This window comes from Mus musculus, chromosome 3 (genome assembly GCF_000001635.26).
Source record: "Mus musculus strain C57BL/6J chromosome 3, GRCm38.p6 C57BL/6J".
Taxonomy (NCBI): Eukaryota; Metazoa; Chordata; class Mammalia; order Rodentia; family Muridae; genus Mus; species Mus musculus.
Window position 1 is genome coordinate 63,672,590 of NC_000069.6, and position 288,358 is coordinate 63,960,947.

At 40.7% G+C, this 288,358-nt stretch overlaps 3 protein-coding genes and 1 pseudogene across 31 annotated transcripts in view; 1 reads left to right on the plus strand and 3 right to left on the minus strand.

Annotated features, from left to right (window-relative positions):
* Positions 1–23,609: 23,609 nt before the first annotated feature.
* Positions 23,610–226,914, minus strand: Plch1 (phospholipase C, eta 1). 25 transcript variants are annotated; one of them, XM_030252633.1, is made up of 26 exons: positions 226,638–226,914; positions 213,339–213,424; positions 198,067–198,185; positions 111,402–111,548; positions 108,723–108,966; positions 101,052–101,181; positions 94,868–95,038; positions 82,663–82,756; positions 80,539–80,742; positions 71,890–72,010; positions 68,034–68,205; positions 59,028–59,135; positions 50,161–50,322; positions 48,584–48,655; positions 46,599–46,690; positions 43,395–43,492; positions 38,579–38,758; positions 38,375–38,482; positions 36,932–37,056; positions 35,128–35,212; positions 31,928–32,074; positions 31,545–31,624; positions 29,975–30,034; positions 29,195–29,549; positions 27,191–27,213; positions 23,610–26,891 (listed from the first exon to the last, which is right to left on the minus strand). In XM_030252633.1, exons 3-26 carry the CDS (start codon positions 198,143–198,145, stop codon positions 26,694–26,696), a joined length of 3,255 nt encoding a protein of 1,084 aa, XP_030108493.1. In that variant the 5' UTR covers positions 198,146–198,185; positions 213,339–213,424; positions 226,638–226,914; the 3' UTR covers positions 23,610–26,693. The 25 variants fall into 25 exon arrangements, with proteins under 25 accessions (XP_030108493.1, XP_017175089.1, XP_017175085.1 ...); XM_017319600.2 differs by having other exon boundaries at positions 27,191–27,218; XM_017319596.2 differs by having other exon boundaries at positions 46,599–46,693.
* Positions 226,915–232,838: 5,924 nt separating this feature from the next.
* Positions 232,839–233,170, plus strand: Gm34379 (annotated as a pseudogene).
* Positions 233,171–242,092: 8,922 nt separating this feature from the next.
* Positions 242,093–256,918, minus strand: E130311K13Rik (RIKEN cDNA E130311K13 gene). Of its 3 annotated transcripts, none has more exons than NM_177856.5 (5): positions 256,668–256,883; positions 254,675–254,734; positions 252,745–252,892; positions 247,612–247,772; positions 242,102–243,149 (listed from the first exon to the last, which is right to left on the minus strand). In NM_177856.5, the coding sequence occupies exons 1-5, from the start codon at positions 256,779–256,781 to the stop codon at positions 242,748–242,750; spliced, it is 885 nt and encodes a 294-aa protein (NP_808524.1). In that variant the 5' UTR covers positions 256,782–256,883; the 3' UTR covers positions 242,102–242,747. The 3 variants fall into 3 exon arrangements, with proteins under 3 accessions (XP_030108510.1, NP_808524.1, NP_001344753.1); NM_001357824.1 differs by lacking the exon at positions 256,668–256,883 and adding an exon at positions 255,765–256,209; XM_030252650.1 differs by lacking the exon at positions 252,745–252,892 and having other exon boundaries at positions 242,093–243,149; positions 256,668–256,918.
* A 12,815-nt stretch (positions 256,919–269,733) lies between these two features.
* Slc33a1 (solute carrier family 33 (acetyl-CoA transporter), member 1) overlaps positions 269,734–288,358 on the minus strand; it is a 22,411-nt gene continuing 3,786 nt past the window's right edge. The window contains exons 2-7 of one of the 3 annotated variants that reach the window (NM_001272035.1): positions 281,225–281,415; positions 275,483–275,667; positions 274,980–275,097; positions 271,977–272,192; positions 270,633–270,827; positions 269,734–269,940 (exon numbers count right to left, since the gene is read on the minus strand). In NM_001272035.1, the coding sequence (NP_001258964.1) occupies positions 270,660–270,827; positions 271,977–272,192; positions 274,980–275,097; positions 275,483–275,667; positions 281,225–281,415 (878 nt within the window). In that variant the 3' untranslated portion in view covers positions 269,734–269,940; positions 270,633–270,659. Of the gene's footprint in view, positions 270,828–271,976; positions 272,193–274,979; positions 275,098–275,482; positions 275,668–281,224; positions 281,416–288,358 lie in introns of all 3 variants that reach the window. The other 2 variants (NM_015728.5, NM_001331067.1) reach the window with 2 other exon arrangements.

The window sequence follows — 288,358 nt, forward strand, 5'->3', positions numbered from 1 at the left end:
AGAATTTTATTAAGGATTTTTGCATCGATGTTCATAAGAGAAATTGGTCTGAAGTTCTCTATCTTTGTTGGATCTTTCTGTGGTTTAGGTATCAGAGTAATAGTGGCTTCATAAAATGAGTTGGGTAGAATACCTTCTACTTCTATCTTGTGAAAAAGTTTGTGCAGAACTGGAGTTAGATCTTCTTTGAAGGTCTGATAGAACTCTGCACTAAACCCGTCTGGTCCTGGGCTTTTTTTGGCTGGGAGACTATTAATAACTGCTTCTATTTCTTTAGGGGATATGGGACTGTTTAGAAGGTCAACTTGATCCTGATTCAACTTTGGTACCTGGTATCTGTCCAGAAATTTGTCCATTTCGTCCAGGTTTTCCAGTTTTGTTGAGTATAGCCTTTTGTAGAAGGATCTGACGGTGTTTTGGATTTCTTCAGGATCTGTTGTTATGTCTCCCTTTTCATTTCTGATTTTGTTAATTAGGATTTTGTCCCTGTGCCCTTTAGTGAGTCTAGCTAAGGGTTTATCTATCTTGTTGATTTTCTCAAAGAACCAACTCCTCGTTTGGTTAATTCTTTGAATAGTTCTTCTTGTTTCCACTTGGTTGATTTCACCCCTGAGTTTGATTATTTCCTGCCGTCTACTCCTCTTGGGTGAATTTGCTTCCTTTTTTTCTAGAGCTTTTAGATGTGTTGTCAAGCTGCTAGTATGTGCTCTCTCCCGTTTCTTCATGGAGGCACTCAGAGCTATGAGTTTCCCTCTTAGAAATGCTTTCATTGTGTCCCAAAGGTTTGGGTACGTTGTGGCTTCATTTTCATTAAACTCTAAAAAGTCTTTAATTTCTTTCTTTATTCCTTCCTTGACCAAGGTATCATTGAGAAGAGTGTTGTTCAGTTTCCATGTGAATGTTGGCTTTCTGTTATTTATTTTGTTATTGAAGATCAGCCTTAGTGCATGGTGATCTGATAGGATACATGGGACAATTTCAATATTTTTGAATCTGTTGAGGCCTGATTTGTGACCTATTATGTGGTCAATTTTGGAGAAGGTACCATGAGGTGCTGAGAAGAAGGTATATCCTTTTGTTTTAGGATAAAATGTTCTGTAGATATCTGTCAGATCCATTTGTTTCATCACTTCTGTTAGTTTCAGTGTGTCCCTGTTTAGTTTCTGTTTCCATGATCTGTCCATTGGTGAAAGTGGTGTGTTGAAGTCTCCCACTATTATTGTGTGAGGCGCAATGTGTGCTTTGAGCTTTACTAAAGTTTCTTTAGTGAATGTGGCTGCTCTTGTATTTGGAGCATAGATATTCAGAATTGAGAGTTCCTCTTGGAGGATTTTACCTTTGATGAGAATGAAGTGTCCCTCCTTGTCTTTTTTGATGACTTTGGGTTGGAAGTCAATCTTATCAGATATTAGGATGGCTACTCCTGCTTGTTTCTTCATACCATTTGCTTGGAAAATTGTTTTCCAGCCTTTCATTCTGAGGTAGTGTCTATCTTTTTCTCTGAGATGAGTTTCCTGTAAGCAGCAAAATGTTGGGTCTTGTTTGTGTAGCCAGTTTGTTAGTCTATGTCTTTTTATTGGCGAGTTGAGACCATTGATGTTAAGAGATATTAAGGAAAAGTAATTGTTGCTTCCTGTTATTTTAGTTGTTAAAGGTGGCATTCTGTTCTTGTGGCTGTCTTCTTTTAGGTTTGTTGAGGGATTACCTTCTTGTTTTTTCTAGGGCGTTGTTCCCGTTCTTGTATTGGTTTTTTTCTGTTATTATCCTTTGAAGGGCTGGATTCGTGGAGAGATAATGCGTGAATTTGGTTTTGTCGTGGAATACTTTGGTTTCTCCCTCTATGATAATTGAGAGTTTGGCTGGGTATAGTAGCCTGGGCTGCAGTTTGTGTTCTCTTAGTGTCTGTATAACATCTGTCCAGGCTCTTCTGGCTTTCATAGTCTCTGGTGAAAAATCTGGTGTAATTCTGATAGGCTTGCCTTTATATGTTACTTGACCTTTTTCCCTTACTGCTTTTAGTATTCTATCTTTATTTAGTGCATTTGATGTTCTGATTATTATGTGTCGGGAGGAATTTCTTTTCTGGTCCAGTCTATTTGGAGTTCTGTAGGCTTCTTGTATGTTCATATGCATCTCATTCTTTAGATTTGGGAAGTTTTCTTCAATAATTTTGTTGAAGATGTTTGCTGGACCTTTGAGTTGAAAATCTTCATTCTCATCCACTCCTATTATCCGTACGTTTGGTCTTCTTATTGTGTCCTGGATTTCCTGGATATTTTGAGTTAGGATCTTTTTGCATTTTCCATTTTCTTTGATTGTTGTGCCGATGTTCTCTATGGAATCTTCTGCACCTGAGATTCTCTCTTCCATCTCTTGTATTCTGTTGCTGATGCTCAAATCTATGGTTCCAGATTTCTTTCCTAGGGTTTCTATCTCTAGTGTTGCCTCGCTTTGAGTTTTCTTTATTGTGTCTACTTCCCTTTTTAGGTCTAGTATGGTTTTGTTCATTTCCATCACCTGTTTGTATGTTTTTTCCTCTTTTTCTGTAAGGACTTCTACCTGTTTGATTGTGTTTTCCTGTTTTTCTTTAAGGACTTGTAACTCTTTAGCAGTGTTCTCCTGTATTTCTTTAAGTGATTTATTAAAGTCCTTCTTGATGTCCTCTACCATCATCATGAGATATGCTTTTAAATCTAGGTCTAGGTTCTCAGGTGTGTTGGGGTTCCCTGGACTGGGCGAAGTGGGTGTGCTGGGTTCTGGTGATGGTGAGTGGTCTTGGTTCCTGTTAGTAAGATTCCTCCGTTTACCTTTCGCCATCTGGTAATCTCTGGAGTTAGTAGTTATAGTTGACTCTGTTTAGAGATTGTTCTTCTGGTGATTCTGTTACCGTCTATCAGCAGACCTGGGAGACAGATTCTCTCCTCTGAGTTTCAGTGCTCAGAGCACTCTCTGCTGGCAAGCTCTCTTACAGGGAAGGTGCGCAGATATCTTGTATTTGGGCCTCCTCCTGGCCGAAGAAGAAGGCCCAAAACAGGACCTTTCTCAGACACTGTGTTGCTTTGGCAGTTCCCAGGTGGTACAGACTCTCACCTAAGCAGACTAAATTCCTAAGTTCCTTGGAGTCCCGGGACCAAGATGGCGACCGCTGCTGCTGTGGCTTAGGCCGCCTCCCCAGCCGGGCGGGCACCTGTCCTCCGGTCCGGACGGTGGCCGGCTGTCCCCGGCCCACACAGGGTGCTGCCTCAGCGCCTCTGTGCTTCCGCCTGTTCCAGAAGCTGTCAGGTTCTCTGGCGCACCCTCTCACCTGTTCAGACTAATTTCCTAAGTTCGGCGGGTCCCGGACCAAGATGGCGACCGCTGCTGCTGTGGCTTAGGTCGCCTCCCCAGCCGGGCGGGCACCTGTCCTCTGGTCCGGAAGGTGGCCGGCTGTCCCCGGCCCACACAGGGTGCTGCCTCAGCGCCTCTGTGCTTCTGCCTGTTCCAGAAGCTGTCAGGTTCTCTGGCGCACCCTCTCACCTGTTCAGACTAATTTCCTAAGTTCGGCGGGTCCTGGACCAAGATGGCGACCGCTGCTGCTGTGGCTTAGGCCGCCTCCCCAGCCGGGTGGGCACCTGTCCTCTGGTCCGGAAGGTGGCCGGCTGTCCCCGGCCCACACAGGGTGCTGCCTCAGCGCCTCTGTGCTTCCGCCTGTTCCAGAAGCTGTCAGGTTCTCTGGCGCACCCTCTCACCTGTTCAGACTAATTTCCTAAGTTCGGCGGGTCCCGGACCAAGATGGCGACCGCTGCTGCTGTGGCTTAGGTCGCCTCCCCAGCCGGGCGGGCACCTGTCCTCCGGTCCGGAAGGTGGCCGGCTGTCCCCGGCCCACACAGGGTGCTGCCTCAGCGCCTCTGTGCTTCTGCCTGTTCCAGAAGCTGTCAGGTTCTCTGGCGCACCCTCTCACCTGTTCAGACTAATTTCCTAAGTTCGGCGGGTCTCGGACCAAGATGGCGACCGCTGCTGCTGTGGCTTAGGTCGCCTCCCCAGCCGGGCGGGCACCTGTCCTCCGGTCCGGACGGTGGCTGGCTGTCCCCGGCCCACAAAGGGTGCTGCCTCAGCGCCTCTGTGCTTCCGCCTGTTCCAGAAGCTGTCAGGTTCTCTGGCGCACCCTCTCACCTGTTCAGACTAATTTCCTAAGTTCGGCGGGTCCTGGACCAAGATGGCGACCTCTGCTGCTGTGGCTTAGGCCGCCTCCCCAGCCGGGTGGGCGCCTGTCCTCTGGTCCGGAAGGTGGCCGGCTGTCCCCGGCCCACACAGGGTGCTGCCTCAGCGCCTCTGTGCTTCCGCCTGTTCCAGAAGCTGTCAGGTTCTCTGGCGCACCCTCTCACCTGTTCAGACTAATTTCCTAAGTTCGGCGGGTCCCGGACCGGAAATGAACATTCTTAGGAGTATGATGCCCTGGTACAATACTATTCTACCAGGTATTATAGTTTAGAGTTCCATAAAGCAGAGATTCAGTGCAGCGAGCTTCAGCAATATGGTAGGCACAGCGCATCCTGCTGACTTGACTTGGAGCCCCTCTGCCACCCCTGAAGAGGAAATTTTATATATTTATGTGTGTGTGTGTGTGTATACACATATATGTGTGTGTGTGTGTGTGTGTGTGTGTGTGTGTGTGTGTATCCTTATATAAGCATGTAACAAAATCAAATTACTACTTAAGTTATGATAGTTTAAGAAAAAATTTTGCCTAGAAACTATAGTTATGTAGAAGTTCATGAGTTAAAGTCTAACTTAAGAATGCTGATTTTTGCCTATGTGTTGAAGGGTATATTACCTTTTATCTTGGGAAAGCAAACACTTGCTGTCCTTAAAGAACACATTACTACAGCTCTCTGGACAAAAGGCATACTGGATAACATGTTTGCTAAGAAAATAACCTTTTTATTGCTACCAGCAGAATAAATAAGTAAATAAAAATAAAAATCCTCCAACAAAATGTTTACCCCTGCAATTTCTGTCTCTGTAAACATGCCTGTGACAAAATGCCTTTTGGTGAGCATAAGACTCAGAAAACACCTGTTACCTGACCTATAAAAGCTGCAGGAGATTGTACCAGGCTGCTATAAGTTTGCAAAGAATTAGCTTGGGTTCCTGTGGGTAGGAAATAAAGAGCTGCTCTCCCATCTCTGCAAGAGCATTGATTCTTTGCTGACTGAGATTATCATAACACCCTTACCTCTTTGAAGGTGACAGAACCTTATCTTTCATGAGTGAAAACGAAAATGTCACATCTTTCCATGTGACCCAATCCTGATTAGTGGTGTATAATGGAAAATCTGGTGTGAGACTCAGGGGAGAGGCAGATAAGGGGAGAAACAAATGAGGGAAGAAACAGATGAGGGGAGAGAAGGAAGAGAGAAGGTCAGGGAGAGGAGAAGAAAGTCCTGTGCCACCTGGCAAGAAAACAATGCAACAACAAGACCCCAATCTCCTCTTCTAGATTTTGGATACCGATTTAAGGGAAAGTGACATTAGTCACTTTGTGACAAAAAGATGTTCCTGACAAATCTGAGATGCTAGACTAAAATGACAGAACCGGGTAGAAAGGGGTGAGTCCCTTCTTCCCCATCACGAGGGTAACAGATAAAACTCCTGTAAATAAAAGACAACTTAGCAAGAGAAAATCAAAACACATTCATTTGATTGTAGTGTTATGTGACATGTGGAAAAAATACTTATTTAAGCTTAAGTTCAATGAAACAGGTGCAGTCAACCATGTGGAAATGTGATTGGACAAAAAGAATACAATTTAATGGTAATAGCCCAGCAAGGCCCACCTGTCAAAATTCTTCTGGACCTTTTGAGTGGTAGCAATTATTCTTCTCAGCCATGAGGCAGGATCCCTCAGAGAAAGGATCTTGTGACCTTTTATGATACAATGATGTGCACCATACAAAACATTCATTGTCCACTTGATAGGACCTAGGCAAGGATGGGTGTCGTATATAACCTTCATTGCCAACTTGATGGTATCTATAATCTCCATAGAAATAGGTCTCTGGGCAGGTCTGTGAGGGAGTGTGTAGATAAGTTAGTTATGGTGTGAGATCGACCCTAAAAGTGAGCAGTATAATCCCACAAGCTAGAGAATTGGACGAAACCTAAAGGAGAAAGGGAGCAAAGCGCATGCGTGTACTGCTCTCTGCTTCCTGTCTGTGGCTGCACTGTGGTCAGCTGCTTCAGGCTCTGCCAGAAGGGACTGTACCCTTGAACTATAAACCAAAATAAATCTTTTACCCTTTAAAACACTTCTTGTTCAGTTCTTGGACCACAGCGACATGAAAAGTGATTGATGCAGTGAGTAATTAATTCGGTAAGAAAGTAAGTAATCCAGTAGGCATGTCAGAGAATTTCCTTCTGGCCAGGGCTTAGAATGTTGAAGGATAATTATAATAATTGTGACTGACTTTGGAGAAGGTTGGTTCTGGATTTATAACTGCCTTTGAGAAGAGGAATTTTGGTTTCAGAAAAGGAATACTGCTTCAGAGAAGATTAGAAGCCAAAGATAGAAGGGCAGGAGGGTAGAGAGACCTTCGATCCAAAGCTGCTCTTGAGGTTTCTCAGGCCTCTTAATTCAGAGCACTCAGCCTGGAAGGTTCTGTGCTTTGAAGTGTATTTTCCTGGTCCTCAACTCTAGGGTCCGAGTCTCTAATAACTGCTAAGCCACTGCAACAATGCTAGAAACATGGGTATTTACTACTACCCCCAGCTTAAATATTCAGTTCCCAGATACTCAGAAACAGCATCTCAGTCAATGCAAAGTGTGGCTACATGACTTTCAGCAAACAAAGGCTATGTTCAGCGAGAGTCCTTCATGCTTTCTTTTGAAGTTGTCGGAACTTACTGTAGGAACTTAGGTCGGCTGACTTTCATAAGTGAGAAGGAAGGTTCTGCTATTGTTACTACATAATGTAGCCTGTCAATGCTTGATTGCATCCCTTGGCTTTTAGCTCTTATGGATTGATAGCTCCCTACTTTGTAGCTGAAAGATGCTGATTGATGCAGACCATGACAACTTGACGTGCATGCAAGCAAGCGTTTCTGTCAAATGAGAGTTGCCCTCCTGACGAAATGAGGATCGTCTTTGCCAGCTCAGCCTCCAGTCTCCTTGTTACCTTCTAAGTATTCTCAGGAAAACCTCTACAAGAGTCAGCAAGATGGATTAGCAGGTAAAAGCACTTGCTGCCTAGCCTGATGACTGAGCTGCCTCTAAACACAGGGGCTGCTCGCCCATAACTCCCAAGATTCCCTTATGAAGACCCTTTGTCTGGCTGGGGTAGCACACTGATCTCACACAACCTCAAGTGTCCTGGAGTTAATGGCCCAGAAGTTCTTAACAAAGTTTATGCAGGGATGTAGATGGGAAGCAGAGTAGCTTCCATACCTGTCCAATTTTGATGTATATTCTAGTCTGTCTACACTAAGCACGTTCATCTAGACTGTGAAATGCTCAGGGAACCACATTTATTGGTTGATTTCCCCATCTCTCTTCTCCACTGCCTTACCGAAGTTTTCAGATTGTCTCAGTTAGAATTCTATTCCTGTGAAGAGACACCATGCTCAAGACAACTCTTATAAAGGCAAACATTTAGTTGGGGCTGGCTTACAGTTTCAGAGGTTGAGTCCATTTTCATCACGGCAGGAAGCATGGTATCACTTAGGCAGGCATAGGACTGGAAAAGAAAGTGAGAATTCAACATCTTGATCTGAAGGCAGCCAGAAGACTGTCCCCTGCAGGCAGCCAGGAGGAGGGTCTCTTCTGCACTGGGAGGCACTTCAGCATAGGAGAAGATCTTGAAATCTACCCTCACAGTGACAGGCTTCCTCTAACAAGGCCACATCTCCTTCAATAAGGCCAGACCTCCTAATAGTGCTACTTCCTGTGGGCCAAGCATATTCAAATTTTCACACAGATTTTTCAGTCCTATTTACTCTCTCCTCAGGAAGAAATCCATCTGGTCCTTTTTATTTATTTTATTTTGAGACAGGGTCTTTCTATTTGTCCTAGCCACCCTGGAACTTACTATATAAGCCAAGCTGGCCTTGAACTCATGGAGATCCTCCAGTCTCTGCCTCCTGTATACCTTGATTAAAGGAATGTGACACCATGCTGGGTCATATGATTCTGAATAATTGTTTCAGGAACTAGACACTATACCTAAGGAAAACCTTACTTTTTTTTCTTTTACTTTTTTTCTCTTCTCTTCTCTTTCTTTCTTTCTTTCTTTCTTTTTTTCTTCTTTCTTTCTTTCTTTCTTTCTTCTTTCTTTCTTTCTTCCTTCCTTCCTTCCTTTCCTTCCTTCCTTCCTTCCTTCCTTCCTTCCTTCCTTCCTTCCTTCCTCCTTTCTTTCTTTCTTTCTTTCTTACTTTCTTTCTTTCTTTCTTTCTTTCTTTCTTTCTTACTTTCTTTCTTTCTTTCTTTCTTTCTTTCTTTCTTTCTTTCTTTCTTTCTTTCTAAGGACCTTGCTATGTGTTGGTGTTCCTGCTTGGATGGAAAGGTATCCTGGTACTTATTCTGGGCTGAACCTGAGTGCTACAGAGTAACAGTTCTGCTCTATTGCTCCTCTTGCAGCTCCTAAGCAAGAGTATCCCCAGCTGAGGTGAGGAGCTCAGTGCTGCTCCACTTCTTCACAGCAAGTCTCATAGAAGGGATTTATTGGTGGGAACAAATCCAGAGACAGCTGCCTCTGCTCCTGAGAGAAGACATCACCAAAGTGAACACAGGGCAAGTCTCTCAGCTATTAAAAACCATGACTTCATGAAATTTGCAGGCAAATGGATGGAACTTGAAAATATCATTCTGAGTTAGGTAACCCAATCACAAAAGAACACACATGGTATGTCCTCACTGATACGTGGATATTAGCCTAAAAGTTTAAAATATCCAAGATTCAATTCACAGACCATATGAAGCTCAAAAAGAAGGAACACCAAAATGTGAATGCTTCCATGCTTCTTAGAAGGGTGAGCAAAATACTCAGAGGAGGAAATATGGAAACAAAGTGTGGAGCAGAGACTGAAGGAAAGGCCATCAAGAGACTGCCCCACCTGGGAATCCATCTCATATACAGCCACCAAACCTGGTTGCTATTATGGATGCCAGGAAGTGCTTGCTGACAGAAGCCTTATATGGCTGTCTCCTGAGAGGCTCTGACAGAGCCTGACAAATACAGAGGTGGATGCTCATAGCCATCCTTTGGACTGAGTGTGGGTTCCTGATGGAGGAGTTGAAGAAGGGACTGAAGGAGCTGAGGGGGTTTGCAGCCCCACAGAGGGAGCAACAGTGGCCAGACCCCCTGGAGCTCCAGGGAACTGGAACACCAACCAAAGAATACACATTGAGGTACACATGGCTCAGGCCCCATATGTGGCAGAGGATGGCCTTGTTGGACATCAGTGGGAGGAGAGGCCCATGGGCCTGAGGGTATTGAATGCCCCAGTGTAGGGGAATGCCAGGGAAGGAAAACAGGAGTGGGGGGTGGGGCACAGAGCACCCTCGTAGAGGCAGGGGGATGGGGGATGGGATAGAAGGTTTCTGAAGGGGAGACCTGGAAAGGGGAAAACATTTGAAATGTAAATAAAGAAAATATCCAATAAAAAAACAAAAACAGAAACAAAAAAATAATTCTTGGGGGTGGGGGTGTTGAGCTACTCAAGGTAGCTTGGGATTGGTGGGCTCTTGTGGCAAGCTCAGAGATTGGTGGGGCTTTATTCAGACTTTTCCTCCAAAACTAGTATAATTTGGGGGGCTGGAGATGACATTTTTGACAGACAGAGGCTAGAAATGCTGTTGACAGAGCGGTCTGGGGGGAAGGCTATTGACTCATGTCTCAAGGAGTTTATATAGACTTAAACTCCAAGATAAATTCTGAGGTAAAACAAAACAACTTTCCTCAAATAAACGGTGATTTTATACTGAGGAGCCAGAATCCTGGTCCTGGTTCCTGTCTTACAGTGCCAGACCAGCTAAAACTCTCTTGGGGGAAAGTGGCCAGTTCTGATGTTTGCTTTGGGGCGTGGCTAATTTTGATACTGTTACTACAGAGTTGACTCTGAAACTCACAACTGGTTTGAATTGAATACATCTCTTCCTCTTGAGTCAGGTCATCAGCCATGACAACTGAGGCTTTTGGGTACTGCTGCCTCCTTCTGAGCTTCAGCTTCTTCGTTTCTCCGGGCCGCTGATCTAAGCTGTGAGGGTTCAGCCTTAGCAGCTCTGGAGTCCTGAGGTGTTGCTGTCCCGAGATGTAGAGAGGACAACAGTACAGGCTGAAGTCCCAGAGCCAAAAGTTGAGTGAGGGCACCAGAGGAGGGGGGTGGCACCCAGGGGAGCTGAAGAGGAGGGCGCAGGGTTGGGGAACCTGAGGGGGCACCCAGATGCAAAACTTGAACCTACCTGGCCTGGCAAGGCCAGACACTCTGCAATTAGGTGTGGTGCCAGTGCAGGAGCTGTGGCCAGGTGTCTCTAATTCCACTAGGCAGCTGGAGCCAGGGTCATGGGGGATTAGGAGGGGGTGGTGGTGGGTTGGCTATACCATGTAGTCTTCAGCACTCGCAAAAGAAACTTCTCTTTGAAATAGACGAGATCATTTCAGAAAACCACTACCAATCGAAATATAGAGTCCTCGAGCCTAGTCCCAATGAGTACAGCCTTGTTGGAGGAAGTGCCTCACTGTGGAGGCAGACTTTAAGTTCTCATATGCTTAAAATAAGCCTAGTGTGGCAGTCTCCTTCTGCTGAAATTGGATCTACATGTATAACTCTCAGCTTCTTCTCCAGCACCACGTCTGCCTGCATGCTGCCATGATGATAATGGACTAACGCTCCTAAACTATAAGCCAGTCCCAATGAAATGTTTTTCTTTATAAGTGTTGCCACGGTCATGGTATCTTTTTACAGCAACCAAAACCCTAACTAAGGCATCAACTCAGGAAACTTCTTGTCATACACCAATCATACAGAATGAGCACATTATATTTAGGAATATATATCTATATACATATGTAAAAATTAATGAAGAGAGAGGCAATGAATTTGAAAGAAAGCAAGGAGAGGCAATGGGAGGGGCAATGGGAAGGAAAATGGGGGAAATTATACAATTACATTATATTCTAGAAAAGAAAAGAAAAGAAAAGAAAAGAAAAGAAAAGAAAAGGGGCTGGCTTCAAAATTGCTAGCCTCCTGCTTTAGCTTCCCTACTGCTGAGACTATGAGCATGCATATGTTCATTCTTGGATATATATATATATATATATATATATATATATATATATATCTTTAATCTTTTTTAAACTCCAGCATTTTTATAGCTGTCAATCAAGGTACACTGCTAGCTTTGTCTTTGGTACTTGACTCTTGAATGGATCACACTGAGACTTTTCATAATCTTCTCATTAGCCCTTCCTTTATGGATGGATGCAGCACTTTCTAATGGATACCTGCCTTTTCTGAACCAGATTCTTTAGTTGTTCACCTCATTCTTCGGGTTATCACATATCCATTCCATAAACTCATTTTAGAATGAGAGAGCTAGAGTGGTTTCCTGTGATTTGAAGTAAAAATAAAAGCAATGAATATAGATGAAATATTAATGCCTCTCTCAGCTACCAAGGCTTGGTGATAAAAATGAATGAGTTATTAAAAAAAGGTGAGCATTAAATCTACATATTTGTTATTCATAAAATCAGTCTATACAAATTACTTTAAAATGTCAATATTTTCTATTTTCTTCCTACATTACTTTGAAGCATCTTTTTTCAAAGTGGTGAGAATATCTTCAGAACATGTCAACCCAAAGCCATAGAATCCAAGAGGTTATTGACCTGAAGAACAAAGTAACTTGGTGGTAAGAAAGGGTCACTGTGTGTGTGTGTGTGTGTGTCTGTTATGGCTGTTAAATTATAAATACCCAGGGTAGTACTTTAAGTAAACTTTTTAGAAACAAAATATAAAATATTAAAAGATTTCCATGCAAAGAAAGCTGTAATATTGTAATCATGAAGAAACCTTGCTTATTTATAATAATCTTTACATGACCAAAGTAACTCTTATAAAGGACAACATTTAACTGGGGCTAGCTTACAGGTTCAGAGGTTCAGTCCATTATTTTCACAGCAAGAGCATGGCAGTGTCCAGGCAGGAATGGCACTGGAAGAGCTGAGAATTTTAAGTCTTCATCCAAAAGAAGGTAGGAACAGACTGTCTCCATGAGGCTAGGAGGAAGGGTTCTAAACCCATCCCTGACAGTGATATACTTCCTCCAACAAGGCCACACCTCCTAATAGTACCTACCATTCCCTGAACGAAGCATATTCCAACCAACACAGGTGCACAAAGAGTTTATTAAGCCTTATTTATGGAGTGTTTCTATGGTGTTTTAAAAGGGAATGTCCGCAATAGGATATATATATATTTGCATGGTTAGTCCCCAATTGATGAATTTCTTGGAAAAATTACAATGTATGGATGGGATTATCAGGGAAAATATGGCCTTAAGCAAGGAGACATAGCACTGGGAGGGGTGGGCTTTGAGTTATCAAGAGCTCGTGCCAGGCTCAATGTTGAGTCTCTGCCTGCTGTGTGGCTCAGAGTGTAAAGTCCTCAGCTACTGCTCCAGTGCCATGCTCCCTGCCATAATAACGGACTACCCCATGAGATTGAAAGCAAGACCCCAATTAAATGCTTTCTTTAGAAGAGTTACCTTGGTCATAGTGTTCTTTTACAGCAATAGAAAGACAGTTTGTTGGCAGATTTCTCAATAAGGTTAGCACTTGCATTGACAGAATAAATAAATAAATAAATAAATAAATAAATAAATAAACAAATAAATAAATCCTAACCATGTGGATGGCCTTCTGTCTGTCAAAACCTTAGGTAGAACAAAAGGCTAAGAGAGAATCATGCCTATCTTTGCTGTGGCTACGCTCTTCTCCCGACTTGGCTCAGATTCACACTGGGATTAAGACCATTAACTCACCTCTCTCTTAGGACTTCAGACTCAGGCTAGAGCAGGTACCACCAGCTCCTTGTGTCTACACATAAGTCAATCATTTATAATCTATGTCTGTCTGTCTGTCTGTTTCTCTCTCTCTCTCTCTCTCTCCACACACGCTGCCCACTAACTATGGTTCTCTTAAGAAATGTGGCTAATAACTTTTAACCAAGAATATTTGATTTCAGATGTTTCCTGGATTTTCTTGCCAGTATATTTAAAGAGAATACTGAGAGACTGTGCCATGTTCTGGTCATAGAGATATCATACATGTCTCCACTGCAGAGTCCTAGTCAAGCAGTGTAGGAAGCAAGGACTTGCATGATCACATCTATAATTTTGAACAGTTTTGGAAGGTGATAAATACAGTGAAATTGGTGACTTGTTTCTAATGTCACCAGGTACAGTGGGAAGACAAGGTAAATGATCAGTGACGCAAGCTCCTACCTTGAGTGCTAGATGACTGACCTTCAGTCTGACATGTGTGTCATGGGGCAAAGATTGACAAATATTAATCCAGAATCTGCCATTCCATAATGAGTGCAATTATGAACTTCAAGAGTCATAGAGATGTAACTTAAAAGTTATGTTATTGATGAGGTTGTAACTGGCTTTTTAAAAATCAGAATGGAAACATAGAGGTAAAGGCGAGGATATTGAGCCACTAGAGAAGTCTACCTCTGCCAATGGAAAGCCCTCCCGACTCCCGGTAGACATGACATTGCAGTACATATATGAGATTTTGACCCATGATGCACAGGTTGAATTTGATCATGAAGAAATTACTGGGCAGTAGTTTTCAGAATTATCACAGTCATGAAATGCAAGTAAAAGCTTTTGAATTTTCTCAGAGTAAGGAAGAGCAGGAAGACATATCAATTAAGTACCACATGAAATTCTGGTTTAGAGTCTGGTTTAGACAAAGAGTAGTAGTCGAACAACTGTAAAAGATGAGCAGTAACAAGTGAGTTAACAGGACGATTTGAATCTTAACTTTGTATTTCTGATGACTGTGCTACGATCATGTAGGATGTTAACATTTGGGGAGACAGATGAAGGGTGTGCAGGAAATTTGCTGTGTTTGTTTTAAACCATTTTGCAAATCTGAATTTACTTTTCAATGAAAACATTGAAAGTAAGAAATGAGCTAATAAAACTAATTAAATAAAATTGCACAGGCTACAGGGTTTCAGTAGTATGTAACTGTAATCTGAGCTATACGGGATGCTGAGCCAGGAGAATGGTAAGCTTGAGTCCAGTCCATCTCACAATCAGCATAGCAAGATTCTGTCTTCTGTAACAAAAAGCTAGAAAACACTGTATATTGCACAAACCTGTGATAAAACAGCAACTGAAAGTGGAAGCTACACAGAGGAAATAAATGTGGAAAATATCCAGAATACTGGTTATGTTTTCTCACATTACATTGTGTTCAGAGCAAGTCTTGTTTATTCTGAGAAAACCAAAAATGTAAAGGAAAAGTAAGTTGTAAGAAAATAAACCACAAACCAGCATGAAGAATGGTGTAAAATGACTGCTTATTCAAAAGAACCTCAGGGTAGGGAACTGACTGAAGAAGAGGTTGGAAGTATTAAATAACATATAAAATACCGGGTGTGGTGGTGCACGCCTTTAATCCCAGCACTTGGGAGGCAGAGGCAGGCGGATTTCTGAGTTCGAGGCCAGCCTGGTCTACAAAGTGAGTTCCAGGACGGCCAGGGCTATCCAGAGAAACAAACAAACAAACAAAAAATACAAAAAAAAAAAAAAAAACCCAAAAAAACAAAAAACAAAAAATAAAAACAAAAAAAAAAAAAACATATAAAAGAAAATACAACTTCCCACAAATCAGCCATTTCTTTTCTCTGTTAATTTCTTTTTTTTTTTTTAAGATTTATTTATTTATTATTTAAGTACACTGTTGCTGTCCTCAGAAGAGGGCATCAGATTTTGTTAGGGATGGTTGTGAGCCACCATGTGGTTGCTGGGATTTGAACTTGGAAACTTCGGAAGAGCAGTCGGCACTCTTAACCACTGAGCCATCTCACTCGGCCCCCTCTGTTAATTTCTAACAATAAAGCCATTCTATTTCTTCTAACAACAATTATCTATCTGTAACTTTTAACTAGGGATTTATTTCTTCTCTTACAAACAGGAAAGGGAAAGTAAAGGAAATTGTACATAAGTATCTACAGAAAAATTGAATTGTGCCTCAAAGAAAAGGAAACTTGGTGTATACCAACTACCCAAGAAGCTAGGGCTAGGACATCATTTGAGTGCAAGCAGTCATGGCCAGCTCAGGTAATGGAGTAAGTCTCTTGAAAATCAGAAAGAAACTGGTAACTGGTTACAGAGTAGCTAAATGAAAAGACCCTTCTGTGTATCATAATAGTAATGATGATGGTGTATAGGAGCAGTAGTGATGATGGTGTATAGGAGCAGAATTTGAGCATTCAGTATATGAAAACCACCATTAAGAATTTCACGTGTGAATCTGTGTGTTACTGCATATGAGGTAGTTGGGCTATTTCCTTTGTACAGCTTGTGGGAAATGCAAGTGTTAAAACACAATATGAACACAAGCAATTAAGTGCAGAGGGGAAGCTTTTAACCACAAAGTTACTACTCTGCCTTGAATGTATAAGAAAAGATGATGAAGCAAAATTTTCCCCTTCTCCTGGGAAATGGTCCTTCTAATTTATAGTACTTTCACATCTTCATAAATGTAATGCCTAATGACTGAATGTTCCTGCCATGGCTCTCAGGGAGAAACTGGATATAAAGAAGTCATGTGGAACACTCATGCCCCTTGCCTCCTCGCTGAAACTGAATGCGTCTCCCTGCAAACCAATGCTCTTAAAGACACTGCAGAATGATCCCTTCCTGCCACCCAGACACCACTTTGTCCTTAGGAGGGACTCCTTCATGCAAAATGCTTGAAGAGTGATCTATCAGGTAGAATTTGATTCTCTGCTCCAAATTAGCCACTGGGAAGACATTCTGTGGAAGATGGGGATGCCAATAAATGCTTCAAAGTGTAAAGTTCAGAGACTTTAAAATACCCCTAATTCATAGTTTGTGTTCAGAAAATATGGACACTAGCATTCAAAACTCACTGATATTAACTGAACATGAAAAATAGCATGATGGAAACGTTGGAAAAATTTATCCTGGAGAATGGAATTTGCAAGTGCAAGTTGAATAGAGTTAACTAGAAAGTCTACATCAGCACATGTGAATTAACCCTGAGTCAGGCTGTTGTCATTGGAAGGGTCTTTATTTCCTTATAGTAAGGCCATAGAATGTTCTCTACTTCAACAGAGGCTAGGTTCGGCGCTGTTTGAAAATCATAGGCTACCTTTTATTTCCTAGCCTTGATGGAGAGGTATATGTACAAACAACGGCATCCAATGATGTGACATGATGTCAAATGGCACCCACAAACCCTAAATAAGTAGACAAGAGTGAGAACACTGAAAGCTAGAGCAGGTGCTTAGCAAGTGTCATAGTCATTGTTCTGTTGCTGTGAAGGACACCATAACCATGACAGTTCCTATAAAGAAAAGGATCTAGTTTAGGCTTGTTTATAGGGTCAGAGGTTTAGTCCATTGCCATCATGGTGGAGAGCATGGTAGCATGCAAGCAGACATGGTACTGGAGAAGCAGCTGAGAAGTCTAATCTAGAACTGCAGGCAGCAGGAAGAGTTAGACACTGAGCCAGGTTTGAAAACCTCAAAGCCCCATTCCCAGTGACACACTTTCCTCAAGACCACACCTCCTCATCCTTACAAGTAGTACCATTACTTGGCAACCAAAAGCATTCAATTGAATCTATGGGGTCATTCTCATTCAAACCAGCAAACCATGTGGACAAGACTCTAACCTACTGAAACTAGTTGTTGCCATGAGAATGAGGGCTACACTTCTTTTTTCCATTCATCTGTTGATGGGTATCTAGGCTGGTTATATTTCCTGGCAATTGTGATAATATAGCTAAAACACAGGTATGTGAGTATTTCTGTAGTATGATAGTGTAAAGACTTTTGAGAATATACATGAGAGTGTTATAGTTGGGTCAAATAGTAGTTCCCTATTAAAGTTTTTGTTACTGTTGTTTTGAAGAGTCCCCATGGTGACTCCCATAATTTGTTGCATCAATTTACACTCTCATCAGGATAGATGCACATGAGCCCACCACCTGTGTCGTTTCCCTGGAGGACCCTTCACTAAAAAGGACACCATCAATGAGGATGCAAGCAGCAAAAGGAACTTATTGTTTACTGTCTATTTGAGCCAATGGGTGGTAATAAATTAGCACTGGGCTTCCTAATATTCAGGGGAACATAGGGGTTCTAGCAAAGCAGAAGTCTGTTGGTTATAATCACCACAATGAACAGTCAAGGTGCCTCGTCCCATGCTCATCTCTTAAGATGACTAAAAGACAATGCTTCCCCCAAAGGTTCCACTAAGGTTTGAGACATTGAACCAGAGTTTTGCCTGATTTGAACAGTGAAAAGTAGCATCACTGATGAGGAGACTCCAGTCACTACAGTGAAAAGTGCAACTTCTAGTTACAAGATCTAAAGCAGTTCATAAATCCAGAGCCATTACTTGAATGGGAATCTTGGTTACACAAGCCTGGTATATATTTCTCTACTATTGCTCCACTTGTCACAAAAGTATGCCCTTTAAAGGAACTACCTAGAGTTCGTGTGTTGTGTTTTACTTGCCACACTATACAGTCAGAAGATAATCTTGGATATTGGTCCATGACCCTTTTTTGAAACCCCTTATACATCAGGATGACTGGTCCACAAGATTCTGGACTACTTCTGTCTATAGTTCTCACTTCCCTGTAGGAATGCTGGGATTACAGACACACACCACCACCACCACCATCACCACCACCACCACCACCACATCTAGTTTTTGCATGGGTTCTGGGAATCTGAAGACATATCCTCACACTTACATGGTAAGTGCTTTCCTTGCTGAGCCACCCCCACCCCTAATCACAAGCACCTGTTTGGTTTTTGTACAGAAGATCACTATGTAGCCCAGGCTTGTTGAAAGTCTATAATACTCCTGCCTTAGCCTCCTGAGTTATGTGTTCAAGACCCCTGCCTAATATCTAGAAGTCAGTGAGAATGAGGTCACAGCTGATACAAGTACTAGGGGTCCCAAAGGATCACCATAACCTTCTAACTGGAAATTATCTCTAACATATCCCAGAGCATAACAAAGGTTTAGGCTAAAGTCTATCACATAATGGATCCAATTTATCTAAGGGTCCACCTTGTGATTATTTTTCTCATCTAGTTTTCCATACATAATAGGATAGGCATATTTGTAAGTTGGCTTTTTAATGTTATGATAGAGAAGACTATTGGCCTTTTAAAAAGTAAAGCACTTTCTATCCAGGCCAAGGCAGCAAATCCGAAGCATTACCTCCTCCCCGGATCCTACAAAATTTAGTATCTAGAGGAACTCGAAAGCATCCTATGTCTCCCATATCATTCATTTGTCTAACTTTCCCATATAAAACATATAGCTTATGGTCTGTCTTAGTTAGGGTTTTATTACTGTGAAGAGATTCCATGACCAAGGCAACTCTTACAAAGGCAAGCATTTAATTGAGGCTAGCTTACAGTTTCAGATGTTTAGTCTATTATCTTTGTGGTGGGAAACCTGGTAGCATGCAGGCTGACATGGTGCTGGAGGAACCAAGAGTTCTATGTCTTGATCTGAAGGCAGCAAGCAGACTCTGATTCCATACTGGGTAGAGCTTGAACACTAGACGATCTCAAAGCCCATCCCCACAGTGACATACTTCCTTCTACAAGGCCACACTTCCTAATAATGATACTCTCCATGGGCCAAACATTCAAACACTTGACTCTATAGGGGTCAAACCTGTTTAAGCCACCACATGGTTGTTATCAGTGAACTACTGTGAATGTAACCAGAATCCTCCAACTACAACTTCTGTGCCAGATTAGAGTCTTATTGCAGCAAATCAATCCAACTTCTGTCACTTAGTTTGTGGCTATCAATCTGCCAAATCCTTCTTCCTGGCTCTTATCAGTTGAGAATATCAAGAGCAATGCATCTTTCCATTTAAAAAGCATGAAGTAACCCTCACTACTGTGCTGTCCAGGATTTGTTTATTTTTCTGCTACCTGGAAGAAGACATTTGTAGTGAATGCAGTCATCTTCAAGGTGCACATTAGTTGTGTTCTATATTGACTGACAATTTTTCTAATTGGATTCAATACTGAGGCTATGTTAAGTGGTCTCAAATGCCCAGATAAGTAGTGCCTGGTAATTCATCAGTGACATCAGTGAAACTCAGAGGGGTCTGTGGTCTGTATCATGCAGGAGCATATCCTATAGAGAGAAGCCTATGGCACATCATGTAACTATAGCTGCCCTTGATGAGTATGGAATCAATAGGAAATGGTTAAGAAAGCATAGGGTTTGGCAGCTGGCTCAGCTGAGTAAGCAAAGTGCTTGCTATGCAAGTCTAAAGACCTACATTCTCATTTCAAGGATACGTAGAAAGCTATGCTTTGCTATGTTGTGTACCTATTATCCCAGTGCTGGAAGACAGAAACAGTAGGTTTACTGGGGCTAGCTAGTCAGCCAGTCTGGCTAATGGGTGATCCCTAGGTTCAGTGAGAGACTCTGTGTCAAACAATAATGTGGAGTGTATTAGAAGAAGGCATGTTCTAATGACCAATAGGCCCCACTTCCCAGATGAATTCTACCTTCTTTTAATAATTCCATAGGCTAGGGACCAAGCTTCTAATACACAAGCTTGTAAGAAGCATCCCGGATGTTTATGGTAGAACTCATATATATCAAGGATAAGGGACTGTGTCAAGCCGTCAGAAAACTAACTTAGGGAGGGTAAAGTATTCCATGCAAGTGTGAGAAACCAAATATGTGACAAGAGAAAGACATCATCTATGGCTGTGGACTGGCTGCAGCAGCGAGAATGACAGCAGCTTAATTTGCTAATCTAAAAGGATGAGACTGAGACTGACCACCATACAGTGTAGAAGTACTGGCCATCTACCTCTTTTCTTGAGGTAGTGAAGGTCTCTTGTTCTTATATAAGATCTAGGTCAAGAAAATCCTGGTGAAAAGGTTACTGTAAACCAGACCCAGGTGTGATCACTCTAGCTCTTTTTTACCCCATCCCTCTCAATATCAAGTGTTTGCATGGCTTTTGGCTAGTCAGCTGTTCCCACAGCTGTTGAGGACAGACTATTGCAGCTGAGACTGTCATTGTCATCACTGAGCTGTCCCCATTAGCAACACCAGCTGAGGTCCAGTCCGGTACACCAAAGGGGCTCCAGCTCTGCTGGAGATGCCTGGAGGAGCTGCAAAGCACCAGTTAGAATCATGCAAGTTAATGCCTCATGGGACCTACCGAAAAGTGGATAGAAGGACACATCGACATCAGCTTCTCACCTTCCTTCCCGACTGCAAACTGCTCTCATGTGCAGCCTTTTTATTTTTTATTTTTTTAACCAGTCTGCACTACAGAACAAGATATTACTTCAGAGAGGGGAGGGGAGAGGAGAGGCAAGGGGAAGGGCATAGAGAGGAGAAAGATGTATTTATTGATTTTGTGTATATGAATACACTGTTGCTGTCTTCTGACAACCATCAGATCCCATTACAGATGGTCGTGAGCCACCATGTGGTTGCTGGAAATTGAAATCAGGACCTCTGTAAGAACAGTCAGTGCTCTTAACCACTGAGCCAACTCTCCTAACCTCAGGTGCAGCCTTTATGAGACATCTTTGGAGACATCCTATACCCTCACAGATGGCTGATCTTGTAAAGCTTTGGTTATCTCAGTAACTTATGCCCTTGTATTCTTTTTTCCTTCCCTGCCTAATCCTGTTTTCTCCCTCATACTCACTTCCGGGGGGATGTTTCCTCAGCTCATGGGTTGGCAAGATGGCTTTGAGGGTAAAGGTTTTCTGTCCTGCAAGCCAGGAAAACTCAGCTGGATCCTTGAATTCCACATAAAGGTGGAAGGAGAGAATTAATTACACAAAGTTGTTCTCTAACATCTTCAAAGGCAATGTGGCATGCACACACAAGGCAAAAAATTTAAAACAGTTCTGATTCATACATAAAGAATATATAACTTTTTTTCCTTTATCTTTAACTCCAGTATGTGCTGCCGCTAGTCATATAAACATGAAACAGCACCAGCTCACCTTGTCACCTCAACCAGCTGGGGGCCCCATAAAAACGATCTTTACCCTCATATCAAGAGAGACACCTGCCTAGAGTGGTTCTTAACTACTTCTTGATTAAAGTCTCTTTAAAGGGCAGTGTGTGAAGGGGAAGAAGGCTCATGTGAGAAGAGATGGAATAGTCCTGCTCAGTTTCTCCCTATCCCACTAGGACATTAAGCTAATCACAAATGCCACTCACTTTTCTGAGCCTATGAATGGACATAACATCGTCTCTTCACAAGTCTATTATGACCATATAAGATGATCCCAAAGCAAAACACCCTGGGATGCAGAGTGCTGTGTGATGTCAGCTACCTGACCACAAGCAACTAAGTAGTCGCTAAATTAAAACGGGATTAGAAAGCTGGGCTGGATAGGAACAGGAAAAGTAACTAACATGTAGAAAGATCAATGGTTGTAACCACATGGAACCACTTGGAACAAGGTCTTATGAGAATACAATCGGCAGATATCAGGCGTGCTATTTTCTTTCCCATTTTACTTAAGCTTCTCATTCACCAATTTACTGACTGTACATACATGCTGGGTCCTAGGCTGGGAAAAGGGCACAAGGCATGGTCACTGCCTATGGCTAATGGAGGAAACAGAAGTGTGAATATGCCAACATAATACAGTGGAATCTAAGGTTCTGAAGTACATGGGAGGCTTGATAATTTTAGAAGAATGAGTCAAAGTTCTATGCAAAGTTATAGGACCTTACTTTGTTCATATAAAGGATTTTAAGTGGGAAAGTTCCTTGATGAGATTCACATTAAGCACCATTGCTTCTGTCCTCTGTGTTTGTCTTTACCGTTAAACTCTTCCAGCCACCTCATTGCTTAGACTTGGAACATCAGTGCAGCCTCTAAGGAAAAAGCCTCAAGGAAACCAAAACTCCACAGGGCTTGTCGCAAGTCAGAGTTGCAGAAACTAGCAGCTCCTCACACAGTCAGCACTGCAAAGCCTGCTAGCATCTTGATAGAGACGTCTCTTGTTTGGTTTCCTTGGGACTGACTCAGGCCCGCATCTGTCCTCTGAACAAGAGAAATCTCAATGAGCAGGATCTGAACATCAGATGCTTTTTATTAAAACGAAGCTTTATTGCCTCCTCTTGGTTAATACAGAACTCTCAAATGACTATCGTGAAACTGGTTTCTCTTCTTTTCCTGTGATCTGTCTCTTGGAAGATTGTAGTATGTATATGGCCAAAAACATGGACACTGAAAGAACCCCTGTACTACCTAGCTCCTGTCTGCAAACATTCATCTTATGAATGGATACATGATTTTTCTTTCCTATTTTAACTTTTAGAGTAAAGAGTGCTTAAATCATAAAACACAGCTAAATTCTCTTCATAGCCATGTAGTTTCTAAATCTCTGTGTTAGATCAATGGTTTCTAAAATAAAAATGGTAACAGATGAACTAAGGTCACAAGAGAGAACATTAGAGGTTCAAAGGCCACAAGACAGAAGAAATGCTTCAAGCTCATTAAGAGAATTGAAATGAGTTTTGGTCCCTTTCCCCTTGATATTTCTTCTTCCAACAAATTTCTAGGTTTATGAATGATGACTCCTAGCATGAGAGAAAAGCTAAGAGTTGGGACTGAATGGAGCAGGGACTGACGGCCTAATGGCTTCTCTCCCCATGACAGACAGACAGACAGACAGACAGACAGACAGACACACACACACACACACACACACACACACACACACACACAAGACAAGCAAAGCATCTCCTGAACTTTCCCCATGTTTGTTCCTCCATAGCCACCTATTACAATCTCTGCCACTGGACTAGTTGACAAGAATTATTTTTAAACTTGCAAATCCATACTAAGTGCAGAAAAACAATTCCATTTGATATCTGTTTAAGGACCTTACAAATATACAGGATCTTCAATATAACGATGTCACTGGATAGAAGCTTCAGTGGTTAAGAGCCCTTGTTGCTCTTGCAGACCACCCAGGTTCTGCTCCCAAAACCCACATAGAGCAGCAAAACTGTGTAATTCTAGTTCCAAAAGATCCTCGGCCCTCTTCTGACCACTTCAGGCACTAGGCACATACATGCTATACATACATATAAGCAAAATATGTATGTGCATGTATATGTACATATATATAAAGTATATACAATACTTTAATATATATTTAAAACAAAAAATGAGTATATTATTCAACATAATGAAAAATTTCAGACACATAAACTGCTGCATAAAACCATCCCTGACAATAAAAGACCCCACTTTTGCTACAAACACATAGAAAGGAGGACATATCCTGGTCCCCCATTCAACAGTTATCACACACACTCCAGCTGTGGCTTTGTTTTTGTTTTATAAACAAAATCATCAAGTGTTCAAAAATCTGCTTTAATTATATTTTTATGAGGTCCAGGAAGAACATCATTGTAATTCATGGTACAAAAAGCAAATGACATCTGAACATGCAATAAAAAATGGATCCACAATGAAAATAATATATGTCGGTACTAAAATAGAGTTACTTGGTTCCCTAAAGGGAAAAGGCTTCTTTTAATTATCTATTCACTTGGATTATGAGAAAATACTTTTTTTCTTGATTGCTTTGGGGAAGTGTCTGTTTGTCCTACTTTGGGTTTTAAGTTTAATGTAAGTCTCTCACTATCTTTTCGTTGTTGCTGTTTTAAGACAGGGACTGAGTACATAGCTTTGATTGGCCTGGAGCTTACTATGTAGATCAGGCTGGCCTCAAACTCATCTGCTTCTACTGGGATTAAAGTCGGGAACCACCATCCCCAGCTGAACGTCTCTCATTCGGAAAGCCATTATTTTCAATCTATAATATTACATCATCCAAAAGAATGACAGATAGCTTGGCAACTGGATTCTTGTTACATACAAGGCCATTAGCAAAAATATGTAACAAAATTTCATGCAAAACAAACTAATTTGCCCTTATATACAGAAGTTCGCTTTCTTCCTCATAGTCCATTCTAAAAGGGACTTGGGGTTGGTGAGCTGCTATCCATCTTCATGGAATTCCTACTTTGGGTGGCATGTGGAAATCATAAAGGGCAATGTAACCACTTAAAACATCTCTTTTAAATGGATTATAAAACTGAATCTGAGTCTCTCAATTCAGAAGGAAAATGTAACTTCACATAAAGAATCCATCCCTTTATGGTTTTCAAAGTTTAATCTTAATGAGCTCAACACTTAGTGAGTAACGGTGACAGCCTCTGGGACTGTGATCGGAGGACATGGGGAAACACATTTTTTTGTGTGCAACATATGCACTCTATGACCCAAGCTGCTGAGAAGTTTCACATAAGGGCATGCACACATTTCATACTAACATAGTTTACAACACCTTGGGGGAAAGATCATGGATTCCTGGGAAAGGCCACAGAATCTATATACAAATGCATGAGGCAAAGGGAGACCAAAATACAAGTTTAAAAATACATTTGGAAATCATTTCAAAGCCCAGTATCATATTTCCTGACAATGGAAAAAAATCTAACATCTTCTAGAGTATCATGTAAACAATGAAAATGCAACTTTATATAATTCAAAGCCTCAAAAGAAAATAAATTTCGGGTTTATCTTCGCTGCTTGGCTCAGTCTGCAGAACTGAATTATCTGAACAAAACTGGTCCATGTAGCCATAGCGAAGGGCCGTGCACGCTCCCTCTGGGATGCCTCGACCCTCTAGGCCACCAGCTTTCATGTTCCTCAGGTAGCTTGCAATGTATGAGCCCGTGGAGTGACGGTTCACGGCCAGAGCAGGAGCGGGCGGTTTACTTCTAAGGACCACTCCTCCTCTGGTGCTCTGGGCCATAGCTTTTTGCTTGCCAGCTTCCTGCTTCTCCTTGGCACGGCTAGCAATGTTGCGCACTCTGCTCTGACTTCTAGACGACAACTTTCTGACTAATGCCCTGGGACACTGATTGACATCCTGCTTTGAGTAGAGCACTTGACAGCTGTCTTCTTGGTCAAAGGACACCAGCTTCCGGAGCTGTTCAGTCAGGGCGTCTAAAGGCTCTAATGACTTTGTCTTCATAGTCACGCTCTTGTCCCTAATGCCGTTTGTCACAAAGCTCCTACTAATACATTGATATTTGCTTTCAAAATTGCAGGCAATGTCCTCTGATGTTAAGTCCCCCAGACTTTTGGATTTGCATGGGCTTGGCAGTTTCAAAGCAGCCAAAGGAGCATGTGTTGATGGTGTAGGTGTAGGGGCATGCATATCTGGAGCCCTAGGCTGCTGGGGCTCACAGATTTGGTTCGTTTTTGCATCTGAACTTGAGAAATGGTTATACACAAAGCCAGCACCCTGATAGGTTAGATGAGAAATACTGTGATTTTTGACACCTGGAATATTGTTGAATATTTCAGAAGGGAGGAGAGTCTCTTTACAGTAGCCATTCCTCAAGCCCCTCTGAATGTGTTCCACCATCTCCTGGCTCTGCTGCAGTTTTAGTGGAGAAACAAGTTGACTTGGAGCTTCTTCCCTGTAGTCACAGGTTGTTAGAGATAGGTTTTCAGATTCTCCATCAATTTCCACAAGACTGCTTTCTGCAGAATTTATAGAGAGAGCAGGGTCTGCAATTATATCTTCTATGGCCAACTCCGTGGAGAGAGCAGGGCTGTTCATCACTTGACTATGGTCCTCTCCATGGGTGGGGCTTTTGGGAAATTGACCAGGAGAAGCATCAGGGAACCCAGGCAGGTTGCCTTCAATGACTCTTGTCTTGGCCTTATCTGAAGGGTCATCACCTGGCTTTGGTGTAGAGATGGGAGAACCAATCACTCCACAAGGAACTGCGTTATTTGCCAGTTTGGTGGTCTCAACACTAGAGAGCTTATTCAGCTCAGGAGATGAGCACAAGAAGGAGGCCTTCTGGTTCCCCTGGGAAAGACCATGCTTGAAGGGTGTTTGGAAAGGAGCACTTCCTGATGCCCCACTGGTGCTGAGATGAGAAACCACAGTAACGTTAGCCGGGTGGTTGCTTTCTTCAAACTGGCCAATCAGTGCCGAGATGGAACTTCCCGACTGATTCTCATTTGTTAAAGTCACGTCATCAATGAGATTGGAAATTTCAGTGTCCTGTAGAATGGCAGTTGAATGTAAATCAGGGATGTCAGAACAGAGCGCGGAGACGTCCGAGAGAGAAAAGGAGGTTGCAGCTCTGCCCTTGGCTCTGCTGCCTTCCAGGTTCTCTACCTCCAGAGAACTTTGAGAAAGAACGCTTCCGGACAGCATGCTTTTCTCTCCCAAGAAGCCCTCGGCATGCTCCTTCTCATTGGTTTTCATTCCATGCAGTCTCTCTTGCAGTCCCTTCGTTGCAGGATCCAGAGCCAAATGCTTCCTTGGAGAAAGGAATTTCGGGGGATTGTGGTTTTCCTGGCAATCATTTGTCATATTTGGTTTGATCCTCTCACTCTTTGCACCTCGTCCTCCACACTGTTCTGGGTTTGATACACTGGCAGTTGGCCCTTGGTTGGCATCTTTGTGGAGGAGCGCACTGGAGGAGGAGGATAACTTTTTGTTGAAATTTGAAAAATGTGGGTCTTTTCTAGTTGCGGCTCCCTTTCTTCTGTCATCCTTGTCTCCTGCTAAATAAACCAAACAGCATTTTAGGTCAAGGGTATCACTTTATGTAGGCCCTGGGACAGTCATGTTTGTCTTGACACAGACAAATGGAGAATGTAAATCTGAATTACATTGTGACAGAATATAATTATGGATAAGCAGAAGTTTGCAACACAGTGTCTGTGTGATGGATAAATGGTGAAATATATTTACAGGAACTTGGCTGAGCTTTCTTTTGAATGTCTATTACATCAGCTGAGGATGTAATATTCATTGTCCAGATAATGTCAATGAGTTACTATGCTTTCAAGGTGAGGATTACCTTGCGCTGCTTCCTATTCAGATCTGTACTACACAGAAGCATGGCAACAAAAACAGAACAAGACAGCTCTGTTAAACAGTGCACTGTGGTACCTGTAAACAAGACACTAGCAGCTTTCAAAGTTACACATGTATTAGCAACAGGCAAACCACAGAGGATAGAATTTTAACAAGACATTTTGGAAAACTGTTTACCTAACCAGTTAATTTCTAACACAATTGGAAGGTACAATATGTACACAAAACTATTCATATCTATCGGCTTAAAGTGAAAAGGTAGTCCGTCATCAATTCCAAGTCACTGCTGATATTTAATATTCTCTTGATAATATTTTTTTACTTCAGTACAAAAATATATGTTGCATTCTTCCCCCCTCCCCCTCCAAGGTGGTAGTAAGATGTTAAATAAGGAAAACTGTAAAACATACAATTCACAGCAGTCTAGAATACTGCATCCCTTTTGATGTGTGCTGAGACGATGCTCAGCATTTAATTATTTTTATCTGATTATTTGTCCTTTAACTCTTTCAAAGTTATAGTGTGTGGATAAAGAATTTTTCACAAAAATACTTCTTCACTAAAATTTTATTCATCAGCTAAAAAAAATTAAGTTTCCCAAATTGTAAACCATTAAATATTCCATGACATCATTTTCAGAGGCAGCTACTTTTGTAAAGACAGACTATTAAGAACTTTGTATTCTGATTTCTTCTCAATTGCTTTTTCTGTAATGTATCTGTGATCAGTGCAATGATTACGTATCATTCCATATTTGCTGCAAATTTAATGCATGTGATTAGTCCTTATATCTTTTTAAATGTAGGAAAGAACCATTTTCTTTCTTTTGCTTCCCAGTTCATGTCTTGGCTTAGCATCTTCTGCAGTTAGAAGACTACTTAGTATAGATCTCTACTGAACATAACTTTACTTTGCTGAAGCAGCTTTTTAAAATAAATTTAAAGCCACATATATCCTCTCTTCTCTGACACTATGCTCTACAAAACTTTGAACATTTTCCCAGTGTAGATAGACTCCAGGGCCATGCAAACTAGGAAATTTTCAAGCTTGGTTTCTCCCCTTCTAAAAACGTATTCAAGAACTACCTTTTCTTTTCTCACTAGAACACCTTACAATAAGAACCAATACAAGCAAAACAGCATTTGTGGAAAAACAAGTAGCTGAAGTAATGTTGTTCAGATAAAGTCTAATTTTGCTAAAATGCAAAAACAAGATATTATACTCTTCTTGTTTGAGATAACTCCAGAGCTAGTCAATAGACAAATAGTTTTGGAATAGGAAAAGGAGTCAGTGAAACAAATTAAAGAGCTCTTGGTCACTTTGTAAAGTGGTCAATGCTCATCAGCAACTTGCTCAAATGAGTCCTTCATAGTCCAAGTTAAGGAAAAAAGATGGCTCCTAAGTCCTATACTTGTAGAGCCTACAAGCAAACCATAACCTCCTCCTCTGCCACCATCCAGAGCAGGGAAGTGGGATCACGGTGCCTAAACCACATCCTAAGGAAGAAAAAAAATTCAAGTAGGACAGATGACGACTGGCTTTAACAGCGTCTGTTCAATATTAACACTTCCAACCACAAGAGTTCTTAATAGGGAAAAGTAATGCACCTGTATTCAATGCCAGAAAAGCCCATTCAACCCTGGGACAAACTCAGTACGATACCTCTGTAAACTCCTTGTTCTTGTTCTAACATCCTGCCTCTCCTCTCCCCACAGTATGGAGAAATAACAACCAACACTATTTATATTTTGTCGTTTCCTTCTCCCTCTCAGATTGGCATGCTCTAGGCCATTCTACCTAGTGTTCTCATTCCCCACGCATGGAAATGGCAAGGCTATTTTTCATTCTCTTACCCAAAGATTAAAATCTTCCTGCATAGAATTAACATTATTTTTTTTCAGACACTTTACTTGCACAATGGCAGGCAGCACTGTCATAATGGAAACAGGGACCAAACTGCAGCTTAGAGAATCTGAAAGCACCTTACCCAGACAGTTTTCTTTTCCATCCGTGTCTTTTGCTGCTTCAGATATGGGCAGCGACAAAGCCCCCAGAAGGCTCTTGTCAACAGGCATAGAGACAGGGCGTACTTGCAGACTCCGGGTGGTCCTCCTCAGGACACCATCTTGATCTCTTGAAGCCTCAGAGACAGAATCTTTTATCTCAACCATTTCTTGGAAGCCCACTTTGCTCTTTTTCCTGCCTTTGGCTGGAGCACTAGCTGTACGTCGCAGAATCCTATCTCCAATCGATCGCTTCCGAACATAATGCGAGTTGTTTTCTGAAGAAGCGTGCCTGGGATTCTTATTGAACAGCCCCTTCAGGCCTTGGAGCTGTCTGTTCTGAGGACACAAAAGGACCGACCACAAGTTAAGCACATGCTATCATAAGAAAAACTTGTGTTTGAAATGACAGCTCCATGAAGAATGACTATGCAGTGAAATTTTATCGCCATTGATTGAAGGATGTTCAAAATAAGAAAGCAACGCACAGTGGGTCCATACATGCACACATCTCATCAGCTTTATTATGGGAGGAATGCAGTCTTTCAATTTCATGGCCAACCTTTCCAGAACGTTCCTACTCAGAGATGATAAGATGGTGGAAAAGTTTCCATGGTAACAAACGCATAGGACTTTAGCAGCCTTGAAGCAGCAAATGTGTGTTTCATGGTAAGCAGTGGATGGAAAGATGTGAGGAGGCATGCCATCACAGTCATTTTAAAAGAACACACTATTGAGAGTGCAGGGCCATGCTGAGAAACTACCTTTGTAGCTCCTAGAAAGTGCAATATGGTATAACTGGGGTTGAGGATTAAAGGACTCCACTGCAGGGGAGAAAACAAAAACACAAGAGAACACAGTTTGGGCTCATTCAAATAGGCGGTACCAATAAACATAAAAGAAAAATGTGCATACCTGTATAAACCCTTCCTTCCATTTCTAATAATTTTCTTTTCTGTTCATCCCTTGTTCAACTCAATGCTGTCACTTTATGGTATGAGCATCCTAACTCATACATACGTTGAACATAATAAATGACTCAAAATAGGTCATTTATTTAGGAATGAAACAAAAATTATATAGAATATTTGTATTTTATTTCTTGGCTAAGTTTTAAAGAAATCCTGGTTTTCCGCCACCTTGATGAAAGTTAAAGATATTATATGGTTATACTGGACTTTCTAGAATCCAGGCATTATCTTCAAATCATTTATATATGTCTCTATTTAGGTTAACAGAAAGAGCCCGACAAGCTGTGTAAATTGGAACTCAAGTTTGAAAGGCTTTACCTTCAGCATATTCAGAAATACAAACCATTTGTTCCCTTCTGTTGACTGGGCTACACCTACACTCCCAGCTCAAGTCCCAGGTGGTGGTCACAAAGATACTGACATTAGCCAATGCTATGCCCTTTACTCCAAGGCAGGCAACTTTCAGAGAATAACAAGCTTATTTATGAGGCAGGTACTATTTTTACCTCACAGTTACACATGGAGAGCGAATTCAGAGAGAAGGCCAATACTCTGGAGAAGCTGAAGGCAGCACAGACCACACAGTAACAAGCAGCGTGGGGCAATCTGGGCACTGTTCCATTCTACAATCCCTCCAAGCCACACCTAGTCCTGAAACTCCATAACACTTGCATGACCAGAGGACCACCTGCTGGTGTGCAAAGCACCATCTCCCTCTACAGTGAAAGGAGAAAGAGCTAGCAGAACTAGACACCTGTTTGTGATCCTCTGTCTCCCCTCCCTGTGATTTCACTTTTCTGTTTTCCTCTCCCTCTCTCTCCCCACCTCCCTTATCTTCTTCCTTTCATCTTAACCCCCCTTCTATAGCCCTTTTCTGTTCCTCTCTCAATTTCTTCTGTAGGTACTTTCAAGTCTATTGATACTTTATTCATCGTTTTCAATTTCCAGTTGTTCCATATGAATGCTTCTTGCCTAGACACAGCTAGGATTATAGCTAGATTAACATAGGCCATTCAATAAACCTCTGAGATTCCACATTTCCTTCTGCAGAAAGTGCACCTTTTTTAGAATTACAATAAAACTCAAAATTTAATGGCCTTCATTCTTGCCATCTAAATGATCGTCTGAAAGTGTGACAGGCTTCTGAATTCTATTAAACGTAGAGAGCACCCCTAGGAGGAAGGAACAAACACACCCCTGAGTTGACAGAGGTACGGGTAGACATGGCTGGAAGGGCGCCTGAACTCACTGAGCTCCTGACAGAAAAAAAAATACTTTGTCAAATGTACATTCCTTTTATGGAATCAGTAACTTCCTTGAGGTCCATATTGTTGTTGTATGCCTATGATCTGATCTTTCTCACCTTTCCAAAGATCTCATTGATGGTTATGTGAACGAAAATAGATGCTTCTGTGAGTCCTTCCAGGTAGACATGCCGGTAGCCTGAAAAAGTGAAAAGAAATGGCTCCTTCAATTGAATTTCTATTTGGCTTTCTTTGCAGAAAGGGCAAGAGTATTATCTGTCTTAACTATCATCCTTCACATTTTATATACCATATTACATCACATGTCATATGTCATATAATGAATTTGATGAATGTCCTGTTTGCCCTGGGTCATGTATTAAATCTTCCACAAAGAAAAGCTTAACCTAGGATATGTTAGAACCTAGATACTCCTCCCCCACAGTAGAAAATAAAGAGACAGAACAGCCAATCTAGAGAGAGAAAGCTAGCTTATACTTACCGGGCACGAGGCTACTGAAGGTCACAGTCCTTTGTCCGACAAAGTCTCTTCCAATAGGATCATGATCCCACACAAGGAACCGAACCAAAGCTATTTCTGGCATGTGAACTGTAAAAGTTAGGGTTTCTTCCCACACAGGGTTAAATCCTAAGAGAAGTGGGAAAAAGAAAAATCAGAAAGAGCAAAGGGCTTAGCCGGAAATGATTTAGCAGCAATGTCTGTAGAGCAGACAGTGAAAATTGCCTGCAATGTTTATTAAACTCATGAAAATGCCTGAACCTCTCCAGGATGCCCCGCTGAAATAAAGCCTCTGAGTTTACCCCACTGTTAGAAAATAATTGGTAGAAAAATTGCCTGAAAATTATCACATCAATTCTATTAATCCCCAAAGCCCCATTGTATCAGGAAGCTTCTTAATAGTCATTAAAATGCTTCAATAAGCTTAAAAATTATAGTTGTATTCTAACAGTATTTTAGTAGAAATGTTACAGAAAGTTGCCTCCTGATAGGATTGTCTCTCTCAGCTACCAAAGGGTCTCCTCCTATTCATAAGGTGCCTTATAGCTTTCTATCCTCTGGTGTACATACAGTCCTCTTTAATTCCTACAGAGACACTTTAAGAGCAGCATGTCAAGGGCTTGTGGGTTTCCTTTGGTTTGATTTTTTTGGGGACAGGGTTTCATTCAGTAGTTCAAGTTTGCTTTGAACTCATGATCCTCCTAGCTCTACCTCCCATGCGCTGGGATTAGACAGGAGCCACCACACCTAGCTTGCTTTGTCTAAGTAAGAAAAACATTCATACTTTATCAAGTTTCAAACTAGAGTTTTTCAAATTTGTACAAACAACACATGCTTATACTTTTGAAAGTCCAAAAGTATTTGTAACTCACTATATAGTTTGGAGAATTGTTGCTCAAAGAAGTGTGTCTGACATTATAGAGTGAACAAGAGTCCCAACTTAGACTGTGCGCTACAGTGTAAGTGGCTTTCATGAAGCAAGAACTTTATTTCCACAGGTATTGAAAAATGAAAGAGAAGGCACATTCCTTCATTCAAAGACTGCTATAGTTTGATTGTGGTTTGTCCCCTAGTAATTATAAGTGGCAATCTTCACACCCATTGTGACTCTGTTATGGTGTAGAGCCAAGAGTAAGGCTGTCTTGCCATTGTGGTCCTACGCCAAGGAAACGTTGATGACTCCTTACTGAATGCTGCTGAGTTCTCACTAGAGCTGTTACAAAGCAAGTCTGTCTACCTCCAAGTTCCTCAGGTTTCTGGGTTGCATGTGATCGCTTACACATAGTCTTAACAGGATATCACTGGCCATGATCGGATTCAGTCAAGGCACCCTCACCAAAGGCAGTGCCATGTTGGTTAGACCTCCAGCCTCCAAAACCATGGGCTCTTTTTATAAATCTATTTCCTTCATAATGACTACCCTCAAGTACTACGAACATAAGGGAAAATGCGCAAAGGTTAAATACTACAGGACAAAAGGTATTTACTTCTTAGTAAAATTTTCTCCAGCAAAATAAGTACAAAAACTACTAAAAAGTTTACCACTCTGAAAGGTTCTTTTCTGAAAGAGGAAAATAAGTTCTATCAAACATACACACTCAGGAGGAGTCAACCACTTTCCTCTATAAAAAGCCTCAAGGTCATGAAATAATGGCAGACTGAACATCAGAGAGTCTCCCAGTGAACAAAGGAAACTCTCTTTTCTGTGACTTTGTAATGAGCTCTCAGTGACTTCTGCAACTAAGAAAGTAAGGAATAATTCCTTAAGTCCTGAGAAAATCCAACAGTAGAAGAACTTCTTGAAGAATGTTATATCCTAGGGCTGGAGAGATGGTTCAGAAGTTAAAAGTACTGGCTGTTCTTCCAGAGGTCCGGAGTTCAATTCCCAGTAACCATATAGTGGCTCACAACCATCTGTAATGGGATCTGATGCCCTCTTGTGGTGTGCAGGCATACATGCAGCAGAACTCTGTATACATGATAACTTTCTCTCTCTCTCTCTCTCTTTTTTTAAAGGATGTTATTTCTTCATAGGTTCACAGCACTTTTGAACAACTAACATTTCTTCAAGGTCTCCCTATGAGCCACTGATTTCTCTAATGTTCTGATAACCATGACTTCCAATTATTTTTAGAATATTCATTATTCTAAATAAAGAAAATATGTTTGGGATAATACCTGTCACATATATGACACACAAATATAAGTCTATAAGATTATCCAGAAAAATATGCTAGACTTGGGGAAAGGTGATGCCCTTTTTGCCACTGTTGAAATACTGGCCCCTCACCATATTTAAGAAATGAATGTGTCAGCACATTCAGGCCCAATCTTTAGCTATTTACATGCTCAAAAAGACAAACAATGATGGGAACAAAAGCCAGGAGGAATTAATTAAACACATGGACTTCACAAGCAAAAGCTTTAAGGAGACTTATTTATGAGAACACACACCTCACATAATAAGTAACACACTAGGAAGAATTTCCCTAGGTGAGTTCTGAGCCAAGGTCTTTAAGATGTCATGCACACCTTTCAATAGAAAGACTTAGAAAGAGTCCCAGGAGTCTTGATCACATAACATCATCAAAATAGACAATGTATCAATCCCAGTTCATCAGTTGTTAAGTTCAGTAGCTTTTGTTCTTGTCCATATTTGATTGTTGTTGTTGTTGCTTATTTGAGCATAAAAATAGCTAAAGATTGGGCCAGAATGCCCTGGCACATTCATTTCTTAAATATGGTGAGGGGCCAGTATTTCAGAGGTAGCAAGAAGGCATTACGTTTACCCAGTCTAGCATATTTTTCTGCATAACCTTTCTCTCTTAGTTGCAGACGTTACTGAGAGCTCATTACAAAGTAATCAGAAAAGACAACCTCCTTTGTTCACCAGAAGACTCTGATGTTCAGTCTGCCATTATTTCATGAGCCTAAAGCTTTTTATAGAGCAAAGTGGTTGACTCCTCCTGAGTGCCTATGTGTGTTAGTACTTACTTTCCTTTCTCAGAAAGGAACCAAAAACTTAGAAAGCGACTGACTTTTTATCAATGTGTTTATCATACATTCGGATGGCAGTTACAACTCAGCCGTCTTGCTGTGCTAAACACTACACTTGTCCCTGTCACTGCACACTGCAGCCGCAGCGCACACCCTCAAGGGGTGCACACTGACTGCCACCTTACCGTTGTCATCCACCACACGAGTTTGGTCCTTGCAACAGTCTACTGGCAGCCCAATAATTTCAACTTCAACGAAAGGGTCAATGATCTGTATTAAAAAAAAAAATAGAGGAAGTGCTATTGCCAGTGTTACCTGCGCTCACGTGTTAATTACTCTGAGAGTAAACTAGCCAAATGTTCACATTTCAGCAACACTTGACTTTTACTGCATGCTTAAAAAAAATTATATATATATATAGAAACAGGTGATTTAGATATATGAGTGAAGGATGGCATTAAAACATTAAATTCCCTTTGCTAATGCTACCGAAACTCTCACTCAAAGAACCTACAATTTCAGTTCAGGGAGCATACCCAACTAAAGTGAGAGGGCCACCCATGCTCAAAACCTCAGAGAAGTTGCAATCACAATGGTCAAACACTGGAAGCAACTTAAACGTCTACCATGAGGAGGAGGGCTACATCATGCCAATGCCATAAAATCAATTTGATTTTGGAGAATTATTTTGTATCACAGAAGGCTAAAGAAAAATAGCAAAAAAAGTTGCATGTGATTCAGTTGAAAAAGAAAAAAATAAGACAATTTAAGGATACTATGAAAAAATTGGATTATAGCTGTTATATTAGACAATATTGCATTTTGCTATAGTTTTATAGGAGAATGCCTTTGTTCTTAATCAACAAAGTGCAATAGTCACAAATGACTGCAAAGGAAAGAAAACATATAACCCCCAACATACTTATAAGATATGTATATATGGGGGCATAGCATAGTACGTGTTAAAAAATTTACTGATTGAGTTAGTGAATTGAGGAGAAACATTCATTACTCTTGGAACTTTATAGGGGCTAAAGACTTCTTAAAATGAAAAGCTTTACAGACATAGGAAATGTATGTTCCTTTCTTCAGACATAAAGAAGTAAGCATAAACTTTCTGGCTATACCAATTAACAGTTCCTGCTGTTGAACACTGGGCAGAAGGTCAAAGCAGGAAAGAAAAACAGTGATGAGCCCGTAGAAGGAGGTACAGCAGACATGGAGGCAATGACCCTGTCCGATGCTTTCCTGTCTGAGAAGTAGGGCACTGTGCTATCTGTTAATATGTGCAGAGAGATTGGAGAGAGCCAATATGAAGAATGTGATGAGGCCAGAAAGGTGAAGTGTGTGTATTTTAGTACTACACAGCACAGCACTACATACAGGTCAGATGAAGTATTCACAGTGGTTTGGACATGCAAAGCTGTGTGGTTCCAACCATGAGATCCAGATGTGAATGTAGAGTAGGTGAGAGTGTAGAGAAGGTGAAGCGATGGGTCAGCCCTGAGAGTAGCACATTGAGACACTGCTGACCATGGGGGAAACAAAAGCTACTCTACCCTTCAACAAGGGGACAGAACTGGTGAGAGTGGCATGACATGTGACCACAAAGCATGAAGCAAAAGAGTAGGCAGCAGTGAGGAAGACTGCTGGACATGTGGGATTCGGAAGTATGCTTTTGGCCATGTTTTTGTCACTAATGACCTTAGCCTTTGTTCTTTACATTCTGACGATAGTACTCTTGAACTGTGCACTAGGATCACGCCCTCAAGCCTATAGTAATATATAGAGACAAGAACTCTGTGTGACTGACAGAAAACCAGCTCCAGTCTGATTAGTGGAGGTCAGTGCTCACTAATAAACTCTCCCACCCCCAAACATCTATACACACAACACACAGAGGCACACATACTACTAAAGACACTGAGACGATTGCTTAAACACGAAGAATCTCATACTTAACTAGTTGGGCAGTCGGGCGTAGCTTACCTCGCCTCGGTCTCCAAACATAGAGTCAGGAGGTTTGGGGAGTTGCTGTCCACTGATCACTTTCAGTATGAGCTGTTTTTTGGGGTTGGCAGGAAGTGGGTCACCAGAGAAAGGGTTGAAAGTACCTAGGCCAAGGAAAACAGAGGTCAGTAGCATAGGAACACATATACAATTATACACAGGCATATACATAACCATACAAGTACCCACACTCAGCTTAGGTTTGTCAAACAGAGGACCAAGCATATCAGTTATCACAGGGCTTGATAGAACAAAGAAATTCCCATGTAACCATCAATAACACTTTCTGCAGAAGCAGCAGCAGCAGGTACTTCCAGAGTGTGGTTCCATTATTCTCTCTTTCCAAAAGCCAGGGAATGGGCTACTTTAAAGTAAATGTCTAAGGTGCAATTGTGACTCAGATAAATAATTTATTTGAATGCCTGTGGTATCAAGGAGGACAGTTGTATCAGATTCCAATAATTGGCTAAGCTATCTCGGATCTAGAAAATAATAGAAGGAACATAAAGAAAGAAAACCTGAAATTAAGTGAAGAAGAGAAACTTTATTGAAGTGGAAATTTCTGGTTTCTTTGGAGACTCAGTTGTGTCATGTGATGTTTTTCTGGCAGTCTCATGAGAAGGCATGTGGTCTTTTGCTGAGGTAGACATGTGAGAAGATGTTTTGCTGAAACAGGTGTGTGAGGTGTCATGTGATGTTTTTCTGGAGCTGATGCTTGAGAGGGCCCGTGATATTTGCAAAGAGTATAAATGGAACCCTCTAAACAATGAGAGGATGTGCGTGCATAGTTGGGCATTGCTGGGATTCACGAGCCATGCAATGCTTCACTGGTCTTGGCTGGTCTTCACTTCATAGAGAGAAACGCACCAAAGAACTTCTTGTTCTGGCTGATTCTTGCCACTTCCACTGACTCTTGCCAGTTTGGCAAAGCCTTGCGCCTTCTGCGAGATCAAGCCACTGCTACTGATTTGTGCTTGGTGTTTGCTATTGTGCTGGACGGCTGGTATCCTGATAATGAATAGTGGAATCACCCCAAAGAACTACTTCTAAACAGGTCCACAACCCCCCTTTCCTAGTAACTTTCTTTCTCTTCTACCTCTGATCGGTGCAGTAGACGGGAGGTTGAAGCATTTAAGAACCCTAAATAAAATAGGCTTAGAAAAATCTAAGCCTAAACTTTATTTTCTAACTCAGTGGATAATGTTCTTGCCATGAGTCTGATTACCTAAGCCCATCCCTGGGACCCATAATGGTAGAAGGAGAAAAAAAGACTCCATAAATTTGTCCTCTGACTTCTACTTACATACATATAAACATACATGCCTACATTAATAATGATGATGATAATAATAAATTTAGACATGTACATAGTGGAGTATAATCTGTTGTTTATGACAGATGCAATTAGAAACCAATACTTACCTTTGCACATTTGCTGGGGCTTGAGAATATAGCCACAGTTGCCATTCGCCTTGAATTTTGCTCGATTGATCTGCATCATTCGCCCTTCAGACTGGTAGTTCAGAGCCACTGTGAAAATTGAACGTTTGAGAGGATTAGAAACAACTGACAATTGGCCAGGTGGAGAGAGAAGGCAGAGCACCACTCCTCTCGGGTCATACACACCGAGCTGGCAGCCTGCATTCCAGTAGGGCAGTGGGTTGAAGTTACTGGAATCGATGCGGTAGGCAGAGGGGTAAATCCTTGTGAGCTGTTTTTGGTTGTAGATCATGAACTGCTCTGACTTCTGCTGAACCACTTGATGGGCTCTTGTTTCGCTGAAGGACAACACATTCCCTGTGGTTCCTGACAGACAAAGAAATAGGGAACGTGGTAAATGCATCAAAGCCAACCCTCTCACGACAGGCTGGATAATGCCAGAGCCACCCTTGGCCCAAAGAAGTGAGTCCAATGTGTTAAGTTCAAGACTTTAGACATTACATCCACCAAGACCATTCACAAATTAAACCACCCCAGAACCAGAATGGGTTCAGAGTGACTCACCTACTACGTGGCAAGTTATATGTAGAGCCACAGAAAGAAAGTGACAAGAATGCCGGGCGTGGTGGCGCATGCCTTTAATCCCAGCACTTGGGAGGCAGAGGCAGGCGGATTTCTGAGTTTGAGGCCAGCCTGGTCTACAGAGTGAGTTCCAGGACAGCCAGGGACACAGAGAAACCCTGCCTCAAAAAACAAACAAACAAAAAACCACAACACCCCCCCCCAAAAAAAAAAAAAAAGAAAAGAAGAAAAGAATAGAATAGAAAAGAAAAGAAAAGAAAAGAAAAGAAAAGAAAAAAAAAAGAAAAGAAAAGAAGAAAGTGACAAGAAAAACAGAACTCAGAGGCAACCTGGCTGGTGGCTGACGTATGCTGTCTGAACCCTCGTTGGGACAAGAGCCACTGTAACTGACCGAGACTCGGCTACTTGTTGGAGCAAGAGGGTAGAGCATCTTGGCCTATCACGTTATGCTGCAGCTGGCTAAAGACAGAAACTTTTAGACCAAAGCTAAATTGGTATGAACAAAATTTTAAACAAAATTTTCTATTTAAGAAAGCAGAGTATAACCAACTCCTGACCAAGAAAGACCCCGAGATTCCATTCTCAGGACTCTGTTAACCAATGCAAGGCCATATACGAACTTCATTTGCTAAGGTGGCCCATTGTGAGGTCCCAAATTCTCCCAGAATTCAATTCTTTCATTGATTCATGTCTGGTCAGCAGGAAGAGGCAGGATGAAAAGTCATTTATGCATGAGATAAACAACATCTCTGGCAGAGAAACAGGTGGCAGTGAATAAAGCAACCTGCATATACAACTTACTCCTGACAAATATTAAAGATGCTCATTAAAAACTCACATGCAGGGCTGGGAGCTCTTCCAGTGACTGAGTGCACACCTGCCATGCAACTCTGCGGACCTGAGGGCAGATACCCAGAACCTATATAAATATAATGCTGAGTGGGTGTGGTGGCCTGTCTATAACTCCAGCTCGAGAACGTGGAGACAGAGGATCCCCACAGTAATCTAGCCAGCAAAACCATCCTTACTGGTGGGCCCTCGGTTTGACCGAGAGACCCCACCTCAGCGAATGAAGTAGAAAAGCAAAGGAAGATGCTACCAACATAAACCTCAGGCCGCTCCATCCTTGGGCCTTGGAACTCCCTATGTGTGCCCAGCACTATGTGTATGCTGTACACATACAAACAGCAACACATATGCATGAAAATGAAAAAATATAAAAAGCACGTAAGAAATACATGTACCAGATGACAACATTAGGGGTCTAAGAAAATGAAAGAAAAAGGGCATTTTGATAAAAACAAAAACAAAACAAAAAAAAAAACTTGGATTTTGAAGGTCATTTGATTACTCATGGAACCAATTAAAACCTACTTGGAAGAGGGGCGTAATGCAAACTTTATATGCCTCAGTACAGGGGAACACCAGGGCCAAGAAGTGGGAGTGGGAGGGGAGGTGAGGGGAGAGGGGAGGGGGGACTTTTGGGATAGCATTTGAAATGTAAATGAAGAAAATACCTAATTAAAAAAAAAGAAAACAAAAGAGAGGGAGAGAGAGAGAGAGAGAGAGAGAGAGAGAGAGAGAGAGAGAGAGAGAGAGTCCCTGTGGAATAGGCCTATGATGCCAGCAACTTGGGAGGCCAACTTCAAGGATTTCTTGCACTAGCAAGGGGGTTCAAGCCATGTCAGACAACCTAAATACTGTCCTAAAATCAACATAAGAAAAGATGCATGGACATAATTCACTGGTAGAGCATTTTCTTAACACACACACAAGTCCCTATTCCCAGTCTCTAGTTACTGTTAAATAAATAGATTTCTTTTAAAATAGTGTTTCAGGAACAAAGAAGACTGTTCATACATGCAGGCTTATAACATACTAAAACAGAGAAGAGTAAAAATGCATGGGGCCTGCGCTTGGGTCTCTGCTTGGACTACAAAATATTGCCAATCCAGAATCTACAGATGAGATTATGGCTACAGCTATACGTTCAACCCAGTTAGCCAATCCCTGTATTAATCTGAGAGCCACAGGCAGTCATCATTAGCAACAATAGCTTGCTAATTGAGAGTCTGAAGGCTTCTCTGATTCTCACAGATGGTGTTCATTTAAATTTTATATAACAGCCATTGTTTTAAGAAGGAATCCAAACCCAGGTGGAAGAAAAGCCATGCAGAGTAAAACTTCAAATATCTAACATTCCCCATTTTGTCCCTATCCATCTCTTGAACCATCTCTACAATGCCACTGCTGCTACAATCCTACACACTTTTATAAACCTCATATCCTGGGCTCCAAATGCCTATTCCCATGTCCACTGGACCTATTGCAAAAGGCCATCCAGAATAAAGAGCAGGCTTGCACAGAGCTTGTTCTCATTCAAACAAGGGGAGTGAGTGTCTGAATCCATGGAAACAAGGAATAGAATGTAGGTTGCTGTGCTCAGACCATAAGTCTGCTATGCTTGCTGGCAATATGGTTTGTCAGGTACCTATTGTCCTTGGGGCTACACTCCCTAGGTGTTAAAAGCCAGCCACTGAGTTGGTGGCACTCCACAACTGGAACTTGGATTGGTCAGGGCTCAGAAGGAAATGATAGGAAGACTATAGGTCTTAACCTAGTGATTTGTCCAGTATGGACCCTTTCCTTGAAAATAAGTATTAATATATATTACTGACAGAATACATAAACAGAGTTTACACATCTCCACAAAACTAAAACTTGTTGCATGCCCAAGTTCTGATGGAGAATGCTTTGCATAGTTGGAGAAAATATACTTACCGACAAACCCAGTTCATATGGAGCACCACTGTAATCAATATCTGAGTTATTTTTTTCTGATTTTCCACATAAACAGACGTACTATGCTATCATTAAGATGCGCTTCCTTATTAAGCTCACATTAATTAGTATTTTGATGAGACTGAGTTGTTTTACATAAAGATAAGCAAGGTACTCATTAAGTACTGCTCATTTTGTGTCTTTTTTAAAAAGTAAAAAACAAACCAGGTAAATTTAAGAGGTAAACAGTACTCAATATTATGTTCCCAAAGTTACTAGGCTTGTGATTTCCAAAGGTACTTATTAGTCAACATTGTCATTCTGCTAATCAGCTATACCTTCAACTCCATTCAGACAATCCCTGTATTAATCTGAGAGCCACAGGCAGTCATTATTAGAAAGCACTGTTTGATAGTTGAGAATCTGGAGGTTTCTCTTATTCTTACAGATGGTGTTCGTTTAAATTTTGTATAACTACCATCACTTTAAGAAGGAATCCAAACCCAGGTGGAAGAAAAGTCATCTTTCAATAAATAGAAGAAAATGTACTTATGGACTGTTGCTGGTAAAAAGAACTGAGTGAAGAGTCCGTAAAAAGAACTGAGTGAAGAGTCCGAGGTCTGTGAGGAGGAAGGCCTTGTCCCATGCTGCCTGCCATCTTTGTGCTGACACCACTGAAAGAGTGGACATTCTGATTTCCATTCCACTTCCACTAAAATTAACATTGACCTAAGTGCTGCAGGACTGTGGTACCTCAATCAACATTTGGTAAAGGGATGAAACTGAAGATGAGGAAAGAACAACTAGGAGACTCAAAGATGAGCATGGCTGAGGCTGGAGCCTCTCAGCTTGATGTAGTTGATGTGGTTGGAAACAGTGAGACTGGGCTGGAGAGATGACTGAGTCAAGAGAGCTTGCCAAAGGCCTGGGCTTGGTTCCCAGCACCCACATGGTGGCTAATAATCAATCAACTGTAACTTCACTTCCAAAGGATTTAATACCCACTTCTGGACTCAGCAGGCACCAAGCATGCATGTGGTACCCATACATATGTGTAGGCAAAACACATATAATAAATATTCTTTTTTAAAAAAAGAACAAAGGAAAAATCTATGAGAAACAGTGACAATGAACTATATCTATTCTTTTGGTTAAAATTTCAGTCAGTAAAATAAATAGACCTCTTTATTCAAAGGCAAAATGTTTAACGAGAAAATATGGTCTCTCCAGGGTATTGTTGTAGCGAATTAATTTACTCTTTCTTCTGATCATTCACATTTGAACAGGCTGAACCATCTGTGACCTGGCTAGGAAGGTAGGTCAGGCCTCCACAGTTTGAGTCCAGGAATAAGACCTAGCTCTGATGCCTTTGACTTTTCACAATAATAAAATCTTCTACTCTGTAGGAAATTTCTGCAACCTCCAAGCAATCAGGCACCTACCAATAATCAACACAGCCCCACATGTGAGACATGTGAGCTCTGAACCATGTGAGCTATCACTTTCCTGACAAATGAGATTCCACACAGTCCCAGACAGCCCCACAGATCAGGAATGACCTGATCAGTGAAAACCTGAGCTAGCAATGACGTAGGAAAGTCAAGCGTGTGGACCAGGGTGAGCGATTCTCAGGCCTTACCATCATCAACAATATCCTGGGCTGCCACGGAGTTTGTGTACACCACCAAGTCCGAGAGCTCTCTGCAGAGTTTCATGGTTCTCCTTCGGCGGCCCAGCCTGCAGAGCACACACTCACGTTAGTGAGACTAGAGATGGAAGGGTTGTGAGCCTCTGGCTGCATCACTTTCCCTTTTAAAAGGTAGAGTAAGTGACCCTCCCTGGGACTTAATGAAAGCAGGTCTGGAACCCAGGTCTGACAGAGTGAAACAACCAACAGAGTGAAAGCTATCAAAAAGTTTTCCAACTACTGAATAATATGTAGAATAGTCATATGGCAGGTAGTCCAGCAATAAAATCAAACAGAGTACACATATATGTGCTACAATGGGAGTGAAGCTTGAAAACACAAAACTGAAAGAAAGAAGCCAAATATTGGTAAAAGGTCAAATATTGACAAGTATAATGTCTACCCAGAGACAGGAAGTATACTAGAAAAAGGAGAGGAGAGTGACTGTTGTTGGATAAAAGATTGTATTCTTGGGATGATGAAAATGTTTGAGAACTAGATATTGATGATAAAAGTTGATCAAATCAGAAAGAAATCCTTACCTTAGTGGTGACATGAGATATCAAAGCAAAGAACTATGGACAAAATGTTTCTTACACAGTTCATTTTATTAGAGGCATGGATGTAAAGCATGGATAAAAGCAGTTGAATGAATGTCTGTATATTCTTTATTACAGAATTGGGAGACCCTATAGCCATTGGTGGACCTGTGAAAGGCTGATGATTATGAGTATGTGTGAGATCATGCTTAAAATTTATAAGCAGAACCCCCAAGACATGGGGGCATGGAGACATTCTACATTGTTATTCCTTTCTACTCTTCACCCCAAGAGTGAACTGGATTAACCAAGTCCCAAGGTGGCCATCTGAGACTCTCAGGCTCTCACAGGTATTATGGGTAAGTCTCTAACTGACTCAAGAGCAGCGTGTTACCTGATCTCTGATAACACCTGTAAAGGCATCTCGTTGAATGCATGAAGAATAATGTGGCTTTTCAAACACTGTTCCCTCAGCTATGTGCCAGACACTTTGATTTAAAAATTGTAAGTAAAGGTCTTCTGAAAGGTGTTCCTATCTCTGCTATATCTTTTACTGTAACTAATATTCAAATTTTCTGTAATTTTCTTATCTGTCCTTACTAGCCAGTATATGATGCATATACATCCCATTAGAGCTTAAAGAAAACCCTACCTGAACACTGATGCTGAATTTCTATAAGGTCTCTGTGACTTTAAGTTCTCTGTTCAGTAAAGAGACATAGGTGTGTGTGTGTGTGTGTGTGTGTGTGTGTGTGTGTGTGTGTGCGTTTTCTCATGCATGTTTGTCTGTCTGTTTGTTTGTCTGTCCATCCACACCTATTGACACACCCACAGTGTGGTTTATGTTCCTTTGTGACTGTCAGGAAGTCCTGATCACACTATAGATCACAACTAGGTTCTGAAAACCGTCATCATGAACACTATTGACAATAGCTTAATAAGGGGAACAGGATCCTTTACACACCTAGTCTCCCCCTCTATCTTCAGATCGTGTGTTTGGCTTTGCTTTAGTTCTCTGAATATTTTGATTGTTATTCTCTGTCACATGAATAGCTGGCAAGGAGTTTCTCCAGCCACTCTTACTGAAGACACCTGGTTGTAGGACATGGAGAAATCAAGAGACTGAGTAGAAACTTCCTTCTTGCTGAATAGCTTCCAGAGTGCAAGTAGATGCTCTATAGGCCACTGTGGGAAAAATGTCAATACCAACTAAGGACCCTGTACTAGGCAAGATATGCTCACTGGTGCAGTTACTTGTGTATGGCATTACCAAGTGTGGGTAACTAAGAGTGCCAGTTGCTTCCTAAGTAGGTTTGAGGACTATTTCATGAAAGGGACTATGTGTTGGCACTATAAATGTAATGGAAACTGGATAGCCGAGGAAATCGCAGACCTTACAAGAACACTACTCCTATTGTTTTGCTAACAGGACAAGTAGCCAAATTGCCATCTAACTATTCATGTTTCTAAGCATAGAGTACTGCTGCTCTCAGCCTTGAGGAGAGACGATTCCTTATGTAATGGTTAACGGTTAATAGAAAAACTTACAACTGTTAAGACCAAGGAATTAATGGCTGTTGAGGGTTCTTCTCTAAATGAAACACCTATAGCACTTCCTCCAAGGCTCAGGGAACACCATGGAAGGCAGAGAAGGAAGAATATAAGAATCAGGATTAGGATAATCAGAACAAAGAATTAGGAGGAGTGTTATGAGACATTGTCTTCTGCCTATGAGGTGGCCATTGCAATTATAAGCACACAGCAGTTATGGATAACAGCTCAAGACCTGCACTAGGCCGTCAGCATTCTGTTGTCATAGGCAAGGGAGGGGATCAGGAGGTCCTACCACCCCCTGAGGAGAAACTGGCAGTTAAATGGTTCTGGGAAGAAGGGAGAACCCCCTTTGTTCAGTGGTGGAGCAACTGAAAAGTCTCTCAAGATTCAGCAAATGACCCTCTACTCATCCTCATGTCAAAAATCGTAAGTCATCTCAGTGGGTCTAAAAAAGAAGACCTGAAAGCAGGAGGAGGCCAGGTTGGGAAGAAGTGAATGAGCAGGAGCTGGATAGGGCTGAGAGAAGTCAATGATGGGTAGATATCTCCAAGATGCAGTGTATATTGATGTAAAATGGTCAAAACTAATGAAGCAGTAACTAGTATATTTGACCAGTTCATTACTAGAGTTGGAACCCACCATGCTAATATACAATTCCTTTAATGCTTTTGAGTCTTTAAGAGATGGAAAGCTTACCTTGTTCAGTACTAATGATTGTGAATGGAGGAGTAAATACCTCCATTCTGGCTCTAAGTACGTGCACATATGTTATCCTGTCAGTCCCTCTGCCAGTCTTCTGTACATCTGCATGGGCTTCTTCCTCTCTCACGACACCTTTCCCCTGACACCTACTGCAGCTAGCACTTATTCAGGACCCCGCTGGTGCCATGTTTGCTCTGTATAGTATCGCTATCTTGATCTTCACATTTCCCTCCCACACCTTACCGTGTACACCTCATTCTCTAGGCACACACATACTAAACATACACAACTAAAACAACCAGGATAATGGAACGGGGAGGGTGTGGGAGTCTGAGCAATAAGCATGAAGATGCTTTCTTACCTGTACAGCTGGCCTCCCTCCTTGCCAGGATTCTGAAGGCTATCATCCTCATCATCAGTACTATAGGATTTAGAACGTGATTTCGTAGCTTTCTGCTGGAAAAAAATCACAGTAAACTTACTAACTCATCACATTAGGCACATTCACAATATACAGAGATTGAATTGGATTTTAAAACATGAATGCTCATACACACACACACACACACACACACACACACACACACACAAGTGGGATGGGGGGGGCAATGTATACAGAAGGAGTGACCAGCTACTTATTCAGCCATTAAATTAAAAAAATATATCTATAGACATCCTTTAATTATGCAAAATTTAGAATTTCATGCCCAGAAGCCAATTTCTGAGCCACATAAAACTGAGAACTTAGGAAAATTTTAGTTGTGTACTTTGAAGGTGTCCACAAGAGAGAACCAAAATTAAAGTATTTATTTAAGCAATTATCAGGGAAAATATCCTTTTGTATGGAAGCTTACTGTTGTGTAAGTGATAAAAGGCAAGTTTGGTTCTGAAAACAGATTTGTACTAAGAAGAACAGAAGGACAGCACTCACTCAAATCATCATCTAAATCAGATTGCTCCTTTCTGAGTTTGGGACCCATTTTCAGTTCTAATCATAAAATAAAAATGGCTACTCATAGGCCATGAGCTAAAGTCTCCTGAATTAATCTCCTGTCTTCTGGACAGGTGTTTTAGGGGGATGTCGTTTCATCTCCATATTGGAGACTGCTCATTATTTAGGTAGCTAAAAACCCAACAAAGCAAACACTGTCATTGAACCCAGTCATTGTGGGAAGCCTTGGGGCCAAACATGTAGCTCCTAAAAGGTTACCCTTCTGGATAGTATGCTTTGGACATCTGAGCTGAATACCCTGAAACTCATTACCTGCTGAGCCATCTCACTGACCCAATGACTGATTTCTTGTATAACATTTTCACCTCTACTGAGGTATCACGGATATTTACAAAGGTACACAGTTTTAAGTGTACAAGTGTACAAAATGATGACTTCCACATTGTGGAAGCACTCAAATAAGGAAGTTGAATCTTACCTGCACCCCAGCATCCTTCTGCTCTTCCCACTTAGTCCTTACTTCCCTCAAAGGTACTCACTGTCCTCAATCACACCCTAACTTCTACCCTATAGCATTTTTACATGGTTTTGAATTTCATACAAAGATCCTCAGAGTGCACGCACTAGGGGTCTTACTTTTCTAGTTCAAATCATGTTTGAAAGATTATATCATTGCAGATAGATATATCTGTGTCCTTCTCATGGCTGTTCAGCACTCCAGATGTGCATATACATTTTCATTGATCTATAGTTGATGAGAATTTGGACTGTTTACCACTTGGTCCATTACAAATGCCCGTGTTCAACTGTTGCTTCCATCTTTGTCCTAAACTTAAGAGTGAAGCTGCTAGGGAGAAACTGTCACACTGTATGCTGGAGTGGTTTCTGTCCCCCAGTAGAGTACGTACATGTTGCTCCTGATCATAAGGCTTGGGCTCTGTGATCTTTTTATGCTGCCAATCATGGTGTCCATGGAATCAAGGAATAACTGGGACTTGCACTTCCCAGATGCCTCCAAAGGTGAGTGAGTTTCTTCCCCGCCATGTGTTATCTTCTTTTGTAATGGGTGCTTTGACCCTTTTGATTTTGTTTTTTGTTTTCCCTAGAAATGTGAACTGCCTGTCTTATTTATTGAAATGATTCAAAAATTCAGAACATGAGTTTTATGTTGGACATGTTTATTTCAAAGACTCCAAAATGCAACTTGAATTCTGATACTTTTGATTAATAGCGGTACTAAATTTTAAAGTTGTTCAAATTTCAAACTTTTCTCTTTCTGATGTCCTGAAGTCATCATCAGCCATTCCAAGATCATCACAATACAATGTTGCCCTGTTACTGACAGGATCTTCAAATTAACTGCATTAGGCACATTTAACACTCTTAGTTTATACCTTGTGTTTCCCAAAGTTGGCCATCAGGGATCGCCCATGGGACTTCTTTCCACTTTCCTTTACATCCAGGTTCTGCATAAATAGAAGCATAACGTTAAGGGCTTTAAGACGTTTTGTTCTGCTTAGCTCTGGCCGGTGACAGGGGACCCTCTCTTCTCTTTCCCTGCTTCATTTCTTCCCGCTTCCCACCTTGGATATCTCCAATATTGCTGTGTAGGATGCCAGAAGGGGAACATTGTCAGGGATGCCAGGACACAGCAGCTGCCTATGGCATCCCAAAGCTGAAGCCTAGCTCTCAGAACAGCCAGTTGTGCCAACCCTCAGTTCCTATTTACCCCTCGCCTAAAATCACAACATCCTGCATCGAGATAAATCATCCAGTGAAGAGGAGTTTTAATTTTGGAAAACAGCCAGAAAGTAGGTAAGAGCCACATCTGCCAAGTCCAGAAAAGCCTCGCAGCGAATACTGCTGTTTGGGGTTTTTAAGTATTATAAATAAAACCCAGTCATATCCCTTTCATTCACTTAGGGAAATCACTGTGAAGCTTATCTGTGCATTGAAACCATTGCCCTGGTGCCAAGCATCAGAGAATGGAATTTCAGCCTTTGAAGGCTTCTCACATGGGTGAATTTCTCAGGTAGAGATGGTGAGTGAGTCTCCTTTTGTGTTAGCCCTTGTATGGGGCTGGAGGCAGAAATGCCCCTGCTGAAAGGGTTAGGATGCTTTTTCAGTTGTCCCTAAAATTCACTGTGTGGAAACCTGCAGACCCTACCCACCAAGGGCACTGGCTAAACGGAGAGAAACCTGTGAATACAATAAGGGTCCATAAGCAAGACCCAAAGAAGCTGCAAGAAATACCTGCTAAAGCCATAGACAGATATCACAAGTGTGATTCATGGGAGAGATGGTAAATAAAAACTTGAGAGCTGGTTGGTGATAAAAAAAAAAAAAATCCAAAAATCGGTAAGGGGTAGGGGCTGGGGCTTACAGGGTTGCTGACTCATTTTTGCCTACTTTATGTGTGTGTGCTGCCTATGCAGACCTAGTAATACTGATCACTAACTGTTCAAACCCTATGGGATTAGAAAGCTAGCTATATTGGACATTGGTCATGGGGTTGACACTAGTATCCCTAAGCTAGGAGAAACAGTACTGCCACTAAAGCCACTACCCTTCTTTTGGCTCAGTTTTCTCATCTGATAAACAAAAGAAGAATGAGCCAATTAACCTGTGAGTTCCTTGGTATTTCTTTGAGTGCGTCTATTGGTAGGAGGACTATTGTCCCAACTCGAATGATTTAAGCGTGAAATTGGGCACATGTAATAGGATAGCAGGACAATAGTATAGAGCAGAGCTGTCTCATGCCACATGAGAAAGAAGCTGACTCGAGTTGGAATGACTACCCCAGGGAAGCAGTGCGGTACTGCATACGTTCTCACTCTGAACTAGAAGTTTGTTTCCAAAACTTTATGAGGGTAGATACAGAAGTTTGGGAAGCACTCCAGAAAGGAAAAATGCTCAGAAAGCAAAGAAGAGGGTATGTTTTGTCTTTCCTTGTTCAATAGGAATTGTCTACCTGCTTCAGGTGTGCATTTAAGCCTTCATGTGTAGCCTTGAGTAACGCCCTCACTGTGAAACTGTCTGGATCTTCTTTGTCTCGAATCTGAGACTCCTTCAACAGTGACTCCAGCTTTTTCCGTATGAAAGATTCTACCTGGTGCTCAGTGGTCCCGTTACTCTGCAAACAATCAAATCATGCAAAGAATCCCCTGAGAAACAGACTCACAATACTGAGTTTATAATCTCAGGATCTCTCAATAACCTGTAAGAAAATAAGATATTCGTTGAACAGCTTTGTTTCCTTTAGATAAAAAAAAAAAAAAAAAAAAATCCTCCAGAGTGCCTGATTATCAAAAACTCACCCTCCATCAGCACTGTTTACATGGCTATGTAGGTCCTCACCGCAAATTCACATTGTTCACACTTACAAAGTTTTATTCTATTTTACTCCACTAAAGTAGAGTCTGAAGCCTTGAGAAATTAAGCCAATTGCTTGAGGTTTACAGAGCTAGCAGTAACTGAGGTAAGAGACTAAAACACTCCTCCCTGACACTTCAAGATTTCACCAGAGGACAAGTCAGCAAAAACTTCTGGAGACTAAGCTTTCTAATTCTACCTAGTTACATTCGAGTAAAAAAAAAAAAAAAAAAAAAAAAAGCTATTTTTAAAAAATGACTTCCTTCATTGAGAGGCAAAGAACGCTATGAAATTCCAAGGCTGCTGGCAATTCCGGGACAAATTTTCTCTCTGGTTTCCAACTCCTTGATGTCATTAGAGGGCATACAATACTGATGGGGGCTATGACCCGTGATTATGATTATTTTTAAAATCACAACCAATTGCAAGGCTTTCAGAAGCAAAGCAATGCCAGATTCTCACACAGGGTTCAGATGGTCAAGGCACATCCTTTCCTGGAAGCCCACGCTGCACAGTGTCTAGCCTCTGTGTCTTCTCACAGACCAGCGGCCCCAGGCTCTGTGCACAGCCCCTCTGCTCTTTAGCTGCTTTCACTTCTCCCTTTGTCCAGATCTGCTGCAGTTGCCAAACTGGTTATTCAACCTGTTGCCAACGAACATCCCACCAAAGCATTCAGTGACAGTACCATCCCACAGAAACAAGGCCCACATTGCTTATTACTAGGAGGCCGCTCTAGCTGACCCCTGCGGAATAGATAGCTCTTTAATTCTCAATATATTTCACAAAATCCTATAAGAACAAGGCATTATAAACATCATAGGATTTTTTTTTTTTAAAGAACACCTATGCCATCAGGGACTGCTCTATTTACCTACTTATATCACATACATTAATGTGTTTAGGATATTCAATTAACAATGCATAACACCCATTATAGAATCACACTCTGAAGGAGACACAAAGATGAAAAAGAGCATGCACTTGATCTTAGAAGCAAATGTGCACAGCCCACCAGTCGCAGAGATTCTGGGAAGGACATACCATTCCTGCTAGATGTGTTTTTGTGCACTTTGTATCAAATACTGATTTTTGTACCCAGAGATCTGGTTGTAGTCTGGGATTTGGTATTATCATTATTATGTAGCATCTCCTGAATCAATATTCTGTAAACATTGCTCTGCATCATCTTCTGATTGGTTAAGCAAAGAGCTGAACAGCCAATAGCTTGACAGGAGAAGGGAGTCACCATCAGGACATGGATGAAGAAGGAGGTCAGGGCAAGACTAGGATGGCAGGTAATGACCACATGGCTGGGAAGTAGGCCAGGCCAGCATTGTCAGATTAAAATAGTTCAGAATCTGCCCAGCTATAGTGCCTGAAGCTTTTCATATAAAAATATAAAAGTCTATATGTTATTATTTGGGGGCAAGAGTGGGCATAGAACATCAAACTTGTACAGCTGGGGAACTGAGAAGGCCCCAGAGCAAAGGCTGACCAGAGAGTCAAGTGTTTAACAGTGAGGAAGAGAAGGGCTTCCCTGAAAAAAGGAGTCAATCATGCCCTTTGGCAGTTCTAAAGAGAAGGACTTTGGTGGCCGAAGAACTTGAAAGCTTAGAGATGAGGCAACTAAGAGTCCCACATAAATACTACCTTAGGAATAACAGCAATCTGGAAACATATATCAAAGGAGGACAGGGATCTGCAGAAGAAATTCCAGCCATGCCAGTTGCCAAAACAGGTACTAAAAAGTAGCCAGGCTAGGGTTCTGGGAAATGGAATAAGGATCAGAGAGAGTTTTGGAGGCAATTCACTTTGAGTGAACAAATTTGTACTGAATTTCTACCACATGCTTGGGGAGAAACACTAACAAGGGTGAACCCATGGTCATAAAGAATTGCTCATACAGTATGCGTCAGGCACATGGGTACCACTGGTTCACAGAGGAGAGACACCTCACCTGCCTGGGGAATTCAGCTTCTTGGCATGAAGAAACATGAAGTAAGCTATCTTAAAAAGAGAAAACATTGATATCTGATGGCAGCTGTAACAAACGACTCCAACTTAGCAACTGGAAACAACAAATTCATAGTAATATTAATCCAGAAGACAAAAGTTTGGAGTAAAGTAGGGTCACAGTCCCTTTGGAGTTCAATGTCCCTGAGCAGCTTCCTACATCCCCTGGCTTGTGGGAGGAAGCATAGCAATAGGTACCGAGGTCTTAGGTTGTTTTCACCTGTGTGTACCCATCTGTTTGTCTTCTCATTCTAAAACATTTGCCACTGGATTTGGGCACACCAGGTTATACTCAGGACATTCTCTTCTTAAGATCCATAACTGAAGAGAGTTAGGACTTTGCCCTTGATTGGTCTTCAGCATACAGGAATGCTCTGGCTAGTTTATCTTTTATTCAGACCTCTAAAGCTTTCTCCATTATCAGCAGCAAGCCTGCTTCATTTTTCTTCCCACCTGTATATATACTAGACTAGCATCCCAATATCCTTCAACAACCTTTACTTTGTATTTAAAACTTGGCCAACTGCTTAGTGTAGGAGGCCTTGCTCTTGATCTGTCTGTTTCTGTGCCTTTATCCCTCCTGCTTTGATTTGAAGAGAGAGGCATGCAACTCTTCCTTTTGCCTGAGCACTTGGGGGGCTATTGTAAGGCTGTAATTAACCTACTTTCGATACCAATGTGTAACAGGGAAAGCCCTAGCAAAGCCCCAAGCAGAATAATAAAGCTGGGGAATAGCCAGTTTGTGAATAGTCCAGAATACACATATTAACAAGTCGGGTGAGTTTCTGGTATCACCAAAACAATGAGAATACTAACATCAAATATCAGAGATCACCACATACGATGACAACATAGTCATCAAGCTTAAAATATTGTGAGAATTACTAAAATGTGCCTCAGAGACATAATGTGAGCACATGCTGTGGGGAAAACTGGGCTGATATGCTTTCTCAGTGCAAAATTGCAGCAAATCCACTTGTAAAAAGTGCAGTATCTGTCAAACATAACAAATCGAAGCTCAAACTATAGTATGATTGTCTGGAAAGTATGATCTGTACCAGCGTACCTTACAAAGCAATGTTCTTTAACAGCACATTATCCAAACCACCCTACACCCTCCAAGGTAAGTACTCAGTCCTGCCAAGACCCACTCATAATGAATGACACAGATTAAAAAAAAAAAAAAAAAAGACTCAGAGCTCAACCAAACACAGCTCCGTGAGTGATGAGCCTGGGATAAGCCGCGATGCTTCCCAAGCAATGCAGCAGCCATTCCTTTTACACCGTGGCAGAAAGAGATGAATACTTGAGTTGAGTTGATGTTGAGTTGGCTCATATTTTTAACAACCACAATTCCTATTGTAAAACATGGGAAATAGTCTGAAAACCTCTGCAGAAATCATTGAACGTATTTCACTTAAGGTCATGAGTGGATGCAATAAAAGAGCTGTAAGCTCTCTAACTCCTCATGTAATTGATCAAGTGCCCTGGAGCCTGGAGGAGAGGTTTATAGAGACAGAAAGGAGAAGCTTGCAAATAAAAGCTTGCAAGAACACCAGGAATGCCTAGAGCCAGTCTGTGAGTGCTTTCAACACCGTTTTCTTTCTTCCCTTGCTTTGGGCCTCACAGAAAGCTGGATACATGAGGAGCTGGACTCTGGGCATATCAGCAGAGTGGGACTAAAGCTACAAAGCCCAGGATGGTGGTAGCTGGTGGAATGATGACCAGCGAACTAACACAAGAGCTATCATTATTCGCTTCACATCCTCTAATCCTGGGGATTTACAGAAGGAATGAGAGCCCTGCCTGGTGATCTTCTTTTCTTTATGTGATTTTCATCACTACAAAATTTTCAGCCATAAGGAACAAAGAAATATGCAGCTGAGGTTTCATTACTGTACTATCATTCAGTCCTGGAAGCCAGCAGCACCACTAAAAGAAAATTCAGGCAGACACCTGACCTCCAGACCTATCTGCCACTGTGCAGCTGCGGCAGAGACCAACACTGAGAGCTGTGTGTCTTGTTCTTTTGTTTCCCTGGGCCTGAAAAAAGGATGCTGCAGTGGCAAGAGGGAGAACAGTCATTTAATGTGGTCAGGAGCAGTTTCTCCCAGGGTTATAATGAGGGCCCCACATTTAGTTATGAGAGATCTAGGAATGTCTTTCATACATACATACATACATACATACATACATACATACATCATGATAATAATAAAAGCAAACAAACACTTCTCATTTTCCCATAGCACATCTTTTCTAAAGAGTCATTTGGAAAGGAGAATTTGCCCCACACAAGACTAGAAAGCAGCAGGAGAGAGATTGAGCCAGAGACTGCTGATGTTTCACTAAATGTGGGAGTTGCTAGGACAGTGGGCAAGATTCCCAGGTGCCACCCAGACCAGTATCAAAATCTCTGGGCTGGGACATAGGCACTAGGCACTTCTGAAAGCTCCTTGTCATACCAATATGCAGCTGAAGTTGGGGACCTTCTCTAAAAATAAAACCAAATGCCTTTTCTTCCATTTAGTGTTGGACATTGGCAACAGGAAGAAAAACATGTCATCTTCCCCTTCAACTGCCATATAAGCTTCAAAGCTGTTTCCTTAAGGCTCAGGTTTAAGTATAGCTGCTTTTCAGCCATCTGAGTCTTCACTGACCTCCTCATACCAGTTTCATAACTTCCCATAAAACATGTTCTCCTTTTCAAGGATCATATCATAGAACAGAAAGAATTAGAAGCATGCAGGTCCCCTTCTCTAGTCCTTGTAATTGTTGCTAGGATATGACCTGCTGAGCATGTGTTATTTTGTCTCAGAGTGGACACAGGGGTACCAAGATCTCAGAGCCCCAATGGAGGACTCATCCATTCTATAAATGCCGTTATGTTGGAGACTGACAACGTTCATAAATCTTCTTAAAATGTCTCAAAGGCAAAATGATGAAGTTGCAACTACAGTCATGGGAAAGGGAAAGTGATTAAAATGTTCAGTGGGAGTCGGAGTGAATTGTGGTGTATAGTATAACAGAATACAATGGCTATCACATGTGATTGGTGCACTGGGGCTCAATTCATGCTGGAAGGCTTGGGTTTGTGGGATGAGCTTCATGCAAGAGATAGCTGATGTTTGTGATCAACAGTCTGGCTAAACACAGATTCAGAGAGTTTGAGAAAAATGCAACTGAAAAACTCAACAAAAGAAGAAGAAGAAGAAATAATCAATGAAGTTGAAATTCAGATTTAGGAGTGGGAGGTCTGTGTGACCCACTGGCATGGGCATGGAGGATCCCATAACTGTGAATAATGGTGAGCTGGCTGCCTGGAATCAAATCTGCTAGATGATTACACTGTGGCAGAGAGGAAATTGCCCCTTACATCTCTGAGCTGTGTGATTCTTGGATCAGTGAACACATTGGCTTTACCCTGTGGCTTACATATTATGAGCCAGATTTTCTCTACGGCTGAAGCTACAGAATAATACAAAGCAGAAGCTTAGAGGAGGCAAGTACAGCAGAAAACATTCATTGAATAAGCAAAAAAAACAAAAAAAAAAAAAAAAAAAAACCAAACAGTAAAACCCTCCATGGGGCTTGAGCACCTGACAGATTAGGAGGAAACCTGTCTCCTGCTCCGCAGGTGATGTTGGCTGAGCCACTATACCTACTCTATTCTTTGTCTTGCCTAGAACTTTCTCTCCATATATTAACCTGGCTAATTCTTTTTTCTGATCATTAATTAAGTACAACTTCTAAGGAAACGCCCATGTAGACATCCCCTCTGAAAATTCAACACACATACACACAGATACACACCATTTTTTCCTTTAGCACTTACAACTGAAATACTATTTATTTCCCTTATTTGTCTTGTTCCTTATCTGTCTCCTTCTTCATTCATTAATGTTTAAACCCCAGGAAGATAGAACTTTCATCTTATTTTATCCACACCAGTATCATCTGACATCAACAAAGGTAGTGACATATCTACAACATGAAATGCTCAGTAAAAACTGGGGACATCTACAAAATATCTTAATAAGCTCATGAAAGTTAATGTTTAAGGTCCATGAATTGTGCTAAAAGCTTTATGTGCTACAAAGCTTTAGGTGGGGCTTATTCACCTAACCATACAGTTTCAACTCACAGCTGAGGTTAAGGGCTTTCCTTACAGGAATGGCTTTATAAGCAGTGGCTGTTCCATATGAACAACCTACACTGTACACTGTTTTGTAGAACAACCTGTTTTGTAGAAATATGATCATAGGTCTTTAGTCTTCCATGGAGATAAGACAGCCGAGCTTCCTGCTGTCTGGTGGAGTACAAACTGACGGGTTACAATACTCTCAAATTCTAACTTAGGACATTCATTGTTTTTCTCAAAAGAGCTCAAAAACAGAGCACAAAGGTTGCATAAGAACTTTAAACATTTTTACTAAATATGTTGAGTGTGTATGTGTTTACATGTGTATGTGTGTGTGTGTGTGTTAACATACTTCCTTCCTCTAAATACATAACCAAGAGCCCTCTGTAACGCCTTGCAAATTGGGGTGCTGCCCAGCTCCACTAAGGTCGAATAAAAGGTCATGGCTATTTCAGTGGAAGCATATTCTAAAGCATCTACTCACATCAGAGCCCAGAAAGCAGCCAGGAGATTTTGAGCATAAGCAGAGATCCCCGGAGTTTACAGGTGTAAATATTAATCTGATTCCAAAGAACAATGAAACTATATAACCACAGGTATTTATTATAGAAAATTAAACGTTTTGTCAAGTATGATTGTATCCTATCTATTGCAGGAGGATTGGCAAATTCAAGGCCAGCCTGGGCAGCAAAGTGAGGCTGAGTCTCAAAATACATAGTTTAAAGTAGGCTAGGGACATGGCTCAGACATAAAGAACTTAGCGAGCAAATACCGGGATGTAGATTCAGCCCTGAGTACCAAAACAAAAAACAAAAAAAACAAAACAAAACAAAACAAACAAAAAAAACAAAAAAAAACAAAAAACAAAAAACAAAAACAAAAACAAAACACCAGTCTCGACAGATTCAAAGAAAAACTAACACAGCCAAGAGGATCTAAAAGCCAGCTCAGCTTCCCTTGTATGCAGCAGTCGATACTGCAGTGTCACAGAGACAGTAGTTAGAGCCTCCTCCTCCCATGTTCACAGAACAGCAGCCCCACACTGATGGCATGCAGGGCCTTCTGCTTCCTCTGTCAGTTGGTAGACTATGCAGCTAGCAACTAGGTATCTGGAGAACTAGATGCAAAAGAATGAGAATCAGGGAGCCCTGGTTTACTAAATAAGACATTAAAAAGTTAAATTATCCAGAGTCAGAAGAAACCAGCCACAAAGATAGCACATACCTTGAGTGGCATAGAAAAAAAGCTTAGTATAGTAACTAGACTTTCATTTATGAAACTATCTAGGATTCTGTGACCTACGAGTTACAGTATTTAACTGAGCTCATAGAAACTACTAACAGAGAAGACATGAATTCAGTTCTCAATTTTTGCTTTCTTTTCAAACTGAACCTCCTCTATTTCCCCGCTTCAAAGTACTTTAAAGCCAAGGAAGAATTGTCCATGGAGACTTCAGCTGTCATTAAGCTTTTGTCTTCTTTGAAACTAATGTCAGTTCCCATTGTTACCTCTGAGGTGAAGCATCAGTTACTGTAGTTTAGAAGACTGTGTCTGGTTGTAACAACATAATTGTTAAATTAAGGGTAATGGTGTATATTAAATTATACAGTATATACCTGGGGACACAATAATGGTTCTGATTTCCACGAAGTACCACTTTTCTGTAGAAATGAAACTATACTCTAAAGCCTGCATTGTTTTGGTCTTTTCCCGTGACATGGGAAATCATGTGACTATTGATGGTGAAAGGGACAGAATTTCTTCAAATCTTAGAATTCTACAGGTCAATTAAACTCCCCTAGACTACATGGCAAAATGTACATGCAGACCCTTTATGTAAGGAAAGGTCCAGATCCCTGGGCAGGTGGCTAACTTCAAACGCCATTTGAGGTTTCAAACATTTAATCCAGGCCTATTGTCCCTCTCTTCCTGCTTCCTACTGACTCTAAGCTACCTCTCCAGCACTATGTCCGCCTGCATGGCACCTTGCTTCTTGCCATGATGATAATGGACTAAACCTCTGAACTATAAGCCAGCCCCAGTTAAATCTCTCCCTTTATAAAAGTTGCTATGGTCACACGATAGAAATCCGGAAGAATTCACTACTAAAATGGCTCCCAGTTCTAAGGCATAAGCTCCACGACTGAAGTGCCTCAGCAACTGCTGGGTGCCAGCACAGAGTAATTTTAAATATAGTATCCTTTAGCACTACAGATGCCATATTTGTGGAGAGTTTAACATAGCACCGATGGGGCACCCCATTCTTTCTGCAGTATGTAAGGAACAGAATCGGTGGAGAGCCAGGAACTCACGTAATGCAGCTTGAACTTGCACTCATCTTCAATCTCATCTGCACTGTCCTCATCGGACACTTCTCCTTCCTCTGCATCATCCCCAAGGTGATACGGCAACTTCTTGCCCTAAAACAGATCAGAACATCCCATTTGAAAATAAAAATAAATTCATGCCAGCCCCAACATAGAGGCAATCCAAGTGTCCACTGGCAGATGAATGGATCCACAAAATGTACTCTTCCCCCACGGAACATTACCCAGTCTTTAAGAAGAACAAATTCTGATTACAAGATGGATGAACCTCAATGGCATTATGCCAGATAACATGAGCCACAGACAAACATTGCATGATTCTACTCACACAAGGCATCCAAACAGCAAAAACAGACACCGAATGCAGAATGGTGACAGGGACGGGTGGCATGCAACAAACAACTGTCGCTGAATGAATATGGAGTTTTGGCTGTCCAAGATGAAAATATTTCTGATTATTTTGTTCACTATTCTAAGGAGGAATGAAGTATCCGAGAGTTGGTCTTCCTTCTTCTTGATTTTCTTGTGTTTTGCAAATTGAATCTTGGGTATTCTAAGTTTCTGGGCTAATATCCACTTATCAGTGAGTGCATATCAAGTGACTTCTTTTGTGATTGGGTTACATCACTCAGGATGATATTCTCCAGATACATCCATTTGCCTAAGAATTTCATAAATTCATTGTTTTTAATAGCTGAGTAGTACTTCATTGTGTAAATGTACCACAGTTTCTGTATCCATTCTTCTGTTGAGGGACATCTGGGTTACAGAGACAAAGTTTGGAGCTAAGACGAAAGGATGGACCATCCAGAGAATGCCCCACCCAGGGATCCATCCCATAATCAGCCACCAGACACAGACACTATAGCATATGCCAGCAAGATTTTGCTGAAGGGACCCTGAAATAGCTGTCTCTTGTGAGGCTATGCAGTGCCTGGCAAATACAGAAGTGGATGCTCACAGTCACCTATTGGATGGAACAGAGGGCCCACAATGGAGGAGCTAGAAAAAGTACCCAAGGAGTTGAAGGGGTCTGCAACCCGATAGGTGGAACAACAATATGAACTTATCAGTACCCCCAGAGCTCATGTCTCTAGCTGCATATGTAGCAGAAGATGGCCTAGTCAGTCATCATTGGGAAGAGAGGCCCCTTGGTCTTGCAAACTTTATATGCCTCAGTACAGGGGAACACCAGGGTCAAGAAATGGGAGTGGATGAGCAGGGGAACAGGGTGGGGGGAGAGTATAGACAACTTTCTGGATAGCATTTGAAATGTAAATGAAGAAAATATCTAATAAAAAAATTTTTAAAAAAAGAAAATACTTCTGATTATACAACATTTTGTCTAAAGGAAAAGAAAAGAGAAAAGGAGAATTCCAGAACTTGGAGGTTGGGCTTTTCAGCTTGTAGAAGAGGCTGTTCTGTTGTTTTTACCCAGACTAAGACATTTTATTTTAGTGGCCCCTGGGAACAGCTTGCTTTCCTCAGAGGACAGGGAGAAAGCTGTTCTTAGCAGTTGCCGGCTGGTTCCTTCACACCCAACCCTTCTTTCACAGAACAACAATGCAGCTTATACCACGGTCCCAGGACTATGCCATTCTCAAGTCACTAATACATGTCAGAAATCACAGACCTTGGACAGGGAAAACTCTCATAATGAGATGGGAAGAGATCTGAGTTACAATATTATATTCATGCCCAACTATCCATGGGAGACTGGCGCTGGAATACTTCTCAGACACCAAATCCCAAAGCTGTTTAAGTCCTTCCTGCAACACAATTTGATATCTGCACACCACGGTGTGCATCCTCCTGTTCACTTCAAATCACTTCTAGGCTACTTATCATGCATAATATAACATAAATATTATGCAACCCAAGGGAAAGAAACCTGTGCAGGTTCAGTACAGATACAGGAGGTGGACTGTGTGTACCCAATATGATCTCGAAGGTCTATAAAATCACCGGAGTTAATTGGGAATACAGTCAATTGTTAAGAACAAGTATCTAGGGCTCGGGAGATGCTCCACAAGCATGAGGATGTGATGTTGGAGCCCCAGAAGCCATATAAAGCAGGGAGGTAGTAGCCTGTATCTGTAATCTCACAGCTTCTATGGCAAGAAAGGAGAAAATATGAACTAACCAGTGCCTTCGGAGCTTGTGTCTCTAGCTGCATATGTAGCAGAAGATGGCCCAGTCTACCATCATTGGGAAGAGAGGCCTCTTGGCCCTGCAAACTTTACATGCCCCAGTACAAGGGAATGCCAAGGCCAAGAAGTGGGAATGGGTGGGTAGGAGAGCAGGGTGTGGGAAGGGTATAGGGAACTTTCGTGATAGCATTTGAAATGTAAATGAAGAAAATATCTAATAAAAAATTGAAAAAAAAAAGAAGGGAGACAAGACAGGGGAATTCCCAGGAAGTTCATAGGCTTGCCTCAAACAAGGTGGAAGGCAAGCACTCATACTTATATCTGTTCTAAGACAACAACCTGCACCCCTCTCCCCACATACAAACATGCACAGGCATGCCCGTGCAAACACACATGAATGTGTTTTGATGTTGTTTTGCTTTTTTGTTTGTTTGTTTGTTTGTTTGTTCAAGACAGGGTTTCTCTGTATAGCCCTGGTTGTCCTGGGACTCCCTTTGTAGACCAGGCTGGCCTTGAACTCAGAAATCCGCCTGCCTCTGCCTCCAGAGTGCTGGGATTAAAGGCGTGCGCCACCACAGCTGTTGTTTTGCTTTTTTAAGAGGAAATACCTCTGTGGGTTTTCCCCCTCTTCTATGTTTCCCAATTTATGTTTAAAAAAAAACATCAAAAACATCAACAACAACAACAACAACAAAAAAGCCAAAAGAAGGCAGGGCCCAGGGCCTGATAAGAGCGAGCTCTAAGGTAGGCTTCTGACTTGAAAGCAAAAGGAATATTAATAGGATATTAAGTTGCTCCCAGAATATGCTGTAGGGCAGGGATGGTCAGAGACAGGCTCTGAGGCAAATGGCTGAGGCTGTTGCAGTGAACAGCCTCCAAATGTCATCTGTCTCTTCTGTCTCTTACCTCTGTCCTTCTGTGGTACTCTCTTCTTGAGTGTGGGCTGGACCTAGTGACCACTAATAAAGATAAGAACAGAGCAAAACAGTAGGGAGTCTGTTCTTCCTGAACCTATCTTCCTTCTTATCCTTCCATATCCAGCCATCCTCCTAACCCCCATATCTCCCCCTCTGTCTGTCTGTCTGTCTGTCTGTCCTCCCTCTCCCTCTCCCTCTCCCCCCCCCCTCTCTCTCACACACACACACACACACACACACACACACACACACACGAGTGAGCTGTTCAGTGGAAAGAACCACATAGCAAAGAACTAGAAGTCTCTAGTTTAACACCTGCAAGAACATGCAATCACTGCCACCAACTGACCCTAGAATTACAGCTTTCTCCTCCCCGTTTACCCTGAGGTAACTGTGTTTCCACCTGACACCTTCACTGTAGCCTTTTAGAAGGCTTTGAGCAGAAAACACAGCAGGGAATATGGGATAATGCCTGCTACTTCATGTTGCTAATTTTGGGTTCAGTTTGCTATGCAGTCACAGATGCCTAACATACAAATAGAAGCAGAGGGTCAGACCTAATCTAGAGAAAATGCCTTTTGCAAAAATAAGGTACAGAGATCATTGTAACTTCATCATCCATACAGTGGCTTTGGTAACTGCTGGCAGAAAGACTATCATTGGCTTCTTCCACCATCCCTCAGCAGATGGCTCAGTTTTGGACCTCTGGTTTCTTCTTCAACACCAGATGAAGAGTCGCCTAACTGGTAATTTGTAGGCAAGGTGCACCCCATACTTTTAAGAAAAGTTGAAAAATCTAGCATTTTAAACTCAAAACAGAGATAGAAAAGTTTGAAGTATGGAATGAACTTGATAACTGATTCTGCACAGGAATGGATTGTAAGAGGCCTCTCTTAGTGATGCCCTGAACCCTCCTCTATACCCAAAGCCCTTGACCCTGGGCTTTAGCACTGTGATAATTTCAAAATGATTAGATAACCTATGTAATAAAAGCAAAATCAGGTAAAATGTTTAGTATTTAGAGATTTAAATATGTTCTTTGACTTAAAGAATGGCATTTCTAAGACTCAAGTGGTCAGATCGTATTTGTGCATTGATGTTTTAGACAATGTCTTATATACCCAAGGCTGGCCTTGAACTCACTTGTAGTGGAGGATGATGTTCAGTTTCTGAATCCTGCTGCCTCTACTCCTTAGAGTAGGAGTTACAGGTGTATATCACCAAGCCCACTTTAGGTGCTGCTGGGAATTGAATCCAGAGCTTCAAACATGATAGGCAAACATTCCACTAAGAACAACATTCTTGGCTCCAATTTGTGTACTGTTAATGGTGGGCCTGCTCAGAATAAGAATGCATACACACAAACACAGACACACACACACAGACACACACACAGACACATAAATGATTTCAGGTATCATCTATGCAGAACGCTCCCAGAAAGTGAGTTCATCTTTGTTGCTTTAGAGGATATCTATAGAGCTGCTATGAGGATATGGTGAGCAGCCGCTGAAGCAGTAGCCAGACACACTCAGCAACCACAGACAGAAAGATACCAGCATCTCTGCTGCATTCACCACCGAGCAAGTTACTCAAAGTCAACATTTTGTTGGGCACAATGGCAGACGCCAAAGTATACCTGTGCAATGGCAGATGCCAAAGTATACCTGTGCGATGGCAGACACCAAAGTACACCTGTGCAATGGCAGATGCCAAAATATACCTGTGCACAGACATTTAAATACTCCCAAAGCAGTTGTCTCTTGTAAAATAGCCTCAAAACCAATCCATTAAAATATTGTTCAATAGAACAAAACTAATAAATGCAAAAGCATCCCTGGGCTATGAATAACTCTTCTCAAATGATGCACATGGTTCCAGCTCCACGGGATGGAAGGGTGCCATGCAGCCAGGCATGAGGAGTGAGGTGAATACAGGCTTCAATTCCCCTTTGTTTCAGGGTGGCATGGGATGAAGGGATTAAAAACAAAAGGTAGACATCATATAATATCCCCTAGCAGAGCTCATCATTCCTTTTCAAATGTTTTTAAAGAGGCTGCACACTGACTCCTATATTTTCGGCCAGCTTTTCCATACTCCTAGCTCTCAAAGATCCTTTACTCAGGCAGAAAGAAAAGCACTTCAGAACGACATTGTTGCTTTGCCTTTCTTTTTGAGACACAGCCTTGCTCTTTGTAGCCTGAGCAGGTTTTGAACATGTAACCTTCCTGCCTTAGCCACCCAAGTACTGGGATTGCAAGCATGCAATGCCATGCCTTGCTAAAAGCATTGCTTGCTTTAACATGTTATATTAACAGAGTTGCCCATGGAAAGAGTTAAAAAATAAAATTAGGAGCCTTTCTGGATTGAACCTGTACAGGTTCTGTGTGTGCTATCAGTCTCTGTGAGGCCAATGTGCATCACCCTGTGGTGTGTGGAAGCCACTGTCTCCTTGGAGTCATCCATTACCTCTGGCTCTTAGAGTCTTTCCATCTCTTCAACATAGATCCCTGAGCCCCACTGGGAGAGGTTGGATGAACACATTCCATCTACGACTGAATGCTACAAAATCTCAGGGCACTCTATCCAAATATGGGTTTCTGTGTTCATTACCATCTACTGTAAGAAGTTACTCTGAAGTTGGCTGCACCAGGTCCTAACGTTGAGAGGGAGAACTGGACACTGGCTCCCACCTCTAAGAAGCTATCTGCAAATGAAAAGAATTCCCCCAGCTCCCAGTGGAGTCTCACTAGGTGTATATTAATATAGTTGGTCAACACAAAGTGAACTCAAAGGAATTTGTAGATTTTTTTTGTTTAATATTGATCTCCTTGTATATTTTGGTTTGCTTGTTTTTGTCTTATTACTCTTTTGCTTCTCTATTTTGTTTCTGTTTTATGCACACACACCCCCTATGGTGTGTGTGTGTGTGTGTGTGTGTTGAGACAGGGTCTCTACTTACACCTGGCACGGAACTCACTATGTAGACCTGGCTGGCCTTGTACTCATAGAGATCTGCCTGTCTCTGTCTCCTGAGTGCAGAGTTTAAAAGTGTGCCACTAGCGCCTTGCCTTTTTATTTTAAGAGAAAGATAGAATGGGTATACAACTGCATGGATTAGAGATGGAAAAGTTCTAGGAGTTAGGGGCAGGTATTAGAGGCTCACAGAGACTAAACAGACAAATAGGGAGCCTGCACGGGACTGACCTAGGGTCTCTGCATATTTATTGCAGTTGTGTTGCTTGGTCTTCATGTGGGACTCCTAAGAGTGAGATCAAGGGCTGTCTCTGACTCTTCTGGGACCCCTTTCCTCCTACTGAGCTGTCTTGTCCAGACCTAATGAGGAGAGGTGCCTAGTCTTACTGCAACTTGCTATACCATGTTTGGTTGATGTCCATGGGAGGCTTGCCCTTTTCTGAAGAGAAATGGAGAAGGATCAGATGAGATAATAGGAGGCAGGCAGAGGGGAGGTGGTAGGGGAGGGACGAGGGGGAGAGGAAGAGGGGAAACTGTGGTCAAGACATAAAAATAATAATGATAATAATAATATAATGTCATGAAAAAGTGAGGGTATAAATGTAAAAGCAAATGAAAACGTAAAAAAGAATAAAATAAGGTGAAATCTTGTATGATATAAACAACTTTAGTTTGAGTAGATATAAGTGAAGGTGAACCCAGGTCTGCATGTTACTTCACTTATGCTCTAGCGTTGGGTTAATTCATCATGTAATATGGAAACATTACCAGATCCTTTTCAACTTCAAACCATAGGTGGCCCAGGGCAACAGTAACCTCAGGGGGCTGGAGAGATGGCTCAGCAGTTAAGAACACTAACTGCTTTTCCAGGGGACCTGGGTTCAACTCCCAGCACCCTTTTAACAGCTTACAACTCTCTACAGTTTTAGCTACAAGGGATCCAGCACTCTCACACAGACATACAAGTAGGCCAAACACCAGTGTGCATGAAATAAAAATAAGTAAATCATTAAATAGGAATAGGAATCTCAGGGCATAGAACATCTGCTACATTTAGCAATGGCAATTGGAAGTAAGCTGCTAAATATGTGATATTTGCTCAATAGCAACTTTGTGCTTATTGTTCAGGAACACACACACACACACACACACACACACGCACACACGCACACGCACGCACGCACATCCCTTGTAGATATAACTCTACATTTCTAGTGGGTCAATGTCTTAGCCTTCTGAGAAGTAAGAAGTAAGTACGCATTCCATGCTGCCTTTGGGATGTTGACTATTTTCCTACCAGAGCAGTATTCCTTTTTTTTTTTTTTTTTAATGGTAAGCTGCTGGAACACATCAAGCAATCTTATTTTTAAGTTTTATCAATTTATTTATTCATTTCTTTTTTTTTTCCAGACAGAAAAAAGTACAGGCTACCTTCAAAGTCATAGTCTTACTGCCTCTGCCTCCTGAACACTGGGATTACAGACAAGTTTCACCATGCCCAGCCATTTCCTTAACGTCTAAGAAACCTTACTGATAGTGCACAGATCTCTGATGCATCTGGGCTACCTGTAGCCCATACTGCTGCCAATCCTTCCAAAGACTGCCTCAGACCTTCCATCTGTAGCATTCATTCTGGTGCCCTTAAGCCCTAGGACAATCTGTACTAAATGGCCATGTTCTAGTGTTAGAGAAAGTGTTCAATAACTGCACACTGAATATCCATCATGATCTCCACTATCCAAAAGCGGGGAAAAAATGAGACATGGCCTGGAATACACTGTGCAGGCCAGACTGGCCTCACACCCACAGAAATCCGCCTATCTCTGCCTCCCAAGTGTGTGCCACTGTGGCCAGCCAAAAGGAAAGATAATAATCAAACTGTCTGAGTCTACATTTAATTTCCTGACTGTTGAGTAAGGAATATGGAGTATTCACAATATTACAAAGATAACACTTTGATTTTGTATGCAGAAACCAGTTTTTAGCACAGCAGTTACCTCTAGCCAGACTTGGGCAAGTTGATTTTAATATTACCTGTCATGTTATTGAGATGTTTTTTTTTTCCACCATGCATTTACATAAGAGCCTGCCAGCACCTCTCTGATGGACTCTGGATGGATACTTCTAATTTAATTGGTAGAAAAAAGATCAGGTTTCAACTGATTCTGAAGATTTCATTATCTTTCCAAAAGTTTCATACTGTGGTGGGCTCTTTCCTTGACCTTGCCTCTCCTCCATCATGTATATCCTTTCTAAGAAGCCTTGTCTACTGCTCTGTTCTTTATCTAACCAAGATTTTAGTCCAAAGAAAACACTCACTGGAGATAAGCGAAATCATGAAGGCGAAGATCTCAAGGAGCTGTCATTCTGGCCACCGTTTGCATTAATGATATTCACTGCAGTAAGTTTCCTCCCTTAGAACATCTGCGATGACAAGCCATTCAGCTCATCCCCTCTCCTCTCAAATACACAAGTCCTGAGGGGCATTATGTCTGGGCTCATGTTTCTGTTTAAGCAGAATGCTTTCTCACACACATAACCAAGACCGATCAACCATGAAGATTTTTTTCCCCTTCTGACAGACAGTTATTGGAGCTTGAAATAGAAGAAAAGAATCAGAACAGAAGGCCTCATGCATGGAGTCAGAGAGCTTTCTCCTCTCTTGCACTCACTTTCCCATGCACAGCTCTCTGTGTGAACTCCCCCAGACTTAAAATAGCTTGCACAGCATGAACAGCCACAAAAACAAATCCATCACATGCAGTCAGCAGTAACTTGCCTCTGAAGGGGTGCCTCTACATTAACATAAGATGCATGGACAGATACCCTTCACACGTATGGATTCTAATTATTTCCCTTTTAAACTTTCTTTTTTCGTCAACAAGGAGGAAGAGGTAGGTTGATCATTACTGTTTTAATGTTTGGGCTGTAACCCCGTAAGTAGTTACCTTCACTAGGATTTTGCCTTTCAGACTCTGAGGGCTTGGAAGCTGCCTGCACTCTCCGGTGTCTACAGAAGACAGGTCCAGTTTGTCCTGCAATATACCTTTCAGGTACTGAGCAATCTTCCTCTGCTGCTGAATGCTGCAGTGGTTCTCAATGGACAGGATAACCGGGAACCTGAGGGAACAGCAACAAAGCCAAGGGCGGTCAATGGCGACAGTGCACAGGGATCTTGGAAGCCTGGAAATAGAAACTGTACTCATTGCATCATTCAATTCCCGGGAAACTGAATGGACAATACTCAAAATAAATAATGCTAAAAGGAGAAAGAGTAAGCATGCACTGAAGAAAAAGCTCCTCAAAGCAAATATACATTGCCAGGCACAATGCTGCAGGATGGCTTAGTTTAGTATCAAGCAAGAAGTGAGGGATATAATACGTGCACGTGTGTGTGTGCGTGTGAGTGTGTGTGTGTATGTGTGTGTGTGCATGAAATCTGAAGCTTAAGGAGAGAAAATCCACAAGGTCATTTTTTTTTTAAATTTATTCACAAGTATAAACACATCAAAGAGGCAGTTGCTTACGCTTGAGAACTAAGGGGGAAAAATAGTGTGATGCAAGTTTGTTTTAGTATCATTAAGTATCAATTGTCAGGTCTCCTCCAAATTATTTTTATAAAACTGAACACCAGCTTTCAGTTAAAAAACAAAAAACAAAAAAACCTGTCTCAGTGAGATGGGTCAGCCTCAGCCAGTAAAGGCAGCTGCTGCCTGGCCTGATGACCTGGACCTGACCCCTGGCACCCACATGTGGAAGCAAGGAAGGGATTCCTGTTGGCTGTCCTCTAACACCCACATGTGCAGTATAGACCTCCACATACCCACACATATAAATGTCTTAAAAAAAAAAAAACAAAACCAACTATCCACTCTATAGCAACACACAAGTTTCAGTACAGAAAATGTAAGGTGGTTCCCAAAACCGACCACATGCTGAGAGGTTAGCAGCCAAAGCATGAAACAAACAGCAAACCAAATCCAAAAAAAAAAAAAAAAAAACCAAAAAACCCAAAACTTAGTTTTCTTTCAAAATACACAAACCAATATTTGAATTACCTAATACAATAGTGTAAAGGGGAAAATAAAGATTTCTTTGGGCAAGCACAAGCTCCACAAGATGGCCCATGATCTTTGAATTAAATTCTGCTTGAATTGCAACACTCGATGCTGAGGTCACAGAAAGGTGTCTTGCCTTTCTGACTGTGGTCTGCCTGCTGGTTGGGCTCCCACATTTCAAATTCTCAACTCCCATATAAAGAGTTCATGAGTGTCTCGTGCTGCCAAGCAGAAAGCTGGTCTCAACAAGAAGGGATTTTGAGCCTCATTTTACCAAGGGACATTGGTCAATGTCTGAAGGCCTCTTTTGGTGGGCACAATTTAGATATGTTGTATCTGGTGAAGCTGGAGAAGCTACCAAATGCCCTAGAATACACAAGATGGCCCTCTGCCACATAGGATCTTGCCCCCAAATGTTCACAGTGCCAGAGTTAAAAGGCCTTGATAAAAAGGAGAAATTGAAATGAGGAGGAAAATAAAAGGGCCAAAATTTGTTAATGTCCTAAACAAGTACATAATATTCTCATTTAAAGTGTTTCCTACTTTACAGTTGCATTTACCACTATTTTATGTGTATGAGTGCTTCACCTGAATACAGGTGACCTCCTATTGCCCAGTGAGGCAAGAAGAGAGTATCAGATGCCATTGAACCTAGAATTAAAATTGGTTGCAAGCTAAATGGTGTAGGTGCTGGGAACCAAGCTCAGGTCGCCTGCAGGAAAACCAAGTGCTCTTAACACTCAGAACAATCTCTCCAGCCCCTATAGCGCATTTTTTTCTAAGAGCAGGGTTTCTATTCCTGGACAAAACATCATGACCAAGAAGCAAGTTGGGGAGGAAAGGGTTTATTCAGCTTACACTTCCACATTGCTGTTCATCACCAAGGAAGTCAGGACTGGAAATCAAGCAGGTCAGGAAGCAGGAGCTAATGCAGAGGCCATGGAGGGATGTTCTTTACTGGCTTGCCTCCCCTGGCTTGTTCAGCCTGCTCTTTTATAGAACCAAGACTACCAGCCCAGAGATGGCACCACCCACAAGGGGACCTCCCCACTTGATCACTAATTGAGAAAATGCCTTATAGCTGGATCTCATGGAGGCATTTCCCCAACTGAAGCTCCTTTCTCTGTGATAACTCCAGCCTGTGGTAAGTTGACACAAAACTAGCCAGTACAGGCACTTAAACATGAAGTCAATATTACAGGCACCAGATGATCCTCTGGGGTATGGGGTGGTACTATTTTATAGAATGCAAAATGCTAGCATGTAAGAGTCATAAAAATCAGAGTATCAGAGTTTGGAAGGCTTAATTTAGCACTAAATACTTCCACATAAAAGATGCCAGAAACTAAATTTGCTATGTAGCAGGAATAGCTTATTTGAAGGGCAATTCAATCTCATGCTTAATTAATAAGACCAAAATATTAGAAATTTTAAAGGCCAGTAGTTTCTAAAATAGTATTTGCAATCATAATTTTATTTTGCTTCTTTAATTTAAAAATCCTTTCTTGTATGCTTAGTATATTTATGGAACTTGCTAAGTAGACCAGAAATCAATGATTACTGAAATACAGTGCCACATTTTCAATAAGTTTACCATCTCATATCTATATAAGAAGGCAAGTTACCAACCTTTTTTATCATGGTCCTACATGCTATGACAGATATATGTTCAGACAGCTAAGTATCAAGAAAGGGGAGATTCGTCAATTGTGGGTCAAGATAGGCTTCCCAGTAGGGCAGTGCTTAAATAAATTTGTTGTATAAAAACGAAGCAGGTGATTGGCATTGTGGAAGGGGTATCTGGAGAGGATACTAGCACACTAGGTTGGAAGTTATAAAAGCTCCAGGCTTGTTGGAGAAGGTAGAAGGGAAGGATGGGCATTGTTAGCAGATGCTATGTTTCTGCAGAGCAATGACAGAAGAGGATGATACTGGAAGAGAGGGAAGAAGCCACAAAGGAAGGACATGAAGACATCCTGGGTGCTGTGGACACTTTAGAAAAAATGCTAGAACAAGAATTACAGCAGCATTTGTGTTTCAGAAAGGAACTATAGCATCAGTGTAGAGTATGAGCCAAAGGAGAAATGAGAATTAAGAGAAGGCAGTGAAGTCATAGAAAGGATAAATCCATGTGTTAGATGTCTTATGTATCCTGAAGTGTCTAACATTCAGCATTTTATTATATTATGATGCAGTGTCATAAAACTGTTATGGGGTGGGAAAGATGGCTCAGCAGATAAGAGCCCTGGGTGTTTTCTCAAAGGACTGGGGTTCAATTCCCAGCACCTACAAGGAGCCTAAGAATTATCTATAATTTCAGTCCCAGGGGATCCCAAGCCCTTTTGTGACCTCCACAGGCACTTCGTGAACATAGCACACAGATATACATTCAGGTAGAACACTCATACACATAAAAACTAAAGTCTCAAAAGATAACAAACGATTATGTATAATAGCTTGTTTTCAAGCTTTATGAGTTTAGAAGTTTAAAAGTCATTCTTTGCAAAGATATTTTCAAAATGACAGGATGAGAGACCATGGTATTAAGAAATGAGTGGATCATAAGAATTCATAAACTTGGAAGCCATAGTACTTGCATCTAATCGTTGCTGGGAGCTGGAAGAGAGCTGCGGCAGTAGGAGTGAAGCTGGAGGGTGTAAGGAAGGAGTGCAGCTCCTGGCTAGGGGTCTCCACAGGGCTAGGTCCTAGGTGAGGGAGCTTGGCTCCCAGGTGTTTCTCTACTTACTCATTCTTCACGAATGCATGCTTGTTGATGGTCTCCACAACATCTCTGAAGAGAATTTTTGAAGTGAGAGTATAACCATGGTGGACCACTGGCTCTCCATCTGGGCCATCCCAACAGTCAACTGCCAAAAACAGAAGTTCACATCAACAACAGAAGATGTTTGGAGTTCCTTAATATCTCTGGAAGTACCAGAAACATTTATGATTATTACTAGAACTTATACATACTACAGTTTTCACAAAGATGTAAAGAGAGAGAATTGAACATTCTGGCATACTTTAGGAGAATAAAGAGAGAGACAAAGGATTTGGGTTTTTTTTTTTTTTGAGTGTTTATAGTTTACAAAAATATCAGGCTAGACTCACAAGTAGATCAACATAAATCAAATTTTCTCTTGGGAATTTATCAAAATTAAACCAAATATACCTAAGAATATGATCTTTAATTTTTTTCTTCATTAACGAAAATGAATTGAACGTCTCCATATAAATCTTTTTATCTGCAGGTTGCTTTTGATCCCAGCAACAGATAGCAGTTCTGCCTGAGCCTGCTTTGAGGTCTTACAACTGCAGTGTCACATTTTACCAAGGTCTCCAGCTAATGGTTAGTCAGTCTATAGATTTCAGACTTGCTCACCTCACAACTATGAGAGCTGGCAAACTCAACAGAGATCAGCCTGCCTATGCTGTGAAGATTAAGGGGATGCACCATCATTCCCAGCCTGAAGTAGACATTTCTAAAACCTTGTGGCATGGCAGCTGTAGTGATCTCTTAGTATAAGACCTTCCTCATGTGTTAGCGCTATTGCTGGTATTAACAAATATTCTGCACTTTCAGTTGTATAGCAAGTATAATTCTGTTTAGTGTCTAATAGTTGATAGTGATAATGAATAATGATGTTACTAGTTCACATTATACTGTACCGTGCTTTTAATTATTATTTCAGAGTGCATTTTTTCAATTTATAAAAATATTTATTAGAGAACAATAGGCTCTTTTCCACAAGCAATAGTTTCAGAGAGATCACTTTTGCTGTGTCTCTTGATCATATTAAGAAGCAGACTAATCCACACCACTTAGGTTTGTGCAAGCACACTCTGATATTTGGCAAAATTGCCTGACACGTTTGGAGAATGTATCACTACCATCAGGCAGTGCATCCATCACTGTGTGCAATTTCAACACCTCTTGCCCTGACCTATAGTCCTATTTTTAAAGCAGAAATGATATATCAGATAATATATTAATATCTTTCAATGAAACAGTGCAAAATTAAAAAGGTGCATCAATACATGGTTTGTTCTTCACACCAACATATTTTAACATCATCAGTCATGAAACAGTATTCTTCTGCTAATATTTAAAATACAGGCAGACGATCCACAGCTGATATAGGTAGTTTCAAATATTTTGTGTCTGAACTAATCCGGTTTCTGTTAATTGGGGATAATAACACTCCAGAATAGCACTGAGGTTCAGACAGCCAGATTCAAGGCAAGTTTCATGTAAAAGCTAACAATGTGCTGGTGTTATTGGCAAAACAGAAATACTCTAACAAATCTAATAAGACACAAACAAGCCAGGGACCACAGGGACTGTTTTTCAACCATATCACACAATTAAGGGCCCAAACACTCTGATAAAATGTGTCAGAGTCAAAATCATTCTGAAGGCCGAGTGGCTAGTCCAAGAACTTTTGTAATAAGGGAATGTACAGAGTTCCATCATGGTGGCTTTCAGGGGAAACAGAGAAGGCTGAGTGTAAATCCACTTTAACAGCATTATAGTCAGTCCATAATAGCAAACATTTCCCATATCATTAAGCAACTTAGGCTGGAAAGCAAGTGAATGAATGGTAGTATAGAAAAAGAACACAATCTGTTTGATTTTCTAGCAAACCCACCTAACCACAGTGACTTGTCAGTCTCCCACAAGACACCAAACATACTCTGAAGGAGAACATAATACAAGTAATGGAGATAGCAAAACACATCATCAAAGTAGAAGCTTGGAAGAAGATACCAAAGTCACAATATCATATATACACTGCTCTCCATTTTAAACTTTAATTCCCAGAAAAAAGCTGTTTAAGAAAATATCTATACATCTAAACATCTCCATCTGTGACCTGTTAGATTCTATAGGACTGGTGTTCTCTAGGTCAGATATAGGTGTTTAAGAATAAAGCCATCTTCATCCAAGTCTAAGGCAGATGAGTGCTTCTGGCATATGAAGAACTCAGTGTGTCCATACCTAAGTTGCAGATAAGAACTAAGAACTTCATGTCCATGAAACAAAGAAATTGTTCAGAAACTGTAGGGCATCCTGTGACCAAATTTTAAGCCTTTAGAAACAAGTAAATATTGGAGTGCTAGGCTTAATTGTGAAGAAAGCAAGTACTTCTTTCTAAGGCTAAACTCCCTCTTTTCTGTACGAGACATCCACTGTGTCAAGTCATTCTCTTGTGATCTGCTGGTCTTTACTTAGTCTCTCATAGGCTGTGCAGAAAGAGTCCCAGTTTCCTGGAGAATACTAGATAAACAGGGCTTGAATCTCCAGCTTGCATGCTATAGGAACTACAGTCGTTTACCTAAATCTGTGTTGAAGTTTCCTTTTAGTAACTTATCCCATACCTCCTGGTACTTGAGGGCTTAAGTGAGGACAGGACCTGTCCACAACATCTAAGTAGAACCTGTTTTTCTTTCCACGGTCCATTGAAGTTCTAGGTGACAACCGAAGCTTCCAATATGACAATGATAGAGTTCAAAGTTGATCAGGCTCGCCAAGTACGTATGAATAGTCTCCTTAACAAAGACTTTCCAGAAAGGGTAGTGGGGCACTCACTATTCTGTTACAGTTTATTTTAATAAGAAGAATTTCAAATCCAATGCCAGGAGAGGCATTTACTGACAGAAGCTAGTGGAGAAAGACTTGGAAATGCAAAACTGCACCACGAAGCCCAATGTGGCTTGTAGTGCACGGTCACAGCTGAGGCAGAAAGATTGCAATGAGTCTAAGGACAGTCTGAGCTACACACTGAGTTATTGAATAGTCTGAGCTACAGTGGAAGACCCTACCTCCAACACCCACAAACAAAAAGGCATTGAATAAAACAACAACATCCTGTGCCAGGGCTCTGCATACTCTCAGACTGTATGACTATCTGGGCCACAGTGACCTTTAGTCTTGAAAGGTCTCTTTGTTGATTGCCAAACAGAAAGAAGGTAAAGAGAAAATCCACATCCATGCCATCTGTGGCACAGTGTCTAAAAGCTCCTACTCATCTGAAAGTACTAATCACAACAAAAGCCATGCATCCCTGAACATAAATTGTCTTAGTGAGATAACTTTCCTTTTTCATATTCAGCCAGAGCTGGAAGATTATAGACATTTTGGTTCAGTATATAAAGTCAAGCTTGGGAATAGTCAGGTTCACATAGTGTCTTTCAAAGGAGAATTTAAACGCCTTCTCCCCACCCATAGGCTCATGAGTCTTGGTACATCTTTTGGTGGAACTGTTTGGGAAAGACTAGGAGGTGTGGCCTTGTTTGAAGAGGTGAGTCACTGGGAGTGGGGGAGTGGGCTTTGAGATTTCAAAATTTCATTCTATTCCTAGTTGGCACCACTCTGCCTGGTGATTGTGTGCCAGGATGGAAGCTCACAGATACTGCACTCAAATATGCCTTCCTGTCTATCTTCTTGCACATTCCCTGACATGATGGTCATGGACTCTAACTAAACCTCTGAAACTTTTAGTCCCAATAAATTCCTCAGTCTGTAAGTTGACTCAATCTTGGTGTTGCAAGCAGAATACTGATTTTGGACAAATATGCAAAAGAAGAGAAGACTTGGATCCAAGAGGCAGGAAAGGTAAGAGTAACAGTATAAAGAAAGGCAGTGGCAAGCTATAATGGCATCTAGAGTAGTCACTTTATAAATCCACAGAATGCCATTCTTGTCCTCCAAAGAAATGTTGGCATTTAAATGAGGGGCCACCCTCAGTGTGACTTCAGTGAGGCTAGGTGCCCAGGGTACATTTGTACACATCAAACCTGCAAAATTTTTGAGTGTTAAGTGGTCATGGGGCTGAATAATAGTCAAGAGGAGAATGCCACCACAAGAACTGTTACTTAGATGGATTCTTCCATGTTAGTACTTTGAGCATCTTTAGCATTCAGTTATTAAGCCATCTGAGTTAAGTCATTATTATTAATAGGTAGTCTTGCAACTACTGCAAAGTTAATATTATAGAATAAAATGTACATCTACAGAACCATTTTGAAGATTGTTATTTTTATAGTTGTTTTACTTTTTAAAGATTTCTTTATACATATATATGTTTGTGTGTGTGTGTGTGTGTGTGTGTGTTTGCCTGCACATATATCTGTGTACCACATGTGTGTATGGTGCCCATGGATCCAGAAGAGGGTATTAGATTGTTGGGAATTAGATTTCCATTGGGTTGTAAGCTGCTATATAGGTGTTGAGAACTGAACCCAGATCCTGCCATAACCAATCTTCACTGCTCCTATGTCAAAGCAGTTGAGTTTTGCTGGGAACACAGGAGGAACTAGGCATACAGATTTGCAGCACTAAAGATTGTTTGTAAGGTTAGTGCCATCCTCCCTAACTCATCACCTCCCATTCCCTGATGATTTTTTCCAATAATTTGTTGATCTTCTGAGCTCCCCAATCTCCACCTGCTGTACACAGGAGTGGGTGATGGCCTCTCCTATGATGGTTTCTCCCTCAGAACAAAAGAATTATCAGGCAGGAAATTTTTTCAAAAGCTCATATACTCTTCCTCTCATTGGAGGCAACCAATATCATTTTCATCTCTTTCCAGCCTCACCCCTAAACCCCCCACACACATATCTACAGTATCAAATATCAAAAGAAATATATTCAGCTATTAGCCCACAAGTTTGCCTGCCCATGCTTGATTTTAACTACCATAGCCATAGAGATTTATGACTCCTTTATATGTTCTGGATCATTCTATTTAGTTCAGATATTGTTATCCAAATGAGAGAGAAAAAACATGGGTTTATATGTTGCAAAGTCACTCTCAACTCAGTACATAGAAAACGGTCCTCATTTCTGCTCTTCCCTTCAGATTTCCATTAGCATAGAACAGAACCATCATCCACTCCTAGCTTCTCCATTTCTCTTAGTGAGCGCTAATAGGCTTCCTTCCTCGTGACTTAGTCACTGTTTTTAAGGTATAAGAGATTTTGAATTGAGAACGGGGTGCACAAACTCATCAGTCCTCCCTTGCATCTTTATGTTGAACAGGGGCTCACTAGCTTATCCTCCCTGGCCTTGCACTTGTACCTCCCAACCTCAGTCTCCAAGTCACTGTGTTAGGGGCTTATATAAGCAGGATAGGCTAGTCCAATATTTTTAATTCTTCCTTTAAATAATAACAGTGTTCCACCAGTCTCCTAATTCAGTTCCCACTTCCCCTCTCCCTCTACAGGGAGACATTGTGTGTGAGTGGGCCAACCTATATCTGCATAGATAGCACTGTCTTATCTATACCCTGAATACTATACCTGCACATTTAAAAACCCTTAGCTAGGGGACCACATTCCCCTTTCTCTGCTTCCTGATCTGTGGAGACATAAGCTAGCAGCCTCATGTTCCTGACACCATAGCCTTGAGCTGCTCTCACTGCTGTCTTATCCACCATGATGGACTTGCATCCTCATACCTCAGAACTGGTAAGATAAATTCCTCATTTATGTTGCTTCTCTCCAAATATTTGAGCAGAGTGTTGAGAAAAGCGTCCATTACAGAAAAGTGGTTCTGTGAGGTACGCACACTATGTGACTCAGAGGCCCTAGAACAAGTGTGTGGAAAGAATGCAGAAGTGTTCACAGGGGCTGTGCAAGAAAGCAGCTCTCAAATGTTATTAATAGGCTGTTCTGGTATAGATTTGCAAGTCTAGGATGCCAATAGAAGGGAGGACAGTGGAAGACAAAAACTCTATTAGGAACTATTCCCAGTATATGCTGGCAAGGAATCTAAAACTTAAATGAAACTGGATCCAAAAATAATGGATTAATTGATTTGGCAAAGAAAATCTGAAGATGGTAACATTAAGGATGCATCGTAGTTATTATTGTCCTTTACAGTTATCCAGATTTACAGTGAGACAGAGCAGAAAGTGGAGCACAAAGATATGAAAAAAAATGCAGCTCAGTGAGAGTTAAACAGCTTACACAAAACTGGAAAATGAGCACAGTGCAGGCGGTGACAAACTGGCTATAATTATTAAAGAAGTTAGTGCCTCTCGGCTGAGGCATAGCTCAAATGGTAGAGCACATAACTCTCATATCGAGGTCCTAGGCTCAAACGCCTGCAAGGAGGGAAGGGGCACTAAGGAAAAACCAGAGCTCTGCACTAGTCACTAACAGGTGATAGGAGGACAAGACATGGCACCATCCAAAGCTCCAGAATGAAGCATATGTAAACTCAGTTGAAAACCTTTTGTTTGACATGATAGTTTCTAAAAAAAAAAAAAAAAAAAAAAAAAAAGCCACAGGACATCTTGCTTGAGTTAGGCTGATGAAGGAAGTCTTTTCTCAGGCTCAGCCACAGAGGACCCAGAGGTCACTGCAGTGATGGTCCAACTGCACCAAGCTAACATATCAAGCAATAGCAGAAATTAACACTAGTCACAGAGAACTGGCTTGAAGCTATGCAAACTTAAGAGTAAGGAGTTGTGGAGACTTGCACCAAGCTTCTAAACATTCTTTAAGGCCTGTAGCATGGTAGGATTCCCTAACTGGGGCTCCTGTGAGGGAGCCTATGTTGCAGTGAAGATCAGGGATATGAGAGATTCCAGGGATGTGAGATGTACACTGGGTAAAGCTACAGAGGATGACTGAGTAAAACAAGCTCAAGAGAGAAACCACAGATGTAACAGGCAACAGAGCTCGCAGAAATGACTACTCAGTGTTGCTTAAATCCCAATAAAGCCACCAAGACCTCCAAATGCAGGACAGGGTTTGGTGTTCACCCTGGTGGACTTCAGTCTTGCTTTGGTCAGATCTTTCTGGGCTAGGCCCCTATTTCTCCATTTTGAAATCATTATGTTCTCTGTGCCACTGTATAATTTGGGGAATTTACAAGAGGCTCCCAGTTATGAGATAACTGAGTCTCAGAAGAAACTGAACCTTGCATAGTATTGACTATTAAGACCTTGGAGACTCTTAGGAGACTAAATGCACTTTCTATTATGAGGTTAAAATATAGAGAGGTTTAGCTGGAAATGGGGAACCCACTTATGTTGCAGGTTTTTCCCTGTCCAATTACATTAGGGAAGCAGGGGGCCTGTGATTGGACAGGGAAAAGGGGGGCTGAGTAAAGAGTTACAGAGGTGGAGAGCGTGCAGAGAAAAGGAAAGGAGAATGGAGGCAGATGTGAACCAGCATGGCTGGAACCAGCCACAGGGAGTTATGATATCATAAGGTTAGAATAATTGAGATAAAGCTTTTACCATTATCAACTGGCTCTGAAATTATTGTATTGGCATTTTGTAAATTGTAATTTTACTGATACATAAATCTGATTGGTTAATTATAAGCATTAAGAGTTTTGATTTTACCAGGTTACTGGGAATTGTGATATCAAACCATGAGGTTGGTGGCTCAATTTGGTTACTGGAATGTGGGACCACTGATGGCAGAGAGGGGCTGTGGTTCAGGGAAGAGCAAACCAGACTCTGCTGGGGGGCTAGCTGGAGAGAGTTGCTGGCAGCTAGAGTGTAAGAGCGTGGGTCCAGCCCTGCTGGAGACAGGATGAGAGAAGGAGGAGCGTGGAGAGTTGGCAGGTTCTCAATTTTTAATATTTTCCACAACACACTTAAACAAGGATAACACACCGTCCATGAGTGTGGAGCCCAGATGGAATAACAAAGTGGAGAATGAGACAGCCTGTGGATACAGTATGACTAGCCACATCACTCTCTCACTGGTTTGCTGACCCCATAGTTGTGTTCTGGTCTTTTCAAGCAATAAGCCAAAATAATTCTCTCTTGGAGTAAAAATTCCTTCACTGGTCCCCCAAACTAAAATTTTAACCTAAAACCATTATACCTGACCCAGCTCTGTTTGATAACTTATATTTTACCCCATGCTCTACTGGCCTACATGAACATCTACACCATGCCTGTACCTAAAGCAATAGAATTCTCATATCACACTAATAGCTTTATGTACATGCTCCCTGATAATTTGTAAGCTCTTCAAAGACTAATATCACATCTTTACTTATATCTCTTTCCTCATCACTGGAACTGATTAGCAATTTAATAAATATAGACCACCAAATCTCTTCAAAATAAATAGCTCTGCTAAAGTACTTTTGCTGTTTTTAAAAATATCTTTTCAGGAAGGTTATTATTTTGCACAGTTTTTTGTTTGTTTGTTTGTTTGTTTGTTTTTGCAATTCAAGGTATGTTTCTCAAATATTGGCACATTTCTCTGTTCCCTATGATTGAAAAATAAGGATAAAGAGAGAATAAGGACTAATGATTTTGTAATGGAGAAATATCTCTAATTAGGATAGAAAGGGTTTTTCAGCCTCTGTCATTCAAATGGCATATTAATCAACCACACCTGAGCTTAGAAAAACTATACTTACCTTCCACGCATCTACAACCCTCTTGTAGCACCCGTGCATACATATCCACTTTAGATTGAGAAAGGAGCTGATCCCCAGTCAGGTATGTGTTGTGAGATGAAGCAATGTAGTAGTTGCACAGGGGCTGATCCATGTCTTGGTACACTTCATGGTGCAACGGGTTAAATACGTCACAGGCAGGGCTACGCATGAAGTTCGTGAAGCCTTCAAAGGAGAGAGAGAAATGCCACAGCTTTCACAGAGTATCTGCATAACTGGTGCCAACAGAGACAAAATGGTCAAAGAATATTCATAAGCAAATATCAGGATAATGCTTGTGCTGACACATGGGCAAGGAGAGATATGCCTAATGACAAATCAAACAATATGATTTTGGGGAGCAGCCATTTAAATATATCCTTCAGAAAAATTAACTGACATCTTAAAAAAAATGGGATGTTATGACAAAAGCATTTACTAACTATGAAACTCAAGTTATGCTTACGTAATGTGCCCTAAAGATGATCAATGTCATATTATAGCCATATTAAACCTCAATCAACCAGCTGATAAGTTGCTACAATGTTCTCAACACCAGCACATGATAAAGTCTAAGGCCAAACTTTAAGTATGGCCTAAATTCAGAGGGCAACTAACTATCAAACAGGTTTTGGAAAAAATACTGCCAATGACTATCACATAAATAACCTTAAAATAATGCTTTGTTTGTATAGGAAATGGACAAATTTTCTATAAGCTTTACTTAAAGCCTGAGTAGAAGAGGCAGCCATCATCATGTAATTTATGAAGACAAATTTAAGGGACCAGAAGTGGTCATTATTATGACAGGTTGTCTCAAGTCTTTGAGACTCATTTGGTAAAATCCAATCAGTAAATGTCCTCTGAGTCTTCATAGTTTCTTCCTGGTGACCCTTTTGTTTATAACTAGAGACCACATTTAATTACATCTTTTGGGGAAGCCTCAAAAAAAAAAAAAAATCCTATCTAAGCACAGTCTTAAGAGGCCTAAGTTAGTTTGTCTTCTGTTTTTTTTTTTTTTTTTTTTTTTTTTTTTTTTTTTAGTTTTAATGATAGGAAATTTTAAATTATTCCTCTTCCTTTTAATTCTCTTCCACCCCAGAAAAGAAATGCTTGGTATTAAAGATTCTGTATCAAGCCAGGTATGGTGGTAGGGGCTTGATTGCTACATGCGTGTGCACATACATACATATGTTCACACACATACATACACATATGCTCACACTCATACATACACACACGCACATACATACATACACATACATACATACATGCACACATACACACATACATGCACACACATACACACACATACATACACACACATGCACATACATACACACATGTATACACACACTTGCACACATGCACCCTTATCTATACTGATGATGGGTGCAGGGGAATTCCAGAAGTTAACAGTCAATTGTGGCTTTGCATGTTCTTGGGGAAAGTCGAGTTTCCCTGCAGTCTTCAGTTAAAAAAATCTGTTCTGCTTCGGAAATCCCATAGCCTATAATTTATTTCTATGCATATTTTAAAGGCATGTAACTTATACACATTGGATAAGCTATATTTAATACCATGTTTTTAATGTATAAATCCTAGGGGCTAGCTTTTTAGAGCATAATGATAAGTAAATTATTTAATTTCTTTTCGTCTAGCTTTCCTTAGCTATTAAATGAGGTAGTAGTATTGATAAGAATTCCATTTCCAACAGTTTCTAAAATCCTACCAATTGGAAAAAACAAACTAATTCCTAACATTTTAGGTGGGTTTTTTTTTTAAATGTTTATTTTCAAGTCACTACTTTTGTAGATTATTTGTTTGAGGGCCAAATTTTCCTCCTGCAATCACCAGCACATGACTACTTCCAAAAAAATTGTCCAAATTGAGCAAAGTCCAAATATTTCTTGGCATTCATCACACACAATGGTAGCTTAAGGAGTACGGCAAAAATAGGAGGAGAACAAAACCAAAGATCTACTTTGCAGGAACACATATACTTTCTGGGCTTCAACAAATATTTCCCATTTTTGCTTCCTAAGAACTGTAATAAAATCTTATGTAGCAGATAGAGGAGACAGAGAGAGTAGGACGACTGATTACCTTCTATACCAAGGACGTTTTTCACTTTGTTTTCTTCAGAAACTTCAAACTTCATTATGATGTCAAGACAATAGTCCAGTGTCACATTACTCATCTAAAGAAAGCAGAATTGAAAGAAAGCACCTGCAACATCATGAACCATGTCCCTCTATAGTGCAGCAAGAGGGACTGAGCAGTATCCCCTGCTTCATAGTTCAGGGCGCTTCAGGAAGCACTGTCTGGAGTCTTCAGGCTCCTTTTCCCTTTTATCACTGGAGGGTGATTATCATGTTACCCTTCCTAGGCACCTGTCAGCTTTAGTTAGCGAACACACCCCTTCAACTCTTAGAATACTCTCCATGAAGGAATAGAAGAAACCATTGTCCAAAACCCACTCGCAATATAGTAGCTCTCTGCCAAATAAGTGATTTTTACATATAAAATTAAACTGTGAAAATCACAAACAGATGTGGAAAGATAACTATGGTCCGTCAAAATAGGGTGTTTTCTAAGTAGATTCGACTGCATGGGCATTCTTGAAGACTCTTCCACTGAGTAGTCAGCTATGGAGATTTGGGACCACAAAAATGAGAAAAAAATGTACAAAGAAAAGCTGGCTGAGGAGTGAGCATAATAAAGGACCCAGCAACTATGTGGCTTTTGTTCAGGTCAACCAGTTTACAGAAACCCAGTGACTATGAAAGCCCTTTGCCATGGCTACCAGATAGTGCAATGGTGAGGGACAGGGAATGCTATAGGGAAACATTTTGTAGCACCAACAGGGTGGTACATGCTCTCATCACTGTCAGTCTCAAGGCTGCTGCACGCATATGTACACAATAAGGGAAAGTAAACTCTTTAGAATTCATTTCTTTAAACAGCAATTATAAAGAATGAGGGCAGCCTTGGGACTGTAGCTCAATGGTAGAGCACTTGCCTAACATTGAAAAATCTGTGATCCCTAGAACCCAAAAAGGAAAAAAATGACACTTTTATTTAAAAAAAAAAAAAAACAACTCAGTAGTCTAACAGTGATGTTTTAAAATACTTTAAGAATACTTTAAGAATAGGGGCTGGAGAGATGGTTCAGCAGTTAGAAACACTCACTGTTCTTCCAGAGGTCCTGAGTTCAGTTCCCAGCAACCACATGGTGGCTCACAGCCATCTGTAAAGGGATCCAATGCCCTCTTCTTGTGTGTCTGAAGACAGTTAGAGTGTACTCATATAAATAAAATAAATAAATATTTAAAAAATACTGATGAATAATGATAAGAAAAGCCAATCTTTCAAGGAAATATGAAATAATAAATACTAAAAACATTGTATGTACTGTATGTTATAGTATATCCATCCAAGATTCCACTGTCTTTTACATTCAATGGGTTTTAGTAAAATCTATGTTTTTTTTTTCTCTATTAAATCATCTATTTAATAGGACTTAATACGAAAATAAGGTTAAGTAAACAGAACTGGAAATCCCCCAAGGTACTCCAGAGACCCAGAAGGCTGTGAACAGCTCCTTAGCTTGTCTACTATTTAGACTTAACACACATATCCATTTCTCATAATCAAAGAACCACACTTTTTACACCATGGAAAGACTGAGTTCCCTTTGCAGTTATTCAGGTAGGAGGCCTTTGTTCTAAGGAACACTCAAATAAACCATCAGGAGCCCATGAGATCTACAGCAAGGTACACACAACAAACTCAGCATCATTCTAGAGAAAAGTTCACGGTAGATAAGCAGAGAAATCATTACCTTGAGACACAAACCAGAAATAATTTTTAGAAATCATACTTAAAAAATATTCGCCATATTAATGAAAATATTAGCAAAGACACCACAAAACTAAGACATTTCTAGAAATAACTTTCTATCAATTACAGAGTGAAGTACTCCGTTAATGAGAGTTGAAGGTCATGTGAATCCACTCTCATCTGGCCCCAAGCCTTCTCATGTAAGTAACATCCCAACAGCATGACACAATCTCATTCTTAAGCCTCTCTTTATGATGCCAGGCAGATGTACGTATTGCTATCAAAGCAGGATAGTGATTACAATCATCTTTGTTTTTAAATGTGCACACCTGCTGTAAGAAGTGGAAGAAACCCTGAGCCTGTTAATTCGAGTTCTGAGTCAATGTGTACCATGAAGAGAGGCACGCATTCTTAGTCCCTAAGCCATCTCTCCAGCCCCTACAATTGTCATCTACACTTCTCAGTTTACAGATAACACAACTGATGCAGAGAATAATTAAGTAGTATCACAAAAGTCCCAGATCTCTAAGAGGCAAGAACCAAGGTTCACATTGGACCTTCTAGATTTTAAGTCTAAATCTTTTTCTTTCATATAAATCTAATCCCTTGGCATTGTCTTCATTTCTACTAAAATATTTGAAGGCTGTTTGGCTTTTCAGTATAGCTGAAATTTATGAATCGTTTGATGGCATTACAATTTTCAAACCAGTTACTGGACTCTGGTTTGTTGCATTTTTAAGACTGGAGTCATTCTGTTCGGTTAACTACTATATTTTAAAATCATCTCGAAGAGGAAAAGCCCTCCCGTTATAGGTAAACACGCACAATATAGACGAGTTACAGGAACCAGCAATCGAGCTGTAAGAGTACCCCCGTTCTGACCCCGCTTCTCCTCAGACTTGTTAGTTCTCTAGAAACGCAGTTCCAGTGAGAGAAATTCCCAGAGTCAGTGGAATCAAGGATTATATTTCTCATGGCCATGCTTCCCTAGCACATCAGATACATAGCAGAGAGGGAATTTGCAAATTTTAATATTGCTGAACTTATTTTTATCTGAATAACTCAGCCTATTACTGAGTAAGTCAAAATGGTGGTATTAACGAGTAAGTACAATTTCCTTTGATAAGCTCAGACTCTTTCATCCAAAGGCAACAAACAAAGCTAATACTTAATATCTGGTTTTGAAAGGGATCATCGCCCTCCTGGATGTGTTTATGCTCCTTTCTATTTTATACACATACCTGTTGACTTACTGTGGTAAACAACAAGGCTTTCCCACTTTGTCTATCATCCCACTGTGTACCTACATAGCGCTTACTAAATAATTTAGCCTTTAAACTATTCCAAATATGCAAGCATTGCACACTGGTGACTATGCTATGCAGTAAAATCTAATAGTCTACCACAAATACTTCCGATGATGATTCTAATGGCACCTTGGTATATTTTTCCCATAACAGAAAGAAAAGACATAGCCTCTGAATTCCACTGTCCCCTTTAATAACAGTCTCTCTTCTAAACTTGTCTGATTCAGAGCTCTGATGAGCTTCAGCCCTGACTTCCATAAGAGATCTCTAACAAAGTCAGATGGCTGTATTTTGCTGCTGTTGTGTATATATTCAGTGACTTATCTTGCACACACACACCTTTTTTGACAGTTTAGTGAGGCAGAAAATTCTAGGTTGGAACCACTGCTCCTGTGTTGTTCCTTGGCTTCCAAGTGGTTTTGGGAAAGTCCTAATGTGGTGCTTATGCCAACTCAGTTTATTCATCCTGCTTTGGCTTAATTCAGTTAGCTTTGGTCTTTTATTTTCTTCACTTTAGTTTTACAATAATGAATGTGATTTGCATCAGAGTGGCTTGTTTTCCCAGTGCTCATGGTCCTCAACTGGCTTCTCTGGAGATTCGTCTCTTTTTAAGCTCATCACTTCTTTTATTGCTTGATAATTTCCTCCCAGGTCCTAGTCTGTTCTTCTCTCTCTGCTTTATCAATCCTCATTGTGTTTACCTCTCTGCTCTCAAGCCTAACATTTCTTGGAACACCTTTTCCCCCACCGAATCTTTTCTTATGGTGTCTCCTTTTCAGCTTACAGATATAATTCTCTTATTCTAATGATGTTACCAACCAGTTTCTGGCATTTCTTCTTCCTGTGTTACATTTATTCCACCTCCACCAAGTTTCTTGTTTTGATTTGTTTGTTTCCAGTTTTTTAATAGTCTCACTCACACGGTTAACCTCTCAGTCTTAGGGTTTGAGTGTAGAAGTGGAGAAGATGAAAAGAATCATTCACAGAGGGGAAGGTGACAAAGAGCTTTAGAGAGGCTCAGTAGAACACAGGTGAGTAGGGGAAGGGAATAAGCAGAGGGAGAATTTACTGGGGTAAAGGATGAGAAGAGGGGGGGTGACAGATGACACTAAGGATGCTTAAAATTATTTAAAGATATTTAAAACCAAGTCAATAATCAGTTGGACAGAAGATTCATGAGCACAGCTCATTCCTGGCTTTCTTGCCAGTCTCTTGGGCCTTGTATTTGGCTTCTGATATAAGTTAATATCTTCTTTCGATGGCACCCTCCCACCCCCACACACTCTTTGGGCTGCTATGTTAGATATCTATGGCTACTATAACCTCAAGCTGCTGGCTTAAAACAATAGACACTTATTCAGCTACGGTAATGAAAGCCAGAAGTCCAAAACTAAGGTGTCAGCAGGACTAGCTTCCCTGGAGGCTCCAAGGGAGAACCTGTCCCCACCTCTTCTTGTATCTGAACGTGGCATGCACTCCTTGGCTTGAGGAATACTACAGTCTCCACATCCACAAGAAGGCCTTCTTCCTGTGTACCTTTTTCTACCATTCTTTTATGAAAACTCTTACCTTGACCTCTAATGGCTACCTCAAGTCCAAGGTAATTAAGATCGTAATTGTATTTATCAACACATAAACATTCAATTTAGCTCCAACACATTCATGGGTACTAAAAATCATCACTTAGCTCTTTGGGTATGAATATAGCTGGCAATACTGCCATAAGATAAATTTCTAATATTCTACCTGGTGAGGATGGACTTGGGCAAAATAAGAATCTATTTATGGGCCAGTGTTTGATATCCCATAATGTGTGATACCACCTGCAGCCAGCAGTTCTGTTTTATATTGGAACTAAGTATACTTTATAAGGTGAACAATCCTAGTGATTATAACAAACTTGTGTCTTAAAAAGATAAAGAATCAGTGGCACAGTGACCAAAATGCCTCAGACTTGTCCCACTGCATTGAAACTCAAGCGCCATCAAGATCTCTTACTGCACACTTTAGGTTGTCTTCAATTTTTATTCATTCTAATGAATGCTGAAATGCAAAACTTTCCATATTTTTCTGTATGTACTTGGCTATTTTTTTATTAGAATAAATGACCGAAGGTAAAATGGAACAAAGTTTGGTAAATTCTGAAAAATTTCAGACTTGTGAAAGTTCCATACTTTGTTAATGTTCACTAAATTAATGGGTCAAAGTAATAAGTTTTTGGTTTACTTGTGCATTTTTGAGGATCAGTGAGGGCAAAAAAAAAAATGTTTATAGGTACACTGACCCATAAAAGCATTTTCCATACTACAGAAACTCAGTATATGTTCCCTACCTTGTGATTCAGTCCTATAGTGTTTGAAGTATGAGACCTTAAAGTTTTCCATACATTAAAGTGTTCTGTGTGGTTTCTGTTTCCTGAGGTACAGTAATGTACATAGACAGATAGACAGGCAGGCAGGCAGGCAGGCAGGCAGGCAGGCAGACAGACAGACAGACAGACAGACAGACAGACAGATAGATAGATAGATAGACAGATACAGACATTCTTTCAAGCCCTATCCATGTATAAGTAGCTTCAAGCTAATTTAGAAAATTAAACCAAATACAGATTCTCCAGGGCAGACTTCACACAGCACTGGCTTTTGTTTCCTCCCTCAAAAAAGAAAAAATTCCTGGCAGGACTTCAACATAAGCAGAAAGGGTGAGGAAATGCATGCCCCTCAGCAAGCGATATGCACTATTGCCATTCAAATGGGTTGGAGTGATTCCACCAGCCTGGATGAAGTTAAAGCCACTAGATTCATGTATTTTAATTCTCCACAAGGCTGCACTTCTGAACATCTCAGTTACATTCACCAAGATCAACCTTTAGCTTGACATTGTGAGGTGGGAAAAGTGGGTACCAGAGGCCCTTTGTATAAAAAAGAAACCAAGGTTCAAAATCAAGAATGGGGATGAGCAGGTGAAGCACTACCTGGAGGGAAAGGGAACTCAAGCTAGATAGACAGAATTCCTGCAGAAAGCCAACCAAGATGCTCAGACAGCAACAGGGCCTGGAGCAGGTACCAGGCTGAAGAGTTTAGGTGCTAAAGATGGGAATCCTGGCTTAGAGAACACCATGGTTTTTTTTTGTGCAGGTGGATTTTTAGAACTAATGCCAAGAGGAGGACCTGTTAAGAGGGCTCAGAGAAGCCTATCTCAGGTTGTCAAGGGCTAATTTAACTGTTGCCCTGACCCTCATTCGGGCTCAGTCTTTTGAAAGAATGATCCTGAATAGAGGGACAGTGATTTTTCTTCCTATTATCTGTGTATACTAAATGGCAACACAGGAACAGCCAAACAAAAGAAATGCATAGAAAGTGAGGTGGCTGCAGAGACCTATGGCTTCTCTGGACATCTACCCAAAAGATGGCTGAATATGTTTTTTAAGTCATGAGTCCCAGGACATTTTATTTGTGGAGCTTTCATGATATAAGCATGAAGGTACAGACTGATGACATCATTTCCCAAAGTTATTAACTTAATCCCCAGCTCCCTCTCCCTTCCCAATGTCCAAAAGTGGAAATGGGAGCTCACACCTCTCATCCCATGAATGAACAATTGGGAGGTCCAGCAAGTTCAAATTTGAAGCGGACTGACTCACTGAAATTAACAAAAGCTATCCCATCACTCAGGAAATCTTAAGGGTTTTGATGGTTCATGATAAACATCAGGGGACAAAGAGCACTTTAGTAGTAGTAGTAGTAGTAGTAGTAGTAGTAGTAGTAGTAGTAAACTACATCATGGCAAATATGGAAATGATGAACCAAAGGGGAAGTGACACAGAAGAAAATTCCAGTTGTGTGTAAGTGATGACATTCAGGACGGGCTACCCTAATACACTGCATCTTGGAATGTGAAGACATAACAAATGCAGAAAGGTGTCTCTGCCTCCCCACAGGTCTTCCACTTTAAGCAGGTATTTACTGCTGGGAACGACCTTCTGGTTTTTTCCCCACAAGTTTCAGTGTAATACTCTCCTTCAGAAGATATCCGATGTATACCTACAGAGAAGGAGCCCAAGACACAGGATGCCAGAAGGATCTGAACAGGCAGCTCTTGACAAGTTCCTTTTCTGCTTCTATTCAACAGCATGATATCACAGCCCTTATTCACCCAGGGCACTTGCCCAGTCTATATGTCTGTCCAGAAGTTATCAGACCTGACATTAAACATAGACAGGCATCCCTACTCTCTCACATCCTCTTTCCCTTACAGAGTCTCCTAGTGTCATGGAAATTTATCACAGAAATCTGTGTATCTGTATTTTTCTTCTTCATAAAATAATATTAAGATCCTCAAGTTGTTCAAAAGGTAAAGAAAATTTGTATGCTCTATGGAACTGTAAAACCTCACGGGTACCTGCTAACTTGTAACCCTATATAGGCTCCTTGGAAGTGACAAATCTATACAATTAAGTAAATATGATAATTTATTAGACAGTTATTACAGAAATTAATTAAAACCAACTATTTCCATTTCTACCCTAATCCTGCCAGGCCAATATGACTATCAAAATAATTTTAAGACTCACAGACTTGTGAATGAGAGGTTGTAGTGGTTTGAATGAAAATATGCACCCTGCCCCCATGCTCATATGTTTGAACACTTGGGCTCCAGTTGGTGGAAATGTTTTGGGAAGATTAGGAGTTATGGTCTTGTTGAATCACTGGGGGCAGGCTTAAATGTTTCAAAAGACTTATTTTCAGTTTGCTCTCTCTAACTCCTGCTTGAAGGTTAAGATGTGAGCACCCAGCTGTTCCTGCCTCCATACCTTAGCTCATTCATCATGGATTCTAACTCTCTGGACCCATATGCCCAATTATGTTCTTGGTGTTTAATCCTGGCAATAGGAAAGTAGCTAATACAGAGGTAAATGTGATCCGAGTCAAAGAAGCAAGGCGTATATCCAGATCTGCTTAACTCTGTACTACCATATAGTGTAACAACAACAAACAAACAAAAATAATAACAACAATAATAAAGTTCACTCACAACAAATAAAATGCTAATCGGCTTGAATAGAGAATAGAAAAAAGAAACATCAGAAATAAAGTTGAATACATTTCACTTTAAAATCAGAAACCAAGATAGGCTTTGAAAACAGTTGGTGATTGAGTATGGCTTTCTTTGAAGTGAGAGCTAATGGGCTGTGCCCAAGCGGGTTCTCTCAGCATTGAAATGGGGTGGGTCTGTGCAGTAAACTGGTCGAGTAACACCTTTGTCTGCTAGTTCCTTGTCAGTTTGTCTGGGTCTCTTTTTTATCTCTCTTCCACATACACATCCTCAAAATGAGCACAATAGAAAACCAGGAAAGATTATGTGGGCAAATTTTTTTTGTTTTATAGAGGGCTTTAAAACAAAATTTAAAACCAATGTGATAAAAAAAAAAAAAACAAAAAAAACAGAGCAATGATACACTTCTGCAGCACAGTCGGTTAGCATGCGGTACTTAGATCCCTAACAGGCAAGCACCTGGAAAAATAGGCACGTCTACTGCAAAGAAATGTCAATCAAGTAAACAGTGAGGTGTCATTCCATGAGTCCACATCCAGCACAGAAATAATCAATGCCTTGCTGCTTCATTCATTATAGACAGAAAACAATCTTTTTACAGTATTATAAAGAAAACTTAGGTCTAAGACTAAGTAATAAGTAAATTATAGAGAGAAAACACATGTCTTGCCAATTCCTTTCTCTTTTTCTCATTCTCAAGCAAAAGGCTGAAGAATCTAATTAGCTAATTCTTCTACCCATAAACTGTAATTCAAAACTTGCATGTACCCGTCATAAAAACTACCTGTCCGGCTCAGGGAATAGTGAGAATTTTTGCAACTTCTGAGCCTGCAAGCAGCACTAGCCAGCACAAATTAAAGACATCAAACAAGTTTTGAGCTATGACAAGGAAAACTGTTATCTTATAGTTTAAACAAGAGAAAAATTTAAGGAAGTTTCAAAATTTACTCGGATACATAACCCCTCCCACAAACAACTGAAAAAATGTTTTTTTTTTAAAGAAATCGCTTCAAAAATTTAATTTAGGATATATCAAACTGGCTCTGTGGGTAAAGGTGTTTGTTGACTGACCAGAGTTCATCACTGGAACCCATGGAAAGATGAAAGAAGAGAACCAACCCTAAAAAATTGTCCTCTGGCTTCCATATGCACATTGTGAGATATGTGTGTGTGTGTGTGTCTATGCACACATATAGACATCATGCACACACTAAGAGAATATATTTTTATTCTGATTTAATTCATATTATAATGACACCAAGTAAGCATGATTACATGTATATTAGTAATGTATTACCATCTTAACAAAAGCACCTTCTGTTACATTCATTCACTTCTTTGTTTGTTTCCTATGTTTTGTATCCTGGTTGATTTTATGTCAGCTTGACACAAGCTGAAGTCATCTGAGATTGGGGAACCTCAACTGAGAAAAGGCCTCCAAAAGATCTGGCTATAAGTAGGCAAGTCTGTAGGGTATTTTCTTAATTAGTGATTGGCGGGGGAAAGCCTCACCCACTGTGGGGTGGGACACCCCTGGACTGGTTCTAGGTTTTATTTAAAAAAAAAAAAAAAAAAACCAGGCCGAGCAAGCCACAATGAGCAAACCAGCAAGCAGTACCACTCCACTGCCTCTGCATTTATTTCTTCCTCCAGGTTCCTGTTCTGTTTGAGTTTCTTGCTTATAGTGCTTATGGTGGTGATGGTGATGGTGATGGTGATGGTGATGGTGATGGTGATGGTGATGGTGATGATGATGGTGGTGATGATGATGAAGAACCATTATATAGAACTGTGAGTGAGATAAACCCTTTCCTGTCCTGTTGGGAGCTATTAAGACAACACTCTTGTCCTGATCTCTGAATTGGGCCTCCCCCTGCCCCCAGAAGAAAAGGGGGTCAAAAGCAGGCCACCAACACACCACTCTGAGAACAACCACAGATTGTTCCAGCCCTAAGTTAGTTAGCACTGGATGTCCTGACCACAAGATGTACCCTGATACCACCAAGTTCCTGGTTCCCCGAGTAGTCGCCAAAAGAAAAATTTCTGCTGCCCCACCCCTCCTGCTGAGGTGCATTTCCGCTGCCCCATTCCTCCTGCTGAGAAGTACTTCCCCTTTTGCTTGTGCATTTTAAACCTTAAGCCTTGCTAATACAGTTGACACCTTGATGCTTCTCAGACTGTTTATGTGTCATTTCTCGCACTTCGTGTCCGTCCTTCTCTACCCCCCATTTGGTTCTTAGGAGAAGGTTCCCTCCAGACCCTCGAATAACTGGACCTGTTGGACGGGTCACTGTCCAAGCTCCTTTTTGGTCATGGTGTTTCATCACAGCATCAGTAACCCTAACTAAGACATATGGACACATATATGCACACCACAGTGCATAGGTGGTAGGCACAGAACAACTTGTGGTTGTAGGTTCTCTCCTTCCATCATGTGGGTTTTGGTTATTAAACTTGGGTCATGAGGGCTAGTAGCAAGCAGCTTAACCTGCTGAACCATCTCACTGGACTACAAACAGTACTTTAAAAAGAGGATTATTGATGTGTATATGCGTGTCTCTGTGCATGTATGTGCACATGAGTATAAGTGCCCACTGGGGCTGGCATTACAGTCAGGTGCAAACCTTCTGATGTGGGGGCTAGGAACTGAACTCAGTTCCTCTGTAAGAGCAGGGCACTCTCTTAAAATCTAAGCATCCTCTCCAGCCCCCTACTCAGGCATATTTTTTTAAATGTTATACACGTGTGCTATGTGCATCTGTGTAATGGAGCCCATGGAGGACACAGGCGTGGGATCCCCAGAGTGGTAGTTACAGGTGGTGTGAGCCACCTGTATGGGTGCTGAGAATCAAGCTCGGTTCCTTTGGAAAAGCAGACATGTTCTTATCCCCAGATTCATCTCTCCAGCCCTTTAAAGAGACTTTAATGGAAGCAGCAATTCAGGAAAACAATATAATATTATTTCGTCTTAATCAAAGTTTTATGAGCCTAAAAAGGAAAACCTTAAAAAGTATGCTGCTTTGCTGTGTGTGTGGTGCATGTCTATGCTCCCAGAGCTGAGAAACTGTGTGTGAGTGTGTGTGTGTGTGTGTGTGTGTGTGAGTGTGTGTGTGTGTGTGTGTGTGTGTGTGTGTGTGTGGTGTAAACAGAAGTTCCAGGAGCCCTCAATCACATGAGAATTCTCTCTCTCTCTGTCTCTCTCTCTCAAGATCAAAGCAAAGCGTGTTGCTTTACTTCTTAGTGCTGTCTTCCTATCATAGACTCTGAAAATTATCAAGAAATATGTCTCTCTTTATTTTGAGAGTCCTAAAGGTATATTTTTGCATGTTCCCAAAACTTAGCATAATGCCTTGGAAATGTACTTTGTGTCCATACAGGGAATGAATTAACTTGAAATGTCATATATCTGAGAGTCCATCTGTGTTTGAGATTTATACATGAAGCCTCTTTATTTATTCTCTGTACTGAGAAATGGAGTTTGAAGAATTATAAGGCAGCAATATAAAAAAAAACAAACCCTACATTTGTTTATTTTTAATAACCTATTTTATATTAAAATGTAATATTTTTCCTTTAAGTAAATTTAAAAATTCCTATTTTAGGCAAGGCCTAGCCTAATTTACTAGCCTTTGCACAAGATTTGATACCAATTTCCTGTGTGAATTACTAGTGTTCGGTTAGAGTGTAGAAAATGCAACTATATGGTGATTTTTATATCAATTTTTATTTTGCTAATATTAATTTATACTAGCATAAATCAATACAAAGTTTAAATTTATACCATTACTAGTACCTCCCAGTATAAGGAAACATTACTAGTGTATCTAAAATGAAATATGAGTTAACTTTTACTCCTTTGTAGGAAATACACATGCCCATATCCCACATAGACAAGATAAAGCTATATATGCTAGGTTTTGGTTTGCCACTTTTCTTAAAAGCTGCTAGACAGATGTTTCAAATGATTCACTGATATGTTTTTTGATACTTTTTGCTATTTATCAGTGAATCCTGAGATTAACATATAACTACACCCAATACCCAAAAGATATCCACAGCTCTCAAGTTCTTCTGAGAAAACAATTCCCACCACAGTGTAATGATACCTTTTGTTCCACTTTCAAAAACTGAGCCAGCTCCTCCACAGTCAGGTGGTCTTTCTTGTCACTGTAGCTCAAGAGCAGCAAATAGAGGTCTCGTCTCAATGACATCATTTTGTAAAAAACGCAGAACTCTTCAAATGTCAAGGTTCCCTGATTCTCATCTGTATCTGCTTCCTGAACAATACATAGGGGAGAAAAGTGAGTTGAGAATAAGAAAGTAACATTCATTACTAGTAGAAGGGCCAACACTTAAATCACAAAAATACATTTTTAAGCACACATGGAACGGTATAAAAGTTATAGGCAATGAAGAAAGTTTCAACAAATTAGAGTCAACTTTATACAAACCAATTTCTCTGGCTAGCGTGCATGTATAGTATATAAATTAACAGAAAAAAATCTTTGAGGCAGACACTGAAGTAACGTTTCTAAGCAGAAAAGTACGTCCAAGTGAACAACTCTAATCCAAGTTCCTATGACACTGTGGCTAGAAAGGTGGCTCAGCAGTTACCAGCACAGTGTGGCAGCTCATAACCATTTGTAAGCCCAGGTCCAGGGCATGCAATGCCCTCTCTGACTTCGTTCAGGACTGCATAGACATGGTGCCCTTGCAAGCATGTAGGTAAAACACAAACTAAAAAAAAAAAAAAAAGTTGCTTACATCTGTATGACAGCCCTGTTTTCAATGCCAGAATCAGAATAAATTTACAAATAAGCAAGCAGAAAATTGTCAAGAATACAGGTAAACCTTTAAAGCGAAATGTGAAGCCAAATGTGTTAGAAGATAGATCTTGTTAAAAAACAAAGTCTGGCATGCAAGGAGCAGGAGCATGGCTAGCTGGAGGCCTGCTTGGACCACATAAAGAAAGCCTGTCTCAGAGATACAATACAATACAATACAATACAATACAATACAATACAATACAATACAATACAACAAAACAACAACAGCAACAACAAAACTAGCAATTCATCTAAAGAGCTAAAAAAGAATTATGCCAAAGAAAACCAAGGAAACTAGAAATAAAATCAGAAAGCCTATCTTAAAAGAAAGTGAATTCAGGTGACAGCAGATGCTGGAGAGGATGTAGAGAAAGCGGAACACTCCTTCATTGCTGGTGGGATTGCAAGCTTGTACAACCACTCTGGAAATCAGTCTGGCGGTTCCTCAGAAAATTGGACATAGTACTACCAGAAGATCCAGCAATTCCTCTCCTGGGCATATACCCAGAAGATGTTCCAACTGGTAATAAGGACACATGCTCCACTATGTTCATAGCTGCCTTATTTATAATAGCCAGTAGCTGGAAAGAACCCAGATGTCCCTCAACAGAGGAATGAATACAGAAAACATGGTACATTTACACAATGGAGTACTACTCAGCTATTAAAAACAATAAATTTATGAAATTCTTAGGCAAATGGATGTATCTGGAGAATATCATCCTGAGTGAAGTAACCCAATCACAAAAGAAGTCACTTGATATGCACTCACTAATAAGTGGATATTAGCCCAGAAACCTAGAATACCCAAGATACAATTTGCAAAACACAAGAAAATCAAGAAGGAAGACCAACACGTGAATACTTCATTCCTCCTTAGAATGGGGAAGAAAATACCCATGGGATGAGAGTTACAAAGACAAAGTTTGGAGCTAAGACAAAAGGATGGAACATCCAGAGACTGGGCCACCTGGAGATCCACCCCATAATCAGCCACCAAATGCAGACACTATTGCATATGCCAGCAAGATTATGCTGAAAGTGCCCTGATATAGCTGTCTCTTGTGAGGCTATGCCAGTGACTGGGAAATATAGAAGTGGCTGCTCACAGTCATCTATAGGATGGAATACAGGGCCCCCAATGGAGGAGCTAGAGAAAGTACCCAAGGAGCTGAAGGGAACTGCAACCCTATAGGTGGAACAACAATATGAACTAACCAGTATCCCGAGAGCTCGTGTCTCTAGCTGCATATGTAGCAGAAGATGGACTAGTTGGCCATCATTGGGAAGAGAGGCCCCTTGGTATTGCAAACTTTATATGCCCCAGTACAGGGGAACACCAGGGTCAAGAAGTGGGAGTGGGTGGGTAGGGGAGCAGGGCGGGGGAAGAGTATAAGGGACTTTCAGGATAACATTTGAAATGTAAATGAAGAAAATATCTAATAAAAAATAAAAAAAAAAGAAAGTGAAGACATCAACAGCTGACTTTGGGGAGATCAGTCAGGAAGAGAACCTGAGCACAGTCGATGAGGGACAAGAAGGGTGTGCTTTACTGCACAGCATCAACACTTGTCTCTCACTGGCTTCAGAACTGTAACATCTGAGGAGATATAACTCTTCTACAACAATCTCTCTGATCCCTTGTGGGTGGCCTCGGGCTTCGGGCTCTTACAACCACTGGAGCTGTGGTACCAGCCAGCTTTCCTCCTGAGGGAATGTCTGAACAGCTCATACAGATAGGTGTTCACTTTAAATTATATGTGCCTAATAATTACTGTACAAGAGGTGCTCATCACTGATCATGAAATAGGCAGAATTAATCACTTAAGTGCCAGTGAAGCACAATGAAAAAGCAAACCATTTATACGATAGCCTTCATTCAAAGTGCACACAATCATAACCAAACAAAAACTGACGGGAAAGGACTGGCATTTTGAAATTTTGGGTTTTGGAAAAACACTGAGCTGGTAAATAGATTTAAATATAGCCTTAAAAGTCAAAATGCTCGCAAGAATTTTGCTTATTGCTCATGCTTGCTTCAGTGGTGCATAGGCTAAAATTGGAACAATAAAGACCAGCATGGCCTCTAAGCAAAGATAACATGCAGATTAGTGTGAGGCATTTCAAAGTTTGATGGAAACGTTTGCTTACCATTAACTTTGGGTTAAAAGCACACAAAAACATATTTAAACCTTGTATAGCTTCTATATGATGCTGCTGGTTCCTTCTCATCATTTTCAATGAGGATGTACACTGGTTTTGATATATGGGGCCTATAATGAAGAGCCTTTGCATCTAAGAAATTGAGTATACTGTTCACTTTACAGCTACAATTTTAATTTATATGAGTACACTGTAGCTGTCTTCAGACACACCAAAAGAGGGCATCTGATGACCTTTACAGATGGTTGTGAGCCACCATGTGGTTGCTGAGAATTGAACTCAGGACCTTTGGAAGAACAGTCAGTGCTCTTAACCGCTGAGCCATCTCTCCAGCCCTACTGCTACAATTTTAAATCAACATGTTTAACCCTGCCTGCCAGGCATGATACCTACCTTTATCTCAGCATTCAGGAGGCAGAGGCAGGCAACTCTGTGAGTTCAAGACTAACCTAGTTTAAATGGGTTCCAGGCCAGGCAGAGCTATGTAGTGAGACCCTGTCTTTGTGTGTGTGTGTGTGTGTGTGTTTACTCCTATTTAACAAATTTCTTTTTTAAAAAACAATTTTTATTAGATAATTTTTTCATTTACATTTCAAATGCTATCCTGAAAGCCCCCTATACCCTCCCCCCACCCTGCTCCCCAACCCACCCTCTCCCGTTTCCTGGCCCTGGCGTTCCCCTATACGCATATACTCTTTGCAAGACCAAGGGCTTCTCCTCCCAATGATGGCTGACTAGGCCATCTTCTGCTACATATGCAGCTAGAGACATGAGTTCAGGGGGTACTGGTTAGTTCATATTGCTCTTCCTCCTATAGGGGTACAGACCCCTTCAGCTCCTTGGGTACTTTCTCTAGCTCCTCCATTGGGGCCACTGTGTTCCATCCATTAGATGACTGTGAGCATCCACTTCTGTATTTGCCAGGCACTGGCATAGCCTCATAAGAGACATCTATATCAGAGTCATGTCAGCAGAACCTTGCTGGCATATGCAATAGTGTCTGCAGTTGGTGGCTAATTATGGGATGGATCCCTGGGTGGGGCTGTCTCTGGATGATCCTTCTTTCCATCTCAGCTCCAAACTTTGTCTCTGTAACTCCTTTCATGGGTATTTTCTTCCCCATTCTAAGGAGGAACGAAGTATCCACACTTTGGTCTTCCTTCTTCTTTATTTTCATGTTTTGCAAATTGTATCTTGGGTATTCTGAGTTTCTGGGCTAATATCCACTTATCAGCAAGTGGATATCATGTGAGTTCTTTTGTGATTGGGTTACCTCACTCAGGATGATATCCTCCAGATCCATCCATTTGCTTAATAGCTGAGTAGTACTCCATTATGTAAATGTACTACATTTTCTGTATTCATTCCTCTGTTGAGGGACAACTGGGTTTCTTCCAGCTTCTGGCTATTATAAATAAGGCTGCTATGAACATAGTGGAGCATGTGACCTTATTACCAGTTGGAACATCTTCTGGGCATATGCCCAGGAGAAGAATTGCTGGATCCCCTGGTAGTGCTATGTCCAACTTCTGAGTAACTGCCACACTGATTTCCAGAGTGGTTGTACCAGCTTGCAATCCCACCAACAATAGAGGAGTGTTCCTCTTTCTCCATATCCTTGCCAGCCAGCATCTGTGGTCACCTGAATTTTTGATCTTAGCCATTCTGACTGGTGTGAGGTGGAATCTCAGGGTTGTTTTGATTTGCATTTCCCTGGTGATTAAAGATTTAACAGATTTCTTTAAGATTTCCACTTCTATGTGTTAAAATATTCCACATCCTGAAAAATAAAGTCTTAATACTTCTAGGTTCAAGAATTTCCCATGAGCATCATTAATCTGCCTGGCAACATCCGAAGCTCTCATTCTCAGTATGAGCTTTTCTTTGCAGAGCCTTGCTAGACTCAGGACCCATGTGGACTTGTTTCACATATAGTGACATACTTGTCCCGCCATTTCTGGCTTCATACATTTTAAAATGTAAGCCACATATACAGTGGCTTTACTCTCTGACAACGGGGGACTGAGGCAGAAGGAGCTCTGCAGATTCTGAGCCAGCCTGGGCCACATAGTATGACCCTGTCTCGGCATATACAGAATGATATGAAAGTAGAAAAGAAGTTAGTTAGGGGCACAAGGTTGTAAGTGTAGGATGGGGTAAGAGAGGGGAAGAAGATCAATCAATCAAAGTATGTATGAAAATGCCATAATGAAACCTGTTTAAATAAACGTTAATTTTAAACTCTAACTATTAAATAAGCTTGACTAAAGAATTTACTCTAAGCCCATAAGTCATAGGACATAAACATTTTCTGGTTTTCGCTTTAATTTCACTCCTTTCTTTTCTCCTTTTTTCTCACTCAATGGAACCAAATACCCCAATACACATCATCTCCAACAGGAGCATCTCCTAAGCGGGACCCCCTTAAGCAGTCACAGAAGGGATCCAGCCTCTGTCTTCCCGTCACTATTGGAACACACGGTCCCTGTGGTTTATGTCTTTGCCATAAAAAGAGCAGAGCAGCATGTGGATAGGGGGGAAAAAAGCCCCAAACATAAAACATTTTTCCTTTTTATGCTTATTATGTGTCTAAGTTATTGACCTAGTCACATAGAATGAAAAGTCTTTGTAAAACATGGATCATGCATATCATGATTTATCTCCAAATAAATGCCGTTTTGTGATTTATCTCTTGGTTATTACTAAGAGTGTAATCTGGCCTTTGCCCAACAAGGCTCACTTCCAAGCACAACCCAGCTGGAAGCTGCAGAGGACATTCCCGCCCAGCACCTTCCTCAGGGAGTGAGAGGAAGGAGCAGTGTGTCTCACACACCAACAGAGGGCTGAACTCTGACAGCAGCACTTCTGGGCCTCGTGGGCTTTCAATCTTAAATTCTTCTGAAGCCAAAGAGAGCTCTTGGGGCTTCTGACAGAGTTGTTTTTCTCCTGTTACTAGGTTTTTCTTCTAACCCTCACAGCAGCCTCTGTGGTAGGAGAATGAAACACTTTCATCCTCTCAAAAGGACTTGATCAAGTTCACACCACTGTTCAAGTGTCAAGAATGATAATTAATTGCTCTTGAAATCTGCAACAGCATAGTATTCGAGGGGATGAAACCGGGTACTTAAGTTTATGAAGAATTTTCCCTTGATGAGACATAATGCCTCTCTTTATCAAAGAAAAATAAAGCAGTACAGAGCAGGTAATACCAGCTTCCAACAAAATAGTAGATTTTAATGTGTCTAAGTACATCAGTAATTGCCGTGTTTTACAAAAGGCCAAGACAATTGTGAACACGTACCTGAAACATTTGCCTGACTTTTCTGCGGGGCAGATTGACATTTAGTTTATGCATCAGCTGGTGAATCTCTTCAATATTCAATAAGCCATCACCGTTCTTATCAGCTTCCTCAAAGGTCTGCTTCACCCATGTGCAGAAAGGTCAAAGAAAAGTTTTCCTCAGAGTCAGAACTACTCACTTGTTGAATGTCACATGGACACTGCCAGCGATGTGGAAACAGAAGGCATGCTTTTGAGGAGACCCTGCAGTGCACAGGCTGTGAAGAAAGCCTGGTGGTGACAACAGGAGAGAGGAGATGGGGGTATGTGTACGTGTGGGTGGTGCATGGGTCACAAAATAAGAGTTTTACTAGACTGCTGAAAGGTTTAATTCAAACACTCTAGTCGACCTAATCCAAATTAAGTGTTAAAACCATCAGTGTTTCACCAGCTCTGTTGAGGACAGCACCCTTGCTGCGCCTAACATCACAAGACAAGTATTTCTACATGACTTCATATTCCATCCTTTTTCTCATGTCCTGACCTCATCTCCACAATGCAGCTAGGCTAACCCGCATGTTCCTACACAAAGGGTTAGAGGTCTTGCACACCTTTGCCGTGTGTGTGCGTGTGTGTGTGTGTGTGTGTGTGTGTGTGTGTGTGTGTGTGTGTGTGTGTGCACGCGTGCGCGCGCCCGTGTTAGAGAAAGATCTAGCAGGAGCAACCTAGTCTTAATGCTCTACTTCTTGACTCAAAGGTCTCACCATGATAAAATTTCAAATTCAACAAGTCTAGGCTCTGACTTCCCCTATGCTCTCTGCCTTAGCATGTTTTTGTTTTTATCATCAGAATATCACTGTCTTTTCTTAAAAAAAAACAAAACAAAAAACAAAAAAACAGAAAAACCTAGACCATGTCATTGAACCTCACTATTGCTAGGAAAAAGAGAAAGCTTTCAGCCAGAATAGATAAGAGAATGAAGTCTCAACTCTTACAACCTGATCTAGCATCTCTGTTGCCTGCAAATGAGAACTATTTCTAGCCTGCACTCCTTTGTTAGCAGTAGATGTGACAGTGCTCCACCAACAATTATACACTTCTAATCATAGTCAATAAGCTCAGACGTGGGACTCAGAGGTGACAATACAAAGCTGAGTTTATATACAAAGGATTCATACTATGTGCGTGGAGACTTAAATGAGAAAATTAAGTGGATATACTGAAAAATGCCAGTTAACAGAGAGCATTTTAATATAACGTATTTTTAAGGACATGTATACACAGAATATAAAATTGAGCTTCAATGCATAAAGAGTATTGGAAAGAAAAGGAATAAAAGTGATGAAAGAGAGAAAGAGAGAGAAAGAAAGAGAGAGAGAAAGAAATAGAGAAAATGAAAAGAAGAGAATCAAAGTCAGAGAAAAGCTTGGGTTTAAAAATCAAGAAATGGCAAGGCTGGAGAGGATGTTGAGCAGCTAAGAACACTGGCTGCTTTTCTGACCATCCTGAGTTCAATTCCCAGGATCTGCATGGAGGCTCACAACCATCCTAAGACCAGCTCTTGGGGCTCAAATGCCCTCTTCTAGCCTCCATAGGTAATATGCACAGACACACATGCAGGAAAACACCCCCCCACACACACACACACACAAATAAATAGAAATTACAATTTAAAAGGAGAACAGTAAGTGGAGAACAGAAGTGACTCACAGCAGAAGGCCAGTGGATAATGTCATCTTAGCAAGCAGGCAGCAGTCCTAAAAGAGGTTTTTCTCCTTAGCTCAAACTACCAAACAACATTCCAGTGATTAAAAAAAAACCAAAAAAACATACTTGCACTTTCTATGTGAATTAAATTATGGTTGGGGAAGGTTAATGCCTTAAAAAATAAAAATCATATTATGTGAATGAATGAAGAAATGAACAAATGAATGAACACAAGGAATCCATTAAGTTACATAATGTATACAGGCTAGCTAGTCACTGCAAACTTACAAAGTAACAACAGACAGAAAAGGAAAATCTATATTCTTCCAGAGATACTTTACAGCAAAATCAACACAAAAGCCAAGCTCTTTTCACTGTTTCTGAGAAAGCTCAATCAGCAGCTCACTGCATGTTTTACCTAGAGGCTAGAGCTAGATGAAAAATACACAAAGAATTCAAAGTTGACCAGTTGCTAGTAAAGTTTTTTTTTTTTCCCTGTTTTCTGAACACACAACACACACATCTTCCCCTGGAGCTCCATCCTTTTCGATTTGGCACTCTTCTGACCACAACACACTCAGCCACATAACAAAGGAGTGAGTAAATGAATCCAACAAAAGCAGTATTTCTATCTTTCTTTTTTCTACAGTGAACTACCGAACTCTTAGGACGAGACAAGGGATAGCCAATCCTCAGCTCGAGCACTTCCTGAAGATACAAGCTTATTGGGCTGGAGGCTGAGCTTCAAGGCTTCAGACCTATCCATAGCTGGCCTTGACAACTGCTTTAGAGGACAGGGATTGACAAGGCACAAACAGAATGGAGTCAGAACAAGAAATAAATGCCTGATATAGCTACCTCTTGTGAGGCTATGCCAGGGCCTGGCAAATACAGAAGTGGATGCTCACAGTCATCTATTGGATGGAACACAGAGCCCCCAATGAAGGAGCCAGAGAAAGTACCCAAAGGAGCTGAAGGGGTCTGCAACCCTATAGGAGGAATAACAATATGAACTAACCAGTAATCCCTGAGCTCTAGCTGCATATGTACCAGAGGATGGCCTAATAGGCCATCAATGGGAAGAGAGGCCCCTTGGTCTTACAAACAGTATATACCCCAGTATAGGGGAATGCCAGGACCAGTAAGTGGGAGAGGATGAGTTGGGGAGCAGGGCAGGAGCAGTATAGGGGACTTTCAGAGGAAACTAGATATGGGGATAGCATTTGAAATGTAAATTAAGAAAATATGAAAGAGGGCTGGCGAGATGGCTCAGTGCGTAAGAGCACCCGACTGCTCTTCCAAAGGTCCAGAGTTCAAATCCCAGCAATCACATGGTGGCTCACGACCATCTGTAACGAGATCTGACGCCCTCTTCTGGAGTGTCTGAAGACAGCTACAGTGTACTTACATGTAATAAATAAATAAATCTTTAAAAAAAAACAAAAGAAAATATGAAAGAAACAAAGAAAGGAAGGAAGGAAGGAAGGAAGGAAGGAAGGAAGGAAGGAAGGAAGGAAGGAAGGAAGGAAGGAAAAGAAAGAATTAAAGAAAGAACGAAGCACTGGTCCTGATTCTACTGATGACACAGCCCCGTTACCGTGGGTCGTCAGTGTCACCCTCAGTGCCCCTGCTTCTTCCTCTCCAGCGTCAGGAAACACAGCCAGATAACCATGAGCTCACTCATAACTTCAACATTCAACGAAAGAAAAACTCATTCTTTCCAGTAAGAGTGCGCGTAGAAAAGCAGCTGAAAGGTTCCTGTATAAAGCTGTGCTTTATAACCAAGATATCAATGCTCAGAACCACCCCCCCGAACTGATGATTCATTACCACACACAATATTACGAAGAACAAGTCATTCTACAAGGGAAAAATCAGAAGTAAAAGGAAATAGATGCTACCGTTGGTGTTTTCTATAACAGAACCAGAGGAGAATGAAATCACATCATATTCTTTCCTATCACGGTTACAGCGGGCAGACTTTCTGTGAAATGGCTGACACTCAACCTTTTGCTCTTTGCAGACAACTCATCTCAGGCACAGCTTCTCCACTCATGGGGCAGCAGCCTGAAGAACAAGTCCCACAGGAATGCGCACAGCTCTGTTCCAGTAAAGCTCTGCTTGTGCACAATGAAGCTCAAATTTTAAGTAAAAAAAAAAAAAAATGTCATCATTCTTTTAACGTTTTCAATCACGTCAACTCATTCTTAGCTCATGGTCCTAGACAAACTCAGGAGGTGAGCTGCACTTCCTCTGCATTCTTACAGCACATGTAAGAGATCGCCTTCAGGTGACAACTTCCTTCACGGGGTGAGTGGGGAAAGAAACAGGGAATCGGCTGATAGAGTAAATGCTGAGGTTATACACCAGCACCATTATCTCTGCATGGGGTAGGATGCTGAGATTTCAGAGTTCATCTACCCAAAGGAAGCAGGAAGAAAGCTGCCGGTCTTCAGCACTGCAGCAGCAAACAGCCTATTACGGAAGTGCTCACAGTGTGAGTGCATCAATTCGTTTACTCTCTATATTCTCCAGTGATGCTCTCCGTACCCTCCAGTGAGCAGGCTCCAGCATTAGCAGCACTGTCCCCCTCTACACACAGCCTGTGCTATGAAAGGGTGGAAGCCACCCAGATCTTCACAATACCTGGCCCACCATGCTGCAAAAATAACTCAAGTGCCACCTTAGGTGGATGGATTTTCTCCTTTAGCCAGTTAAAGATTCATTATAGTTATTTATTCATGAACGTTTAAGTCCTAGGTGAAGCCTAATCATGAACATCCTACATTCTTTCTCCTTGATTAATTAAACATGTGTCCAGTCAAGAATGTCAACCTGGAGCTGGAGATATGACTCAGTGGAGCAAGGTCCTTGCTGTCCACCCTTGATGACCTCACGCCAATCCCTGCCACCCACGTGGTAGGAAAGAAGTCAGTCCTTCATGTAGTCTACTGACCGCGTATGTGTGTTCACCTTGGTATGAGCATGCAGAGTGATGTGTGCATCTCCCACACACACACAAATTTTTTTTCAAAATTGTAATGCCAACAAACTGTTGTACGGCATAAAACGTTGTCGATTCTGAAAGATGCTATCCTGCTCCACCCACTTTTCACTGTTTTTCTTGCTGTCTATTCATTCCTTTACTCTTCCTTGCCGTGCAGACACAAACACCAACTGTCTCTAAGTGTGTTATAAAATTGCTTTCCTGGGCAGTTGAGGTGTGCTTCCTTCCCAGAGGACCTGCTGCCAGGACATGGAATGTCTTAGGCACCCTGCTGACTAATTCAAATATGAATACTTTCAAGCAACAGAAAGCATAAATGCATCAAGTTGAAAGAAAACAGAAAACAAAACAACAACAACAAAGCCATACAGACAAATAATGCAAAGAGAGGATCCTGCCATCTGTGCCCACCTCTTACCTGTCTATGTCAAGGATTACGACCCTGACCTACAGGGTAAAGGTTCTGAGATACTCAAGTGGGTCCTAATTATCAGAGGGCAGATCGCGGCTTCTGGAATTTTTTGTTTCCCCTGTGACTCTTGCTCTTTCTTGTTGCATATAGAATTTTGACATATTAATGTATCCAGGAATCATATGGTCTAGTGATGGGAAGAGAGGTGACTGTTGACTTAATGCAGCCATCCTCAGGGTCCATTGCTGAGTGTCTCTAATGAAAGCTTCCAAGTCTCCCGTCCTATCTGTGTGAGGCTGGGTTTTCTTCCGTTTATTAAGCTAAGTGCAAAGTGGACATGGAAACTCATGTGCTCTCTTATATCTGACACTGTAGAGACGTGTAAGGTAATGAAGCAGCAGGATCCTTCAAGTTTTTGCTGCTTTGCTTTGAAAAATAGAGTCATTCTACATGACGTTAAATGTAGTAGAAATTACTATGACTTTAAACAAATTGACTTTTTGTTAGTGTTCTGATTTAGTTTCTAATTTGAAAAAATATCAAAATATACACCTCATGTTACCATAGCATCATGGCAGTCTTCAAGCAGGAATGGATCTACAATAGGAATTCTTCCCAATGACAAGAGTTATTGGGCAGGACTGTGTTTGGCACTGCCACCTGAAGATGCTATACCTCCTTTGACCGAGAAGTTGCCAGACAGCTGAGGGACCAAGCCTACATATTAGGGATGTGGTGCTGAGTCACTGATGCCATCACTGAACCACTGAATTAACCTGATCCTGGAACTGCCCATCTTAGATGTGAGAAAGCACATCTTTACCAAGAGCGCCATCAACACAGTCTTTGATGTCTGTACCAGAAAGTGTTCCCACTGTTCAGAAATGTTGCTCACTTGGGTTTTTCTAGTTTCTTGATTCACCAAATGTCAAAGCAACAAACCAAGGCAGAGATGTTTTTAACTCATTCAAGAATCCCACTTGCACTCGTCTGCTTGCTGTGCATAGACATGAAAACCTGTGACTCACCAGTTTTGCCTTCATACTGTTGAAATCTCTTCCTGGGCTGATTGTTCCCTTTATTTCAACAATAGCCTGTGTGTCGAACTATATAATTAATGAGTATGAATTTTCCTCACTTCTGCATATAATGAAGATTATGATGGTTTGTGGTGGGTGGTGATGGTGGTTATTATTGGTGGGGGTGGTGGTAATGGTAGTTGTGGTGGTGGTGATGGTGATGGATGTGATGATGGTGGTGGTAGTGATGGTGGGTGGTGATGTGGTGGTAGTAGTGATGGCGAGGACAATGACCCCAGAATGTGATATTTTCTCTGACAAAGACATAGACACACATATTTTAAGACCATTGAAGGCATGGAGAAGGAAAACAGACCTGGACTAGCCAAATACTCTCATTTTACAGGCAGGGCAACTGAGGTCAGAAAAAGCACAGAACATTATCCACTCTACCCAGCAGAAAGGCTCCACTCTGGTTCGAGAACAGAAAGTGGAAAGATGGTGAAACAATGTTTTCCAGACGTGACAGAGCCATTGCACTCATGAATTCACAATAGCTGTGACTGAATGCACAAGTCCTGTAGAAGATAAAGCCAGACAAAATGCAAGCACAAGTGAGGAAGGAACCACAAAGTCCTACCCTGAACTGAAGAGATATTGGCAGTGATTCCTATGGGAGGAAAGAGAGTTAGATTTCTTCAGATGTGGTCCTGAGAAGTTGCTCATGTACCAGTGGACAGCCCTATGCCAGAGTACTTAGTAGCATCACGAAATGGGCTCAATGGATCTAAAAAAGTATTCATGGTGTTTGGGGGACAAAATAGGGGTAGATAGAGGAAAGATTTAATCAAAGCACATACTTATGTGTGAAATTTTCAAACAGTAAATATACAAAATATAGTGTTTACATTTAAAAAGAAAGTAGGGGGTGGATCACATAAAGACTCTCATTCCTCAATCACTATATAGAGGGTAATAAGTCTACTAAGAAGAAAATCCTTTCCTCTGTAGTGTTAATCGTTTGGTGACCATGCTGTTAAGTTCAAAAGGAGAAAAGAGCTGAGAGGTGCTTGATGTGGAAGACACAATTAGAACCCAAAAAGCATTTGTTAAATTAACCAAATTTATGTCATGTCAGGATTTCTTATAATCCAAATTAGTGTCTCACTATAAAAATGCAATCATATCATATAGGGAATTCTCTGACTAGAGAGCAACATTCAATTTCTTCAAAATTCTGCTCCTGACTTCACACATATTTATGTTTCCATGGTTTTATTTTTTCATGCCCTCAGAATGACAGCAAAAGGACAGAGGACAATTCAAGAGACAGAAAATCAGACAGCAAGGAGACATGCTTCAGACCTCACGATTATGGGGAAAATCAAAGTGCTTTTTAATTATCACTTTGTGGACATGTACACATGTATAAGCACATGTGCTCGTATGCTCGTGTGTGCACATGCACATACACACACACACACACACACACACACACACACTTGTGCACGCACAAGTAACTCAAGCATGAAGTTCTAGAAAGGATATTGGTCATGGGTCCTCTGCCTCTTGGCAAGGGAGTCTTCATCACTGATGCCAGCCATCAGATACTTGAGGCCCGTGATCCAGGTGCGTGCCTCCTCTGGGTTGGAGGTAATGAGGTCCAGAGACTCCATGTGGTTGCCATGGTAGATGGTAAAGCAGCAGCTAGGGTCAAAGTTCCCCTCAGCCTGTCTGTGGAATATTTCAGACTGCCTGCCCTCGGTGACTTTGTAGATGGAGTCAATAAGTACTGTAAGGGAAGTAAAATATACAGTTATATGGCAGGTAAAGACATTTATTGGTAAGAATTAAGAAACAAGAAATGTAGAATTATCTGAAACATTTTAAAGAAGAAATAAATCATTGCCTTAAGGTGGTGCTTTTCAAGACCCAATGTGCAAAGCTGGCCTCAAAAGAAATTTCCCAATAATTTACCTTTTGGGGCATTCTTGATCATGTCTTCCCAAGGCAATCATTTTTATAAGCATGCTGGGATTTATAGAAAAGAAACAGAAGTGCCTCTCAGGGCAAGAAGACTGGAAGGTAGCTAATAAATATTTTAAATTCATTTACATATTCATGCAGGGAATTATGCACAAAACTTAGAATTGAATGTTGTTTTGCAAAATGTTTAAGATGGTTAGAAAATAAATAGGAAGTAGATTAATGTGACACACAGGGGAAATATCGGGACAGCTCGGCTTAGAAAAGAGGGAAGGAACAGAATGGCTCCCAGGAGGAAGGGGTGGGATAGACAGAAACACTGGGCCCACTGCAAGGATGTTGGCCAAAAATGCTCAGGAGACAGAAGTGTGGGAGATGAAGCTGAGGAGATAGATAAACGCTAGGTCTTAGAGAGGCTGGAATAACAGGCAGAGAATCACGCTATTCAGGAAGCCTGGAAGAAAGACACTTAAGGATTACACCAGAGAAGTACTATTTATTACCCACATTGCATGTGTATTTTAAAGAAAGAATCCAAAATGTTCCATATTCTACTAAATGCCCTCTACCCTACTCCTCATTCTGCCTCAAGGTCCAGGTCCCAGTTGTACTTTGGTATCAAGTCACTCTCTGCATGACTCACTGGGAAATCAGCTGATGTTCAGTCCCAGGAAAAGTCCTGGCAGATCTAAGGTATTGGGAGGAGGAGGAAGAAGAGGAGGAAGAAGAGGAAGAGGAGGAGAAGGAGGAGGAAGAGGAGGAGGAGGAAGAGGAAGAGGAAAAGGAGGAGGAAGAGGAGGAGGAGGAAAAGGAGGAGGAGGAAGAGGAAAAGGAGGAGGAGAAGGAGGAGGAGGAGGTGGAGGAGGAGGAGAAAGGAGGAGGAAAAAGGAGGGGAAGGAAGATAGGTCCATATTTACTTCTACATTGTTATTGTGAGGCTCAGAGCAGCTGAGCTCATGTTTCTACGGATTGTAATGTCAGCACCAGGGACAGAGCTGAAAGCAATGCAGGGAACAGAACCAGAAACAAACTGTCCCATGTTTAGTCTTGAGTTTTCTTGTTAAAGAGGATAATATACTTATTTATAATGTAAGATTATACTTTAAATAAAGTTTTCTGTTTCTGATGAAGACAGAAGAGCCTAGTAAAAATGAAGGTGGGTTAGAAGGCTCTGTGACAGGCTACCAGAAAAGCAGAGAGATTCCCAACCAATGTCATTAACACGAAACAGGAAGGAATGAGCTGAGAGCCACTACAGGGGATTCAACATGAACTTGGTGATAAATCCATGTGTGCCAGCATGCTTGATTAAGAGATACCCAGATACAAGCCACAGAACTATTGCTGAGTATGTCTCAAAGAGTATGACAGAAATTGGTATTTGAACAAATGGCCAGAATAAGGAAGAGTCACAGTCACCCAATGGGAATGGGTAGCATCCAATCAGGAACAGCTCAGACAGAACAAAAAGTCAGAAAAGTCAATTTTCTCCCTCCTGGAGCTTGTATACTCATCTCCTTCTGCCCAAGGATATCAAAACTCCGTGGTCTTGAGCCCTTGAACTGTGAGATGTGAATGTAAAGAATTGAGGGAGCTCAGGCCTTTAGCCTAGAACTGAGGTCACATGGTGTTCTCCAATGGCTGCAGGCTGTACCATGACACTGATGTCTGTCGTTCTGCACATACACCATGACATTGCCTAAGCTCTATAAACATGAGGGTCACTTCCCCTAATGAATCTCATTTGCCTACGTCTACCCAAGCAGCTCTCCAGCTACTAGCTCTGTTTCTCCAGAATAATCCCAGTAATACAGGTAGTACAGATGGGAGAAAGAAACTTTAACCACTTAAAGATTGTTGTCAATTAATGAATCTGTTGATTGTTCAGAGAATAGCAATAGCTTTTATGTCCATTTGGATTTATAATATCCTCTACATTTTACAGGAAAAAGTCTCAAGCTGTGAAACCTGATATCCCAATTAAAAATAAAACGGATGTATCTCCAACACAGCGGAAATATTAGCATTTTAGCATTCATGGGCAAAAAAGCCTTCATGGATTTCCATTCCCCAAAGGCTCATTGCCATTTATTGTTTCATAATCAGCTGACTCCAAAACTTGCAAAAGTATGACAGTTCCGCATCTATGAAGCTTCCACGAAGCCTGCTCAGCACTTCCTATGTATTTCCATGCAAAACTATTTCGTCAATCAAAGCAAAGAATTCAAAGGTCAATTTTACTTTTTGCCTTCTCACTCTTCCGAGAGGGTCGCCATCGGAGGCGGGTCCGGTGCTCATCCAGGTAAAAGAGGCGAACGAGCCCTTTGGTGCCACGCTTCAGTTTGATCATCTGTGTCCCGGACTGCATTACACTCATGCATCTTTCAACTGCAAGAGATCAGAGCACATTGAGCTGTAACTGCACACATGGTGAGTAAGGACATGCTGGCATGCAGAGCTTACAGTCAAAAGAACTACTGATCCATTCCAAGACCCCAAGGATCAGATGGCACATTTGGCAGAGGTAAGTAACCTAAAAAAAAAGACTTGTTAAGGAATAGATTTGTCAAAGTTATGCCAGTAAACATCTTTATAATAAAAGTAAATTTTTCGGTGTTTTGGGGCACACAAGTCTCTCACTCTAGCCTAGGTTGTCCTGGAACTCCTTGTGTAGCTCACTGTGACCTTAAACTCACAGCAAGCCTCTTGCTTCAGTCTCCTAAGTGCTAAGATTACACAGATGAGCCATCACAGTAGGCTTGGATGATAATTACGGTTGTTGCCAGCATTTTCAGGGCAAGGGCATCGTGTACATTAAGTGAACATTTCATCACTGAGATAAAACCTTGGCTTTTTCCAAAATAAATTCTATTTCCATATAAATAACTTACCGCTCTTGCAGAAATCTATCTTTTGTTGGTTGTCTGTCTGTATGTATGTCTGTTTATATAAGACTACTACTGGATTGACAGATTTCTAAAGATAGTTTTCAAACATAAAATCGTGAGTTTTTATACAACTGGCTATATAAACCATCCATTAGAATGCTGTCAAAATGAAACCAAAAGAAACACGATTACACAAGGCCAGCTGTTGAAGTTGGATGATGATTCCATGTGCATACATGTTATTTTTTTTAATGTGTTTGGTAAGCTGAATACTTGTTTCATGTGATCAACAAACACGTTTTCACAATTGTTGCTCCATGGGAGCTGCTGAGATTTTCCATCCAGAGGAATAACTTGAAAAGTTAGTTTAGGTGATAGTTTAACCATTTACTATCTAAATTCAAGCTCTTATTTACACCTAGTGTGTCTTGAGATCAATTTTCCTGGAAGTATACATCTGACCGTTGACCTGTTTTCCCGGGTTCAGTAAAGCTGTCCATCTTTTTCTTTAGACACATTCCTCACAGATTTTGTGCGTCTGTGGTAGTCTGTCAATCACCCCATCAAGGAATCAGCACCCAACTTAAGCTTAGAGCAAAGGGACTTTCTCTGAAGGAACTCAAACCTCAAGTGGATGGTTGAGTAAACTGCCTTGGATCATTTTGACAACCAAGCTCTGATTGGTCTCTCCAAGAGGTCGCAGCTGTTACATTTCTTGTGCTAAAAATGACAAAGAACTACATCATCTCCTGACTTCTGCAAGTTTTTCAATATTCTTCAAAATATTCCTTTTCATTTTATCAGCCAGAAACAGAGGACTTGACATATCTAGCTGAGTACTTGCCTTGTCAAACAGATGCTGTGAGAAGCAGATTGTTTTAAATGATAAAAAAAAACAAAAAACAAAAAACAAAAAACAAAAACAAAACAAAAAGAACTTCACCCAAGTTGCAACATGTCAAACCTGGACTCCTCTCTTCGGGGTGGAGAGTGGAGTCTTTACTGGGAAAAATGATCTGATTCAGTGGGTTAGGCTGCATGTACAGGATACCCATTCAAGGTAACTTTAACACAGCCACCTTAGCCTTGAGGATCAAGAAAGAATTACATAAAATTATAGTTGGAGGATTCGAAGGTGGGGGGGATATGAATTAATAAAAATATTGCTTAGGAAAGCTGGACATGGAAATATATCTCAGTAATATAGGATACACAGGACCCTAAATCCGATCCCCAAAGAGAGGGAGTGGGGGAGAAGATGAGTAAGAAAAGGAAAAAAAAACCACAGAAACATATGAAAGTGCAAGCCATAAAGCAAAACACAATCCTTGTGGATGGGGTTCATAGAAGTCAGGTAAGTGTACCTGCCATCAAGTGCCATCCATTGCAGCAATTAAAGTTAAAAGACTATTGAGTTTTGTTTTATTCAATTTGACAAAGCAATTTTTATTTCTAGAATGTAACTGGGTATTGTACGCATTGTGTGACCTGGATTTATATTTTAACCTTTAAGCAGAATAGTACTCTTTTCTGTAAGGAGCCAGTTCCGTTCAGGACCCACTCTCAACAGACACCCAAGTTGCAACACTACTATCATATCTGACATCTGGAGATAACACACACATCTAAGTTAATTATTTTATAGAAATATTAAAAATTCAAGTCACTCAAAACCTATTAAAAGTTCTAATAGCATTTCTGCACCCACCTGTGTTAGAACTAGAAACTGCAATGAAATCTGTCCTGGTAAAATAATTCACTTATTTAGCAGGTTACCTAATTGTACTAATCTAACAGCCCTGAAATCTAATGTTCTTTTATGAAGAGGATCAGCAGGAGCCAATGCTGCTGTCTCCCAAGGGCAGCCATCTTTGGTAATTTGTTCAAGAGTGTGTTGCAGCAAAACACCTTGCTTATTTATATGCAATGATGTGGTATATTTTTTAATATGTGTGTGTGTTCTTCAGGCTGTGGTAATGTATCATAAAGCTACCTCACCGTGAAAAATCGTGAAACCTGCCAAGAGAAGGCTGCATGATGGCATTTCAGGTAGAAGAAAATATTTACAAATTGCTGGAACACGTGACATCAGCTTATGATTTGGTAGAGTGGACATGCTCCAGCTTAATGACTTGATGAAACTGCCTTAGCATTGGGGATTTCAGTAAGGACCTGAAGACAGGTATTGGCTAAAAAAGTCACATTTTGGCTCATGTTCTGGAAGCTTTCTCCTACTTCGGTCAGGTGATTATGGCAGTGTGGAAAGAAAAGAAGGGGCCAGATGGTGGAAGGGAAGGTTATGAGGCGACCTTTGGCCTTGGCTGTAGAGAGAGTGGTGTATCCATGGTGGGGAATGTTTCTAGCAAGCCAGGAATCAGCAGCTGGGACTCCTGCATTTTAATTCAGTTCACACATTGACCACTTCACACCAGGAATTAAAGGGACCGAGAAATGAGCCTTTCAAAGAATCAAGACAAAGCCATCAAGTCAAACCAAACAACACAGCCTGAGAAGAGCCCCTGAGGAGTTCCCTGACAGCAGTGAGGCTAGTCGCAGATTGTGTTCACACACAGAGACTCCCAGAGCCAACTCCTGTCCTGAGACAGGGCTGTCATGAGTTATCTGTAGCACAGGAGGAAGAGGCTTTGACTTCAACCATTCAAATTTCAACATTACGGAACATTCAGGAAGACATTTGTTAGTGTTATTTAGATCCATGGATAAGAACATCGATGGCATTTGCCCAAAGATGGATTGCAGCACTTCCGACACCTAGTACTCCTGTAACTTCAGTACAATGCTCCCATGCCCTAGGCCTCCTTCTTTATATGATGATGTATAATCCTAACATTTATCTCTCAAATTATGATGGGGATCAAATGAGCTGATCTATGTGTGTAGTACTGAAAACACTGCCTGGAACATTATAAATACAATAAATGGGAGCCTTCACTTGAAGTGTGGGTGTTTCTTATCCTAACCCTCAACATGATGGTGTCTGACATGGGAGCCTTTAAGAGGCCATTGGGCAGATGAGGTCTTAGGAGTGATGAAATTTGTGTTCTCCAAAGAGGAGTGTTTTCCCTTCTCCCCTCACCCAACCCTCCTCACTACCCTTTCCCTTTCTCATGGCCATGAAAGGAGACAATGATAAGGAAGAACCTTCTGGCAAGCCAGGAAAAGAACCCTGCTGCATAGCTAATTTCCTGTGTGGAAACTGTTCTTTGCTATAAAGAGGCTTGTAAGTTAAGGTAACTTACTAGACCCACAAGGGATTTCTCCCCAAGTAGTAAGTACAGCAAATAATCACGATGAAGGGAGACTTCACTAGAGCGCTTGCATGTTGTTCCGGGAGCCCCAGGGACAACTGCATTTCTTAGTCTTCAGCCATGCTGGGTAGCCTTTACAGTGAATCAGCCACCTTTGCTCCTGCAAATAACCTCAATAACTACTAGAATTGGTTAAAACTGTTTTGTTGTTCTGTGTCAGTGCCCTATCTGGGATGGACAGATGTCTGTTCACATCTCCCAAAGAAAAATCAGACAAAATCTCCCTAAGAACTTATCAGTTCATCTTGGATTTTGCAGCCCTAGCACTGTAAGAAATGAGTATCTGTTGTTTAAGCCACTTAGTCTGTGACATTTTGGTACAATCTCTGAGCCAATGCATAATCAGCCATCTTTAAAATCTTTGAACAAGAAGATCACTATGCAAGCCATAGAAAAGTAGAGCAGACTGAAGGTTGCAGAAGAGTGGTCTTAGACAGCTTCAATGAAGACTAAGGGGCAGGAAAAGTTATGCTTTTCCAACCTTTGGCAGAGTAAGTAGCACAGAAGACAAGCGATGGATAAGGCCCTCTCCATGCTAGGGAAGACTAGGCTGTGGGATCTGGGAAGGTGGCTGAGTGAGATTTTTGATTCACAGGCAACAATCAGCAGATATTTCTGAGCAGATGATTAGCCAGACTCAGACATAATTCAATTCAGAAGTCTGTCTCTTTGGAGATAGAAAATACATTAAACCAAAGTGGAATTTTAATTTAATTTAATTACTGAACCATCCTCACAGTTATGTAACAGTGAGGGCTGCCTATGCATCTGAATCAGTTTCCACTGTCTTCATACCACTTATTAGCTATTGTTTAGATAAGTTACACACACACACACACACACACACACACACACACGCACAAAGAGGGGTGGAGAGGGTTCATGTGTTAAAAGCCTTGGCTGCCATTCTCAAGCAATTATTAGGTGGAGGGAGGGATGCTGGAATCTAGGAGAGGAGGGTCCTTGCAGGTCATGGAGGACATGCCCCTGAAGAGGTCTGTAGGTCCCCATCTCTTCCTTTGCACTCTATGGGTTGTAATGTGTGCAGTTTTACCCTGCTGCACATGCCTACCATAACTTCCTATCCTGCCAAAGGCCCAAAACAAATGGGCCAATCAAGCATGGGTTGAAACCCCTAAAACCCTAGTTAAGATAATGTCCACCTTTTGAGATGGTTAGTCTCTGGCACTCACTACAGCAAAATAAAGCTAACACAGTCTCCCTTCTTCTTCCTTCCTTCTGCCTCTCTGCCCTGAAAGGAGACTGCCGAGACTGTGTCACCTTTACATGTCAGCAGGCACAGCACAGAGATTCAAGAGCAAGTTCAGTCACTTTTTTTCACTAGTGTTCTCTTCCTGTTGGCAAGTATCACCCAGATAGCTCCCACATTTGGAAAGTTGAATTTAGTCTCTCAGTAAGGGGTATATTGGCACAATAATATATAGAATGTTCATTTAACCTCACATTTATCTACCTTCTCAGCCTTGGGTATCCCATGAGCTAAGACTTCAAGTCATTTGCTGCAGTGGACATATACATGTGATCACGAGGTATTCTGCCGTCAGAGTCTTAGTATCAGAAGACCTAAACTGCTTGTATATCTGCTTTCTGCTGCCTCCCTAATTGTTCCCTGTCACCAGAAAAGTGATTTAGTTAAAGTTAAATGGAAGGAATGGTCCAGATGATATTTAAGAGGCATGGAGTGCACCCCTCTCTCCCTCAAACCTGACAGCATATAACCATTTGCAGGTACAAAGCTAAGCAAATAAGGAACATTCGGTCATTACTTATAACACATTGCCATTAACAAAAGTAACCAATGATGAATACAAACTATTCCCCCAGTCTTACCAAAATGACTTTTGTGTCAGCATAAGCCAATCTTCATGTTCTGCTTTTAGTACAGTAGGGTACAACAGTTACCACCCTCCATATGAAAGGGTGACATAAACCCCATTTGTCTCCATTTAAGGACCAGGCCTGATTTCAAAAAGAAGGCAAGGCACCAGCTCCCAGAACAGACCATAAAATCCAGAAACAAGATCATAAAACCTCCTGGGGATAACCACAAAAGTGGGGAAATAACTTATCTCAGGATGGGCCATCTGGGTTGAACAGCCCTATGTCATCCTATGGTTAAACTTTCATGGCCTAGAAATGCAGACCACTGACCACCTGTGACCACTATAACACACCAGTGAAATTTTAGATTACCTAATCCATCCAGTGAGTAATTCCAGTTCCCTACAGGAAGGCCTGCACCCCTCTGTCTGGGGGTCTCCATTTTGGAGAATGGTTGGTCCCTGCTTGCTGGTTGTTCCTGAAAAATAAGCTCTCTTTGTCTTTCCATATGATCTGAGTCTTGGGTCTTCCTTCAGTGATTTTGGAGCCTTATACATAAAAGTCAGTCTCCACTCATTGGAAGAGATCTGCAAGTGAATTTAAAAGACTTCACCTGGGCATGAGAGATGGCTAAGAGGTTCAAAGCACTTGCTGCTTGCTCTTCCAAAGGACCAAAATTTGGATCCCAGCACTCATGTCAGGCAGTTCATATCTGCCCATAACTCCAGTGCCAAGGGGCCTAATACCCTTCTCTGATCTCTGAAGGCACATGAACACATATGGCACACACACACACACACGCACATACACAAACACACACACACACCAATAAATAAATAAATAAATCTTAAAGAGAGAGAAGAAAGTAGGAGGGGGAGGAATAAGTAAGGGAGGAGAGAGAGAGAGAAAGAGAAAGAAGAAGAAGAAGGAGCAGGAGGAGGAGGAGGAGCAGGAGCAGGAGCAGGAGGAGGAGGAGGAGGAGAGAGCACCACAAACGCCACAAACAGAAGGGAAGAGAAAGAAAACAAAGGCTTTACTGCAGATAAACAAAGGCTGCAGCCTTACTGAGTTTATTTCCACTGCTGGAGATTCTCCACAAATGGCTGCAAAACTCAGACTATCAATTGAAGGAGCTAACAATGTATGTAAAATCTTTTTGATCCTACACAGTAGAGTTTTAGTATTGTTTAGAAAGCAAGTTTGTTTGACTACAATCTAGGAACTTGCAAGGATATTGAAAGAGAGATAAATGCTCAGGGCTCCTTACACTGAGTACATTGTTTTTATCTGCTAAGCTCCATAAGCATACATTTGTTCTTCCCGTTGGAACCCTGGTAGTTAGGCCATCTGGCACTCTGCCTTTGCATTTTGTATCATAAAGCAGCTTTCTACATTTCTACAGACTTTACAATTATCATCTTAATGGCTGCCTACCAGTTGCATAAATATTTAAAGAGCAGAACACATGAGTGGAGGACTATCTTAACTTTATTACATAATTAAGAGCTTTAAAACCCATCACAAAGTCTCAGCTATAAAAATGAAAAGCATCATAACCTTTTAAAGCATTAAATAAAACCTTGATGGAACAATTAGTTTGAAATATAGAAAAATTCCCTAAGGGTTATTAGTTCTCCAAATCCCACAGCAGAAGATGTCATATATACACGTAAGTAAGTAAGTAAGTAAGTAAGTAAGTAAGTAAATAAATAAATAAATAAATAAATAAATACTACTTTTAGCCAGGTGTGGCAGTTCATGCCTATAAGTCCAGCAATTGAGGTAGAGAAATTTTGAGTTTGAGACCTGTTCGGGCCTCATAGTTAAAACTGTCTCGAACAACAATAATTATTGCACCTGTGATGTCTATATCAGGCCCCTCCCCTCCTGACTTAGAGACCTTCATGGAAGAGGAGATGGGAACACTGTAAGAGCCAAAGGATGTAGGATCTTGTCAAGGATATAATGTTTAGCAGACACAGCATGCCAATTAAACACACAAACTCACAGTGATTGTGAAACCATGCACAAGCCCTTGCACAAGCTCAAGCCAGACGAAATTACATGAGAGGGGGCCCCAAAAGTCCCACCTCTAGCTGACGTGGACATTTGGCACTTGGCAGCTGCCAGGAAAGGGAGAGTTCATTTGCCTTAATGGTGTGATATCTGGTATGTTAACCACACAGGCCCCATACCCAAGTAGGCCGGAACAAACTGAACTCAATGGTTAATGAGGGGAGGACGGGTCCAGGAGGAGGTGGGGGAAGGGAATGAACATGATCAAAATTCACAGTATGAAATTCTCAAAGGATAAAAACATTATTTAAAAACAAAAAAACACTTGTGATTTGTGTGCTGAAGTTAACATGCTAGAAAGCTGGGCTAGGGAGATAGATGTTAAAGGATGTGCTTAATGGAAAGATGGGCAAGACTAAGGTTAACAAAAATGAAGTATATATGAAAGAGATATGGGGGAACCTATGATCTTGTAACTCAAGGAAAATATATAGTATAGGAGACAGTGGGACACGTTATGAACAAACAGGAAGGGATACTTGAGAACTGGGACAAAGAAGGAAAAGGATTCAGATTAACTAAACGAAAGGATGTATAATGAACCCTTATGAAAACCCACTAGTTTGTGAGCTAATTAAAAACATTTTTTAAAAGAAGTTTGAACAGTGTTACCTCATATGGGTAATGCTGTTCTCAGAAGGCATGGGCTATTAAGTGAAAGTCTAAATGCCAGGCATGGCCTATTTTCTACAAATTATTAGCTGGCAAGTTGGGGGGGAGCGTGTCCCCGGGGTACCTAAAACAACACTGATGACACCACACACTTAGGTTTCAGGGTATAGAGAAATCAATCTGGAACAAGTCAGGAAACCCTCTCCCTGCTGGCTAGCTTTCCTAATGCTAGAAGATGCTATCTATGGAGGATACTGGCAGAGAAAAAGACAGCACTGGTCTTACTTAGCACTTGACCCTCTATGTCTCAATTTAGATCTGCAATGCAAGATGTATTCACTGGTACAATGGTGGCAAGATGGTTTATGAGGGTAACTAATGGTTATCTTGGCTAGATCTGAGTGCTCTCCACAAAAGGGAAATAATGCGTGGTACCATAAACATGTCCAAACACTTGGATAGAGGGGTTATAGCTGGGGCCTTAGCTGGGGGTTGGGGGAGGGAGGGAAAGAGGACTTAATATTGTTGTTTTGCTAAATACTCAAGTTGTCAAACTGCCTTCTAAATATTTATGTTTGTATCGATAGGTTTGTGCTGTTCTCAACCATGGTCAGAGAAATTTATTATAGTGGGTAGTTCTTAACGCAGAGACTTGTAACTGGTCAAAGTGTTGAGATTAAATGACTCAGAGTGCTCAGCTGTAGATGGTTTATCTATATCCAACCACCCAGACCCTAAGGCTCAGATAATGTAGTCAAAAGAATGTAGGAGCAAGAGGATGGGGGGGGGGTGCGCCAAGAAATGTTGTCTTCTGCACGTGATACAGCTGTTGCACTCACAAACTCCCAGTGGTTGTGGTGACATAAGACAATGCAACTTAAAAATTCCAGCATGGATGACAGAAGGACCAAAAGAAACTTCGAAGCTGCTAGCAGCTGATGACCACTGAGAGTGGTAGGTTGCCCATGCCCCATTGGGATCCTACCCGCACGGCAGCACTAATTGGCTTTGGTGGCTTGAAACAATAACAATAATGATGAGGATGACAATTTTTTAAAGACATAAAATTGGAAGAGAGATATGTTGATGGAGAAGTTCTGGGGGTGGGGGATGGAATTGGAGGGGAGACTAAAAGTTGATTGTGACCAAAATGCATTGTATGCATGAATGAAGTCACCAAATAATACATTTAAAATAATTTCAAAGTGCTTGTTGCACAAGTACGATGAGCTAACTCTGATCTCCAAAACACCTGAATCAATGAAATGACTCCCAAAAGTTGTTCTCTGAAGTCCACCAAGTAGATCAGGCTGGTCTGAAACTGAAGAGATCTATCGGACTCTTCCTCCTAACCACAAACACACCTAGAAATAATATTATAAAAGCATTTCTGACATCCCAAGAAGAAACCTCAGACCATTATAGTCATTCCCCATTTTCACACACTAACAATCACCATTCTGACTTGAGACATCATCCTACCCTGTACGTTTTATACACAAGGTCAGGTCAGTTTTGCTAGTGCACAGCTTCTTTCACATAGCATATTGTCTCCAAGGTACTCATGACTCCAGTGGTGTACACTATGGCTTGTTTTCCTTCTCCATGTCAATCCAGATCACACTAAAGACTTCCACTGGCAATTAGGGCAAAATGATCCCGAGCAGGGGGCTATCTGGATACATACCATGGACATAATAGAGCACTGTGAAATAATAGGACTCATTATGAACTGGTAGGAAGTAACCTCTAGAAGACAGGAATAAGGGGACATGAAAAGAAGCATAAAGTATGTTAACTTTATGTAAAAAAAAAAAAAAAGAGCTACAAAAAAATACAGTTAGCTAAGTTGAGCATTGTGGCACATGTCTACACTTCTAGTACTTGGGAGACAGATGCAAGAGGACTAAGATCCTTCTCAGCTACATATGGAAGCTGAGGCCATCTTGGGTGACATGAGACCCTATAAAACACACACACACACACACACACACACACACACACACACACACACGAGTGAGGGAAGGAGAGAGAGAGAAAGCGAGAGAGAATCTGCATAGTTATAGTTGTATAGTATCCATTCATTGTTAGAAGAAAGAAACACAAGCTTATGCTAAAGAAACACGGCACCCCTTAGTTGTGTGTAAGCAAGGGAATTCATTAGGAAAGAAGTGATCCTCTGTTAGTTCCTATATATATATTTAAAATTAAAATTAAGTTAGCAAGGATGCAAAGGTGAAAGAAAAGCAAATACATATTTATGAACATACCCAGAAAGACATCTACACACGTCTACAGGTCTGTACATTTGTCTGTTTAATGCATTTAAATAAATTTCCTTTCTCTGTCCTTTGCCAAAAGCAAAATCATCTCTGCTCTAATGGTCACCTTGAGACAGATTTGCATACACAAGATCATGACCGATCCCCACTTCTATTCTGATAAGCTGACCACCAAACTACATTAGGAGACAAATAGAAAATAAACAATAACAACAAAAATCCCTGATCTTTTGAGTCAAAAACCATGTAAAAATGGTTGGATTTCTTTCCAAGTTTCACAGATCAGAGTAAATCTCAGTCACTGAAAGTGATCAGCTGCTGAAAACATTTCATTTCCATGCAAAAATATCCCAATAATGCAGGCAGTGGCCAAATAGGAAAGAAAGGGACATTCCCTAAGATCATTGCAAAGGGAGTAGAAGGCTTTTTTGTAGAATCCTCACCATAAACCAGAAGGCTCTTCTGGCATGGTAGGTGCTGGGCAGTAGAGTTCCCAAGCACTGAGGCTGCCCACACGGAAAAGTGTCAGGAGAAGGACAAGAAGGACTCTCGTCCCAGCTCGGCCACTAACTGGCTGTGTGATTTTCCAGAAGGTCATGGGGTAGCCTTTCTTGGATCTAAAAGAGCATTTTCCTATAAAACAGCTGAGCTCTTTGTGTAAATGTTATTTTCTTTCAATCAAAGTTCTGGGGTTTCTGAAAAGCTTTTAGAGTGATTATAGCGGGGTCCAGGGGCTGCCATTTCACAGCCTTAGTGGAGATTGAATTTTCAAAATGAGTTTTATGCATGAAATATAATAGCTCTTCACAGGGAATGGCTTCATTTTGAGAGCTACCCCTTGTCATTCACAGGCCTTCACAACAAACAGCCTAGGCACACCTGAACTCACAACCATGGGAAGCTCAGCTCAAGGCAAGAGTCTCCCTAGTGAACAGCCAACAATGTGAAGTACATTGATTCCCCACTCCACGCTCCAAGCACCCCTGCCTTGACCTCCTCACTCCCATGGAGAAGATAAGATTGTTCTAAAGCCTTTTATAAGCTAATTGGTCCTCAACAGCATTTCAGAATTGGTCTGCAAGCCTTAAATGCATAATGCAAGTAGATAGACACATTTGAGATTTGGGTCAAAGAAAGAAACTAGTAAGTAAATCTGAAAGTGCTATGATCTTTTTTGTTTACGTTATGAAAACCTTCCACCTAACATTTTTCTTCTTAATTATGTCTATTTCATAGGCAATAATCGTTCTGTTCCAAGATTTTTAGCCCTGAGAAGCAAATGAAATACTAATCAGAATGTATTACAATATAATTTTGTTAGTTTTATTTAATGTTTTCCGTGGGGAAAATAGATAAAAATAATAAAACATTACATTTAGTGCCATATAGCACGTTAAGAGTTTTCTATTTGAATACAAGATCAGAAGTGACCCTACAATATGCTTTTTAATAAACATTGTTTTTAAAGAGAACCACAGACCCTGTTCTACGACTGTTAGGTGATATGACATTTTTCTGGATATTTGAGGACAAAATTTGTATGCCACAATAAATACTGGCCTTCACATATAAAGAACATTACCATCTAACAAGGCTTATTTGTGCTTCTTACACTTGCTACATAAAAACAATCACAGAAAGACATTCTTCCATACAGTAAGCAGAAGCTCCAACATATGTCAAATCAGAATCTCTTGGGATAGGCCTGAGCATGTGATATGTTTGCAGGTTGGTTTTAGCTTCCTAGAGGTCTGCTGTGCACCCAGAGTTATGTATTACCTCATTTATTACTAATAAGACTTCTATGATGTTAGTAAAGGTCAGTAATTGCCACTCTATGAGGAATAGAGGAAACAAACTCTAAGCAATAAAGAACCTGTCTGATGTCATAATGCCAAGAAATGACTGTGATGAAGGTTGGAATCAGATTCCATCACACCACGTAAACATCCACTTTCAAGACCTATCTAGGCCACCAACTGGCTAATGACTGGCCAGTTTCTCCAGCAGCCATTATTACAATATCTGACCTCCTGGAGTAAAGGAGTTTACACAAGGTCCAGCTTTTACACATTAAGGGATAAGAGCTGTGGTAGTTTAAATGCCCTCCCAATAGGCTCATTTATCTGAATACTTGGTCCCCTGTTGGTGACACTAGGTGGGAGGTTTAGGGGGTATGGTCTTGCTAGCAATGTATGTCATTGGCAGCATATTTTGAGAGTTTAAGGACTCAAACTATCTCTAGATTGTTCTCTCTGTTTTGTGCTTATATAGTTCAAGATGTGATCTCTCCAGCTGCTACTCCAGCTGCCATACCTGCCATTTTCCTGCCTTGATCGACATCCCTCTGGAACCGTAAGCCCAAATAAACTCGTCTGTAAATTTATTACTCATGGTGTTTTAGCATAGAAACAGAAACAAAAGCAATACAGTATTATTATTACTTCATAGAAATGATGAGGTCAAAGTGTGTAAACATTACAGTAAAATTGGTGGTAGGATGAGGGAAAAGTGTGATAACTAGTAAGGAGTGTGCTGGACATGATGGCTTATGCCTATCATACCAGTTACCTGAGGGAATGATGCTGGAAGATAGCTTAAGATGGATCTGGGCTACATAGTAAAACCCTAATGTAGGAAAGAGAAAACAAAAGGGACTGAGCTAGGAGAGGGTAATTATGACCACCTGAGGCTCTGAGCCTGATTTTTGAGGGACACAGAGCATGCTTAGTGTCTTAATTGTCTTTGTGCTTCTGGCTCTTTGCACACTTCTTTCTCCTCAGTCAGAGTGTGCCAGTGGTGGCTCTGATAATTTTGATTATTATCAGAACTCTGTCACTATATTTAAAAAATAATTTAGACCTAGAAGCTGGGGAGAGCCAATGATGAGTTAAGGTAGTAGAGTGGTGGCTCTTCTGGAGGAGCCAAGTTCGATTCCCGGCACCCATGTGGCTGTGTATACCAATTAGTAACTGAATAGGAATGGACCCTATATATTTGAGTGGCTCATAGACTTGAATGCTTACTCACCAGGGAGTGGCACCATTAGGAGATGTGGCCTTGCTGGAGAGAGTATATCACTAGCGGGTGTGCTTTGGGATTTCAGAAGCTCAAGCCAGTCCCAGCATATCTCTCTCTCTCTCTCTCTCTCTCTCTCTCTCTCCTGCCTGTCAATCCATGTATATAACTCTTTGCTACCTCTCCAGCAGCATGTTTGATCGTGTGGCCCAAGCTTGCTGCCTGCTGCCGTGTTAATAACAGATGAAACCTCTGAAACTGTTAGCAACCCCCAATTAAATGCTTTCCTTTATAAGAGTTGTCATTCATGTGGTGGCTCTTCACACTGTGAAGAGCCACTGACTGAGATAGAAGTTGGTGCCAGGGACTGGGGCATTGCTGTGATAGGCTTGACCATGCTTTTGTTTGGAGAACTATGAAACACTTTGGGACATAGGAAAAGAAAAGCAACTGGGCATTGTAATGGTAAGTAGGGCCTAATGGATCATCCTAGTAGAAGTATGGAAGACCGTGGTAGTGAGATTGATTTGAACTGTAGGACCCAAGTCAAGAAGTTTCAAAGGAAAATAATGATTAGTTTGTGGCTTAAAGACCATTCTTGTGGTATTTTGGTGAACAATGTGGCTGCTTTTTGCCTTTGTCCAAACATTGTGCCTGAGGCTAAATTAAGGAGTTTTGGATTAATAGTATTAGCAGAGAAAATTTCAAGACATCCTAGTATTAACTATCATGTGGTTATTAGTGGTCAGTCTTATGCAGGTCTATAATGAAAAGGAGCAAGCTGAGCAAGGAAAAATACAAATTCAAGTATTTGGGAAAAAAAAGGAACTTCAGGAAATATAATGGAGCTAAATGCAGTGCTCTAGGAGGTATAAAAAGTTTGAAGAAAAGTCTGTTGCTAAATGGAATAGAGGGGATGATGACTTCAGGGCAAGACCCCACCCAGCTAAGCTTCCAACTTGTGAAAAGGAATTAAAGAAAAGCTTAGCATTGAGTGTGATGTATACCATTAACCCCAGAACTCCACAGGCAAGAGCAGGTGTATCTCAGAGTCCTAAGTTCAAAACCAACCTTGTCTACAGAGTGAATTCAAGGACAGCTATCCTTAGGCAGTGAAAGAAACCATCAAAACCAGAAAGCAGGTGAAAATATAGTTGAACAGAGAGCCATGTTCTAGACCCAGCCATCAGCAGAAATTGGCAGCTTCAGCCATGTGCTTCTGGCTTTAGAATCAAGGATACAAAAAGAGGCTATGGAATCTCCTTCCACAACTAAGGAAAGCCACTGAGGCCAGGCACATAGCAGGGGTGCAAGAAAGCCCAGAGAGGCCACTGTATGAAGCTGTGAAAGTAAAGCATGGATTAGCTGTGGAGATCCCAAGAGATTGGAGATGGCAGTGCTGCAGGACACCTGACATTGAAAGCTGCTAACTGGGAGTGGAGATCGCCCAAGAGAAAGAAGTATGTTGTAGTCAACAAAGCTGAAAGGAGTTGGAGATCTGAAGAGAGCTTTAACATCAGACACGGAGATGCAGAGTTTAGTGTTTGCCCAACTGATTTTCAGATCTTACTTGTGTGTAGCTGCTAGCTAGGACTAGGACTCTGCTATAGGTTCTAATGTCCAATTGTCATGGGATCTGACTACCCATACTACACCCAATGTCACCTCTGAAAATCAGAATTCCTCTTAGGTATGCAAAGAGGATACAGTATACACAGTAAACAAAGATTAAGTATTGAAAGTTAGTATTATCTATTTCATTTCTTCAAGTCCCTGAACTCTTTTCAGTGCCTCTTTTGTTTGTTTATATTATATTTGAAACAGGATGCCTATGTGTGTTCCAGCAAATTCATATCCTCCCAAGTAGGTCCCAGTTATTAACTTGAGACCTTACTATTCTTTCACCTATTATAGAACTATGTGACTGATCCTTTTGTGTCAAAAACAGGAACAAAAGTCCCCAATAAAATCTTAACTTGCATGACGTCATGCAAACTGAGCTAGTTTTGCTCACAGATGTCCTAATAGAGTGGAATTCCTGAAGATTGGAAAAGAATTCATCATGTCCCTGGGGAACAAAGCCATGTTCTCCTTTTCCTACCCTTTATTGCTTTCAGACCAGAGTCTCCCTCTGGGGTTTTCAGAGACAGCCTGCTGTGCTGGAAGAAGCAAGCCTGACTGACACCTTCCAACCACAGCTATCAAGAAATCAAGTCAGGTGGCATTAAAAGCAGACATCTTTCTACAGCAGGGGAAAATGCATGGACACATTCCCTCATGGTTTGTCTTTTAAAACCAGGTCCTAGTCTAACATTTGGTTCTTAATAACAAGCGTTCTTACAAATTTAATGCCCCCGAAGTATCGCTGTGTAACTGAGAGTCCTTGCTGCCTATTTGCAGCATTTTGATTGGAGATGTTATCCCAAATCAGTGTACTGTACTATGGGTCTTAAAATCATCTTTAAAAAACAAAAATAGTAGAATTTTCTAAAAATGGTAGAGAAGACAAAAATTACTGCAAACTTCTTATAATTCAAGTATGCGGATGCAATCAGAGCAGATATTCTCTCAAGTTCTCTAAATAGTGAAATCCAAGGGAGGCTAACATTAAATCCCTCCCGTCTACTACAACAGTTCTTGAGTCTCTGTGACTCCAAAAGTCATCACACATGCTAACACATGCAACGTTCACACACATTTGCATATACCCTAAGCTGTACAGGAATGGTCATCTAACAAGAATAAACAGAGCTAAAAACTAATAAAGATGGCAATACATAAATGGTGGGCTATGTCAAGTGAAATGCAGAACTGTTACACACACACACACACACACACACACACACACACACAGAAGCTAAGAGGAATGCTATGGTTTGAATATGAAGTACTTCCTCACCCCACACTAAAGAAAAGGGTGCCCACTGAAGGCTGTGTACCATTGGTACCTCTATTTAGGGAACTTCTGGAAACTTCAGGGGGTGAGCAGCCGTAGGTGAAAGAGGAAGATCATTAGGGGCATGCACGCCCTTGTTGGCTCTGCCCTTGCCCTGGTCCCAATGCTTCCTGGCCACCATGAGATACAGTATCTCCTCTACAACACCATGAGATACAGTATCTTCTTTACGACATACCGGCTCCACCATTATCTATCCAAGTGCATGAGGCCCTACACAAAACGTCTCAAACAGTGAGACAAAGTAATTCTTTCTTTAAATCCAGAGAGGACCTGCAAAGAGAACACAGAGGCAGCAAGGCTGAAGAGCAACAGAAGAAAAGCAGCCAGGGAAGAAGAGGCCAGCTAGTCCATCAAAAACACAAGCTAGGAAAAAGGGAGGAAGCAACATAGGAAAAGTGATGACTCCTAAGTGCACCTCAAATGCTCCTGACAGCAGAAACAAATAAGAGGTATGACCCTGGCTGCTCAGCAACATGGAAAATACCCACTTTAGCCACATACGTCCAACAGCACCACATCAGCATGTGTTCTCCTCGAGTTCCAGAGAAAGAACCGACCCATCTCCTCAAGCAAGCAAAACCAGAAGCTCTGGTGACAAAATCAGCATGGGCAAAAATCGTGACAAATAAAAATGCATTGTGGGTTAAAACTTAAAAGTAAAACAGTATTTCACTCACTATACAAATACTTCAGTGTTGCTCAAAAAGTCATCATGAGGTCTGGAAAGATGGCTCAGCCATTAAGAGCCTACTCATAAGTGCCCACACTGAGTAGCTCAGAATAGCCCATAACTCAAGTCAAGGGGTAACACTAAGCCTCTGGCTTTAACAGGCACCTTCGCACATGTGCACATACCTACACAGACTTACACACATGCACATAATTTTTAAAATGAAATAAAAATCATGTGGATGAAGGTGGGGAATTGTTAATATAATTGAGGTGGTTGGGCAAAGGGTAAAGTGGGTAAAGTGCTTACCTTGCAAATATGAAGACCTGAGTTTCATCCCTAGAACTTATGTACATGCATAATTTACCCTGAACCTACCTTATATACCCACATATGCACACATGTACACACACTTCAGTACATGTGTTGTGTGTCTATACACATGCGAACACACACTGCAGGGGGAGGCAATGGCATAATTCTAAATTTGCCAAAAAAGGAAAACAAAAATGTTTTAAGTGAACAGAAATGTTAGAAAACATATCTGAGGTATAGCTCAATGACAAAGCTCTTGCTTAGCATACACCAAGCACTGGGTACCACTGTGTACACACACACACACATTCACACACACACACACAGAGAGAGAGAGAGAGAGAGAGAGAGAGAGAGAGAGAGAGAGAGAGAGAGTTAGGAATCATTTATGGCAGGATTCTGTTTGAATTGTTTAATTCACTGACTTTAACATGTGCTACACGCTGACAGAATTCAGGCCACGCTGCCCCAGAATTCAGCCAACAGTAGAAATAGAAAGTGCCAGCTGACCTCTCCTGTCCTAGTCCCACATAGACATCCGTAAATAAATGACCTGTCCTTGCTCCAAAATGGGTCAAGCGACATTTATTCCAGAGGTACCTTCCCTAGAGGAAAGCAGCATCCTTCTGCATGAAGACACAGGGCTATCTAGAACAATCTGGCCAACAGGCCTTGCTAAGTTCCTCCCTACTGACCGCAACAGGGCATGGCCTTTGTTCTCTATTCACCCTTTACTGTGTCTTCCTATAAAAAGAGACAGTCTCCAATGGCTCTTGTCACATAAAACTTACACTAAATAGACCATTCACCTGCCCATGGGTCTTAGCTACAAACAGTGAGCGAGGAAGAAACCCTTTATGTCCCACAGTAAGCATGGGAATGTGTTGGGATTTATGAAAAGGGATTGGTACTTCTTGAGAAAAATCTTAGAGCACTTTAAATACCATCTTATTCTATATTGTAGGACAGGCAAGAAGAGGGCAGATCAAAGAAGGGAGTATGGGAAGGAATAAATGACACTAAAGTCCTTCAGACAAAGGAATGTGAAAACCTATTGCTGTAAATGCTTCCTAACACACACACACACACACACACACACACACACACACAATGCGCATGCAAGTTTAAATGGAGGTACCCTGTAATAGGACAGCAATGCCCCAGCTAAACATAAAAGCTGACAAATTAAAGCCCATTTTCAGAAATGGGTAATTTCTTTGATAATTATCGGCCACTGAGGCCCTATAGACCCCCATATATTACAGGTCATTGCTATCGCTCTTAGTTACCCTTCAGAACTTGACAAGAAGGCCTTATTGCAGAAGATACCACATAGGTGAGTCATTGGCCATGATGAGATCAACCTGGTGCAGATCAGAACACTCCATCCCTATTACAGAGCTTTAAGGAGGCTGGAAGGTGCTATACAAGCTACTGGAGAAGAAAAGTAATAGCCAGTCATTCATACAGCACCTTGAACTTGTGGGTTAGACCAATGGACTACCCTGACAAGACAAGCCTACTGTTGCATTAGTGACATGAACACATCATTGTTCACATCATGCACCACTGTCTGATTGGACATAAGAACCATGCCACAAGATGAAACCTATCCTTGCACTAAGAACCTATGGGTGAACAGGACATAGGCCCCTGAAGAGAGCCTACTACTATTATGCTTCTAAGTGAAAGCAGCATTAAATACATTCCTAATGAGTTATCATTATAGCCATAGATCAGTGAATCTCTCAGCCTTCATTTGAGAAGTTTCTATTTTCAGTTATTCATACAGAGACCCACAACTGGCCAAAGAGCAGAGAATGAGAGACTATAGCATGCTCAGCCCTAAAGGATACACATACACCACACATACCCCCCCAGCTCTTGGACTTAGGGATCATTTCAGTAGAGGAGGCAGGAAAGAGTCCAAGAGCTAGAAGCTGTGGATGCCAACAAGGAAACATCTTCTGGACACAGCACAGCAGAAGCACATATGAACTTGCAGAGATGGCAACAGCATGCACAAGACCTCTGTAAGAGCAAGCCAGACCAAATCCCAAGATGGAGAAGAGAGGAGGGTACACAATCCCATCCCCAGCTATGGAGCAAATGGCATTTGTCAGCTACTAGGAAATGGAGAGTTGTTTTTTTTTTCCTCTAAGAGTATAACCTCTTATAAGTTGACCATATTCTAGTAGAAGAACACACATCCAGGAATATTTGGACAATGCAATAATACACACACACACACACACACACACACACACACACACACAAGTGTGTGTACATGTATGCATATATACAAATGTGTATATATGTGGTAATAATATATTATATACATATTAAAATACAAAAAGTTGGGTAGGTAGGGAAGGTGGGGTAGTGCTGGGAAGAACAGGGGGAGGGCACATTGTACAAAACTGGAAACTCTCAAAGAACTAATTACACACAAACACACTCAATTTTCTTAAGGAATTTCATGCCTTTGCCACAAGCCAATGTAGCTTTGATCATTTTAAACTATAAACAATATTTGTAGCATAAGATATGTAGCTACATTCATTTTTAAATTCCACAAAATTTCAATAGCAGCTTTATAAAAAAAGATACTGCTACTCGTTTGCAGTTCTGTCAGGTGCAAAGTCTTTGAAGTGGAAAGAACACCCAAAGATCAGGACTTGAAAGCCCAGTTGCTCAGTCACACTGTCCTCTGGTCCACTTAGTCCAGTGGAAGCCAGCTCTTCACCTAACACGAACAGCAGCTATGGAGAAGATTGGATGAGATGATGTAACTTAGGCAAGGGTATTCATCAGCTCTCCATACACACTAGATCTTCAACAAACACGAGTTTCTTTCCTTTGTCTCTGAGGACCAGAGCTCAGAAAAGGCAGTAGTTTGTTAGGTACAGTACTACAACTGCAGAAGGCGTTTAAGACCATGGACGACTACACGGCAAGCCCACCCCCTCCTTCCATTCAACTTTGTTGATCTAATTGCTGCGTGAAAGCACCAAGAAGTCTAAGATGTATACATCCCATATCTTAAGTACGCCTTTTCTGGCATGTTATGGCTCTTTTCATCTAATAGTTTAAGTCTCAAATGAACAAATGTCATAGTTTCCTTTTTCTCCACCCTTCGTAAGTCTGAAGAACACACAATTCAAGACCACCCTCTCTCTCCAATATGGCAACACTTTTTCCATGTGCTTTCTTAAAGTATCAAGTAGATCTTCTACATGTTCTCATGAAGAAACTATCAATCCTAAGCTACTCAACAAAGCCCAGCACATGAGTCCAGCCCCAAAGCTCTGCATTTGCTGCTCACTTCCCCTGGATAGAAGTGTGGAGCTCTTCCTCCTTTGACAGAGTTAACATTAAATAATTGAAAGGGCAGAATGTCCACCCAAGTTGAAGGAACTCCTGGTTACCAACTATTAATCTTCATTTTCTTCTCTAGCTCAGGCATATAAGAACAGAGATGCTTTCTTGTCTCAATTTCCTGTACCCGACACATAGTTACGACCTCAGTCATTTTTGGGCTACTGGATTAATGTATTTGTGATTCCCAATAAGCAACTCTAAAAAGGACCCCCATTTTTTTGCAGTTGCTCTCAGTTAGATATGAAGAATACTCCATGAATAAAAGCTAAGGACTAATCTATCCTCTTTAACATTTAAATCTAAGATTTGACAAAGAATATAAATGATGAAAATAGATAAGCGTTCGCTTAAATGTCAATCAATGTGTCCATTCTGCTGTTAATAGAACCCTTGGTTTGGAGATGTTTATTAGACCAGTAAGAATATAGTGGAGCCATCAAACTGGTTAGAAAACAGTGAAAAGGATCTTCCGGAACTCTGGGAATTGAAACTTTTCAAGGGAGGTCGATTTCAGAGAAGCAGTCTTTGGAGTGTCTCTGAGTCACAGCACACAGCACAAAGGAGGGGCATTATCAGAGACCTTCCAGTGCCAATGACTCATCTCCTCCTTGGGCACCCACCATCTCTGTAGCTTTTACTCAAGACTACTGTGAATCACAGAGATGAGCCTAAAATGTTACATGTGAATATTATGAGAGAAGTCAAAAAGACCAAAAGGCTTTGTATTAAAATTTTAACCACTATTGGGGTGGGGAGTAACTGTAGAATTAGAAATTGCTGGAACAAAGTCTAAGAATGAAGCCTCCTGAGGAGAAGTCTGAGCACGTGTGAGAAAACTCCACGAAAACAAAATCTGAGTCTTGTGACCTCAGTTTCTACAGAATATGGAATTGTTCTGGGAATGCGCTTCTGTGCCCCTTCCAGGTGTGTCAGATAGGAGTGAGATCACTCCAGCTGTTGTAATTCATGGGCCTCTATGGAAAAACATGTTTTTGACATGTGCTGCTTGTGCCTGTGATTATATTCAGCTTGAAGTCATGAGAACGTTATTCGGGTGACCTTTCTTAACCCTCAGGGTGTAAACTGATGCTCTGAATAAAGTTTGCTAATACATGACACTTTAGTTCACTTCAGTTTTAGGCCCTACTCTTACAGGTGCATGTCACCAACTGGCATGGTGACAGAAATCATTCATATCCTTTATGTGCTTCTTACTCCACCATGTGTGTGTGTGTGTGTGTGTGATTAATTTGAAAATTTATTTTTATAAACTTCCTAGTATGATATTGCCCATATGGAGTGAAAACTAAATAAGAGATTTAAATCTGGTATGATGGGGAATATATATAAAGTTAGCACTTGAGAAGTAGGAGGCAGGGGAACCCAGGAAATCAACTACATAAGTTCTAGGCCAACATGGTCCATGTGAGACTGTTCTCAAAAACCAAAGAGCCATGTGAGGTTAGGGGTAGGTGTAGAGGACGATTGATTTCATAGGCAAACAACAAAATATTTACACTACTTCAAATTTTTCATCTTAGAGAAAATTTTTCTTACTTATAAAAATCATTTACATAACCCTGAAATTCTGACCCAAATTTTTATTCAAATCAAATTGGTCCACCTTTGGGTCACCTTTACCTGACTTAGAGTCAGAACATTACGTAATAGAGAAAGCAATTCTGAGAATTTTGATAAATTCTTAAAAACACAGCCACTTGGCAAACCACCAATTACCAGTTGTAAAACTGATCTTCAGGTGACTTGCCAGCAGCTCCAGGCAGGCAATGCTAGGGTCACTGTCACACTATGACATTTAAAATGCTGTTGAAACATGCTGCACCCCAAGGAGGAAGCAGACGGTGCAGTAACACCCATGGGATGGACAAGCTCTGCCAGGACTCCAGCTCTCTCTGCCCTGGATCACCAGAATGCTCCACACAATAAGGAGCAATAGTCCACATGGTGGCTTCCTTGGGGACTTATTCACAGGACAGTTAGGTCTCTGTTTACTTTGAAATTCTATAACTGCCTCCTTACCCTAGTCACTGTTAAGTGCTGTAATCAGAGCTCTGTTTCCTTAGTGCAGCAAGGGCAATTGAGACATCATAGCCTATCAGCACAACCCCAATCTTGATGTTTAAGAATCTTGTTAGGTCTGTTCCTTCTTTAATCCCAGAAAACATCTGTTCTGTGCAAGGCAGTGAGTGATACTCTAATAGGAGAGGAGGAGACTACTGGTGATGGCACAGAAGCATCTGCGGTCTTTATGACTCAGTTCACCGCTGATCGCCTCCAAGTCTACTCCTAGGTGAACAGTGATCAGAAGGACCCTTTTCCAAATACCCAGGGCAGGATCAAAACCAATCAGCAAGGTGAGTCTAACTGAAAATGCGTTCTGACTAGAGCAGCCTTCCTGCAGTGCTTGCAGGGTGAGGAGTCAAGGCTTCAAGCTCCAGCCAGGCTTGGCAGCATGACTCCTCTAGAGTAATATCACAGTAGCCATCAGCTGCCAGAAGTAGACATGGCTCAGTAGGGCTACGCCAACAAGTGTCTGAACGGAGGTATTCTGCTGACTCCAGCTGCCCAAGAGCCAAAGGTGGAGTCCCCCCAAATCAACTACTGATTCTAGCCACTCTCACCCACATCATACCCTGGACCACCTCTCAACAAGATTGAGTCTTCTCCACACCGGCTACCGTGCTGTTATCCAGAATGGGGAATTAGTCAGGAAGCTGAATCAAGCACCTATTAGCTCTGCAGCCATCATCGTATCCATGAACAAATCAGTTGCAAAGCAGCTTATCTTCCGGGATTACCTCTTTCCCTGTTCAAAATGCACTTTTTAAAAAATACGGTTGTCTTCCACTATTCTGTATTCTAAAATGACCAGGCTTAAATCAATCTAATGATATCTCTATAAAACCATGTCCACCTAGGCACATTTAAACACTCTAGCACAATGATTTTTAAGGGCTTAAAAATAAAGATCCTATACAAAATAATTCCTGACATTTTGTTGTTTTGTTTTTGTTTGAGACAGGGTCTTGCTGTGTAATCTAAGATGGCCTTGAACTCAGAGGCTCCCCTGCTTCTGCCTCCAAGTACAGGGGTGTGTGAGAGATTAAGTCTTTTTTCTTATTCTCTCTTTTCTGTTTGTTTCTTGTGTGTGTATCTGTGTGTCCACGTGTCTGTAACTTCAGATTGAACTCAGTGTTGACTCACCCCTACCCCTAGCTCCAACTAGGCTAAAAATGCAGAGCTACACTCACAGTCCAGCAAAAGCTTGGTGAATATCCTATTGTGGTTTGTGGGATAACAGTCGTCTGCAGAAGACTGTGTACTCATGAGAATTGTATTATAGAAGAAACCAGATTTTTATATCAATAGAAGTCTCACTTGCAACTTGTCAGATGCTAAGACTACCCTTCAGTTGATATTGCACTTGAGACATAGAAACATCAAAATTCTTTTCTGGAAAATAAATAAAACCCTGATCCTCTGTACTGCTCACACTGCCAGCCAGGCTGGTGGCTTCTTTAAGACAGGTGTTTCTTCCCCTTGCTGTGACGAACTCTTCAGCTTTCCTCTTATTCTTCATTTCTACTGAGGTCACTGAAGGAATAGAAGTATCAGTGAAACGCAGGAAGTCACCTTTGCTGAGAAGTGACTGCTCACACTGCAGCTCAGTGTCCAGGGCACACTTTCCCCAACACAGAGTCCAAACAAGCATCTTGCTTGCCCAGTGAGGCAAGCATTCTAAACGGCCTAGAAGTCAAGGGTGCACACCTGTAAAGCTAGCACTTGGGTGGCTCAAGCAAAAGGATTGCAAGCTGAAGGTAAGCCTGAGCTACACAGCAAGACTATGTGTCAAAATCATCAAAGTGTATACAGATAAGTAAAGAAAGAAAGAAAGGGAGGGAGGAGGAGAAATAGGGAGAGGGAGAAAGAGAAAGAGAGAGAGAGAGAGAGAGAGAGAGAGAGAGAGAGAAATCATATTTGGATTTTTGGTTTCAAATTTTCTATCTCATCATGCCCTGGTAATATGTTCATTGAAACAGTTAATTTGCTCACATTTCCTTCATTTTCACATTTTCTCAACACTTGTTATCCAATATTTGATGTATATATAAAGTATTTTATAATTATAATTCATAATTATCCATAATATAGTGTTTATAAATACATATAATATGCCACATACAGAAAGACACCTAATCTCCTGTTTTTATTTTCTATCTCATTTTCCTTCAGGGAATTCTCTCTAAGAATACTCTCACAGACACATTCAGAAATGTGTTGTCCGAGTCTCCTAGGCATTTCTTGGCCCAATCAGATTTACGATCAAGATTATCAGCACACTGTCCAACATATAAACATGCAGCGTGCTACACTAATCCGTTATGCTAGCCTTATAAATGAAGAACAGATGTGCTCAACTAACCCATGTACAAATGCCAAACATGGAGGAAGAATGTCCAAGAATGCTCCAGCCACAGCCAAGTCAACAGTAACATCACCATTCCTGCTGTGTGAGGCTCAAGTGGAAAGAAAGCTGGAATGTTGGGGCTACAGGTTACAAGGACCAACAGTGTAGAGTAGTACTGGCTGCTGAACACTACCAGGAAAACAGGGATTCCTCAAGGCAGAAAGGATCAAGAATTACCATTAAGACAAGCCCTGAGCTAGTCAACAACGGCCAAAAGTAGATAACTCAAATAACTTTCAACCAATAAATACATCTCAAAACCATGGGCTAGAGCCTTGAGAGATAGTTAAGTCTAACATGCTTGCCTTGCATGCATATGAACCTGTGTTCAAGCCCCAGAACCTACATAGAAAAAGCCAGGCATGCTGGTGAAATGGTTACGCAGTTAAGAGGAAGTTGGACATTGTGGCATGGAGTTGCATTCCCAGCAACAAAGGTAGAGGCTGGTGATACATGCCTTTACTCCCAGCACTTGTGAGGCAGAGGCAGGCGGATTTCTGAGTTCGAGGCCAGCCTGGTCTATAGAGTGAGTTCCAGGACAACCAGGCCTACACAGAGAAACCCTGTCTTGAAAAACCAAAAATAAAAAATAAAAAGGTAGAGGCAGGTAGATGCCGAGGGATTACTGACCAGCCAGACTTGTCTAGTTGATAATCTCCAGGCCCATGAGAGACCCTGTTGTAAAAAGTAAGGGCGGCAGGCAGTACGTATAAAAAGACACCAAGGTGCGCACACATGCATACACACACACACAGTCTAGGCTATCCATATAACTGGTGGAGCTATTTAGCCACAAATATGTGCCGTCACATGCACAACTGTGAAAACAAGATGTTAAGTAAAAGAAGCCAGACAAGATGCCACATAAAATTCCATTCACATGGAATTTCTATAATAGGGAATCCATTAAGACAGAAGGCAGGTTAGATGTTACCAGGGCTTGAGGTGAGAACTCTCTACATTCAGGGATCCCAAAACTCACTGGAGAGTTTCTTTGGTGGTTGTGCAACATTGTGAACATATGTAATAGTCACATGTGAACATAGGCAATAATACCACTGTGCTTTATACATTAAAAGGGGTGGGAATGTTAAGTTGTTATATTTAGACCACCACGCAAAACATTTACCAGTAATAGGATGGGATGGAAGGAAGAAGGAGTACTTAGGTCAATACCCCAGGCATGAATGTACTGACCCTTAAAATGCTATTAATTAATAAATAAATAAATAATAAAATCCCAGGCTGGAGAAATAGTTCAGCTTTTAAGATCATTTGCTACTTTCTCTAGAGGACCTGAATTCAGCTCCCCAAAGTCAATCCAGGAAACTCAAAACTGTCTGTGACTCCAGCTCCAGGGAGTCCAGTGCTTTCTTCTGAAATACACACTGACACACACACACACTGACACACACATACACCCACACACACACATACACACATACACACTGACACACACACACTGACACACACACACACACTGACACAACACACTGACACACACACACACACACATATACACTGACACACACACACTGACACCCATACCCACACACACACACAAAATCACTCACTCACACACACACACACACATGCAGAGAGAGAGAGAATATAATATTAAAAAATGAACTCTCCCCAGCTACATTGTCAGTTATACTAAAAATGGCTTTATTTGGCCCATATCTGTTCTCTCCTTCCCATTTTCTTCCCATCCACTCCAGTTCTTCTGATGTCTAGTGGGCATTCCCTAGGTATATTTATTACTTCTCAAACCCTGCAGCTTCCATCTCCATCTGTCTGAGCATTTCCATGAACTTTAAAGGCTGAGAACACAGTACTCAGGAGAAAACAAAACATGCAATCCCTCAGTCAGAGCCTCCAGCAGTTATTGATAGTCCAAATCCTGCAGTGAACTGGGAGGATTATGTTCACCACACTTCCCTTCAACACTCAAACAAACTCAGACTTAACTTGACCTGCAGCACGCCAAAAGTTTGAATTGCCTAGCATCTCAAAACCAAACTCTTTACAACTGTAGTATACCTTGCTTCACAATAAGTCCAAACTACAAAATACCTTACCACTCAATAGATTTTCTGTTTCTAGGCAGAAATTTAGCTGTCACTAATGAAAACCCATCCTTTGGGGTAGAATATTGCATGAGAAATTGATTCATAATCAACTGATTATGAATATTATTATTACTGAGTCTCTTTAGAGTCTGAACTCTAAAGTAGTGTATATATAAATTGGCAAGTTAATGTAAAGATGTACAACAAGGAGAAAGATGCTACACATGGCTTATATAAGAAAGAATTTCTTATACTACAGAATACAAAGTTAGGAAGGCAGTCATATGCTACTGGCCTTTTGGCTACTGTATGGGTTCCTACTTCTACCACTCTTCCCTGCCCTTATCTCTTCCCACCCTCTTCCACTAGGTAGGAGACAAAGGCTTAGGAGGGTGAGGGCACGTCAATATGGTTAGATGACTTCCTGCTGATTTATAGTATCGAGCTCCTTTGGTTAATTTTGATCTTTGTTGTCAGGATATCTTCAACCAGCCATCAACCTTCAGCCAGCCACCAGCCACAAGTCACCAGCCACCAGCAACAGTGGGAGGACCAGCAGAGGCTGTAGGTCCTCTCAGGGCTCTAGCTCTCACAAGAGTCTCCAGAATTATAAACATCGCACACTTGCAAAACTACCTGCAGCTAGCAAAATCATGCCCTCCTAAAGTGGGAGGCAAGTCATAGTCAGCTGCTGTGGACAATCTGAAGCACCCCTATATTTCACACCTGAGATCAAAACAAAAACATATTCCCATAACACTTCTGTGTTTTTAAAGAAACTAAAGTTCTCACTACAGGTAGATGGTTAGTGTATTTAACACTTCAAAAATTCATTAGACATCCAACTTTCCTTGGGTATGAAGAGATGGTGCACCAGTTCACAGCACCTACTGCACTTACAGAGGGCCTGGACTTCGATTCCAGCAACCACATGGTAGCTCATGGTCACCGGCAATTCCAGTTCCAGGGGATCCAACTGCTTCTTCTGGTCTGCATAGGCATGGCACATGCACGACACATATCCATATAATGCAAGCAACAGACACATAAAATGAAGATAAATATTTATTTTTTAAATCTCCATTCTTCATCTTTCTACTGTGCTCACCCTAAGACTGTGGTTGCTAGATTCAGGCATCTTAGACTCCGTTCACTTCACTGCACCATGTGTGAGAGCAAAGAAAACATCCCAAACACCAAACATGCCTGTCTAATTTCCACCTGGCTCCCGCTCTATCAGTCATCTTCAGGGAACTAAAATAATGAATCTAATCATGATTTCAAGGATTGAGCACATAACCCATGCTTCCCTGGAAGAGGAGAAGCCCATTAAGGATCTTTTAGGAAATGAGATGCAGCGCATGTTCTATTGTTATTAAGAAAATGTACTCGCCAAAAAAAAGAAAAGAAAATGTACTGGCAAAGGACATATAGATCATTATCGATTAGATAGATTGATTTAGATTCTTTCCCTAAAATTTGAAAGACCAATTTTATATGTACTTGATTAAATAAAAATGGAGGGTCTTGTGTATAACTTTAATCTCAGCACTTGGGAGGCAGAAGAAGTCAGGTCTCTGAGTTTGAGGTCACCCTGACTACATAGTAAGATCCTGTCTTTAAAAAAAGAGAAAGATGCTGATGACAAGCAGTGCTTGCTGACAGGAGCCTGATATAGCTGTCTCCTGAGAGGCTCTGCCAGAGCCTGACCAATACAGAAGCAAATGCTTGCACCCAACCATTGGACTTAGTATGGAGACCCCAATGGAAGAGTTAAGGGAAGGACTGAAGGAGCTGAAGGGGTTAGCAAACCCATAGGAAGAACAACAGTATCAACCAACCAGATCCCACCAAGCTCCCAGGGACTAAACCACCAACCAAAGAGTACACATGGAGGGACCCATAGCTCCAGCTGCATGTGTAGCAGAGGATGGCCTTATCTGGCATCAATGGGAGAAGAGGGCCTTTGTCCTGTGAAGGCTTGATGCCCCAGTGTAGGGGAATGCTAAGGTGGTGAGGCAGGAGTGGGGATATGAAGGGAGCACCCACATAGAATCAGGGAGGGGGGAGGGGGGGATAGGAGGTTTGCTGAGGGGAAATCAGGATAGGGATAACATTTGAAATCTAAATAAATAAAATAACCAATAAAGCAATTTTTTCAAAAAAGAAAGAAAAAAAAGAAAAGAAAATGAGGCTTGTAATTTTATGCCTTGATTCACCTATAATAATCGATTTTAATTGTATTATACAAAAATATCCGTCTGTTGTAGACTAGAAATTTAAAATGTCAAAACACTCACCAGAAGTAGATTAAAACATGCTAAGTTCTTTCCTGATTTGAGAAGATAAGATTCCTTAGGATAAGCAGAATGTCACTTTGGTAAGGAGTAGATCCAGGGTCCACAGTTTATCCTTCAAATGGGACAATGTTACCTACGTACAATTAGCACTTTGACTCCAAAGGTACGGAAGATGTGTTTGCTGAGTAGTCTCACGTCTGTCTCATCATTTTTGCTTTTTAGACAATGGCTCATATTAACCCCTATACTTCTCTACAATAAAAGCCAGGCTATTTCTGAAGATCAGATTACCTTTGCTGCAATTATTACATATCAAAGTTTCCACACATCTACTTCTGGGAACTCAGTGGACTTTAACCTTTCAAATCACTCACGTTAAACACAACACTCCAGCTTGAAAGATCCAACAAACTGGGACCTTGAATGAGATTATTAACATATATTCTTTCTTATGAAAGACAGACTTCCCTGAGAGCACTGCCAAGCAGAGGGGTGGGGAACAAAGGACTCAAAAGGAACATAGCTTCCTGTAAAAACACTTGTCCAATCAAAACTCTTTCTGAGCCTTATGGGTGGCATTTGTTGGTAGATTGTGTTGCTTCTCTTTATTTCACTTTTGTCACGGTTCAGCTCTCCAAGTGATCCTTATATATTTCATCATAAAAATATACTGGAGCTGGACAGAGGGCTCTGTGGTTAAGAACACATATAATTCTTGCATAGGGCATGAATTCAATTTTCAGGACCCACATCAGGCAGCTGTGGGTTCCAACAACCCACAACATACAACTGCCTGTAGTCCTAGCTCCAGGGGATCTGATGGCCCTGAGTGACCTCCTCATATATAGACATACACATGTGTAGATAAATAAACAATAATAATTAAGATATATTTTAAAATACAGTGTCAAGTATATGCCACACTTTACAGAAAAAAAAAGGGGGGGGCTTCATGTACTCAGCGCGTATGTTCCTCTAAAGGCCTCTCTGAAAGAGTCTCCTTTATACCCTCACCCAACACAGGAGACATCAATGACTTCAACTTTCCATAGTCCCCATCACTAAGCGTTAAATCCACAATGCCACATAAACCACCAACCACTCACGTGCTCCCCTCTGGTATCACTCCCCACAAAGATCTGAGTTTAAGCAGACAGAAAACAGAGACAAAACCCTTTTAGACACTGCTACATACAATACGGGCAAGCAGCACAACTGGCTTTGCTCACCAAGCTCATCCTCCCTTTTCCTGAAGCAGCCATCGGGGACTTCATCTTGGATTTACACAATGACCTTTCTAGTTTTTCCTTCTGCATGTGATTATTTATTTGTGAATTCCTGAACTTTGAGCCACCTCCAACTCTAGAAACTATTTGGGCATGCTGCCATGTTCATAATCTTACAGCCTCCAGCTTCCCGGATTACTAAAAATCCATCTCTTGTTATTGAATTAATGAAAAACACAATGTCATGCAACACTGCTGTTGGAAAATTTCTATTTTCCAGCATGACTATCCTCCTAGTTAGTTGCTTCTAACTTTAATCAATAAAACTGCTGAATATATCATAGGCGTCTATACAGGCAAATGACTAAACTGGATGACTGCCTGCCATAATATGGGAAAAAAAGTCTGGGAGAAGATATTAATGAATAAAAGATTTTGACCCTGAAAAAGCCAGTAACTGACACTTGGATACGTAACATAATGTTTTCTAAAAACTTAAATTCACTTTAAAACTATATGTGACAGCATACCACATGTATTTTATAATATTCTCAAATAACCTAAGTAATTAATAAATATTTATTAAACAAATGAACAGAAATAGGAATTCCATAAAATATACCACAGAGCTGAAAAATTCTTGGCTGCATTAAGGTTCCGATAAACAAAGTATCTTTGTCACTGAAGATGTGAGTACAAGCCTATTGAAGACACCTGGGACCACAGTACCTAGGCAACATGAAGGACCTTTGGTGAGGACAGCAGCAGCACAGGGGAAACGAGCCAAGGATGGATATCTATAGGGGCATCCTATGTTTTCTGGTTTGCTATGATGCTAGTAAGCTGCCCAAGGATCAATTTGTATTCAGTCCAGCTCTTCTTGTGATGAAAGTGTTGAAATGACAGAACCACTAAGAGCTATGAAAAGATGACCTGGTAACTGGAATCAGCATGAATGAGAGAGAATAATGGGTACTCCATCCCTATCACTATGGGTTATTTATAAAAGAGCAAGCCAGGTCTCTCCCTTTCTCTAGGTGTCTTACCATGTGATCTCTTTTGAATACACTCCATCCTCTGTTATGACATCTGCCAAAAAGTCCCCACTAGTAGCCAAATCAAGAGTTATTCTAAGTACCTAGCTTTAATATCTTATTGTTATACCTTGCTTCAGGTACTTTGTTATAGCAACAAAAAAAAATACTAAGGTACTGTGGTTTTTTTTTTTTTACCCCACCTTGAAAACCTATAGGCTGTTCTCACAATCAGTGCCCACTACACCAGGTCATCCGTGAGGCTTGAACTAACTGCAGGGGGCAAATCTTACTCTTGCTCATCACATTAACTATCCAATGAAAGTGTAGGCCCTGTAAAATTAGTCTTTGTCTCTGATGAGCAGTTGTAAGGAAGACATATAAACCAGGGAGCTGTGGATAGCCAGTTCTAAGCCAGAAAAAGCAAAAGGCATCTTCAGAAAAGAGGAATGAGGCAGATGAGGGAGAGCACAGGGTTCAGAGCTGGACTGCCTCAGCTCCTACTTCCAGCCTCTTTGAAGCCTGGGATTCTAGAGATGACTCATTATTGAAGCTATCTGAGTAAGGTAGGGTAGAGCAGAGCTCTAAATGGGAGAGGGAGAAAGTGTGATAGTCTGGACCTCTTTCAAGGACTCTACATGCCACAGAAGGAGGTGGCCTATGATGGCCCACAATGAGATAACCATTGTTGCGATTCCACCCTGACTGAGTGGAGAATCGGATGGAATGGAGCAAGACTGCAACCAGGAGACTGGTGTAATAACTCAGCGCTCATGGTCCTGGGATGTGTCACTGTTAAGATAGAACGCTGGCCACCAGCATAACTGAAGCAGATGAGCTATTTCTTTTCCAAAAGGCATATTTTATACAGCATTTAATAGTACACGAACATTCTTTTTGTCACCATCGCTGAGATATTAGGAAAACTCCATGATTATGCAATTAAATCAATAAGACTAGACGTGAGATTAAGCTGCTCCCATGTTCCCAGTAGTCAGCAGAGCCTTAGTAGAGTACTATCCTGGAGAATGGAGAACGGCACTCTGCTGCTCTAGTCCAGCATCTGGAATCTGGTGGATCTTTTCATGAGTCTCTCGTGGCATTCCATCAAGTGAATCCACTGGGTATCAACACTTCACTAATTCCAGAAAAGCTTTTTATACTTGATCTAATCCCAAAGGTCAAGAAGTAATGTCACAAAGCCTTTCTAAGTCCTTTATGGTTAGCATCTTCCTACACTTCCAAGTATGGCTGAATAGAAAGCTAGAAGGAGAGGTACTGGTTAGAAGTTTAAAGAGACTGTCAAGGCCCTGCAATAAGAAAGACTTAACTTCAACACAATTCCAAAAGCACATATCTGATATGTTCCTTGGAAAACATGTCTAAAACTAAATTTTAGTTAGACAAGAGGGCTATGTGTAGAACATCAGTTTGACTCCCAGGACATAAACACACACTAAAGAAATGTGATCCTGTATTTCAAAACTGATTTTTACCTAAAACAGAAACTGCAAAACAAATCCTTTAAAATTACTTTACTGGCTCCAACATTTAGCCACTTGTTTCCTTAACTGATAATATTGACAATTCAAGTATTTTCTGCATTTTTCCTTACACTTAAATGTTTACCCAAATATTTCTTTGTATGTAACAGACTCGAATATCCCCCAGACACCCTTGGTCTATTTTGTGTTTGACTCTGTAAGCTGATGAGGTCCTCACCAAAACTCAAGGTTGGGTTTTTTGATTCTGCCAACTGAAAATTCATATGAAGCCCTCAAAAACTAGAAATGAGATGGGAAAGGGAGGGGGGAGAGGAAAGACGGGGAGAAAAGAAAAGAAAGAGAGAATAATTTCATTTCATTATTAATTTATTAAATACTAGACCAGAAAACAGTCACCAATGTCTGAAGGACACACACACACACACACACACACACACACACACACTGGGTTAAGAGTAATTTTTGTCTATTTGAAGAGCAGTAAAGGCAGTAATACAGCAATAAAAATTTACCAGTCATTACTGTGCATTTACAATTCTCTCATAATAGTGCAGGGTATGCTGGGAGTCTTTCAAAAACCAAACACCCAGATGAGGCATGTACCACTACCATTACTATATTATCATCACTATATTCTGATATGAAGAGTCAAAGACATAAGTAAGTTAAAGTTCCCAGCCCATAAATGGTGGTTCAAGATCTAGCATATATACTCTACTTCCCAAAGTAGGTGTTAGAGCAAAATTCACTCAAGATCATTTGTTGATTTGTTCCATGTTGTCTGCACCATTGCCTTCATTGAAAGAATGCTAAAAGGCTCCTCTTCAACGATGAACTTTATATCTCAACCTGACTGGGCCACAGGTAGCCATATATCTAGCTGAAAGTTCTAGTGAAGCACATTGTCCCCTCATGGAGTTGAGTGCTTTCCAATATGCTGAGGGTCTACACAGAACAAAGAAATGGATGAATATTAAGCTATCTTACTAATCGCTTGAGCTGAGATACTTTCCCTTGGTACTTACATCATCAGTATCCTGGTTCTCTGGACCGTTGGGAGAAGACTGGAAGTTACATCACTAGCTTTCCTAGGTCTCTAGCCTGCCTAACAGATCATAGGACTTGTCAGCCTGTTATCATGTGAGTCTATTCTTTATAACAAATCTCACCTCGTATACATGTTAAAAATCCCACTTTATACCTCACACTGTATCTCCATACATCACTAATTTTACTATGAAAAATAGGGCCAGATCTTTGGGTGAAGAAGAAGGGGAAATAATGATATACGTTAGTAAAAATGTCATGAAGAAAGATATTGTTTTTTACAGTTAAAAAAATCATCTAAAACAGATTAAAACAAAATAAAAGAAGAACTGGAGCCAGGTACTTGTAATCCCAACACTCAGGAGGCTGAGGTAGTTAAGTTAGAGGCCAGTCTGAGTTAAATGGTGAGACCCTGTCTCAATGCACACAAAAAGAAACAGCGTATTTCCTGTTATTTCTATCCCTCTGGGCCAGTAGATCTCAACCTTCCTAGTGCTTCTACCGTTTAATACAGTTCTTCATGTTGTGATGACCTCCAACCATAAAATTATTTTTGTTGCTACTTCATAACTGCAATTGTGCTACTGTTATGAATTATAAATATCTGATATGCAGGATACCTGATATGAGACCCCTCCCCCCCAAAAGGGTCACAACCCACAGGCTAAGAACCACTGTTCTAGACTAATACACAATATTTCAATTGGTTTCTACATTCTATAGACAGAAAAAAATTAAAAACACAAACATACATGCATATGCACTCTCAAGATTTCCTGTGTCAAATGATATTCAATACACCAATCCAGTGGCACCTGGAGTTGTTCTGTGTCACCATTAAAGGTCGCAAGAATTCCTACTAGAGCCAGAACAAACCATATGTGCATACAAGGAGAGAACAGTGGCTAGCCACAGCATTCTTTTTGTGCCATAACTCTGCTCTAAAAAATTAAATTAAAAAACACATATACTTAAGATCATCACACACTTATAGAACAAGAACTGGTCACAATACTGACATGCCAATCAGCCAAACACAGTTAGCTGCTAAGTTTGGCATCCTTGGCAGAGGAATACTCCAAGTAAAAACAGATAACAGAAATTTAAAAAAAGGCTATCAGAATATTCACCCAGGAGTGTCAACTTTCTGTAATTCATATTGTGGGTATTTGGAGCAACTCAACCAATTTTTTACTTACTCCCCTTATTTTGGATCGCTCGATTTTCTTTTTCTGAAAATACGGCTCAAGCCTGATTGGTGTAAAGCCCTTAGATTGAATCTGAAAAGTTTCTCTACATAAACTGTCTTCCATGCTAACTTTGTTCCTTTTATCCCACTCCCACACCCCACTTTTTAAAAAGTATTCAAGCTTTTTAAGTAAACAGGAGATCAGAACTGGATGCAGAGAACAGACCTACGACCCTTATTCTCTGGTTCTAGGAAATAAAGCTTCAGGTGACAAAAACAAACTGCTCTGATAAGGTATCCCAGGCAACAGACACCAAACAGAACACACATATACATCCTCCACCCAAACTGTCGGGCAGTGTGAGGCATTCATGTAGAGACCTTTTCCTATACAATAACCCTCTCCACCGTGTTTAGATCTCTATGAGCATAAAAGGGAAAGAGATGCCCCTGCTACAGTAGCTCCCATACCATGAAATCCTAGAAATCACCTCCTAAGAAGAAGTGGCCATGCTTATTTTGTTTTGCAGTATGTTTTCTTTTTTCCCTCCTTTAGAAAAAGTTTATTTTATGTGTATGGGTGTATGTCTTGTGTGTGTGTGTGTGTGTGTGTGTGTGTGTATACCAAAGGCATGCCTAGAACCTGCAGCGACCAGAGCAGGCAGTGGATGCCTGGTACTAGAACCACAGATGGCTGTGAATCACCCTGTAGTCAGTTTCCCCAATACAGACACTGTCACAATATGCTCCATTAATTAGAAGCCTGAAACCTTCAGAATCTCGCACCAAGCTAAAGTTTTTCCCTTTATAAGTCAATTGCTTCAGGTATTTTATTAAAGTAACATAGAACTCACTAATGTATATATGTTAAACTACTACTTTCATATTGGAAAAACAAAAAATATATCCAAATAGTTCCTTTTCTATTGGCATAAACAGGTTCTTCCTTTCAATATTAAACCTGAACAGGGTACAGCAAAATGTGCCTATTACTCCAGCACTCACAAAGCAGAGCCAGGAGGATCACTGTGAACTCAAAAACAGCCTGATCTGGTGTACATACTGATTTTGAAGCCAGACAAGGCTACACATTAAGACACTGTCTTGTCTTGGGGTAGGTGGGTGGGGAAATGGCAAGACAGACAATTAACAGTTAACAGTGCTTGCTGCTCTTCTAGATGACAGAATTTGGCTTCCAGCATTCTCTTGAGGTTGTTCACAACTACCTATAACTGCTTCCAGGGGATCTGGCTCCTTCTTCTGTGCTCTCAGGGCACTCACACAGAGACGCACTAATAAATGAAAACAAATATTTAAAAGCCAACCCAAGTCATTGTGGCAGCAGGGGGTCAGGAGGAGTCCTGTGAATGGTTCGGCCTGAACAGAGAGTCTATCTACATAGAGCTTGCATGTGAAAAGTTGGCTTACATATGACAGCTTTGCTGTCTCTTCGAGTTGGCCAACCCTGGGAAAGAATATCTGTCTTAGGGTTTCCACTGCTGTGGAGAGACACTATGGCCAAGGCAACTCATAAAGAACAACATTTCACTGGATCTGACTTACAGTTTAGTGGGTTCAGTCTATTATCATCATGCCAGGAAGCTTGGCAGTGTACAGATAGACATGGTGCTGGAGCAGGGACTGAGAGTTCTACATTTTGATCTCAGGGCAGTCAGAAAGAAACTGTCTCTTCTGCAGGCAGTCAGGAGGAAGCACCCTTTCCACACTGGGCAGAGCTCAAGAATAGGACACCTCAAGGTCCACCCTTACAGTGACACAAATCCTCCAATAAGGCCACTCCTACTCCAACATTGCCACACTTTCTAATAGTGCCACTTCCCATGGGCCAAGCATCTTCAGACCACCACATCATCCATCCAGACTCCAAATAAAAATTAAAAAATAAAAAATAAAATAAAACATGAAAAATAAAAGAAACCATCATTTAGACATTGTTCTCTCACCCACATGGATAATCTACCACCCACCAACCATGGTCCAGACAGTAACTGCAAGTCATCAAATGTCTCCATTCTCCCTGCTGCACACTGCTTCTCCTGAAGCCCTCCCTCTCTGTCTACACTGCTGTGGTCCCATCTCTCACCTGAGCATCCTGAACACTTGATGCCCTTCCTTATCTCCCCTTTCCCCAGCACAGACCTTCCCAACGTGGAACTCCAGACTTTGCATCCTCATGCTCAAATCTTTTAAAAATGTTCAGCTTACCTTTTAATGGTATGTGAAGTTGCATCTCCATTTTCAGAGTCACCTCAAAATTCTTGTGACAACTATCTTTCTAATACTAGCTTCCCTTTTATCTTGATCACCCCGCCCACACACACACACACACAAAACCTGGAAGGTAAAGTCACCAAGGCTGGAGAAGAAGGAGCTAAGACCGGAATAGAAACCCTTCAGCAGCACTGAGCAAATTCCTCCATGCTAGCCAGCTCCATATTCATTCATATGCTCTCCATTTCTCTCCCCTCTCTCTGCCTCTCTGTCTCTCTCTGTCTTTCTCTGCCTCTCTGTCTCTCTCTGTCTCTCTGTCTCTCTGTCTCTCTGTCTCTCTCTGTCTCTCTCTGTCTCTGTCTCTGTCCCTCTCTGTCTGTCTCTGTCTCTCTGTCTCTCTCTCTCTCTCTCTCTCTCTCTCTCTCTCTCTCTCTCCCTCCCTCCCTCTTTCTCTGTCATAAATCTGTGATACTCCTGGCTTTTATGTTACTAGGCTGATTTTTGATAAAATATCTCAGTGAAGCAATGAGTCTATCTACAGTGGCTTTAAAAAATGTCTACAAATTCTCTGATGCCCTTCCCTGAAAAAAGTCCACCCCCACTTGGATTCAAGCCAGCCTTGGTGACTCAATTCTAACAGATGTGTCAACAGAAGAAACAAATACTGATATAAAGACATGATTTGAGGCTGTATGAAACTATCTATCACCTTCATTCTTGATTTCTAGCTCTTCTCCCACAGAATCAAACAATTCTGTATAAATACTGTATCACCCAGGGCCAAACACATGGTACTTTTCCTATTCAGTAGGCTGGGGATGTAAAAGCAGAGCTAATAAAAAATGCATGAAATCTTAACCTAAGAGTCAAAATACAAAATGAATGCACTCCCCTGTCATAAAAACAAGCATCTGTCCTCCGTTTAAAGGACTCCCTACCTGCACCTTAACAGTTTCTCGATGAAAGACCTGTGACTGCCTCACTCAACAGAATCCTAATAAAAATATTCCTGGGGACAGCTCTATCAAGCCCACACACACATTCCCTTTAGTTTGTTCTTCTAAATTGGGAGTCTTTTACATAGATCAAAAGACACAAGTAACAGGAAATTACATTTTCTTAGCACGTCAACAAAGCAGTCAATTTAGGAGACCAGGCAGAACAAAAGACAAACAGAGAGAGCTTAGAAAAAGCCAGAGGCCCAGGTGAACACACCCAGAAAGACTTTGCTTTAGAAAGGTTTTAGTAAATGCCTGGCAAACACTTAAATCTATGCTGCACCCTGACTCTAAAACTATAATTTACTCAAAAGCCTTTCAAACAGTAAATAAAAATTAAAATTTCTTTAAAATCTGAGATGAAATATTTTAGTGAACCTAAGGATAAGAGTCTAAAGGTAGACTAGGCACACACCAAGGACTTCCCAGCATCACAATCCACTGTTAAGAATATCCAACACTAACCAGTATGCTTCCCTTCCTCCCTTAGTTCCTGACACTACTATACATGAAAACATTGACAAGAGCTCTCCTTGCAAACCTGGAAGGTAAGAAAATGTGGCTCTTGGAGGGGGAGGGGCATAATGTAAATATGTTAAAATCTTCAGTCCTGGCTGCAGCCAAGACTATTCACAGCTTTGAAATTAAAGTATATCCAGTTCCAGGGAGAAACAATGGAGTGGTATTGAAGATTTCTCAATTACCAGCTTCAGCTTCAGCAACTCAGGCTCAAGACAGAAAAAGGATGGAAATACCATCACCAAATGATGCTGATAGCTTTGCTCAGAACTTGTGGGAATGCAGCCCTGACTGGGCAGGGCGACTGTCTGCATACTAGCTTCCAGTTTTGGATTCCTCCCAGCAGGCTTCTCCCCTTTAGAAAGGCCTCCCCACTGGGTTAAATGCCAAGTTTCCAGCAGGGAGAAAGGCCTGTTCAGCTCACACCTAAATTTCCAAGGTGTCAATTATTCATAGACACAGCCAGTCTCCCTTTTTTTTTTCAATGAAACACTTAGTGCTTACTGTATATATAGGTTATTCCTGGGTGCTAAGATACCACAGTGAATGTGCAAGATTGAATGCCTGTCTCCATTAGGAAGGCATGAGTGATATAAAACAGCAAATTAGGGGATAGAATGTCATAACATTTGTCACAGTGGCCCCAAAATGTCCAGCAGGACAGAAAGACAAAGACAAAAGATAATGGACCCCCTTCCCAGACTTCTCTGTACAAGTGGCCTGAGGTCTGTGTTTGTCCTGAGGCCAAAGAGCAGAAAGATGGAGAAATTCAGGGTCTCACATTCCCTTACCAGGCACCCACAACCCTGAAGTGCTGTGACTGGGCAGGAGGGAAGGGAGGGCCCACTGAGTCAGGCAACTGAACTCCCCCAACCCCCAAACCTTCCAATCAGGGAGTCTACCTGTGTATCTGGTTCTTTGCTTTGTTTTGTTTTGTTTTGTTTTGTTGATATCCTAGTTGACCAGTTGGTTGATTGGAACTTGAAACAGGATTTTCTCTATCCCAGGTTGGCCTCGAACTCATTTTGTAGCCAAGGATATCCCTGAACTTCTGATCTTCCTGCCTCTACTTTACAAGGGCAGGGACTACAGGTGTGGGACACCAGCTCCAGTTTATGAGGTACTAGGGATGACACCCGAGGCTTCATGCGTGCTAGAAAAGCATTCTGTAAACTGAGCAACAGGATCAGCCCTAGGATAGCCTTTTTTGTGAAGATCTTCCTGGTTGTGGTATAGGAAGGCAAGAGTTGGGCTGAGAGGACAGGTGGAGCCAGGAGCTCACAAGGAGAGACTCAACTAGAGCAGACATGTGGTACTCATAAACTTATTCATTGGATCATGACTCAAGCAGCTGTATTGAACCTTGATTTAGAGATGTGCCTGAAGCTGCCTGAAGGGTGAGATCAGGAAGCCCCCAGCTGGTAGTTCCAGCCTTCCCTCTACTGCCCTCTAAAACTGCATAATATCCTGACTAAAAATAACTCAGGCCCCTGGCATGAGTGTTCTGAGGAGTAGGACACAATTATCTCCAGCCAGCTTCTCCCATATGGAAGTGTATGCCTCCAGTTCATGGAAGATGGAATGAGCACAAACACGGGCTCTCGGAAGGCTCAAAATATCTTTTGGGGTTTGTAAACTAAAGGCCCACAAAAGTTAGGTAATGGTGAAACTGAGCACCTGTTACCATTAATAAAAGTTAGTTTAGCACAGTCAGCTATTGGATGGATCACAGGGCCCCCAATGGAAGAGCTAGAGAAAGTATCCAAGGAGCTAAAGAGATCTGCAACCCTGTAGGTGCAACATTATGAACTAACCAGTACCCCGGAGCTCTTGACTCTAGCTGCATATGTATCAAAAGATGGCCTAGTTGGCCATCACTGGAAAGAGAGGCCCATTGGACACGCAAACTTTATATACCCCAGTACAGGGGAATGCCAGGGCCAAAAAGTGGGAGTGGGTGGGTAGGGGAGTTGGGGGGAGGGTATGGGGGACTTTTGGGATAGCATTGGAAATGTAAATGAGGAAAATACCTAATAAAAATATTTTAAAAAGTTAGTTTAGGGGCCGAGGGCCGAGGGTAAATTATTCATTGTTGAGGCAGAAGCAACAAACGAAGAAGACAGTCCAATCGAAGCAATACTGGTAATTTTGAAAATGTCTGTACAGTCAACATTTCACCTGTGATCTTTTTTTTTTTTTTGAAGGCATTTTGAAATATTTTATTAAGTATTTGTTCATGAATAAATCCATTTATAAATATACCCTTAATAAAACATATGGAGAGATGTAATGTGCTACAACATTTTAAAGCATGAAACTTCTTACATATTTCTACACCTCCACGAAAGTGTTTTTATATTCTTTTTTTCCTTTTTTTTATTAGATATTTTCTTCATTTACATTTCCAAATGCTATCCCAAAAGTCCCCATGCCCTCCTCCGCACTCCCCCCACCAACTTCTTTCGCCTGTGGTCTTAAGTTTAAAGCATAGTACAGGGACTGCGCACACTAGTGGACAACATTTAGTAGTTACAGAGGAAGATGCCAGGTAGGAAGATGAGATGAAGAAGAAGATGATGATGGTGTTGATGATGATGATTCTGATGATGAGAAAACTGAAGAAAAGCTTCAGTGAAGAATCTGTGAGATACTCCAGCCAAAAATACACAAAAATCAAACAAGAATGGAAAAGACTTAATAGCATCATCACCAATTAGAAAAGAATCTACTACTGTCATTTTACTAAGGCAGCATAATGCTTATCTGCTTTTTAATACTTAGCCTGATGCCCACACAGAAATGGAGCTCTTTCAATTGAGGAATACCGAATGGCTGAGAAGCACCTGAAAAAATGTTCAACATCCTTAATCATCAGGGAAATGCAAATTAAAACAACCTTGAGATTCCATCTCACACTAGTCAGAATGGCTAAGATCAAAAATTCAGTGGCGAGAATGTGGTGAAAGAGGAATACTCCTTCATTGCTGGTGGGATTGCAAGCTTGTACAATCACTCTGGAAATCAGTCTGGTGTTTCCTCAGAAAATTGGACATAGTACTACCGGAAGATCTAGCAATACCACTCCTGGGCATATACCCAGAAGATGTTCCAACTGGTAATAAGGACACATGCTCCACTATGTTCATAGCAACCTGATTTATAATAGCCAGAAGGTGGAAAGAACTCAGATGTCCCTCAACAGAGGAATGGATACAGAAAATGTGGTACATTTACTCAGCTATTAAGAACAATGAATTTATTAAATTCTTGGGCAAATGGATGTATCTGGAGGATATCATCCTTAGTGAGGTAACCCAATCACAGAAGAAGTCACTAGATATTCACTCACTGATAAGTGGATATTAGCCCAGAAACCTAGAATGAAGGAAGGAAGGAAGGGTAAATTAGTCAAACATAGTATATAACAATGTTGGTTTTCATTTTTTAAGTATAACTGTGCATAAAGTAAGGAAGATACAAACAAACATGCCAACTGTGAGCATTTATAAAGCATGGAGTCACAGGCAGGGGCTGGAATCATAATACTTTGTGAACTTTTAGATTTTATTTCACTTGCTTCTGCCTCTTAAGTGTTCTAATAAGTATACACAAATATTATAATTTTTAATAATATCTTAACATGAAGAATATCTGAGCTTAATGTTACCAAGCAAGGAGAGTGGAAAGCAAACATTCTATTTCTCTTCCATTTGCTTCCGGACCACTTTGTGTTTCAATAGGAAATTAGCATCACCAGCCTTTTATGAACATTAATACAAGGATCCCCTACCACCTTTTTACAGTGTTATTTAGAGGCAGATTAGATTATATTCCAATTATTTTCTCTGAGGTTGTTCTTAGAGATGAAATTCTTATCCTGAATAAAATAAAAGAAACCCCAAATATCTCCTGGCTTTCATTTTTCAAATCCTAACTTCCTAGGCTCTCTCTCCAGGAAAACATGTAAATTATACCTCAGTGCCTTTGGAGCCATGCAGACACGCAACCAGAACAAGCTTATTCGTTTGACTTTCTTGGTGAGCGCAATGATCAATTAGACTGGGTGTGCAGAAGGCCAAAGTCTTAATCAGACATTAGGGTTTATTTGGCTTTTGACCTACCCTACCTCTCCTCTCACTTTCCCTAGTACTCCAGGAGAGTCACAGCAGTAGGAAGGCAGTTAACTTTAATCATTCAAGCCACTACATCCATCAAGCAGCTGTACCATGTAGTCTACTTTGTAGACTACAAAGCATTGTGTTAAACTTCTCAGACCAGATCAGTGGAGAGCTTGCTACTGATGTGTATCCTTCTTGTACCCTTTATCTGATGCACAAAGGAAGGTTGCCCGCATCATACAAGGCTGGGTCCAGATTATTAACACTGACTTCTTCAGCATCATAAAGAGAAATTCACCCACAGTGAAAGCAGCTTAGAATCCCCTCTCAGATTAGAAAACAACAACAATAACAACAACAAAGAAAAGAAATAAAGAAAAGAAAAGAAAAAAAGAAAGAAAAGAAAAAAAAGATTCCATTTGGATTTTAGAGATTCTGTTTAACAACATTAATATTTCATAAGCCTATTTAAACACAGTCTTATAGTTTTGAGGTGATTCACTTACTAAACTGTAGCATTGGGCTCCATGTATCATTAATAGAATGCTAATACAGTTTAGGAAAGCATCAAGTGTTTTGTCTCATTTAGGTGGCTTCCTTGTTACTGCTCAGAGACCACTCTTCCCATCCCTGAAAGCAAAGGCGCATCCTCCACTGTACCTTCCATTACACCTTGCCTGCAGTTACAAAGCATCTGGTTGATTTCATAAGCGAGCTCCCCCTCTCCACTGACCCTCATTCCTGGGGATGCTGATTCAGAATTGGGTGATGCTTCGTGCTCTGGCTGTTTCATTACCACTTCATAAGAAATGGCTTCCCTCAGCTCGGCTTCCTGCTTCAGTGGTCCCACCCTAAACCTTTAATAATAGACTTGCTGTATCATTCTCTCAGTCTCCACTGCAAGGTTTTCACTAGAATGCTACCACCTTATTTGTAGTTTTCGTTTCCTTCCTCCAGCATCCTAATTATCCATTGCCATGGGGAAGATCCACTCTTTGCCTTTTTCTCTTTTTAAATAAAGGTGTGTATGACTTGTGTGTGTATGTGATAGTTGTGTGTGTATGCAAGCATGTGTGTGTGTGTGTGTGTGTGAGAGAGAGAGAGAGAGAGAGAGAGAGAGAGAGAGAGAGAGAGAGAGAGGTGTTTGTGTGTGTGTGTACCTGTGGAGGTCAAAGGACAATTCTGAGTCAGTCCTCTCCTTCTCCCATGTGTATTCCTAAATTTAAACGCAGGTCATCGAGCTTGACAGCAAGTGCCTCTGTCCCTCAGCTATCTCACCAGCCCGAGACAGGCATTGTTTAAATGTCCACAAGCCTACAGACCCCACCAGCAATGGCTCCATGATTTTACACATGTACTCAGCTTCACCCCACTCTCCTTTACCCAGGTTACTTCCTATTCTCCACACCTCTGCATCTGCACAAAGCATGGAACCAAGATTCAATTTGCATTTATCTTCACACTCGTCAGATGAGCACTCATTCCCATTACCAATTCACCCATGGAATCGGAAATAAGCTCTATCCACATTCTCTCCTCAAACCTCCACTGTGCTTCCCACACAGATGACAGTTCTGCTCCTGGTTTCAGCTACAGGTCGACATGTTCCTCAGGCACTTACCCTTTTTACCTTAATTTACCTACCCTGCTTCCTGTCCTCCTACATCTGCTTTATTTACCTACCCTGTTTCCTGTCCTCCTACATCTGCTTATTTTCTTTTGACCTCATTATCCATAGCAGTCTTTAAATATGTTACCAGACACCCCTCTAAAACTTCGTAAGTTCTTTTAAAAAATTAAGATCCAGCAGTAGACATTTGCCATTCTGGTGCCTCAGATCACTGAAGCAGAAGGATTCCTTGATCCCAGAAAGAAGCTCAGGACTGTGCCACACATGACTGATAGTACATTCATACCTATGGGCAATCAAACTGGAACTACATAGCAAAACTCTGTCTCTTTAAAAATATTTTCATCTCTACAAGCCTTCCCCTATCTAGTCTCTATCCCACGATGCTATCTATGCCTTACAAAGAATATTCCTCAAAACCAGTTGTCTGTTTCTCTGCACTCTCTACCTCTAACTCTCTCTTCAATCCATTCCTTCATTCAGGTGTCTACAGAAAGGTCACCTACTACCAAGGTTCTTAGTGATCTTTGTTTATAAAATATTCACCTTTAGACTCCAATTAAAATATTTAGCTTAAGTCACTTTGTGTTTCAGAAATTTTATTTTATTGGATTAATCTCTCACTTTCAGTGTGGTCATAGTATATAAGAGGCCTGAATCTCAATCTTTCTAAACATCAACCAAAATGAAGTAAATAAAACCATCTGTAGAACATTCCAGGGTATAGCCATGGCTCATGAATACTAAAAATTGGGGATGAAGAGTTGGCTTAGAGGATAAGAGCACACCCTACTCTTTCAGAGGACCCGAGTTTGATTCCCAGCACCCACATCAGTTGGCGCATAACCGTCTGTAACTGTAGCTCCAGGGAAATCCTCTGACCTCTTTGGACACTTACATCACCTGCACACCCCCACACTCACATATACACATAATCAAAACAGGAAAAATACTCTTCAAGAAATAGTACAATTTTTACTTTATATGCAAATAATAAATTCTACACCAACAAAGCCAAAGTAAAATGACTAAGTAAACTTGAAATTCATATTCTTGAGGGAAAAGCCAATAGCGTAGGAAAGGGGGATATTAGCAAACAAAGAATGAAATGAAAAAGTACACAAACCTAACAGAAATGGAACACTGAAATAGAAATTAAATTTTAAATACCAAAAGATAATCTTTCACAAACTCAAAAATAGTGAAAATCTGCGTAAAGGAATAATTTTCTTTAAAAGAATATTTTTCTCTTTGACTCCAATGAAGATTATTTGAAACTTTTTCGTGGGGCAGAGAAATGAAGACTATTATCCTCCCAGATAAAAATGCTTCCAACTAATGTGTTTTTATGGGGGGAATCCAATGAAATCTTCTGAGAATAGATGAGCACTAAGCTACTTTCATGCCGTTCACATTACTTCAGAGCCTAGAAAAGGCATAAACTGCCATCCTTTCTGTGAAGCCAATATAATTCTGGTACCCACACTCGATTTCATAACAGGTTGAAAAGAGATAACTACACACAAACCTTACTCATGAATGTTGCTGCTAGATGTGTGTATATATTCACACGCACACAAATACCAGCATTCATACTTGCCGACAGCACACAGAATCCCAACACATTAGCTAGTGAAACTTCTACCAAGCATAAAGATGTTTCTTCTCTGAGCAACCTGTTATGCAGTTCATTATTTACCAGACACATACACAAAGGGAAAAGTGTGCAATTATGTCCAGGAATACTAAAGGGGTCTTAAAGTCTTAAGGCCATTGTTGAGTCTTTAGTTCAATAAAATTGAAATTGGCCTGGGGCTGAAGCTTAGTGGCACAGTACTTGCCTTTGCCAAAAGTGTGATCTCCTGCACTACACAGGAAAATGCAGAAAGAATCAATGACTAGCCCTGGGTAGGTATACCCATGTGCACATATAAATCCCGCTTATACAAAGCTAGCATCTTACTTAACCTAAAGAAGAAACAATAGAAGAGAAATATCTCCTATGTAAAAACTATAATGGCATATGCTTTTACACAATATTCCCTCTGTAGCTGATAGAGCTTATCTTTAACTACACAAGAAAAAAAAATGAACATATAAGAATAGCAAGGAAATAAGCCTTCTGCTATGACCACCACAGAATAACCCACCCGAAACAAAAACAGCGAATGGTATAAATGAAACTGTAGTTTAAGACTAAATGACTGTATTTCCTGAGAGAAGGAAATCAAATGGCAGAGCCCTGTGGTTGCTTCAGCTTTATGCCTGAAGACATTTTCCAGACTCTAAAACAAAACGGGGAAATCTACAAACAAAACAAAACCACTGGAAGACATTCCTGGAATTTGAGTTCACTGAACAGGTTACTGAGGAAATGTGAATTGCCCACAAGAACATTCTCGAAGTGCACACACTTTCTTCCTCTAGTCTTGAGTAATGATTAGAAAAGGAACGTGAGAAAACTACTTAATACCAGGAAGGGGGGCATTCTAAGCTAGTTCTAGAAAGAGCCAAAGATCATAGTGTAACCTTAGGGATAACAATATATTTACGAAGTGTTTATTGTGTTATCAAACCTGAAAGTGTACTTTACCAAGAAGGAGCTAACAGACTCTCCTTGCTGCTCATTTAGTCCATAAGCTTTCCCAGAAAAGTATGAATTATTCACTTAGCAAAGAATATTCCCTAAAAAAAAAAAAATGAGACCTGCAGCAATTGGGAGGTAGAAGCCCAAAGAATAGAAGTTCAAGCATATCCCCAGCTACTTTTGCAGTTTCAAGGCCAGCTTGAGACTTCATTTCAAAAAAGAACGAAGATAAAATTTCTATTAAAGAAGCTTATTTCTGGGCCAGAGAGGTGGCTGAGTGGTTAAGAGCACTTGCAGAGGAACTGAGTTCAGTTCCCAGCACCCATATCAACCTGCTCCAACTCCAAGGAATCTAACCATTCTTGCCTCCAAGAACAAACACACACAAGTCATACATCCGTACAGAACACATAAATATTAAGCATTTTTTAATTTATTGCTATGATCCACTTCTATGAACCTTCTATCCAACTGTTTCAATTTATCCTGAGCTAGTGTTCAAAGAACCTTACAGATCAGTATGCCTTTCATATCCAGAAAGAGGTAGTCACACCTTAAGCTGCATGATTCCTCCCTGGCTGCCTGCCAAAACCCATCACATTTCAATATTACGACTTCCCCTTCAGTTGTAATTAAGAAGTTAATCTTACTTTGAAAACATTATTACCCAACAGACTGTAAAACCAACTTAGCTATTGGAGATGAGTGAAAGCTCAAAGAATCAGTATCCTATTCGGAGACAAAGACAGAACTGTCTCCCTGCCTGTTACCTGGCTGTCACATCACCAACCATCAGTCACTGGAAACCAAGCATCTCTGTGTTATTAAACTGTCCAGAGCAATGACTATGAAAGCCACCAGGCACATTTCCATTCCCAGTTCATCGTGGTAATGGGCTTTGTCTCAGTAACCCAAGTGCCATCTAACCTCAGGAGATTCACTTATGCTCCCGAACACATGCCAAAGAAGATATGTCCATACATTCCTGAGCTGCTTCAGCATCAATCAGTAAGAAAAAGGAACTGGGGCTAAAGATATGGCTCAGCTGTTACCAGTGTGCGCAGTTCTCGCAGAGGACCTGAGTTCAATTCCTAGTATGCACATAAAGTTGTCCACAATCACCGGTAACTCCAGCTCCAGTGTAAGTGCCACAGTCGCTGATCTCCTGGGGCATCTTACTCTTGTGTAATACACAGAGAGAGACACACATTTAAGTTTTTTAAGAAGAAGTTGGAACTTTTGCTTCATTCAACACTACTATATCAAGTTACCACTGTTCTTTCCTTTATTTAACTTGGAAAGTTCTTTAATTTAGACTCATTACCTATTTCCACAGATGGGAAAGCCACATTAGAATGGACACATTTTTAGCTGAAGGATCCACACCTGTATAACAAAAGCCATTCACTCTATGTCTTCACTAACAGGCCTGCACATGAAGTCAGACATTCCCAAACCAGCAGACCAATAACTACCCGGATCCTCCAGCTAGGGAATTTCTGAAGTCTACAGCATCTTTTGCCAACCTATTCTCTCACTGACTCTCAGAGAAGATTCTTAAGTACTGAGTGTGGAAGAAATGGAAGGTATCTGAGACTGAAGTGAAAACAGAGTTAAGGTCAAGGCTCTCTCTGGCTAGCTAGCCACCGTGGGTCCCACACAGCAAGGCTGGAAACCCAAAAACTGCATGGTACTGGTATAGAGACAGACCAGCACTACACTGAAGAGCCGAAATTCATAGAAGAAGAGAGATATTTCTACATTTGAGAGTATAACTCTTCTTACTGTCCTAATACTGAAGAGATCTAACTGCAACTGTGCCGGAACTTTAGATAACTTATTTCCACTCTTGTACAGTTGGAAATAATTCTACATATTATCTCTTATCAGTCTCTTGAGTTTTGCCTCATCTCTTGTACATTTAGATTTTTGCATTTGTCAGAAGAAATTCAACAGCCCCGCCCCCCCAAAAGAAATCCCTTGTTGGAAAAGAAATTGACAATTTTCCTTTCCTGTGTACCTTTGAATGAGTGATCTCCCTGGGGTGACTTCATAGGTAATTGAATTTCTTATGAAATTTACTGAATAAAAAGGTCTGGTGTGCTCTCAAAAAACATTCCATATAGCCAGATCCTTGTCTGCCAGTCTGAAGCTTTTAAATATAATGCCAGGTGGAGAACTGCCATATTGTAGAATAGTGAATATCGCCCTCTGACACTTTGTCCATATCGCCCACAGTGGGTCATGGAGGATATCTTCAAACACTGTACCAGAAACACTGGTTAATCAAAATTTTTTACAACCATATAGGTCACACATTACAACCTAGTTAATTCCTAGCTAAGGAACTAAAGGTCCTCAATTTAGTAACTGGGTTCAGGCAGAGAGAGGTTGATTAGAGCCTTGGGTCAAGAACTCATTTTGGTGCAGAAGTAGGCCCATCTTGGAATATGAGGAAGGTTTTGGTCAGCCCATCATGAAGATGTAGGCAAGCTAAGAGGGAGTCTCGAAGGCTAGAAGCTAGTTAGCAAAGTCAGCTTGCACTCAGGTTCTGAGCCTAGGCTCTTAAGTTCTATCACTCAACTCCTCCAAAGCTAGCCCTTCACCTGCTGTACCAAATCCCCTAGTGTCTGTTTCTTCCCATATCTGAAAAAGAACATGCTTTAAGGCAGAAAATGTAAACGAAGGAGGGGTAAGACCATCTGTATTTGCTATTAATAAACACATCTCCAGACCACCTACACAAAGAAGGGGAAAGACCGTGTGTCCAGCATATCAGCCACACTTGGCTTTTCTGACTTTTGTTTATTATTTGCTACCACTTTCCAAAGCCAGAAAGACAACCTACAAAGATAGGAGCAAAACTGAGTGAAAATAGATACATTTTGGGTTGAATTCCACTTTTGAGATGTTTCGGAACTAAGCCAAGGCCACTCAGGGATCCACCTTTACAAAGATTCTACCATGTGATTCCCAGACATGGAACTCAGAATACTAAGCTTAATGGCCTGTGCTTTTATTCACTTAGCCATCTTGCCAGCACAGCTTAGGAGCCAGTCTTAAGATGCAAGGATCCCCTCCTTCTTCCTGGGCTGCCCTCAATAAGAGGCAATTTACATATCTAAGGCTAGACAGGCTTTAACAGTCTGGCATTCTAGAAAACTGTCTGTAAATGAGCAGAAGCTGAAGGTAAGGCTCAACAGCTACCCTGAGCTGGGGCTGCAGCCTTTTGCTTCCTGCGAGGGAAGACACCATGCCTGCATAGTCCAGAAAAACTTCCTGAAACTTCTGACTGGACAAGCTCACAAGAGGGACAGGCAATGGAATGGAAGAAACTACCTCTAGAGTTTGAAAACTACCTGTACAAGCCCCATCTATATATGTATTTGATCTTCCACTGAAAACTAAAATAAAGAGTTAACAGCAATGGAAAAGGCATTGCACCCAATTCCCTTATCCACAACAAGAACACTGTTGATTGCCTTTGCCTTCTGTGTTTATGTCTGCTTCATCCACAGATTTTTCTTTTTCCAGTGGCTAAAAGATATACTAAATTTTGCTTCCAATAGAAAATCCCCAATGTTTTACCAAGAACAATCACTGAGCATAAACTCCACGTACGGCACTGCTATAGACTTAGAAACATGAAATGGAATTAAACAGCATTCCTGTCCTGCCAGTTTCTCAAGGATAATAACTAACTCTAGGATGAACGTCTGACACACATTGTTGTCTCCGATCCTTATAAAACCTAACTGCACAAAACAAAAAGACAAGAAAAAACTACCATAGTGTTTACTGAGCAGATCTGCAAAAGCAGGTCTTCCATAGCCTGTGATTTAATCCATTTAGACAACTGCCTCTCTGGCTGCATTTGGGTAACAAACAATGTGAATAGAAAAGTAAATCTTGACCCAGTTCTAGCAGTAATTAATTGGTAAAACCTTTTTCATCTGTTCCTACCCCCCACCCCCCACCATGTGCTGGACAAAGGGGAAGAGGCTCCTGTTTCAGATATTAATGTCCACATAAATACTATCTCCAGGGCTGGGGAGGTCATTCTCAGGGTAAACTGCAGGCTGCACAAGCTTAAGGACATAACTTTGGATTCCTAAGCACCCATGTAAAAACCCAGGGAAGGAGGCCATCTCTGCTACCCCGGCACTAGGAGGTAGGGGCAGGAGGATCCTAAGGATTTGCTAACCAGGCAATCTACCCAGTTGGTAAGTCCCATATTCAGCAAGAGATGGTCTCAAAAACAGGGATGGAAAGAAATAGAAGATTTTTGGTCCCCACATATGCAAACACATACAGCTACACACACATGCACAGCATAATTAGAACCTCCTAGCAGAACTGTACTCCGGAAAGATAGGAGATCTGCACATGCCTTGCTATCTTCTCCCACTAAACCGTACCTGCCTTAGTCAAGCAGGGCTGGGGCTTATGTATCATTGGTGCCCAATATAGTACATGACACCTAGCAGCTCCTAGTGAGTCAGTAAAGGTGCGCTCAGTGCACATCCTTTCCACCATCAGTCTTACTGGTTCTGCATGCTAAATCTTAACCTTGTCCTATTGATTGATACAAGCTCTCTCTCGGTCTGCCCAACACTAGGGGAAGAATTATCAAGTTTTTACCACTACTGTTTGACTCTTATATGCTCAAACTAGCAAAATTCAAGCTGTGCGAATACAGACGCAAAGGTTATCAAGACAATGCACTTGTTTTTTTTTGTTTGTTTGTTTGTTTGTTTTGTTTTTTAGGTATTTTCCTCGTTTACATTTTCAATGCTATCCCAAAGGTCCCCCATACCTACCCCAATCCCCTACCCACCCACTCCCCCTTTTTGGCCCTGGCGTTCCCCTGTACTGGGGCATATCAAAGCATGCCTCAGCCACCTGGTTTTTACTCTGCATTTTACTCCCGCCATAATCACTACTTAATAGTCGCCAGCCATAATGAGCTCAACAGTGATGTACCATACAGTCTGAGAACTGTTTCAGTTGCAAAAATAAGGCATAGCAAGTGCTTAGTCAATGAATCTGGCAGAGCCAACGCGGTAGAAGGGATTCGGCTGTGGTTGCTGAACTTGGATGCCTGATTGTCTTCGCTACTTGGCAATTCAGAGAGCAGTGAATTCACAGTGCTCACTCACACCAGTGAGAAAAATCTTTTTATTGAAATTACCTCCCAGCTGTATAATGTCTGAGATCCAAAAAAAAAAAAAAAAATATTTTAGCCCTTCACTGGAGATTCCCGAAGCTGAGTCTCAGACGTTGCCTTAAAGACCAAGCTCATAAAACCTTACACACTTGTGTCTAGTACAAAGCTTAGCAAATGCTTTTTGTAAAAAATCAGAAAACCAATGCTCTAGGCAAGTCAGCCTATACAGTCCCTATGGCAATCAATCAACTGTGAATGTAGAGCAAAAACAGCCATAGAAAATATGTTCACTATTAAACATGGCTATGTTCCAATAAAACTATTTATAAAATTGTCAGCTGGCCTAATTTGACTCACAGGACACTGTTAGCCTGCCTGGTCAAGGTTATCAGTCAAGCAATTGTACAAAGTGTAAAAGATGTGGGATGAATAGATAGTTCTGTGGTTAGGAATATTTGCTGCTCTTGTAGAGAACCCGGACAACAACTTAAAACCATCTACTATTCTGCTTTCTGTTATCAATGGCCTTCTTCTGACCCTCAAAGGCAACAGGCACACACCTGAGGTATACATACAGTTGTGCAGGCAAGCACTCATGTACATATAAGTCTTTTAAAATACATAAACTAATGAACCATGTGAACAAAGCTCCTTGTGTTCATGTAACATTTCCCAGTTTATGAGACTTGCTTTTGTACACTGGCTCAAACCATACACTATTATGTACTCAAACTGTTTGCACACTGACTCATACTTGTCCTTTGAAGCTAATAGATAAATGGGGAAGTAATAAAGTTGTTTATCTGAGACTGAAGCAAAAATCTGGGCTTCTGCCTTCAAGACAGAGAATATTGCATGCTTATAACATTTGCTTCTCTTCTACAGGGTTCAGAGCCAGACTATATTTTCCAGGTTATTTTCTCCAGTTGGGTATAGCCAGGTGTCTTAGTAATTTTTCTGTTGCTATGGCAAAATATCGTGACCAAGGCAAGTTATTTTTTTAAAAAAAGCATTTGTGGGCTTATGGTTTCAGAGTATCAGAGTCCATGATAGCAGAGCAAATGCATCACAGCAGGAACAGCTCGAGAGCTCACATTTGGATCCACGTGCAAACACCAGAGAGAGGCACAGTAGGAATAGTCCTCTTTTAATAAGGCTACACCTCCTCATTGTTTCCAGTTTCTGCCCACTGGGGACTAAGTATTCAAATACAGGAGCCTGGCTGGGAGGTGGGAGTGGGAGTAGAGGTGGGGATGGGGAGGGAGTGGTTGTCATTTAAACTGTCACAACTTATGATTAGGTTCTGGACAGTAGAATTGGGCCTTGCTCATTAAAATTTCTTCATTAAAATGCGTTTGTGATCTTCTTTTGCCTTTCCCTTTGCAGTTGGCTGAAAAGGACGTGCCTCTAGGCTATGCCTAACTAGGTCATATGAAGACTTCAGGAGAGTCATAAAACAGTAGGAATCTGGGCCCCTGATTTAACATTTTGGAAAAACTATCCAACTCAGAACACCTGCACCTGAATGTCAGTGCAGTAAGATTCTGGGACCTAGCCAGTAAGCACAGAGCCTTATCCAGTACAGCCTTGCTTTTTGCTATGTCCAGTCCCAGTGTTGCTTGCATGCAACCAGCAGAGCATGGGGAAAGGAGTTAGCACAGCAATCAAGACAAAGAACTTGGAGACAAAAGGAGATTAAAAATTGGATTGACACATGAACATGAAGTCCCCTGCTAGTGATGCTGTTCTGCCACGTTATAGAACCTTTAGGGACCAGAGCCTTGTTGGAGGAAGTGGGCTACTGGAAGCAAACCTTAAGATTTTGTAGCCAAACCCCACACCCTGTCTTTTCTCTGCTTTCTGACTGCAGACACAATAGGACCGCATACGTCTGCAGCCATGGCTCCCTCACCATGGACTGTAGTCCCTGAAAGTATAAGCCAAAATAAGCCCTTCCTCCCCTAACATTGCCTCTTGTTAGGTGTTTGGTCAAAGCAGCGAGCTAAGTAACCTAGTTCCCACACACCTAACTTAAGGAAAAGACTGGAAGTAGGGAGAGACCACTTCTAGAGTCTCAACATCATACTGGCCTAATCGGAGAAGATCTGTGAGCTAGTAAAAACTCGTTTTTTCTGTGTGATGAATCTTTAAAAGACTTTAGTTTTAAGAATTAGCATATCCTAATTATGTGTATAAGGAATTATGGAGAAACATACCAGTATTATTTCAAAGTTTTATTAGTATTGTAATAAACTCTTTGGTTTTTTTCCTCTTTTTCAATTTTTTCAATTTTGTTGTTGTTTTGTTTTGTGTTCAAGACTGGGTTTCTCTGTGTAGTTCTGGCTGTCCTGGAACCCACTCTGTAGACCAAGCTGGCCTCGATCTCACAGAGATCTGCCTGCCTCTGCCTGTTGAAGACTGGGATTAAAGGTTGCACCATCACTGTCCTGTAATAGACTCTAGACTTAAAAGCACCAATAAAAATGGAATTTTGGTGTAATATTTCCCACTGAATATACCCATAGACACTTTCTCTTAGCAATCTGCATCTCCACATTACCCTCGGTATCTGCATCACTTTCCACAGTATGGATGCACTGAGACTACTAAAAACCACGTGTGCATTAAGGTCACTACCTTTTTCTTGCTATCATAAAACTCATTTCCATAAACTTTCTCAAATATATCTGCCTGGAAGTGTGCAAGTACTTTTATAAGACAGATTGGCGGAATCTGGAACTATTAGACAAAAGGCCCGCCTATCAAACTGCTCTCCAGAAGGGTGATTCTAATCCAGACTAGCAGAGTGTTCAAGTGCCCACGTCACCACATCTTTGTTGATATCATCACTTTTTAAAACTCTCTTGCCAACCAGATAAAGCAATTCCTCATCTCAGTATTAGAGCTGGAACACAGGGTCCCGCACGCACTAAGCAAGGGTTCTACCACTGAGTTGCATCTTCTACCTTCCTTTCATTTTGACAGCACAGTAGTGAAAGTCCACCACCCTGAAAATGCCCAATTCTATCTGAAAGCACAGTTAAACTATTTTTTAGTCTGCTCCCTTGCATCTTTTAATGAACATTCTCCCTGTTTAACTTTTTAACAGATCTTGAAAGTATTATTGTTAACAAGGTTACCTGTGTTTAATTTATACAATTAGGCTAAGTGATGAGATGCAGAATAACTGTCGAGTTTCAAAGACTTCATGTGAGAGCAGTTGGTACAAATGATTAGATACTGACTCTCCTCACGGGGAACTGTACATTGTGGAATGAGACGGGATTATCAGAACTGTTTCTGATTATGAGTAATCTGTTTCTGTGTTTTGCCTCCTAAGTAAAATCCCGTGTGCTAGTAAAATTCCGCTAAGGCTTTCGTTTACTGCTTCCTTAGAGTATTTCCTACCTTTCTCACATGCTTGACTTATTTCTGGTTTGGGTTACACCATAGGTAGAAGGCTGAGCAAAGACACACAAGTAGAAACCCTGATGTTGGTTGTCAAAACGAAAAGAAGAGATGAAACACTGACAGCGCTGTAGATGTAGAAGATAGATGCTATATGCAACAGCCTACGTTGCTCACGGAAGGAGGTGATATTTCCTGTCCGACTGCGCTGAGCACTAGGCAAGGAAGAGTGCTCGCCTGAGCCCCGGGGTTCTAACACACACACACACACACACACACACACACACACACACGCACACGCACACGCACATGCACGCACACATACACACCGTAAAAGTCATACCACTCAATAAATGCAAAGAGAATGTCAGTCAGCTGGATGTAACACTATAGCAACAGTTATCAACTCCAGGGATTTTTTTTTTCAGATTCTTGTTGCATGATTTGAATAAGAATCTAATTGTATGCTTGGTCCCAGTTAGTAACACTGTTTGAGAAGGATTAGGAGGTGTGGGCTTGTTGGAGTATGTATGGTCTTCTTTGAAGAAGTGTGTCACTGGGAGTGAGCTTTGAGGATCAGGTTAGTGTCTCTCTTTCTCTGTGTCTCTGTCTCTCTCTGTCTCTCTGTCTCTCTGTCTCTCTCTCTCTCTCCCTTCTCACTGTGGAACAGGATGTAAAGCTCTAAACTACCAACCCACTTCCCACCGCGATGATCATGAACTAACTCTCTAAAACTGTAAGCAAGTCCCCAATTAAACGATGTCTTTTATAAGAGTTCCTTGGTCATGGTGTTTCTACACAACAATAAAACAGTAACTAGACAGTTGTTCTCCGTGAACTTCGGGGATTCTGCCTAGCCTGCCAATATTTGTCTCGCTCTGCTTTTGTTATTAATTATACACAGCTTAAGAACAACAGCAGGTTCTAAGACCTTAACGTTAACTCAGGTCAAAGCCTGGGTGGCACCAACTACTGAGTACCAATTTTATAAACCACATGTAGGTACATTTAACTTTTATAAGAAAATAATATGGATTGTGAAAAATTGGTTAAAAAAAAAAAAGCCAGAACAAAAGCAAAAAATAGAACCGTCCATGTAAGAGAGATCATAAAACAAGAATATGTTGCCCAGAAAGCAGAAAGAAATAGAGGCATGGAAAGATGGGGTGGCTTCAGTCTGCATTTATCACATTCTTCCTTTATCCCCTTTCTGCACAGTTTGCTTCCATTACTGCTTCTTTGAGAAGCAGACATTTAAGAATTTAAGCAGATAAGAGACTATGAAAGGAGTTGTGAATGACTGCAAACTAGGACACACTCAAAGAAAGAGAGGTGGCCAATCATTTTGAAAATTAAGAGGTAAAGATATTTGAGCCATGACTCCTTTTCTGAACACCCACGGCACCATGAATCCTAGCCCTTACACCGTGTCCTCAAACTGCCTCTCCCTACTGTCCTATCTCATGGGGTATAACTCCAGATCTTTGGAGTGAAATAATGAATTTTAAAATTGCATGAAAAAAGACACATGAGGATTGATGACCTTAGAAAAACAGGTTCAAAAAGAAATCAAGTGAATAGTGGCAAAGCCAGAGTTCCCTCGCCCCGCCCTCCACCCCCCCCATAGCTGACCTCACCATGGTTTTTTGCTCCTCTACTGATTTCTGAACCTACAATTTAGTGGGGATGTGACAGGCCCTGCTAACATGGTCTCTCAGGTGTTATCTTTGTACATCTTCCCTGGAGAAAAAGACAGTGCATCCATCTTAAAGAAAAACTATAAGCAACAGGTCACTGGATTAGGCAAAAACTTTATGTCACACATATCTATAACCATGACATAGTATTTAAACAGATCAATAGAAGCAATCATTTGCCATTCTTCAAAGTGACAGCTGAAGTAAATCTAGTTCAATCCGGGTAGCTCCTGTTCTATTGACTTGTAATTAGAGACGTAATGGATCATTTGTCAAAGTCTCAGTGACTAGGGTTCATGGCCTTGATACACCCAGACCAATCTCTCCAGTCAACTGCAGGCCCCTTTCTCCAGCTTTTGCCTCCCTGCTGTTCCCCACACTTTCAGATCTTATTTCCTGAAGTACTTCTTTAACATCACCTATTCATTCCGAATCTTATCACCTTCTCCTTTTGTCCCTTAAAGACACACAACGTCCTCAGAGGAATACAAAAAACCACACACCTCTCTCCCACTTTACTCATCCTTATGCTGTTTCCCTGCACATGGCTATGCAACCTGCTATTTCCTTTCTGTCCCCCATTCATTAACAAATGCACTTATTCAAAAATGTCAAGGAATCCTATGGCAATGGGGAGCAAGGCACCCAAAAAGGAACTGAGGTGACATTACTAAGATAGTGGAGAGCTCTTTTGCATGGTGCCTCCTAAGCCATCATCCATATAAAAATAATGCTAAATATCTCCTTCCCAATCAGGTGAGCCAAGCTTCATATGTTCAATGAGAATTGTTGCTCATGCCCTTGGTAGAAAGCAGAAGGTTTGTATGGTCTGATTAGTGCAAACAAGGTTTTCCCATGAAGCAAGTTTCTTGACCCATGGCAGAATTCATCTGCTGTTGAGTAAGGGGCATTCTTGTTTTTAACCAAAAAGAACTGGAGAGGGGATGCATAAGACTGTTTAAAGATGCACTGTGTATGCCAATCTGAGTGTTCTTGACTTGGGTGTTATTTTTTATCTGTTTGTTTGTTTGTTTGTTTGTTTGTTTTCCTAAAACATGGTCTTTGTATGTAGCCCTGGCTTTCCTAGCTGAACTCACTTTGTAGACTGGACTGGCCTTGAACTCACAGAGATCAACCTGCCTCTCGGCCTTCCAAGGACTAGGATAAAGGCTTATGTCACTATGCCCAGATAAACTTGGTTACTGTTTTAAGAAAATTAAAAATGAAGGCCAGGCTTGGTGGCGCACGCCTTTAATATCAGCACTCGGAAGGCAGAGGCAGGCGGACTTCTGAGTTCGAGGCCAGCCTGGTCTACAAAGTGAGTTCCAGGACAGCCAGGGCTATATAGAGAAACCCTGTCTCGAAAAAAAACAAGAACCAAAAAACAAAAAAACAAAAAACAAAAAATTAAAAATGGACAGATTCTAGTATGCCTTGGATGTTGGGGCCCAAAGTAGCTAGAAGGATCTGAAGGCTTTTCTAAAGAAGATTGTGTCCTTCAACATGTTGTCAGGAAGCCCTTAAACAAAGAAGGTAAGATGCCCAGGACCAAAGAATCCAAGATTCAGCATCTTATTTCTCCACTACCCTGTAACACAAAGGCCAACGTGTTGCTCTGAAAAAAAAAAAAAAATCACTAAAACAAACAAATAAATAGGATGGTGAAGTATGTGCTACAGTTTTGCCCAAGAGAATGAAGGAAGACAAAGAAAAAAAAATTCAGGAAAAGATTGTCAAGAGTCTGTCCTAAATGAGAACTTCTGAGTCCAGTCAAAATAACTCTTTAACAGGAACAAATAAATCAGGAACCCTGAACCTCCAAAAGCCAAAAGAGCAGGGAAGTTTTAAAAAGAAGGCAGTCCATAGCTCCCGCCTGTTCATGGGGCTGTCTCCAAACAGAGCAGTAACCCCCCCTACAGCAGGAAAGGAAATGGTAAATCCAGGCTCCAAAGCCAAGCAGCAGGATTAAAGTGCCAGCTCCACCAATTACAGTATTGCCTAGGGCAAGTTCACGTTTGCCCTGTGTGTGACTACGTCAGATTTGTCATCTCAGAAACAAAGATAAAAACTGCACGTACTTCACAGAGGTACCATGAAGAGTGCTAGCTATCAAAATACTTAGTTTTGTATATAATGAATTTGATTTGTCATTTGCTATAGAATTTTCCAAAATCTGTCATTTTCCTTATATGCCATCCTCTAAGGCAGTATCCTTAGTAATTTAGCTAATTACATCCCTCTGTGGCCATTAATATAGTCATAAGATGTATGCCAATGACATGGTGATGTAAACCGTGTTTCTTGAAATTACTCTTTAAAAGTCAACCTGTGATCAAAACACAGGGAAACAACTTTGAACACAAAAGAATGAAAAACATACTGAGAGATGCTGGGAGGATTTTAAAGAGGCAAAGAGGATGCTATAGCATTAGACATGTTAGGTAAAGGGTTCCTGATGGCAGAGCAGGAGACAGAAGTGTAAGGGAGGGGTCTGGGGGTGCAGCACACACAGTGAGAGTGTAAGTGAAGTGTTAAAGGAACAGAAAGGCAACCAGTGAAGTAACAGAAGGACTATGGTGGTCAGTGAAGGGGTGTGGCATCCAGTGACGTTACAGAATGGGTGTGGTGACCAATGAAGGGGTGGGGCTAGTGAAGGGGTTTGATGGTCAGTGAAGGGGTGTATCAGCCAGTGAAGTAACAAAAGGGGTTGCGGAAGCAGTGCAAATGAGTAAATGCCTCATCTACCATAGAAAAGGTCTAAGGAAAATGATAAAATCAAAAGCTGCAAATGGGCAAGTCTATAGTTTAGACATAGGAAGGTAACCCTGTAACCCTAAAGCCCCATAAAAGGGTGGCAAGTGACTAAAAAGGTTTTCTCCATAAAAGCAGCTGGGGAGCCCTGTACTCTCTTATTCATTCTGTACTTTTGTTTACGTTTTTCAACTTTTTTAAAAAAATTAAAATATTGTTCATTGGAGCTAAAGAGACCACTCAGTGGTTAGGAGCACTGGCTGCTTTTCCAGAGGTTTGGACTTCAAGTCAGCACTCACATAGTGGTTCACAACCAACTACAACCATAGTTCCTTGAGATTCCTGTTGTAGTTGCAAACAAAACGTCCATACACATAAAATAAATGAATAAAATGTCGTTCAAAAAATCTACTTGCAATACCAACTAGAATCCATAAAAATACAAGAAACCATAGATTTGGGTGACCTACCTGAAAAAAGCACAAAAGAAAACTTAAGGAAAAGAAAACTTAGCCACATGTGGTGACTCATAGTTCATAATCTCGGGCTCTCAGCAGGGCTGTCGTGAGTCTGAGGCTAGCTTGGTCTAGTTCTAGGCTAGCCAGAGATGGAAAGGGAAAGAAGGAGGAGGAGGAGGAGGAGGAGGAGGAGGAGGAGGAGGAGGAGGAGGAGGAGGAAGAAGAAGAAGAAGAAGAAGAAGAAGAAGAAGAAGAAGAAGAAGAAGAAGAAGAAGAAGAAGAAGAAGAAGACCTAAAATACAACAAATTCTATAATCTTCCTGCAATTTCCAGACTATAAATTTCCTGAAAGGGAAAGTACAATATCCACAGGCTATCCCCCTTCAGTTAATTATATATCCAATTCAATTCAATTCAATAAGGAGAAAAATCAATTCCAGCTGGATTAAATATGGAAGTGAATAAGCAATTCGAAAATTAAAATTCAGCTAGAATAGAAAAGCAAATGAAAAGAGGTAAAAAAAAAAATTTGTTTGTTTACTAAGGGCAAGCAAAAAGAGGGCCAGGGAAATGGCTTAGTGGTAAAAGTTCTGCCAATGCAGAGTTCAAACCCCAGAACCCATGTAAAATGTTGGATAAGAAAAAATGGAGGGGAGGGGGGCAGTAGCAACAGAAAACCACCCAGAAGTCTTGGGCCAGCTAGCCTGGTGTTCACAGTCAAAAACAAAAAAATATTTGTGATGGATTTTTACAACCAATAGAATTAACACTCAGACTAGAATACCAGAACCTGATGAATTGTTATCTTGACTGCTTAGGGAAATTATGTTTTTCCAATATCCTCACTATAAAAGAGCAGAGAAACTCATCATGAGGCAGAATTCTGTTAAACAGATAGATACATCATGAACTTAGAACGGAGTGTTAACTGTCTAATCAGATGGTTACTCCTGTGAAGCCATCTCATCCTAGACAACAAATCTACCCAGAAGAAGCACTAGGGACAGCTTTGGTCAGGGACAAAGGTCAGCAATATGGATGAAAGCCCAGTGTATCCTTATGAGAGATAATTGAGCTAACAAGCTCCAGAGGATAGCTACTGGTGTCCAACTCCACTCCTCCAGCCACTGAGCTCTAAACTGCCCTCAGAGGGCTTTCTAAAACTAGATTCTGCCTGGACATGGTGATACGTGCTTGTAATCCCAGAAGTTGAGAAATAGAGCAGCAATATCAGGAGTTCAAGGCTTTCCTTGACTACACAGTGGCATTGATGCTAGATTGGGTTTATGAGATCCTGTCTAAAAATGTAAAGGACTAGACTGATTAACCTCTCAATTCAAAACCTTTAAAATGAAAGAAAGAAAAAGAAGAGAAAAAGAAAAAGAAAAGAAAAAGGAAAAAGAAAAGGAAAGGAAAGGAAAAAGAAAAAGGAAAAGGAAAAGAAAGAGAAAGAGAAAGAGAGAAAAAGAAAAAGAAAAAGAAAAAGAAAAAGAAAAAGAAAAAGAAAAAGAAAAAGAAAAAGAAAAAGAAAAAGAAAAAGAAAAAGATCTAAATTCCTTACCCTAGATTACCAGGTCTTTATTCTAATACCTGGCCTTGCCTACTCCTTAAGCACCAGAGGTAGTCTACTGGTCTTCAACCCCACTCTCTCTCCATCATTGTGCTCTGTGCTGAGTAGTTTTAGGTCAACTTGACCCAAGCTAAAATTAACTAGGTGGAAAGAACCAAAGTTAAGAAAACTTGTCCAAATAAAATCCAGCTGTAGGCAAGCCTGTATGGCATGTTTTTAAATTAGTGGCTGAATTGGGAGGACCCACCCCTATGTGAGTAGTGCTATCCCTGGGCTGGACTTGGGTTCTATATGAAAGCAGGCTAAGCAAGCTATAGAGAGCAATCTAGTAAGCAGTACTCTGCCATGGCCTCTGCGTCAGCTCCTGCCTTCCAGATTCCTGCCCTGTTTTGAGTTTCTGTCTTGACTTCCTTCAGTGATGGACTACAATGTGGAAGTGTAAGCCAAATAAACCCCTTTCTCCCTAACTTGCTTTTGGTCATGATGTTTGGTCATAGTGACAGCAATCTCAACCAGGACGGGCTCTAAATTGCTTTGAGAACTCTTTCTAAAACTAGACTCTACCCGGGTATCTGTATTCTACTGCCCAGCCTTGAGTCCTCCTTAAGCTCCCATCCTTGCATTCCACCTGCTGCAATATTCCTTATTTTAATCCTCCTTATTCTTTATTAAAGCTCAGTTAAACATCATCCCCAAAAATCTCATATTGACTTTGCCACACTCAAGTTCCTGTGACAGGTCCCACTCTATCACGGGGCTCTGAGCATGTTTGTGTACTAGATCAGCAGGTCCTGTAAGGGGCAAATAATTTCATTCATCTTCATACCCCTAGCCAGTGCCTTGACAAGAACCCCCTATGTCACTATTGATAGTATGAATTCACTATTAGCAGATAATAATGCTACAAAACAACAAATAATATTTAAGAGGACAAATGGAAGGATGAGATGGCTCAGCAGGAAGAGTGTGATAATGTCACTTCGATCCCTGGATTCCACAAAGTGAGACAGGAGAGGGCCAATTCCTGAAAGCTGTCCTGTAGAATCACATGTGTTCTGTGGTATGCCTGCACTCACAGACACACATATACAAATAATAATACTAAGAAATCGTTTTTTAAGAAGAATCTTCCAAGCTGTTCCATTTTCCAATCCTAAATAGCAGTTTGGGGCTAGGAGCTGAAATGGTGTTAACATAACTGACATCACAAATACCATAACAATTTGCATATCTTAAAAGTCAACAGTTGATCAAGTGAAAAGGGCAGGGCCATCTGCAATAGAAATTGGAGGACTTGGTCCTAACTGCAGATTTGCTCTGTGTTTACAAGAGAAAGATGTGTAGCCTCCATGCCTGTTATCTATTTATGGATGAGGAACACTGCTGTGGTTTCTCTTGACTCCAGAAATCTAGGACCTGTTCCTACACTGACATTTGCCCTTCTATAGTCATGCTACGCAGAGTGCATACTACTGACATGCAGGCTACTAAGTCACAGGGAAAATTACCAGATGGTACTCACGTTCAAGGTCAAAGTGCTTTTCATTGGTATCCCCAGAACAAATAGTTTCTTTCCTTTCTATTAAAGGAGATGAAATGTACATTATCCTTAATAATCACAATCTCTCTCTCTCTCTCTCTCTCATACACACACACACACACACACACACACACACACACATACACACATGTGCGCGCACGCACATGCATGTGTCTATGTGTGTGTCACAGTATATGAGTGGAGGTCAGAGGACAACTTCCAGGACTTGTTTCTCTCCTTCCACCATGTGGGTTTGGGAGGTCAAACACAGGCTGTCAAGCATGGCAGCAGGCTCCTTTGCCAAATGAACCATCTCATGTCACCTGCTGCCCATTTTCCTACTTTTTAATTATATTGTCTTCTATGTCTACAGTCTTTTTCCACTTTCCAAGTATTTTTAGGGATGTTGCACCATAATCCTCTTTACTGCTCTGCAGAGTAGTACTTTAAACCAATATCCAAAGCCAATATAACAATAATTTTCTAGGCATACAACAAATACAAATATATATACACAAATATACAAATATAAAATAAATATGCATGTAAATACAAATGTACAAATATGCATTTCACATTTAATAAGAGAGCTTAAGAATTGAAGCTCTTCCACCAAAATTCTGGGGCTCTTTGATCTTTCTGCCTATAAGTGAACATTTCTCAACTTTGTAACCCCGTCAACTAAAGCCACTTCCTCTGATGTCACTATTTAAAAAGGCAACTTAGACTTCAGGAGAATTCAGACTCTATCAATGTTACATACTCTGTATAACCTAAGCTGTCCTTGTTAAAACTGGCCTGGGATTTATAAGAAATAGTTCTTCAAAAGTGGCCTTGCTACCAACAGGGAAATTTCTGAAACAGATGGATTCAGTGAAGATTTTACTTATTTATTTACTTATTTTGCCTAGCAAAAACAAATTATTAAAATAATTTTTTAAAAATCTTTTAAGTAACACACCAAAAAGCTTAATTAAAAAAAAAAAGAAAACAAAAACACTAGTGAGACTGTCTATATTTGAGAATACCTAGCCCAAAATGACACCTTAAATTATCTCTCAAAGTTTATATAACTGGAAAAGATAACCCAAAATCTGTGATGTTTAAGAATTAGAGTTTATTTGGACTTCAATCTTAGAGATCGAAGTATGTGTTGGGAGGAACAGAAGTCACTCTCATTACTGCCATGGCAGTTATAAACTACGGAATCTTAACAGCATGTGACACAAAGCCTGTCACTCAGACACTGCAAACAAGAGAGTTACTCAACACATGACTGCACAACTTTACATGGGAATCACCGGGACAACCTGAGAATCAAGTAAACCAATCCCTACTCAATTTCTGAATAAAGATTCCTTTTCAGGGTTGAAATACTCAGGTATGTGAAGGGATCAACGATGAGACAATTTATCTTTTTGAATAAAGAGCAAGCGCCAGGGCTGACAGCATGAGCACAGCATGCTGAAGTGAGTCCCACAGGCCAGCAACAACGTCCAGACTGGCTCCTAAACAGAGCACTGGCTCGGCAAAGTTACATCTGAGTCAAGGCGCCTCAGTAATCTGGATGACACAGGAATTTCAACTTGAAGATGGCTTAGAAGACATTTGTTGACACGTCACTTGTTCTGTCTGAGCAGACAGCAGCACTTCTTTCAATATGAAGAACAATCTCCCTACATTCCGAATGTCTGAATCCTACTTTCCTTAAGCTCCTGGGGCTCACAGGTTCTCCAAACATTCTATTTGGATTCTGCTTCCATTTTATCTATGCTGAGCACTCGTGCCATTTCATTTTAAAAAGCTAAACGTTTCCTCAAGCCTGACTATCTTTAATTGACAAATATTAGAAATCACTTCCCTATATTATTGTAGAAAGTTAAAATATAACTATCGTAATTCAAAGAGAATAGGACTTGACAATACTTAAATCAAAGCCAACAGTTTGTATCAAACACATGAAATTTTTAACATGTCTGTGTCCTTGATTTATAGCCCTTGACTACAACCTAAGACTACAAATTATTTTCTCACAGAGCACTTTATGGTAATGATGCATTTTCAATTTGTCAGGAAGCACATCTGCCATTGTACAAATACACATTTACAAGCAAAAACCACTTTGACCTAATCAAAAACACCTCTTCAATTAAGATTAAAATACACATCTCAAATATGTCAATCAGCAATTCAAATAAATCTTTAACTAAATGTGAAATAAAATAAGAAACACTTGCCACATTTTACCAGAGCTATTAACTTACCTTAAAATTAGTAGCATGAGTCTTACCTTTTTCTGGACTTAAGTTTTTATACACTTCAAGGTCTGCCATTAAATTTAATATTGCTACACATTATTGGCCAAAGCAATAAAATGTTTCTCTAAAGGCAAAGCCTTTTTCTGATACACATCTCCAAAAGGGGAGAAGGCAAAAAAATCCTCAGCAGCCCCAAGCACTTGGCTCATGCTGCCTCTGATGGCATGATGACATCGTCACAGCCCAGGTTTTAAAATGTAGAGAAAAGAAATCCATGAGATGACTGTAGAACTTTGTCCTAAAGTGAACAGTGCAGCCAGATAAGCACACTCGAAGCAACTGCTCTGCCTGCCGCTACTGTGGGAATGCAGGCGCTGTGCCTACTTAGACTAGGAGACGTGCATGCTTAGGGAGTGCAGTGTTTAATGCCCTGAAGGCATTATGCACATTTAATGTCTGGGAACCGTAGGTCTTTAACCATCAAAGAAACCCTCCTCACCTACGGAGGTCACTGGGAGATACTGATTACCATAGGAGTGACGCAGGCTGAATGCAGAAAATGAACATGCACACACAGAGACACGTAGAGGCACACACACAGACTATATGCACGCTCTTGGAAGCAAACATCACTCCAGCAGAGGCAAACACTCCCATTAAGAAATAATATGCATACCGTCTTCCGCACCATAGGCTACTTTTGTTCCAGTCTGGGCAAGTGCACATTTATTCAAATTGTTATAGCTTTTTGCCTTATTCCACACAATCATAGCAATGGTTACAGAAATGACTAGACTGTTTCCAACTTAAAAGGAAGGAGGCTAGTCTCAAAACATTTATTCAGTGGAAGCTATATCTCTGCCATATGGTTAAAAAAAATCACAAGATAAATAGCACAGGTCTGAAGAAATCAGGAATTAGTGAACAAGCTACTACTACAGTACCATTTCCCTGGGATGGAGATATATATATATATATTCATATATATATATATATATATATATATGAATGAAAGTTTAATCAACTTCTTTGGATACATTTGCAAGCAATTTATTATTGTCTTGTTTTCAAACATCTGAATTGGGTCTCTCAACCCTGAGTATTGATCCTACTACTCTCAGAATTTTTTCTAGTGACTAACCCCTATTGTCATCTTTTCCTCTCTAACTCCAACTCACCTTACCCACCTGTGGCCCCTGCAAGGGATGTCAATTATGTAGAGAACAGAGCTGATGCCTGCTACATTCCCATTAGGGCCATCCAGCCCAAACTGCAACACCAGTGCCTCTACCACGAGCAGCCCTTTCTCTAAGGGTTGGTGAATGCAAATATCACTATCTTAAGAATCTCATTGGAAGGCTAAAGGTATTTGGGTGCTCATAATCAGAATATCCTTCTAGCAAGACCCAACCTAACATACATCCATATACACTATTATACAAAATAGCAGTGAAGAGTTCAGAGGTCTCGGTCTATGTACAAACCTTCCTTGACCCCAGCTAGCTGTGTGACCCAGAAAATTACTTAAGCTCTTTGTTCCTTGGCTTCTTAGTTTGCATAACTGGTGGGCTAATACATCCTACTTCAAAATGTTCCAGTGAGAATTTATCCATAAAGACTTTAGAATAGTAAGATCATTGTCACTATTATTCTACTTGAAATTCCATGCAGAAAAGCAACAGGCTTCAAGGCTTAAACCAACCACAACTTTGAACACAGGATGCATTCCAAGCTTGAGATGTCTCAGAAATAATCACACTTCTTGACTAATTAAAATATTGAGCATTCACAGGTTCATCTTATACAAAAGACAAGCAAAGACCTGGAGGAATGCATATCTCCACCCAACGGCTGCTGAACATATGCTGAGAAAAGCTAAAAGGAGGGCCTGTTAGACACCCATTCTTTATCACTGGACAGATCTAGGTATACATTCTAATCAAAGAGCACACCCTACACACCGTTCATCACTGTCAAAAACAAAAACGATTTGGGTGTCCCCACACTAAAAACCTGACATATATCAATAGATAGCAGCTACTACCCATTTTAAAGCATCTAAACCTCTAAACAGGCTGAGTATTATTACCCATATTTAATTCTGCGACATTCCACTGGACAGAGATAAACCACTCTTCAGCCCAAGCCTCTTTGAAGTGACATCTCATTGATGATTTATTGATCTCGCCTTCAAGACTCTTGGCTGTAAAATAAGATGTCTTCATTGTTTTCTGAAACATTTATTGACTGTTCCACTTTCAAATTTATAGGTTAGTATAAAAATGTACAGGCTCTGTGCGGGCAATGATAAAGGTGTCAATCAATATAATTCAAGGTAAAACTCATCCCAAGAAAATCAGGAAAGCAACTGGGACCTAAGGCAGGATATTGATCACAGGTTCTGGAAGATACCCAGAACTCACATTTAGTGAACATATATAATGCACATAAAACAAATTGCATTTGGTGGTGTCTCAAGAGAGGTGAAAATTCTATTAGCATTCAGATGTTTCAAATTCATATGGAAGATATAAATAAAAATAGCCAGACTTTGACTCAACATCCACTTCTTAGGTTTCTCCCGTCCATTCTGTGAGTGTAAATTAGCTAGAGACAGGTAGTCACGTGGGACTCTCTAATGGCTGCTGACATAAATGAAAATAAATCTTCCCTAAGAGCTCAAACTTTAATTAGAATCTCAGGACTTCAGGAGGCAGATTTTCAAACTTGCCCCAACAGCGGTTGAGATGCAACTTTGCCTGGAATGCAGAAGCCCCTTTTCCTCCTTCGCTGAGAGGAAGAACCAGACCGAGGAGTGGGGAAGCTAGGAACAAAACGTTAGTGGTACCAGTCTCCACACTCCTGCTAAAACAGCACACTAACCACTGATCATACCCATACCCAATACTTAAATCAGACCATCTTTTTCATGCTTTAACCCAACATCTCTGAGTCCACTGAAAGGCAAGTAACGCTAACTGCCCAGAACATCTTTGCTGACAGCCAGTTAAACAGGGCCTACATAGGTATGTTCAATGAGGATGGAAATATATAGCAATCATAATGCAAACTAGTGTCTGATAATGTTTCCTGAGGACACTGCACATGAAGACTGATCCCAAGAGGTATAATATGGGTCATGAAGGACAGAAAGGTAAAAGACACTAGGTTGTCATTGCTGTGACAAAAAAAAAAAAAAAAACCACCTCAAAGGGCGGAAAGTTGCCATGGTCAGCTGACTCCACTGGGTTTTGTTTGTTGGTTGGTTGGTTGGTTTTGGTATTTCGAGAGAGGGTTTCTCTGTATAGCCCTGGCTGTCCTGGAACTCACTCTGTAGACCAGCCTGGCCTCGAACTCAGAAATCCACCTGCCTCTGCCTCTCAAGTGCTGGGATTAAAGGTGTGAGCCACCACTGCCCGGTGACTCCACTGTTTTTAATCCTACAGCAAGACAGAAACATCTAGAAGGATAAAGCAGAGAGAAAGCTGCCCACCCCCTGACAGCCCAGAAAAACAAAAACAAAGGAAAAGTCCAGAAGAAGCTATATGCTTCAAGGAAAGTCTCCAATACTTTCTTTCTCACGATACTCTCTGCCCCCAAATATTGATGATGTGAGTGGTATCATGATCGAATCACCTCACAGGAACTTTTGATGGGACCTGGGGCAATTCATAACAAACCTTGACAGTCTCCATCAATACAGCTTTTCTGCATACAAGTAGCACTGGAAACACCCCAGAGGCCGAAGGTGTTAGCACACACTTTAATCCTAGCTTCAATCAGGGGACAAGAAAAAGCAGCCAGATCTCTTGTGAGTTTGAGACCAGCCTGATCTCCACAGCAAATTATAGGCCATCCAGGGCTACATGGTGAGACCCTGTCTCGAAACAAACAAACAAACAAAAAAAGAAACACAGCCAACCAGATTCACTGAACATCAATATACACAAAAGTTTCTGTAAGTCTCACCAAGCCACTCAACATCAAGACCTGGTTAGGAAGGTCCAAATTCTGAGGTTGCTTCAGAATATTGGGGTTATCACAACCCCAGACTTCTAAGAATACAAATTTCTATGCTGACTTAAAGGGCCAAAACTTTTCCAAAAGACTGGAAGGGTCACTCCTTTCAAAAGTCTAGTTCATGGTGCCTTGAAAAATTGCTATCACAACAAAATGTGACCTTTAAAGGAAGGGTTTAGTGAAGAACCACAGAGGTCACTTCCCCCACTGTGTTTGGGGTAGCAGAGATAAAACAGATTTTAAAAGATGTTAACTCAGGAGTACAGGAGGGAAGTCTTTGCAAGCAGAGGAGGATTAGAACTGCCCAGCCCTTAAGCTAGTCAAGGTATATTAAAATTAACTGGTGAGTATGCTTGCATGTGTGCCTGTGTGTGTGTGTGGTGTGTGTGTGTGTGTGTGTGTGTGTGTGTGTGTGTGTGTGTGTGTGTGTTTGTGTGTGTGTGTGTATGTGTGTGTGTGTGTGAAGTCTTTCATTCACAAATTCAGTTAGCTCTTGGGCATGTGACCCATTGGGAGCACAAAGTGGTTAACTAATTACCACTACACTCTACAAGAAAAACAAAGAAAGAAACCATATTGATAATTTTGTAATAATTTTACATTATGTGAGTATGTCACAGCTCATAGTCCCAGTGCAGCACCTAAATCCCTAACCTAAATTGCCCTTCTGTGAAGAAAATGAGACTCCCTTACCATTGCTGAAATAGCAATGACTGGTCCAGCAGCTTTGGTATTTCATTTTTACAGATTTCAATGTTTGTGGCTACATCTCTCCTCCAGATCACAACACTTCACCTTCTCCTTATTCTCTGGACTTTATTCTCTCAGGACTGTCTTAATTGATTTTCTGTTCTTTCTAATGACACCATGGCAGGAAGATAAGGCACAGCAGCAATAAAAACTATGTAGGACAGTGACTACTCTGTTGACCTATGCCCCCAACAACTCAGAAGGGTGATTGGGACCAGAAAGTCCTGAGATCCTAAAAATTTGCCACCAGAACACAGATGCAGATAATTTTCCTAGGTTCTCAGGAAGATTTGTAGCATAAAGCAGCTTCTAGATGCCAAAGGATGAAAGCAGGTCTCAAATGCTAGGATCTTTCTAGCTTGTAGAATAAATAAGAGAAGGACCATAGACCAGTCTTTTCTCCATAAGTCTGACAGAAGAGGAGAGGAAGCTATAGCATTCCCTTGGAATCAAACTGAGTCATTTATTGACACTTTGCAAGCAAACTTCTAACTTGCATCTCAGCCCAGGAGTTTCTGATAGAGACCTGTGGTACCACAGAGGGACAGAGAAACCACTGGGCAGCACTAAATCAGAAAGAACTAAGCACCATGGGAAGAGGTAAATGGTATGGAGTTGTTGGAATTGATGTCAGAGCCATAGGATAGGAAATTGGAAAGAATTGGGTCCCACCAAGTAGCTCAACAACATCAGTCAAATTATTTTATTTCTCCATAAGGTTCAGTTTCTATATCCACAACAGTGGCTACAATAACAAATGTAAAGTTCCTAGCTTACTATGTAGTACTACTACACGCAGAACTGGATACATAATCTACTACTCTGTTTTAAGACAAAAACTTGGGTCCTCCCCACAACTATAACACAACTTCAAGATGACAAAAGGAGAATGGTACCAAGGCTACACTCATGCAAAGCTTTTTCCAATCTTAAGAACTTGGCAGGATTTAGGAAGCCTAACATTTACTCCATATTTGAAATTTTCCTTCTCCTATATAAACAGGCAAGTTAAAAACTGAAAACTTGGATGGGCAAGATTTGGGTTCATCAGGAAAAGGCACTTGTCAACCAACAATGCAAGCCTGATAGCCTGAGCTCAATCCCTGATACCCATACAATAGTAGAAAGAGAAACATACACACTCACACAAATACACATACACATGCATACGCACTAAAAAAAAAAACAAAACAAGTAATAATTATTTTGTTCAGCTTGGTTGTGCACACGTAGTCCTAGCATTCAGAAGGCTGAGGCAAGAGGACTGCTATGAATTATAGGCCAGCCTGGGCTACATAACACTACCCTTTCACAAAAAAACAAAACAAAACTTTTCAAAACAAAAAATTAAATTATATATGTGGTGCTTTTCTTCTCCCATATATGTTTTCTTAGACAGATAAAGCAGTTTAAAAATAAAAATCTTTGGTGCTGGAGGGATAGTTCATCAACTAAAAGCATTTGCTGCTCTTGGGGAACTGAGTTCGGTTCCTAGAACCAACATTGGGCAGCTCACAACCATCTGTAACTCTAGCTCCCAGGGATCTAGCCTTCCACAGTCACCTACACACACACACACACACACACACACACACACACACACATAAGTATATAACCCAGAGATGTACATATATACATAAATAAACAAAAATAAACCTTTTAGATAAGGAATTTTTCAAAAATAAGAAGATATTTTAAAACCCAGGGAGATTTGCCTTAAGTAACTTTAACTTTACCTACATTTGAACTGGGTTCAATTCCCTGTGCACACATATCTGTGACTCCAGTCCCAGGGGCACCACATGGTACACAAAACATCCATACACATAAAATAAACAAAATAAAAATAGACTGTTTTTAAAAAAGACACCAAGAAGTACTTTCTGAAGCATTAAAGTTATCGATGATAGAAGTAGCTTTGAGGTACAGATTAATGATTAATATTAAAGTTAAAACATCAAAAGTATTTTAATTTTCTGCTTCATTTGTTCTCTACATTGATAGTCAACTAGCACAAAATGGTTATAAAGGCTAATTTTGTTAAAGACCTTGAAGAAAAGAGAAAAATATTGCATTTTCATGAATACTAATGATTATAAAATAGAAAACCAATAACATTTACCCCTTCATATTAATATAATTTAGAAATTACATAGCATTATGACACATGCAGAATATATTCTCTAGCCAAGAAAGAACTATACATTGCTAGTATCAGAAACATGGTGACTACAGCTGCTGAATATTAAATATCTTCACTGAATTATATAATTTAAGAGAAACAGCATAGGGAGAAGGAATTAGAAATATAACGAGATCAAAATAGGAGACATAAAAGCATTATTTCTCAGATAGATTCACAGGGCTCAAGCCAAAACAAATACCATTTAAAGTCTCTAACACAGGCTACCAACGAAAAAATTGACAGTAGCTGTTTGTCCTCAGAAAACAACCATCTGTCCCTGACCAACATAACTCAGGAGGACCTGAACATTGCCCACAATGACACAGAAAGGGCTTGCTTCAAAGTGCCATCTTCCACAGAAGCTGTGCATCTACTGTTTTATAGCAGTGACTTTAAAATATTTATCCTAAGATATGAAGTGGTCTAAGCATCTTTTGAATTCATACAGTCAACACTCCAAATTATAAAATAGCAGAGAATGAAATCATTATTAGATCTAAGTGTTGCATGGATTATATTACTCTACTTGCAAAGTTCAGAACCCTGCTCCACGCAATTTATTGTAATTTCTTAGCTACAAAGACACAAAAGCTGGGGCTGTTGAGTGTTCCTAGGTAAGGATGGCCCCACAGCATTGAATTCTACTGCAATGAAGGATAAGCCAGAGCCAGTACTCAGACCCATGGGCCTAGAATGGTCGAGATTCCTTGCTCACCTGGCCATATGCAAACAATCTAAAACAGTTTGATGTAAAAAAAAGAAAAATGTATGTCTGTATATTCTAGTTCTATAAAGAAGTCATTACTCAAAGACCTACACAATTTATCCTACTAAAAACTCATGTAACATACCGTAATACTTAGCTCAGATCATGAAGGGCAGCTGGATTGGAATGGCAGCTTGTTGGCTTTTAGAATTAACTAAACCCTACGAGGTTGAATGATGCTCTCAGCACATAACCCTTATCCCCAGTGACCTGGTGCCCAGCTCATCATCTGAGAATGTCACTGGGGTTTGATAGGCTGGGTTCAGTAAGTAGATAAAATTCTGGATCCTCCTCTCTGCTCTCCATTGCTAGGGAGCCAGAGAGAGCTGAAATGCAATGCTGAAGGCAGGTCTTCTGCCTGCACCCATCTCAATGCTATGGGTTGCTTCCCACTTTCCAGCACTTGAGAGGCAGCCCTAGCTAAAGTATCAGCCAGTTCAGTGGTATAAACTGGGAGTCTTATGAGGATAAGAGAATCTACCCAACACAAAGACTGCAGGGCCAATAGGCATAGCCAAAAGAGGCCTCTTGTAGACAATGAAGAGAAAGTACATAAATAAAGGCAACTCTAAAAAGCATCAACAAGAATCAACCCCACCATAAACCACTGGAAAGACAAGAGTTAGCAGGATCTACTGACAGCCTCACCCCATAGTTTCAGCAGGTTCCAGGTTTCAAGGACCAGGGAGAAAGATACACATTTCATCTTTCCTTTTTGCCCTATGTACGTCCCTCTTTTTCCCTTTTGCTACACTTATAGTGTTATTTTTACTTTTATCATCATCTTAGTTTTTATCATTAGCGTTTATTTCTTCTCTGACGTTTATGTAATTTTGATTTTGAACTTTCTCATTTGGGGGCATTTTCTGACCTCTTGCTCACTCTCTTCCTCGCCATATCCTTCTTGACTTCCTTTCTTTACCCTTAGCCCCACCCCTGCTTCTCTCCCCTACTTCCCCCTTTCCTCTGGCCCCCTTCACATCACTATTTTCATATTTTAACTTTGCAGCATGTTCTGCATCTGCACTGCTATGTTCTGTTTCCTGATCATTGGTGACATGGGTAGGCTTTACCTTATTTTAAGCCAGTTTCTATATCTTATACAGTTTGACATTGCTGCTATCACAGCTCTTTCTTTTCCTGAATGATATTCGGGACTGAAACATCGAGAGTGAGCACTTTGATAAGAAGAGCCCAGAATAAAATCCAGAGAGATGCCCAACACAAAAACACACATAAGATATAAAAAGAAATGCAACAAGACTCTCCCAAAAGAACGTGATTCTTCAACTATTGCATTCAAATAGACTGAAAGAGGAACAACACTGGATGGAGATTTCAAACGTTTACCAGTAAAAATGATCGACAGGAGACAGGCGAATGGCTCAGCCGATAAAGGTGCTTGCTTTTCAAACTTGATAATCTAAGAACCCAGAACCCATGTAAAGGTTGAAGGAGGTCACCTACTCCAAAAGATTTTCCTTGAACCTCCACATATGTGGCATGGCATGTTCATCTGCATGTGTACACATGCACACATAAATGTAATATAATAATAATAATAATAATAATAATAATAATAATAATAATAATAATAATAGGATCTGGAAAGATACCTCAATGGTTAAGAGTACTTGTTGCTCTTCCAGAGGACCCAAATTTGATTCCCAACACCCATATGGGAACTCACAACTCTATGTAACTCTAATTCCAAAAAAGGTAAGGCCCTCTTTTGGCCACAATGAGCACCAGGCATGGATGTGGTACATAAACATATATGCAAGCAAAACATACACATAAAATAAAAAAAATTAAAAAAAAAAACCTTAAAAGAACAAATATTGTAATGATCAGTGGCCTAGGGGATGGTTGATGGGTAAAGTGCTTGTCACACAAGCATAAAGACCAGTTCAGGCCTCTAGATTACTCATAATTGCTGGACAAGTATGGAAACTGTCTGTAATTCTAGTACTCAGGAGTCATAGACAGGTCATACCAGAAAAATGCTGGTCAGCTAGACTAGATAGAATTTGTAGTTTCTTGGTTCAACAAGAGACCTTGCCTCCAGAAATAAATTGGAAAGCAATGAGAGTCACCCAACATCTACTACAAACATATCCATCCATACATGCACACATACAATGATCAATTACCGCAAAGAGAATACAAACAGATGCATTCAATCTGAGACATAGAGAAGGATGCCAGCAAAACAGAAGATAAGATCATAAAAATGAACAACAAAATCAGCAACATAGATTAAACAGTAATATAAAAGAAAAAAATCAATAAGGATTTTGAGATTTTTTTAAAAAGTTAAAGTCAATGTATGAAATAAAAAGGACAGTAAATATCTTCAACAGGCTCAACCAAGCCAAAGACAGAATGCCAGGGATCAAGAACAAAACTAAGGAGTACTATATTAAAGTTTCAATAAAGAAAAAAAATGCTGTAACATGTGTCTTTAATCTCAGCATTTGGGGGAAAATAGCAGGATCACTTTCAAGTTTGAGGTCAACCTGGTCTGCATAGCAAGTTTCAGGTTGGACCCTGACTTGGAAAAACAAATAAACAATTTTTAAGAACATTGGTTACGGAAGAAGGGGTGGAAAGACTGTAAGGTCCACAGGATCAGAAAGCTTGCTGTGAGGCTCTCTCAAAGTGATGTCAGAAGTTTCACCCATAAAGTCTCACCAGTATGACTGTGGAAACATGATCTGAACAAGGACCACAGAAATAGACGTACTAAAGAAGACCAGGGGAAGCCTATGAGGCCTCAGGCCTACACAGAAAACTGCAGGCAGCTAAGAAATGCTGAGCTCTTTGAGAAATACTCTGCCCCAGAGAAGAGCACACTACTAGGTTATCCAAATCAAATGGTCAGACCGGAAAACATATACATCCAAGTAATATTAAGCAGGTTGCATATATATGTGTGTGTGTATGTGTGTGTGTGTGTGTGTGCAGCAACAAGTAGTGGAAAAAAGAGGCCATGAATTTGAAAGTGGGCAAGCATAAGGTTTAGAGGGAGGAAAGGCAAGGAGAAATGATGTAATTATATTATAACCCCCCACAAAAAAAAAATAAAGGGAAAAAGAAAAAAGGATGCCATGCAGTGGTGGCACATGCCTTTAATCACGGTACTTGGAAGGCAGAGGCAGGTGGATCTCTGAGTTCAAAGCCAGCCTGGTCTACAAAGTGAGCTCCAGGACAGCCAGGGCTACACAGAGAAACCCTATCTCAAAAAGATGCACCCCCCAAAAAAGGAAAAAAATTAAACTAGAGAAAGATATAGACCTAAACGCAAATGAATTACCAAATTTAAATCTAGAAGATATAAAACAGAGTCTTAAGAAGCAAAAAGATTGAAGCAACAGTAATGTGTTAAGAAAGAAAGAAAGAAAGAAAGAAAGAGAGAGAGAGAGAGAGAGAGAGATAGAGAGAGAGAAAGAAAGAAAGAAAGAAAGGAAGGAAGGAAGAAAGAAAGCCCAAGACAGTAGGCAGATGGATTCACTGCCAATCTGTGTGCTCTGTAAGGAAGATCACTAAGATCAAATTGTACTACAAAATAGAAAGGCAAACACAGTATAGAACTCATTTACCAAGCTAGATAAGGATATGGACAGATGGACGCAGACCCACACACAGACACACACACTCACACGCACACACACATGCTCAAATGCATGAATGGGCTGGAGGGGAGTAAAGACAACAAAAGAGAAGAAAACATGAGAACCGCTTCTCACATCAACTGAGCAGTCAGCAGGGCATTAGAGGGGAATGGAGCTGATCATTTCCTATTAGATTCAGGGTTGAGACAAAAGCGCTGACTCCACTCTTAGTCAACGTTTGAATCTTGTCTCAAAAAAGTAAACAAACAAACAAACAAATACCTCTATTGAGATAATATACATTGATAGCCATAGGTCTGACCTACTCAGCCTGGAATTTCATGAGCTACCCTCTAGGATAACCTGGGCAATTCTGGAAATGCCCTCATCCCACAGCTACCCAACTATACCACATGTTAGTAACTGCCAAACCTCTAAGCTAGAAGGAGGAACGTTTTTGGTTTTGTGGTTTGCTTTTTGCTTCCCAGGTGATTCCAGACCACGTTCCTGAGTGGGGGGGCGGGGGGGGGTCCTTTGGCCAAAGCATTGATTACAAATGTCCTCGGCTGAAAAAAAAAAAAAAAAAAAAAAAAAAAGGCTTCTTTCTGCTTTGCTAAAACAACCCGGGAAAGCTGGCAATGGCACCATTCCAAACAACTGCCATTTGCTAATAGACACTGATGTTCAATTTCAAGTTGGCACAGAAAGTAGGACACGAAACAATATGTCCTTTTAGTTGGGCATAAGCCACTATACTTTATAAAACAGGAAAAGCTGTGACAACGCATCACTCGTGTACCAAAGAAACAAAGTTTTCATAAATTCTACACGTATTACACCCACGTAGTGTTGTCTTAGAGCGATCCTGCCGACTGGAAGTTGAGACTGTGCTCTCACGTTGCTCGCGATTCTGAGATGACAGGGGCACAGATGTGAACATTTTTCTTGTTCATATAGCTAACATAAAAGTGAGTCTTCTTAACTATCAAAGAAGTCCTGTGCTGTTCAATGACTCTCTGAATGTTCGCCAGACCATCTTTGTGCTGATACTGAGAAGCCCGTGCCCTTGTCATGGTAAGGTCTGTTCCACGCTGCCTGCAGGAAGAACTGCCCCACAGACAAGCTCATTTAAGACTCATACTGCAGAGAATTTTAATGGCATGCAAAATACCCCAGTTAAGCGCCTTTACTAATAGTGCCATTTTAATGAGAGAAAACTCCAGTTTCAGAATTGAATGAAACACACACCTATATAACCAACACGGGACCTCTAGGGAGTATTATTAAATGAATTTGAACAGCCCAAGAGTTCTCACAGAAATAATTTTGCCTTAGTTCATTTGCAGGCTCTGCACATTTGCAATAATAAGGTATACTAGGATTCTGAGGAAAGACTTTCTACTTAAGTGACAGGCTTATTGGTTACTCCTGGGTTTCCTATGGCAAAATTCCAAGTGAAGAAAAGAAGGCCTATAGTCACAGAACCACATAGTCTATGGCATAGAAATAAAGAACAAACTCAACAAGTTCAAACATATGATTGATATAGCAGATGGTACTTATCTCCCCTGTTAAATAGAATAAGGAAATTCTATCTGTGGTATTTTGATGGAACTAGAGTTTGGATCCCTAGCACCTACCTAGAAGATGGGTAGAGGTAGCAGGCAGCCCATAATGCCAGCACTTGGGATCCCCTAAAGGCAAGCTGGCTGGCTAGACCAGCCAAGTCAGTGTCTAGAGACCCTGTCTCACTGAAGTGGGGAGTAAGTAACAGAGGTACCTCATGTCAACTGCTAGTCCACATACACATACATGCATGCCCACACACATGCATACTACACGCACGTAAACATAAAAGAGAAAAGGAAGGAGAGGAGAGGAGAGAGAGAAATAGAAAAAGCTGGCTAGAGGAAGGAGGGGTTTTGTAGGCAAGAACAAAGATCAGTGAAGCATGTGAAGGGGAAGACAAGAGTTGCCAAGACAGGGGAAGCTCTCCAGACTTGATACATCCTGATTCTTGGTACTTGATACGGAGGTTGGAGTATATCATCTTGCTTATCAGGTAAGCACTGAGCAGATCAGTATGCAGGCCAGGACTCAGTTTGGCATGCACTTGCTGTAATGTGATCAGTATATACATGGGAACTATAGTTATGAACATAGGCTGAACTACTTCCCATTACGGACTTTTTAAATCAAGACAATCTGGATATACCTTTGAACCCCACAGCTTGCATTTGGTAATTAACATATTTGCTGAAAGGAATAAGCCCTAATACAAACACATCATATTTCTGTTGAGATGGCTTTTCATTTACACATTATAAAGGGACAAACTGCAGTTTTCCATCTTTGTTTTGACAGAGGGAAGATAAGAGGTTTTCATGATTACAAATGCAACCGCTAATAATTACTATTGTGGCCTAAGGAAAAACTCCAAATCATTTGTGTAGCTAAATTAAATAATTATGGTGCCCTAGAAGGACGCAGAGTCCACTGGTGAAGAGATGTCTCATCTTTCTATCAATCTCCGCATATATTAGACACAGAGTATGAAAGACAATTGGGAAAATGAAAGAGCAGAGGAAAATTAATTATAATTATGGAAATGCAGCTTAAAGAATAAAGGCTTAATTGTGTAGCACAGGTCTAATGGGAAATAATTCTTACTTAGTAACTACTTAACATGTGAGAATTCTGCAAGTCTGAAGGAGAAGTTGACTGTACTAAACACACTATTTCTTCCTTCTAATTGAGTAATTAGGAAATTGGGGTTCCCAAGTGTAGATGGATGAAAGGATCACAGCCCTTTTCTGTTTGCTGATGCCCAAAAGGCCAAAGGCATCAAAGAAAAAAAATGGATAATCTAATGGAAAGGGCTAGCCAAGAATCTTTCTTGAAGGTGACAGACTTGTTTGACACAATTAAACGTGAACTCTGCACCTTCTCTCCCACCCAGGCTGCCCACACATCCAGACCTTTGGTTTGCCATTTTGCTAGGCACTCAGCAGGGACTTTTCATCCCCTGTATTACTGTACAATGTGAATGTCCTTGTCAGAGAAAGCTCAGCCGGGAAATCACAGGGCTTCAGTTTCCCAGCCAAAAGCTTTCACTGAATTAGATTCCTGAAAAAAAAAAAAAAAAAAAAAAAAAAAAAGAAAAAAAAAAAAAGAGGCTGAATCATCTCAACATAAATTTTTTATAGACAGATCACTGCCTGGCTCTGATCAATGCCGGTATACAACAGTACAAGAAATAGACACAGTAAATAATGCCAGTGTTTAGGGACACGAACTCACCCTAATCTAAAACACTAAAAGATAATCACAAGCTACCAGGAGATATGAGAGAGCCGTTCAAACCTAGACCCTTATCCTGGGTGTCCTGGGTGGCAGGGATGGCATGCTGAAGAACATGTCTCACTCATGTGCCAGTCAGGGAATGTGCTACAGAAGATATGATATAGGCTTATGGTATAGGCTGCTAGGGGTATCTGCCACTTAAAAGTAAGAAGAGACATCTGCAGAGAGGAAAACACCACCCCTTACCCCACCCATCTTTTACAGCCTTGGAAATACAGAGAAGACTCAAGTGAGGAAACATGGGAATATAGGAATGGATAGGGCAAGTTGCCCTACTACCTTAGAGGCAAGAGAACACAAGTGCTAGAGATGGAGATGATAAACAACAGAGTGCAACAGAGAAGTGATAAAGTTAAAGGGAGACGATGGATTCTCTATCTCATGGACTCTTGGTGACAGAGGAGGTGAAAGTGGAACTAAATATTCAGAACTGGTGGTCCTGATCACTCAGCACCAATCACATGCAAGTAGATATCCAGGTACAAGTTGAAAGACCATCTCTTGCCCATGTACCAAACTGGAGGACCGAGGTTTCACATCCTGAGAAGAGAGGCAAAGACAAATGAGTCTGCCTTCTTTCAGCCATCAACAGGCAAAACAGGGCTTAGGGTTTGACAGGTAAGTATAGCCTAGCTACTTAGGTAAGATTTAAACCTGCTGATGTTACTGACACTTCTTTTTACTTTCAGAGGGGAAAAAAAAGTCATATTATATTTTGATCATATTCTTTCCCCTTTCCCAACTCTACCTAGATCCTCCCCACCTCCCAACCAATGTTCTCCCTAAAAGAAAGAAAAATCAAAATTAAAAAAACAGGAAGATAAAAAAATACCAAAACAAAACATAAAGCACACACACACACACAAACCCACAGAGTCCTTTAGTGTTGGCCAACTATTCCTGAATATGAAGCCTGCCCTAAAGTGTGGTTGAGATACCCTGTGCAAGTCCATTGAAAAAAAACTAGTTTTCTCTTTCCAACTAGGTACCAATTGCAAACAGCTTCTGGTTAGTGATAAGACTTTGTATCTGCCCCCCACCCCATTCTCTGTGCTGGCATTTTGTCTGGCTTAAACTTTTGCCATCACAGTCTCTGAATTCATACGTGTGTCAATCCCATTATGTCTGGAAGACACTGTTTCTTTGTAATACCTATGATGAGCCTTAGGGGGAAGACACTAATACAAGTAAATCTAGTTACATAATTCACAGCAGTTATGCTTGATTGCTGCTCTTCCAGAGGACCAGGGATCTCTTCTAACACCCATTTCAGGTGGCTCACAAGAGCCTTTGAGTCTGTTCCAGGGGATCCAATGCCCTCTATGGCCTCTGAAAAGACCCATATACACACAGACATACTCTACACACGTGCACATAGAAATGAGGACAAAGAGAGAGTAGAAACACAAAAAATTATAATTCCTAACTGAGCCTCTCTTATAATTGAACATTGAACTAATTTAATCTACCAGCTCACCTTTGAGCTACGAGACATCTGCCAGTGTTCCCCATTCCTGCAGCAGCAGTGTTACAAAGATGAAAGAACAGAGTTCTAATTCAATTTCTGTTACTGTGATAAACACCATGCCCCAAAGCAACTTTGGTGAAGAAGCGTTGTTTTGGCTTATACTTCCATGTTACAATCCCTCCCAAGGCAGGAACTCAAGATGGAAACCTTACAAGCCAGAACCATAAATCAGAGAACCATGGGCATTACTATTTCCTGGCCTTCTCAGCTACTTGACTTATACCTGCTCAGGATCAGAACAGCCGACAGCAGGCTGCACCATCCCATAGCAATCAAGAAAATGCCCTACAGACAGGCCCACAGTCCAGTCTACTGAAAGTAATTCCTCATTTGAGGTTTCTTCTTCCCAGGGTGACTCTAGTTTGTGTCAATACTCAACAAACAGATAACAATTTAGGGCAAAGCAAGATGTTTGTTGGATTAAGGAGTCTCTTCAATTTGGCCTGTAACTTTTCTAAATCATCTCCAATGAGAATACATTGCCATTATAACCAGAAAATGAGTGTAAGGTGAGCTTTATGAAGAGCGATGCTACATTTTCAACTTTTATTCAGAATCTTTGTGTACTAAGTCCCCCATTTTAATGTAGTTATCTCATCTCCTGGGAACACTGCTCAAGTCTTTGTGGAAAAATAAATGTTAAGACATTTGTTCATTCAAATGGGCATATTTCAAAAGGCTATCATGTGAGTGGAATGATGCTTTAATTTTGTGATATAAAGGCTTCTCTCTCTTTATCATAGTTGACTTGGTTATATAAGAACTGCCATTAATATAAACAAAAATGCCAATTGGTAAGCAAAAGTTGATGAAGGAGCATGCCTGCTTCAGAAGTCCCTCTCTCCAAATAAACATTTCTTCACCTCATCTTACCCTGGCTCACTCCCTCCCCCGCCACAACCCCCCTCCTCCCTCGATGTTATTGAATTGCCCAAATATTATTATTAGCACTGTCTTACCATGAAACAGACCAACATGCTCACTGAACTCACAGCCCTGACCTTGATAGTTTCACTGTTCCTACCTCACAGGTGTTGAGTCCTGACTCAGACCAACACACTTGGTAGGTTCACTGTTCCTACTTTAGCCAAGTGATGAGTTCCCACAGACAGATGAGCAGGGAGTCTTTCAGCCCTCAATCACTAAATCAGTTCAGGCAAAGAAACCAAGTTTGATGACTTGCCCTATCAGAATCAATTCTTAAAGGCACTAGTTGCATTACAAATGAAGAGAATTGTGGTTCTAACTGGCTTCAAGTCTCTTAATCTTGAGAGGATTTAATATTTCTAAACCCTTTGAGAAGTAATTCCTGAACCATGAAAAGTAACCAACTCACATTTTCAATGCGACACTGCCCCCTTGTGTATCTTGTGTTTGGTGAAAAGTCACTCACAAAAATGTAAAAATTTTTACTCTCAGAGATAGTTCAAAGGAATCTAAGATGCCAGAAAATAACCTTGAAACCTGTCAAGACCAGAATGCTTATTTCACACTTCCTTACTATGAAACAGGCCTGCATGCTCACTGAATCCACTGCCCATACCTTGGAAGTTCACTGTTCCTACCTCCAAGGGTTGAGTCCTGACACAAGGGAGAGTTACACACCTGAAGGACTGTCTAATTTGTTCAAGTTCATCCACTACTGGTTAATGACAGAGCAAGGACCCTTGAATGAACTTCAAACCTCTCAAGGCCCAGGGGTGTAGCTGAGTGGTAGAGTTCTGAGAACTCATCTCGCAGAACAGAATGATAGATTGGATTAGGCAGAAACACTGGGGTTGTGGAGACCTGAAGATCAGAGTTTGAACACCGGATCTCCACTTCAAAACCTCTAAGCTTTAGTTCCTCTATCCAAACAATGGGATGAACTATTACAAAGATTTCCAAAGGGCTCAAAAGAGCAGTGCTCACTATTAGGCCCTGCACATAGCATTCCTCGTGATAGCTAACCACCATTGTCAACTTGACTCTTCAGACTCACCTAAGAGACATACTTTTGGGTGTATCTGTGAGAAAGCTTCCAAAGAGTTAACTGAGGAGGAAAGATTCACTCTAACTGTGGACTTTGGAGCTCCAGAATGAATTTTTAAAAATGGGGAAAAGGAGAAAAGGAGCTAGGCACAAGCATTCATCTATACTTCTTGAGGTAGTGCGACTAGCTGACTCTTGCTGTTACCTCCATAGTTAAAACACTTGACACCACTCCCCCCCCCCCAGTGATAGGCTGTGCCTTCAAGCTGTGAGCCAAAATAATTTCTTCCTTGAAATAAAAAAAAGGCAAATAAAGACCGAGATATAGAAACATGCTAACTGAAATATAACTATAAAAACATATCAGAATTTTATTCACATCATAACTATGGTTTTAACTCTCCAGGTGAAGACATTTACAATAAGGAAAATGGCAATAAACTGCGTCATTTCAACAATACAGTAACACTCTGTCCCTTGAGACAGATAAATCTTAACAGAAAATACCATACGGCTGACAACATGAGTGTAGACACGAAGCAGCCAACAGCACTCTTGGGTGAGCTTCAGAGGAGAGCAAGACAGATCCTCACTTCTGAAGTAATATCCCAGTTACTTCCCACATCTTCCGTGTTGACAATAATGAAATGACAATAATGAGAGAATCAGCCTAGAAAGATGGACTGCAATTTAGGGGTTAGCTAAGGTGACAGTCTCAGCCTCCTTTCTTTACTTGTAAGATAAAGTCACCCTCTGCAGGGTCACACGAGGAGTCTTGAGAAGAGCGCCATACAACTACTGGAGCCAGTGGGTAGAGTAGCACTTGTCACAGACTTACCTTTAAAGTAATGATACACATTAAATCTGTTACCAAAATGAGGGATGAAATCCACAATGCGAAAGTTGAAAATAAACAGTAGTGTGTTTAATTAAGCATCACTCAGGTCTCATGAAACCTTTGCATCTCCTGGACTTCTGATGGACATTGCTCTACAAATTCCAATACCCCCGAAACCTTTGGCTCACAAATAAATTACTCCCATGGGAATATCTTGGTAGGAGGATGGACAAAGCTTATCCCTGACTATGAGACACTAAACAAGAAGCTATAGCCTGGTTAAAGGCAATGGTCTAAGACAATTATTATTTATCAGGAAAATGACCTGTATTAATAACCCTCTGTTGAGCTACAGTAACCCACCCAGCAGACATTCTGAAGTGTAGCAAGGTTCTCTGTTCTCTTTTCCTGTGGTCTGATACACTGGTTAAGTTTTCAAACCCCAAATAGTTACAACCATTGAAAAGGTACATTTTGGGAGTCAACAGGAGTAGAAAGGCTGAGTGGTAGGAAGAAGAACACCATTGCTGTTTTTTGAGGAAGTTCACGTTGATGAAAACTGCAGGTCACGGTCTGGTGGAATTTTAAGACAAACTCAAGCTCTTGGTTCAGCCCAACAATTAGACCATACTTGCATCCAAAACAGTACAATGAAAGTAATTTTCCGAAAGCAGAGTCTCAGCTACATAAGTACAACAGCTCACCATGAAACACGCGGTTGTCCACCAGAAAATGTCTGCGGTACTGCACACAGTTCCTCTTCTCACCGTTCCAGTAGTTCATTGTTGGAAGATGTCTGGCACAGCATCCAAATGAAATTGCCCTATCAAGAGAGACAGAATGAGACAGAAATGAAGAAAAGAGCAGGCACACGCTCACCCAGACAGCACATTGCCATGTGTTGCCTAGCACTGGGGGCAACATACAAGGCTAAAATGTAGACCAGGACTCCTCCAGCCCATAACAAACTTCCCACAGAACTTCCAAGAACTTGAATGCTGCTTTTTTTTTCCCCCATACCAAAACAATAACTCTTTCCAACAACATCATCCTGCACTCAGCTACTGCTGTCTGCTGAGGAAAGCAAGCTATCATTAAGCAGGTTTCAGGACTATATTTTGTGTTCCAGGTCTCAATTGCATTCTATCAGGATCCAAAACAGTCAATACTAATCAATTTCCAGAGGTCTCACTAGCAGGTGAGCTATTATTCTCAACTCCTGAATTTTGTGTTGGTGACATCCGGGTAGGTTATGTAACCAACTCGCAAAATGTTAGAAATTATTGCAGAGTCTAATTGGGCACAGATATGCCAAACTATAACAAAGTTTACTTGCCTTCTTTTAGTTCATTGGAGGTATTTATTTAGGGCCACTAATCCTTGGATCCACCCAGGCTTACAGATGTAACTAGAGCTGGCCAGGCCTCTAGCATAATGTGCTCACAGAACCTGCAGAGATTCCAGCCTCTGCAGAGACCAAACACTTGAAAAGCAGAGATCTGAGCTGATGAATTAAACTGCAAAGCCAATGTGCATGACCCTGAACAAGGAAGCCTTTGTTCACAAGGTTTGGCTAGTGACGTTTCAGAATTCCAACCTCCTTTCGGTTCACATCACAATGCTGGAGGTGGGGGGGAACAGTAGCAGGAAGAAAAAAAAAAACCAAAGAACCAAAAAAACCAACCCCCCCCCAAAAAAAAACCAAAACCAAACAAACAAACAAAAAACATAACAAAACTGCAAGGCTGGCAAGAAGCAAACCCCACAGGTGGAAAACAGTTTTGTCATCTGTCCTATTGCAACAGTCTATAGTTTTGTAAATGTACCCCAGTGGCTTAGTGAAAAAGGTAAGGTATCCCAGTGGGATAAGGTGTCACACTGGGACAGCTAGTGGAGGCTCCAGGAGCTTGGTAAGTTTCTCCTTAACCTTCCACAACGGGGATCTTATCTACCGTTCAGACTGCTTGCTGCTCCACACAATCCTGAATCCCTCCCCTTCTTTTCACTTCATCCCTGCCAGCTTAGAATGATGCTCCTGTTTCTTAAGCTGAGGGGGTAAAGAAAAGCATGTGGGACCACGGAGAGAAATGCTGCAGAACAGCTGACTACAGAAACAAGCCTACCTTTGCCCTCCAAAGCCAACATCTCATATTATATCCCAAATATTTTTAGATGTATAAATAATGTAGTAAAGGGTGGAGTGTGCCTTATAAAGCACGTGCTTAGAAGTACAGTGCCCTGAATTTGATATCCAGCAACACAAGTAAATTCACCAAAAACAATGAAATGTTATTATTTTTTTTTCAAAACTGCAGTACTGAAGTACCCCCATGTTCTTTCCTGTTCTGGTATCCTCTTTCCTCATTGCAAATCTCTCTCCTAGAATAACTATTTTTTAATATTCATTATTCCAGCATTTTACCTAAATACACAATTTTGAAGTCCTCTGTATTATTAAGGGCACTACCTTTTCCAAGAAAATACGTTTTTCATAATTAACAGTAGTATCGCTCACTTACAAAATATGTGCATGTCACTTACACTTGCTAATGTACATGGAACTAAAAAGAAGACCATCCCCAGTGGAGAGATAAGGACACCAACCCACCTATAAAACTTTTCACCCCAAATTTGTCCTTCCACAAGAAATGCAGAGACAACAATGGAGCAGAGATTGAGGGAATGGCCAACCAATTACTGACCCAACTTGAGACCCATCCCATGGGTAAACAGCAATCCCTGACACCTTTATACATGTAGACCAAAGCCTAGCATAACAGTCCTCTGAGAGGCTACACCCAGCTGCTGACTGACACAGATGCAGAGACCCACAGCCAAACATTGGATGGAGCTTGGGGAGTTTTATGGAACAGTTGTGGGAAGGATTATGGGCCCCAGAGAGGATGGGAAATCCACAGGAAGATGAACAGAGTCAACTAACCTGGACTCTTGGGAGCTCCAGGGACTGAACCACCAACCAAAGAACATATGCCCTCTGTGGATTCTGTTTTCCTAACAGAAAAGGCTGCCTTGTCTGGCCTCAGTGGGAGAGGATTGGCCTAGCCCTGAAGAGACTTGATACGCCAGGGTGTGGGAGATGTGGGGGGTGGGGGTGGGGCAGGGGGGTGAGGGTGGATCCACCCTCTCAAGGAAGAAAGTAAGGGGGAGGGACTGTGTGAAGCAGGGACTGAGAGGAGGAGGAGGGGCAGTGATCAGGATGTAAAGGGAATTTAACAATAATAAGAAAAAAGACCCTATCTCTATTCATGCTCATTTTCCCTTGCTAATTCAATTTTGTGGGTTTTTTTTTTTTTGTCATTATCAGATTTTGCTCCCTGTGCTCATCGCTGATCCAGATGTTTATAGTTAGCAAAGCAGGTACTCATGCAGCCTTCTCATCCACGCCCTATTAATCTTCGGAGACAGGTACTGTTATCTCCTTCTACCACACCAAAGAAGAGGAGATGCTATTAGACTGATTTGTTTACACTGCCAGGAAAAGTCAGAAACACAACCTTCAATCATATCTTCAGATTCCAAACGCAAGTTTCTAACCTCCACAGGCCATAAGGGACAAGGCTGTTATCCAATGTGAAGGTTTAAAATATGTCCTGTAGCCAGGCGTGAGATTCCCTGCCTATGATCTCAGCACTTGGAATGTGGAAGCTGGAGGATATTATGTTCAAGGACAGCCTAGGGATAATAATGAAATCCTGTGCAAAATAATAAATTAAAACAAAAACTCGTGGGTCTGTGTAGGTCTATGTGTATGGGATGTGTTCTGCAAATTCACAATGATGACAGCTAAGATACTGGGTGCAGCAACTCCATTCTAACCATAAAATCAGCAAAACTGATGAAAAATCTTTTTTTTTAATTTGGCAAAGATATGATATATATTATTATTTTTCTTTTCTTTTTTTAAAGCATTTTTACTAGATATTTTCTTCATTTACATTTCAAATGCTATCCCTATACCCTCCTGCCCCCCCCCCCAATTCACCCACTCCCACTTCCTGGCCCTGGCATTCTCCTGTACTGGGGCATATAATCTTGGCAATACCAAGGGCCTCTCCTCCCATTGATGGCCGAATAGGCCATCCTCTGCTACATATGCAGCTAGAGACACAGCTCTGGCGGTACTGGTTAGTTCTATAGGAGGAACAAAATCTTTCAACATAAAAAAACTTAAAATGTCCTAGCCTGCTTCTTGGTTACTATGCTTAAACACTGACCAAAAACAACTTGTGGGGAAAAAAAAAAGGTTTATTTTATTTGAGCTTATACTCTATTGTCCATCATCCAGAGAAATCAAGGCAAGAACCAGGAGACTGAAACTTAAGCAGAGACCACAGAAGAATGTTTCTTATTGGCTTGCTTCTGCTCAGCTAGAAAGCATTAGATGAAGATGATGAGGACGAGGAGGAGGAGGAGGAGGAGGAGGAGGAAGAAGAGGAAGAAGAGGAAGAAGAAGAAGAAGAAGAAGAAGAAGAAGAAGAAGAAGAAGAAGAAGAAGAAGAGGCCTAGGTGTGACACTACCTATCCACAGAGCTAGGCCTCCATCAATTAGCAATCCAGAAAATGCCGCAGACACGAGCATACACCAGACTGATGAAAAGTTCTTTGATTGAGGTTCTCGGGTGTGTCAAGCTAATAACCAAGGTCAGATTCACAAAATGTAAACATCTTTTACTTGATTCCCTCTCTCTTCAGCCTGGAGAATTTAACCACCAAGTTGTGATGGAGCCCTGGTTGAAATATTCTAGTCACCAATATATCCTGTGGCCTCAACATCTGTATTTCCCAAGTTCATATGTAGAAATCTTCAATGGTGATTTCAGGAGGTGAATCATTGGGGTTCTATCCTCTGAAGGGCTCTAGAAGGCATAAGCATGGCAAATATGGTGACTTTTACACTTCTCCTTGCCAAAAACAATTAGATTACATTCCTAAAGTTAGCCCCCAAAGTCCACTCTTTATTTGGCCACTGACTCAATCCTGGAACAAAACACCAAGGTCCAACAATCAAATTTTTTTATTTGGATAATATGTCCGATCAGGACTTACCAACTCACTCTAGCACCAACTTTACCCTTTTCTCCTTAAAAACCTACTCCTGAAAAAAATTAAAAATCTGCTTTCTTGTTTGCTTGCTTGCTGCTTCAGTTATTGCTGTTGCTGCCACGGCTGTGGCTTGCTGCCTGCCTTTGCAGCCTCCACTGCTTGACCATCTAGGATAATAAAACTCCTTTATGCTGAGAATTTAGTGTCAGGATATGTCCTATATCAATTGGGAAGGGCAGCATCTCCCTTACACCCACCCTGGGAATTTGTGTCTTTTATGTAAGAGGCATAAGAGCTAGCCTACTGTGCACACCATGTGAGGATACAAGAAGTCAGCAGTCTGCAGCTGACAGAGGCCCACACTAGATAACAAATCTGGCTTGATCCTGGAATCCCTAGCTTCCACAACTGGAAGAAATGATTTTCTATGATTTGTAAGCCACCTTGTCGACACCTGTTCTAACGACTCAACTGGATCGACAGGATGAGAATAAATGAACAGGTAGTGGAGCCTGCACAGTGCTTGCTGTTCAAATATGAGATCCTGAGTTCAGTACCCAGAACCCACATTTAAAAAAATACAAATCAGGTGTGGTGGCAGGACACTTGTAATCCCCAGGGCTGGGGAAGCAGAGATAGGAGGGAGGATACTGGAATTTACTGGCCAGCTAGCTTAATGAGTTCAAGGTCAGTAAGAGACCCTAACTCAAAAAACCAAGGGCGATAGCACCTGAGGGACACTTGAGGTTGTGTAAGCATGTGTGTACATGTGTATATGTTTGTATACACACACACACATGCAAGCACACAGAACTTTTAGTTCCAACCAGATTTACAATAGGCAGGGCTACTACTCACTAAAGGAAAGCAACTGAAAGGGATGTCCAACATCATCTTAGCCAAACTTCTTATGAAACCAAAAAGAAATCAAGACAAACCCCTAACTCAGGCTCTTCCCCAGAGACTACAGGGTGGGTCACATTGGCAGAGCTAGCATGTTCACAATCCACTTGCCTCTGCCTTCCGAGAGGTAAGATTACAGGTGTGTGGCTCCACACCTAAATACATTTCTTTATTTTTGCCATTTTTTTTCTATTTACATGACCAAAACTATCAGATGTAAAGAGAATCAGAAAACAGGCTAACCCCAGTACCAAAGACATGTGTGAAATGCTAAGTTGGCACTTTAAACTAAGAAAATGAAGTATGTGGAATAACAATCACTTGTCAAACATTTTAAAGTCTATAGATAAAAAAGAATAACCTTCTACACCTTATCTACAAAATTAAGCCTAAGAAGTTGTTGGCATATGAACACTCCTCACTACCTGAGTTTCCAAGAAATTCCTCCCACTTTATGCAAGAGATATAGGTGCTACGGACTCTGTTTAAATGCTATGTGGCTTGGGCCAGGCAATACTGCCATCCTTGGAGATGAATACATGATACAGGAGATTTTTATGGGCTGTCCTAGACCATTAAGTAAGGTAGGTCTAATATATATATGAGACCAAAAAAAAAAAATCAGTTTTCTGTTAGAGTTGAAATTGTGGAGATCTAGGACTCAAGGTCTAGGACTTAAAGTCAATTGAATATAAAGGGAAACTTTGCTTGACTGAATCTCACACCTAGAGAATCTTAAGGCCTGTTGATACCAAGCAAGCCTGAAGCTAATGGACCCCTGAACCCTTGTGTTAAACAAGCTTTATATTTGCTTGCTGGTTTGCTTAAGTCTGTTTAATGGAAGTGAGTCTTCTACCTGAGTCCTAGCTAATGAGATATGTCAGCATAGTACAATGTGGAGAGACCATCTGGTAGTCGTGAGCTCTGTCTAGTTTCAACTCTGACTCACATACACCCTGCTTTTTACTGGCTCTCCTTTGGTTCAAATATAAGAGTATTTTTATTTGAACTTGGGAAAAATAACAGCAACAAAAATACACTCCATTCATGCCTTACTGAAATATGTCCCCACACCATTTGTAGGTACATTTAAGCAAAGCTAAACCAAATGCCTTATCTTTAGCTTTAGAAATTCTTAGCTGCCTTTAAATGTCTAGCAAATCTACAATACTGTTTTAACACATTTTATGAAGCAGTACAAGCCTGTACCAGGAACATAAATGGCTTATTAGGCAAAGGACTATAGCTCACAAGCTTATAAAAGAGGACTTTGGGGTGAGGAAGAGTAGACTTTTTCTTTAATATGGGTAGTGAGATAGCTCAACATTTAATGTAACTGCTGCCAAATCTGATGGCCTAAGTGTAGAGGATATCTTTGTGCACTATATGGATGCAACACTTGTCAATTAAAGCTGATTGGCCTGTAGCTGAGGCAGAAAATAGAAGGTGGTACATCCAATAGGCAGAAAAGATTGTAGGATAGAGCCAGGTACAGGAACAGAAAGGAAGACACAGGTGGGCGAACTTAGATTAGAATAAATGGGATATTAAATTATGATCTTATCAGGGAATAGCCAAAGTTTATGCCCAAGGTATTTGTACATAGAATTTGAGTATCACAGTTGTTATTCTAGGAACTTGGGGCTGTGAGAAAAATTCCACATTATGCCTAAATTCAATCCCAAGGACCTACATGGTTGCCATGGAAGATACACGAGGATGATGATGATGACGACAACAACAACAACAACGGTGATGATGACATTTAATAACAATAATAAATGAAATAAAATGTATTTTTCATATTTTTAAGATTTACTTTATTTTTTTATGTGTAAGAGTGTTTTATTTGCATGTATGTATGTATGTATGTATGTATGTATGTATGTGCATTAGGAGTATGTATGTAGTGCCTGTGGAGTCCAGAAGAGGATGTTGGATCCCCTAGAACTAAAATTGCAGTTGTTTTTGAGCCACCATGTTGGTGCTGGGACTCAAGCCAGCTCCTCTAGAACAGTAACTGTGCTCTTAACCACTGTGCCAAAATACATTTTTTTAAAGTGGATGAACTTATCTCCTCTACTTTGATGAGCATCTCTACCCTCTTCTCTCCTGCAACTCCCACAACCAAAGCTACGGGCTTCTGGCATCACTCTCCCATAAAAACCACCCCCTCCACCCCACCCCCTCTACATTATTTGCAAATGTCCCATGATTTCCACAATATTCCCCTTTGTATTTATTATTGTTTATTTTTTAATGATCCTCCCAATAGCCCTATGAGTCACACATTTTTTGAGCCTGATTTCCAAGAGAATAAGAACCAGTGAGGTATAAACCTACATTTTCTGACCCTGAGCCCCTAATCCCATCCCAGAAGTCCCAGCGTTACTGTTGGCTGATACCCTATGTCCCTGTAGAAAGAGCTTAGGGTCTCCTTACTGATGACACTCAACACATCGACTTTTCCAACCTCTCCTGTTGTCCCCATCTCACCACAGACCAAGAAGAGAGGGAAGGAACTGGTTACATACAATGTTACTTGTTTTTTAAATGTATATTTATGCCTCCAGCCAAGTGTCTCTAGAGTACATGGAATGGAATGGAAACGTGCGAAGTGTGAGTTCTTTCCGTATGAGATGATGAAATGCAGTTTTAAAATGAAATTTGAGTAAGTGTGCTCTACAAAGGCAAGGTTACTAGCCAGGCCTCATCGTAAAACAAAACAAAACAAAACAAAACAAAACAAAACAAAACAAAACAAAACAACCTCACTGGCTCATGCCTTCAAATTGCTAAAAACAGGAACAGGACACAAGGATCTAGGCAGAAATTAAAATGCAGTGCCTACGCACCTGATCTCCTTTTGGAAAGAAATAACTAGCTAGTTCATGGACAGTCATAAAGAATTCCACCTCAGAAGACAAAAGGCCAGAGTGCAAGTGTGGCCAGCCCCTGCCCCTAAGGGTTTGCTCGGGCTGGTGTCTCCACAAGCTTGCTCTGAGTAAAAGGAAGAGGGAAAAAAAAAAAAGCAATGCAAAATAGAAGTGAGGGAAGAAAGATAGGAAGAAAGGGAGGGAGGGAAGGAGGGCGACCCAGTGGGCTTAGCAGTAAATAAGATGCTCTCTGGAGCTCAACCTTAGGCAAATCCTCCCTAGCCTCCCAAGCCATTCATCTCTAATTATAAATTTGAGTAACCTTGAAAGCCCACAGGATTCTGCTGGGAAGGTGGTGACTGCACTGTTCATCAAGCCTGGCTGGGAGATAAAAGGCAAAGCTAATAGTCTCTGACAGTAATGTTCCTTCGGGCAGCAGCAAGCATCCAATAGGAAGGCCTGGAGAAGGAGTCTTTCAACTCAGTCCATCAAGCACCTCACGGCCTGACCCTGGATGCTTGAGGATGGCTGCACTCAGGCATTGCCAAAAAGCTGAGAATTCAAATGAAATCCTGTGAAAAGCTAAGAAGTAAGGCAAGCTTGCCCCCTCTTTCATTCCTCCATTAATTTTAAGGTAACAGGATTACACCACGGGGGTGTGGAAGTGGGTAGGGTGCAGGTCTGAGACTTGGATCCCCAAGCCACCCAGCAGGTGTCCTTCCCCATTGTAAATCCATTCCTTCTCTCTGTAAATCCAGTCACTTCTCTCTGGTTTCCAAGCACCACCAAATAGATTGTCCAAAAGCTCTGCAAGTAGCTTAATTCCACAGTCCCTCCCCTCCCAACTAGGTAAACAAAGAGAAATAAATAAAATGACAGTTCATTTTCCTAAGGCTCTCGAAAGACATTACTAAGTCCCACCATTCTGCTGTGCTTTCTTTAAAGCCATCATGGGCTTAACGTGCTCTGACCTAGCTGAGCAATGAGATTCACCCCACCCTCCTAGGATCTGTGGTTGTGACAATTGAAAGAATGGGTTTAAAAGAGAACGAGTTGGCTAGAAAGATGGCTCTGTAACTGAAGGTGCTTTTACCATGTACAGCTAATAGACTCCTTGAGCCATGTGAAGAAAGGAGAAAACCAACCTCATGAGGCTTTCCTCTGATCTCACCTACACACACATGTCCACATACACAAATAGATAAATAAATATAACTTTTGTTTCAATGATTCATATTTATATTCAAAAGGAATAAACAAGCATTTCCTGGCAGTAGTGAGGACTGCACCCTGGACCTTGTGCATCCTAGACAAGTGATCCACACTGAGTTACATCCCAGCTCACTCAAACTTGTATTTTTAAGTTTGAAAACTCCTTTATTTTTTTCAAAAGTAAAGAGTACTGACAGAAACAATAAAAATAGCTAGTAATTAATAACTGCAGTATAACCAGTTCAAAAAAATACCACAGACCACAGAATTCTGACCTACACAGTTTAAGAGCTTTTCTGACTACTGTTGTCATTATGAAATGATGTATCCCATATTATTTTATGCATATTAAAGTAATGCTTTGCAAATATTATGCACTGCTAATATCTACTACAACAAGTTTTATGACATAGAAAAATAAAAACACTTAAATACTGGAGGGTTACCCAATTGCCATGTGCACATTATCAATTACATTTGCATCAAAGAATTTGTAAGTTTATAGAAAAATGTTCATGAAATAATGTTATGTGCAAAAAACTAAGACACAATACTCCACTATGTAATATAGTATTTCATAGAAATCATGCTAGCAAAGTGCTTCAATTTCTATTGCAAGTTATTTATAAAGAGCCTTTAAAATGTTAAGAAAGGTCTAATCTGATTTCTTTAATGTTTTGCACAACTTGATATTAAACCTTACATTGTCCCTGCATCTAATAAGGTGATACTAGAATATTTCTATTAATCTGTTAATGTGAATTTCCTAGCTTTAATTTCCAGTCCAGTCAGACTGTATCACTTTATTATACCTTAGTGAGTGTGCACTTTTCACATCATGCTTAATAATGATGTTTACATGTGTGTTCCTAAGGAAGATTGACCTGTAACCTTTATAGTCCTTATTACCATCTCCTCTTGATTAAGTTTCTCAGTTCACCTAACCTGTACTAGCCAGGAAGTCATCTATTCTTTTCCAAGTCTAAATAATCAATATCTTTAATAGAACACACTGGCCACATTAGCGCTTCCAGCCTGCATCGCTATTTCTCACTGAAGCTTCTGCGTTGTTTTCTCCTCTTCTTCAATCTCCATTACTTCCCTTTTCTTGATTTTCCATAAATCTTTTCTTCTGTCTCTCTTACAGGGTTACATAAGGTCATTTTCATGCAAGTATGTAATGCACATTGAATTTATCCACTATACCCGACAACCCTCCCATTTCTCCCCTCTCCCCTCCCTGTGTTCCCCTAGGTAGATTCACTTCTGCTTTGTTATCTGTACATGTATTACTTTACACATCTATGAAGTCTGGGGCTGACAAATTAAAGGAAATGTGGTATTTGTCCTTTTGAGACTGAAGTTACTTAAGTTTATCATTAGTAGCACCAGTGGTTCTATAGTCTGCCATTCCTCTGTTCTCTGTCACCTCTGAGTACTTCTCTTGGTCATCATTTTCTTCTGCTTGATGTGAACCTCCCTTAGTGATGCTAGGTTTCTGTAAGCCTGAAAGGTCTGTATTTGGTCCTTGCTTTTTAAAAATATTGTGAATGACACACATAGTATACACTCACTGCTTAGGTGGATATTAGCCCAGAAGCTCAGAATACCCAAGATACAATTCCCAGACCAAATGAAGCTCAAGAAGAAGGAAGACCAAAGTATGGATACTTCAGCCCTTCTTAGAAGGGGAAACAAAATACCCTTGGGAGGAGATACAGAGACAAAGTATGGAGCAGAGACTGAAGGAAAGATCATCCAGAGACTGACCCACCTGGGTATCCATCTCATATATAGTCACCAAACCCAGACAATATTGTGGATGCCAACAAGTGCTGTCTGACAGGAGCCTGATATAGCTGTCTCCAGAAAGACTCTGTCAGTGCCTGACAAACAAATACAGAGGTGGATTCTCTCAGCCAACTATTGAACTGAGCACAAGGTCCCCAATGAAGGAGCTAGATAAAGGACCAAAGGAGTTGAAGCTTGCAGCCCCATATGAGGAACAACAATATGAGCCAACGAGCACCACCAGAGCTCCCAGGGACTAAATCACCAACCAAAGAGTACACATGGAGGGACCTATGGCCCCAGCTGCATATGTAGCAGAGGATGGCCTTGTTGGACATCAATAGGAGGAGAGGCCATTGGTCCTGAGAAGGCTCGATGCCACAATGTAGGGGAATGCCAGGACAGGTAAGCGGGAGTGGGTAGGTTGGTGAGCAGGGAGAGGGGAGATGGGATAGGGGGTTTTCGGAGGGAAAACCAGGAAAGGGGATAACATTTGAAATGTAAATAAAGAAAATATCTAATAAGAAATAAACAAAATAAATTTCACAGAGAACATTATAATCTAGGGGGAAGAAAATAATGAATATTCTGAATGGGAACAGAATCCTAAGCTGACAGTTTACTTCTCTGTGCAAACCCAGTGTTTTCCTGCCTTTCGAATCAGCCATTGTTACATCCCAGGATAATTTCCCAAGCCTTTGCAAATAGACTGCCTCATCTCCCTATCACTCTGCATAACATTCCCCCTCACCTTTTCAGTTCTACAGTGTAATTATATTGTGTCCATTTTTTTCTTTACTTACCCTGGTTACGATTCATTACTTTAGGAATGTCGTTCATTATCTCTTTTTCTCTTTAAATACTGTTTTTCAACCTTCTTATTCTCAAACATTAATTAAAATTTTCTTCAGATTCATTGGCCTATTCCCTATTCCACTTGGATCTCTCTGTTGTTAAACCCACTGACTTACATTATTCTCATTTCGAGTTTCATTGTGCTCTTTGCTTAATCATCATGGTTGGTCATTCTCATCTCTTGTCCTCAGCTCACTAGTGGGGCCACTAGAAGTCACTTGCCTTCTAACTTCAGGAGTTAGAATTCTCTGAAGTCAAAGGTAAGAAATTTATCAAAAAAGAGGAAAAACTTACCTTCCACAATTCGAGAGGCACTTCATACAAACAAAATTTCATCTAGGGATTTTTCTGACCATGTCATTCGTGTGATGTAAGTAGAACTCCCTTAGGATCACAAATTCTCAGTCCCAGGTATCATACAGTAGCCTTGACTGGCCTGGCACCCAACTTAAAATACACAACTACCTCACTTATTGCATATTCCCTTCAGCCTCTGGATGATGGCTCCATATCTACCAAGATATTTTGTTTGTTTGTGAGGGTTTTTATTTGGGGCGGGATGTGTGTGTTATTCTCTTTGCAACTTCATTCATGTATAATGCATTTTAATCATACTCAACCCATTCCCCTCTTATCTTCCCTTCCATTCCCACTGAACCCTGTCTTTTTCCAAAGCTCTCCTCTCTCCTCCCTCCTTCCCTTCCTCTCCCATGTGTGTGTGCGCGCACACACACACACGCACACGTACACGCACACATGAGAGAAAGAGAGAGAGATATAGCACACATGTGTTCCATTGAGTTAAGTAGGGTTACTTGCATAATCATGAGTATATAAGTCATGGTGTGAGAGGCATTAACTGGAATGAGGGAAATGATTTCTCCCCCTCCACAGCCACTAACTGTCAATGAGTCACCAGGGAGAGCTGGGACTCCAAGACTCTCCTGAATGCTGGAATTTTCGTGGACTCCAATTATGTAGCACCCATAATGGTGATTTCCTTATGGGCTTATAAAATTTGAAAGAAAATAAGTGGGGTTTGCTTATGGGTTTGTTTTCCAGAGCGTTCTAATTGTCCTTCCTAAAACAAGAACAGCTTTATGAAGTTACCATTTTATAACTAAAGGGGCCTTTCTTATGTATCTAGTCTTGTCTTTTTGTCTCCTGCAGCTGTGACAACTAAAGTTAAAATAATTGGCTGAATTTGTTTGGAAAGTATTGTTTTTAAATGTTTGTTGTATGTGTGTATTTGTTTACTTATGTGTGTGACAATTTGCAGGGCCCACCATGTGGGTTCCCTGGAATGAGCTCATGTTGCTGGACTTGGTGGCAGATGCCTTTACCTGTGATACCATCTCTTTGGCCCTGTTTGGCAACTGTCTTCAATACAAAAGTTAACTTCACTATGCAATTGGCTCCTCTTATCTTTTGCCTGAGTTTCAATTAATTTTTTACTGGTTCACTGAATTTAAGAAAATAATCTATTTTACCTATTATTGTAAAATTACTTCTATGTGTAACAGTATTGTAGAAAATGTTTTATAAATATTGTTTATTTAGTCTTTGTAACTATCCCAAAGTCAGACATATCTATTGTCTGTGTCTTATAGTCAGAAAAACTAAAACACAGAAAGGTTTCAAATCACCTAGGGTCAAAGCAACAGGGCTGGGATTTAATCCAAAAATATATAACGTCAATGATTTACTCCTAAGCTCTGTGCGATTCTGAATAAAAAGGGGCAAGGATATATGGGCATGGAGAGAGAAAATATATGAAAGAGAACCCTGTTAGTCCTGCAGGGTCACTGAGAAAACCCAGATTCCCAGGTTATCAGTCCTTCCCCCTTTCCTACCCTCACAATCAGGCACAACCCTGATTTTAAAAGAGGGTAAACAAAGTGACTTAATACTAAGACTACACTGCAAAACTAATACAAACAGCAATGGTCACTAGTAATTAGATTTTGAATTATCAGAAGACATTAGTCTTGAACTCTATCCCAATATTAGCAGATTCAGCCACATATGCTAAAGTCTCTAGTAACACACAAATCCTGTACTGACCATCCAAAGATTCTTTGATTCACACTAATTGTCTCTAAACCAATCATTTGAGGGCTGAAAATGGTTCTGTGGGTAAAAAGCATGTGCTTAGCCAGCATAAGAACCTGTTTGGATCCCAGCACCAATGTAAACGGCCAGGCATGACCATACTTGCCTGTTCCCCAGAAAATGGCAGTAGCAGGACAAGCAGGAGGAGCCCTGGAACTTGTTGACTATCAGCCTCGATCCAGGTTTAGGAGTGACTCTGTCTCAAGAGATAAAGATGAAGAATAACAGAGCAGGACCCTCATTGTCCTCCTCTGGCTTCCACTGTAGACAAATTTTAATTCAGTGACATGGTTGTTCTAGCAAGATATGCTAGAGATATCCAAAGAACATTTAGATCTGTGTAATCTGTTTGGAATAACACACATTTAATCCCTCTGGCTAGAATACAGACACACCCTTAGTGCACACCTTTAATCCCTAACAATGAAGATAAGGTTAGTTTGTAGAAGGAAGCACCCAAGTTTGAAAGTGATGTCTAATTGAGGGACAGACCAAGTGATGAATCAGAGAAAGATTTGACAGAATGAGTCAGAGATAGGATAGCATAATTCTCAGGAGAACAGCACAGAAAAGAGAGGGTACTTAATAGCAAAGAGGAAGAAAAATGTGTATAACAGTTTTAACAGGACAGTTTTTACAGAGACAGGTTGTAAACAGAACAAACTAGACAGACGTGAAGACAAAATGAGCCAGAGAATGAGAAGAAGCCAGAAGACTAGAACATATTGCCAGAGTTAGTTTCAGAGCAAGCACAACAATTCAGTCAGGAGCCAAGAGAAACCATATTGAATCAGTAAGCTTGGAGAAGACTTTGGGTCAGAACAGCTGAGTTGAACCAGCCATCCAGAGTTCACAAAGAGCTAGAAAGTGTGAGCTTATTCATCAGTATGCCTCCAAGATAACAATTACATTTGGTGAATAAAGGTTACTTTTACACTCCATAAATGCATATGTATATAAACCTCACATACATTCATTGACGCATAAAATGAATGAACCGATGATTTTCAACTTACTCCCAAATACATAAGGGGCCCTAGTGTTTAATCTCAAAAATGGGTACCCAACCCTACTGAGAGGACAGATGCCTCAGATTCCCCCAACTCATCCTGCCTTCTTTTCTTCACTTCCCTGCTCACAGGAAAGTAAATTGAGCTTATTACCTGGGAGAGTTAGATTCTCTTTGTTACGTGCATTATTTTCTTCCAGCCTGAAGTGAGGAATTCAGCTCCAGCAATGGAATGCCTTGCTGTGGAAATAAAGGCTCCAGTTAGTGTCTCTTCTCCTTCCAAACTCTGTAGCAGTGGAAGAAGTACTTCTCCTATTTGCGCCCCAAAATAGGAGTGTTTTGGGAACCGCATTTACTTTTTACCTGAATGTACTCCACCCTATGAAGACACTGCAGACACTGAGGGGCTGGGGAGAGGCCTGAACACAATCCCAGCTACTGAGACGCTAATGGTGCAAATGAACAAAGAGGTTACAGAAATTGAAGATGTATGTAAAACTTGCACATGTGAGGGCAAAATACATGATAAATGGAAAATGAAGCAGATCACAGTTCAATAAAAAGGAACAAAGGCAGATGGGAACGTGTTCCTGAAAGGTAAAAGGTTATACTGAGATATCAAAAAAAGTTCCTAAGTTTAAATGAGGAAAGACAAAATTATATTGGGAGGGACATTTTAGAACAAAGAAATAATGGATGCTTTGAAACCTATTGTCAGTTATCAAGAGGAAAAATTCCATTGTCTGTTGCTATAGCATAGAACCTGAGTCTCAAAAATTTATAAAGGATAAGGGTTTAGAAACTGGGTATGTTGGCAATGCATACAGTCCTAGCACTTGGGGAAAAAAGGCAAGAGCATCAGGAGTTCAAGTTTGAAGCCAGCCTAGATACAAGACAAAAACCAAGAAATAAAAATTGGAGGTGGAAGGAAAGGAAGGAGGGAGGGGGTAAGGGAGATAGTAAATTAGGAAGAAAGGTCAGTCAATTTATCTAGGCTCAAGATTCTAGAAGCTGGGATGTCTAGAAGCCAAGTGCCATTGAAGAAAATAAAGGGCAAGTAGGCACATGCAAAAGGCACAAAGTAAGGAGGGTGGACTGGCTCTGACCGTCTACTCTTAAACTAACTGCCTGAGTCCCAATAAAGCAAGAACTTTAGTCTCACAAGAATGATACCAATCTCTTAATAATCTAATTACCTCTTAAAAGCCTGACTTGAAACACTGCCATAATGGCAATCAAATTTGAGCTTTGGCTCAACAGCCAAACCATAATTAGTATTAATATGCTTATTAAGTGCAATAGATACAATAAAGAATATATAAAGAAATTAGCTGGGTAGGGGTGTGGCTCAGCAGGGCAGTGTTTGTGTGTTGTGCACAAAACATTGGGTTTAATCCCCAGCACAGCAAAAAAGAAAAAACAATCCTTAATGATATATTTTTTTAATTTATCAAGCAACCCATAATTAATAGGAGAAAAACAAGATGTATCTACACAATTTATCAGATCATTGAAAAACTGAAGTTTCATGAAATGTTGAACCAGCGAGTGGCTGTGGAGAGATCATCACATGTAATATATTTCCCATGGCAAGAAAACTTGTTCAGACTCTACAGAGGCCAGTTTACCAATCTTTACCAAAGTTAGAAATGTACTGTCTCAGTTAGAGGTACTCTGATGAAAGACCATGAAAAGCAACGTAGGGAAAAAAGTTTATTTGACTTACATATACATTGAGGGAAGCCAAGGCAGGAATTAAGAATGGGCAGAAACCTGGAGGCAGGAGGCAGAAATGCAGATGTGAGGGGAGGGGAGCTGGGTACTACCTTGTTCCCATAGCTTGCACAGCCTGCTTTCTTATAGAACCCAGGACCACCAGGCCAAGGGATGGCACCACCCACAATGGACTTGGTCTTCCCTTATCAATCGCTAACTAAGAAAATGCGCTATGGCCTGATCTTATGGAAGCATTTTCTCAACTGAGGATCCTTCCTCTGGCTTGGGTTAAGTTGATATAGAACTAGCCAGAACATATATTTATTCAGCAGCACTGTTTCTAAATATCTTATAACCATTCTTGGGCTTGTTCAAAACTGTGCAAATACCTTGTTATGCACTACATTTGTTTGTGTATGATTGAAAGCAACCTAATTACCAATTAATACAGTTAAATTACAATACATCCATAAAGTGGAAAATATTTGATCATTAGAGAGATAACAAGACGGTGGGATAGAGGCTATGGAGATGGTTCAGTTAGTCAAGTGTATACAGAGCAAAGGAGTCTGAGTTCAGAGCTCTAGGACCATTATAAGAACACTGGGTGTGGTAGCACAGCATTTGTAGCCTTAGTACTTGAAGGAGGCAGAGGCACATGCATCCCTGGAGCTCACTGGCCAGCCCGTATAGCCACTAGTGAATTATAGGTTCAAGGAGAGGCCTTGTCTCAAAAATTAAGCTGCAGAGTAATAGAAGACAGTAAATGTCAACCTCTAACCTCTACACACACACACACACACACACACACACACACACACACACACACACCCGTATGTGGGTTTTTAAGATAGTGACTTTGGCTTTCTGATGATATACACCTAACCACAAATAAATCAACTTGAACAACTATTAATGCATGCAAATAACTCCCCAAGACTTAAGCCACATGAAAGATTGTAGCACCTGAGTATAGCACAGAAATAAGAGAAGCCACATTCAAGAGTGTGGCAATTTGAATGAAAGTGTTCCCTAAAGGCTCTTAAGGAGTGGCACAATTTATTAGAAGGTGTGGCCTTGTTGGTTTAGGTGTGGTGTCTTTGGAGGAAGTGTGTCACTGAAGGTGGGCTTTGACGTTTCTAGGACTTAAGCAGGCCCAGTGTCTCTGTCTCTTTCTGCTGCCTTTTCAATCTAGACATAGAACTCTCAGCTACCTCTCCAGCACTATGTCTACCTGCATGCTGCCATGCTTCCCTCCATGAAAATAATAGACTGAACCTCTAAACGGTAAGCCAGCCCCAACTAAATGCTTTCCTTTATAAAAGTTGCCATGGTCATGGTGTCTCTTCACAGCAACAAAAACGTAAGGTAAGGAGGATAGGAAGAAGTTTCACATTAGTGATGTCATCTTTTCTTCAAACCCTAGGCAGCAGAGAATGGAGACACCCTCTACTGAAGTGAAGATAAAGGAAACAAGCACTAGACTTCGTCTCTGCCACTAACTTTTACATCTGAGAAGGGCCTATGATTTCAAATTCTGTGCCAATGACACAGACTGAGCCCCAGATACTACTCTGATGTCAAACAAGCTTCCACACCCCAGACTCTGAAGTACCAAGTGAATTTTGCTTCATACAATTAACAAGCCTGGAAGAATGACCCCAACAAGCTCTGGATGGACCCCAGTAATAGTAGGTTTATGCTGTTCCAATGCTCATACTGATTCCTAGGGACTTAAGCTCTAAGACCATCCTTGTGGACCTGGGCCTCAAACCAACACTAGGACCAACCCATTGAATCCGAGCTTTAGCTTCAACCCTGAGGCATGACCAGCCCTGTTGACCAACCAGTACCACATCAGCCTGGAGAAGGACTCCAGAAGCAAGCACACCTAGATACCAGACCACACCAGACAACCTGCCCAGAGTCTCTAACAGGCAAAATAAGTTCTCTAAACATGTAGATACCAATGTATGACCATAAGCATAAAGAACAATCAAGGAAGCAAGCCTCTATCACCAGAACAAAAGAAATAAACAAACAAAAAGGAAGAAGCTCACACCTATAATCAATCTAAAGAAGTGGAGACCTGTGAACTACTTAATAAGGAAACCCAGAAACTCAGTGAAAAGTGAACTTCAAGAAAATATAAGCAAATAACTCAGCAATACCAGGAAAATAATAAATGACTAAAATGAGAAATTTAATGAAGATTTGAATTATTTAAATAATAAAATATAAGAACTGAAAAAAACAATAAACTAAATAAAAAATAGTAGAAGTGATCAAGCCAATATAGATAGATACATAGATAGATACACAGATAGATAGATAGATAGATAGATAGATAGATAGATAGATAGATAGATAGATAGATATGAATATGTGATCTGTAAACTCAGGGCTCAGGGACAGGTTTATTGAGGTATAAAGTCTAAGAAAAACAAACAAACAAACAAAGCTTGATTGACAGGACAATACCCAATGAGTAAATATTCAGACATAAAGTGATACATCATAGAGATAAAGAACCCCAAAACTTATTTAAGGAAGTAACAGCCAGGTATGGCAGTACACACCTTTAATCCAGGCATCGAGGCAGGGGTGGGGGCCCTCTTTTACGTTTGAGGCCATCCTGGTCTACATAATAAATGCCAGGCTAAGTAGGGCAACATAGTAAGACCCTGTCTGCAAAGAAAGGAAGGTGGGGGAGAGAGAGGGGAAGGAAAAGAAGTATTAGCATAGACTTTCCAAATATAATATCCAGGTAGACAAAAGTCAAATGTCTCTAATCAGAGTCAACCAATAAGAGCATATATATACTATTATGTATTGTAAGCAAAACATCAAAAGTCAAAGACAAAAAAAGAGAATCCTGCAAGCAGGAAAAGAAAGGAGTCTATCAATCGATCAATGGATTGTATGTAGAAGTGTCAATAAGTCTGGCAGCCGAAACCTTAGAGCTCAGCTGAAACCTTAGAGCTCTGAGGAGAATGAAATGATAAGTTAGAAGAGCTGAGTATATGGGAGAAATCCTACCAACCATGAATACTTTATCCAACAAAGACTTCCTTCAGAGATGAGGGAGACCTCAGCCAGTTCCAAATAAGTCTAAAGAAGCCTAGCACTACTGTCTGAGTTCTATTGCTAAGGAGACACCAGGATGAAGGCAACTCTTATAAACTAAAGCATTTCACTGGGGGGGGGGGGGGGGGCTTGCTTATGGTTTCAGATGCTGAGTTCATTATCATACTGGTGAGGGAACCCAGCATCAGGCATGGTGCTGGAGTCGTTGAGAGCCACATCCTGATCCTCATGTAGAGAGACTCTGGGACTGGCTTGAGCTTCTGAAACTTCAAAGCTCAGCCCCAGTGACACACTTCCTTCAACAAGGCATCTTAATCCTTGTAATCCTTTCAAATAGTGTTACTTCCTGGTAACTAAGCATTCAAATATTTGAGCCTATGGAGTCATTCCTAGTCAAGCTACCACAACTACCAAACTTATCTTTCTAGAAAGGCTAAAGTTATGGAAGCTCAAAGGAAAGGGGACTGTGTAGTAACATAAAAGCAATGAATGCACTGGGCAGAGGACTTAGCTTTAATCCCAGCACCACAGGCAAATTAACTGGCTTCACAAGGTGTCCTCTGCCCTACACACTCCTCCTTACTTACACCACACACACTGAGTAAATGTTCCTTCAATAAGAAGGCTGTATATAAATTAATATGGGATGAAGAACAAAATATATGAGAAGTGTGACACACAAAAATAGGACTGGGCATATAGCTCAATAGTAGTGTACTTGCCTACCATGTGTGGGGCCTTGGGTGCATTTCCTAGCAACACTAAAAAAAAAAAAAAAAAAAAAAAAAAGAAGAAAAAAAAAATGTGTGTCTGTTATGCTAACATTTGAATTTTTTTCCCTGAAGCTGAATCTCCCAGTGTAGTCCAAAGTGGCCTTAAAGTCACAGTCCTCTGGCTTCACCTCTCAAGTTCCAGGAGTATAAGCACACTAGCACAGGCCAGCCTATCTGCACACAAAAGGATATAAAATATTTTATGTGGGGCTGGGGAGATGGTACAGAGGGTAAAAACATTTGTTGTTCTGGCAGAGGATCCAATTTCAATCCCTAGTACCCACATGCTGGTTTAAAACAACCGAGGAAAATCAGTGTGCTCTATTGACCTCAAAGGGCACCAGGCACAGGCACATATATTCTGTACATATGAACGCAAAATTAAAACACTAGTGCACATCAAATAAAATCTAAAGATAAGTGAATTAATTATATCTTTGGAAGAAACACAAAATAAATAAATGATGTTATCGCTCTGTGAAGGAAACAGCTAAAGGGCCAAGAGACAGAGTTACAAGACAGAAATGTCTACTAAAAACACTTTAATGTTTTCCTTTTAGAGCTGAGTATTGTGGTAAGGCCTGAAATCCCAAAACTCAGGAAGCTGAGGCAGGAGGCTCATGAGATCAAGAACCTTCCTGATCTATACTGGGAAGACACTGTCAAGTATATATATATGTGTGTGTGTGTGTGTGTGTGTATATATATACATATATACATACATATATATATATATGTATATATATATATATATATATATAAAATCATATAATCTGTTCCCATAAAAGTATGCAATCTACTCAAAATTAAAACACTGTTCTTTCCCAGAGAGTAAAAATTAACATAGCAATGAGAAGAATTCTGTGAGAAAAAATACTGAGCCAAATCTGACATGAGAATGTTCGAGACTTGCTCAGAACAGTTTCTGCCTTTGATTCAGACTTGGACACTGAATAATAGATGTCACATTTTTTCTCTTCTGACAAACTAAAGGGAGGCAGGCACACAGTTACTCCTTACTTTCTTCTAACACTGTATCTTAATGATTCACTCGGCAAACAGCAAATGCTTCCAGCTATTTTAAATCAAGAAAAGCTGTGGCTCAAAATAAAACATTTGTATACATTTTTTTCTTTTGCTTTTGAAAAGATTTCTGTGGCACCCATTCAGACAGTGCTCAGGAAAATACAGGATCGACCAAGAGCTTCTTTCTACAGTGAGAAAAGTCATGGTGGGTGAGAAAAGGAGGAGGAGGAGGAGGAGGAGGAGGGAGAAGGGGGGGGAGGAGAAGAAGAAAAGGAGGAGGAGTAAAAGGAAGAGGAGGGGGGAAGAAGAAGGAGGAGGAGAAGGAAGAGGAGGAGAGAAGTAGGAAGAGGAGAAGAAGAAAAAAAGGAGGAGGAGGAAGAAGAAGAAGAGGAGGAGGGGGAAAAAGAAAAAGAAAAAGAAAAGGAGGAGGAGGAGGAGAAAAGAGACTTTCTAATCTTTCTGCATAAACACTGTTTTCTGAGTTTGACTGCAGCCAATAGGCAAGCTTTGTGAGACAGGAAAATGTATTTTTTAAAGGGGAAGAGAGAGGGAGAGAGAGAGAGAATCAAACCAACCTTGGCAGTATCAAGAGCTTAGAGTACAGTAGTTTTTAAAAATTGCTAAATATGGTCAGTATGGTGATGTGTGCCTGCAATCTAAATCATCCCAAGACTGGGGCAGAAGGATTGCCACAAATTTAAGGCCAGCCTGGGCTTCCACATAGTGAGTCACCCAGGTCTACATAAAAGTCGTTGTCTCAAAAACAAAAACAAGAACAAACAAAATTACTGAATATTAATTTTGATGAGTTTTTCAAAAAGAATAAGCATTTTTTTCACTTTTTAAAAATTTTCTTCCCCAGACTCTTATATCTAGGACTAGGAGGTTCTTTATTATTGAAAAACAAAGGATTTTTTTAAAAGTCAAAAGCTTTAAAAATTCAAAAGTCACAAAAAGGTTTACAGTGAATAACTTTCTCCTGCTCTGTCACTCAGCAAGCCACTCTACAGTCTCTTGTGTTTCTGTCCAGACCTATTTTATATGCATATAAGAAAAGATATTTTCCCTTTACCCACCCTTTCCACCTTCTAATATTATAAGGAACCATAAACTTTAAATTGAAATCAAAATCAAAAAACTATTCCAATAATACTAATACCTTATATGGACACATTACCTTTGTCTACAAAGCAAATCTCTTTTGAAAACTTATTTTCTTTTCAGTACCTCCCGTCCCACTGACGGTTAAGACGAACTGTTGGCAAATGAAAGCAGATGGTCTGGAGAACTGACTTGTGCACAATAACCAGCAAATGAACTCACTTCACTTCTGTTCCAGGATTCTGGCCCCTGACAACCCTTCCACGTTTCCACCAAGGGTGATTTTGCAGAGATTTTATTAGACTCTGTGGAGATCTGTTCTGAGGTCCTCGGGCCTCTTTACTACGTCCAAGAGGCGGGAAGAAGGAAGTGGGGAGCTGAATTTGAATGTTTGATTCTTGTAGACTAGCAACCGGAAATAAAGACTGGTGAGAAGAAACCATGAGGTCTGTGGTTTGTTAATCAGTAACTCAGGGACACCGGCACTAAGCTGGATCTTGCAGACTTCCAGCGTAATTTGACAGGTGGGCCCTAGCTCCTGACTAGCTAGACAGGTTAGTTAAGTTCTTTTCAGAAGACAAAGCCACAGAATAAAGAGAAAATAATTCAAGGTAGGCACTGAAGTGGACAACTGTAACCCCAATTTTCAGAAGGTAGGAGGATCATGAGTCCAAAGCCATCTTCAGCTAAACCCCGAGTTCAAGATCATCCTGGAATATTTGATACCAGGGGGAGGTGAAAGGCTGGGACCTAACTAGAACCAGACAATGGGAAGGAAGACAGAGGGAGAACCGTATGCAGTGCTATCAAAGACACTAGACTATTACAGACTTAGGTTCGAGCCCCAATCCAGCTGCAACTAGTCCCAGTGGGCTTTGTGGGCATGGGCATTCCTGAGCCTCCGTTTTTTCCAGGGGAGCAGATGCTTTACAAAGTAATGACTCTGCAATCCGCTTCGTGCAGTCGGATCGCACTTTTCCAGCGCTCCGGCAGAGGCTTTAGGACTGCCAAAACTCCAGCTTCGGGCTTGACTTCAAGCCTTTTCAGCAACCAGCCAAGGTTATTAGAATCCCAAATTTGTAAAGCATTTTAGTAAAACCTCATCTGCTCCATCCCTGAAGCAAGTTGCACGATACATTTCAAGGAAAAAGAGATAGGTGAAGGTAGTCTCAGATAAAACCAAGATTTCTGTCTTGACATGTCAGAAAAAGACTTCAAGCTGGTAACTGGTCCTCCCAGATCTAACACAAGAAGACAACAGACCAGAAGTGATAAGTGGGCTGCTTTGATGTGTAAGGAGCTCTGAAGAAAAGAACCTAAACATTACTCACTTCTAAACAAATAGCCAACACAGTTTATAAACAAAGTCTTGAATGTTTTTCTGGAACCAGACCCCCTAACCGCCAGAAGGAAGCTTCTCTACTCAGCTGGGGAACAGGAACACTTCTTCATAGCTGTACTTTGCATGAAGTGTGGATTTTGAAAATAAGATCAACTGTGTTTTGCATATATGTGTTCTTTCAGTTCTGAGTTATATCTTGCATGATATAACATGGAGGTGGACAAACTTGGTCTCAAATTCCAAATCGCTTCCTAACTTATGTACATCATAGGCAAGAAAGTAACCTCGCTGAGGGATAACTGTAACCTCCTTGGATCACTATGGGTTGTAAAGAGATATATAGTAGAAGCCTAGTTCATTTCTTCCATAACTCTAAGTTATTTACTAGACAAGACCTACTAGAAAATTCCCATTTGCTAAAGAACTCTTTTTCATCTATATAAATAAAACATCTTTTCATTATGTATAGATATGTATATTTGGAACTAAATATATTATCAGAGCATATACATGGTCAGTTCTACTCACTCTCAAATGAAAAGCCTATTAAATGGATACTGTTTAACCATTTTGCTTCTGGAATTAAACTGACTTCATATGACTATAAACTGCAAGTCCACGAGTGAGCATTCCACGCTTCTCTAGATTTCCAAAACGGCTAGATTAAAAATCAATAGCTCTGTGCTTTCATCCCTGGTCATTTATTAGCCTTAAGAATTTAAGATCACTTAGTAGCTTCCTAATGTATGCAACACATATGGTAGAGTCATCTTTCTCTGCTCTGTAAGGCCTGCAAGCCCCAAGAACTTACTGTATCCAAAATGCGGAGCTGGAAAGAACATTTTTAACTTTGACATAAACATTTTTTTTTATTGCCCCTCTTTACCCATCCTGTCCTCTTCTACTTTGAAGCACAAAAGACAGAAACTTTGATGATAATAGCAAAAAGCTGTGTAAACTTCTTCATGGGCTTCCTAAAGTGCCCTTCCAATTTGGCACACCCTATCACAGCAATACTGGATTTCTCCCTAAACAAAAATGGTCACGGGTGTCAAAGACAAGCAAATAAGTGCCTGCTGAACTGTGTCTAAATGATTTTCCTTGTGAACACAGTTAGTCTGGAATAAGCCCCTGCTAGGGAGAAGAGGTAACACACTTTGCAGGCAGGGAAGGCATTGTTCAAAGTAATGAGTTCTGCACCACTTGGTCCACAATTCACAGCTGAGTCTGGTTTTCCTAGACAAAGGGCCATAAGCAAATGGGGGGGGGGCGTTCCTCAGCACATCTCTGATCTTATAATCATTATTGAATGCATGAAGTGGTGAAGAAAAAGGGACCAGAATCCTCTCTACCCTTCTGTTTAAGAAATGGCAAGAAGAAATGTCTCTCAACCATGGTCAAGATTTTGTAGAGCTCTTCTAGTGAACATAGGGATTTCACTGTCTGGACTCACTAAATGTTACCCTACTTTAAAAATTAAATTTTCCAGGTATATTCCCTTCATCCATTCATAATTTTGTATCTATGCTTTTTTCTCCTCAGAGAAGTAATAGTCATAATTATTCAAGCATGAAGCCCAACTCTGTTCTTCGAAGGAAGCTGGCAGCAGGTTCATTGTGTCATGACGCATGGAACCAGAACAAAGGGGTGCAGAAGTACTCACCTAGCTTCCCCTGGGAAACCTGAGCTGAGGCTTCTTGGTTTCTCCCACAGTAAGCACTGCACTTGCCAAGATTACAAGTTTGAGGGCCGTGTCAATGTTAAATACACACATACAAAGGGTAGACTTAACTAAATTGCAAAAAAAAAAAAAAAAGCGCAATCAGTTTTTAATAAGATGTTAACCATTTATTTGATTCTAGGCATCTAATTAGGGCCAAATTAATTAACAATTCTCTTAAGAACACCAAAGGCTTCAGTTTAGGTGCAGCTAGTGGTAGCATGCTTGTATATCATAAGTGAGAAGTTGAGTCTGGTTTCCAGCACTAGGGGACAAAAGAAAAAAAAGGAAAAAACAAACAAAAAAACCCACCAAAGATAGTATTGCCACCCTGAAAACCAGAGGCTGCATTAGATTTATTCCAGAACCCAGAACTCTTAAGTCACTGAAGCCAAGAAACTGAATTTATTCATCTTGCCTTACATATAAACTCTCCATAAATATTTGTTGACTGAATGAATAAATTAAATACAAAACACTAAGAATTTTCACAAAAGCTAGGGCATATAGCCTGATAGAAGGTGCTTTCCTAGCATGCAAAAGTGGGGCCTTGGGTTCAATCCCTAGCAACGCGCACACACACATACACACACACACACACACAGTGCTTTATATTAAGGAATCCTAACACAAATCACCTTTATCACCTCTGTTTTTATAACTCTATCTCTTATAATTATACAAGAGACTAATTTTTTCAAAACAAATTTACTTGAAGTCAATGAAGTGGAAACTATGTGAAACAGAAGCAAGGATAATTCGTTTTATTACAAGCCACTATAAATCTCACTCTGCCTCCCAACCTCCCCTCCCTTTGTCTCCTTCCCAGCCTTCCTCCAGGCACTCCCAATCTCATTATTCCATGATCTGCTAAAACCACAGTTTACCTCCTGGAACCAGTAGAACACACATCACTGAGAATTAGGGAATTGGAGACAGTTACAAGCCACCAAACAGGGTCATAAAGGACTTGAACCTGAAAATAAAGTTTTTCTAATTTTCAAGAGAAAAAAGTTTGTTTGTTTTGTTGTTTTTTAACATTATAGCTACACAAGTTGCACAAGGTTGACACTGATGGGAAAAAGGATGGGTGAGAAAACTTAACTTGGATGTTATTTACAGACTATGTGAAAAATAGTATGTTGGTGTCTTTGACTACAGCTTGCTGTTGGCACTAGAGGAAATCATCTTTAACTTCCTGGTACAAATAAACACTCGTCTTACTGGAATGCATAGTGTTCAAAACCAGGATGCAGAATCCTTAAGCTACTTCACTCAAGTTATTTTAAGCCCTACTTGGTCCCAAGAAAAGCAACTCCATTTTAAACTTTTATTAACAGTGATCTGAATTCTAATCAGTTTATTTACATAGCAAGTAGCTCTCGATCGCGCTGCGAAATAGGGATGCAGTCTAAGAAAACATAGTAACAACAAGTTATAGCACCCACTAGAAACCGCTGGAGATTTGTACTCTTACCAAATGCTCCCCTGGGTGCAAACAAATGAAACTTAAAAGACGGGAAGAGGTTTTTCAAGACACAATTTTAAGTCGTCAACAGACGGCTTAAGAAAGACTAGTCTGCAATAATGCGTCTTAAAACATTCATTTTCTGAACAAGATCATAATGCCAGCAGTAAGCAACCCACATCTTAAAAAGCAACGTCTCTGTTGACAGAGAGAACCTTTGCTTCCCTTCACCGGCATTTAACACACTAGTTCATTTGGAGAGCATCAGGTTCTGTACGTTATAAACAGGTTGTATGCAGAGTACACAGGAGCTACGATGTCGTCTGCACACTGTGGAAACCCAAGCTTAATACAATTGTTTAAAAAAGCCGCACCAGGAAATAAAGTCTTATTCATATCTTCCTTTTCACAGGATAAAAGGAGGTAACTTGAATGCTCCAATGAGCAGTTTCTCAGCATTATTTTTCTACCATGATCAAAATGATGACAGAAGAGAGAAAAAAGTTATATATTTTTTATTTCATACCTCTGGCTATCACTTCAATGCTAAACTCTTAAAAAACAAAAATGAGATCGTAAGTTGATTCCAAGCTACAAACAAACAAACAAACAAAAAGTCTAGAGAAAGACTTGGGCTCCACAGTGAAGCAAAGCAAAACAGCTCTGCTCTTCAAGTGGCGTCTCCGACCCGGTACTGTTGCCATGGTATCCCGCGCAGGCGCAGAGAACACCTTCACAGCCCGGGCGTCGCTTCGGTAACCCATGATTTGTCGCTAGGAAAGGGCAGTTGGAGTAAATCCTTCTCGCACCTAATGCCCGGAGCTTTTTGAACAGTAAGACTCGCACCGGCAACTAAGGGCGCGCTTCTGGGACCGCAGAACTGCTTTCCAGGCGGCCAGAGCCAGGGGAGGTCTTGTGGGATCATTCCGCCGCGATGCGGGACCCTCCCGGTGGCTGGACCTCTGCCACCAACCAGGGCAGGGAAGGTCTTGCTCAGGCACAAAAGCCCACGCGCTCCATTAGGAGCTCACGAGCTACTGTGGTCCAGTTCCTGGGCCGAGGCACCCTGGCACACACCACAACCCGGTGCTCGCGGCTGAGATTGCCCAGAAAGAATTCGAGCACCTGCTCGCGCAACGCTGGAGAGGCAGTCCGGTGCTCCTCTTCCTGCTCCCGGCCCTCTCCCTGTCCCCCACCCCCACCCCCTCCAAAGCACTGACCTGCTCAGCTCTGAGTATCCCGCTGATGAAGGATCCTCGGAGTTTTTGTAACCGGCTCAACCTCCCAAATGCTGGAGTGATCTGCTAGTGTCCCGGTGTGACTCCAACCCCAATTCCTCCAAAACAGCCCCCCAGCCCAAGATGGGCACCACTACACACCAGCCAACAGAACCAACAGAGGAGCTCCAAGTAAAGACCAGCGCTGCCGCCACAACCTGCTTTCTCATTCAAATCCTCATGCTCACATTGGAGCACCCTCCCTCTTAACCCTCAGCTCAGGGCAAATCCGGAACTGGAGCGCGCGCGAGTGGACTGGAGCGCCATCGAGGAACAGGAGCCAAGAACTGGACGTGGACCCCTTATGAAGATGCTACTGCTAGGCATAGGCCAGAACCCCTGGGAATAAAGATCTTCTTCTGTCCTCCCTCGCAGCAAATTTCAAAGAATTCCAAGACCAGGGACACCTCTGATAGATTTTCAGTTTAGGTGGCTAGCGGGTTAAAGACGCTGCTGGAACAAAGTTGGAGAGTTCAGGGGAAGCGAACTGTGCAATGTTCTTACAAGAGTTTGAACCGCTTCAAAAATAAAACACCAAACGACTAATCCTTTCTTTCCTCCCCCTTCCCCCTCCCCCCTTCTCCCTTTCCAATAAATATAGCATCTGTTATTTTCAACTATCCATTTTGAGTAAAATCAAATTGAGGAACAGGGAGTGCAGGTTATAGGATGCTTTGTTATCCCTCAGTCTCTTCCAAATATCACTCGTTGGCATTAATTAACAAGCCAGTTAATTGTCAGTTCACCCGCTAGCGGGCTGGAAAAGCTAATGTGCTGTTAAAGAGCACACAGGCGGCAGCGGAACGTTTGCACCCAGCAAGTGTTCAAAAGCTGAGTAAAGATGAGATCTGAGCGCACTAACAGTAGAAAGGGAATAGCGTGCTGCGGAGTGATCCGGCTTCAAGATTCCAGGACTTGGCTTTTATCAGTCTTGATTCAACCTGTCCTATTGTTAGTTCAAAGCCTAACTGGGAGGAACTGAGGACAAGACCCTCCGTGTACCATTCAAAGTAAAACTTCCCTCCAGTAAGAAAGTCAGGAGCTCTGGCATGGCAACATGGAATTAGCAGGGGTTGTCTGGGCCTGGTGACAACATAAACAAAAGTCTTTTTTTCTTCCATGAGTGAATTTGTTCAGGAAGTAATAAAGGAGAGTCTGAGGCTGGAGAGATCACTAGTCCTCTTTGACTGACAGTGGGGGAGTGGGAGGAGGGATGCTCAGTGACCTCTCAGCACAAGATATAGTATTTCACCTTTTCATCCGTCTTAGCCTAGCCGATACCATAGAAACAACCCATTTGTATTATTCAGTTCAACAGAGGCAATTACAATGTGACGGCAAAGCATCATGGGCAAAAAGAAACTTTATCCTGAAAGCTATCCTGGACGCTTGGAAAAAAAAGAAAGAAAAAAGCAACCAGACTAGTTACAGACTACAAGGAAGAATTCAATTTAGAAAAGGAATTGCAAGGTCTTTTGGCTTCATAAGGAAAAATATTTAATTTCCTAATTTTTCTTTCTTCCTTTGTCCTCTCCCCCTTTTTTTCTTTACCCAGATCGCAAACACCTAATTTACAGGAAATTAAGTAGGGTTGAGGTTGTAAATGTGAAGTATGCTTTGAGAACCTGAAATCGCCAGCACCAAATAGATAGATAGATAGATAGATAGATAGATAGATAGATAGGTAGATAATACAGAAGAAAGGAAAAAAAGACAAGCATTGTTTGCCTCGAAATTGCTTTTCTTTGTGTAGAAAAAGGCCTGTTTAGAGTTTCTCTTTGGTGGTAATCACCATGGTGAATAGAAAGAAAAAAAGAAAGAGGCAAGATAATTAAACTCTCCATCAGTCATGGTTATCCATCCTTTAGCCTCCTGTGTTTGTCTTTCTGGAACTGAAAGATCACAGACGCAGGGGTTAAAATAAACGCAGACACAAACTTCTTGACAAGTGTCTTTGTATGTATTCTTGGTTATGGTGCTGTTTATTTCTGTAACACTGAAGTTTAAAAATTTGAAACCATGCAACATTCCAAATACATGAAAAGAAGGACAAGAATGTGTAATAACCCCCTTCTTTCTTTTAGAAATATTTCTATTGTCTTATTTGTATTGGTGTTTTGCTTGCTGCTGTGTAACAGTTCTTTTCTAGGGGAGATTGATATATTCCATCCTTAGGAAACTCCTAAAGCAAGAAGAATAACAACTCCGGAAGTCCCTGAAACTAACCAGATTCATTAGGCCTCTATCTGCCTGTGTAAGTAATAAAAGTTGAGAGTCCCCCTCAGAGGAAATGAAGCTCAGATGCAAGGAAGACTCTCAGAGGAGAAAAGCTAGAGAGATTCTGAGACCACAAAAGCTGTCTGGAAGAAGCTGAAACCGGTCAAGCTGCCTGCAAGAGGTTTAGACCAACTGAGGCACCTGGAAAGGACACTCTCCAACCTGTTGAGCAGCCTACAGGCTGTGCAGTGAGCTCTATGAGCTGTCACCTGTGCTGAGATGGGCTTTGGTGAAGCAGCTGTACGCAACCCATTTCTGCTTCTGCAAATATTCCCTCACCCTTATTCCTATGAGTCACCCAAATAAAACTTTTCAATTTGGACTTTGGTGTTATCTGTATTTTGGGTTGTCATAGGCTTCCCCATTTTTCTTAAGTGGGACTGGCAGAAGGCACCTTTCCTCCCTCCTCCTCTTCACTATCTAAGCTTTGGATTCTAAGGGATGCCTCTCATTAGTTATGCTGGTGCATCTCAGCCAGGCCTCCCTTTTAAATAGCTGCCAGATTTCTACATATCACCGCTGGCTCGATACTGAATGTACACTGACAATCAGGATCCCACAAAATCCTGCAAGCAGTATCTGATACACTGAAGTTGATTAATATGTCTTGACTGAGCTCATTTGACTGTACATTGCAAAGGATTTTAAAAGAAAACAACACTATTAATACATGTGTGTCGGAAGAAGATTTTCCCAGCTGAGCAAAACCTAATATTTTTGGTGGGGGATAGTGGGGTGTAGAAAAGAGCTCTATTTAAAGTACTCCAATTTAACCAGCAATAATACAGAGTTATATCCAGGAGCAGGAGCCTAAAGGAGATAAATAATACTTCTAATTTAATCAGTGCACCAGAAAATCAGAGAACCTGGCTTAGGGGGCATATCAAGGAGGAGTCAGTTTCTTTTCAACACATATTTCTCAAGAGCCTGCCAGGCCAAGACCAGCTAGGTCATCAGTCTTAGCTGAAATACAGATGACACATCGGAAATGATGAGCAGGACTTGTTCTTATGGCCTGAATTTCTGTATTGTTTAAAAAATTTAAGAGCAATTAATAAAATCTTGCATCAAATCACCAATCAGGAGAGATGTTTCCCCATACGTGGCCAACTGCCATACTGAACTCAAGATGGGGGGAAAGGGACATAAACAAGAAAGCTGACCTATGAAAATGTTGGGTCTTATATTTTTTCACTATTTGTGGAAGGAGTTTTGACACATTCACAAAAGTAAAATAGCAAAATGAAGCCTGTGTATTAGTTACTCAGTATAAACTGTTAGATTTTGACAACTTTATATATCCAGGATGTGGTGGTTTGAATATGCTTGGCCCAGGGAGTGGCACTATTAAGAGGTTGTTAGAGTAGGTGAAGCTTTTGTTGGAGAAAGTGTGTCGCTGTAGGGGTGGGCAATAAGACCTGCCTCCTAACCACATGGGAGCCAATCTTCTTCTAGCGGCCTTCAGATAAAGATGTAGAACTCTCAGCTCCTCCTGCACCATGCATCCCTGTATGCTTCCATGTTCCTGCCTTGATGATAATGGACTGAACCTCTGAACCTGTAAGCCAGCCCCAGTTAAACATTGTCCTTGGTCATGGTATCTGTTCACAGCCATACATCCTAAGACACAGGAGTTGGGGTGGAGGGTCTGAAATAAGTAAATTCGTGCATTTATATGCTTTACAGAACTGTGATCTTCATTATGGACAGAAATTCATGTCGAGTAACTAAATAAGACCTATGTATCTGAAGCCCTTTAGCAAAGTGCCAGGGTTCTCAAGAGTCTATTTATCTGTCTGTCTGTCTGTCTGTCTGTCTGTCTGTGTCTATGGAATTGGGAATTTATTAGAATGACTTACAGGCTGTAGTCCAGCTAATCCAACAATAGCTGCCTATCTAACAGAAGGTCCAAGAATTCAGTAGTTGTTCTGCCCATGAGGCTGGATGTCTCATCTAGTCTTCAGTATATACTGAAATCCTGAAGAACTAGCTTCTAATGACAGTAAAGGATTGAACTTGCTGTGGATATAGGAGCAAGCAGACAAAGAGAAAAACCTTTGACCTTCCATGTCCTTAGAAAGGCTTGCAGCAGAAGGCATGGCTCAGATTAGAGGTAGGGTTTCCCAGCACAAAGGAGTTGAAGCAAAGGTATGTTTTTCTACCTCACAGATACAGATTAGAAAGAGATTTTCCCACTTCAAATTAAGCAAAAATGTCTCACAGTTGTACCCTTCATTTGGAAATTTAATTCCAGATATTTTTGACAAAGAAAAATCGTCATCACTGCCAGGTACAAAACTAAACAAACTAAACTAAAATTCCATATACTACTATCGTATACATACTAAACTCTATATACTACTATCATATGCAGAAATGCATTTGCTACATAAAGGGAAGTGTATTTTTAAGGCTTAACTCTTCCTGTTCTTCTTACCTGCACTTGTAACATCTTGAAACAATCCATTTTTTGAATGGGATGTTCATATTCTTTCTACAACAAAACAATAAAATTATTTTCCCTTTTATATGGCAATGACCAAGTTATTATATTATTCACATTAAAATACACATTTCTCATTTTAAAGATAAAGAAAAGACAGGAGCTTCATTGTACTCTTTTGTTCTTGTGAATTATGAAAATGCCTTTGATGAACAAGGAAAAACACACAAGTTTTCCACACCAACATTTCAGTTGTCTGAGGTGGGTTGCAGAAATCAACTTTGTGTCTGCTAAAAAGAGTAGGAAGTGTTATTAATTAACTCATGAGTCACCAGCATACCAAATGTGCATGTGGAGGTCAGAGAACAACTTTCAGGAGTCTTTCCCTCTTTCCACAGTGGTTCTACAGATTTAACTCAGGGCCTTAAAGAATCTCCCTTCGTAGCCCTGGACGGATGGCCTGTACTCCCTCTGTAGATTTGAGTGGCCCCTAGTTTAGAGGGATCATCTTGGCTCCATAGTCATGGTTTTAAAGACTTGTACCTGGACACCTGGGCCTCTAGCTTCATTTTTGTGTCTTGGTGAAACAGTGTGCTCTGTGATTGCTGGATAAAGACAAAATAGTAGTAGGTCTTGCTAAAACTAAGTTCAAGTGAACTCCAATTTTTCTTAAATCCAGCTATACTTTTCATAGGATTCTAGTATTTACAAGTTAAAAATATATGCTAAAATGTGAACTTCCCCTCCGCCCTCTTCTTTTCCTCCTCCTCCTGGAGGGACTGGAGTATTTTACAGGAAACAAAAGTGTTTGAGGAGAACAGAAGAACCCTTTCCTCAAAGGCCCTTTGGGCATTTTGTTTTCAGAAAGCCCTCCCACAGAGCCAGTCTCTGCTAGCTAGTGCTTGGGGCTAAGACAAGATGTCTAAAGGAGGTACATTACTCAGAATAGCAAACAATATTAAAACTTTAAGACTACAGACTTCTGTCATGAAATACACTGTGTCAATACTGTGGTACCTTGATTTCAAATAATACAAAACTGAAATAAATGTTGAAAGACAATGAAGAAAGTACTAAACCAGAATGGAAATCTAAAGTTTTCGAAAGCTGCAGGAAACAATTTATATAATACAAGTAAACGTTTTCTATTTCCCTTCCGTTTGGAATTCAAGTATGGTGCACTTTTTAATCAACCAACACCTGTTTTGCTTTGTTTCCTTAACCAAAAAAAGCAAATGGTTAGATTTCTTTTTTCACACATAGTAATGGTGAAAGTGCAGTTTAAAAAAAGAGAAAGAAAAAGCCAGGGTTTTTCCAGGAAACCAGGGATCTCCCACCGCCCCCACGACGGGGCGCAGCAGTTCCTGTGGTGGCAGTGACGGCTTGGCAGTGCGGCTCCTCTGTGACCCACCCCGCGCTGCCACGATGCCCAAGAGGAAGGTTAGCGTGGATGGAGCGGCCAAGGCGGAGCCCAAGCGCCGCTCTGCCAGGCTGTCAGCCAAGCCCGCCCCTGCCAAGGTGGACGCAAAGCCGAAAAAGGCTGCGGGAAAGGATAAAGCATCAGACAAAAAAGTGCAGATAAAAGGGAAGAGGGGAGTGAAGGGCAAATAGGCTGATGTGGCTAACCAGCAAACCACAGAGCTACCTGCAGAAAATGGAGAGACAAAAACCAGAGTCCAGCCTCTGAAGAAGAGAAAGAAGCTAAGTCCGACTAAGCATCCATCAAGTCTGTCAGTGGTCCCACCTCCCTTCTTGTACAATCCAGAGGAATATTTTTATCAACTATTTTGTAAATGCGAGTTTTTTTTAGTATCTCTAGAAACATTTTTAAAAGGTGAGGGGATCCCACATCATCCCATTTTTTAAGTGTAAATGGTTTTCTTTCTAAGAGGTTAAATCATTTACTGGTTGTTTATTTTTTGGTGCAACCAGAAAATAGCAGGATACTGAATCAGGAGAGGCTGTGACTGTCTCGGGGGTCACCATAACATTCTGAAGAGGGGGCTAGTTTTATATCCTATAATACAAAGCATACTAAATGGCAATTTGGCGTCTCAGTCTTGCATTCGTGTCTGGAATAGTTTCAGTTCTATCTGGTCCCGTGTTTGTAGTAGAACCATTTTGTAAGAAAGCCAGTCCTTGGCCCTTGCCCTGTCAGAACTGTGATGTCTGTGGTCGTGGCAGTCCATTTTCCTAACAGTTGTGATAATGTGCTGTGAAAGGTGGAAGTCCTGAGTCTGTTCTGTGTGTGGCGTAACATTGTGAATTGGTGGGCTGAGGATTACAGGCATTTGGCTGTTATGAGAGGTCTTAGGGAAATTTGCCGAGTTTGAGGCTGGAACATCACTGGAATAAGTTCCAGTAGCTCTTCATTTGTGTACATGAACAGTACGTGAGTTTGGGTACGTGAACACAGTATATGGCTCTTTTTGGGTACGTGTAATAAGATTTGGAATGTCTGTACTCTGCTCCTCGACCAATAAAATCTGTTGTGAAAGAGGAAAAAAAAAAAAAAAGAAACCATATGTTAGTTTTATTTATTTACATTAGTTTTTTGTTTTGTTTGTTTGGGTTTTGTTTTGTTTTTGTTTATGTTTATTTATTTATTTATTTTCTGGTTAGAAAGATGAAACCAAGGCCCTCAAACATGCTGGGCAACAACTGAAGTAATTGTTGTTTTAAACTCAACATGGTTTTCTTTAAATGACCACTTAAAGAAAACTTACAGATCATTTAAGGAAAACTAGTCTTCACTGTTTAGCATCATGGGAGTTGAAGAGGAAAGCTTAGGTCTTTGGGCCTGAGCGAGCGGGGCCCAACAACCACATGAAGGCTCACAACCATCTGTACAGCTACAGTGTACTCATATACATAAAATAAAGTAAATAAATCTTTTTTAAAAGATTTATGTATTTATTTATATATTTATTTATTTATTTATTTATTTATTATATGTAAATACACTATAGCTGTCTTCAGACACCCCAGAAAAGGGCATCAGATCTCATTAGGGATGGCTGTGAGCCACCGTGTGGTTGCTGGAATTTGAACTCAGGACCTTCAGAAGAACAGTCAGTGCTCTTACCCGCTGAGCCATCTCTTGCCAGCCCAAGTAAATAAATCTTAAAAAAAACAAACAAAACAAAACAAAACAAAAAACAAAAATAGGTTCCTTGGGGTTACAGACATGATTCAGCAGCTAAGAGTGAAGGCTGGAGCCCAGGATCCAGGTTTGGTCTCAACACCCACATCCAGTGACTCACAACCATTTGTAACTCCAGTACTAGGGGATCAATACTTGCTTCTGGTCTCCACAGGCACCTTCAAGACTCAAGTGTACAGATTTACACACACACACACACACACACACACACATACACCAAGTAAAATAAAGAGGTCAAGACACCATTAGGTGCAGAGTAAGGTGGATCTCTGTGAGTTCAAGGCCAGTTTGATCTACATAGTGACTTCCAAGCCAGCCAGGGCTACTAGTGAAACCTGTCTTAATAAACAATAAAAACAGCAACCACCACCAAAAAAGAATAACAGGTTCTAGCATCCCCCCCCCAAAAAAAAGTCCATTTCATTCTTTCATTCAAGAATTTGGGGAATGGGGAGCTTGGGATAAAACTGAGGCTTTATTAGGAAAATGATTTTTTTTTCTTCAGAGTAAAGGTTTTCAATATGGCATTCTTTTTCTTTGTTCACTTCAGATGGTCATATGCCAACAACAGAATGAGTTTTGTTGGAGTCACATGTCCCACAGTGGCACCAGACCCAATAATCACACTTATTAACCGAAGAAGAAGAAGAAGAAGAAGAAGAAGAAGAAGAAGAAGAAGAAGAAGAAGAAGAAGAAGAAGAAGAAGAAGAAGAAGGGGGAGGGGGAGGGGGAGGGGGAGGGGGACCTCATGGCATTTTTATACATACTTGGAATTGCAGCTTTGCTCTCATTCCTTCCCCTTCCTCACTGTCCCCCACATGTCCCTTGCTCCTCCGTCCTCCCCGTTTGCCCTTCCTTCCCTCAGACACCCACTTCTTAGGCTCTATCACAGTATTTACTGAATTCCTAATATGAGCAAAGAGACTGGGTTAAGTGCTATGGAAGGAGCAAATGGTCCAAAATGTAGTGAGTATGGTTTGCATCACAGGACTCAGTATATACCTCAGCAGGGAGAAGATGCAGGTAATTGACATACAGTGCTTCGAGCCGTAAAATAAATGTAAGTACTGAATGAAGGAAGTGTGAGCTATGTGTGATAACAAAAACAAAGTAAAAACAGTTATAAAAATTATATAAATTAACATTACTTATACCATTAACTTTCATTGATTTATTTGGGTCAGGAAACAGACTATAAGGCACTAGTTGTCGACATTCCTAGTGCTGCAACCCTCTAATACAGCTCCTACTGTTGTGGTGATCCCCGACCATGAAATTATTTTCCTTGCTGCTTCATAACTGCAATGTTGCTACGGTTATGAACCATAATGTAAATGATTTTGGGCCTAGAGCCTTGCCAAATGGGTCACAGAACCCACAGGTTGAGACCTCCTGCTCTAAGGGGCTGAGATTTTGCATTTTCCTTCTCTCGCTCTGTACACCTGTAAGCCTACAGCTTGGAAAACCAAAGACGGGTTATCAGCTTGAAGTTAGCCTGAACTACATACTGAGACCTCATCTCAAAAAGCATTACATCGAAACGCTGCATAGATATTAGCAGAAAAAAATGTCCTCAGCATCCACAACCTCTTCAGACAGTGTGGAAGATTCACTCTGCCAGAATTGGACTTATGTGTAAGCCCCTTTCTACGGATGTGATTTGAGAGGCCCCTAGATGGTCATATGACTAAGCAATCAGGTCTTCCTTCTTCCCAAGTTCAGATTTGCATTGCAAGCAGGCAGCGTATTCTGCTGTGACCAGTACTATGGGTTCCTCCCCTCCTTTCCCTCCCTCCCTTGCTTCTTCTCTCATTATTTTTATTTATTTTGTTTTGTCTTTTTGTTTTAAGACCCTTTTGATAAAGCAGGATAGACAGACTCAAGCTAAATTATGGGAAGAGAAAATTGTTCTTTGCCTCTGAGTCTGGTTGAACCCCTTCATCAGCTGAGAAGCAAGAATCTCAATAAGCAATCAATTGCTTAAAGCCTTGCTGCCTTCCCAGATGAAAACCTCACCAAAACCCAGCTTGTGTATTACAAGTGGCTTCCAGTTTTACTTTATTGAGCTACGATCCTAAGGCACCTCTGGAGTCACCCTGTAATCACATTCATTTATGGGGGGAGGGGTCTTAGCAACTTTTGAGTTATAACCCATTAGCCACCAAAATAGTGCATATAGTCAATGCTAAGGCATTTAATTACATTCTCTCTTGAAGAATTCATACTCACACTTGGGGAGGTCTTTCCCTGTGTAGCTCTATGTTAACCCATGTGCATTAAGTTTTGCCCCGTAACCTACATGATAGAACAGAGTTGACTCCCACAGGCTGACCTCTAACCTCCGTTCATGCACTATGGTATACATACATGTGTTTCTTTTTCTCTCTCTCTCCCTTCCTCCCTCTCTCTAATGTGTACGCACACAAACACACATACTGAATAACTTTTTAACAGAAAAGAAAAAGGCCATCAAGACAATGAGGAGCCTCTTGTCTCTCTTCCCTTTCCAGGTCTTGTGTGAGAATGCGCATTTAGTGGCTGAGCACTGACCATTCTGGATCATGCACACGTGTATAGTTTTTATTGTTTATTTCTCTCTTACTTTGCTCACCATCAATCATAATAAAGCTGATGTCATCAGTATTTTGCAGACAAGAAGTATGACATACTGGGCTTGGTGGTGCATGCCTGTAATCCTCCACTCGGGAATGGAGACAGGAGAAACAGCAGTTCGAAGTCATTCAAAGAAACATACCAAGTTTTAGGCCAGCCTGGGATATGTGAGCTCCTGTATCAAAAAGCCAGGAAATAATTGTACATAGTGATCTGTCCCTGGGTTCTGTCCACTGAAGCAGGTTAGGTTCAGCCAACCACTCATCCTCAATATGCCACTGACGAGCTGAGCAATGAGGAAAGGCATAGAGATGAGATTTATCTGATGCAGTCAAGGTGGACAGAATAGATAAAGGAATCTAATGACCCAAGTCTGTCTTCAGGGCACTGGCGAGAGCTTTTCTTCTTCTTTGGTTATTTTTGAGACAGGGTCTTTCTACATAGCCCTGGCTATCCAGGAACTTACTTGGTAGTCCAGGCTGGCCTTGAACTCAGAGATATGCCTGCCTCTGCTTCTGCCAGGATTAAACCCAGCAGGAGCTTTGGTTTAAATTGAGGGCAAGAGATGTATAATAATTAAACGGTCCTGGTCAAGGTGCGGTCCCACTGGTTATCCTCAGTTGTCTTCAGGGTGGTCCCAAGTGGTTGCTGTAGATTGAGAGAACAAAGTGGTCTTCAGGAGATTATGTCTGCTGCAGTGTCGCACACTCAAGCATAATTGCCATTGTGGGGGAGGGGTGTGGGGGAGGGGGAGTCTTTTCCCATGAGGTTTTTCTCTTCTTGGAATCCAAGATAACTACAGATTTAGAACAATGATTTATGTCTGACCCCTCTGCCTTAAAGGTGGATGAGATAGGTTAAACAAACACTCCTTGAATGATTAATGTAAGGACTCGAACAGTTAAGCAGAAGACCCAACATAAACTAGACTGGCACAAGACAAAGGCAGAAATCAAGGTTACACCAAGCTTTGTGTTGTTCTGTGGGTCCAAGTGAGCAGCTAATATTTTTTTAGCAAAAGTAACTGTCAATAAATGACTGTTTTGGGCACAGCTTCAGGAGCTGCCTCCCCCTCAAGGCATCTGTGGAATGGTACCAGGGGAAGGAGCTAGCATATGGGTAGCCCAACAGACTGCTTACAGAAACCTTTTGACAAGGAAGCCAGAACAACAGGAAGGGGTTGAATCATTCTCTTCTCCAACATATTTGCTTCTTTATAGAAAAATAAGCATTAGAAACCATGCTTCTAATAAGACTAGTAAGATTGGGAGTGGAGAGATGGCTCAGTAGTTAGGCGCATGTACTAATCTTACAGAATTTGGTTCACAGCATCCATGTGAGGCAGCTCACACCTGCCTATGACTCCATCTCCAGGAGAATCTGATGCCTCCACAAATACCCCAACCACACATGTGCCCACAGACAGATGCACATAACATAATTTAAATAGTAATAATAAATATTAATAAATAATAGAAATACTGATTTTGAATGTTTAATATTTTGGAGAAATGTTCCACTCCTGCCTAACACAGTAGGAGAGATAATTCTACTTAATTTGTCTCAGAATGAATATCTCTGGATCTGCCAGAGTTGGTTAGAGATTTGCACTCGTTTCTGCATTTTATATTTAATTTCTTTCATCTTAAAATATTGAGTGTGTCTAGGTGCCATGTTTGGGAATGTCATGTTTTGAGTCATGGCATAAGCAACTAGTACAAAGGCAAGGAAACTGAGCTTTGTCCAGCAATCTGGGCTAATTGCGACTTTTTCGAAATGGGCTTTTTATAGCTAGCCCCAGGGACAAAGATCCAAAGGGTCTGAGGTTATACCTTGGCTTTTGTACTAGCAAACAAACTGGTCTATAACCCAGATCAGTGAAAAAGCCAATAAAGTGGATCTGTGGATCCCAAAGAAAAATGCCAGCCAATGAAATTTCTCCTCCAGAGACCACATGAGCTTCAAGATGTTACTACTAGGTACAGAACACCAAGTCAACCAATGAAGTCCATTTAGGAATCTTCCTGCTTATTTTTCCTTAATTTCCCTGTAACACAAGGAAATTAGACTGCGTGAAAGACCTAAAAAGCCGGATCTTCTCATGTCATACTTGGAAAGACAACAATGTAGTAGCTAAAATGTCAGAGGCCACTGAATTATATATGCCAAAATGGATGTCTTAGTCAGGGTTTCTATTCCTGCACAAACATCTTGACCAAGAAGCAAGTTAGTGGAGGAAAGGGTTTATTCAGCTTACATTTCCATACTGCTGTTCATCACCAAGGAAGTCAGGACTGGAACTCAAGCAGGTCAGGAAGCAGGAGCTGATGCAGAGGCCATGGAGGGATGTTACTTACTGGCTTGCTTCCCCTGGCTTGCTCAGCCTGCTCTCTTATAGAACCAAGACTACCAGCCCAGAGATGGTCCCACCCACAAGGGGCCTTTCCCCCTTGATCACTAATTGAGAAAGTGCCTTACAGCTGGATCTCATGGAGGCATTTCCCCAACTGAAGCTCCTTTCTCTGTGATAACCCCAGCCTATGTCAAGTTGACACACAGAACCAGCCAGTGCAATGGAAAACAATAAAGTGCAAGAACTTAAATGTTAACTTTTCTGTAAAAACAAGACAAGTTATTGAGGTATTAGGAGCAGGAAACAAAAACTACAATATAGCATCCTACTCCAAAAAAAAAAAAAAAAAGGTAAAGATGCAAAAATACATTTAGAGGCTTCCAAACTCAATGAAAAGTGATAGTGCTTAATGTCTAAAGGCTCAGAATCCTCTTCTTAGGTTTTAACAAGAAGTCCAGCAGCTACTAATGCTAAATGCACAGCATAGACTCTGTGCTGGTTTGAATGAGAATCATCCCCATAGGCTCATATGTTTGAATACTTGGTCCACAGTTGGTTGAACTCTTTGGGGAACCATTAGAAGGTGTGGCTTTGTTGGAGGAGGTGTGCCACTGGGGTCAGGCTTTGAGGTTTCAAAAACCCTTGCCATTCCCACTTAGCTCTTTTGCCTTGTGATTGTGGATCAAAATGTAAGCTCCCAGCTACTGCTCCAGGACTATGACTGTCTGCCAGCTGCCATGCCCCCACCATGACGGTCATGGACTCTAACCATTTAGAACCATGAACCCCAAATTAAGTGGTTTCTTTTATAAAGTTACCTTGGTCATGATATGTTGTCAGTGTTGAGAGCCATTTTGTTCCATGTCTGCCAGCTATTTCATATTGTTGCTGTAATATGCCTGCCAACTTAAGTCAGAGCAGAGTAATGCTGACCACATACTCTGTTATGTCCTGTATTTTATGAGGTTTGTTAATCTTAAACAATTTCACAACTATAAGCTTCAGGTAGGACCCATAAAATTAAAGGTCAATATGATCTGTTATATCTAAAATGGCTTAAGTCAGGGCTGACCACTGGGCATTACTTCCAGTACTTGTGTATGAGCTCACTGTGGGGTTTTTTTTTTTTTTTTTTTTTTTTTTCAGTTTTCGCCTTTATAAGCTGACATAGAAAAATGTTTGGGGTCATAACCCCAGCTCACAAATTCTAAGCTATGGCTCTCTAATAGATCAGTCTTAGGGTGTGTGTTCAATAAACCATCCATGTCTGACTAAGATCAGTGTTTGTGTGGTTTGTGGGGTGACTCTTGGACCCCAACTGTCAAGGCAATAGGAAAGTGACCTGCTAGGTCTGACTTTTCTTGGTATCACATTTTTAAAAAAATTCTTCTTGGCTTGGCATGGTAGCATTTAGGGTGCAGAGGCAGAGGCAGAGGCAGAGGCAAAGCGAGATCTCTATGAGTTTAAAGCTAGCTTGGTCTACATAGTGAGTTCCAGGCCAGTGAGAGCCTTGTAATGAGACTCTATCAAAACCACAAAACAAAACAAAACAAAAAAAAAAAACCAAACAAACAAAAAACCAAACAAAAACTCCCTTTTTATATAGATTTTTGAGGATGTTAGCCACTCTAGTTGGCGGTGCCAACCTGGAATAGTGTGGCCTAAAAATGAGGCAGACCAAAATCTTATGCAATAGCCAAATTTATTCAGAGCATTAACTCTGAAGGTTAAGAGAAGTCACCTGAGTAAAGTGTACAATCACAAGGACATGTGGTAAAAACATGTTTTTCCAAAGAGGCATATAAACAAGTAACAATATCCAGCTGTAATGAATACTCTGGAGTAAGCTCACTCCTATCTGCTATGCCTGGGAAGGGCACGAAAGCACATTTCAAAAACAATTTTGCTTTTGGAGAAACTTAGGTCACAAGACTCTTGTCTTGTTTTCTTGGAGATTTCGCACAAGCATTCTGAATTCCCCTTGAAGGACTCCATTATTAGATCAAGTCCCAACAGTTAGCAAATACTGTTGGCCTTGTGAAAGAGGCTTACATTGTCAGGAAGATTTTAATATATACATTAAAGTGGTTTGGGGGTGGTTTTGCTTTTGATATTTCTGATTTTTAGATAGTGTCTCATATTAATTAGCTCAAACTGGTCTTGAATTCTGTATGAACCAAGGGTGGCCTTGAACTCCTTATCTTCCAGTCCCTACTTACCAAGTGCTGGGATTACAGGTGCATGCTACCATGCCCAACTCCAAATTTACTATCAAGGCAGAATACTCTCTCATGCAATGAGGAGTTAGAAGGCAGGGTAGTTTGAGAATTGGCGAGTTCAGGGGCTCCGCGATGTCCTAAAGATCGTTCCTTTCTGACATCTGTGCTGCCGTCCTCATCTCTGTTTTAAGGGAAATCCTCTTATCTAACTACCGGATGGAAATAACTGTATTTATTACGAGAAATGGTGGTCTTACCTCTTGGATCAGTGGTCCTAACTCAGCAGTGGCTAGAAAGATGACTGGAGAAAAAGAGTGATCTCAGAAAGAATGTTTTTTTAAATTCCTTTATTATAAAGTTGATAAAACTGAAAAACAAATGTCAAATATGGCTGTCCTAGACAACTAATATAACAGTCGATACTTAAACTTCCTCTTCAGACATTAGCACTATAGGGCTGGTAATGTAGCTCAGTAATGATGTGCTGCTAGACCAGAGTACCTGAGGCCCTGAGTTCAATCCCTGGCACTAGGGTACAGGGAGGCAGAAGAACAAGGCAAAACATTAGTTCTGCATATATACATCTTTCTACTGGGTAACTTTTTACAGTGTGTCACTACTTTCTAAAAGTATATTACATTGATCATAACTTATTCAAATTGATTCTGATTTTAACAATGTTTTTTTGTTTTGTTTTGTTTTTTGTTTTTTAGAGACAGCGTTTCTCTGCATAGCCCTGGCTGTCCTGGAACTCACCCTGTAGACCAGGCTGGCCTCGAACTCAGAAATCTGCCTGCCTCCGCCTCCCAAGTGCTGGGACTAAAGGTGTGCGCTACCACGCCCGGCCTTAACAATGGTTTTAATGTACAAATACTGCAAGACTGGGATTTTGATCCCCTGAGGGAATTTCCATTTTGCCTCAATGAAAAGTGCTCACACAGTTCCATGGCGTTCTTCTAGGGTTACCTCCAGACCTCACAACGCTTCATCCTTTCCTCCAAAAGTGTAAGCGGCTCACAAATTCTCTGAGTTTCAGAAAGAAAGAGTAGTTGCTCACGCTGTCCTTCCCCTTCCCGGACGCCCTGCGCCGGCTGTCGTGATAACTGTCTTTGGTGGAGCCGAGGTCTGCTCCAGCTGGTTTTAAATCATTGTCCTTTGTCCATCTCTCTCTCCAGGAGTCTTTCAATTTTCTAAAATAGCTTTCTTTTTCAGACTCTTCCTTCCATATTCCTTCTCCTTTCTTTAAGGCCGTCAATTCAGCTTTAAGTAAGTTTCTGTGAATTTTCCAGTGGGTTTTTGAGTCATAATTTAGCCCTTTAACAAGGACGGTTTTGCCCAAGCCTCTTCTCAAAATCTCCTCATTCAGATTCACGTTAAAATATCCGCCCTTGAATAAAAAGGAGGAAACCAATTACTTAGGAGTGATTATTGTGATTATTATAACCATAATATCTTATTTACCTTAAAAATGCGGCAAGAACAGAAAAAAGAAAAAAAAAAACAAAAAAACAAAAACAACAACAACAAGGATAACAAAACCCACCACTACCACACACCACCAACCAAAAAACACGTAATGCAAGGCCTCCAGGTCGAGTTTGATAGCACATGTTTGTAATCCTAGCATTTGTGAGGCTGAGTTTGAGTTTGAGTTTGAGTTTGAGTTTGAGTTTGAGTTTGATAGCACATGTTTGTAATCCTAGCATTTGTGAGGCTGAGGCAGGAGGGTTACTTACTTATTCACGTCCAGGTTGGACTACAAAAAAAAGAGATGCAGTCTCGAACAAAACGGTAACAACAATAAAACAGGGCATGGAGATATCCAGCATCCATGCAAACAGCTAGGCAAGGCAGTTCAGGCTCATATCCTGGTGCTGGGAGGCAGAGACAGGTGAATCCCTGGATGTCACTGGCCAGCCAGCTGAGAGGTGAGTAGGTGATCTCTAGGTTCAGAAAGAGAAGGGAAAGGTGCAGGGTGATGAGGGAAACACCTGATATCAAACTCTGGCCTTCATGCATGCACACACAAGAGTGCACACCCGTATACCCCTACACACACACACACACACACACACATACACACACACAAACATATCAACAACAAAAGGATTGAAGACCCTAAATCAGCTATTGCTAATTTGAAAGATTTTATTTTTTTATATACTACATTCATGCAAGCCTTGCTCAAAGTCACTGCTGATTCTCATTGATCTCTAATGCAAAGAAGCATAGAAATGACGAAGCATTCAAAGGTGCTATTAACTCTCTTGGCTTTGTAGAGAGAAAATGGAGCACAAGATGTGCACAATGAGAGCCCACAGCAAAATACAGTAGACTAAAAACTAACAGGTGAACAAGTCAGAATGAACTGGACAGCATTACATTGTTAACTTCAGAGTCCCAGGGTTTGGGGTCTCTGGCAGGTAGTTTTCTTGTGTGTTTGTTTTTAATGTGTAAGGGTGTTTTGCTCTCTTGTATGCCTGTCTATCACTTGCATGCCTGGTGCCTGCAGAATCCAGAAGAGGACATCAAATCCCTTGGAACCAGAGTTATAGCTGTAAGCCTCTACTCAAGGGTGGTGTCCTCTGCAAAAATAGCCATTATCCTTAACTGTTGAGCAATTTCTCCAACCCCAGATATGTACATTTTAAACATACCTACTCTGCATAATTGTTGAATCTTTACCTTAAAATTTTCATTTCTGGAATATCTCACTTTTAATCAAATCAGTAAGTGACCCCCCCTCCCCCCCCCCCGTTAAAATAACTTTTATCCTCTTGTAGTAATTGTCTTACTGTCTCAGCCTGCTAACCTAGGCCTAGTCCTAGAAATTTCTAGCTTCCATACAATCTTACGTAGGCCTAGAATATTTCAGCCTCTGAGACTACCTGATGAATAAGCTCACCCTTTCTTGTTCTTTCTGAACTCTGGCTAGTTGGTTTAACTCAGCTGTTCAGGCTCAAACTCCTCTCCAAACTGACTGATTCAATCTGGATTTGCTCTTGGCTTCTGACTTTTTGTTCTGCTTGGCCTCAAACTAACTTTGGTAGCATATTCTAACCTTCTGGCTCCTTCACATTCTCTGGCTTGTTCACATTGTCTTCACCTGTGTCTAGCTTGTTCTCTCTCTAAAACTTGTCTCTGTACAACTGTCTGAGTAAACCCCCTTCTCCCCTGCCTCTGAACTGCTCTAAGTAGCTTCCCTTTCCTCTCTCTTCTCCTGAGAGTTTAGCATATCCCATTCTGTCAAACCTTTCTCTGATTTATCACTTTCAGCCACCCAATTAGACATCATGATTGCTTCTTTCTACAAACTAACTTTATCTTTATTGTTTGGGATTACAGGTATGTACCAAAGGTGTGTCTCTATTCCAGCCAAAGGGATTTAAGGTGTGTGCTAAGACACACTACAACTAGAAACAGGTTTTTCCAGTAAATATCATAATCTTGGGGTTCAGTGTGACCAAATATCCTGCAACACCCCCCATAGGAATTCATAGGAATAAAGCAGATCCTGTTTTATTTGTTATTATTTAACAAAGCTAGGAAAATCAGGTATTGATAGCTTCATTTAAAGTAAGTCACGGGGATGGAGAGATGGCTAAGCAGTTTAAGAGTGTTTGCTGATCTTGGAGAGGACTGGAGTTCAGCTCTTAACACCCACATAGGGAGGTTCAGAGCTGTGGGTATCTCCAGCTCTAGGAAATCCAACTCCCTCTTCTGGTGTCTGTCTGGTGTCTACACACACGTGTGCATACATGTAGACATATGTAGACATAGATATACATAAAAACAAATCCTAAGAAAGCACAACATAACAAAACAAGCGCTCCCTTCACAATCCAGTGAACCACAGTTGGATCCTAGCACCCACGTTACAGACCAGTGTTTCGTACATACTTATAACTCCAACACAGAAGGATCCTGTGCCCTTTTGTAGCAGGCTCATCCATGTGCATGCAAGTACACTCACACACACACACTCATGTGCACATAATCTCAAGCAGACAGATGCACAAACACACATTCACACACGAACACATATACAGTTTAAAAAAGTAAACCACAATTGATGTGAAGTTAATCTATAATTTCAAATTTTATAATGTCAAAGTTCCTGGGTTAAACATGGCAATAGTTTATAAGATTCTACAAAACAAAGTAATCCTTAGGAAAAGAAAAAGGCTTTAATACAAAATTAAAAAGAAAACATTATTTCTCTAGGCAAGAAAATGTGTGTTCATGACGACAAAAAAGAGTTATGCACAGTTTATTATATTTGTCTCAGTTTTAAACATTCTATAAGCTCATTTTCTTGAACCAAACCAAACAACTAAGTTTCAGTCTCACACATTAGTAGAATTCAAGCAGAAGTTACTGAATCCCATAGTGTGCACAGCATGGTTGTTCACATAGGAAACAATGTGAGGATGTGGAGTGAAGGTGGGCTTTCGAGCCAGTTGGTTAGTCTGGGCAAGACAATCACCACGGCTTAGAGTCCTACCTGTCATTGAGACCAGCATCCCCACAGGATAGTTTCAGTATACAAGAAGTAGTGTGTATGGCATTTACTTTTACGGCTTCTGTGTGTGAGCACACAGGATATTGGAGCAGATGGAGCAGTATTTACCTGCGGAAACATCCTTGTTCTTTGTAGAAGACTTTGTTCTAGTTGCCAAGCTACACTTCTGAAATGACTTCTAGAAACAAACTGACCTAAAAACTCATGCATATGTAAATATATAGGGCTGATCCTTTACTTAGTAATGGCCAAAATCAATAATTTGGAAGTTTTTCTCCTTTACTTTTTGTATCTTATTTACTTACTTTTTTTTTTTTTTTTTTTTTTTTTTGAGACAGGGTTTCTCTGTGTAGCCCTGGGTGTCCTGGGACTTGCTCTGTAGACCAGGCTGGCCTTGAACTCCTAGAGATCCACCTGTCTCTGCCTCCAGAGTGCTGGGATTAAAGGTTCGCATTACCACCATCTGGCTATTTTATTATTTTTTATCAACATGTGTTTGTATTTTATGTGTACAAGTGTTTGCTTGCACGTATGTATATGCACACCATGTGTGGCTAGTGCCCTCACAGGCCAGAAGAGGACATTAGATTCCTGGAACTTCAGTTACAGAGCTTTCAAGTTGCCATATGGTTATTGAGAACCAAACCTAAGTCTTCTACAAAGGTAGTAAGTGTCTTAACCAATGAGCCTTCCCTCCAGTCCTATCTTTTTAGTTATTTAATTAAAAAAACAAACATTTATTTTTCCTACTTTTATTTATGTATGTGTGTGCATGTGCCTGAGGAGTTTGATCCTGTGGAGCTGCAGTTCCAGGTGCTTGTCAGCTGCTTGGTGTGGGTGCTGGGAATCAAACTCACGTCCTTTACAAGAATACTATGAGCTCCTGAGCACTTGAGTCATCTTTTCATTCATCCCCAGGCCTTAGACTTTAATGTTCAAAAAATTAAGTGCCTATTTGTGTGTCAGTGCGCATGAGTACAGTGCCCCCGGAGGCCAGAACAGGGAATTGTATCTCTGGAACTGGACTTAAGAGGGGTTGTGAGCTGCCTAAAGTGGGTGTTAAGAATTGAACCCAAGTCCTCTCTCTGTAAGACCAGCAAGAGCTCTTAATTGCTTGAGTCACCTCTCCAGCCCCTTTATAAATCCTATCTGAATAAAATAAATAGCCATAAATTTTTACAATGAAGTTTATATATGAAAACCCCTGGTTCTTTACATATAACCATAATTATCAGTTTGAAAAGTTCATTAGAGATTCAAAATATTAATTAGATGTTTACTTATGTTAAGACTAAAAGATGCTCAGTAATTTCTTCACACTACTTGCCTTGTTCACTAGTAGGTAGCAAAAGAGTGCTGAGTCCTCCTTTCCGAGGAGCTGGAACCAGAGCAGCTGGGAAGGCTTCAGCTCTGCCTGTAGCCACACCTTACCACTTTCAGTGAGTTCTACTCCAGCCAGTTTAACCAGCAAAACTCCACGTGGTTCTTCTGCGAAAGTAATACAGAAAACAATTTAGCTTCAAGGGCAGACCACAGTGCAAATTCCAGGCATTTTCCTCCAAGACCCGGACACATAGAACAATGCATTATAGTTATTTATAAGTACTCAAGCTTTAAACTTAGGACCACTTATTTTTATAAAATTTCTTTTAAAATAATACAAGTATAGTCAGCCTTTAATCCCAATTCTCAGGAAGCAGAGGCAACTGGATCTTTGTGAGTTGGAGGCCAGCTTGGTCTACATAAGGAGTTCAGGACCAGGCAGGGCCTCCCTGTACTGGAAGGAAGGAAGGAAGGAAGGAAGGAAGGAAGGAAGGAAGGAAGGAAGGAAGGAAGGAAGGAAGGAAGGAAGGGAGGGAGGGAAAGGGAAGAAGAATGGAGGGAGGGAGGGAGGAAAGAGAGAGAGAGGGAGAGAGAGGGAGGGAGGGAGGGAGGGAGGGAGAGAGGGAGAGAGAGAGAGAGAGAGAGAGAGAGAGAGAGAGAGAGAGAGAGAGAGAGGAAGAAAGACAGAAAGAACAACAACAAAACCCCACAAACAAAAATTCCCATACAAGTATGGAGCAGAATAATGCTTCACAACAGAAAAGATTTAGCCAGGTTCACCTTTTGTACCATCTCAGAGCTGTTTCTATGCATAGATCAATAATGCAGCTTATATGGTTACCCGTACAAGTAGAACCTTTAGGAGGTGGAGACCTGCTGGAAGAGTGTGTCACTGGGGGTCGAGGAGAGGCTTCAGGCTTGTTTGTTCATTTGTTTGTTTGCTTGTTTTTCTGATACAAGCTTTCGCTATGTTGCCCTGACTGTCCTCAGACTTGCTATGTAGACAAGGCTGGCCTCGAACTCACAGAGATCCACCTGCTTCTGTCTACTGAGTGCTAGGATTAAAGGACTGCCTCCACCATGACCAACTGGGCTTTGAAATTTTAAAGCCCGGTTTCACTTTCTCCGTTCTCTTTGCTTTTTGACAGTTGATGAACCATGACTGGCTGGCGAGCATTAAGTTTCAGCTGCCATGCCCTCCCCACCTTGGTGCACTGTATCCTGTTGGAACTGTAATGAAACATAAACTTTTTCCCTTTAAGTTTCCTTGGTCAGGTACTTTTGTCTCAGGAACATGTAAAGCAACCAAGGCAACAAGTGATAGTGCTAACTGTGAGTCTGACAACCTGAGTTCTCTTTCCAGAACTACAGTGAAAAGAGAGACCCAAACCCTGAAAGCTCTCCTCTGACCTCTACATGCATGCCCACACTCAGATGCACACATCACACACACACACACACACACACACACACACACACACACAGAGAGAGAAAGAAGGGATGAAAGAGAGAAAGGAAGAAAGAAAGAAAGAAAGAAAGAAAGAGAGAGAGGAAGAAAGGAAGGAAGGAAGAAAGAAAGAAAGAAAGAAAGAAAGAAAGAAAGAAAGAAAGAAAGAAAGAAAGAAAGAAAGAAATTATATACTTAAAATTTAGAGAGAACTTGCACGAGGTTAAAAAATCCAAGGTCAGCCTGGTCTACAGAGTGAGTTCCAGGACAGGCAAGGCTACACAGAGAAACCCTGTCTCGAAAAACCAAATAAATAAATAAATAAATAAATAAATAAGGATAATTTCATCTATTTCTAGGTGAAAAAAAATATTCAACTTAAAAAGATGTCCAAAGGCTAGTGGGATGGATGGCTCTGGGGGCTTAAAGGCACTTCCTGCCAAGTCTGGCTTAAGTTTGAGCCCTAAGACCCACATGGTAGAAAGAAAAAATTGTGAGTTTTCTTCTGCCCTCCACACCTATACTGTGGGACATACCCCTTCACATAAATAAATAAAATTGAAAGTGTAGTTTTAAAACAGTTTTAGACAAGGTCTCATTGTGTTTCTCGGACCAGCCTAGACCTCTCTATGCAGACCAGGCTGACCTCAAACTTAAAGAGATCCTCCTGTCTCTAGTTCCTGACTGCTAAGATTTAAGGCATGCACCACTTCACCCAGCAATGTGGGTTTTTTGTTTGTTTGTTTGTTTGTTTGTTTTTTAAATAAATCCAAATGAAGTTTATTTGTGACAGTTTGCATCTGTTTGGAATATAGTCTGAGTAAAAATAAGACATCCACAATTATCAGAAAGGAGCACTAATAATTTAAGTCACAAACCATTATTATTTCTGGATATTTAAGCAATCATTTAGAGTACATTATTACAAATGAATATTCCTACAAATATATTCTTTGTATCTCTCCCCTGAGTGTCAGGCAAAGAGGCAACAGTGAGCAGGAAGCTTGTATCCTAAGCAAAAAGTGTTTGATACAAATAATGTGCAATTAGATTAAGACAGAACATATGACACAGATTAGTGATGCTGTGGGGGAAGGTAGTACAGCCTGTAATCCCAACACTCACAAGTCAGAAACAAGGTTTAAAAATTAGATGACTGTAAGCCACTGATATCCAAATACAAGCTGAGGGCTCTTCTAATGTTTGAAGTTGCCAGTATCACCAATCTTCCACTAAAAACTTCTATAGTCTGTCAGGCCAAAGATTAGGTAACTGAAAACTTGAAGTGGATGTCTGAATGTAATTCAACACTATCCACTTTAGTACTGGTGTCCCAGTTCTTCACATAATAAAGGCCACCGGGTTTTTATTTAATAAAAGGAAATTTCTTATTGCACACTCCAAGTATGATACAGTCAATATAAATAAAGTTATTATGATTTAATAAACCATCCATAACAAATGCATGATTAGAAAAAAGTCAATAGATTTTCACCAAAACCTTTGAATATTTTGGGAAATGTAAATGTTACTTTTAGAAGCTTGTGGGGTTTTTTGGCTGGGCATTTCAACTGGCAGAGGCAAGACTGTCACAAGTTTTAGGCCGCCTTGGTGTACGTAATGAGTTCTAGGCCAGCCAGGTCTATATAGTAAGAACTTGTCTCAAAACAATAGGAAAAATCACATTATTTCTATATTTAAAAATCATTCCATTTATTTATGGCGTGTGTGAGCAGGTCCATGCATTGTCACAGCACACATGCAGACATGACAGGACAGTGGCAGTCAGGTCTTTCCTTTCATCATGTGATCTCAGAGATTAAGCACAGGTCTTCTGTATGGTGGCAAATACCTTTACGTGCTGAGCTATCTCGCCAACCCCCAACTGTCTATCTAGTTGGGTTTTAAGTTATTACATTTATTTACTTATTTATTTATTTGTGTGTGTGTGTGTGTGTGTACATGCACATGGAAGTCAGGGTATAACACGTGGAGTTATTTCTCTCCTACCATGTGGGTCCTTGATATTGCATCCAACTAGAAAGGCTTGGAAGGCAGCACCTTAACCTGCTGAGCCATGTTGCCTACCCATGATTTCTAATCTCTATTTTTAGATTTGTTTCTGGGATATGACTCTTTTTTGCCTTTCTAGTTCTTCAATAATTTTTTTTGAATTTTTAAGATTTATGTGTGTGAATGTTTTGTCTGCATGTGTATATGTGCACCCATCCTTGGCGGTCAGAAGAGGGAATTGTATCCCCTAGAACTGGTGTTATAGATGGTTGTGAGCCATCATGGCCACTGTTGAGATGCCTTAAGTCATTTCCCTAATCTCCTTAATAACCATGCATGACAGTGATAGTTGTGTTCTAACATAATAGTTATGATAGCCATTTGATGGTATAGTAGTTTTTATAGCTGTTATAACTTCATAGTGGATGATAGCTGTGTTAGAATATAATAATCATGATAGCTGTTATACGTATTAGCCATGTTAGCTGTTATGACATATTAGTCATGATAGCCATGATATGACAAAATAGTGCTGGGAACTGAACCTGGGTCTTCAGGAAGAGCATCAAGTATTCAAACCACTAAGTCTTTTCTCCAGTCTCTTTCAATAAATCTTGCATAGAAACACTTTGAAAAGTCCAATCCACATTTAATGGGATGATACAGAGATGCTAGAAGGTAGCAGAAAGAGAAACATGGCTCAAGTAGAGAAGAAGAGTACTCTATCAAAAAGATAGGATGTGGGTTTTACAGATGAACATAGACTCAGGGAAAGGAGAAAGTATGTCAAATGAGAGCAAGAATATGGACAGCTGGAAAACCAGAGAATGACACAGAATGGCACTGTCTCAGTGGTAAATACCATCACCAAGGAGTCTGCTTCATCACCACACTCTTGTTTGTTCTTGGTTTGTTTGTTTTGAAATAGGGTCTCCCTATGTATCCCTGCAGTCATGAGATTGAATCTACAGGAGAAATGTGTCTGTGCTTAGACTCCTTTATATGAAGCACAGTTAAATGATAAGAAGTAGACAAACAATGTGGCTCCTACTACACATCTGGTCTCCTTTGGCTCCTTTCAACCTTTCTTCACTATGTTTCAGCTACAGGAGGCTTCATTTAAACTGCCAAAAGGTGTGGGTTCATCCCTTCCTATGTTCCTCCAGGCTAGCCCACTCAAATGTTCAAGTCTCTGATTATATAACAAGTTGTCAACGAGGCCTTCTCTGACTACTGTATATGAGCATATTTCCTTAACCCTACGAGACCTAAATAATTATGTATTCCAGGACTCTGTCTTCATTGAGATTAGGACAAATTTTCACATGTATATTATCAATCTTCCACAAGGATTATAAACTACAAAAGTTAGAAGGGCTGCACTTGTTCAATTCAGCATCATACAGTTATTTTTAGTCCCAGACTGTCATCATTTATGGCAAGAGCAGCTGACTGCCTAAATGAAAGACTGAGTAGTCAACTAAAACAAAGGAGAGGACTCTAGAGCCAAACTAAATAATTTCTTGTAAATCAGACCATGGTTTAGATTTTCATAGGTTACAGAAAGTAATCAGAATTAGAATATTTTGGCTACTTTATAAACAGCATCTAGTTATTAAATGCCATAACAATCACTACAGTTGTTATCCAATTTTGCAATTCTTGTTTCTTACTTACCTTTCCATGAAGATATGAAAGGTAAAGTAATAGGTATATGTTCAATTTCTAGACCACACTCAGTTATCCGCTGTAATCGGCCACGTAGTTTAACTTTCTTTCTTATAAATTCTACTGGAATATCTGAAGAGGTTGTAAATTTTGAGGTCTGTTGGTTGACAAAGAAGAAGATGTAATTTTCACTTATAATGGAAATAAAATGTGAAGATACCTAAGCATTTAACAAGAAGACATAGCCATTGAAAAGTTTTAACTTGGTTCTTAATTTCACATTAATGCTTTAATATATAATCAAAAGTGTTTATAGGGTCTGGAGACATGGCTCAGCAGTTAAGGGCAGTGGATGTGGGTTCAGTTTCCAGCACCAAGTTCCAGACACTCTCCTTCTGGCATCTGGCACACATAAACTCACACATGCACAAACACATACACATAAAAATAGTAAATAACTTTAAAAACCATTTAAACTACTATATAAGAGATGGAAAATGTAAATCCTCAGCGAAGCTGTGTCAAGTTAAATGACTCCTAACTGGCAAGACATGTTTTTATTTTTAAAAATCATTTAGGAGACAAAACAAACCCTGCTGACCAAGGCCAGCCCTGAGATTTTACTCCCCAACAGCTACTTGGTACCCAGGGTTAGTAGCTACTTAATGCTACAAGCGGCACACATCACGGCTAGCTCAGAACTGCATCACATTGCACTTGTTTCTTTTACCAGGAAAGCATATTTAATGCTGCAGCATATTTTCTCTGCAAGGGAGAAGAGCTTTATTTAACCGCTGGGGAAATTTCCAATCATCTCTCAACCAGAATTGAATTTTTAAAATTTTCTGTTTAGTGGTGTGTGTGTGTGTGTGTGTGTGTGTGTGTGTGTATACATGATATATTGTACATGTGGAGATCAGAGGACAACTTTGTGGAGTATGTTCTCTTCCACCTTCATGTGGGCTCTGGTCTCCATAGCTTTACCCACTGAGTCATCCCCAAGCCCCAGAACTTACTTTTAACTGCAATTCAGAAGGACCACTCTGAATTGAGTGTGTGTGTGTGTGTGTGTGTGTGTATGTATGGGGGGGGGCATACATAAAGTACTTATATGTATTTTGTTTTCAGATATTCATCAACATGAACGTCATAATGATATATATCCACACACATATATATGGAGATAGATAATATGCAACATATTACTTCATATATAATATATAATAATTATATAGTAATATATAAAATAATGTATAATAAATAATTATATAATTATAATAATTATATATAATAGGCATTATTATATATATTCTTAGGCAGAATCTCAAAAGACCATTCTAGGATAAATTGGAAAGTTGTAACCTTTCAAATTAAATGGATAATTCTATAATCTGACAGTTTAACTTAAAAACAGCCACATCAGAACTCGAATTTCTATCTACGTATAGTGGTTTATTTACAAAACACCTGAGAAACAGTTTTGCCTAAAAGCCAAGATTTTATCTGTAACAACACCTCTCTACCCAGACAAGACAAATCCTAGTTTGTTTATTTTCTGTTTTTGTTTTGAGACAAGATCTCTTTCTGGCCCATGCCTGGCTGACCTGAAACTCATCAGCAATCCAGGCTGGCTAGGAACTTGCAGCAATCTTGCCTCAGCTTTTCAAGTTCAGTGACTATATTATTTATAACAAACCAAATCCTTTATGGAAACATTTCCTTTTAAGTCTTAAAAATATTATGCGTATAGTCTGTTGAATTAAGTAAGTAAAATTCTGCACATTTTTATGACCCCCAAATAAATTCTCTGTTCTAAATCTTAACCAAGATCTTAAAGTGTGTTTGTTATTCTAAATTATAATTTAAACTCTCCCAGGATGTATCCAAGCAGCCTGGAGACCAAGTCAATTATCTGTTGCCTGTACCATTGGTCACTCACCAGCCGGACGCTCCTTATCAGCAACATTATCCCAGCTATGGCCATTCCCGTGCTGATGTTCTACAGGAAGAGAGGTAACGATTAATCCTCACCAATTACCATTTATAACAGTCAGCGTACCAACTTAAAAGGAAGGAGACTGTCCTCATGACCACTAACAGTTCAAATAACACAGATGTCTCAAATGCTGGCTGGACTCTTCCACATTCCTTCCTAGTTCTTCCTTAGCAATCTGGCACTCACAGGGACTTGAGTGAATGCTTTTTACTTTGCCTGCGATTTTTTTTTATATGTTTTTGTTGTTGTTGTTTCGTTTTGTTTTGTTTTTCGAGATAGGGTTTCTCTGTATAGAGCTGGCTGTCCTGGTACTCACTTTGTAGACCAGGCTGGCCTCGAACTCAGAAATCTGCCTGCCTCTGCCTCCCGAGTACTGGGATTAAAGGCATGGCCCACCACGCCTGGCCCGCCTGTGAATTTCTTGAATGCACCCATGGCCTAGCATTTCTAGCCTTACACCCATGGTGAATTTTGTACTTGGTAGAAAACCTTACAAATACAAAATAGCTGGTGTTTGTGTAAATGGTTGAACTTTAATATTAGTATAGTAAGTAACAATGTATGCATTTATTTGGCAAGGATTACTACTAAATGGCAGATACCAGACTGCTCTAACGTGGCGCTACAATAGCATGTCAGCAGGCCTGGCCTTGGACCTCATGCTCTCTTGCTGCAAAGCTTTTGCAAAGTTCAGCTTCCTCCAATTCTCAGCAGGATTCTTAAAAGCTGTTCCGGGCAGGGCATGGTGCTGCACACCTTTAATCCTAGCACTCGGGAGGCAGAGGCAGGCAGATTTCTGAGTTCGAGGCCAGCCTGGTCTACAAAGTGAGTCAGGACAGCCAGGGCTATACAGAGAAACTCTGTCTCAAAACAAACAAACAAAAAAGTTGTTGTTCCTTCCAAATACGTTGTCCTGGCTTTTGGCTACTCATTTTCCTAATCATCTGTCTCCCTGTTTGCCTCAGATTTTGCTTCTGCTACCTTCCCTCCCCAGAGAATCCCCTAGGCCTCATTTCTAGACCGTTTTCTGTACCTTTCTGACGTTGTTTCAAGATGTCTGTCAAGACTAGGGCTTTACCCACTCCACCAGGTTTATGCAGCTCACTCTCACTCAGCTTTACGTCCAGTTCTGATTTCCCATTGAACACTGTTGCCTCAAGCCTACAACTGTACTTTAAAGTCTAATGGGCTGTCTTCAAGATCAGTCTCCAAATTTTAATGTCCAAGGGCTCTACAGCTTTTCCCAGTAAATCATTTACTACGACTGCTCCATGACAGGAACCACCACCACCACAGGGACTTTAGCAGTCCTTTATCTGGTAGTAGACTGGCTGTCTAAGTGTCTCTTCTATGATTGAATTTCAGTGTCTTCTCTTGTTTCACTTAAAAAGAAAACACGAGAGGCAGGCGGATTTCTTTCTGAGTTCGAGACCAGACTGGTCTACAAAGTGAGTTCCAGGACAGCCAGGGCTATACAGAGAAACCCTGTCTCAAAAAACCAAAAAAACAAACAAACAAACAAAAAAAAAAAAAAACCAAAAAAAAAAAAAAAACAACCCCAAAACCCAAAACCAAAACAACTGGGGATACAGTTCAGTGGTAAGCACTACAATGCTTACCAAAGTTCGAACCCCAGCCCTGGAAAAACCCATCCTGGCTCTGCTCTGTTAAGGCCTCTCGGGCTTCTCTGCTCTTCCTGGGTATCCAGCCCGCCATACTGAATGAGGAGCTACTCTTGGGCCAGCCCTGTGGTGTCCCCAGCCCTGCGCCAGCCTCCAGGCCTGACCACCGCCGCCGCCAGGAGGGCAAATGAGGCGATGTCGCCTCCCTGGCCATTTCCCCTGTGGCCCGGCTGTCTTTCCGCCCCTGCGGGTCCTCTTCCAGGCCTGCCGCGATCACTCCGCTCAGGCTAGCCCACCCCGCCGGGCTGTGGCACCTGGACAAGGCGCAGATGGTTGTCTGCCCATTGCGACACCCGTGTCACCACGTTGGCCTCCCCTCGGTCGCGGTCCGGCGCCTGCGACCCGAGGCTCGCGGGCGGCCGCGCCATGTTCCGGCGTCCAGCAAGCCTTGCGGGCGCCCCCTGGTGGGCGGTAGGGGTCGCTGCGCTGCACGGCTCCGGGGTCCCCGCCCATTCTGGGCGTTTGCACTCTTGTCTCTGCGTGTCCTTGGTGGTACCAAGCCAGCCAGGACAGCAGAACAACACAAAAATGCCGTGAAAAGATAAGACATCTGTGTAAATATGCACAGTCTCTTATTCTTGCTACTTTTTCTATAAGCTTGTATTTTTATTATTTTGTTGTTTTTTACATTTTTGAGACAGGTTTCTCTGTGTAGCCCTGGCTATCCTGTAACTAGCTCCGCAGACCAGGCTAGTTCTAACTCAGAAATCCACTTGCCATATTTTATGGTGCTGGAGAGCACACCCAGAAACACATATGGCATCAACCTTTGTTTCTTTAGAAACAGGGTTTATGTTTCTAAAGGCTGGCCTCAGCGTCCTAATCTTTAGCTTCCCCCATACAGAGGCTTCTGCTGTGTTTCCGTGTGCCTGGCTTTCTAAATATTTTTAATGCCAAGAATAATAAAGGAAAGAGAGATGGAGATATACTTATTTGTTAAGCTGAAATGTGCATTGTGTAATAAATTTAACTTTGGCCCAAAGAGAGATCTGGCCTTTCCCATTGTGCCTGGCAATTCTAAAATATCTTACCTGATAAAATTATGTTTTACTCTGAGGCTTTTGAGCCTGTAAGAAAATCTAACAACCCACTTGTGGTGGTCCTCAGCTTGACCTCCAGAGGGGCTAACGACCGACCTGTTGGTGCATGGTAAAAACTCTGCACACAGGTGCTGGGAAGCATCACTGGCTGCATTGTTCCATGCTTTCTCACACCTGGTTGCTGAAAGGAATCAGTGTTGCTCAGGACTCCACAAGTGAACATGTTTTTAAAACCAAATACCCCACCTGAGGGTGCCCTTTGTCGCTCCCAAACTCTACAGTTAGTACTAGAAGCATTAGACGTCTTGGGACTATTGTTTAACTCTGTTTGGTTCATTATATTTAAAATGTTACAGGAGAACTTTCCTAACACTTGAGGCCCTGGGCTAGATCTCTATCTAGCATTGCAAAAATATAAAACAAAAAATGAAAATTCAAAAAAAAAACTTACCTTACAGAAATCAAATATATAACAGTGTGAATTAGTGTTTCCACACCCCATAGTTTTATGACTGACAGTAGCATATCACACTCACTTGTGAGGCCTTTGTTATTACTTGCTTATATGATGTGCACACACAGGTACCTATGTCAAAAGCACCAGAGAGGAAAAGAAGACATTACTCCTCTATCTCTATAGCTTTGTAAATGGACAATAGGAAAATAGTCCCTTAAAGATGTGAAGTATCTAGTTGTACTTTCATATCTACAGGACTAAGTCATCATGGGTATATCCCTCTTGAGTTCCAAGAACTGCTTGGAAAAGTTAGAAAACCAAGCTGACTAATCTCATCTCAAAACTACTGCAGTGAGCTCCGATCTTAGCTTTAATTTCCTGCGGAACCCCTGTAGTCTGTCTGTATCCCAGGCCTCGTCTTTTCAGCACTTTGTGCTAGCCTCACTCCTCTCCTCCCTTGGTCGATCTTTCTCAGGACCTCTCGCTGCCTTTGCAGGCTTCTCCCACCACTCACCCATACTTACCCTTTCCTTTACTTTCAATTTACTGACATCAAAACGCAGAATCTGATTTTTAAAAATACTTGTAAAATTTTAAACCACAGTCTCTGTGTGGACGTGTGCAGACACATGTGGAGGCCAGAGATTCCACCGGAGCTGCAGAAGCCACCTGATAGGGGATGTGGTTGAGGATTCTGCTGAAGCTACAGGTAGCCAACTGATATGGGTCCTAGGAACTGATTTCAGGCACTCTACAAGTGAAGCGTGTGTTTTTTAACCACTTCACTTCCCCCAGTTTTGCTCTCTTCCTTATTGGGGTGTGGAAATTGCCACACAAACTATACATACACTGATTTTAGTTAAGTAAAAGGAATTTATTGAACATGTACCATACATAATATTGGATCACAAGAAGGAAAAAACTAATTGTGGCACTAGTCTGTCCTCAGAGCAGGTTTTTTTTAATGCATTTTTATTAGATATTTTCTTTACTTACATTTTAAATGTTATCCCTTTCCCTAGTTTCCCCTCCGAAAACCCCCTATCCCTTCCCCTCCCCACCTCCTGTTCCTCACCCACCCACTTCTGCTTCCTGGTCCTGGCATTCCCTTATACTGGGACATAGAACCTTCACAAGACAAAGGGCCTCTCCTCTCAGGGCAGGCTTTTTATATGAGGAACCAGGTTCAAAACTTTAAAGGGCAAGGAGGAGAGCAGTTGGCTCACTAGGCAAAGTATTATCAGCTAACCTTTAAGCTGATTGGTCCTGAGTAAGGTAAGGGTGGTGGTGGATGAGCGGTAAACAAGGGAATTTCAGAACATTGAGCTAACAGAGCATGAGTATTATAATCATAACCTTTTGCCTTATTAGTAGCATTCTTCAGTGTCAGCCACAAAAAACCAGTAAGCTCAGTCTAGGAAGGGCTGCTGGTGGTCAGCTCTGGCTCAAGATATTATAGAGATAACAGTTCATGTTGACTTTTGATTTGATGAGTCCTACATACAGCTTTGTGGAATTTCTTAAGATGAGCAAACCTCATACAGAACATTCAGAACATACAGAACAAAACAGAGAATGTGATCTGCATGTCCTTGTGCCAAGTCACCTCCCTGTGCCAATGACTGGAAGGCATTTTACAGCAACAATATGGAGAAGCTGGCAGGCATGGCACAAGATGGCTGCAGCTATCCTAGGAGAGGATCAGACCATAACATTCTTTCCATTAACATTTTATTAAATGTTCCCACATCTTGCACGCGCTCAACTGGCCAGGAAGAACGACGCTGCAACAGGATCCTTCTGCACACGTTTATTGGGAGAGCATTGATTGCATAGGTGAAAGAAGAACAACCCCGAACAAGGAAAATGATGCTGCTTATATACCCCTCCATGTGACGTGTCAGCTTCTGATTAGCTGCTCACTCATCACCCCACTACTACGCCCCGGGATGGGCAGTGACTTGGCACGAATTTACTCTTGCACCTGCGCACATTACTTATTTACCAGTTAGGCACAGCGGAGGCTCATGATGGCGATTGCTCACGGCTCCCCACACCCACACTTTCCAAATTCAAATGAGGATGTCTCTTCTAGTGAAAATTCACCATTGATAAGCAATTTGAGTAGAAGTTCACCCTTGCAGCTAAAGATGTAGTTCAGTTGGTAGAATGCTTGTGCTGCCATTCAAAAACCCTAGGTTCAGCCCCTTGTGCATAAAACTAGTTATGTACGTGTAATCTAGCAAACTAATTTTCTCCACACGAAACCTGGTATGTGTAATCTTGGCACCTGAGAAGGGAGGGTTCACTTTCCAGTGACTATTGTAAGTGCAGAATAAGGTTATAAATCAAAGGATATAAACTGGGGATTGGTATATTGGTTTAAGAATGAGGGATGCAATCTGAAGCTTGCCTCTGTTTAGGAGCTAATTTAGATGGTGCAAAAGAGGCTGTGATAGGGGACAGGTGAGCTGGCAATAGAGCAAGCAGCAGCAGCAGCAGCAGCTTCGTACTTTCACAGGGAGACGGTAGCCGGGACTGACTCTACTAGCAATCTGTCCTTAGAAAAATCACTAAAGTTAGGTGTGTGGTGCACATCTTTAGTCCCAGCACTTGGGAGTCAGAAGAGTTTGAGGCCAGTCTGGTCTAAAAATAAAATTTCAGGATAGCCTGGGCTATACAAAGAAACCCTGTCTTGAAAACAAAAACAAAAAACAAAAGCAAGCAAGCAGACAAAACACTTACCTTCTTGAGAGCCTGTTTTTTGTGTATAGTAGGATTTACCAGATTCCTACCTTTTACAATCATGGATCCTCTTGAGTCATTTCTATGAGGATTTTTGAATGGTTATCTTGAATAAAGTACTAAATTTTAGCTGCTACAGCACTCCCGGAACCTGAAGTGATGGCCACAGTGGACAGGTCTAGTGCTCAAAGGCTTTGTTTGTTTTCTTCTATTTAACTTTTTGTAGTGCTGGGGCCAAGCTAGTAAGTGAAAGCTGCTAATCTTTTATAGATTTGTTTATTTTTATATACGATGGTGCTTTTTCTACATGTATGGATGTGCACCCAAGTGCATGCAGCGCCCAGAAGAGAGCAACACATCTCTTGGGACTGGGGTCACAGAGGGTTGTGAACCACCATATGGAAGATGTGATGGAACCCAAGTCCCCTGGAAGAGCAGTCAGTGCTCTTGACTGCCCACCCATCCCTCCAGCTCCCACTGCTAATTTTAAAGAAGTACGGATAGGATATGTTCTTTAGTTTAACTTGAGCTCACAGCTCTCCTTCAACCTGGGAGCCTCTCACTGCAGGTAGTAGGCAGAATTATGATGGGAAGGATTTGTTGAGGTATTTGGTTTAGATAATGGAGAATAATTTCAGCACTCAGGAGACACCATATGTCCTAAAGGGAAAAAAAAGGAGTTTTCATTTTTTGATTACACGTTACTGGAAATCTACATACTTGCAAAGAGGAATATAGATAAAAGGAAGAACCATCAGAGGGCTGGTATGCAGCTCTAGACTGAGAAGCAATTAGCAAAACTGCTTTGATACTGGCCATGAAGAACTAACAACTTTTACATTTTTAAAAATAAGACAAAATACTTTGTGTAGAGAAAGGCCATTGACTTGTTTGAGTTAATTTTATATCCAGCTACTTCACCGAAGCTGTTTATCAGGTTTAGGAGTTCTCTGGTGGAATTTTTAGGGCCACTTATATATACTATCATATCATCTGCAAAAAGTGATATTTTGACTTCATCTTTTCCAATTTGTATCCCCTTGATCTCCTTTTGTTGTCTAATTGCTCTGGCTAGGACTTCAAGTACTATGTTGAATAGGTAGGGAGAAAGTGGGCAGCCTTGTCTAGTCCCTGATTTTAGTGGGATTGCTTCAAGCTTCTCTCCATTTACTTTGATGTTGGCTACTGTTTTGCTGTAGATTGCTTTTATCCTGTTTAGGTATGGGCCTTGAATTCCTGATCTTTCCAAGACTTTTATCATGAATGGGTGTTGGATCTTGTCGAATGCTTTTTCCACATCTAACGAGATGATCATGTGGTTTTTGTCTGTGAGTTTGTTTATATAATGGATACGTTGATGGATTTCCATATATTAAACCATCCTTGCATCCCTGGTATAAAACCTACTTGGTAAGGATGGATGATTGCTTTAATGTGATCTTGAATTCGGTTAGCGAGAGTTTTATTGAGTATTTTTGCATTGATATTCATAAGGGAAATTAGTCTGAAGTTCTCTATCTTTGTTGGATCTTTCTGTGGTTTAGGTATCAGAGTAATTGTGGCTTCATAGAATGAGTTGGGTAGAGTTCCTTCTACTTCTATTTTGTGGAATAGTTTTTGCAGAAAAGAATAAACAGGTCAAGAAAGAAATTAGGGAAACAACACCCTTCTCAATAGTCACAAATAATATAAAATATCTTGGCATGACTCTAACTAAGGAAGTCAAAGATCTGTATGATAAAAAATTCAAGTCTCTGAAGAAAGAAATTAAAGAAGATCTCAGAAGATGGAAAGATCTCCCATGCTCATGGATTGGGAGGATCAACATTGTAAAAATGGTTATCTTGCCAAAAGCAATCTACAGATTCAATGCAATCCCCATCAAAATTCCAACTCAATTCTTCAATGAATTAGAAAGAGCAATCTGCAAATTCATCTGGAATAACAAAAAACCTAGGATAGCAAAAACTCTTCTCAAGGATAAAAGAACCTCTGGTGAAATCACCATGCCTGACCTAAAGCTTTACTACAGAGCAATTGTGATAAAAACTGCATAGTACTGGTATAGTGACAGACAAGTAGACCAATGGAATAGAATCGAAGACCCAGAAATGAACCCACACACCTATGGTCACTTGATCTTCGACAAGGGAGCTAAAACCATCCAGTGGAAGAAAGACAGCATTTTCAACAAATGGTGCTGGCACAACTGGTTGTTATCATGTAGAAGAATGTGAATCAATCCATTCCTATCTCCTTGTACTAAGGTCAAATCTAAGTGGATCAAGGAACTCCACATAAAACCAGAGACACTGAAACTTATAGAGGAGAAAGTGGGGAAAAGCCTTGAAGATATGGGCACAGGGGAAAAATTCCTGAATAGAACAGCAATGGCTTGTGCTGTAAGATCGAGATTGACAAATGGAACCTCATGAAACTGCAAAGCTTCTCCAAAACAAAAGACACTGTCAATAAGACAAAAAGGCCACCAACAGATTGGGAAAGGATCTTTACCTATCTTAAATCAGATAGGAGACTAATATCCAATATATATAAAGAACTCAAGAGGGTGGACTCCAGAAAATCAAATAACCCCATTAAAAAATGGGGCTCAGAGCTAAACAAAGAATCCTCACCTGAGGAATACCGAATGGCTGAGAAGCAACTGAAAAAATGTTCAACATCCTTAATCATCAGGGAAATGCAAATCAAAACAACCCTGAGATTCCATCTCACACCAGTCAGAATGGCTAAGATGAAAAATTCAGGTGACAGCAGATGCTGGCGAGGATGTGGAGAAAGAGGAACACTCCTTCATTGTTGGTGGTATTGCAAGCTTTTACAACCACTCTGGAAATCAGTCTGACGGTTCCTCAGAAAATTGGACATAGTACTACCGGAGGATCCCACAATACCTCTCCTGGGCATATATCTAGAAGATGTCCCAACTGGTAAGAAGGACACATGCTTCACTATGTTCATAGCAGCCTTATTTATAATAGCCAGAAGCTGGAAAGAACCCAGATGCCCCTCAACAGAGGAATGGATACAAAAAATGTGGTACATTTACACAATGGAGTACTACTCAGTTATTAAGAAGAATGAATTTATGAAATTCCTAGGCAAATGGATGGACCTGGAGGGCATCATCCTGAGTGAGGTAACATGATCACAAAATAACTCAAATGATATGTACTCACTGATAAGTGGATATTAGCCCAGAAACTTAGTATAGCGAGATATAAGGTACAATTTGCAAAACACATGAAACTGAAGAAGAACGAAGACCAAAGTGTGGACACTTTGCCCCTTCTTAGAATTGGAAACAATCACCCATGGAAGGAGTTACAGAGACAAAGTTTGGAGCTGAGACAAAAGGATGGACCATCTAGAGACTGCCATATCCAGGGATCCATCCCATAATTAGCCTCCAAACGATGACACCATTGCATAAACTAGCAAGCATTTGCTGAAAGGACCCTGATATAGCTGTCTCTTGTGAGACTAGGCCGGGGCCTAGCAAACACATAAGTAGATGCTCACAGTCAGCTATTGGATGGATCACAGGGCCCCCAATGGAGGAGCTAGAGAAAGTATCCAAGGAGCTAAAGAGATCTGCAACCCTGTAGGTGCAACAACATTATGAACTAACCAGTACCCCGGAGCTCTTGACTCTAGCTGCATATGTATCAAAAGATGGCCTAGTCGGCCACCACTGTAAAGAGAGGCCCATTGGACACTCAAAGTTTATATGCCCCAGTACAGGGGAACGCCAGGGCCAAAAAGGGGGAGTGGGTGGGTAGGGAAGTGGGGGGGGGAGGGTATGGGGGACTTTTGGGATAGCATTGGAAATGTAATTGAGGAAAATACGTAACAAAAAATATTTTAAAAAAAGACAAAATAGTGAAGTTGATCAACTAATTTTTATAGTGATAAAATATTGAAATATACTACCTTCTTGGGGCTGGATATTTGGCTCAGGGGTTTTGAGCACTTGCTGCTCTTACAGAGGACCAGGGTTCAATTCTCAGAACAAACATGGCAGCTCACTCCTCTAACTCCATTCCAAGAGGATCAAATAACCTCTTTTAGCCTTCCTGGGCACCAGGCATACACATAGTACATATACATACATACATAGAGGCAAAACACTTATAAGCATAAAACAATAAATAATCACAAAAATAAAAATTAATCAACAATAATCATAAACACTATATTCTTTATTCTTCTGTTTCTAGAAGTTTAGCCTCCAAATTGCCCCTTTCTCCTGTACACCCTGTGCCCTTATTTCCCTGACTCAGAAATTTAAGACAATACTCAGTTTCAACGGCTTAGAAAAACACTTGTATAGGAACAGTCCCTAGTCACACTCATACAGCCATTGTCTTGTTTCCTAGAGGTAACAAATCCCTTACAACTCATCTTCACAATTTCTGAACTCTGTTTTTCCTTTTCCTTTTCTAAATCTACCTGCCTAAGCTCCAGGAATGGGCTGTGCTTCCAGCCCCCACCCAGGTTCCCTTGAATCCATGCATTAAAAACACAGACAACACACATTGCTCTCTTTCACTTTGCCTTTCTCGCACAATTGCTGGGTGTTACTTATCTCCCACCTGGAGAAGTGTGCCCTTATCAATACTCTTAGCTCCGTATCTCTCCACCTGTTCTCAACTTTAGTTGCTCAGTTACATCTAGTCCCAGGTAAACACTCCCAGCCACCTGACTATAGGAGTAGCCAGCCTGTGGCCACTCCAAGACCTCAAAAGGCTGGTCACCTTTTCTCCCTCAGAAACATGGTAAACTGTCTCTCCTCTCTTCTTGCATCTGTCACCTGCCTCCTGGGAACCCAGAAGGCCTGCCTATTCCTTCTGCCCAGCAATTGGCCCATGGCTTCTTTACTGATAGATCAAGTACCAATTGGAGAACAGGACCCTTAGCATCAGTACCACCTCTACATAAGACTTCAGAATTTTGTCTCTACTCTCAACGCACTACTAAGATATTAACTTAAAACATTAAACCCATGTGAATGTCTTACACTAACTTATGAAGTCAGATATGGTGGCTTCTGCCTGTAATCCCAGCACTTGGGAGAATGAGGCCAGAGGATTGTTTGGAGTTTAGGACCATTTTAGATTGAGCATTCCAGAACAGTCTGGGCAATACTTCTCTTTTTAAAAAAGTAGATAGATAATAAATAATACTTTAATAGTCTGTTCCGTTTCAAGTAGGATAAAGCTAAAGTTAATGGCTTAAAATTAATTTGGGGGTTTTGGTGGGTATTGAGACAGGTGTCTGTGTAGTTCTTGCTATCCTAGAAATCATTACGTAGACCAGAAATCCACCTGCCTCTGCCTCCTGAGTTCTGGGATTATAGGCATGTGCCACCACCAACACTGGCTTTCTCTTCCTTCCCCAGCCCCAGAGACAGTCATATTCATGTAACTTCTGCTTGTCCTCCTGTCTCTGCCTCCTGGGTGCTGGCTTTCATGCATACACTAATATCCAGCTTTAAAATATCTGTTTTAAAGATATATATTTACACAGTCCTAAAAGTACACACAACATTTCTGTAGCAGGGACAGATTCATTGGTTCACCACGGCCAACTCTCACCTGCAGGTAATCAATAAGAGCCATACCAATCTGTCAGAGTGATAAAAACCTACATATATTGGACTTTGGATAATAGGTAAAGAGTCCCAAAATATGAATCTGGGGTTATATTTGGCAGCTGTATAGAAGCCCTAACCTCTTCCAAAGAGAGGAAAAGAAATCTTCGTTCTTAGTTGAAAACAGATTATCCTAGGGTGCCAAGTCCTGCTTGGTCATGTGTAAGTGATGGCATGACATGGTTCCTGGCCCTGGAACAGAGCCAACAGGGTGTGGGCCCCCTCAAGTGTGGATAGCTACTGTGGGTTAAAGGCTTGTTTGTATAACAGTGTACATATTTTCACATTTCTCCTTTGAGGAATGTCCTCTCTTTCGATATTAATGACTCCATGATAATCAGAGACAGCATGGGTCCAGGAGGCAAGGGCATGTCTATATCTCAGCAAAATGGTTGAATGCTGTGACCATTAGGGCAGCCTTTAAGGGTGTGGGAAAGAATGCTGAAAACATGAGTTTGAAAATACATACATTCTCAACTATGCAAAATGTAAGGATGTAATATAAATTAAATAAGGAGTTTCACAGATCTAAAGGAACAGAGGCAGCTGCACTGTGAGCCAACTTGTCAAAAGGATACTAAGTGTGGGAGATAAAGAGATTTAGGGAATGGTGATTGCAAGGCAATATTCCACTGTGGGTCTGCATTTCCACCTTGCCACTGCGGTGTTGAACCACTTGCTGACACACTGCTCAGGGTAGGCAAAATGTAGTCTAAGATAGGGGTCCCAGCCCATGATCTTCCAGGTGAAAACAAGCAGGGGGCTGGAATAGAGGAGGTTCTCATGTTCCTGAGCACCCAGAAGCCACTGAGAAACATGAAGAGTTGAGAATCTCTTCCCCCCACCCCACCCCACCCCACTCCAGTCCCCTAGCAGTTCCTGATAAAGACAACAGGATTTGCTTGTCCAAAGTACCTTTATTCATGGCAGATGAAGATGTATAAGACTTACTCGGGGTGAAACAGAGATTAAATGCTCTTTGCAGGAAGGAATATTCAGGAAGAGAGTTCAGTAGGTAAACACTTGGCTCCCTTCTAGATACCTCATTAGCATGAAGAACCCTAAGTTCTATGCTACCTGACCAGTTGTCATGGTCTTCTTAATGGGGTATCATGGCCTCGTACTCCAGGACAGGAAATCTGGTTGGGAGCTAGTTTGATCTCCTACTGTTCTCAATTATAAATTTTGTCATGGTCCTAAACTTTGCTACTACCTTACCAGTTCTGTCTGGTGGTTCAATCCACTGGGCCACATCCCACCTAGCTAATTTATTTTATGGTAACAAAGGCAGGTGGACTGTGCAAGTCACAAGTGTAAGGTCAGTCTGGGATAGAGCTAATTTAGGTCCAGGCATAGTTTGATGGCAATTTCAGGGCAGGGTCGGGAGGGGTCCCACTCAGCTAACTTATGTCTGTTCTTCTTTGCTGTCTCTAAGAATCAAGGGGCTGGGGACCTAGAATACTGACTCAGGGGGTAATAAAAAAAGAACATGGATAATAATTGAATTAATACATAAAAGACTGGGCTTTTGATTTATAAGAGATGAGCTAACAAGAGAGTTTTTAGAATTTCAAAAAAGCCTGAGCAGAGAGCTTTCTGGATATTTATACACACACACACACACACACACACACACATTTAGAGAGAGAAAGAGAGAGAGAGAGAGAGAGAGAGAGAGAAAGAGAGAGAGAGAGAGAGAGAGAGAGAGAGAGAGAGAGAGAGAGAGAGAGAAACCACAAGCAGAACACAGAGGGCAATCCAGAAAACTATCTCCAGCAGAACACAGGCTGTCAGCTTGGACCCACATTTTGACTTCAGGTCATTTGTTTTGCCTCTCTCAAACACCCCTTCTCTCAGAACCACTCTCCAAGACAGGCTGGTCCTTGGCACTATGGGAGGCTTTTGGGCTTTAAAATATTTGTTTCTAGAAAGTAGACAAAATTCTATTTCATCAGATTTGCAAAATCAAGATGCCTCCATGGCACCAGGTGCCATCTTCCTTTGAAATGTTTATATACAATAAATCCTCTTTGGGACTGAGTTGAGTGTCCTGTCAAAATCTGAAAAAAACTGAAGTCCTAACCGTCATTATCACTGCATTTAGAAATAGGGCTTTTAAGAAGCTAAGTTTAAGGGGGTAGGGAGAATAAGGATAAGCCTTGACCACTCAGAACCAATCCAAGAGGAAGAAAAACCAGGATTACTGCATATAGTGGAAGAAGGCTGTGTGGAGACACATTGGGAGAGTGACTCTCAACTACTCTCAACTAAAGACCTCAGGAGAAACTTCTGCCAATACATTAATCTTGGATTTTCAGCCTCTGGAATGAAAGTAAACAAATTTCTCTCAAGCTACCCAGTGTTGGTACTTTGTTATGAATCCTATTGTAGTGTGAATCTGGAATATCTCTTTTAGGCTGTTCTTGTGTTGGCCCCCTGCTTGTGGTGCTATTTTGCATGCCACAGAAGCTTTAAGAGGTAAAATGTGGCTGGTCAAAATGAGTCACTAAGACCTGAGAGTTTTCCTGTTCCTGGTACTGACCCATCATGAACTTTCTCCTTCCTGTCTTCTGTCTTCTCAACAAGGAACTATGGTTCCTAAAGCAAGGCTCAGACATCCTGCCATGTATCCCAACTGTGATGGACTAATATTTTTTCAAAACAGCAAAGCAAAAAACTCTCTCCTCCCTTGGACTCTTGCCAGGAAATGTGTCACAGTGATGGCAGAAGCAACACCTCACCTCCCTAGTGATTTACACAATCTGCCCAGTTTCTCACATTTCCTGAGTCATCCAGCTTCCCAGGCCTCTCCTTCAGCACAGGTTCTACTATGCCGAAAGCCTGCCTTTCCTTCCTGAGTGCTGGGACTAAAACATACCACCGTGCCCAGCTCACCTCCTTGTTTTCCTTTTGAGACAAGATGGTATATAGCCCATATATTCACCATACATTTTGATGAAATTCATAGAGACATTTTATTAAAAAAATGTCTGGATTAGTGATGTGCACTTTTAATCTCAGCACACAAAGTTAGGTGAGTGTGAGTTTGAGACCAGTCTGGTTTACAGAGTGTTCCAGGAAAGTCAGAGCTGTACAGTTAAGCCCTGTCTCAAAGCCTTGATAGCATGTAGAGGATATAGCATGCTGGAAACTGCTGTTGTACTTGCTTCTAATTCTCCCAGTCTAGCAAGTCTCAACTGAGCCTTATTCTTTACAGATGAAAGCCTGTGTTTTAAGAAACAGGAATATTGTTCGTGATTTGGCATAAAGTAATTATAAGAATTTTTTACTAATAAAATGCTTAGTTAAGATTAAGGAAAAAAATTAAGAAATAATCTCCCACAGAGTGATTTAATTTGTTAAAGGCAAACACACACACAAATCTCTCTTTTTAAAAAAACAGCTTTGAGATTTATAGTGTTACTCATTTAAATTTTATTTAATTATAAGTTTACATTTTCTTCTCATGGTAATTAAAAAAAACTACAGTAAGAATGACATTAAATTTTTATTTTTACAACTCAGTCATAATCACAAACACACCACAAACTTGATCCCCTCATTAGTTGTCTGTGTGTCATGATGTATTTGTGACAAAATCATATGTAAACCTAGGGCAAGAGTTAACAAGAAATCAAAATAGCTTCCCCCAAAGGGAGGGAGAGATAGGGAAATCAATAAATTAAAAACCATAGCTCTCATTTTATAAAAAAATAGTTTGGATAATCTTTTTATAAATCTTTCATGCTTACAAAAGCAGAAAGTACATTTAAAATAGTTATTTTTAACAGATTCATTTGTACAATGTGGTTATAGTCAGAAAAACAACTCAATGTTTTAGTAGTCTACATTTTCTTTCAATCAAATTTCACATACATTTTTACAAATTTACAATTCAAAGTGAGAATTAACTTCCAATAAGGTTAATCTAGTTAGTGAGTACCTGCATATTAAGCTTTGCTCCACTTGATACATTGTACCAACATGTTAAATACGACTCAATGACAGGCACTAACAATACTTGGCAGCATGGTGACCACCCATGACTATTCCACTGCAGCTTAAAATATGCTTTGGTCAGTAAATTAACAGAAATCAAGTAATAAAACCAAAAGGGTTGTTTCCTAGCCTTAAGTAAACTTTCAATACATTGATAAGGCAAAGGAAAATATAATCAAACATACAAATACATCTGTACTTTTCAACTATTTGGCATTTTAAATTAAAAATTTCCTAAAACGGTATTTTACACTCCTACACACTGATTATCATTGCTTTCTTGGTAACACTAAGCTACAGTTACCTTCTAGAATGTCCAGTAATGTTGGCATCAGTTGTTCCTTTTGCACTTCCATGAGGATGGTCCTTCATCCTGTAACTTTTTAAATTTTGGACCAAGAAAGAACCACCAACCAAATCCAATGAGAACACAGATAATGGATTCCACATAGTAACCATCCAGAGCTGTAACACACGAGCCTCCAAGTTTTTTGCAAAGCTATAAAAACAAAATTATAACAAACATTCTATAACTTTTTTTTTTCTTATTGCTTGCTTTATAGAGACAGGGTCTCAGATGGCCTAAGCTAGCTTCAAACGATGTACCTAAGGATAACCGTGAACTTCTGAATCTCTCCTTCCACCTCTCAAGTGATGGGATTATAGGCATGCATCACAAAGCTTGATTGTAGGTGTGCATCCCAGAGCTCTGTGTGTGCTAGGTGAGCATTACACCAACTGAGCTATATTCAGGGCCCATATTCTGTGATTTTTTTTAAAATATGGAAACATTCAATAATTAATGTTTCTATTTTGTAATTAAAGAGATTAATCAAGTACATTTTGAGAAAATATTTCAATACTTCATTTATTGTAAATGGTAAGATAAATTGAAGTCTTATTTCCTTATTTTTGGACAAGGTCTTAGTACGTGGCTCACGCTTTTCTGTAATACAGACTGGCCTCATATTCACAATTCTCCTGCCTCAAACTCCCAAGTGCTAGGATTATAATCATATATCACTGTCTATGTTCATAAAACTTAATTTCTTCAATGATACTATTGAATTAAAAACAATTTTGAGCACTTACTACAAATAATAGTGATTTTCAAAATGGATTTTTTCATATTTGAAACTGTGAAGAAATTATCAATGAATTTACTATAGAAGTAGGTAAAATTGTTTGGTTTTTCTGAGAAAGGGTCTCACTGTATAGACTGGCTAGTCTGGCTAATCTTATGTAGACTAGGCTGGCCTGGGGCTCACAGAGTGCCACATGCCTCTGCCTCAGCTTATCTGGCCCAAGGGTAAGTTTACTTTACAGTGATTTGCCAATGAATCATTTTGCACTCAGCTTTAGCTACAGCTGCTGTGTTTAAGGAGCCAGTGGAGTCCCTTTCTTAGCACTCTAAAAGTTACTTATTATGTTTACAAGATGTATGCAGTGGAGCGACTCGTGGTATGGGAGAATGTCTTCCTTTGCTAAGAAGCTAGTCTTACTGATACTACCTTGTAATTACTCTTAATTATGGTAGAGCTAAAATAATGTATTTCCATATGAGAAACTATGAGTATGTGTGATTTTTAGACACAGTAATCATATCTTAAAGCTTATTCATGGTTATCTAAAACTAAAACTCACTTACTTCGATAGCATCAGGTGTCCGACAATTCTGGTTTGAAGCTCCTACACATTCCTTCACTGTGAGGGGATCCACTAGCCAAAGAGCCACTGTAGAAGGCCAGTTTCCTCCCAGATTAGACACAGTGTTTAAAAGGGTCATGTATGTTCCCCCAATAAGAGGATCACTGACCTTGGCATTGAAAGCCATTATCGACACATACATGCTGTACAGAGTGACCTGCAAGAAGAAGGGAACATTAGAAAGTTGGAAGGAGATTTTCTTTTCTTCTTTTCATTTTTCTTTTTTTGTAGGAAGAGTATTCAGAATTAAGCACAGGGGTGGGGGGCACCAAGCAGGAAGCATAAATTTGAGAGCCCTGTTTTCTGACATCAGAACTTATGATCAGGCTTACAAAACTGTGCTTAAATTAGGAACATCAAAATCATAAAAATTAAATTTTCATAATTTTTTCTGAACTCAATTCAACAAACATTTGAGTATACACTATAAGCAATACTTTAAGAACATGATACTATAAGGATGAATTTTTAAAAAATACTGCTCTTCTCTTGAATGTAGTATATGCTGGAGAAACTAGAAATAAAGAATTAAGATAAAACATACTAGAAGTGCACACACTGTACTCCTAGGATAAAGGTAACAGATTTATTCTACCATATACAGTCAAAGAAGACTGAAGAGAAAGTAAGAGGTAAGGGGCATTGAACGGTGCACACAGTAAGAAGCAAAATTCCTATGTGTTCTGCACCTAAATATATATTTATATATACATTTATATATCTTCATTATAGATGTAAATATAACAAAACATGGATATATATAGTTATATTTCTAAAAATAGTGATAAATGATATTGAAGAATATCATTTCAAAATTTATAACACAAACTAGAGAGATAAAAATTAAGAGACAAGAATGGAGACAAACATCTTTAATCCTAGTACCAGGGAAAAAGAGGCAGGAGGATTTCATGTTTAAGGTTGGTCTGGGACACTGAATCAAAAATAACAAAAAAGGGGTAAAATTAATTAGAAGGATAAATTATTTCCATGATAATATCCGTCTTAGCAGTGCTCTGCGATGTGTTTATAAAAGAGGAATTACAAAGTGAATGCAGAGGCAGAGAGAGCAGCTCACTGCACTGCTGGGGCAAAGTCACATCAAACTCAAGGACATCAAATTCCACAGAACTCAACAAGTGCCTTTCATGGTAAAGCTTTCTGGTAACTTTAATACATAAATCCCACAAATAGCAATGACTTTGGCCTGATCTTCTCAGTTAAAGTTTCTTAGTTACTTCCCAAAACTTAGGACAGCTGCTTTCAGGCAAGTGTGACGGCATCAAAAGTGATGGCACTGCTGCCATACACGATGCATGATGTCATGCATCATCCCTCATGTCTCAAGGCCTTGAACGCTTTTCTCCTTAAGGCCTAAGCGTCTCTGACTACACGTGAGAAGTTCTTCAAGGAAAGCAAAAGCTAAAGAGATAAGCCTTTGGACTATAATAATATAGTCCATACATTTCTTTTCCTGGGTCAATAGTGAAACAGTGAACGAACCAAATGCTTTTTAATTTTTATTGTGTACCTAGCATTAACTTTGTGAAAAACATAAAGGAAAATATATTTGACACACTGCCTTTAATAATTTTACAAACACATGGCTGGTTACATATGATAGACCAAGGAATTCTCATTTATTGATTGTTTTTGTTAGTTTTGTTTTTTGAGACAGTCTCATGTAGCCTAGGCTAGCCTCCAATTCACAATCCAGCTAATACTGCCCTTGAACTCTAGATCTTCCTGCCTCCACCTCTAAAATGTTGGGACTACATACATGGTATTACCATACCTGGATTCTAAATTATTTAACTGTGTGGGGAAAAAAATAAACAAAACTGTTGAGACTGTTGAGGTTTCAGCCAAGAAGTTTATATCTTACTTTCAAAGATTTAGATGAGGTTCTATTAAAAAATGCAGTGACTCTCTAATATATATTAGCAATATTACAGTTGAGTACCATTTACTTGAGTCCCTTATATTTAGAATCAAAACCCTCTTCTGAAACAGAAGTGAGGTTAAAGCAGAGTAGAGATCCCTTCCTTTGTGGACTGGAAGCACTTGTAACTCAGAAAGAAAAGGCAGTTTATCATATACTGCCAAAAAAATCTCACACTAAGCTTTTTAATACAACATCTAAGTCAAAGATTACAACCTTAAATCCAGTATCCATCTCTCTTATCGTAAGAAAAGAAATGAAATAAAATGAAAAAAAGAATCTAAACCCGAGCCACGTACAGTTGCTTACATCTATCAGCTCAGCACTTGGAAGACTGACACGAGGCAGGAAAATCAATGGGAGCGCTAGTTTCAGGCCAGTGTAAGCTATGTCGTGAGTTCAAAATAAACAGACATAAACAAAAGTTCTTCCCCCTACATCTAAGAACAGACCAAGGTATACTTAGTTTGCAAGAGTAAACGTAGTTGGAAAATATTTTTAAGTATAATAAATTTGTAATAAACGAACAATTTAAAGAAACATGAGTGGATAAATAAACTTAAAACTCCCTTTTCATGACTAACCCTCACAAAGTTGAAAGACATTTGACAGGTTCATCATCAAATTACTTTATTGTCTAACTCATAGGGAAATCTTCAACTTCATTAAAGTAGCTGTGAAAATGTTTCTTCAGGGACTAGAAGACAGCTCGGTATGTAAGAAAGCTTGCTCTACTACCACGGAGACTTGAGTTCACAACCTCACCCATGAGTGAGTGAGTGCCTGTAACTCCAGCTTTTGGAGCAGAAACAGACAGATCACCAGAGAGCTCACTAGCCCGCCAGCCTAGTGAAAATGGCAAGCTTCCAGTTTACTGAGAAACCCTGTTTCAAGGCAAGAAGAAGAGCAATAGAGTAAGACAGCCAACATCCTGCTCTGGCCTTTACGTTTGTGCCCAAGGGCCCACATACTCATTTCACTCAGCACTTTGCCTCCGCTTACCTGATGTAATGCATAACTCAGCAGCACTATAATATAGTAATATAGAGGGAATCCTCCTTGATGCTCTACTTTAGGAGTCCACCAAACAAGTAGAGCATATTCTAATCCAAGCAATAATCTGCAAAGAGAGAAACACTGAGTTGACATCCACTTTAGGTTAAAGAATAACCTGTATTAAAAATGGGTAGACCCAGGCATGGTGTCACATGTCTTCAATCTCAGACTCAGGAGGCAGAGGCAAATGAATCTCTGAGGCCAACCTGGTCTACACAGTAAATTCCAGAACTACCAAAACTACATACTGAGACACTGCTTCAAAATGACAATAATAAAACAAAATACTGCCCCCCCCCAACAAAAAGATGTGCTAAAAGACTTAAAAGAGAAAAAGTACACCCAAATGACACTGACGATGTTCATGCCTACCCAGTTTCGCCTACACAATCTACCCTGACATGCACTATTCTAAAGACAACTTGCTAGTTAGCAGGTTCTGTAGTTACCTGTAGGGCATGGCTTTGTAAAATATGTTCAGAGGCTGGGGACCTGCAGTATACTTGCTGATGAGGAGTGGCAGGATTATCTGCAGAGGGACCATTGGGACAGCTAGTAAGGCCAGGTGCTCTTTAGGCACCCCTTCTTCCACCAGCTTCAGGCCTGTCACAGCATCAGCTGCTGAGAAGCCAATCTGCAACATAAAACAGACGTGGCTGAGCTTCTCACACATGAGCTGCCTTGTCAGACACGTGCAGTCCTACAGACCTTCAATTCCATCATTGGCCCATCAGTCACAAGCGCACAGATGCCAAGTTATAAGAGGTATATTTTGCATTATGGTTTACTAACATTATGTACTGAAAACAATAGAAAATGCAATATTGGTACAACTGTAGATAGTTTTAATTACAACTAAATTTTCACTTTGAAAAAAATTAAACCAAGGCCTTTAATCCCAGTGTTTAGAAGGGGCAGCAGCTGTGAGTTCTAGGCCATCCTCATCTATACAGTGAGTAGCCTGGGCTACACTGTGAGACCCTGTCTGAAAGAAGAAAAACGAACAAACAAAACCCAAAACAAATATACAAATATACAACAACTAAAAGACAAAATGAAAAAACACCACCATCACCACCACCACCACCACCACCACCACCACCACCACCACCACCACCAAACTCCAGTTGGCTGAAGTGGGAAACCTTTAATTGCAGCATTTAGGAGGCAGAAGCAGGTACTTCTCTGTAAATTTGAGGGAGGCCAGGCTGGTCTACATAGTGACTTCTAGGATAGTCTGGGCTATATAGAGAGACCCTGAACAAACAAAATAAAAGCAAACCAAGCAACACCAGCTCAAACTACTACAAGTTAACATTTTACTCACTGCTTTGTGTAGCGTACATTTGTTAGTTCTGCTTAACTATAAATAATTTGATTCAAAGGAAGAATTACTGCCACATAGTTTTTGGTGATTTTTTTTATAAATTAGAATAAAAATTTCTAAGTATATATAACAATTAGAAATCGATTTGAAGTTAACAGTATACTAGAAGACAGTGCATGCCTTTTAGGACTAGCATTCAGGAGGCAAGGCAGCGGAATCTCTGTGAGTTTGTGGCTAGCCTGGTCTGTACAGAGCCAGTTCCAGGACAGTCAGAGCTACACAGAGAAACCCTAGCTTGAAGGGAAAAAAAGGTAGAAAAACTAAAAGTATAATTTAGATTAATTCTTAAAAACACCAATAAAGAGTAAGGATGATAAAAGCAGCAGGTGAAGTCTGAGATAAGACAGTCTCAAGGATCTCCTTGGTTGCAAAAGGAAACAGTAAGTTCCCAAAGTCGTAACAAAGTAACCAAGTATAGAAAACAATAGGGATAACACCATTATGTGGATCCCATACATTTCCCTGAAGACAATAAAATATTACTTCTGAGATACTCCTACCAATCTACACATAAACTGCATATAACATAATCTAAATTGAAGTGTAAACAGAAGGTCATTCTAGAGAAATCTGGTCTTTAGCTTTTGTTTGGTGGGGGTTTTGGTTTTATTTGGCTTATTTGTTTTTAAACAAAGTCTCTCTTGTAGCACAGGCTAACCTGGAACTGTGTAATCCAGGATGGTCTCATAGACATGGTACTCAAAGCAATCCTTCTGCCTCAACCTCCTAGATCCTAAGATTAGACATGTGAGCCACCATGCCTCCCTCTAAACAGGTCTGTATTCTTAGAAACAAACAAATAAACAAACATCAAAGTTGTGGTCAAACTTTAACCTACAGCATGCCGAAGAGGATCCTGAATTGTATAACAACCAGGAAGCATAAAATGAGAAAGACCATTTTCTGAACAATGGGTAAAACTAAGATATAAGCTATGGTTAGTGTGGTGGTTTGAATGAAAACGCCCCATAGGCTCTTAAGGATTGGCACTGTTAGGGGGTGTGGCCTTGTAGGAGTAGGTGGCCCTTTTGGAGGATTGTATCACTGGGGAGTAGGTAGGCTTTGAGGTTTCAAATGCCCAAGGCAGGCCCAGTGTTTCTCTTCTTGCTTCCTGCTAATCAAGACGTAGAACTCTTGGCTCCTTATCTCATGGCAAGTACCATGCTTTATGCCATGATGATAAAGGACTAAACCTCTCAACCTTTAAGCCAGTCTCAATTAAGTGCTTTAATAAGAGTTGCTGTAGTCAGGGTATCTTGTCACAGCAATGGAAGCCCTAACTATGATAGTTTGGCAACTCCCTTAATTTAAAAGGTTTTAATTATTCACTGAACCATATTGAATTTGTTTTGTTTGTTTTCTGAGACAGGGTTTTATGCTGCCAAGAAACTCAACTATAAAGCTGAGAATGACCCTGAACTCCTTCTGATCTCAATCACAAATGTATTCCACTACCAACTGTGAGCTACCATTTTTCTTAAATGATGTTTTGTTATCAAGAAATATGCACTTAAGTTATTTAGGAAAGCTTGTGATGTGCACCACTTATTCTGGAATGCACACACACACACACACACACACACACACACACACACACACACAATTTAGGGGCTGGATGGCTTAGCTACTAAAAGTGCTTACTGTTCTTCCAGAGGACCTGAGTTCATTTCTAGCATCCATATTATGCAGTTCACAGCAACCTATTGCATCAGGTCCAAGCGATCTGATGTCCTCTTTCTGGTCCCTGTGTTCTCCACATGAACAGATACACACATACACATAGGTTTTCCACTCAGGTCTCAGCTCTGTATGAGCTCTCCATTCACAGATAGTTATCTAGGTCTTCAGCATCACACATGAATTTCCTACTGTTGAGTGAACCTCAAGTCCAGTGAGATTATCTGTTGGTTACTCACTAAAGAAAAGTGCCACTATTATACTATTGTAGATATCTTGCCAGTCCAGTTTCTGTTGGGGTTCATATGCTTCACAGGATATACACAGAGGTAGGTCAGTGATTACCTCTCTCCCTTGGCAGCATGCACAGCCCTGTTTGATACTCTGAGAGCCAGTTTTCAGAGAGGCTTCTGGGTCAGTTCCTGTGCAGGATGTTTTATTTATTTTTTGTTTTTGTTTTTTGTTTTCCTAGCAGGATGCCTACCTGGCTGAGGCATAACTCCCTACGTAGACCATCTGGCCACAAACTCCATGTGGGTTGGGATTAAAGGCTTGCACCACTCCTCCCAGCTGTGCTGGGCTCTGAACTGTCAACAGCTTCAACAGTCCAGGGTAAGGGGATTGTTTCCCTTCCCATGCCAAACTAGTTTTCCCTTTCTGTCCTTGGTTTCAACTTCCTTACTTACAACAGTGTGAGTTCATTGTTTCACATTCTTGAAAACATGTAACTTTAATTTTGCATTTCTGTTCAGTATGTAGTGGCACCATGTTGTATTTATAATTTACATTTGCCAGATGGTTAAGGAAGTGGAGCATCTTTCATTTTCTTACTGGCTGTTTGAATATTCAAATTCATGTTTTGTCTTTAAATTTGTAAAAAGGAAAATATATTTATATGTGTATGTGTGTGTATACACACACACACACACACACACACACACACACACACACACACAGACACAGAGTGTCTTCTTCACATCTTCCTCCTCTTTCTTTCTTCTTTTCTTCCTCCTCCCCCTCCCTCTCCATCCCCCCACCCCCTTTCTTCTCTTTGTGGAGTCTTTGTGGAGGGAAGGTCATAAGGGTAGCTGGGCAGACCTGGGAGGACTGGAAAATGAGTGTGATCATGGTACATCTTGTGAAATACCTAATAATCAATAAAAATATGTTTTAAAAAATGAATTCCTCATTCTTATTACCTAATTATTTAATTTCTCAATATTTACCCATCAGTAATAAGCATATCTCCTCACCAAAAAAAATCATCTCCATGAATATTTATAGGACTACTATTCATAACAAACCACAACAATCTAAGTAACTCTGAAAAATAAATACTGGTATATTTACAAAATGGAATTTAAAGTAATGAGATGAACAAGCAGCCACTATAGATAACATCATAAATTAGACAAGAAGAAAACACAGTCCTAACTAACACTTGGGAGATGAGGTAGGGAGCTCAAGAGCTCAGAATTAAGCTTGTAGGAAGGCTGACTGCTAAGAGCCCTGGCTTCTCTTCCAGAATTCAGTTCTAGCACCCAATGGCAACTCACAACCATCTTCAGCTCCAGAGGATCCAACATCCTCTTCTTGCCTCCACAAGTGTAGCATACCTGTGGTACACAGGCATGCATGCATGCAAAGCACAGACATACACAAAAATAAATAAATCTTTTAAAAAATATTCACTGTCATCAGCAGTTACTTTCTAAGTTTGAAGACAGGCCCTGAGCTACATGATATCATCTCCTTAAAAACCCAGCACTTGGGAGGCAGAGGCAGGTGAATTCTGAGAGTTTGAGGCCAGCCTGGTCTTCAGAGTGAGCCAGGGCTACAAAATTAGACTCAGTCTCAAAAAAAAAAAAAAAAAAAAAGAAAGAAATAAAAAAAATCAAACAAACAAACCACCACCACCAACAACAACAAAAAACCCCAAAACCAAAAAGACAAGCATACATACTATTACTATTAATGTAATAGTACTTAATGTAACACACTTAAAAATATTAAATGATGCAGGAATTGTTTGGAGTAAGACAAAATAACTATAAAGTTATATACAGTATAATTCAATTCCACTTTAAACTGTATGTATAAACATATATGAAACATGTATATACAGATACATGCATAAATATAACAGAGAAAAGGAATTTCAAAAAGAATAACATCTCTCTGAGTTCAAGGCCAGCTTAGTCTATATGTTGAGTTCTGGACAAGCAAGGGGTTGTCTAGTTTAGATAGTGAAAACATATCTAAAAAATAATACAAAACAAAGAAACATGCCCCAAAACATTCATTTCCAAATGACATGACTTGACATGACTTGTTATCTTCCATGAACCTGCCTTCTAACTTTACTTTTCCATTATTAATAAGAGATCTTATTAAAACAAAAACCATGAGGCCTGTCAGAGCTGTAGAGTGTTCACATAGATGGATTTCAAAAGAAAACACTGTAAAAGTATAGGTGTTGGGAATAGGCTAGAGCCTATTATGAGAAAATATACTTGTTGATCTTTCTTCTTGTTTTTTGTTTGTTTTTTTCAAGACAGTGTTTTTCTCTGTAGCACTGGCTGTCCTGGAAATTGCTGGCTGTAATTATCTGTAAATGTGGCTAGCCTCAAACTCATAGAGATCTGCCAGCCACTGCCACCCAAGGGATTAAAGGTGTGTGCTACCACCACCCAGCTAAGCAAACAAATCTTAATGAGGAATATAAGTCACCAGTAATCTCATTTGTCTTCTGGTAGATTTCCTTTCAGGATTTTAAAATTGAATTCAATAGGTTTTAAATAAATCCCCATATAGTTCTTCATCTTTGTAAGGCACACTCACATACCCAGTATTAAGGGCTCGTTCCCTGCAACAGTAGAGAGCTTCATGGTGATCATTCTCATTCCAACCATTACTATTCACGACAGTAGCTTCACATTGACAAAAGTCTTCAAGATTTCAAGACAAAGTTTACTTAGAAGTGATATTTGATATCATCACTTTTAAAATATATTTAGTAGGCAGGAAATATTGCTTTGCATTGTTAAATTCTATGGTATTAGAAGAGGACTTATGGAAAGACATCGAAAGTATCCCATGATGATAAATTTGTTTAAACATCTCTTACCTTTGACGTTAGAATCAGAAGGCAAAAGGCCAGAACTGCTGGCATTTTTATAATTGAGAATAGCAGCTTGTAAGTGTCTGTGATCCCTTGGGTCTCTTCTTTTACTATTGACGCTTCTCTGTTTTCTTTTTTCAGAAGGGCTACTAATGTTGTTGTTATTAAAAATACAGTTCCCCAGAAAAATAGAAAATCTGAAATTAAGAGTGTTTTAGTTTATAATTAATTTTTGAAAATTAACTTCATTGATGCTAAATAAAACACAACTTTTCTTAACCTACATTTTTTTTTTAATTTTATGCTATAAACTTTAGGTTTGAGGCTTAGCAAATGAATGAAACAGTCCTGACTCTGTTAAGCATAGAGACTCAAAACTGACTGATACATATCCTGGGTCAGGGGTGAGGTTACAGATGTGATTGAATTTTGTATGACTATCTTGTCACTTTTTACAGAGAAAAAAGTAGGTAGGGTAAAGAAATGTTTTTATAGACCATAAGGTTCATTAGTTATACTTACATATCCAAGCATTTCTTGTGCTAAATTATGACAATGCAGATGATAAGAATGCATGATTGAACCAAGCATGGTGGTGCACACCTGTAACCCCAGCACTCAGGACACTGAGGCAAGTTTGAGGCTAGCCTGAGCTCCAAAGTTAATTCAAGGTCAGTCAGAATCACAGAGCAAGACCCTGTCTCAAAAAAGAGAAATAGACAGGGTGTGCTGGAACATACCTATAATTCTAGCACTTGGAAGATATAGCCAGCAGGATCACCACTAGACAGGGAGTTTAAAGCCAGCCTTGGGTATATGTAGCCCTGTTTAAAAATAAAACTAAATACTCCTTCCCAAATCAATCACATAATTATTTATATCAGATTTCCCCCCAGTCCCTTGAGTGTGTGTATGAGAGTGCAGACGCAAGTTCATGTAGAGGTCAAAAACCAACTTTGGGAAGTCTGTCTCTACTGTGGTTCTATGAACTGAACTCAGATGGCCAGGCTTGCATTGTATTTACCCACTGCATGATAAGTACTCTTTTTGCCAGCTCACATATTTCATTTTCTATTTCTACCCATCCTAGCATGTTAATATTAACCTCCTTGCAGTATCTATGACTGGTGACAGTGTACATTGTATTGTTTCACTGCAGGAGCTTTAACAGATGTATTGGTGGGAGAGAAGAATGACTAGAAGGATCTTCACCACAGCTAGAACGGACAATAACAAAGCACATAGCGTATAATATAAGTGTGCACAGCATTTTTACACATGTCCCCTCTGTAAGATACATTAGATGGTAAACTATCACATGCTGTTTGAGCTCACTGAGAAACTGGCTTTGGAGTTGCCCATTCCCCTTCATTCAGACCCAAATACATGTGCTCAAAGTGTTCCCAGTACTCACAACCTGGTGACCTGTAACTCCAGTCCCAGTGTGTCCCTGGCCTCCAAAGACACTTGTACTCACATGCAGATACTCGCCTACCCCCACATACACGATTAAAAATAATACAAATGAATCTTAAAATGAAATAAATGATTATTTTTTTAGAGAGTTTCACTTATACCAGTATTTTCATTAAGAAAGCCTTTGTTGGTGGTTTATAAGGGCTGCCAATTAAAAAAAGAAAGTCCAATTAAAAATCTTGTTAAGAGTTGAATGAAAAATAAAGAAGCTCCAGTTATATTTCAGGAGCTTCCTTTCTCTAGGGAAAAATGCAAGGAAAAACAATTTGCTCAGTATATCTTAACAATTTTAATGGAAAGAAACCATCTAGAATTTAAATTCCTTTATTTCATTGCCAACAGGAAGATGTTAATAAATTAAACAAGATTCTGCAATATGCATAGGTAAAACTACTTCAGACTTCCTTGTGCTTTAAGGGAAAAAGAACAGCATGAACAATGGAAAATAGTCACAATGGGACACTCACAGAGCCAGGATTCGAAGAGTCTCTGCACCTCACACATACAGCAGAGGGAAAAGTCAACAGCTCAGAAAGAAGGGCTTATTCACTGCTACAAACGTAACTATTAAAAACACTAACCATTTGCCTGTTTATTAACATCTCTTCCATAGCATAGTGTAACAATCACTATGTATATATGCCATCAGCTCTATAACATGACTGTCTACTGATGCAAGACCAAGATAACAAAGTTCATGTCACAGTTTCACAAGCATGAGTTTTGACTACATATTCTGAAGTGCCTATAAAAACTTGCCTAATGTACCTGTATATGCAGAAATTAAAAGCATGTAGCAATTCACTACTGATGAATAAAAGTATAAAGGCCAGCCAAATGGTGGTGCGCATGCCTTTGATCCCAGCACTCGGGAGGCAGAGGCAGGCTGGATCTCTGAGTTCCAGGCCAGCCTGAACTACAGAGCAAGTTCTAGTATTGCCAGTATCATGCAGAAAAAGGCTGTCTCAGAAACACAGAAACACAGAAACACACACACACACTCTCTCTCTCTCTCTCACTCTCTCTTCTACAAAGGCTAGTACCCTAGTGTTCACTATAAATTCAGGAGAAAAGCAGTACAACTCATTTAAAACTCAAGGTTGAGGGCCTTGGGAAAGGTACTTTCTTTATGAGCCTGACTACCGGAGTCCTACCTCTGGCACTCCAAAATGTTGTCTTCTGATCTCTCCATGGGCACACAGATAGAGGTGCATACACACAAATAAATATCAATCTAAAACATTTATGAATTTATTTTATGCATTTTCATTTAGAGTTCATAGTGTACTTTTAGAGAGGTTAGTACTTAACGCTATTGACATTCTCCAACATAAATCTTATAGGAAAATCTTACAGGCATGGTAGCACACACCTTTAATCCCAACATGTGGAAGACAGAGAGGCAGAGACAGATGGGTCTTTCTTAATTTGAGACTAGCTTGGTCTACACAGCAACTTCCAGACTATCCATGGCTGCATAAAACCTTGTCTCAAAAATTGAAACACAAGTCAGGTTCCAATATTCCTTTATAATTCATATTATTCTGTAAAACTATGAAAGCAACTAAAATGAAAAACAGCAAGAATACCGAGCATAGAAAGAGAATGAGTTATTTCCTAGGGGTTAGTACAAACATAAAACGCACAAGCAGTCCACATGGTGATACACACCTGTAATCCCAGCACTAGAGAGGCTAGTGGAGGACTGTGAATGTAGGGCTCAACTGGACCACAGACTAACATTTTGCCCCAATCAAAACAAAATGCCCATCTGTGCTAGAAAATACCATAGCAGGGCCTTTCAATACTGAAAGTGGACTTGCAAAAGCTCAGCATTTATCACAGGAATCAAGACTTGTTTTCAGATAGGAAAAGCCCCAAACTGGAAAGTACATAGAATCCTCCATTGGATGTATGATGAAATACTTGTTTAATAAATGAAATATTTCATATTACTGTAAAGAACAGAGAACAGAGAGGTGGTCCAGCAGGTGATGGTGTTTGCTACACAAACCTGATCCCCCGAGTTTCATCCCAAGATCCCACTGTGGAAGTAGAGAACTAATTCCTGAAAGTTGTCCTCTGACCCGCATGCATATTGTGGCACAAGTGCCCTGACTTATACACATACAGCATATTCATATTACTAGATAAAAGCTAACAAGAAACAAATCATGCTAATGCCTGCAACCACTAGGATGCAATGATGGCTCCTTCTGACTGAAGAGGGCCGTTTTCCAAAGGGAATATACTGCACAATCTCATCTGGACGCTTCTCTCATGTAACAGTTATAAATCAAAAGCAAGCCCAGCTCAGAGCGAACACTCGGAAGCCCAGCATTTGGAAGACTGAGGCAGGAGGACCACTACAAGTTTAAGTTCAGCCAGGTTATGTAATGATTTTAGGATGCCCAGGAAGACTATGCTACAAAGTGAGACTATCTCACTCAGTCTGTCCTCTAATGAAAGAAAGGAAGAAAGAAAAAAAGGAAGGGAGGGAGGGAGGAAGGAAATATATCAGATTAAGAATAAAAAGGGCATGACAACACAAAGTAATCTTAAGGTGAACTAAACAGTCAGCTATGATTGTCATACTAGTTACAAAGGAGTAAAACTGCACGGAAACACACATACACACTATCACATATACACCCATCCATGTTTAACTAGTGATATCTGAATTAAGTCTATAGCTTATATCCACATCAGTTTCTGGTTTGATATTTACTTTTTTATGTGCAGGTACATGTATGTATGTGTGTAGCAGACAGAGAACTACTTGTGGAAGAAAGCTTTCTTCCTCCATCTTGTGGAACACAGAGATTGAAACTCTGGTCCTCAGGCATCCTTAGGCACTGAGCCATCTTGCTTGACTCAATATATTAAGGCAATATTTTAATATTATACTATACATATGATGCTGGCAAGTGAAAGCTGAAGAAAGGTTCATCAGACTCCTCTGAACATTTCTTTGCAACCTCCTATGAGTCTAAGCTTACCTCTCTCTCTCTCTCTCTCTCTCTCTCTCTCTCTCACACACACACACACACACACACACACATACACACTCTAAATGAAAATTTAAAAACATGAAACTTAAATATATAAAAGTATTGGCCACACATGATGTACACCTTTAATCCATGTTCTTGGGAGGTAGTCTGTGAGTTTGAGGCCAGCCCAGACTACACAGTGAACTGCAGGTCAGGCAGAGCTACAGAGAAAAAGAGAGCGTGAGAGGGTGGAAGGGAGAGAAGGAGAGGAGAGAACCTGTCAAAAAAAGTTAATAATAAAAATTAAAAACATAAGACAAACTTTGAAGACTATGATAGGAGTAAGAAATAAAACTTTCAAAACCAAGACAATTTAGGATGCTTGAAAAGAAATTTGAATTTTTTTAGACATACTGAAATTACCTCTTTTGTTGAGTTAACTAATTTCTACTTACATTCCTACCAGTGGGAACAGTGAAAACAATGAAGAGGAAAAAAATAAATGTAATAACATGCATGTGCAAATTGTATATGTAAGACATATACAATTGTGTCCAAAAGGGTAAGCAAAATCAGGAGTTTCAGGTTTTGTGTTTTTAATTCTCTAGGAGCAAAATGGTCATCTTTATTTTGTCAACTAAAAATAGTTCCTATGAACACACTAAAAGTGAAAATAGGACACTTCTTATAATCAGTGAGGTCCCACAATTCGTTCATTGGTAAATTTATATGCTAGTAGTACAGTCCTCAGTTGCATGGCACCCTTTAACAACAGGACGTCTGGATTCAATTCCCAGCATCCCCTAAAACCAAAGTGAATTTCAGAATATACTTGAAATATATTATTTTTTAAGTACACAGTATACTGTGTAGAGGGGCCTTACATACCAAAGCATTTTCCACATACTACTTGGTAAAAAGAGCAGCCAGTACCTTCTTTCCTTTGCTTTGTGTTAAAAAAAAAAAAAAAAGTCTTTACAACCTTCTTTCTGAGGAGTGGGTCTCTGGTTTTAATTTTCCCTGAATCTACATTTGTTACTAACATTTGAGGATAAGTTCTAACTTTCTGTATTTGCTTATATATTAAAAGACTCACCATGCTCACTACCTGGTCTCTTTGGAGGCAAAAGAGAGGAACAAATTAAAAGGGTTCATATTATTCACGTTGAATATTACTTACCTAAAAAGCTCAATTTTACTTATGTGTATGTGGGTGTGTCTTATGAATGTACAGAATGTGTGCGCAGGTACCTGTAGAGAGCAAATGAGGCTGTTGGATTCCCAGAACAGGAGTTATAAAGACAGTTAATTAGTGTCCTCTGGAAGAGTAGTAAACAAGCGAGCTGCTGACCTAGCTCTCTAGTGCCTCCCTAAAAGTTGAAAATGTTTTAAAGTTTACTTTGAATTATGTGTAAGGGTGAGTGGGTGTTTGTATGCGTGTGCAGGGGCCTAGGCCAACCACAGACACCAGATCTCCAGAAGATGGAATTACAGGTGTTTGTGGACAATCCAACATGGGTACGGAGACCGTAACTTTAGTACTCTACAAGAGCAGTATTGAGCCCTTAACTTGACTCATCTCTCAAACCCAAAAGTTGAGTTTTAAGGTAAAAACCAAAATCAAAACAAACCAAACCCATGTTTTAAATTTTCTAAGATAAATCTTACTCTTAAAATGTTAAACCATAGCCGGGCGTGGTGGCGCATGCCTTTAATCCCAGCACTTGGGAGGCAGAGGCTGGTGGATTTCTGAGTTCGAGGCCAGCCTGGTCTACAAAGTGAGTTCCAGGACAGCCAGGGCTACAGAGAAACCCTGTCTTGAAAAACCAAAAAAAAAAAAAAAAGAAAAAAAAGTTAAACCATAAACTTTTCCATTTTTAACTCCTAGTATTAGAAAAAAGCTTTACCACCCATCAATGGTCACCTAACTTCTCCCCGTATGACTGAAGGAAAGGTAATATTTTGTTTATTATTGTTTGGGGGAGTAGGCTCTCTCCTTCCACTGTGGGTTCCAGCAATTGAAATCAGGTCTTGGGCTTGTGGTGCAAGCCCTTTTCAGGTGCGGAGCTTTCTCCCAGTGTAATCCTTTAAGCCTCGCATGAGTGCTAAAGGATGTAGTATAGCCAATATTAGAAAAACATACAAACAACTTATGACTTACCTATTTAGTAATGAACCAATTCAGCTTGCTTAAATTCTAAAAAGCATTTGTTTCATAAAAAGGTAATGAGTACTATAAGACAAATTTATTATTAAGGAAATATTGGTCTGCTTTCTTCCCTGTTCAAAATGCTTATCTTATAAATAGTGCTTTACCAGTAGATATAGGATTTATATCCATTACATTTTTTTCCAAAGAAATATACCCTCTTTTTCTCTGATCGACTCCTATATATGCATACTCATTTTAAAACAAATTTCAAAGTCACACAGGGGCTGGAAAGGTAGCTCAGCAATTAAGCGTACAGAACTGACATGGTGGCTCAGCCTAAGTCAGTTAAAAAATTAAAACTTTAACCTATCATTACTAAGAATCAGGCATTCTAAAAGTGGGTGATGCTTTCAGATAACTTGGGAATCACAATGTTATATTTGTCCCATAAAAAAAAGCCTTATATTAAGATAATTCCATCTTAAGGTTTTCCTTGAGGATTCCACTAACTTCTTACCA

Coding starts and splice junctions, on each gene's coding strand:
- Plch1 (XM_006501533.4), bottom strand. CDS start 198,145: ATGAACTACTGGAACGGTGAGAAGAGGAACTGTGTGCAGTACCGCAGA. Junction 72,011..80,538: donor GGGTTGTAGATGCGTGGAAG/GTAAGTATAGTT, acceptor TGTTTTTGGCAG/TTGACTGTTGGGATGGCCCA. Junction 30,035..31,544: donor TCAATGAGATCTTTGGAAAG/GTGAGAAAGATC, acceptor TCTCCCCTGCAG/TGGAGTCCTTTAATCCTCAA.
- E130311K13Rik (NM_177856.5), bottom strand. CDS start 256,781: ATGGCGCGGCCGCCCGCGAGCCTCGGGTCGCAGGCGCCGGACCGCGAC. Junction 247,773..252,744: donor TTTCATATCTTCATGGAAAG/GTAAGTAAGAAA, acceptor TTACTTTCGCAG/AAGAACCACGTGGAGTTTTG. Junction 243,150..247,611: donor GCTACCTACTAGTGAACAAG/GCAAGTAGTGTG, acceptor TTTTTATTCAAG/GGCGGATATTTTAACGTGAA.